The sequence below is a fragment of the Phaethon aethereus genome (assembly GCF_964289735.1).
Source record: "Phaethon aethereus genome assembly, chromosome: Z".
In the NCBI taxonomy this organism is placed as follows: domain Eukaryota; kingdom Metazoa; phylum Chordata; class Aves; order Phaethontiformes; family Phaethontidae; genus Phaethon; species Phaethon aethereus.
In genome coordinates this window covers 72,188,675-72,477,032 of record NC_138577.1, presented here as the reverse complement: position 1 = coordinate 72,477,032, position 288,358 = coordinate 72,188,675, and the positions used below count along the sequence as shown (strand labels likewise).

General features: G+C 42.9%; 6 protein-coding genes across 15 annotated transcripts; 3 read left to right on the top strand and 3 right to left on the bottom strand.

Moving 5' to 3' along the window:
• Positions 1-86,599: 86,599 nt before the first annotated feature.
• LOC309415669 (transmembrane emp24 domain-containing protein 7) lies at positions 86,600-94,395 on the bottom strand (the record flags this gene model as incomplete). The annotated part of the gene is made up of 3 exons (XM_082013272.1): positions 86,600-86,836; positions 91,188-91,433; positions 94,213-94,395. The coding sequence occupies 3 exons, from the start codon at positions 94,393-94,395 to the stop codon at positions 86,600-86,602; spliced, it is 666 nt and encodes a 221-aa protein (XP_081869398.1).
• Positions 94,396-137,456: 43,061 nt separating this feature from the next.
• Positions 137,457-146,150, bottom strand: CDO1 (cysteine dioxygenase type 1; the record flags this gene model as incomplete). The annotated part of the gene is made up of 5 exons (XM_082013325.1): positions 137,457-137,486; positions 139,619-139,788; positions 142,300-142,457; positions 144,460-144,537; positions 145,954-146,150. The coding sequence occupies 5 exons, from the start codon at positions 146,148-146,150 to the stop codon at positions 137,457-137,459; spliced, it is 633 nt and encodes a 210-aa protein (XP_081869451.1).
• An 11,057-nt stretch (positions 146,151-157,207) lies between these two features.
• Positions 157,208-159,769, bottom strand: ATG12 (autophagy related 12; the record flags this gene model as incomplete). The annotated part of the gene is made up of 4 exons (XM_082013806.1): positions 157,208-157,267; positions 157,642-157,704; positions 159,301-159,437; positions 159,601-159,769. 4 exons carry the CDS (start codon positions 159,767-159,769, stop codon positions 157,208-157,210), a joined length of 429 nt encoding a protein of 142 aa, XP_081869932.1.
• A 296-nt stretch (positions 159,770-160,065) lies between these two features.
• AP3S1 (adaptor related protein complex 3 subunit sigma 1) lies at positions 160,066-191,188 on the top strand (the record flags this gene model as incomplete). Of its 10 annotated transcripts, none has more annotated exons than XM_082013666.1 (6): positions 160,066-160,134; positions 163,503-163,594; positions 166,130-166,241; positions 173,832-173,903; positions 181,687-181,776; positions 191,018-191,188. In XM_082013666.1, the coding sequence occupies 6 exons, from the start codon at positions 160,066-160,068 to the stop codon at positions 191,144-191,146; spliced, it is 564 nt and encodes a 187-aa protein (XP_081869792.1). The 10 variants fall into 10 exon arrangements, with proteins under 10 accessions (XP_081869792.1, XP_081869791.1, XP_081869790.1 ...); XM_082013665.1 differs by having other exon boundaries at positions 181,669-181,776; XM_082013664.1 differs by having other exon boundaries at positions 181,669-181,782.
• Positions 191,189-224,763: 33,575 nt separating this feature from the next.
• Positions 224,764-265,512, top strand: LVRN (laeverin; the record flags this gene model as incomplete). The annotated part of the gene is made up of 20 exons (XM_082013104.1): positions 224,764-225,374; positions 233,574-233,716; positions 234,913-235,052; positions 237,228-237,354; positions 239,581-239,735; positions 241,052-241,165; positions 244,790-244,933; positions 245,253-245,318; positions 245,454-245,519; positions 246,563-246,732; positions 248,170-248,246; positions 251,169-251,308; positions 252,830-252,885; positions 254,096-254,249; positions 255,156-255,250; positions 255,971-256,078; positions 260,170-260,340; positions 262,463-262,603; positions 263,802-263,877; positions 265,366-265,512. 20 exons carry the CDS (start codon positions 224,764-224,766, stop codon positions 265,510-265,512), a joined length of 2,901 nt encoding a protein of 966 aa, XP_081869230.1.
• A 12,122-nt stretch (positions 265,513-277,634) lies between these two features.
• ARL14EPL (ARF like GTPase 14 effector protein like) lies at positions 277,635-279,936 on the top strand (the record flags this gene model as incomplete). Its single annotated transcript, XM_082013021.1, has 3 exons — positions 277,635-277,745; positions 279,205-279,344; positions 279,714-279,936. The coding sequence occupies 3 exons, from the start codon at positions 277,635-277,637 to the stop codon at positions 279,934-279,936; spliced, it is 474 nt and encodes a 157-aa protein (XP_081869147.1).
• Between the last annotated feature and the right edge of the window lie 8,422 nt (positions 279,937-288,358).

Genomic DNA, 288,358 nt, shown 5'->3' with positions numbered 1-288,358 from the left:
ACACCGAAGCTGGACTGTCCTTGGCTGCTTAGCAACAACGCAAAACATCAGCATGTTATCAACAGTTTCTCAGTAAGTCAGTCTAAACAATGCCTTGAGAGATGCCAAGGGTGACGTTGGCAGACGTTACGCTTGTGGAAATAAGATAATCTGTTTTCCGAGGAACGCCGTGGAAGTCAATCAAGAGGGAACATTTGAAGTTTGTAAGCTTTAGGAGCTAGGTCGGTGAAGGCAGGAATTTAATTTACTTCTTCCACTGTAAGTCTTAGATCAAAAAAGATGCTTCACTTGGGGCGAGAGTAAAGACCGCATCTTCTACGCAAGGCTTAGAGTTTGCCAGTGGTAAGGGAGAGAGAGGTCAGCAGTGGGAGCTGTGGGAGGATGGATGGAGACACAGCCGTGCCTTTTTCAGAAACGTGCCTGGCAGAAGGAGACAGAGTGAGCCAGATTTTCAGGTGGGGATCGGTGGGTCAAACTGACTTAAAAGCAGCACTGTGGTCTGCTTTCCTTCTCTGTTTCCTCTGCTGACTCTGCCACACGCTTCTGTGCAGCTCGTGGAGCTGGCGTGCCTGAGGTGCTGCCACTGACCTCTTCAGGAGACAGCCCCGAGGGCTCAGCTCAGAGGCAGATCACTGGTATTGCTTGTGTGCTTGCCTTACATCCACTTGTTCTGGACAGCTGCATTTCAGCATTCTGTGAGTGAAAAGCAGAGCATCTGTGTCCACAGCACTCCGTTCAGCTGACTCGGTGTTTACTGTAGAAAGAATCTTTCCTGCTACGGCAACGCCTACCGCAGTGGTGACACCAAGAGAAACTAGTGCCCATTGAAGTGTGTAATGGCGTGACATGGGCAGTGCTTTAGAATATCAGGTTCTCCCTTGTCTCTCACTGTAGTCCCATGGACTTCTCTTCCTATAACTGTTCTGGCAGCTTGCTGGCGCAGTTTCATTAAACCTTCCCCTTTGAGATTCTATGCAGCAATTGTGCGGCCGTTTCCTCACACCTCCCAGCCCTTACAGCAAGTTTCTGTAGGACGATTTGGTAGTCATAATGATACACAGCCGCATGTACAACTGTAATATAATTAACTGCTGACAAGGTATAAATGGATGTTGGAGACACAACGTTAGGGCAACCTTTGAAATGCTTCCATTTGATGTGGAATGAGAGTGGGAATCCGTGAACACAGGCCAAAGTTTTCCCTCAGCACACAAGTTAACTGGAGCAACTGTACGCCTGCTCCAGAGCAGCAGTGTTTCTTTGCAGTACTAGGATCCACCTGGATGCCTTTGACTTGAACCAAGGATGTTAAGGAAACTCCCCTGCACTACATCTATTCTGCTACCCACAGGTCCTCTTTGAACGGCTGTGGTCTCTCGGGAGTGCCGCCTTCGTTCTCTATTCTTTGCCACATATACACCCAGCAAGTTATGAACATGTTCTGACGGGACAGCAGAAGTGACAGGCATCCCATAGGATGACAGGGATCTTGGGAGGTCTCTGCTCCACCCTCCTGCCCAAAAGAGGTCGGTCCTGGGGTCAGACCAGGGTGCTCAGGCCTTTCTCCAGTTGGGGCTTGAAACCCTCCAAGCATGGAGATGGCACACCACCTCTGGGCAACATGGTGGTGTGCCTCATGGGAGAAAAGTTGCTCTTGATCTCCAGCCCGAACTCCCTCGTTTCAGCTGATGCTGTGTACCTGCGAGGGCGGAAGGCCTGCTGTGACATCAGCGAGTGGTGGACTGTGTCCTCACCGGGTGATGGATTGTGACCTCGTGTCCCTCGCTGCTTATCTTTGGGTGCCGGCAGAGCCTGGCCCAGCCTGGCTCAGGCCTGGACTCCTGCCGAGCGTGCCTGCGAGGTCTGGAGGGTCGAGCGAGGCTTCTGCTGGTGATGGGAAGTGCTTTGGGGGCTGCCCTGGGCAGCACTCAGTGCCCGTCCCAGAGCCACCCCCTGTGTTTCCCCGGCCCTGCCTGGATCAGGCAGCCGGGCGCCGCACGTGCGCTTGCAGCAGCGGAGGTGAGCTGTGCAAGGAAACGTCCCCCTGGGGTGGCCGTGGGGCAGGCGATGGGGCTTGGGGATCAAGGAGGGTGACCTTCTCGAGGGGCCTGGGCAATTCTTGCTCTCCTCCACTCCCCGGGACAGCGAATGACTGTGGCCTCTCTCTCTTTTGCAGCACACGACACCCGCCACTGCATCAGCAGCAAGAGGGAGCAGCTCCTCATCTTCAGCATGGCGCAGCTCACCACAGCGTGCAGAGAGCATGGCCGCTGAGAGCGAGTGGATCTGCCCCATCTGCCATGACGATGAAGAGGACGTCGCCTACATGTCACCTTGCTTCCACGAGTTTTGCTTAGGCTGTGCACTGCGCTGGGCACGGCAGAAGCCAACCTGCCCCCTGTGCAGGTCGAGGACAACGGCCATCTTGTTCTTGGTGCGGTCGGACAATCTGGAGGACTATTTGGTGTTTGACGTCCCAGGCCCTGCAGTGCCACCGGCTCAAGACCGCCAGGACGAGCAGGGGGCTGCGGGGCTGGTGCCCGGGGCTCAGGTGGGTGGCTTCCCTCCAGAGGTCTGGGCAGACTTTTTCAGGAGCCACCCAAACAACATCGGGCCCCTGCTGCTGTGGCTGCAACGGGAGCTCGGGGTGCTCTTTGAGGACGAGTGGTGGGAGGTGGCTGCGGGGGAGGGCACCACGGTGGACTACCTGTGCCTCTACGGCCTGGACGAGGAGCTGTTGGTGCGGCACCTGCACGAGTACCTGCAAGAACACACACGGACATTCGTGCTCCGGCTCATCACCGCCGCCGTGCGCCTGTGCGGCGGGGAGATCCGCCAGCACGTGGGCCAGCAGGACCTCCGCGCTGCTTCTGGGGAGGAGGATGGCCCTGCATCCAGCCCCAGCCCCAGCACCTCTTGGGGGGCAGCCAGCCCCAGCCCCACCGCCTCTCAGGGAACAGCCATCCCCAGCCCCACTGCCTCCCAGCTGGGGACTCCCACCCACCAGCCGGCCACCTCCAGCAGCCCTGCAAGCTCCGATGTGGAGGAACAGCCCAGCACATCGGAGGCCGCCCTCCACAGGGGTCCTGGCCACCCCTCATCTGCGCTCGTCCCTGCAGAGCCGGAGCAGCCCCAGCAGAGGCCGGGGCAGGCGGCAGTGACAGGTGCCTCTGCCCAGGCCTGTGACCGCAGACCCTCCCCTCCTGGCTGGGGCAGGGGCCGCTGGCCCAGGAGGCCCTGGAGCCCCGCAAAGAGGAGGGCTCCCAGCCCCCAGGACTCTCCCCAGCCCTGCAAGAGGCGGCCCCACCAGCAGCACTAGCAGGGCTCCACCTGCCCTGAACTGAAGAAAAAGAAAGTAAATTTGTGTTTTCCTGACACAGTCTCTGGGTGCTGCTGTCTCCCCCTTCTCCTGGTGCCTTTCCCTGCCCCCTGTGCCCCCCCATGGGCGGCACCAGCCTGCTGGGGGGCACAGCTGTGGGCCCGCAAACCGCAGGGCCATGGTGGTGGCACCTCCTCCCTCAGCAAATCCTACAGCGCAGCAGATGCCGAGGGCAGAGCGCGCAAGAGGGGAAGCTGGTTTTGGTGTAGGTCCGGTGCAGACACAACTGAGCACCACGCCCGGTCTGTGCTGGCAGTCAGTAAAAGGAGTTGGGATGAGTTACAGCCTTGCCATGTCCAGCACTGGTCTCTGCACCCGACAGAGTCTGACAAAGCAGGAACCTCTCCAAGGTGGGTAGGTGTTTGTCCTGCCGGAGGTGTCCGTGCCTGTCCCGGAGCAGTTAGTGTATGTGTGTGCAGAGCTGAGTTTCAAGCGTCTTTGGAAGCATTGAGAAGCCAGGTGTGGAAGGGAGTGACCTGCCAAGGATCGGGCTGAATAGTTCCGTGAGTTCCCCTGTTTCTCATGCCTGTCATGATCAACAGCGGCTGATAGCACCAGTTCTTCAGCGCTTACATCTGGCGTGCTTGTGTATTGGAGGAGTGTAGTGGAGGAACTACAGCCATGTTCTCTGCCACAGATGGCCTGTGGATTTGTGACAGTGCCCGGTTTACATGGCACCGGGCCTCCTGGCAGCAGATGGAGTGCAACTGTCTCCAAGGGGGCAAAGGAATTTTGCTTACGAGTTGGCAGGCCTCATCGAGAGGGCTTTAAACTAGGTTTGAAGCAGGAAGGGGATAAAACCAGGCTCACTAGAGATGAGCCGAGGGGTGGCATGCCAGTGTTGGGGGTGAAATCGATAGCCCAGCTCAAGTGCATCTACACCAATGCATGCAGCATGGGCACTAAATAGGAGGAGCTGGAGGAGCTATGACTTAGTCGCCATCACAGACACATGGTGGGATGACTCTCATGACTGGAGTGCTGCAATGGATGGCTATAAGCTCTTCCGAAGGGATGGGCATGGAAGGAGAGGCAGTGGGGTGGCTCTGTACATTCGGGAGTGTTTTGAGTGAACAGAAATGAACGATTGTGAAGATCAAGTTGAGTGCTTATGGGTAAGGATGAAGGGGAAGGCCAATGAGGCAGATATCCTGCTGGGACTCTGTTGTAGACCACCCAACCATGATGAAGAGGCAGACGAAGCATTCTGTAAATGACTGGCAGAAGTCTCGCACTTGCTAGCCCTTGTTCTTGTAGGGGACTTCAATTTACCGAACGTCTGCTGGAAGTATAACACAGCAGAGAGGAAACAGTCTAGGAGGTTCCTGGAGTGTGTGGAAGGTAACTTCCTGACACAGCCGGTAAGGGAGCCTAGCAGGGGAGGTGCCTTGCTTGACCTGCTGCTTACAAGCAGAGAAGGACTGGTGGGAGATGTGGTGGTCGGAGGCCGTCTTGGGCTTAGCGACCACGACATGATAGAATTCTCGGTTGTGAGGGAAGTAAGGAGCGGGGTCAGCAAAACTGCTATCATGGACTTCCGGAGGGCAGACTTTGGCCTGTTCAGGTCACTGGTTGAGAGAGTCCCTTGGGAGACAGTCCTGAAGGACAAAGGGGTCCAGGAAGGCTGGACAGCCTTCAAGAAGGAAATCTTAAAGGCGCAGGAGCAGGCGGTCCCCATGTGCCGTAAGAAGAGCTGGCGGGGAAGGCGACCGGCCTGGCTGAACAGGGACCTTTTGCTGGGACTCAGGGAAAAGAGGAGAGTTTATCACCTCTGGAAGAAGGTCCAGGCAACTCACGCAGAGTACAAGGATCTCGTTAGGTCAAGCAGGGACAAAATTAGAAAGGCAAAAGCCCAGCTAGAGCTCAGTCTGGCCACAGTCGTAAAGGATAATAAAAAATGTTTTTACAAATATATTCACAACAAAAAGAGAGGCAAGGAGAATCTCCATCCCCTACTGGATATGGCGGGGAACATTGTCTCCAAGGACGAGGACAAGGCTGAGGTACTTAATGCCTTCTTCGCCTCAGTCTTTAATAGCCAGTCCAGGTATCCACAGGGTATTCAGCCCCCTGAGCTGGAAGACGGGGATGGAGAGCACAATGTACTCCTCATAATCCAGGAGGAAGCAGTCAAGGACATGCTAAGCCACCTGGACACCCACAAGTCTATGGGGCCTGATGAGATCCACCCGAGAGTACTGAGAGAGTTGGCGGAGGAGCTTGCCAAGCCACTCTCCATCGTTTATCAGCAGTCCTGGTTAACAGGGGAGGTCCCAGAAGACTGGAGGCTTGCCAATGTGACGCCCGTCTACAAGAAAGGCCGGAAGGAGGATCCTGGGAACTACAGGACTGTCAGCCTGACCTCTGTACCAGGGAAGATTATGGAGCGGTTGGTCTTGAGAGTGCTCACAAGGCATCTGCAGGACAACCAAAGGATCAGGCCCAGCCAGCATGGGTTCATGAAAGGCAGGTCCTGCTTGACCAACCTGATCTCCTTCTATGACCAGGTGACCCGCCTAGTGGATGAGGGAAAGGCTGTGGACGTTGTCTCCCTGGACTTTAGTAAAGCCTTTGACAGCGTCTCCCACAGCATTCTCCTGGAGAAACTGGCGGCTCGTGGCTTAGACGGGTTTACTCTTCGCTGGGTGAGGAACTGGCTGGATGGCCAAGCCCAGAGAGTTGTGGTGAACGGCCTTAAATCCGGCTGGCGGCCAGTCACAAGCGGTGTTCCCCAGGGCTCGGTTCTGGGGCTGGTCTTATTCAATATCTTTATTGATGATCTGGATGAGGGAATTGAGTGCTCCCTCAGTAAGTTTGCAGATGACACCAAGTTGAGTGGGAGTGTTGATCTGCTGGAGGGTAGGAGGGCTCTGCAGAGGGATCTGGACAGGCTGGATCGATGGGCAGAGGCCAACTGGATGAGGTTTAATAAGGCCAAGTGCAGGGTCCTGCACTTCGGCCACAACAACCCCATGCAACACTACAGGCTTGGGGAGGAGTGGCTGGAGAGCAGCCTGGCGGAAGGGACCTGCGGGTGCTAGTTAACAGCCGGCTGAATATGAGCCGGCAGTGTGCCCAGGTGGCCAAGAAGGCCAACAGCGTCCTGGCCTGTATCAGGAATAGTGTGGCCAGCAGGAGTAGGGAAGTGATTGTGCCCCTGTACTCGGCACTGGTGAGGCCGCAACTAGAATCCTGTGTTCAGTTTTGGGCCCCTCACTACAAGAAGGATGTTGAGGTGCTGGAGCGTGTCCAGAGAAGGGCAACGAAGCTGGTGAGGGGTCTGGAGCACAAGTCTTATGAGGAGCGGCTGAGGGAACTGGGGTTGTTTAGTCTGGAGAAGAGGAGGCTGAGAGGAGACCTTATCGCTCTCTGCAACTACCTGAAAGGGGGTTGTGGCGACGAGGGTGTTGGTCTCTTCTCCCAAGCAAGCAGCGATAGGACGAGAGGAAATGGCCTCAAGTTGTGCCAGGGGAGGTTTAGATTGGATATTAGGAAAAATTCCTTTGCTGAGAGGGTGGTGAAGCATTGGAACAGGCTGCCCAGGGAGGTGGTGGAGACACCATCCCTGGCAGTGTTCAAAAAACGTGTAGACGTGGCACTTTGGGACATGGTTTAGGGGGCATGGTGCTGTTGGGTTGATGGTTGGACTTGATGATCTTGAAGGTCTTCTCCAACCTTAATCATACTGCGATTCTGTGATTTGCGGAGCACTTCCACAGGAGGGTACAGAGAGCTATCTTTCTACTGCTGGTTTCAGCAGCTGGCATGTTAGATGGCAGGAGGAATGATGGCAGCGTGCTCCTTTGGAGATGCCTGGTTTCTTCCCCAGACAACAGCATTTTGAACACTGCTTTGTAACACTGACTCCTTCGTCCTTTGGCCATGTTTTAGGGTTGAGAAGAGCCCGGCTACTTTCATGGAAAGTGTGAGAACAGACAGAGACAAGTATACACCTGTCACTTGCCCCACCACCACGCTCCCATCACAGTGGGACAGTACAACCTGCCGACCCAAGCACTTGCCTGAGTGTCTTCGGTGTGCAGGCACCGACCTTCACTAACTGTGCATGTGCATTTGAACAGCGATGGGAGGCTGCAGAGCGTCTGTTTCCATACTCGTAGTTCCTTCCCAAGACGCTCCAGCTCACAGCAGGCGCCTTTCCAAACCATCAAAGCCTTAGTCACCAGCAGGCTCTTTGCTTTTTTCAGCACAAAATGCCACACCCATCTAAACTGAACCTTCTCATAAGATTTGTCTTATACGTAGTGTGGGTGCTAGGGCAGTAGACTCCGTGTAGGCCCACACTAACGTTTCAGAAGATCAGGAAGTCGGGAAACGGTTTCTGCACACCCGTGCCTTTCTCTTGCTTGCACAGCAGAGGGAAGCATGAGGCCCATGATGTGATGAACGTGACCTTCCGTCATCCTTGGGAAACCACCGTTTCTCAACAGCAGAGAGATCCGCTTATTCAGGACAGAACATTCTTCCACCACACCACGTGCAGCCCATGAAATGGGTGGCAAAATCGAGTATTTGAGGGAGAATGTATGTGTCATAAATGTAAGGAGAATTTGAATCACTGGTGCAGTTAGTAAGTTTGGTTGGGGTTTGGTTTGGGGTTTTTTTGTCCCTGTAGCACTGTGTCTTAGACGATAGTTTAACTGCATGTAGCATGACTGATCTGACGTTGAGAGAGAATACCTGGTAAAGGAGTTGGTGTCTGCAATCACCTAGTCGAGAAACTCGGCTATCGGCAGGTATCGCTAACATGACGCAAGAGGAGTAATCCTTGGGCAGCTTTCCATTCCTCTTACTAGAAGCCAAGTTTGTGCTTGGAGTATTGTCAACGTCCAAAAATGATTTAAAAGTTAAGGAAACCTGCCTCCAGGGGCAGCAAGGTCTCAGCTGGGGCCCGCCACATCCCAATGTCTTGACGCAGTGCCTGCAAGACTGCCGTACGCCCAGGGATAACGTGGCGTTTTGCTCCTGTGAAGGCGTGCGCTGCAGCCTGTACATCCTTCTCACTGCAAGTGGTGTGTGGCTGGTCATTGGTAGCTGTTGGGCAGCCTGTTCTTCATCGCAATGTGTGCTTCAGCGGGTGGCCTGGGTGAAGGCCAAGTGTGATGCTACTTCATGGACAAGCTAAAACGTAAGCACCCAACAGTGTGTGACCACAGGATGAAATACAGCTGTGGATCAGTAGTCAAGAAAGTAGTGGTACAACGATACCTTTGAAATGCTGTACAACTGTGCTGATGTGAGTTTCATGTGGGCTTTGTTTTGTGGTTTTTTGTAAACAAGTAATTTATTCTCTCTGTTTCTCACCCTCAACTTTAAAATTGGACGGAACATCCCCATGCCCCATGGGTGTTAAGGAGCTGCAGCTCGGCACAGTTGTCAAGCAAATGTGGAAAATGTCTGCAAGGATGAGAGGGAAAGAGATGACACTTGTGGGAAGGAGGTCTGTGGGATGGTGAGTCTGCTGCTTCTGCCACTCACGGGGAGGTGAGGGCACGTAAGAGCTGCTGCTGTAGGATGGGGGAACCTTCTTATGCCAGCGTTCTCTGATGGGTGCTCTGACCGGCTTGGTAGCAACATGATGGCTGGGTTTCTGGATCACCAGCAGTGGCAGAGCCAGCAGTAGGACTGTGGCCTTTTGCAGCCTCTTGAGGGTGGTGGTACCATCTCAGAGCAATGACCTGAGGAGGCAACTGACTTCTGTCAAAGTCCCTGTTCTCTGTTGACCAAAGGCATTGCTCAGCCTGGTGAGATTTCTTCTCCCCTCTTTCCCTTTTTTCCCCAGCAGGGAAAGTGTTAGGTGAGGGCTACAAGCCGCTGCTGGGAACCCTAGCTTGCAATTTGCCATTTTGTGGTATTTGTAGCACTGCAGACGAGACAGGAGAGCTTCACTCTGCCTATTCTGTGGCGGGTGTTAGTAGCCACGCAAGCTGCAAGGCAGGGGTAGTGTAGCTCTCCATTCACAAAGCCGGACTTCATTGCAAGGAGGCATACTAAAGAAAAATGGGTTGACTAAATTAGACTCTTTCAGTGTGGCCTAGGAAAAGTGGGAGTATATTCTGATGTCAAAAAAGAATTAAATCTTTCCATGTGAAATGTCTACCTACAGAGAAAGATGGTGATGATTAGGGCACTAAGTGAATCAATAGCAGCAGTGATGTCACAGTGCCATGAAACGTGGCAATAGCTCGTTACTGGGCAATAATGTTTCTGTTAATGTCAACATCTCAGAACATTAGCAAGAATTAAAGAACCAATTACTAGCATAGACCTTTTCTGTGAAGGCAATGTACCTGATCTCCACTGGAAGACAGTGCACTGGGAGATAACAGCTAGAAGGTGTGTACTACAGGCACATGAAAGCAGGGCAGGGAACCACGATGGAGGGAAAATTGCCTTTCCACCTGGAGTTACTAGCTGAAGGAAAATTTGGGAGCAAACGCATCTTCAGCAAATACGCAGTAAGGCACCTAGAAGTAAAAGTAGATTTCCATGGTTTTTTACCGTCTCAGACAACATGTTTCTGGTGGAGCCTGCAGAAATTATTACCATTGGTGCAATTAATACAACTGAGGACAGCAGCTGTGTACATAGAAGGCTTCTTTCCTGTGAAAGAGGGGTTTTTCTCTAAAATCCTGTGCTTGGCCTGACCACTGTCCTCCCGTCTGGGAAGCATGAGAGAACACTCTTCCTTGCAATTTTTTTGCTAATGGCAGTAAAATGCCAAGCTTCTGGTAACGGTGGAAGCGAAACAGTAAACCAGGGTGATTTGTCAGATGTGCTTTTGGAACTGGCTGGCCCTGAACATGTATGTAACTCCTCTTTGGACCTGTTGTGAGCTGATACAGAAGCTGTAAGAAAAGCAAGAACAGGGATCTGTTTCCTGCCCTGCCTCTGGGGGAAACTCTCTGCAAATTTCTCAAGGTCATTCTTCATTTATAGACTCAGATTGGATTCCCTCCATCTCAAAGCTCTTTCATCAGCAGAGGGATGTGCTAGGTGAAACACAGTATATCTAGGCACTGGACAAGGCAATTTTCCTCAGGATGTCAGCAAGGACTGACTTGGAGTCTGAAGGTTTGAAGCTGAGCAAAAGTTTGGCGCCTTCGGGTCTTACACTGTCATCCAAGCCTTTGCTGTGCCTACAGCTGATCCTGATGCTGTATGGTAGCCTTGCTGCCCATAGCAAATGTTCCTAAAGAGCTACTAAACACCGTTTTCTTGGCCCAGATGTTTGTGGAGTTACTAGTGGTTGGTTTGCCGCAACAAAGGAGTAATTCTGTCAATGGGGCTCTTCATGAGTCCAAGGAGACGAATCCACGTCAAGGGTGGAAGCAGAGAGGCTCCTTTGGGAGGCCATACCAGAGGATTGGGACTCCCTATGCCCTACCAAAACCACTCACAAAATACATCGTTAAACCATCCAAATTACAGCCTGCAGGACAAAATAGACTGTGTTTACAGAAGACCCCCAAAGCTGAGGAACAGGGGTGGGTTGCTGTTTGCTAGCAGCTGGCCCTTAACCGTCAGGTCAGGGAACGTGTCTCTTGGTCTTGGGAGAGTGAGGATGGAGACAGCAGTGGAAGCAAAGTCTTTGTCTAGGTCACCCAGCCAATGGGTGTCAGGGTTGTGAGCTGAAGGCCCAGCTGAGGGAGGAACGTGCGTCTGAGAAGGGAGAGTCGGACTACGAGTACCATCGAAGACTGCGTGCAGCAGACTCTGGTGACTCAGGATTTGTACTGGTTCTAGCTATCAGTCCAAAAAGGTGCTTTTCTCTGGCTGGGATGAGTGTGGCTCTGCCTTCTCCATAGCTCCCCTGGAGGTAGCAGGCAAAAGTTCCAAGTGACTCAAAATTGCTATCCCAATCGATAGGTCTCCTGCAGTTTTGATTCATACAGGTTTGTACTCTGAACTGGAATACCTTTGCTTCACTAGCTTTGAATTTGCATCTTTGCGCATGTCTAGAGGGGAAAAAGTGACCGTTTTCTGAGCGTTGCGTCTGAAGGTTCTGATCCTCTGAAACTAATGGTAAAATGTTCAAAGTTTTAGTCTCTAGGTGCATTTTTTTTCTAGGGTCTGCCAAATTCTGTTAGCTAAAACATGGCCAAAATGTCACACTATGTGTGAGAAAAGACGGTGGAGTAACCTTTGCCAGCTGCTGTGTCGGACACTGACTTTTGTACAGCTGGAAGGAAAAATGGAATATCAAGTACCTAAGGGGAAAGAATGGAGCATTTGACGGTTTAAGTGAGTGAGGGGCTCTCATTCCAGTTAAAAATTGTTTATAATCCTGGCGTGCTCCCTGGAGATACCATAGTCTCACTAGCCACTCTTTGGTATCGTCCATGGCAACTGGTAACTGAACTACTTTCAAAATTGGAGTGCCTGTTCCTCTCAGCTGTGACACAGAGCAGCCGGTGCTTTTCTCTGCAGCAAGGAGCTGCTGGATAGTCAACGGGGCATTCTTGAAACTGCTTCTCTTCAGCTTCCACTGGCAAACAGGGATGCCTTTTTAAAGAATAATGGTAAGAAATGGTGTCGTGGTTTAGCCCCAGCCGGCAACTAAGCACCACGCAGCCGCTCGCTCACTCCGCCTTCCACAGTGGGACGGGGGAGAGAATTAGGAAAAACCTCGTGGGTTGAGATAAACACGGTTTAATAGTGTGAAATATGTTTATCTGATTCGTGTGATGAAGTGTAATCTTCTGTACTTTCATGGATTTCTCCTGCACCAGAAAAAGGGGTATTTTACAGGAGAAAGTTAAACTACTTTGCTGGTATATCAGCTCAAACCAGTTTGACCACTGACCGCATAGTATTGTGTATAGAAAGTGCATGCATAAGTTTTGGGGTCATCCTGGGGGCACGCCGAGGAAGATTCGAGAAGACTCTAGCAGGAGAAGAGGGCATGCGCTGAAGAAGACACGCTTGTTCATTAATATGTATTAGAAGACACACCTATTCATGAACATGCATTAGCGAACAGGGTCACTCTGAGGAAGACTCGAGAAGATTCTAGAAGGAGAAGAGGGTATGCGCTGAAGAAGACACGCCTATTCATGAATATGTATTAACGGACAGGATCTAAACCAGGAACAGGAACTGTACCGCGTGCGTCTTGGTGGAGCAGAGACTCCCGGCGCACCCAGCGCTGTTTGCTTGCCTCTATTCGCTTAATAAATTGTAAATTTGAATTGGAATCCTGTTTGGGACTAAATCATTTATAACAACTGGGGGCTCGTCTGGGACGGTCTTGGTTCCTGAATTCTGACTTGATCTAGGAGGGGCGCCCCACCTTTTGGTGGCTCCTGATCGGGTCGGGTCGGGACTAACGCCATCCTGAACCTGAATAGGGGCAAGCAAGGAATTTGATTTTTTACGAGCTCCCTTGCCGGCTGCAGCAGTTTATTTTGCCCGTAATTCTGCGCGTGAAGATCCGAACGAAAACGACGGCGTCGTAAGTATTTAAGGTGTATACCGTTCGGTTGGGTAGGATTCGGTTGCCTGTGTGTGTAAGAGTGTGACTGAGAAGGAACCTAGTTCCGAAGCGATTGTGGAGGTCTTCTAACCGCGGTTCCAATCTCCCGCGAGGGACTTGGCCGGTGAAGGACCGAAGCGATTCTTAGAGGATTCGTGGGTGGGTGATAGGTCCTAAACCCCCTGCAAGACACTCTTACTGGTAGCCAAGGGCTGTAGGAATTGCCACAGTAAAAATTCCTAGATGGGTCAGACGAAATCGAGAACCCAGGACCAGAAGAAAGGGAGCGAATTACTAGAAATACCTCCGGAGAGTCCATTAGGAATAATGATTGAAAATTGGAACGATAGGGGCCCCAGAAAAGGAAAAAGTAAATTAAAATTAGTTCAATATTGTATGGTAGAATGGCCAAAAGAACCTTTGAGACCACATGTCTTTTGGCCCGTTTTTGGATCTTTTGAAGACTGGGTCCTTAAATATATATGTTAATTCAAAGGAACCTTTTAGTCAGGAGGAAAGTGATTATGCAGGATTATGGGACAGAACTTTACGTTCTTTTCCAGAAAAACAGATGAAAAGTTTGAGGAAGAAGAAGAGGGGAAAAGTGAAAAGGAAAAAGATGATAAATGGGAGCCACTGGATAACCTACCGCCTCCATATTCTGATAATCCATCTCCGGCGGCGGCTCCCCCTCCGGTGGCCGTAGTACCTCTACCTGTACCACCGTTGCCCCTATCTCCACCACCAACAGCACCGGAATTAGATCGACCTCCGGCTGCATGTACGAGAAGTAGGACTGCTGTATCTGAGGGAGCTTCTCTATATCCCTTACGAGAAGTACCCCTCGGAGGCAATCAGGGAGGCATCGGGTTTGTGGCAGTCCCATTAAATACCACAGATGTAAGAAATTTCAAGAAAGAAATGGGGACCCTATTAGATGATCCCCTCGGAGTAGCTGAAAAATTGGACCAATTCCTAGGCTCCAATACTTAAACCTGGGAAGAAATACAGTCCATTTTAGGGATCCTATTCACTGCTGAGGAAAGGGGAATGATTAGACAAGCTGGAATGAGAATTTGGGAAAGACAGAATCAGGCAGGACCCCCGGGAGATCAGAAATGGCCAAATGTGGATCCCCACTGGGATCATCAACAACCCCAAGGAAGACAAAATATGAGGGATTTGAGAACGTTACAAATGTATTCTGGAATTGATCCGAATACAGTGGCTGGGACTGCACTCCTTAAAACACAATTTGTAGCTAAATCCTGGGGGGATATAAGAAGGAAATGAGAAAAATTGGAAGATTGGCAAGAAAGAGGAGTAGAGGAGTTACTTAGAGAAGCCCAGAAAGTCTATGTTAGGAGGGACGAAGAAAAACAAAAAGCAAAAGCAAAAATTTTTGTAGCAGCAGTAAGGGAAAGTCAGAAAAGTAAGACGACTCCTGGAGAGAAAAGGGAAAAAAGAATAGAGCAGACACCCCGGGGACAGCCTTATCGAGAAAGATTTACAATTCCCGTCTGTTACTACTGTAACAAGAGGGGACATGTTCAGAAGAACTGCCGTAAGCGGGAACAAGATGAGAAGATGTTCAAAGAAGACTAGGGGTGTCAGGGGCTCTGTCTTCTGGGGACTTCAACATCAAGAGAGCCCTTGATAAAATTATTAATTGGTCCCCATAAAGAGGAAGTTTTATTTTTAGTGGATACAGGGGCCGAAAAGTCAACCATTCAAAAACTTGCAAAAGGAATAGAAAAAGGGAAGAGTTACGTGTCAGGAGTAGGAGCAAAAGGAGAGCCTTTTAAAGTAAATATATTGAAAGATGTAGAAGTAGAAATGGAAAAGAAAATTTGTCTTAATGATTTACTTTTGCTCCCTGAAGCGGAATACAATTTATTAGGAAGGGATTTGATTTTGAAGTTAAACTTGAGCATTCAGAGTCAAGGGGACAAATTGCAGATTAAATTATACACTTCAACACAAGAGGATGAAGAAGCTATTAACCCCTCAGTGTGGTATAAGGAAGGGGAAACTGGAAAGATAAAAATGGACCCCATAAGGGTTCAAATAATAGATCCGCACCGCCCAATTAGAATCAAGCAATACCCTATACCTATGGAGGGTCGAAAAGGATTAAAACCTGTAGCTGACAGGCTTTTGGAAAAAGGAACCCTAGAACCATGTATGTCACCTCATAACACGCCCATTCTTCCCGTAAAGAAACCGGATGGGTCATACAGGATGGTGCAGGACTTAAGAGCTGTAAATCAGCGAACAATCACTAAATTCCCTGTGGTGGCAAATCCTTATACTTTATTGAGTCATATATCTCCCAAACATACTTGGTATAGTGTAATAGATTTGAAAGATGCTTTTTGGGCCTGTCCTCTGGATGAGGGATCCAGAGATTATTTTGCCTTTGAATGGGAGGACCCCGAAACAGGACAAAACCAACAATTAAGATGGACTGTGTTACCACAAGGGTTTACAGAGTCACCAAATCTATTTGGACAAACTTCAGAAAAAATTCTACAAGAATTCACTATACCTAAGGAGGTAAAATTACTGCAATATGTGGACGATTTATTCGTAGCAGGAGAAACTGAAGAGGGGATCCGAAAAGCCACCATTAAATTGTTAAATTTTCTAGGGGAAAAGGGATTAAAGGTGTCCCGATCAAAGCTACAGTTTGTAGAACAAGAAGTAAAATACTTAGGACATTGGCTGAGTAAGGGAAGGAAGAAGTTAGATCCTGATAGGGTATCTGGGATTCTATCCTTAAGACCCCCACCAACTAAAACGGAAATTAGGCAAATACTGGGATTATTAGGATATTGTAGACCATGGCTTGAAAATTATAGTGATAAAGTAAAATTCTTACATGAAGAATTAACTAATAACCAACTTAAACGGTTTATTGAAGATGATCAGAGATTTGAGGAAGTAAAAAAGGCATTAATACAAGCACCTGTATTGAGCCTCCCAGATCTAGAAAAACCTTTCTATCTCTTTGTGAATACATCAAGCCAGACAGCATATGGAGTTCTTACTCAAGACTGGGCAGGAATCAAAAAACCCGTGGGGTATTGTTCTAAGTTACTTGATAAGATTACCTTTAGTTCTCCTTTAAAAGTGTATACCCCACACAATGTCAGAAATGTTTTACAACAAAAAGCGGAAAAATGGTTAACGGACAGCCGAATCCTAAAGCATGAAGCAATACTAATAGACTCCCCTGACTTAGAACTGAGGGTGACTTCTGCTCAGAGTCCAGCACAATTTTTGTTTGGAGAACCATCAGAGGTATTACAACATAACTGTTCAGAGGTAATTGAGACCCAGACAAAGGTGAGACCAGATTTAAGAGATGCTGCGTTGGAAAATGGAGAAGCGCTGTTTATAGATGGCTCCTCCAGAGTGGTAGAAGGGAAGAGAAAATCAGGTTATGCAGTAATTAATAAGGACTTGGAACGTGTGGAATCAGGACCTCTGAGTCCATCATGCTCAGCTCAGGCTTGTGAGCTGTATGCCCTATGTAGGGCCCTGGAATTATTAAAAGGACAGATTCTACATATGCATATGGGGTGGTCCACACCTTTGGAAAAATTTGGGAAGAAAGAGGTTTGATTACTACTCAAGGGAGGAATTTAATACATCAAGAATTAATAGTAAGGATTTTGAAGGCGTTAAGAGAACCAAAGGAGATAGCAGTGGTACATGCGAGGGGACACCAAAAGGGATTAGATTACCGAACTAGAGGAAATAACTTAGCAGATGAAGAGGCCCAGGAAGCAGCCTTGAGGACTAAAGTTGCCAAAATTAATGTAATACAAACAAAGGAGGACACCAGCAGAGAAGAAGGAGAGGAAAGAGAGAAGTTGTTTACGCCAGAAGAACAAACAAAATTGGAGAAAATAGGAGCTAAATTAGAACAAGGAAAATGGACACTGCCTGATGGGCGAGAAATGTTGCCAAAAGCCTACACCAGGCGAATATTAGAACGTTTGCATGCGCAAACACATTGGGGTACAAAAGCCTTAAGTGATCATTTGCTTAAACAATTTGGTGGTATTGGAATTTTTGAAATAGCAAAGCAAATTACACAAGGTTGCTTAACCTGTCAAAAGGTAAATAAGACAGTGTTTCGACAAGCAGCCACGGGAGGGAGAAAAACAGCTTACAGACCTTTTGAGAAAGTACAAGTCGATTTCACTGAATTGCCTAAGGTAGGGAGGATAAAATATTTATTGGTAATAGTAGATCATTTAACACAGTGGGTAGAAGCTTAGCCTGTAGCAGGAGCTACGGCACAGATGGTGGTAAAAATTTTATTGGAACATTTGATACCTAGATATGGGATAATCCAGTACATTGATTCTGACCAGGGCACACATTTTACTTCTATAATAATAAAACTATTATGTCAATCATTAGGTATACAGTGGGAATACCACACTCCGTGGCACCCACAAAGCTCGAGGAAGGTAGAAAGAATGAATCAAACAATAAAACAACAATTGGCTAAATTAATGATTGAGACACAAATGCCCTGGATGAAATGTTTACCATTGGCACTTCTAAACATAAGAATGAAACCATACGGTGAGACTGGCTTATCGCCATATGAAATGTTACATGGCATGCCTTATTTTCAAGGAATGCCTCTGGGGAACAATGTAATTGAGGATCATAGTATCCAACAATATATAATTACCATTGGAGAAAGATTAAAAGAATTAAGAGAGATTGGGATGGTGGCCCAAACACCACCTTTAGGATTTGCAATTCATCAGTTAGAACCAGGAGATAAAATTCTGATAAAAACATGGGAAGAAGGAAACTTATCTCCCCTCTGGGAAGGACCTTTCCTTGTTTTTATTAACTACAGAAACAGCTGTGAGAACTGCTGAAAAAGGATGGACACATGTGTCACGAGTGAAAGGTCCAGTGAAGGAGTGGAAGGTCACACCTGACTAAATTGCTGTGGGAATTTTATTGCGGCTACTCCTGTAATAGAAACAGGAGTGAAACATGAGATTCCCACAGTTGCTAAAAATCTATTTGTAAAGTCATTGAATATAACTAATTGTTACGTTTGTGGTGGAACAAATGAAGGTGAACGATGGCCATGGGAAGCTATGGAGAGAAATGTAAGTAATCCCCCAAGTTTGGAAAACAATGGGAAAGGGTAATAGGAAACAACAATGGGTACTCCAAACGAGTATAATCGGAAGGAGTTGTTGGCAAAAGAAGAACAGGAAAAAGGAGCTGGAACTAGAATTTGTCCTTTGTGTAGAAGGTGGTGTGTATTTGTAAGATTAGTGTTGCAGGCTAACTGGCAGTTTTCTGTAGCCATAAAGCCTTGCGAATAAAGAGGATTGTCAGGCTCGGGCAACTGCTCAGGTCTGGACAAACCACTGATCTGTCAAAGCTCCGGCCTTCACAAGCAGTGCTCAATTAATTTGGGTACTAAGAAAGCACCCCCTTCAAGGAAAGAAGAGGGCAAGACCGGAGGGGAACTGGTGTTGCGGCTTAAAAAGGGTCTGCCAAGGGCTGCAACCCCTTCGGGCTGTGACTGCCAATCACTATGGCCCTAACCTCTTCTAGTTCTACTTGGGGGTGAGTTCCTTGGACTCTGACTATGGCAAATAACTGTAGTCAATATTGGAACAAGTCCAGCTGGGGTTTACCCCAGAAAAATGGAAAAAGTGAGGACCTTTTCTAACTGTACAGCGCATACCTGTAATCAACAATAAAACCTAGTTTTTCCCTTTTACCCATAAATTAGGGAGAACGAATGGCCTCCTGAGAGAAAACTTGGAATGGAATCAATCTAGGAGGATTTTGGGGAGATTTTATGGGTGGTGATTGGCTTACTAAAATGGGGATACTTGTATTGAGGATATGTGGAGGATTGTTACTAGATTAATCTACTCGGTTATACTCAATTGGAAATGAAAACACGAATCAATACTATAAAGAAAAAGACAATACTCTGTACAGGAACTGTACCGCGTGCGTCTTGGTGGAGCAGAGACTCCCGGCGCACCCAGCGCTGTTTGCTTGCCTCTCTTCGCTTAATAAATTGTAAATTTGAATTGGAATCCTGTTTGGGACTAAATCATTTATAAAATAGGACAGAAAGAAAGAAGGGAACAACAATGATAATACCAACAAAGGAATGTACAAGAACAAGTAATACCCAATACAGCGATTGCTCACCACCCAGTGATCGACAGTCCGTCCCCGAGCAGCGTTTTCCACCCCCCGGCCAACTCCAGTTTATGTACTGGGCATGACGTCGGATGGTAGGCAATATCTCTTTGGCCAGTCTGGGTCAGCTGTCCCGGCTGTGTCCCCTCCCAGCTTCCCGTGCACCCCCAGCCTGCTTGCTGGCAGGCCAGCACAAGAAGCTGGACTGTCCTTGACTGCTCAGCAGCAACCCAAAACATCAGCACATTATCAACAGTTCCTCATCCCAAATCCAAAACACAGTCTCACACTAGCTTCTGTGAAGAAAATCAGCTCTCTCCTGGCTGAAACCAGGACAAATGGTTGCTCCAGTAGCTGGGGAAGACAAGCCTGCAGTTCCCGATTTTGCTGGCTGTGGGTGCCTTGCAAGCTCTCTCCACAACATCAGCACTGGTGGTTGCATTCGGATGGAAACGGCACTGGTTAGTGGGAAGCTGTTTGGTCTTTCATACTTCTATCACTACTCCTATAGAGAGATGCGAATTTAGTTCTTTTGTTAGGTTTGTCTTGGTCGTGTAGCTTCATCACCTTAAACTGAATCACATTTGAGACAGAAAGAAATGGGCTCCTGTCTTTAAAGGCTTGGCTGGTTGCTTTTCAGGACCTACACAAGGTCCTTGGAACAGCACGTGCCATGGGGCCCTTAGACGAAATGTAGAGCCCCGTGGCTCTATATTGCACTTCCTCTGGCTAAGCATGACAGAGTATAGAGTTGCTGAGGAACGACAGTTCCTCTTCTCCTTCTGGCTGTACTAGAGAGCTAGCTGTACTGGAGCACTAATCCACCTGAAGTCCAGCAGCGGAAAAGCAAAAAATGCCTGTGAGAGAGAGACTGCCCAAATCAGCAGTGAGAGCAAAGACATCAGTGCGTGACCACAGCCAAGAAGTACCAAGTTTCTGCAAATCCACACAGGCCGCTAGGGAGGAAGGGAGATGGTGGCTGTGTTGAGATTTGAAAAGGCGGTAGCCCAGCATTGCCGATGTGGCCCACAGCCAGGTGTCTATTCCCCATCCAAGTCCAGGATTTCAGTAAGGGGTTGCCTCTTTCTGTCTTGCATGTTAGGCAGCACTGCAATGTGACTAGCAGTGACAGAATTCCGCTGAAACCCCAAGCTGTTCCAGCACCCACACGTGGGAGTTGCTCCGGGACTTGATTGTTCACCGTTCAACCCAAGTTTTGTACGTGTACCTGAACAATTTTCTTTGGCTAGATATCCACTTCATCTACTTCTTCTGCAAGCAAAGGTTGTTGGTAACAGAGATCGACCTCCGATTTCAAAAGCATAGAAGAGGTGTCATTGAAAGAGATTTTTTTTTCATTCTTCATCCAGATAACCACCTCAACCTCTCTGCGTCATCTAGCAAGTAGGACGTAGCATCTCTGTTCCTTCGCCTCCAACTGTCCTTATTATTTTTATGATATTTACTGTTATTATGTAATTTATTACTTTTTAGAAAGGTTTTAGAAAGGTATTTGCTCACTGCGTATCCCAAGGGAGCTGTCTGCTTGGAGAAAACAGTTGGGGAGGGTCAGAAATTAGCGTTGTCTTGTTAAAAAAGGCTCTGCCTTGAGCAAGCTGATGTCCTCTGTGTGCAGGGTGCAGAGCGCCCTAAGCAGCTGTGGGCTCTGCTAGAAGAATGCAGTTTTGCACTGCCTGACTCCATTTTGAATCATGTGGGATTAAGTTGCTTCTTAGCTGGTGCTGAATTGCTTTGCCAGGTCAGGAGGGAGTGCTGAATGAGGGCTCCAAGAAGCTGTTGCGAGGCTGGGAGTGAGGCTTCCCGTGTGGCTGCGGGGAGACGGTTTCCCCCTGGGCCTTCCAGTCCCTGGTTTGCTCGCTCAGTCTTCTTCGCTGGCCTTGGCACTCTCATCTCCACGCAAATGCTTGCACTCAGGTGAAACTGGCTGTGGCTTATGGTGCCAAGGAATGATTTTTTTTAGAAAACAACACTGCAATCTTGATTGCTGTTCAAAAGCTATCATGATTTATCCACCTGCCTAGACACATTTTTCCATTGTGCATCAATCTGCGTTAGTGTTGTCGTTTAGCCCCAGCTGGCAACTAAGCACCACGCAGCCACTTGCTCACTCCCCCTCCCCAGTGGGACGGGGAGGAGAATTGGGAAAAAAAACCCCCGTGGCTTGAGATAAAAACAGTTTAATAGGACAGCAAGAGAGAAAGAAACAACAATGATAACAACAACAATAATAGCGACAAAGGAATGTACAAGAACAAGAGATGCCCAATACAGCGATTGCTCACCACCCGGTGATCGACAGCCCGTCCCTGAGCAGCGATTTCCACACCCCGGGCCAACTCCAGTTTGTGTGCTGGGCATGACATCATATGGTAGGGAATATCTCTTTGGCCAGCCTGGCTCACTGTCCTGGCTGTGTCCCCTCACAGCTTCCTGTGCACCCCCAGCCTTCTGCTGGCAGGCCAGCACGAGAAGCTCGACTGTCCGTGACTACTTAGCAACAACCCAAGAACATCAGCACCTTATCAACAGTTTCTCATCCCAGACCCAAAACGTAGCCTTACCCTAGCTTCTGTGAAGAAAACCAGCTCTATCCTGGCTGAAAGCAGGACAGTATCCACCCCTTATTCCATACCATTTACGTCACGCCCGCGTCCTACACTTTTCAATGCATTCCAATTATTCACACTTACTCTTCCTGTCTTTTAATATATACACACAGATACCATTTTCTTAGTCCATGGGCCATCACTTTAAAAAGTCTCTGGAGTTCATTCGGTCCATGACTCTGGGCTTCATCCATCATAGAAGTCTCTCAGGGCAGGGGAGACAGCATGTGGTGTTGGATTGTTATCTGGCACGGTCCACGTCCATGATCTGCAGGTTGAAGATGTCAGTCTCGAGGAAATTGTTGGGCGCAAGCTGCTGAAGCCGATTGTGGTTCCATCACCGCTGCACGTTGCTTAGTTTCAGTGAAGCTCATTCTTCATCAGTCTGGGTGATTCTTACTGTAATACCATTGATATGGTAGACAGAGAGCAACCATAGTAGTAATGTCATACTGTATTGTGTAACAATTAACATAATACAATTCAAATCATTGACTATTTTCACCCAAAATCAAATCCCCTTGAGGTACACATCGGACTTCCCCATCCTTCCGCATTACGCACCAAGTGCACCCAGGTCCCTGGGCAAAGGCAATGCCACGAATGGGTTTGCCTTTGCCTGAGGCCGGAGTAACCCAGACTGTCTTCCCCAGCATATTTCTCATGTGCACCACGGGGACTTTATCCCCTTCTACAGATTGGGCAGGGCCGGCTCTATTAGTCGATCCCCTAGTGTTGACTAGCCAGGTGGCTTTTGCTAAATGTTTATCCCAATGTTTGAATGTCCTGTCACCCATTGCTCTCAGGGTAGTCTTTAACAGTCTGTTATATTGTTCAATTTTTCCGGGAGCTGGTGCGTGATAGGGGATGTGATATACCCACTTAATGCCATGCTCTTTGGCCCAGGTGTCTATGAGGTTGTTTTGCAAATGAGTCCCATTGCCCATCTCAGTGCTTTCAGGGGTGCCATGTCGCCATAAGACTTGCTTTTCAAGGCCCAGGATAGTGTTCCGGGCAGTGGCTTGGGGCACAGGGTATGTTTCCAGCCATCCAGTGGTTGCTTCCACCACGGTAAGCACATAGCACTTGCCTTGACCAGTTTGTGGAATTGTGATATAGCCAATCTGCCAGGCCTCCCCGTGTTTATATTTCAGCCATCGTCCTTCATACCAGAGGGGCTTTAACCGCTTGGGTTTCATCGCAGCGCACGTTTCACCTTCATGGATAACGTGTGCAATAGCGTCCATGGTCAAGTCCACACCTCGATCCCAAGCCCATCTCTATGTTGCACCTCTTCCCTGATGGCCTGAGGTGTCATGGGCCCACCGATCTACAAATACATCACCCTTTTGTTGCCAGTCCAGATCCACCTGAGCCACTCCAATCTTAGCAGCCTGATCCACCTGATGGTTGTTTTGATGTTCTTCAGTGGCCCGGCTCGTGGGTACGTGAGCAGCTACATGACGTACTTTTATGTCCAGATTCTCTAATCGGGCAGCAGTATCTTGCCACAGTTCAGCAGCCCAGATGGGCTTGCCTGTGCGCTGCCAGTTGCTCTGCTTCCATTGCTGTAGCCACCCCCATAGAGCATTTGCCACCATCCATGAGTCAGTATAGAGATAGAGTACTGGCCATTTTCCTCGTTCAGCAATATCTAAAGCCAGCTGGTTGGCTTTCACCTGGGTCACTTGATAAAGAGGGCTTACAATCAGACTGTAATTTGGAATATGCATTCTCCAGAAACCCACAAGGCCCAAAAAAGCTTGTGTTTCTTTTTAGCTGGTTTATCAGGATTCTGCACTTGTTCGGGAGTAAAGTTCCAAAACACCAGAGGTGCCCGGCGCCCCAGGCATTTGATATGGGCATTTGCTATGCTGTTCCACACACCCTGCCATTCATAACTCTCCAGCCTTGGCCAGATCTCTGGATGGTATTCTTAAATAGCTTGCTAACCTTAGACAAAACCGAAACAGTGTTCCCCAGAAGTAGCAAGAGAAATATTTTCACTACCCAAGGGTGTTCAAAATACTGAAAAGTTATTGTGATGAAGGAGGAAACATTATGACACAGGGTAGCAAAGGTACCATTCTGCATTTCCTCCATAAAAAGCCTTTCAGAGGCAGAAGTGTAATTGCTAATTGTCTCCACAAGATAGTAGCCAAAATACAGTAACGGCTTTAGTACAGAGCTCAGATACCACCTTAAGCTCAAGGTCAGCGTTCTAAAACCAAGTCTCGCAGGCGACACATTACTCATCATTGCAGAGCACAGCAGCCTGCAGAAACCAACACCGAAGCTGGACTGTCCTTGGCTGCTTAGCAACAACGCAAAACATCAGCATGTTATCAACAGTTTCTCATCGCAAATCCAAACCATAGCCCTCACACTAGCTTCTGTGAAGAAAACCAGCCTCTGTCCTGGTTGAAACCAGGACAGTTAGCCATGCCTGTCTGCATTTAGCACCACTGCTTCAGAAGAGAAGTTGCAGCCTGTATGCTCTTTTACTTGCGCAAGGCTTAATTTGAGGGATGAGACAGCCGTCTGTAGTGTGCTAACTCTAAGTTCAGTCTGACTAAACGTTAGTTTCCATGCCGGAACACTTCTAGCTACTTGAGTTCACAGCACCCGAGTGTTGCCTTACAGACTCTCAAGAAGCAGCTATTCCCAGCCTCTGGCTTCACAGAACTCACTTGGCAGCGTGCTGTCGGAGGCAGAAGACCTGACGGCATGAATAGTGTCAGCGTAGCCACCATCTACCTCCACAGGGCTGCCTCATGGCCAGAGCCACATGGCATTAGTAGCTGCTGCATGAGTGTAGGCATGTGTCAAGCCCTGCAAGCAGGAAGCCCTTTGCTCCAGCCTTGGTGTGGCTGGTGCCAGTCCTTGAGTGTGGACTTCAATGCCTTTGGGCAAATGCAGGCATTTGCACTCCTCTCAGTTATTCTGCCAGAGCCTTAAAATTCTTACGAGGCTGGGGGATAGCAGTGATCCTTATGCAGTTAAAACAAAATGTTAAAACTCGGCAAAGCAGCACTTGTTAGATACAGAAATCCTGCAGAGTAGCAAGAAATTGTATGTGTTTTCACTTAGTGGGCAAGTGTAAGGGTCTGCTTCATAGTCCATCACTCGACTACGGTCTTTGATTGCCATAATGCCAGCGTCACTCAGGAGTTTGACCTGCCCCTTCAGTGTAAGTCAGTCTAAACAGCACTGTGGTCTGCTTTCCTTCTCCGTTTCCTCTGCTGACTCTGCCACACACTTCTGTGCAGCTCGTGGAGCTGGCGTACCTGAGGTGCTGCCACTGACCTCTTCAGGAGACAGCCCCGAGGGCTCAGCTCAGAGGCAGATCACTGGTATTGCTTGTGTGCTTGCCTTACATCCACTTGTTCTGGACAGCTGCATTTCAGCATTCTGTGAGTGAAAAGCAGAGCATCTGTGTCCACAGCACTCCGTTCAGCTGACTCGGTGTTTACTGTAGAAAGAATCTTTCCTGCTACGGCAACGCCTACCGCAGTGGTGACACCAAGAGAAACTAGTGCCCATTGAAGGGTGTAATGGCGTGACGTGGGCAGTGCTTTAGAATACCAGGTTCTCCCTTGTCTCTCACTGTAGTCCCATGGACTTCTCTTCCTATAACTGTTCTGGCAGCTTGCTGGCGCAGTTTCATTAAACCTTCCCCTTTGAGATTCTATGCAGCAATCGTGCGGCCGTTTCCTCACACCTCCCAGCCCTTACAGCAAGTTTCTGTAGGGCGATTTGGTAGTCATAATGATACACAGCCGCATGTATAACTGTAATATAATTAACTGCTGACAAAGTATAAATGGATGTTGGAGACACAACGTTAGGGCAACCTTTGAAATGCTTCCATTTGATGTGGAATAAGAGTGGGAATCCATGAACACAGGCCAAAGTTTTCCCTCAGCACACAAGTTAACTGGAGCAACTGTACGCCTGCTCCAGAGCAGCAGTGTTTCTTTGCAGTACTAGGATCCACCTGGATGCCTTTGACTTGAACCAAGGATGTTAAGGAAACTCCCCTGCAGTACATCTATTCTGCTACCCACAGGTCCTCTTTGAACGGCTGTGGTCTCTCGGGAGTGCCGCCTTCGTTCTCTATTCTTTGCCGCATATACACCCAGCAAGTTATGAACATGTTCTGACGGGACAGCAGAAGTGACAGGCATCCCATAGGATGACAGGGATCTTGGGAGGTCTCTGCTCCACCCTCCTGCCCAAAAGAGGGTTGGTCCTGGGGTCAGACCAGGGTGCTCAGGCCTTTCTCCAGCTGGGGCTTGAAACCCTCCAAGCACGGAGATGGCACACCACCTCTGGGCAACCGGCCCCACTGCCAGACTGGCTTCATGGGGGAAAGGTTGCTCTTGATCTCCAGCCCGAACTCCCTCGTTTCAGCTGATGCTGTGTACCTGCGAGGGCGGAAGGCCTGCTGTGACATCAGCGAGTGGTGGACTGTGTCCTCACCGGGTGATGGATTGTGACCTCATGTCCCTCGCTGCTTATCTTTGGGTGCCGGCAGAGCCTGGCCCAGCCTGGCTCAGGCCTGGACTCCTGCCGAGCGTGCCTGCGAGGTCTGGAGGGTCGAGCGAGGCTTCTGCTGGTGATGGGAAGTGCTTTGGGGGCTGCCCTGGGCAGCACTCAGTGCCCGTCCCAGAGCCACCCCCTGTGTTTCCCCGGCCCTGCCTGGATCAGGCAGCCGGGCGCCGCACGTGCGCTTGCAGCAGCGGAGGTGAGCTGTGCAAGGAAACGTCCCCCTGGGGTGGCCGTGGGGCAGGCGATGGGGCTTGGGGATCAAGGAGGGTGACCTTCTCGAGGGGCCTGGGCAATTCTTGCTCTCCTCCACTCCCCGGGACAGCGAATGACCGTGGCCTCTCTCTCTTTTGCAGCACACGACACCCGCCACTGCATCAGCAGCAAGAGGGAGCAGCTCCTCATCTTCAGCATGGCCCAGCTCACCACAGCGTGCAGAGAGCATGGCCGCTGAGAGCGAGTGGATCTGCCCCATCTGCCATGACGATGAAGAGGACGTCGCCTACATGTCACCTTGCTTCCACGAGTTTTGCTTAGGCTGTGCACTGCGCTGGGCACGGCAGAAGCCAACCTGCCCCCTGTGCAGGTCGAGGACAACGGCCATCTTGTTCTTGGTGCGGTCGGACAATCTGGAGGACTATTTGGTGTTTGACGTCCCAGGCCCTGCAGTGCCACCGGCTCAAGACCGCCAGGACGAGCAGGGGGCTGCGGGGCTGGTGCCCGGGGCTCAGGTGGGTGGCTTCCCTCCAGAGGTTTGGGCAGACTTTTTCAGGAGCCACCCAAACAACATCGGGCCCCTGCTGCTGTGGCTGCAACGGGAGCTCGGGGTGCTCTTTGAGGACGAGTGGTGGGAGGTGGCTGCGGGGGAGGGCACCACGGTGGACTACCTGTGCCTCTACGGCCTGGACGAGGAGCTGTTGGTGCAGCACCTGCACGAGTACCTGCAAGAACACACACGGACATTCGTGCTCCGGCTCATCACCGCCGCCGTGCGCCTGTGCGGCGGGGAGATCCGCGAGCATGTGGGCCAGCAGGACCCCCGCGCTGCTTCTGGGGAGGAGGATGGCCCTGCATCCAGCCCCAGCCCCAGCACCTCTTGGGGGGCAGCCAGCCCCAGCCCCACCGCCTCTCAGGGAACAGCCATCCCCAGCCCCACTGCCTCCCAGCTGGGGACTCCCACCCACCAGCCGGCCACCTCCAGCAGCCCTGCAAGCTCCGACGTGGAGGAACAGCCCAGCACGTCGGAGGCCGCCCTCCACAGGGGTCCTGGCCACCCCTCGTCTGCGCCCGTCCCTGCAGAGCAGGAGCAGCCCCAGCAGAGGCCGGGGCAGGCGGCAGTGACAGGTGCCTCTGCCCAGGCCTGTGACCGCAGACCCTCCCCTCCTGGCTGGGGCAGGGGCCGCTGGCCCAGGAGGCCCTGGAGCCCCGCAAAGAGGAGGGCTCCCAGCCCCCAGGACTCTCCCCAGCCCTGCAAGAGGCGGCCCCACCAGCAGCACTAGCAGGGCTCCACCTGCCCTGAACTGAAGAAAAAGAAAGTAAATTTGTGTTTTCCTGACACAGTCTCTGGGTGCTGCTGTCTCCCCCTTCTCCTGGTGCCTTTCCCTGCCCCCTGTGCCCCACCATGGGTGGCACCAGCCTGCTGGGGGGCACAGTCATGGGCCCGCAAACCGCAGGGCCATGGTGGTGGCACCTCCTCCCTCAGCAAATCCTGCAGCGCAGCAGATGCCGAGGGCAGAGCGCGCAAGAGGGGAAGCTGGTTTTGGTGTAGGTCCGGTGCGGACACAACTGAGCACCACGCCCGGTCTGTGCTGGCAGTCAGTAAAAGGAGTTGGGATGAGTTACAGCCTTGCCATGTCCAGCACTGGTCTCTGCACCCGACAGTGTCTGACAAAGCAGGAACCTCTCCAAGGTGGGTAGGTGTTTGTCCTGCCGGAGGTGTCCGTGCCTGTCCCGGAGCAGTTAGTGTATGTGTGTGCAGAGCTGAGTTTCAAGCGTCTTTGGAAGCATTGAGAAGCCAGGTGTGGAAGGGAGTGACCTGCCAAGGATCGGGGTGAATAGTTCCGTGAGTTCCCCTGTTTCTCATGCTTGTCATGATCAACAGCGGCTGATAGCACCAGTTCTTCAGCGCTTACATCTGGCGTGCTCGTGTATTGGAGGAGTGAGTACTACAGCCATGTTCTCTGCCACAGATGGCCTGTGGATTTGTGACAGTGTGGCGGTGCCTGGTTTACACGGCACCGGGCCTCCTGGCAGCAGATGGAGTGCAACTGTCTCCAAGGGGGCAAAGGAACCTTGCTTACGAGTTGGCAGGCCTCATCGAGAGGGCTTTAAACTAGGTTTGAAGCAGGAAGGGGATAAAACCAGGCTCACTAGAGATGAGCCGAGGGGTTGCATGCCAATGTTGGGGGTGAAATCGATAGCCCAGCTCAAGTGCATCTACACCAATGCATGCAGCATGGGCACCAAACAGGAGGAGCTGGAGGAGCTATGACTTAGTCGCCATCACAGACACATGGTGGGATGACTCTCATGACTGGAGTGCTGCAATGGATGGCTATAAGCTCTTCTGAAGGGATGGGCATGGGAGGAGAGGCAGTGGGGTGGCTCTGTACTTTCGGGAGTGTTTTGAGTGCACAGAAATGAACGATTGTGAAGATCAAGTCGAGCGCTTCGGTAAGGATGAAGGGGAAGGCCAATGAGGCAGATATCCTGCTGGGACTCTGTTGTAGACCACCCAACCATGATGAAGAGGCAGACGAAGCATTCTGTAAACGACTGGCGGAAGTCTTGCACGTGCTAGCCCTTGTTCTTGTAGGGGACTTCAATTTACCGAACGTCTGCTGGAAGTATAACACAGCAGAGAGGAAACAGTCTAGGAGGTTCCTGGAGTGTGTGGAAGGTAACTTCCTGACACAGCCGGTAAGGGAGCCTAGCAGGGGAGGTGCCTTGCTTGACCTGCTGCTTACAAGCAGAGAAGGACTGGTGGGAGATATGGTGTCGGAGGCCGTCTCTTGGGCTTAGCGACCGTGACGCTGATAGAATTCTAGATTCTGAGTGAAGTAAGGAGAGGGGTCAGCGAAACCACTACCATGGGCTTCTGGAGAGCAGACTTCAGCCTGTCCAGGTCATTGGTTGAGAGAGTCCCTTGGGAGTCAGTCCTGAAGGGCAAAAGGTTCCAGGAAGGCTGGACAGTCTTCAAGAAGGAAATCTTAAAGGCGCAGGAGCAGGTGGTCCCCATGTACCGTAAGACGAGTTGGCAGGGAAGACAACCGGCCTGGCTGAACAGGGAGCTTTTGCTGGGACTCAGGGAAAAGAGGAGAGTTTATCACCTTTGGAAGAAGGGGAAGGCAACTCAAGAAGAGTACAAGGATCTTGTTAGGTCAAGCAGAGACAAAATTAGGAAGGCAAAAGCCCGGCTAGAACTCAATCTGGCCACGGTTGCAAAGGATAACAAAAAACGCTTTTACAAATATTTTAACAACAGAAAGAGAGACAAGGACAATCTCCATCCCTCCCTGGATATGACGGGGAACATCATTGTCACCAAGGACGAGGTTAAGGCTGAGGTACTTAATGCCTTCTTTGCCTCAGTCTTTAATAGCCAGACCAAGTATCCAGTAGTCCTGGTTAACAGGGGAAGTCCCAGGCTTGCCAATGTGACACCCATCTACAAGAAGGGCCGGAAGGAAGGTCCTGGGAAATACAAGCCTGTCAGCCTGATCTCGGTACGAGGGAAGGTTGTGGAGCGGTTCATCTTGAGGGCGCTCACAGGGTATGTGCAGGACAACCAAGGGATCAGGCCCAGCCAGCATGGGTCCTGCTTGACCAACGTGATCTCCTTCTATGACCTGGTGACCCACCTAGTGGATGAGAGAAAGGCTGTGGATGTTGTCTTCCCGGAATTTAGTAAAGCCTTTGACAGCCTCTCCCACAGCTCCTGGAGAAACTGGCGGCTCGTGGCTTAGGCAGGTGTATTCTTCCCTGGGTAACGAACTGGCTGGATGACCAAGCCCAGAGAGTCATGGTGAATGGGCTGGTCTTCTTCAATATCTTTATTGATGACCCAGATGAGGGGGTCGAGCGCTCTTTCAGTAGGTTTGCAGATGACACCAAGTTGGGTGGGAGTGTTGATCTTCTGGAGGGTAGGAGGGCTCCTAGGAGGGCAGAGGGATCTGGACAGGCTGGATCGATGGGCAGAGGTCAGCTGTATGAGGTTTAATAAGGCCCAGTGCAGGGTCCTGCACTTCGGCCACAACAACCCCATGCAACGCTACAGGCTTGGGGAGGAGTGGCTGGAGAGCTGCCGGGCAGAAAAGGACATGGCGCTGCTGGTTGGCAGCCAGCTGAATATGGGCCAGCAGTGTGCCCAGGTGGCCAAGAAGGCCAACAGCATCCTGACCTGTATCAGAAATAGCGTGGCCAGCAGGAGTAGGGAAGTGATTTTACCCCTGTACTTGGCACTGGTGAGGCCGCAACTAGAATCCTGTGTTCAGTTTTGGGCCCCTCACTACAAGAAGGACGTTGAGGTGCTGGAGCGTGTCCAGAGAAGGGCAACGAACCTGGCGAGGGGTGTGAAGCACAAGTCTTATGAGGAACGGCTGTGGGTACTGGGGTTGTTCAGTCTGGAGAAGAGGAGGCTGAGGGGAGACCTTATCGCTCTCTGCAACTACCTGAAAGGGGGCTGTGGTGAGGTGGATGTTGGTCTCTTCTCCCAAGTAAGCAGCGATAGGACGAGAGGAAATGGCCTCAAGTTGTGCCAGGGGAGGTTTAGATTGGATATTAGGAAAAATTCCTTTGCTGAGAGAGTGGTGAAGCATTGGAACAGGCTGCCCAGGGAGGTGGTGGAGACACCATCCCTGGCAGTGTTCAAAAAACGTGTAGACGTGGCACTTCGGGACATGGTTTAGGGGGCATGGTGCTGTTGGGTTGATGGTTGGACTTGATGATCTTGAAGGTCTTCTCCAACCTTAATCATACTGCGATTCTGTGATTTGCAGAGCACTTCCACAGGAGGGTACAGAGAGCTATCTTTCTACTGCTGGTTTCAGCAGCTGGCATGTTAGATGGCAGGAGGAATGATGGCAGCGTGCTCCTTTGGAGATGCCTGGTTTCTTCCCCAGACAACAGCATTTTGAACACTGCTTTGTAACACTGACTCCTTCGTCCTTTGGCCATGTTTCAGGGTTGAGAAGAGCCCGGCTACTTTCATGGAAAGTGTGAGAACAGACAGAGACAAGTATACACCTGTCACTTGCCCCACCACCACGCTCCCATCACAGTGGGACAGTACAACCTGCCGACCCAAGCACTTGCCTGAGTGTCTTCGGTGTGCAGGCACCGACCTTCACTAACTGTGCATGTGCATTTGAACAGCGATGGGAGGCTGCAGAGCGTCTGTTTCCATACTCGTAGTTCCTTCCCAAGACGCTCCAGCTCACAGCAGGCGCCTTTCCAAACCATCAAAGCCTTAGTCACCAGCAGGCTCTTTGCTTTTTTCAGCACAAAATGCCACACCCATCTAAACTGAACCTTCTAATAAGATTTGTCTTATACGCAGTGTGGGTGCTAGGGCAGTAGACTCCGTGTAGGCCCACACTAACGTTTCAGAAGATCAGGAAGTCGGGAAACGGTTTCTGCACACCCATGCCTTTCTCTTGCTTGCACAGCAGAGGGAAGCATGATGCCCATGATGTGATGAACGTGACCTTCCGTCATCCTTGGGAAACCACCGTTTCTCAACAGCAGAGAGATCCGCTTATTCAGGACAGAACATTCTTCCACCACACCACGTGCAGCCCATGAAATGGGTGGCAAAATCGAGTATTTGAGGGAGAATGTATGTGTCATAAATGTAAGGAGAATTTGAATCACTGGTGCAGTTAGTAAGTTTGGTTGGGGTTTGGTTTGGGGTTTTTTTGTCCCTGTAGCACTGTGTCTTAGACGATAGTTTAACTGCATGTAGCATGACTGATCTGACGTTGAGAGAGAATACCTGGTAAAGGAGTTGGTGTCTGCAATCACCTAGTCGAGAAACTCGGCTATCGGCAGGTATCGCTAACATGACGCAAGAGGAGTAATCCTTGGGCAGCTTTCCATTCCTCTTACTAGAAGCCAAGTTTGTGCTTGGAGTATTGTCAACGTCCAAAAATGATTTAAAAGTTAAGGAAACCTGCCTCCAGGGGCAGCAAGGTCTCAGCTGGGGCCCGCCACATCCCAATGTCTTGACGCAGTGCCTGCAAGACTGCCGTACGCCCAGGGATAACGTGGCGTTTTGCTCCTGTGAAGGCGTGCGCTGCAGCCTGTACATCCTTCTCGCTGCAAGTGGTGTGTGGCTGGTCATTGGTAGCTGTTGGGCAGCCTGTTCTTCATCGCAATGTGTGCTTCAGCGGGTGGCCTGGGTGAAGGCCAAGTGTGATGCTACTTCATGGACAAGCTAAAACGTAAGCACCCAACAGTGTGTGACCACAGGATGAAATGCAGCTGTGGATCAGTAGTCAAGAAAGTAGTGGTACAACGATACCTTTGAAATGCTGTACAACTGTGCTGATGTGAGTTTCATGTGGGCTTTGTTTTGTGGTTTTTTGTAAACAAGTAATTTATTCTCTCTGTTTCTCACCCTCAACTTTAAAATTGGACGGAACATCCCCATGCCCCATGGGTGTTAAGGAGCTGCAGCTCGGCACAGTTGTCAAGCAAATGTGGAAAATGTCTGCAAGGATGAGAGGGAAAGAGATGACACTTGTGGGAAGGAGGTCTGTGGGATGGTGAGTCTGCTGCTTCTGCCACTCACGGGGAGGTGAGGGCACGTAAGAGCTGCTGCTGTAGGATGGGGGAACCTTCTTATGCCAGCGTTCTCTGATAGGTGCTCTGACCGGCTTGGTAGCAACATGATGGCTGGGTTTCTGGATCACCAGCAGTGGCAGAGCCAGCAGTAGGACTGTGGCCTTTTGCAGCCTCTTGAGGGTGGTGGTACCATCTCAGAGCAATGACCTGAGGAGGCTACTGACTTCTGTCAAAGTCCCTGTTCTCTGTTGACCAAAGGCATTGCTCAGCCTGGTGAGATTTCTTCTCCCCTCTTTCCCTTTTTTCCCCAGCAGGGAAAGTGTTAGGTGAGGGCTACAAGCCGCTGCTGGGAACCCTAGCTTGCAATTTGCCATTTTGTGGTATTTGTAGCACTGCAGACGAGACAGGAGAGCTTCACTCTGCCTATTCTGTGGCGGGTGTTAGTAGCCACGCAAGCTGCAAGGCAGGGGTAGTGTAGCTCTCCATTCACAAAGCCGGACTTCATTGCAAGGAGGCATACTAAAGAAAAATGGGTTGACTAAATTAGACTCTTTCAGTGTGGCCTAGGAAAAGTGGGAGTATATTCTGATGTCAAAAAAGAATTAAATCTTTCCATGTGAAATGTCTACCTACAGAGAAAGATGGTGATGATTAGGGCACTAAGTGAATCAATAGCAGCAGTGATGTCACAGTGCCATGAAACGTGGCAATAGCTCGTTACTGGGCAATAATGTTTCTGTTAATGTCAACATCTCAGAACATTAGCAAGAATTAAAGAACCAATTACTAGCATAGACCTTTTCTGTGAAGGCAATGTACCTGATCTCCACTGGAAGACAGTGCACTGGGAGATAACAGCTAGAAGGTGTGTACTACAGGCACATGAAAGCAGGGCAGGGAACCACGATGGAGGGAAAATTGCCTTTCCACCTGGAGTTACTAGCTGAAGGAAAATTTGGGAGCAAACGCATCTTCAGCAAATACGCAGTAAGGCACCTAGAAGTAAAAGTAGATTTCCATGGTTTTTTACCTTCTCAGACAACACGTTTCTGGTGGAGCCTGCAGAAATTATTACCATTGGTGCAATTAATACAACTGAGGACAGCAGCTGTGTACATAGAAGGCTTCTTTCCTGTGAAAGAGGGGTTTTTCTCTAAAATCCTGTGCTTGGCATGACCACTGTCCTCCCGTCTGGGAAGCATGAGAGAACACCCTTCCTTGCAATTTTTTTGCTGATGGCAGCAAAATGCCAAGCTTCTGGTAAGGGTGGAAGCAAAAAAGTAAACCAGGGTGATTTGTCAGATGTGCTTTTGGAACCGGCTGGCCCTGAACATGTATGTAACTCCTCTTTGGACCTGTTGTGAGCTGATACAGAAGCTGTAAGAAAAGCAAGAACAGGGATCTGTTTCCTGCCCTGCCTCTCGGGGAAGCTCTCTGCAAATTTCTCAAGGTCATTCTTCATTTATAGAATGCAGATTGGATTCCCTCCATCTCAAAGCTCTTTCATCAGCAGAGGGATGTGCTAGGTGAAACACAGTATATCTAGGGACTGGCCAAGGCAATTTCCTCAGGATGTCAGCAAGGACTGACTTGGAGTCTGAAGCTTTGAAACTGAGCAAAAGTTTGGCGCCTTCGGGTCTTACACTGTCATCCAAGCCTTTGCTGTGCCTACAGCTGATCCTGATGCTGTATGGTAGCCTTGCTGCCCATAGCAAATGTTCCTAAAGAGCTACTAAACACCGTTTTCTTGGCCCAGACGTTTGTGGAGTTACTAGTGGTTGGTTTGCCGCAACTAAAGAGTAATTCTGTCAATGGGTTTGAGTGTTCTTGATTCTTAATGGCATAATCTAAAGCAATTACAGTGTCACGAGAAACCCTGTTTGACAGCTGCTTTCCCTTTGTGGGCCCCCACCCCATTTTCAATAGGAAAGGAGGCAGTAGGTACGTGGAGGTTCCTCTCCTTGTAACCAAGGTGATGGGGAAATCAAACGATAATTAGAAAAAAAAAAAAATAGTAATAAAAACATACGTGACTATAGGAATAGGTTACGCATTAGTGTTATGCACCAGCAATGCTGCTCAAGAGCCCATTTAACCCTTCCCATCTTGATTTAATTATCAAGGAATTAAGTGTAACATTGTGATCATGGTATTATGTTTTGTTCTAATAAGAAGTAGTTAGAAAGAAGGAACACCTTGGTCTGTTCGGTGGTCCGGTGGATAGGTAATTATTCATTCTATAGTCCTGTCTTAAAAGAAAGGACGGTGGGGTGAATGATTGCACATTGGGCCGACAGCCCGTGAAGGCCTATTGAGTGTTGCCGAGCTTAAGTGAACTTTGTAGGAAAGGTAATTCCGGCAGGGGGAGATCGCGACCACCGACTCAGAGACCACCCACTCAAGAAACCCTCCGACTCAAAAGATTAAGGAAGTAAAATCCCAAGAGATTACAGTGAGCATGCGTGGTCATTTACATGGTAGGCGAGGAATACTTAACCAATCATTGTATGGACACTTGATGGATATGTATTAATTTTGTAATCATATGCCTATAAATGTTTAACTTTTGAACTGATCGGGGAACACGATTTAGGAGGAGCTATCCCCCGTGTTCCCGGCGCCGTGAATAAAGAATGCCTGCCTTTTAACACTTCATTGGTGTTACGAGGTTTATTCCCGATTTTGGTGACAGTTTTGGCGACCCAGATGGGACCCTGCTTGTGAATCTCGACGGATCCGTGGGATCACAGGACCTCCAGCCGGCACCGAGGGATTCTCGGGGAGAACCTCTGATCCCTGGACCGAAGAATTCTGAGCAAGTCCCCTGGAAAGGTAATAAGGCATTCTTTTAAGGAATTGAAGTAACGTAGGTTCGAGTCCCACTAGCTCGCTCGTAAGGCGCGGCGAAAGCTACGCAGAGTAGGGCTGAAAGGTACCTCTGGAAAGGGTGAGGGTGCGAGACCCTCACAAGGAATGCCTGCCTATAAGACGCGGTGAAAGCCTCGCAAGGTTGGGCTAGGGGCCCAGGTAAGGAGGTTGGGGGATTTCTAGCAGGGGGCTAGAAGATCCAGAGGGACCCTCGAAGAGAGTAGGGGTCCCTCCGACTAGTGCCTGTGATAGTGCACAATCACACCCACTAGTCTTGGGAAAATGGGAACGTTTCCGAGTAAGAAAGCTATTCCGCAAAAGACACCTTTGGGATGTATTTTACGGCATTGGAAAGATTTGGGGGGTGATCCTAGGACTCGGAAACAATTAATTGAGTACTGTAATCATTGGTGGCCAATGTATAAACTGGAAAATGGGGAGAAATGGCCAGAAAATGGGACATTGCAATATAACACCATCTTGCAATTAATGTTGTTTTGTAAAAAGGAGGGTAAATGGGAAGAAATGGCTTATGTTGATTTGTTCTTCATGCTACGAAATCATCCAGAGTGGCAGAGACAGTGTGGAATACATCCATATGATCCCATGGTAATGGTTGTACAAAAAGGGAAATGTGATGGGAATTCGGGGAAATGTTGCTCTTCTTGTAAGACCGAAAAGAATGATTGGAGGAAGGGAAGTGAGGAGGAAGATATTGAATTGATGATTGCCCCTCACCGAAGGAGGGAGAGAGAGAGAAGAATCCAAGATTTGGATAATGACAGTGACGATTCCCCTGCTTCTCCCGAGGAGAGAGAAGGAGGGGAATCTAGTCCAATTTCAAGAAGGACGAGGGGAAGGAGAGGAGAAATTGGAGCAGTTTCCCTTCAAGCCCCTCTCCGAGAAGCAGTGGGAAATGATGGTCCAATATTAGTGAGAGTTCCCTTTTCAATTACTGATTTAAGATCCTGGAAAGAAACAGCAGGTGTTTATCGGGAGGATCCCAAAAAAGTAGCTAGGGTAGTTGAAACAATAATTAGAACACAGGATCCTGATTGGAATGATTTGCAGGTAATATTAGATACTTTACTTGATGAAACTGATAAGAGAATGGTATTAACTACTGCTAGGAAGCAAGCAGAAGGGGCACACGCTAATGGGGATTTACAAGGAACAGTAGATCAAAATTTCCCATCTGTAAATCCTGAATGGGACCCTAATCAGCCGGGACCCAGAGCAATGCTAAGTAGATATCAGAGATGGATCCTATATGGTGTTAGGAATGCGATGCCGAAAGCAATAAATTGGTCAAAATTTTATGAGGTAAGACAGGAATTGAATGAGTCTCCTTCAGCCTTTATGGAAAGACTGAAGACAACCGCCAGAAAATATACTAATTTGGACCTAGAAAGACCAGAAGAAATAGTACAATTGGCCTCTATATTTATGGGACAATCGGCTCCGGATATTAGAAAAAAGCTTCAAAAATTGGAAGGGCCTGAATGTAGGGATTTGGGTAAAATGCTCGAGATTGCCTGGGCTGTATATAATAATAGAGAAAAGGAAAAAGAGGTGAGACAAGCGCGAAGGGATGGAAGGCTATTGGCAGTTTTGGCTGGGAATAACAGGACAGGCAGAGGGAGAGGACGAGGAATGAATATCGAAGAAGGAAGATAAGACTCCGATTGGCAGAGGATCAGTGCACTGTTTGTAAGGAACGTGGGCACTGGAAAAAAGAGTGTCCCAAGGCAGGAGAATTAGATCCAACCCTCCGAGCAATTAAATTAATGACTTTAGAAGAAGAATCATGAAGGGGACCGGGGGAATCAACCCTAGCTGAACCTCTGGTTACATTGAAGCTAGGGGATGAAGAAATAAAATTTTTGGTAGATACAGGAGCTACTTATTCGGTATTAAATTTGTGTAAAGGGAAATTTAGTCATAAATCAGTAGATGTTGTTGGTGCGACAGGGCAAAAGGAAAACTGGCCATTCTTAGAACCATTAAAGTTTAAATTGGGAAAACAATGGGTAACTCATCAATTTCTGTATATGCCTGAGTGTCCACTGCCTTTGCTGGGACGAGATTTGCTGAGTAAATTGGAGGCACAAATAACCTTCAAAGATGGAGAAATTAAATTGTTAATACCAGAATCAAAAGCCACAGAGGCAAGAGTGTTTATGTTACAGGATTCCTACAGGGAAGAACAAATTCCAGAAGAAGTGGAAAATGCAGTAATTCCTTTGGTTTGGGCGAGTGGAATTCCGGGACGATCTAAATTGGCAGAGCCGGTAAAAGTGCTTTTAAAACCTGGAGCCAAGCCGGTAAGACAAAAACAATATCCTATTAAGTGGGAGGCTCGAAAAGGATTAGAGGGGTTGATTACAAAATTTTTAGAATACGGACTATTGACAGAGTGTGAATCAGAATATAATACTCCCATACTACCGGTGAAGAAATCTGGAGGCCAGGAGTATCAATTAGTCCAGGATTTAAGGGCTATAAATCAGATAGTCCAAGATATACACCCAGTAGTGGCTAACCCATATACTTTACTGACTTCTTTGAAAGAGGAACATACGTGGTTTACTGTACTAGATTTAAAGGATGCCTTCTTCTGCATACCTCTGGATATAGGCAGCCAAAACATATTTGCTTTTGAATGGGGAAGTCCGGCCACAGGGCGAAAGACCCAGTTGACATGGACTGTACTTCCACAAGGATTCAAAAATAGCCCTACGATATTTGGGAATCAATTGGCCAAGGAATTAGAGATATGGAAGAGACAGGACCAAAGGGGAAGTGTTTTGCTACAATATGTGGATGATATCTTGATTGCAGCAGAAAGCAAAGAAAAATGTCTCGAAGCTACTATCAGTTTACTAGATTTCCTAGGCCAAGGAGGATATAGAGTCTCCAGAAATAAGGCCCAAATAGGAAAAGAAACAGTAATTTATTTGGGATTTGAAATATCCCAAGGACAGAGACAATTGGGAAATGAAAGAAGAGAAGCTATCTGTCAAATTCCTGAACCAAGTAGCCCAAAAGAATTGAGAACTTCCCTGGGGATGGTTGGGTGGTGTCGACTTTGGATTTTGAATTACGGACTTTATGTAAAACCATTATACGAAGCTTTAAAGGAATCCAAGGATCGATATTTGACTTGGACGCCTGAATGTCAGAAATCGTTTAGAGAACTAAAAAAGGCGTTAATGATGGCACCTGCTCTGGGACTACCTGATGTGACCAAACCTTTCGAGCTGTTTGCACATGAGAGACAACATCTGCCCTTGGAGTGCTGACGCAGCGTTTGGGACCCTGGAAACGACCAGTGGGGTACTTCTCCAAACAACTTGACAACGTGAGTAAGGGATGGCCAGGATGTTTACGTGCTGTGGCAGCAACAGTATTGCTGATCCAAGAAGCCCGAAAATTGACTACGGGCCAAAAGATGGTGGTATACGTACCACATATGGTAATAACTGTTCTAGAGCAAAAGGGGGGTCACTGGTTATCCCCTAGCAGAATGCTGAAATATCAGGTTGTTTTACTAGAACAAGATGATGTGGAATTAAAAACCACACCAATTGTCAGTCCAGCAATGTTTTTATCAACAGAAAATTCAACAGAAAATTTAGAGCATGACTGTTTGTTAACCATTGAACAAGTTTATTCCAGCAGACCAGACTTGAGAGATGAACCCCTGGAAAACGCTGATCTAGAGCTATATACAGATGGAAGCAGTTTCGTACGAGAAGGAAAACGAATGGCTGGGTATGCTGTTGTCACCACCTCCAAAGTAGGAGAATCAAGGACACTACCTGTAAGTACCTCAGCACAGAAAGCAGAATTAGTGGCATTAAGGCGGGCTCTACAAATAGCTGAAGGAAGAAGGGTGAATATTTGGACTGATTCTAAATATGTGTTTGGTGTAATCCATGCTCATGGAGCCATCTGGAAAGAAAGAGGACTGCTGTCAGCCCAAGGAACATCAATCAAATATAAGGAGGAAATTCTACAACTCCTGGAAGATGTGCAGAAACCAAGAGAAGTGGCAGCAATGCATTGTAAAGCTCACCAGTTTGGTCAGACGGCTGTAAATGTAGGTAATCGATTGGCAGACAAAGCTGCAAAAGAGGCCGCAGAACGAGGTATCCTTACACTAGTACCAGTAAAACAAATAAAATTTTTAGACTCAAAGCCAAAATATAATAAATTGGATGAGCAGTTAGCAGAACAATTAAAAGCATCCCAAAATGCAGAAGGATGGTGGGTGACATCAGAAAAACAGGTGATAGTAACCCTGCAAGTTATGACAGAACTCGCAAAAGAAAAGCATGAACAAACACTACTGGGGAGTAGATGCTATGGTAGCAAGTTTAAAAACATTTGTAGTATGTGTAGGAATGACAGGAATAGTTAAATCAATAATAGCTAAATGTCCAATCTACCTTAAAAATAACCCCATGAACCAAAAGAGGCCACCCCTAGGAATGATAAAACAAGGAAATTCTCCAGGAGATTATTGGCAAATTGATTCTTCTGAGTTACCCAGACAAAATGGATACAGGTATTTATTAGTACTAATTGATACATTTTCTGGACGGCCGGAAGCTTTCCCTTGCCGCACCAACAAAGCTAGGGAGGTAGTTAAAGTGTTGCTGAAAGAAATAACGCCAAGATTTGGAGTGCCAATAGGAATATCCTCTGATAGAGGACCACATTTTGTGGCAGAGGTAGTTCAACAAATTAGTAAAATTTTGGGTATAAAATGGGATTTACATACCCCTTGGAGGCCACAATCGAGTGGAAAAATTGAGAGAATGAATCAAACATTAAAAAGACAAATAAGTAAGATTTGCCAGGAAACATCTCTAAAATGGCCACAGGCTTTACCATTAGCTCTCTTGAGAATCAGGATCCAACCAAGATCAAGAGACGGTATAAGTCCATATGAAGTCCTGTATGGTAAACCATACCAGACTCCTCTAATCCCAGGGGATATGAAGGTAGCTGGGGAAACCGATTTGAAAGTGTATCTAATTTCTTTAGGAAAAGTCCTTGGAGTACTTCGGAGATACATCGTGCTGACTAGGTCGCTTGCCTTGGATACGCCTGTACATCAGTATCAGCCAGGTGATCTTGTATATATCAAGACTTGGAACTCTGAACCAGTGCAAGAAAAGTGGAAGGGACCATTCCAGGTACTGTTGACAACTTATACTGCAATCAAGGTAGGAGGAGTGGAACCGTGGATACACTACACCCGAGTGAAGAAAGCCCCGTCATGAAAGGTCATTAACAGGGATTCAGAGACTGCAAAGCTGACTTTAAAACGTGTTTAAGAAATTACCATTGTAAATATGGAAAAACAGGTTTTGATTTGGAAATTGATGATGTTAGGAGCATTGTTTGGGGTAATAATAGACCAATTGGAAGGGAAAGTTGGAGACGAAGTAGGACAACTAATACACGTCCCAAAAAGAACCCCAGAGGAGAACTTAATGATAGGACTGATAAAGGAATTTGCTAATCTGCAAAATGTGACCCAAATAACCGCATGTCTTCCAATTCCAAGAACAGTAGGTGAATCAATTCCATGGGGAATCTTAACAACAAATTTGAGCGCAGTAAGCACAAGGGATGAACAATTATGCAAAGAAATAAGTAGAGACCTCCTCGTACATGATCCTGAGGAAGCCGGACGTGTAGTTCGTAATTGTAAAAATCAAACCGAGCAAGAGACAAAGGTTACATGGGATTCAGTGTGGTCTGTGGCTATTTTATCTCAATTTCAATATATGGCTAATAGTTCATGGTGTTTTACTTGGGATGGAACAGTCTTTACAGTTTTTCCATCAGTTGCTGACAGGGGAGCCACATCCAGGGAAAAGGAGGATATAGTACCCTGGTGGAATTGTAAAAAGATATATGATTGCAGCACAGTTGATAGAGCAGTTCAAGAAATCCCTCCCTTAGCAGCTGCATTGAAATATGGGTGTTGGTGTAGAGGACTCAAGAACGATTTAGATTTGACTGATACATATAAAATTAGGAGGGGATCAATATTTAATTGTAGATGGTCTACAGTTCAGAGTCCAGGACATTTAGTTTGGGCAATGAGTGATGGAACTTGGACTACCCATTTACCAGTGGATGGAAAAGTGAAACAAATTACTTTAGGAATGCCGACATTATGTCCAATCTGGAAGAAAGCTCCCTTTAGGGGAGATTCTGAAAATGTAAAGTTGATACGGACAAAAAGATCACAAATTGATGATGATGATTGGAATGAACCTTCGGCAGGAGTGAAACTTGGATGGGCCTTAGAATCCTTATTGACTCCTTTGTCAACCTATAGGAATAGAGCTTGGTTATATAAGCTGACAGGACAGGTGGAGAAATTGGCTAATGTGACAAAAAAAGGGTTCAAACAGTTAAATTTACAACTACAAGCGACTTCAAAAATGGTTTTACAAAACAGAATGGCCTTGGATATGCTCCTGTTAAAAGAACATGGAGTTTGCGGATACCTGAGAGAGAGGATAGATCATTGTTGCATACATATCCCAAATGTTACCCAGGATGTTGAACATGACCTGGATCTATTGGAATAGATAGAAAAAGATACCCAGAGAATACAACAGGATATGCAGGTAGATTGGTTTGATAAGATTTTCAGTGGATTAGGATGGAATTTGAGTACTTGGGTAAAGTCCTTGATTAGCACTATGTTATTCTTGCTATTAATATTCTTAGGAGTGTTATTCATTTATCATTGTTTAAAAAGAAAATTCTATAGAAGAGCAGCAATTGACCGTAAAATTATGCTTGCCATGACTACAGGGGGACACCAAAATTTAAATGGACTAACTGATAATGCTCCTACCATCAAACAATAAATTGACTGAATGTTAATAAGGGAATTCATTTGTAATGGAAGCATTGAAAAGAGATTATTTCAAAACTTCCAAAGGGGGGAAATGTAACCAAGGTGATGGGGAAATCAAACGATAATTAGAAAAAAAAAAGATAGTAATAAAAACATAAGTAACTATAGGAATAGGTTACGCATTAGTGTTATGCACCAGCAATGCTGCTCAAGAGCCCATTTAACCCTTCCCATCTTGATTTAATTATCAAGGAATTAAGTGTAACATTGTGATCATGGTATTATGTTTTGTTCTGATAAGAAGTAGTTAGAAAGAAGGAACACCTTGGTCAGTTCGGTGGTCCGGTGGATAGGTAATTATTCATTCTATAGTCCTGTCTTAAAAGAAAGGACGGTGGGGTGAATGATTGCACATTGGGCCGACAGCCCGTGAAAGCCTATTGAGTGTTGCCGAGCTTAAGTGAACTTTGTAGGAAAGGTAATTCCGGCAGGGGGAGATCGCGACCACCGACTCAGAGACCACCCACTCAAGAAACCCTCCGACTCAAAAGATTAAGGAAGTAAAATCCCAAGAGATTACAGTGAGCATGCGTGGTCATTTACATGGTAGGCGAGGAATATTTAACCAATCATTGTATGGACACTTGATGGATATGTATTAATTTTGTAATCATATGCCTATAAATGTTTAACTTTTGAACTGATCGGGGAACACGATTTAGGAGGAGCTATCCCCCGTGTTCCCGGCGCCGTGAATAAAGAATGCCTGCCTTTTAACACTTCATTGGTGTTACGAGGTCTATTCCCGATTTCGGTGACATCCCGGTGTTTTGTTTGGCTCTCTGTCTCTTTTTCTTTGGCTGGCTGTCTGATACTGCAGCATCTGTTGGTATCAGCAGAGAGCCGGAGACTTGTCTAAAACCAGGAGCCATCTCACTATATTCAGTGACTTTTGGTTTGTATGCCAGTGGTATTTTCTGCATACGTGTTGCATCATTCTTCAAAACACGAACAGAAAATGAAGTATTTGACTGCAGAGGCCTTGAATGATCTTGAAAACAGGTAGCAAAGGGCAGGCAGGCTGAGAAAAGTTGTGGATTGATTCCTTTTTCCAAAGAGGGCCTTGACTTTCAGTTATAGTGAACCTGACTTCCTTTCCTCCGATGCTGTTAACTGTCTAGCGAAGGGTTCACATTACTTTTGCCCAGGGCTCTTCATGAGTCCAAGGAGACGAATCCACGTCAAGGGTGGAAGCAGAGAGGCTCCTTTGGGAGGCCATACCAGAGGAGTGGGACTGCCTATGCCCTGCCAAAACCACTCACAAAATACATCGTTAAACCATCCAAATTACAGCCTGCAGGACAAAATAGACCGTGTTTACAGAAGACCCCCAAAGCTGAGGAACAGGGGTAGGTTGCTGTTTGCTAGCAGCTGGCCCTTAACCGTCAGGTCAGGGAACGTGTCTCTTGGTCTTGGGAGAGTGAGGATGGAGATAGCAGTGGAAGCAAAGTCTTTGTCTAGGTCACCCAGCCAATGGGTGTCAGGGTTGTGAGCTGAAGGCCCGGCTGAGGGAGGAACGTGCGTCTGAGAAGGGAGAGTCGGACTACGAGTACCATCGAAGACTGCGTGCAGCAGACTCTGGTGACTCAGGATTTGTACTGGTTCTAGCTATCAGTCCAAAAAGGTGCTTTTCTCTGGCTGGGATGAGTGTGGCTCTGCCTTCTCCATAGCTCCCCTGGAGGTAGCAGGCAAAAGTTCCAAGTGACTCAAAATTGCTATCCCAATCGATAGGTCTCCTGCAGTTTTGATTCATACAGGTTTGTACTCTGAACTGGAATACTTTTGCTTCACTAGCGTTGAATTTACATCTTTGCGCATGTCTAGAGGGGAAAAAGTGACCGTTTCCTGAGCGTTGCGTCTGAAGGTTCTGATCCTCTGAAACTAATGGTAAACTATTCAAAGTTTTAGTCTCTAGGTGCATTTTTTTTCTAGGGTCTGCCAAATTCTGTTAGCTAAAACATGGCCAAAATGTCACACTATGTGTGAGAAAAGACGGTGGAGTAACCTTTGCCAGCTGCTGTGTCGGACACTGACTTTTGTACAGCTGGAAGGAAAAATGGAATATCAAGTACCTAAGGGGAAAGAATGGAGCATTTGACGGTTTAAGTGAGTGAGGGGCTCTCATTCCAGTTAAAAATTGTTTATAATCCTGGCGTGCTCCCTGGAGATACCATAGTCTCACTAGCCACTCTTTGGTATCGTCCATGGCAACTGGTAACTGAACTACTTTCAAAATTGGAGTGCCTGTTCCTCTCAGCTGTGACACAGAGCAGCCGGTGCTTTTCTCTGCAGCAAGGAGCCGCTGGATAGTCAACGGGGCATTCTTGAAACTGCTTCTCTTCAGCTTCCACTGGCAAACAGGGATGCCTTTTTAAAGAATAATGGTAAGAAATGGTGTCGTGGTTTAGCCCCAGCCGGCAACTAAGCACCACGCAGCCGCTCGCTCACTCCGCCTTCCACAGTGGGACGGGGGAGAGAATTAGGAAAAACCTCGTGGGTTGAGATAAACACGGTTTAATAGGACAGAAAGAAAGAAGGGAACAATAATGATAATACCAACAAAGTAATGTACAAGAACAAGTGATGCCCAATACAGCGATTGCTCACCACCCAGTGATCGACAGCCCGTCCCTGAGCAGCGATTTCCACCCCCCGGCCAACTCCAGTTTATGTACTGGGCGTGACGTCGGATGGTAGGCAATATCTCTTTGGCCAGTCTGGGTCAGCTGTCCCGGCTGTGTCCCCTCCCAGCTCCCCGTGCACCCCCAGCCTGCTTGCTGGCAGGCCAGCACAAGAAGCTGGACTGTCCTTGACTGCTCAGCAGCAACCCAAAACATCAGCACATTATCAACAGTTCCTCATCCCAAATCCAAAACACAGTCTCACACTAGCTTCTGTGAAGAAAACCAGCTCTATCCTGGCTGAAACCGGGACAGTATCCACCCCTTATTCCATACCATTTACGTCATGCCCAGGTCTTATACTTTTCAATACATTCCAATTATTCATTATTACTCTTCCTGTCTTTTAATACATACACACAGATACCATTTTCTTAGTCCATGGGCCATCACTTTAAAACGTCTGTGGAGTTCAGTCAGTCCATGACTCGGGCTTCATCCATCATAGCAGTCTCTCAGGGCAGGGGAGATGGTATGTGGTGTTGGATTGTTATCTGGCACGGTCCACGTCCATGATCTGCAGGTTGAAGATGTCAGTCTCGAGGAAATTGTTGGGCGCAAGCTGCTGAAGCCGATTGTGGTTCCATCACCGCTGCACGTTGCTTAGTTTCAGTGAAGCTCATTCTTCATCAGTCTGGGTGATTCTTACTGTAATACCATTGATATGGTAGATAGCAGCCATAGTAGTAATGTCATACTGTATTGTGTAACAATTAACATAATACAATTCAAATCATTGACTGTTTTCACCCAAAATCAAGTCTCCTTGAGGTACACATCGGACTTCCCCATCCTTCCGCATTACGCTCCAAGTGCACCCAGGTCCCTGGGCAAAGGCAATCCCACGAAAGGGTTTGCCTTTGCCTGAGGCCGGAGTAACCCAGACTGTCTTCCCCAGCATATTTCTCACGTGCACCACGGGGACTTTATCCCCTTCTACAGATTGGGCAGGGCCGGCTCTATTAGTCGATCCCCCAGTGTTGACTAGCCAGGTGGCTTTTGCTAAATGTGTATCCCAATGTTTGAATGTCCTGTCACCCATTGCTCTCAGGGTAGTCTTTAACAGTCTGTTGTATCGTTCAATTTTTCCGGGAGCTGGTGCGTGATAGGGGATGTGATATACCCACTTAATGCCATGCTCTTTGGCCCAGGTGTCTATGAGGTTGTTTTGCAAATGAGTCCCATTGCCCATCTCAATGCTTTCAGGGATGCCGTGTCGCCATAAGACTTGCTTTTCAAGGCCCAGGATAGTGTTCCGGGCGGTGGCATGGGGCACAGGGTATGTTTCCAGCCATCCAGTGGTTGCTTCCACCACGGTAAGCACATAGCACTTGCCTTGGCCAGTTTGTGGAAGTGTGATATAGCCAATCTGCCAGGCCTCCCCGTGTTTATATTTCAGCCATCGTCCTTCATACCAGAGGGGCTTTAACCGCTTGGCTTTCATCGCAGCGCACGTTTCACCTTCATGGATAACGTGTGCAATAGCGTCCATGGTCAAGTCCACCCCTCGATCCCAAGCCCATCTCTATGTTGCATCTCTTCCCTGATGGCCTGAGGTGTCATGGGCCCACCGAGCTACAAATACATCACCCTTTTGTTGCCCGTCCAGATCCACCTGAGCCACTCCAATCTTAGCAGCCTGATCCACCTGATGGTTGTTTTGATGTTCTTCAGTGGCCCGGCTCGTGGGTATGTGAGCAGCTACATGACGTACTTTTATGTCCAGATTCTCTAATCGGGCAGCAGTATCTTGCCACAGTTCAGCAGCCCAGATGGGCTTGCCTGTGCGCTGCCAGTTGCTCTGCTTCCATTGCTGTAGCCACCCCCATAGAGCATTTGCCACCATCCATGAGTCAGTATAGAGATAGAGTACTGGCCATTTTCCTCGTTCAGCAATATCTAAAGCCAGCTGGTTGGCTTTCACCTGGGTCACTTGATAAAGAGGGCTTACAATCAGACTGTAATTTGGAATATGCATTCTCCAGAAACCCACAAGGCCCAAAAAAGCTTGTGTTTCTTTTTAGCTGGTTTATCAGGATTCTGCACTTGTTCGGGAGTAAAGTTCCAAAACACCAGAGGTGCCCGCCGCCCCAGGCATTTGATATGGGCATTTGCTATGCTGTTCCACACACCCTGCCATTCATAACTCTCCAGCCTTGGCCAGATCTCTGGATGGTATTCTTAAATAGCTTGCTAACCTTAGACAAAACCGAAACAGTGTTCCCCAGAAGTAGCAAGAGAAATATTTTCACTACCCAAGGGTGTTCAAAATACTGAAAAGTTGTTGTGATGAAGGAGGAAACATTATGACACAGGGTAGCAAAGGTACCATTCTGCATTTCCTCCATAAAAAGCCTTTCAGAGGCAGAAGTGTAATTGCTAATTGTCTCCACAAGATAGTAGCCAAAATACAGTAACGGCTTTAGTACAGAGCTCAGATACCACCTTAAGCTCAAGGTCAGCGTTCTAAAACCAAATCTCGCAGGCGACACATTACTCATCATTGCAGAGCACAGCAGCCTGCAGAAACCAACACCGAAGCTGGACTGTCCTTGGCTGCTTAGCAACAACGCAAAACATCAGCATGTTATCAACAGTTTCTCAGTAAGTCAGTCTAAACAATGCCTTGAGAGATGCCAAGGGTGACGTTGGCAGACGTTACGCTTGTGGAAATAAGATAATCTGTTTTCCGAGGAACGCCGTGGAAGTCAATCAAGAGGGAACATTTGAAGTTTGTAAGCTTTAGGAGCTAGGTCGGTGAAGGCAGGAATTTAATTTACTTCTTCCACTGTAAGTCTTAGATCAAAAAAGATGCTTCACTTGGTGCGAGAGTAAAGACCGCATCTTCTACGCAAGGCTTAGAGTTTGCCAGTGGTAAGGGAGAGAGAGGTCAGCAGTGGGAGCTGTGGGAGGATGGATGGAGACACAGCCGTGCCTTTTTCAGAAACGTGCCTGGCAGAAGGAGACAGAGTGAGCCAGATTTTCAGGTGGGGATCGGTGGGTCAAACTGACTTAAAAGCAGCACTGTGGTCTGCTTTCCTTCTCCGTTTCCTCTGCTGACTCTGCCACACACTTCTGTGCAGCTCGTGGAGCTGGCGTACCTGAGGTGCTGCCACTGACCTGTTCAGGAGACAGCCCCGAGGGCTCAGCTCAGAGGCAGATCACTGGTATTACTTGTGTGCTTGCCTTACATCCACTTGTTCTGGACAGCTGCATTTCAGCATTCTGTGAGTGAAAAGCAGAGCATCTGTGTCCACAGCACTCCGTTCAGCTGACTCGGTGTTTACTGTAGAAAGAATCTTTCCTGCTACGGCAACGCCTACCGCAGTGGTGACACCAAGAGAAACTAGTGCCCATTGAAGGGTGTAATGGCGTGACGTGGGCAGTGCTTTAGAATACCAGGTTCTCCCTTGTCTCTCACTGTAGTCCCATGGACTTCTCTTCCTATAACTGTTCTGGCAGCTTGCTGGCGCAGTTTCATTAAACCTTCCCCTTTGAGATTCTATGCAGCAATCGTGCGGCCGTTTCCTCACACCTCCCAGCCCTTACAGCAAGTTTCTGTAGGACAATTTGGTATTCATACTGATATACAGCCGCATGTACAACTGTAATATAATTAACTGCTGACAAAGTATAAATGGATGTTGGAGACACAACGTTAGGGCAACCTTTGAAATGCTTCCATTTGATGTGGAATGAGAGTGGGAATCCATGAACACAGGCCAAAGTTTTCCCTCAGCACACAAGTTAACTGGAGCAACTGTACGCCTGCTCCAGAGCAGCAGTGTTTCTTTGCAGTACTAGGATCCACCTGGATGCCTTTGACTTGAACCAAGGATGTTAAGGAAACTCCCCTGCAGTACATCTATTCCGCTACCCACAGGTCCTCTTTGAACGGCTGTGGTCTCTCGGGAGTGCCGCCTTCGTTCTCTATTCTTTGCCGCATATACACCCAGCAAGTTATGAACATGTTCTGACGGGACAGCAGAAGTGACAGGCATCCCATAGGATGACAGGGATCTTGGGAGGTCTCTGCTCCACCCTCCTGCCCAAAAGAGGGTCGGTCCTGGGGTCAGACCAGGGTGCTCAGGCCTTTCTCCAGTTGGGGCTTGAAACCCTCCAAGCACGGAGATGGCACACCACCTCTGGGCAACATGGTGGTGTGCCTCATGGGAGAAAAGTTGCTCTTGATCTCCAGCCCGAACTCCCTCGTTTCAGCTGATGCTGTGTACCTGCGAGGGCGGAAGGCCTGCTGTGACATCAGCGAGTGGTGGACTGTGTCCTCACCGGGTGATGGATTGTGACCTCGTGTCCCTCGCTGCTTATCTTTGGGTGCCGGCAGAGCCTGGCCCAGCCTGGCTCAGGCCTGGACTCCTGCCGAGCGTGCCTGCGAGGTCTGGAGGGTCGAGCGAGGCTTCTGCTGGTGATGGGAAGTGCTTTGGGGGCTGCCCTGGGCAGCACTCAGTGCCCGTCCCAGAGCCACCCCCTGTGTTTCCCCGGCCCTGCCTGGATCAGGCAGCCGGGCGCCGCACGTGCGCTTGCAGCAGCGGAGGTGAGCTGTGCAAGGAAACGTCCCCCTGGGGTGGCCGTGGGGCAGGCGATGGGGCTTGGGGATCAAGGAGGGTGACCTTCTCGAGGGGCCTGGGCAATTCTTGCTCTCCTCCACTCCCCGGGACAGCGAATGACCGTGGCCTCTCTCTCTTTTGCAGCACACGACACCCGCCACTGCATCAGCAGCAAGAGGGAGCAGCTCCTCATCTTCAGCATGGCCCAGCTCACCACAGCGTGCAGAGAGCATGGCCGCTGAGAGCGAGTGGATCTGCCCCATCTGCCATGACGATGAAGAGGACGTCGCCTACATGTCACCTTGCTTCCACGAGTTTTGCTTAGGCTGTGCACTGCGCTGGGCACGGCAGAAGCCAACCTGCCCCCTGTGCAGGTCGAGGACAACGGCCATCTTGTTCTTGGTGCGGTCGGACAATCTGGAGGACTATTTGGTGTTTGACGTCCCAGGCCCTGCAGTGCCACCGGCTCAAGACCGCCAGGACGAGCAGGGGGCTGCGGGGCTGGTGCCCGGGGCTCAGGTGGGTGGCTTCCCTCCAGAGGTTTGGGCAGACTTTTTCAGGAGCCACCCAAACAACATCGGGCCCCTGCTGCTGTGGCTGCGACGGGAGCTCGGGGTGCTCTTTGAGGACGAGTGGTGGGAGGTGGCTGCGGGGGAGGGCACCACGGTGGACTACCTGTGCCTCTACGGCCTGGACGAGGAGCTGTTGGTGCGGCACCTGCACGAGTACCTGCAAGAACACACACGGACATTCGTGCTCCGGCTCATCACCGCCGCCGTGCGCCTGTGCGGCGGGGAGATCCGCCAGCACGTGGGACAGCAGGACCCCCGCGCTGCTTCTGGGGAGGAGGATGGCCCTGCATCCAGCCCCAGCCCCAGCACCTCTTGGGGGGCAGCCAGCCCCAGCCCCACCGCCTCTCAGAGAACAGCCATCCCCAGCCCCACTGCCTCCCGGCTGGGGACTCCTACCCACCAGCCGGCCACCTCCAGCAGCTCTGCAAGCTCCGACGTGGAGGAACAGCCCAGCACGTCGGAGGCCGCCCTCCACAGGGGTCCTGGCCACCGCTCGTCTGCGCTCGTCCCTGCAGAGCAGGAGCAGCCCCAGCGGAGGCCGGGGCAGGCGGCAGTGACAGGTGCCTCTGCCCAGGCCTGTGACCGCAGACCCTCCCCTCCTGGCTGGGGCAGGGGCCACTGGCCCAGGAGGCCCTGGAGCCCCGCAAAGAGGAGGGCTCCCAGCCCCCAGGACTCTCCCCAGCCCTGCAAGAGGCGGCCCCACCAGCAGCACTAGCAGGGCTCCACCTGCCCTGAACTGAAGAAAATAAAGTAAATTTGTGTTTTCCTGACACAGTCTCTGGGTGCTGCTGTCTCCCCCTTCTCCTGGTGCCTTTCCCTGCCCCCCGTGCCCCACCATGGGCGGCACCAGCCTGCTGGGGGGCACAGCCATGGGCCCGCAAACCGCAGGGCCATGGTGGTGGCACCTCCTCCCTCAGCAAATCCTGCAGCGCAGCAGATGCCGAGGGCAGAGCGCGCAAGAGGGGAAGCTGGTTTTGGTGTAGGTCCGGTGCGGACACAACTGAGCACCACGCCCGGTCTGTGCTGGCAGTCAGTAAAAGGAGTTGGGATGAGTTACAGCCTTGCCATGTCCAGCACTGGTCTCTGCACCCGACAGAGTCTGACAAAGCAGGAACCTCTCCAAGGTGGGTAGGTGTTTGTCCTGCCGGAGGTGTCCGTGCCTGTCCCGGAGCAGTTAGTGTATGTGTGTGCAGAGCTGAGTTTCAAGCGTCTTTGGAAGCATTGAGAAGCCAGGTGTGGAAGGGAGTGACCTGCCAAGGATCGGGCTGAATAGTTCCGTGAGTTCCCCTGTTTCTCATGCCTGTCATGATCAACAGCGGCTGATAGCACCAGTTCTTCAGCGCTTACATCTGGCGTGCTCGTGTATTGGAGGAGTGAGTACTACAGCCATGTTCTCTGCCACAGATGGCCTGTGGATTTGTGACAGTGCCCGGTTTACACGGCACCGGGCCTCCTGGCAGCAGATGGAGTGCAACTGTCTCCAAGGGGGCAAAGGAATCTTGCTTACGAGTTGGCAGGCCTCATCGAGAGGGCTTTAAACTAGGTCCGAAGCAGGAAGGGGATAAAACCAGGCTCACTAGAGATGAGCCGAGGGGTGGCATGCCAGTGTTGGGGGTGAAATCGATAGCCCAGCTCAAGTGCATCTACACCAATGCATGCAGCATGGGCACCAAACAGGAGGAGCTGGAGGAGCTATGACTTAGTCGCCATCACAGACACATGGTGGGATGACTCTCATGACTGGAGTGCTGCAATGGATGGCTATAAGCTCTTCCGAAGGGATGGGCATGGAAGGAGAGGCAGTGGGGTGGCTCTGTACATTCGGGAGTGTTTTGAGTGCACAGAAATGAACGATTGTGAAGATCAAGTCGAGTGCTTATGGGTAAGGATGAAGGGGAAGGCCAATGAGGCAGATATCCTGCTGGGACTCTGTTGTAGACCACCCAACCATGATGAAGAGGCAGACGAAGCATTCTGTAAACGACTGGCAGAAGTCTCGCACTTGCTAGCCCTTGTTCTTGTAGGGGACTTCAATTTACCGAACGTCTGCTGGAAGTATAACACAGCAGAGAGGAAACAGTCTAGGAGGTTCCTGGAGTGTGTGGAGGATAACTTCCTGATGTAGCTGGTGAGTGAGCCCACCAGGGGAGGTGCCTTACTGGACCTGCTGCTTACAAACAGGGAAGGACTGGTGAGAGATGTGGTGGTCGGAGGCCGTCTTGGGCTTAGCGACCACGACATGATAGAATTCTCGGTTGTGAGGGAAGTAAGGAGAGGGGTCAGCAAAACTGCTATCATGGACTTCCGGAGGGCAGACTTTGGCCTGTTCAGGTCACTGGTTGAGAGAGTCCCTTGGGAGACAGTCCTGAAGGACAAAGGGGTCCAGGAAGGCTGGACAGCCTTCAAGAAGGAAATCTTAAAGGCACAGGAGCAGGCGGTCCCCATGTGCCATAAGAAGAGCTGGCGGGGAACGCGACCGGCCTGGCTGAACAGGGAGCTTTTGCTGGGACTCAGGGAAAAGAGGAGAGTTTATCACCTCTGGAAGAAGGTCCAGGCAACTCACGCAGAGTACAAGGATCTCGTTAGGTCAAGCAGGGACAAAATTAGAAAGGCAAAAGCCCAGCTAGAGCTCAGTCTGGCCACAGTTGTAAAGGATAATAAAAAATGTTTTTACAAATATATTCACAACAAAAAGAGAGGCAAGGAGAATCTCCATCCCCTACTGGATATGGCGGGGAACATTGTCTCCAAGGACGAGGACAAGGCTGAGGTACTTAATGCCTTCTTCGCCTCAGTCTTTAATAGCCAGTCCAGGTATCCACAGGGTATTCAGCCCCCTGAGCTGGAAGACGGGGATGGAGAGCACAATGTACTCCTCATAATCCAGGAGGAAGCAGTCAAGGACATGCTAAGCCACCTGGACACCCACAAGTCTATGGGGCCTGATGAGATCCACCCGAGAGTACTGAGAGAGTTGGCGGAGGAGCTTGCCAAGCCACTCTCCATCGTTTATCAGCAGTCCTGGTTAACAGGGGAGGTCCCAGAAGACTGGAGGCTTGCCAATGTGACGCCCGTCTACAAGAAAGGCCGGAAGGAGGATCCTGGGAACTACAGGACTGTCAGCCTGACCTCTGTACCAGGGAAGATTATGGAGCGGTTGGTCTTGAGAGTGCTCACAAGGCATCTGCAGGACAACCAAAGGATCAGGCCCAGCCGCCATGGGTTCATGAAAGGCAGGTCCTGCTTGACCAACCTGATCTCCTTCTATGACCAGGTGACCCGCCTAGTGGATGAGGGAAAGGCTGTGGACGTTGTCTCCCTGGACTTTAGTAAAGCCTTTGACAGCGTCTCCCACAGCATTCTCCTGGAGAAACTGGCGGCTCGTGGCTTAGACGGGTTTACTCTTCGCTGGGTGAGGAACTGGCTGGATGGCCAAGCCCAGAGAGTTGTGGTGAACGGCCTTAAATCCGGCTGGCGGCCAGTCACAAGCGGTGTTCCCCAGGGCTCGGTTCTGGGGCTGGTCTTATTCAATATCTTTATTGATGATCTGGATGAGGGAATTGAGTGCTCCCTCAGTAAGTTTGCAGATGACACCAAGTTGAGTGGGAGTGTTGATCTGCTGGAGGGTAGGAGGGCTCTGCAGAGGGATCTGGACAGGCTGGATCGATGGGCAGAGGCCAACTGGATGAGGTTTAATAAGGCCAAGTGCAGGGCCCTGCACTTCAGCCACAACAACCCCATGCAACACTACAGGCTTGGGGAGGAGTGGCTGGAGAGCAGCCTGGCGGAAGGGACCTGCGGGTGCTAGTTAACAGCCGGCTGAATATGAGCCGGCAGTGTGCCCAGGTGGCCAAGAAGGCCAACAGCGTCCTGGCCTGTATCAGGAATAGTGTGGCCAGCAGGAGTAGGGAACTGATTGTGCCCCTGTACTCGGCACTGGTGAGGCCGCAACTAGAATCCTGTGTTCAGTTTTGGGCCCCTCACTACAAGAAGGATGTTGAGGTGCTGGAGCGTGTCCAGAGAAGGGTAACGAAGCTGGTGAGGGGTCTGGAGCACAAGTCTTATGAGGAGCGGCTGAGGGAACTGGGGTTGTTTAGTCTGGAGAAGAGGAGGCTGAGAGGAGACCTTATCGCTCTCTGCAACTACCTGAAAGGGGGTTGTGGCGACGAGGGTGTTGGTCTCTTCTCCCAAGTAACTAGTGATAGGACAAGAGGAAATGGCCTCAAGTTGCGCCAGGGGAGGTTTAGATTGGATATTAGGAAAAATTTCTTCACTGAGAGGGTGGTTAGGAATTGGAACAGGCTGCCCAGGGAGGTGGTGGAGTCGCCATCTCTGGAAGTGTTCAAAAACCGTGTGGATGTGGCGCTTCAGGACATGGTTTAGGGGACATGGTGGTGCTGGATTAATGGTTGGACTTGGTGATCTTAAAGGTCCTTTCCAACCTAGTGATTCTGTGATTCTGTGATTCTGTGAATTCTAGATTCTGAGTGAAGTAAGGAGGGGGGTCAGCGAAACCACTGCCATGGACTTCTGGAGAGCAGACTTCAGCCTGTCTAGGTCATTGGTTGAGAGAGTCCCTTGGGAGTCAGTCCTGAAGGGCAAAAAAATCTTAAAGGCGCAGGAGCAGGTGGTCCCCATGTACCGTAAGACGAGCTGGCAGGGAAGACAACCGGCCTGGCTGAACAGGGAGCTTTTGCTGGGACTCAGGGAAAAGAGGAGAGTTTATCACCTTTGGAAGAAGGGGAAGGCAACTCAAGAAGAGTACAAGGATCTTGCTAGGTCAAGCAGAGACAAAATTAGGAAGGCAAAAGCCCGGCTAGAACTCAATCTGGCCACGGTTGCAAAGGATAACAAAAAATGCTTTTACAAATATTTTAACAACAAAAAGAGAGACAAGGACAATCTCCATCCCTCCCTGGATATGGCGGGGAACATCATTGTCACCAAGGACAAGGTTAAGGCTGAGGTACTTAATGCCTTCTTTGCCTCAGTCTTTAATAGCCAGACCAAGTATCCAGTAGTCCTGGTTAACAGGGGAAGTCCCAGGCTTGCCAATGTGACACCCATCTACAAGAAGGGCCGGAAGGAAGGTCCTGGGAAATACAAGCCTGTCAGCCTGATCTCGGTACGAGGGAAGGTTGTGGAGCGGTTCATCTTGAGGGCGCTCACAGGGTATGTGCAGGACAACCAAGGGATCAGGCCCAGCCAGCATGGGTCCTGCTTGACCAACGTGATCTCCTTCTATGACCTGGTGACGCACCTAGTGGATGAGAGAAAGGCTGTGGATGTTGTCTTCCCGGAATTTAGTAAAGCCTTTGACAGCCTCTCCCACAGCATTCTCCTGGAGAAACTGGCGGCTCGTGGCTTAGGCAGGTGTATTCTTCCCTGGGTAACGAACTGGCTGGATGACCAAGCCCAGAGAGTCATGGTGAATGGCGTTAAATCTGGCTGGCGGCCGGTCACAAGCGGTTGTTATAAATGATTTAGTCCCAAACAGGATTCCAATTCAAATTTACAATTTATTAAGCGAAGAGAGGCAAGCAAACAGCGCTGGGTGCGCCGGGAGTCTCTGCTCCACCAAGACGCACGCGGTACAGTTCCTGTTCCTCGTTTATATCCTGTCCATTAATACATATTCATGAATAGGCGTGTCTTCTTCGGCGCATGCCCTCTTCTCCTGCTAGAGTCTTCTCGAATCTTCCTCGGCGTGCCCCCAGGATGACCCCAAACCTTATGCATGCACTTTCTTTACACAATACTATGCGGTCAGTGGTCAAACTGGTTTGAGCTGATATACCAGCAAAGTAGTTTAACTTTCTCCTGTAAAATACCCCTTTTTCTGGTGCAGGAGAAATCCATGAAAGTACAGAAGATTACACTTCATCACACGAATCAGATAAACATATTTCACAATCCCCCATCTTTTTCTTTAGAGTATTGATTCGTGTTTTCATTTCCAATGGAGTATAACCGAGTAGATTAATCTAGTAACAATCCCCCACATATCCTCAATACAACTATCCCCATTTTAGTAAGCCGATCACCACCCAAAAAATCTCCCCAAAATCCTCCTAGGTTGATTCCATTCCAAGTTTGTCTCTCAGGAGGCCATTCGTTCTCCCTAATTTATGGGTAACAGGAAAAAACTAGGTTTTATTGTTGATTACAGGTATGCGCTGTACAATTAGAAAAGGTCCTCAGTTTTTCTATTTTTCTGGGGTAAACCCCAGCTGGACTTGTTCCAATATTGACTACAGTTATTTGCTGTAGTCAGAGTCAAGGAACTCACCCCGAGTAGAACTAGAAGAGTTCTGACTCTATGGACCGGTCAGGGCCATTGTGATCGGCGGTCACAGCCCGAAGGGGTTGCAGCCCTTGGCAGACCCTTTTTAAGCCGCAACACCAGTTCCCCTCCGGTCTTGCCCTCTTCTTTCCTTGAAGGGGGTGCTTTCTTAGTACTCAAATTAATTGAGCACTGCTTGTGAAGGCCGGAGCTTTGATAGATCAGTGGTTTGTTCAGACCTAAGCACTTGCCCGAGCCTGGCGATCCTCTTTATTTGCAAGGCTTTATGGCTACAGAAAACTGCCAGTTAGCCTGCAACACTAATCTTACAAATACACACCACCTTCTACACAAAGGACAAATTCTAGTTCCAGCTCCTTTTTCCTGTTCTTCTTTTGCCAACAACTCCTTCCGATTATACTCGTTTGGAGTACCCATTGTTGTTTCCTATTACCCTTTCCCATTGTTTTCCAAATTTGGGGGATTACTTATATTTCTCTCCATAGCTTCCCATGGCCATCGTTCACCTTCATTTGTTCCACCACAAACATAACAGTTATATTCAATGACTTAGCAATGTTTTCAGCAAGATTTACAAATAGATTTTTAGCAACTGTGGGAATTTCATGTTTCACTCCTGTTTCTATTACAGGAGTAGCCGCAATAAAATTCCCACAGTAATTCAGTCAGATGTGACTTTCCACTCCTTCACTGGACCTTTCACTCGTGACACATGTGTCCATCCTTTTTCAGCAGTTCTCACAGCTGTTTCTGTAGTTAATAAAACAAGGAAAGGTCCTTCCCAGAGGGGAGATAGGTTTCCTTCTTTTCATGTTTTTATCAGAATTTTATCTCCTGGTTCTAACTGATGAATTGCAAATCCTAAAGGTGGTGTTTGGGCCACCATCCCCATCTCTCTTAATTCTTTTAATCTTTCTCCAATGGTAATTATATATTGTTGGATACTATGATCCTCAATTACATTGTTCCCCAGAGGCATTCCTTGAAAATAAGGCATGCCATGTAACATTTCATATGGCGATAAGCCAGTCTCACCGTATGGTTTCGTTCTTATGTTTAGAAGTGCCAATGGTAAACATTTCATCCAGGGCATTTGTGTCTCAATCATTAATTTAGCCAATTGTTGTTTTATTGTTTGATTCATTCTTTCTACCTTCCTCGAGCTTTGTGGGTGCCACGGAGTGTGGTATTCCCACTGTATACCTAATGATTGACATAATAGTTTTATTATTATAGAAGTAAAATGTGTGCCCTGGTCAGAATCAATGTACTGGATTATCCCATATCTAGGTATCAAATGTTCCAATAAAATTTTTACCACCATCTGTGCCGTAGCTCCTGCTACAGGCTAAGCTTCTACCCACTGTGTTAAATGATCTACTATTACCAATAAATATTTTATCCTCCCTACCTTAGGCAATTCAGTGAAATCGACTTGTACTTTCTCAAAAGGTCTGTAAGCTGTTTTTCTCCCTCCCGTGGCTGCTTGTCGAAACACTGTCTTATTTACCTTTTGACAGGTTAAGCAACCTTGTGTAATTTGCTTTGCTATTTCAAAAATTCCAATACCACCAAATTGTTTAAGCAAATGATCACTTAAGGCTTTTGTACCCCAATGTGTTTGCGCATGCAAACGTTCTAATATTCGCCTGGTGTAGGCTTTTGGCAACATTTCTCGCCCATCAGGCAGTGTCCATTTTCCTTGTTCTAATTTAGCTCCTATTTTCTCCAATTTTGTTTGTTCTTCTGGCGTAAACAACTTCTCTCTTTCCTCTCCTTCTTCTCTGCTGGTGTCCTCCTTTGTTTGTATTACATTAATTTTGGCAACTTTAGTCCTCAAGGCTGCTTCCTGGGCCTCTTCATCTGCTAAGTTATTTCCTCTAGTTCGGTAATCTAATCCCTTTTGGTGTCCCCTCGCATGTACCACTGCTATCTCCTTTGGTTCTCTTAACGCCTTCAAAATCCTTACTATTAATTCTTGATGTATTAAATTCCTCCCTTGAGTAGTAATCAAACCTCTTTCTTCCCAAATTTTTCCAAAGGTGTGGACCACCCCATATGCATATGTAGAATCTGTCCTTTTAATAATTCCAGGGCCCTACATAGGGCATACAGCTCACAAGCCTGAGCTGAGCATGATGGACTCAGAGGTCCTGATTCCACACGTTCCAAGTCCTTATTAATTACTGCATAACCTGATTTTCTCTTCCCTTCTACCACTCTGGAGGAGCCATCTATAAACAGCGCTTCTCCATTTTCCAACGCAGCATCTCTTAAATCTGGTCTCACCTTTGTCTGGGTCTCAATTACCTCTGAACAGTTATGTTGTAATACCTCTGATGGTTCTCCAAACAAAAATTGTGCTGGACTCTGAGCAGAAGTCACCCTCAGTTCTAAGTCAGGGGAGTCTATTAGTATTGCTTCATGCTTTAGGATTCGGCTGTCCGTTAACCATTTTTCCGCTTTTTGTTGTAAAACATTTCTGACATTGTGTGGGGTATACACTTTTAAAGGAGAACTAAAGGTAATCTTATCAAGTAACTTAGAACAATACCCCACGGGTTTTTTGATTCCTGCCCAGTCTTGAGTAAGAACTCCATATGCTGTCTGGCTTGATGTATTCACAAAGAGATAGAAAGGTTTTTCTAGATCTGGGAGGCTCAATACAGGTGCTTGTATTAATGCCTTTTTTACTTCCTCAAATCTCTGATCATCTTCAATAAACCGTTTAAGTTGGTTATTAGTTAATTCTTCATGTAAGAATTTCACTTTATCACTATAATTTTCAAGCCATGGTCTACAATATCCTAATAATCCCAGTATTTGCCTAATTTCCGTTTTAGTTGGTGGGGGTCTTAAGGATAGAATCCCAGATACCCTATCAGGATCTAACTTCTTCCTTCCCTTACTCAGCCAATGTCCTAAGTATTTTACTTCTTGTTCTACAAACTGTAGCTTTGATCGGGACACCTTTAATCCCTTTTCCCCTAGAAAATTTAACAATTTAATGGTGGCTTTTCGGATCCCCTCTTCAGTTTCTCCTGCTACGAATAAATCGTCCACATATTGCAGTAATTTTACCTCCTTAGGTATAGTGAATTCTTGTAGAATTTTTTCTGAAGTTTGTCCAAATAGATTTGGTGACTCTGTAAACCCTTGTGGTAACACAGTCCATCTTAATTGTTGTTTTCGTCCTGTTTCGGGGTCCTCCCATTCAAAGGCAAAATAATCTCTGGATCCCTCATCCAGAGGACAGGCCCAAAGAGCATCTTTCAAATCTATTACACTATACCAAGTATGTTTGGGAGATATATGACTCAATAAAGTATAAGGATTTGCCACCACAGGGAATTTAGTGATTGTTCGCTGATTTACAGCTCTTAAGTCCTGCACCATCCTGTATGACCCATCCGGTTTCTTTACGGGAAGAATGGGAGTGTTATGAGGTGACATACATGGTTCTAGGGTTCCTTTTTCCAAAAGCCTGTCAGCTACAGGTTTTAATCCTTTTCGACCCTCCATAGGTATAGGGTATTGCTTGATTCTAATTGGGCGGTGCGGATCTATTATTTGAACCCTTATGGGGTCCATTTTTATCTTTCCAGTTTCCCCTTCCTTATACCACACTGAGGGGTTAATAGCTTCTTCATCCTCTTGTGTTGAAGTGTATAATTTAATCTGCAATTTGTCCCCTTGACTCTGAATGCTCAAGTTTAACTTCAAAATCAAATCCCTTCCTAATAAATTGTATTCCGCTTCAGGGAGCAAAAGTAAATCATTAAGACAAATTTTCTTTTCTGTTTCTACTTCTACATCTTTCAATATATTTACTTTAAAAGGCTCTCCTTTTGTTCCTACTCCTGACACGTAACTCTTCCCTTTTTCTATTCCTTTTGCAAGTTTTTGAATGGTTGACTTTTCGGCCCCTGTATCCACTAAAAATAAAACTTCCTCTTTATGGGGACCAATTAATAATTTTATCAAGGGCTCTCTTGATGTTGAAGTCCCCAGAAGACAGAGCCCCTGACACCCCTAGTCTTCTTTGAACATCTTCTCATCTTGTTCCCGCTTACGGCAGTTCTTCTGAACATGTCCCCTCTTGTTACAGTAGTAACAGACGGGAATTGTAAATCTTTCTCGATAAGGCTGTCCCCGGGGTGTCTGCTCTATTCTTTTTTCCCTTTTCTCTCCAGGAGTCGTCTTACTTTTCTGACTTTCCCTTACTGCTGCTACAAAAATTTTTGCTTTTGCTTTTTGTTTTTCTTCGTCCCTCCTAACATAGACTTTCTGGGCTTCTCTAAGTAACTCCTCTACTCCTCTTTCTTGCCAATCTTCCAATTTTTCTCATTTCCTTCTTATATCCCCCCAGGATTTAGCTACAAATTGTGTTTTAAGGAGTGCAGTCCCAGCCACTGTATTCGGATCAATTCCAGAATACATTTGTAACGTTCTCAAATCCCTCATATTTTGTCTTCCTTGGGGTTGTTGATGATCCCAGTGGGGATCCACATTTGGCCATTTCTGATCTCCCGGGGGTCCTGCCTGATTCTGTCTTTCCCAAATTCTCATTCCAGCTTGTCTAATCATTCCCCTTTCCTCAGCAGTGAATAGGATCCCTAAAATGGACTGTATTTCTTCCCAGGTTTAAGTATTGGAGCCTAGGAATTGGTCCAATTTTTCAGCTACTCCGAGGGGATCATCTAATAGGGTCCCCATTTCTTTCTTGAAATTTCTTACATCTGTGGTATTTAATGGGACTGCCACAAACCCGATGCCTCCCTGATTGCCTCCGAGGGGTACTTCTCGTAAGGGATATAGAGAAGCTCCCTCAGATACAGCAGTCCTACTTCTCGTACATGCAGCCGGAGGTCGATCTAATTCCGGTGCTGTTGGTGGTGGAGATAGGGGCAACGGTGGTACAGGTAGAGGTACTACGGCCACCGGAGGGGGAGCCGCCGCCGGAGATGGATTATCAGAATATGGAGGCGGTAGGTTATCCAGTGGCTCCCATTTATCATCTTTTTCCTTTTCACTTTTCCCCTCTTCTTCTTCCTCAAACTTTTCATCTGTTTTTCTGGAAAAGAACGTAAAGTTCTGTCCCATAATCCTGCATAATCACTTTCCTCCTGACTAAAAGGTTCCTTTGAATTAACATATATATTTAAGGACCCAGTCTTCAAAAGATCCAAAAACGGGCCAAAAGACATGTGGTCTCAAAGGTTCTTTTGGCCATTCTACCATACAATATTGAACTAATTTTAATTTACTTTTTCCTTTTCTGGGGCCCCTATCGTTCCAATTTTCAATCATTATTCCTAATGGACTCTCCGGAGGTATTTCTAGTAATTCGCTCCCTTTCTTCTGGTCCTGGGTTCTCGATTTCGTCTGACCCATCTAGGAATTTTTACTGTGGCAATTCCTACAGCCCTTGGCTACCAGTAAGAGTGTCTTGCAGGGGGTTTAGGACCTATCACCCACCCACGAATCCTCTAAGAATCGCTTCGGTCCTTCACCGGCCAAGTCCCTCGCGGGAGATTGGAACCGCGGTTAGAAGACCTCCACAATCGCTTCGGAACTAGGTTCCTTCTCAGTCACACTCTTACACACACAGGCAACCGAATCCTACCCAACCGAACGGTATACACCTTAAATACTTACGACGCCGTCGTTTTCGTTCGGATCTTCACGCGCAGAATTACGGGCAAAATAAACTGCTGCAGCCGGCAAGGGAGCTCGTAAAAAATCAAATTCCTTGCTTGCCCCTATTCAGGTTCAGGATGGCGTTAGTCCCGACCCGACCCGATCAGGAGCCACCAAAAGGTGGGGCGCCCCTCCTAGATCAAGTCAGAATTCAGGAACCAAGACCGTCCCAGACGAGCCCCCAGTTGTTATAAATGATTTAGTCCCAAACAGGATTCCAATTCAAATTTACAATTTATTAAGCGAATAGAGGCAAGCAAACAGCGCTGGGTGCGCCGGGAGTCTCTGCTCCACCAAGACGCACGCGGTACAGTTCCTGTTCCTGGTTTAGATCCTGTCCGTTAATACATATTCATGAATAGGCATGTCTTCTTCAGCGCATGCCCTCTTCTCCTTCTAGAATCTTCTCGAATCTTCCTCGGCGTGCCCCCAGGATGACCCCAAACCTTATGCATGCACTTTCTTTACACAATACTATGCGGTCAGTGGTCAAACTGGTTTGAGCTGATATACCAGCAAAGTAGTTTAACTTTCTCCTGTAAAATACCCCTTTTTCTGGTGCAGGAGAAATCCATGAAAGTACAGAAGATTACACTTCATCACACGAATCAGATGAACATATTTCATACTATTAAACCGTGTTTATCTCAACCCACGAGGTTTTTCCTAATTCTCTCCCCTGTCCCACTGTGGAAGGCGGAGTGAGCGAGCGGCTGCGTGGTGCTTAGTTGCTGGCTGGGGCTAAACCACGACACCATTTCTTACCATTATTCTTTAAAAAGGCATCCCTGTTTGCCAGTGGAAGCTGAAGAGAAGCAGTTTCAAGAATGCCCCGTTGACTATCCAGCGGCTCCTTGCTGCAGAGAAAAGCACCGGCTGCTCTGTGTCACAGCTGAGAGGAACAGTCCCTCCAATTTTGAAAGTAGTTCAGTTACCAGTTGCCATGGACGATACCAAAGAGTGGCTAGTGAGACTATGGTATCTCCAGGGAGCACGCCAGGATTATAAACAATTTTTAACTGGAATGAGAGCCCCTCACTCACTTAAACCGTCAAATGCTCCATTCTTTCCCCCTAGGTACTTGATATTCCATTTTTCCTTCCAGCTGTACAAAAGTCAGTGTCCGACACAGCAGCTGGCAAAGGTTACTCCACCGTCTTTTCTCACACATAGTGTGACATTATGGCCATGTTTTAGCTAACAGAATTTGGCAGACCCTAGAAAAAAAATGCACCTAGAGACTAAAACTTTGAACATTTTACCATTAGTTTCAGAGGATCAGAACCTTCAGACGCAACGCTCAGAAAACGGTCACTTTTTCCCCTCTAGACATGCGCAAAGATGCAAATTCAAAGCTAGTGAAGCAAAGGTATTCCAGTTCAGAGTACAAACCTGTATGAATCAAAACTGCAGGAGACCTATCGATTGGGATAGCAATTTTGAGTCACTTGGAACTTTTGCCTGCTACCTCCAGGGGAGCTATGGAGAAGGCAGAGCCACACTCATCCCAGCCAGAGAAAAGCACCTTTTTGGACTGATAGCTAGAACCAGTACAAATCCTGAATCACCAGAGTCTGCTGCACGCAGTCTTCGATGGTACTTGTAGTCCGACTCTCCCTTCTCAGACGCACGTTCCTCCCTCAGCCGGGCCTTCAGCTCACAACCCTGACACCCATTGGCTGGGTGACCTAGACAAAGACTTTGCTTCCACTGCTGTCTCCATCCTCACTCTCCTAAGACCAAGAGACACGTTCCCTGACCTGACGGTTAAGGGCCAGCTGCTAGCAAACAGCAACCCACCCCTGTTCCTCAGCTTTGGGGGTCTTCTGTAAACACAGTCTATTTTGTCCTGCAGGCTGTAATTTGGATGGTTTAACGATGTATTTTGTGAGTGGTTTTGGTAGGGCATAGGCAGTCCCACTCCTCTGGTATGGCCTCCCAAAGGAGCCTCTCTGCTTCCACCTTTGACGTGGATTCGTCTCCTTGGACTCATGAAGAGCCCCATTGACAGAATTACTCTTTTGTTGCGGCAAACCAACCACTAGTAACTCCACAAACATCTGGGCCAAGAAAATGGTGTTTAGTAGCTCATTAGGAACATTTGCTATGGGCAGCAAGGCTACCATACAGCATCAGGATCAGCTGTAGGCACAGCAAAGGCTTGGATGACAGTGTAAGACCCGAAGGCGCCAAACTTTTGCTCAGCTTCAAACCTTCAGACTCCAAGTCAGTCCTTGCTGACATCCTGAGGAAAATTGCCTTGTCCAGTGCCTAGATATACTGTGTTTCACCTAGCACATCCCTCTGCTGATGAAAGAGCTTTGAGATGGAGGGAATCCAATCTGAGTCTATAAATGAAGAATGACCTTGAGAAATTTGCAGAGAGTTTCCCCCAGAGGCAGGGCAGGAAACAGATCCCTGTTCTTGCTTTTCTTACAGCTTCTGTATCAGCTCACAACAGGTCCAAAGAGGAGTTACATACATGTTCAGGGCCAGCCAGTTCCAAAAGCACATCTGACAAATCACCCTGGTTTACTGTTTTGCTTCCACCGTTACCAGAAGCTTGGCATTTTGCTGCCATCAGCAAAAAAATTGCAAGGAAGGGTGTTCTCTCATGCTTCCCAGACGGGAGGACAGTGGTCATGCCAAGCACAGGATTTTAGAGAAAAACCCCTCTTTCACAGGAAAGAAGCCTTCTATGTACACAGCTGCTGTCCTCAGTTGTATTAATTGCACCAATGGTAATAATTTCTGCAGGCTCCACCAGAAACGTGTTGTCTGAGACGGTAAAAAACCATGGAAATCTACTTTTACTTCTAGGTGCCTTACTGCGTATTTGCTGAAGATGCGTTTGTTCCCGAATTTTCCTTCAGCTAGTAACTCCAGGTGGAAAGGCAATTTTCCCTCCATCGTGGTTCCCTGCCCTGCTTTCATGTGCCTGTAATACACACCTTCTAGCTGTTATCTCCCAGTGCACTGTCTTCCAGTGGAGATCAGGTACATTGCCTTCACAGAAAAGGTCTATGCTAGTAATTGGTTCTTTAATTCTTGCTAATGTTCTGAGATGTTGACATTAACAGAAACATTATTGCCCAGTAATGAGCTATTGCCACGTTTCATGGCACTGTGACATCACTGCTGCTATTGATTCACTTAGTGCCCTAATCATCACCATCTTTCTCTGTAGATACACATTTCACATGGAAAGATTTAATTCTTTTTTGACATCAGAATATACTCCCACTTTTCCTAGGCCACACTGAAAGAGTCTAATTTAGTCAACCCATTTTTCTGTAGTATGCCTCTTTGCAATGAAGTCCGGCTTTGTGAATGGAGAGCTACACTACCCTTGCCTTGCAGCTTGCGTGGCTACTAACACCCACCACAGAATAGGCAGAGTGAAGCTCTCCTGTCTCGTCTGCAGAGCTACAAATACCACAAAATGGCAAATTGCAAGCTAGGGTTCCCAGCAGCGGCTTGTAGCCCTCACCTAACACTTTCCCTGCTGGGGAAAAAAGGGAAAGAGGGGAGAAGAAATCTCACCAGGCTGAGCAATGCCTTTGGTCAACAGAGAACAGGGACTTTGACAGAAGTCAGTTGCCTCCTCAGGTCATTGCTCTGAGATGGTACCACCACCCTCAAGAGGCTGCAAAAGGCCACAGTCCTACTGCTGGCTCTGCCACTGCTGGTGATCCAGAAACCCAGCCATCATGTTGCTACCAAGCCGGTCAGAGCACCTATCAGAGAACGCTGGCATAAGAAGGTTCCCCCATCCTACAGCAGCAGCTCTTACGTGCCCTCACCTCCCCGTGAGTGGCAGAAGCAGCAGATTCACCATCCCACAGACCTCCTTCCCACAAGTGTCATCTCTTTCCCTCTCATCCTTGCAGACATTTTCCACATTTGCTTGACAACTGTGCCGAGCTGCAGCTCCTTAACACCCATGGGGCATGAGGATGTTCCGTCCAATTTTAAAGTTGAGGGTGAGAAACAGAGAGAATAAATTACTTGTTTACAAAAAACCACAAAACAAAGCCCACATGAAACTCACATCAACACAGTTGTACAGCATTTCAAAGGTATCGTTGTACCACTACTTTCTTGACTACTGATACATTTCATCCTGTGGTCACACACTGTTGGGTGCTTACGTTTTAGCTTGTCCATGAAGTAGCATCACACTTGGCCTTCACCCAGGCCACCCGCTGAAGCACACATTGCGATGAAGAACAGGCTGCCCAACAGCTACCAATGACCAGCCACACACCACTTGCAGTGAGAAGGATGTACAGGCTGCAGCGCACGCCTTCACAGGAGCAAAACGCCACGTTATCCCTGGGCGTGCGGCAGTCTTGCAGGCACTGCGTCAAGACATTGGGACGTGGCGGGCCCCAGCTGAGATCTTGCTGCCCCTGGAGGCAGGTTTCCTTAACTTTTAAATCATTTTTGGACATTGACAATACTCCAAGCACAAACTTGGCTTCTAGTAAGAGGAATGGAAAGCTGCCCAAGGATTACTCCTCTTGCGTCATGTTAGCGATACCTGCCGATAGCCAAGTTTCTTGACTAGGTGATTGCAGACACCAACTCCTTTACCAGGTATTCTCTCTCAACGTCAGATCAGTCACGCTACATGCAGTTAAACTATCGTCTAAGACACAGTGCTACAGGGACAAAAAAACCCCAAACCAAACCCCAACCAAACTTACTAACTGCACCAGTGATTCAAATTCTCCTTACATTTATGACACATACATTCTCCCTCAAATACTCGATTTTGCCACCCATTTCATGGGCTGCACGTGGTGTGGTGGAAGAATGTTCTGTCCTGAATAAGCGGATCTCTCTGCTGTTGAGAAACGGTGGTTTCCCAAGGATGACGGAAGGTCACGTTCATCACATCATGGGCATCATGCTTCCCTCTGCTGTGCAAGCAAGAGAAAGGCACGGGTGTGCAGAAACCGTTTCCTGACTTCCTGATCTTCTGAAACGTTAGTGTGGGCCTACACGGAGTCTACTGCCCTAGCACCCACACTGCGTATAAGACAAATCTTATTAGAAGGTTCAGTTTAGATGGGTGTGGCATTTTGTGCTGAAAAAAGCAAAGAGCCTGCTGGTGACTAAGGCTTTGATGGTTTGGAAAGGCGCCTGCTGTGAGCTGGAGCGTCTTGGGAAGGAACTACGAGTATGGAAACAGACGCTCTGCAGCCTCCCATCGCTGTTCAAATGCACATGCACAGTTAGTGAAGGTCAGTGCCTGCACACCGAAGACACTCAGGCAAGTGCTTGGGTCGGCAGGTTGTACTGTCCCACTGTGATGGGAGCGTGGTGGTGGGGCAAGTGACAGGTGTATACTTGTCTCTGTCTGTTCTCACACTTTCCATGAAAGTAGCCGGGCTCTTCTCAACCCTGAAACATGGCCAAAGGACGAAGGAGTCAGTGTTACAAAGCAGTGTTCAAAATGCTGTTGTCTGGGGAAGAAACCAGGCATCTCCAAAGGAGCATGCTGCCATCATTCCTCCTGCCATCTAACATGCCAGCTGCTGAAGCCAGCAGTAGAAAGATAGCTCTCTGTACCCTCCTGTGGAAGTGCTCCGCAAATCACAGAATCGCAGTATGATTAAGGTTGGAGAAGACCTTCAAGATCATCAAGTCCAACCATCAACCCAACAGCACCATGCCCCCTAAACCATGTCCCGAAGTGCCACGTCTACACGTTTTTTGAACACTGCCAGGGATGGTGTCTCCACCACCTCCCTGGGCAGCCTGTTCCAATGCTTCACCACTCTCTCAGCAAAGGAATTTTTCCTAATATCCAATCTAAACCTCCCCTGGCACAACTTGAGGCCATTTCCTCTCGTCCTATCGCTGCTTACTTGGGAGAAGAGACCAACATCCACCTCACCACAGCCCCCTTTCAGGTAGTTGCAGAGAGCGATAAGGTCTCCCCTCAGCCTCCTCTTCTCCAGACTGAACAACCCCAGTACCCACAGCCGTTCCTCATAAGACTTGTGCTTCACACCCCTCGCCAGGTTCGTTGCCCTTCTCCGGACACGCTCCAGCACCTCAACGTCCTTCTTGTAGTGAGGGGCCCAAAACTGAACACAGGATTCGAGGTGTGGCCTCACCAGTGCCAAGTACAGGGGTAAAATCACTTCCCTACTCCTGCTGGCCATGCTATTTCTGATACAGGTCAGGATGCTGTTGGCCTTCTTGGCCACCTGGGCACACTGCTGGCCCATATTCAGCTGGCTGCCAACCAGCAGCCCCATGTCCTTTTCTGCCCGGCAGCTCTCCAGCCACTCCTCCCCAAGCCTGTAGCGTTGCATGGGGTTGTTGTGGCCGAAGTGCAGGACCCTGCACTGGGCCTTATTAAACCTCATACAGCTGACCTCTGCCCATCGATCCAGCCTGTCCAGATCCCTCTGCCCTCCTAGGAGCCCTCCTACCCTCCAGAAGATCAACACTCCCACCCAACTTGGTGTCATCTGCAAACTTACTGAAAGACCACTCGACCCCCTCATCCGGGTCATCAATAAAGATATTGAAGAAAACCAGCCACAGAACAGAGCCCTGGGGAACACCGTGTGAAATATGTTCATCTGATTCGTGTGATGAAGTGTAATCTGTACTTTCATGGATTTCTCCTGCACCAGAAAAAGGGGTATTTTACAGGAGAAAGTTAAACTACTTTGCTGGTATATCAGCTCAAACCAGTTTGACCACTGACCGCATAGTATTGTGTAAAGAAAGTGCATGCATAAGGTTTGGGCTCATCCTGGGGGCATGCCGAGGAAGATTCGAGAAGATTCTAGAAGGAGAAGAGGGCATGCGCTGAAGAAGACACGCCTGTTCATTAATATGTATTAGAAGACATGCTTATTCATGAATATTTATTAGCGAACAGGATCACTCTGAGGAATATTCGAGAAGATTCTAGAAGGAGAAGAGGGCATGCGCTGAAGAAGACATGCCTATTCATGAATATGTATTAACGGACAGGATCTAAACCAGGAACAGGAACTGTACCGCGTGCGTCTTGGTGGAGCAGAGACTCCCGGCACACCCAGCGCTGTTTGCTTGCCTCTATTCGCTTAATAAATTGTAAATTTGAATTGGAATCCTGTTTGGGACTAAATCATTTATAACAACTGGGGGCTCGTCTGGGACGGTCTTGGTTCCTGAATTCTGACTTGATCTAGGAGGGGCGCCCCACCTTTTGGTGGCTCCTGATCGGGTCGGGTCGGGACTAACGCCATCCTGAACCTGAATAGGGGCAAGCAAGGAATTTGATTTTTTACGAGCTCCCTTGCCGGCTGCAGCAGTTTATTTTGCCCGTAATTCTGCGCGTGAAGATCCGAACGAAAACGACGGCGTCGTAAGTATTTAAGGTGTATACCGTTCGGTTGGGTAGGATTCGGTTGCCTGTGTGTGTAAGAGTGTGACTGAGAAGGAACCTAGTTCCGAAGCGATTGTGGAGGTCTTCTAACCGCGGTTCCAATCTCCCGCGAGGGACTTGGCCGGTGAAGGACCGAAGCGATTCTTAGAGGATTCGTGGGTGGGTGATAGGTCCTAAACCCCCTGCAAGACACTCTTACTGGTAGCCAAGGGCTGTAGGAATTGCCACAGTAAAAATTCCTAGATGGGTCAGACGAAATCGAGAACCCAGGACCAGAAGAAAGGGAGCGAATTACTAGAAATACCTCCGGAGAGTCCATTAGGAATAATGATTGAAAATTGGAACGATAGGGGCCCCAGAAAAGGAAAAAGTAAATTAAAATTAGTTCAATATTGTATGGTAGAATGGCCAAAAGAACCTTTGAGACCACATGTCTTTTGGCCCGTTTTTGGATCTTTTGAAGACTGGGTCCTTAAATATATATGTTAATTCAAAGGAACCTTTTAGTCAGGAGGAAAGTGATTATGCAGGATTATGGGACAGAACTTTACGTTCTTTTCCAGAAAAACAGATGAAAAGTTTGAGGAAGAAGAAGAGGGGAAAAGTGAAAAGGAAAAAGATGATAAATGGGAGCCACTGGATAACCTACCGCCTCCATATTCTGATAATCCATCTCCGGCGGCGGCTCCCCCTCCGGTGGCCGTAGTACCTCTACCTGTACCACCGTTGCCCCTATCTCCACCACCAACAGCACCGGAATTAGATCGACCTCCGGCTGCATGTACGAGAAGTAGGACTGCTGTATCTGAGGGAGCTTCTCTATATCCCTTACGAGAAGTACCCCTCGGAGGCAATCAGGGAGGCATCGGGTTTGTGGCAGTCCCATTAAATACCACAGATGTAAGAAATTTCAAGAAAGAAATGGGGACCCTATTAGATGATCCCCTCGGAGTAGCTGAAAAATTGGACCAATTCCTAGGCTCCAATACTTAAACCTGGGAAGAAATACAGTCCATTTTAGGGATCCTATTCACTGCTGAGGAAAGGGGAATGATTAGACAAGCTGGAATGAGAATTTGGGAAAGACAGAATCAGGCAGGACCCCCGGGAGATCAGAAATGGCCAAATGTGGATCCCCACTGGGATCATCAACAACCCCAAGGAAGACAAAATATGAGGGATTTGAGAACGTTACAAATGTATTCTGGAATTGATCCGAATACAGTGGCTGGGACTGCACTCCTTAAAACACAATTTGTAGCTAAATCCTGGGGGGATATAAGAAGGAAATGAGAAAAATTGGAAGATTGGCAAGAAAGAGGAGTAGAGGAGTTACTTAGAGAAGCCCAGAAAGTCTATGTTAGGAGGGACGAAGAAAAACAAAAAGCAAAAGCAAAAATTTTTGTAGCAGCAGTAAGGGAAAGTCAGAAAAGTAAGACGACTCCTGGAGAGAAAAGGGAAAAAAGAATAGAGCAGACACCCCGGGGACAGCCTTATCGAGAAAGATTTACAATTCCCGTCTGTTACTACTGTAACAAGAGGGGACATGTTCAGAAGAACTGCCGTAAGCGGGAACAAGATGAGAAGATGTTCAAAGAAGACTAGGGGTGTCAGGGGCTCTGTCTTCTGGGGACTTCAACATCAAGAGAGCCCTTGATAAAATTATTAATTGGTCCCCATAAAGAGGAAGTTTTATTTTTAGTGGATACAGGGGCCGAAAAGTCAACCATTCAAAAACTTGCAAAAGGAATAGAAAAAGGGAAGAGTTACGTGTCAGGAGTAGGAACAAAAGGAGAGCCTTTTAAAGTAAATATATTGAAAGATGTAGAAGTAGAAACAGAAAAGAAAATTTGTCTTAATGATTTACTTTTGCTCCCTGAAGCGGAATACAATTTATTAGGAAGGGATTTGATTTTGAAGTTAAACTTGAGCATTCAGAGTCAAGGGGACAAATTGCAGATTAAATTATACACTTCAACACAAGAGGATGAAGAAGCTATTAACCCCTCAGTGTGGTATAAGGAAGGGGAAACTGGAAAGATAAAAATGGACCCCATAAGGGTTCAAATAATAGATCCGCACCGCCCAATTAGAATCAAGCAATACCCTATACCTATGGAGGGTCGAAAAGGATTAAAACCTGTAGCTGACAGGCTTTTGGAAAAAGGAACCCTAGAACCATGTATGTCACCTCATAACACTCCCATTCTTCCCGTAAAGAAACCGGATGGGTCATACAGGATGGTGCAGGACTTAAGAGCTGTAAATCAGCGAACAATCACTAAATTCCCTGTGGTGGCAAATCCTTATACTTTATTGAGTCATATATCTCCCAAACATACTTGGTATAGTGTAATAGATTTGAAAGATGCTCTTTGGGCCTGTCCTCTGGATGAGGGATCCAGAGATTATTTTGCCTTTGAATGGGAGGACCCCGAAACAGGACGAAAACAACAATTAAGATGGACTGTGTTACCACAAGGGTTTACAGAGTCACCAAATCTATTTGGACAAACTTCAGAAAAAATTCTACAAGAATTCACTATACCTAAGGAGGTAAAATTACTGCAATATGTGGACGATTTATTCGTAGCAGGAGAAACTGAAGAGGGGATCCGAAAAGCCACCATTAAATTGTTAAATTTTCTAGGGGAAAAGGGATTAAAGGTGTCCCGATCAAAGCTACAGTTTGTAGAACAAGAAGTAAAATACTTAGGACATTGGCTGAGTAAGGGAAGGAAGAAGTTAGATCCTGATAGGGTATCTGGGATTCTATCCTTAAGACCCCCACCAACTAAAACGGAAATTAGGCAAATACTGGGATTATTAGGATATTGTAGACCATGGCTTGAAAATTATAGTGATAAAGTGAAATTCTTACATGAAGAATTAACTAATAACCAACTTAAACGGTTTATTGAAGATGATCAGAGATTTGAGGAAGTAAAAAAGGCATTAATACAAGCACCTGTATTGAGCCTCCCAGATCTAGAAAAACCTTTCTATCTCTTTGTGAATACATCAAGCCAGACAGCATATGGAGTTCTTACTCAAGACTGGGCAGGAATCAAAAAACCCGTGGGGTATTGTTCTAAGTTACTTGATAAGATTACCTTTAGTTCTCCTTTAAAAGTGTATACCCCACACAATGTCAGAAATGTTTTACAACAAAAAGCGGAAAAATGGTTAACGGACAGCCGAATCCTAAAGCATGAAGCAATACTAATAGACTCCCCTGACTTAGAACTGAGGGTGACTTCTGCTCAGAGTCCAGCACAATTTTTGTTTGGAGAACCATCAGAGGTATTACAACATAACTGTTCAGAGGTAATTGAGACCCAGACAAAGGTGAGACCAGATTTAAGAGATGCTGCGTTGGAAAATGGAGAAGCGCTGTTTATAGATGGCTCCTCCAGAGTGGTAGAAGGGAAGAGAAAATCAGGTTATGCAGTAATTAATAAGGACTTGGAACGTGTGGAATCAGGACCTCTGAGTCCATCATGCTCAGCTCAGGCTTGTGAGCTGTATGCCCTATGTAGGGCCCTGGAATTATTAAAAGGACAGATTCTACATATGCATATGGGGTGGTCCACACCTTTGGAAAAATTTGGGAAGAAAGAGGTTTGATTACTACTCAAGGGAGGAATTTAATACATCAAGAATTAATAGTAAGGATTTTGAAGGCGTTAAGAGAACCAAAGGAGATAGCAGTGGTACATGCGAGGGGACACCAAAAGGGATTAGATTACCGAACTAGAGGAAATAACTTAGCAGATGAAGAGGCCCAGGAAGCAGCCTTGAGGACTAAAGTTGCCAAAATTAATGTAATACAAACAAAGGAGGACACCAGCAGAGAAGAAGGAGAGGAAAGAGAGAAGTTGTTTACGCCAGAAGAACAAACAAAATTGGAGAAAATAGGAGCTAAATTAGAACAAGGAAAATGGACACTGCCTGATGGGCGAGAAATGTTGCCAAAAGCCTACACCAGGCGAATATTAGAACGTTTGCATGCGCAAACACATTGGGGTACAAAAGCCTTAAGTGATCATTTGCTTAAACAATTTGGTGGTATTGGAATTTTTGAAATAGCAAAGCAAATTACACAAGGTTGCTTAACCTGTCAAAAGGTAAATAAGACAGTGTTTCGACAAGCAGCCACGGGAGGGAGAAAAACAGCTTACAGACCTTTTGAGAAAGTACAAGTCGATTTCACTGAATTGCCTAAGGTAGGGAGGATAAAATATTTATTGGTAATAGTAGATCATTTAACACAGTGGGTAGAAGCTTAGCCTGTAGCAGGAGCTACGGCACAGATGGTGGTAAAAATTTTATTGGAACATTTGATACCTAGATATGGGATAATCCAGTACATTGATTCTGACCAGGGCACACATTTTACTTCTATAATAATAAAACTATTATGTCAATCATTAGGTATACAGTGGGAATACCACACTCCGTGGCACCCACAAAGCTCGAGGAAGGTAGAAAGAATGAATCAAACAATAAAACAACAATTGGCTAAATTAATGATTGAGACACAAATGCCCTGGATGAAATGTTTACCATTGGCACTTCTAAACATAAGAACGAAACCATACGGTGAGACTGGCTTATCGCCATATGAAATGTTACATGGCATGCCTTATTTTCAAGGAATGCCTCTGGGGAACAATGTAATTGAGGATCATAGTATCCAACAATATATAATTACCATTGGAGAAAGATTAAAAGAATTAAGAGAGATGGGGATGGTGGCCCAAACACCACCTTTAGGATTTGCAATTCATCAGTTAGAACCAGGAGATAAAATTCTGATAAAAACATGAAAAGAAGGAAACCTATCTCCCCTCTGGGAAGGACCTTTCCTTGTTTTATTAACTACAGAAACAGCTGTGAGAACTGCTGAAAAAGGATGGACACATGTGTCACGAGTGAAAGGTCCAGTGAAGGAGTGGAAAGTCACATCTGACTGAATTACTGTGGGAATTTTATTGCGGCTACTCCTGTAATAGAAACAGGAGTGAAACATGAAATTCCCACAGTTGCTAAAAATCTATTTGTAAATCTTGCTGAAAACATTGCTAAGTCATTGAATATAACTGTTATGTTTGTGGTGGAACAAATGAAGGTGAACGATGGCCATGGGAAGCTATGGAGAGAAATATAAGTAATCCCCCAAATTTGGAAAACAATGGGAAAGGGTAATAGGAAACAACAATGGGTACTCCAAACGAGTATAATCGGAAGGAGTTGTTGGCAAAAGAAGAACAGGAAAAAGGAGCTGGAACTAGAATTTGTCCTTTGTGTAGAAGGTGGTGTGTATTTGTAAGATTAGTGTTGCAGGCTAACTGGCAGTTTTCTGTAGCCATAAAGCCTTGCAAATAAAGAGGATCGCCAGGCTCGGGCAAGTGCTTAGGTCTGAACAAACCACTGATCTATCAAAGCTCCGGCCTTCACAAGCAGTGCTCAATTAATTTGAGTACTAAGAAAGCACCCCCTTCAAGGAAAGAAGAGGGCAAGACCGGAGGGGAACTGGTGTTGCGGCTTAAAAAGGGTCTGCCAAGGGCTGCAACCCCTTCGGGCTGTGACCGCCGATCACAATGGCCCTGACCGGTCCATAGAGTCAGAACTCTTCTAGTTCTACTCGGGGTGAGTTCCTTGACTCTGACTACAGCAAATAACTGTAGTCAATATTGGAACAAGTCCAGCTGGGGTTTACCCCAGAAAAATAGAAAAACTGAGGACCTTTTCTAATTGTACAGCCTGTACCTGTAATCAACAATAAAACCTAGCTTTTTCCTGTTACCCATAAATTAGGGAGAACGAATGGCCTCCTGAGAGACAAACTTGGAATGGAATCAATCTAGGAGGATTTTGGGGAGATTTTTTGGGTGGTGATCGGCTTACTAAAATGGGGATAGTTGTATTGAGGATATGTGGGGGATTGTTACTAGATTAATCTACTCGGTTATACTCCATTGGAAATGAAAACACGAATCAATACTCTAAAGAAAAAGATGGGGGATTGTGAAATATGTTTATCTGATTCGTGTGATGAAGTGTAATCTTCTGTACTTTCATGGATTTCTCCCGCACCATAAAAAGGGGTATTTTACAGGAGAAAGTTAAACTACTTTGCTGGTATATCAGCTCAAACCAGTTTGACCACTGACCGCATAGTATTGTGTAAAGAAAGTGCATGCATAAGGTTTGGGGTCATCCTGGGGGCACGCCGAGGAAGATTCGAGAAGACTCTAGCAGGAGAAGAGGGCATGCGCCGAAGAAGACACGCCTATTCATGAATATGTATTAATGGACAGGATATAAACGAGGAACAGGAACTGTACCGCGTGCGTCTTGGTGGAGCAGAGACTCCCGGCGCACCCAGCGCTGTTTGCTTGCCTCTCTTCGCTTAATAAATTGTAAATTTGAATTGGAATCCTGTTTGGGACTAAATCATTTATAAAATAGGACAGAAAGAAAGAAGGGAACAACAATGATAATACCAACAAAGGAATGTACAAGAACAAGTAATACCCAATACAGCGATTGCTCACCACCCAGTGATCGACAGCCCATCCCCGAGCAGCGATTTCCACCCCCCGGCCAACTCCAGTTTATGTACTGGGCATGACGTCGGATGGTAGGCAATATCTCTTTGGCCAGTCTGGGTCAGCTGTCCCGGCTGTGTCCCCTCCCAGCTTCCCGTGCACCCCCAGCCTGCTTGCTGGCAGGCCAGCACGAGAAGCTCGACTGTCCGTGACTACTTAGCAACAACCCAAGAACATCAGCACCTTATCAACAGTTTCTCATCCCAGACCCAAAACGTAGCCTTACCCTAGCTTCTGTGAAGAAAACCAGCTCTATCCTGGCTGAAAGCAGGACAGTATCCACCCCTTATGCCATACCATTTACGTCATGCCCAGGTCCTACACTTTTCAGTGCATTCCAATTATTCACACTTACTCTTCCTGTCTTTTAATATATACACACAGATACCATTTTCTTAGTCCATGGGCCATCACTTTAAAAAGTCTCTGGAGTTCATTCGGTCCATGACTCTGGGCTTCATCCATCATAGAAGTCTCTCAGGGCAGGGGAGACAGCATGTGGTGTTGGATTGTTATCTGGCACGGTCCACGTCCATGATCTGCAGGTTGAAGATGTCAGTCTCGAGGAAATTGTTGGGCGCAAGCTGCTGAAGCCGATTGTGGTTCCATCACCGCTGCACGTTGCTTAGTTTCAGTGAAGCTCATTCTTCATCAGTCTGGGTGATTCTTACTATAATACCATTGATATGGTAGACAGAGAGCAACCATAGTAGTAATGTCATACTGTATTGTGTAACAATTAACATAATACAATTCAAATCATTGACTATTTTCACCCAAAATCAAATCCCCTTGAGGTACACATCGGACTTCCCCATCCTTCCGCATTACACACCAAGTGCACCCAGGTCCCTGGGCAAAGGCAATGCCACGAATGGGTTTGCCTTTGCCTGAGGCCGGAGTAACCCAGACTGTCTTCCCCAGCATATTTCTCACGTGCACCACGGGGACTTTATCCCCTTCTACAGATTGGGCAGGGCCGGCTCTATTAGTCGATCCCCTAGTGTTGACTAGCCAGGTGGCTTTTGCTAAATGTTTATCCCAATGTTTGAATGTCCTGTCACCCATTGCTCTCAGGGTAGTCTTTAACAGTCTGTTGTATTGTTCAATTTTTCCGGGAGCTGGTGCGTGATAGGGGATGTGATATACCCACTTAATGCCATGCTCTTTGGCCCAGGTGTCTATGAGGTTGTTTTGCAAATGAGTCCCATTGCCCATCTCAATGCTTTCAGGGGTGCCATGTCGCCATAAGACTTGCTTTTCAAGGCCCAGGATAGTGTTCCGGGTGGTGGCATGGGGCACAGGGTATGTTTCCAGCCATCCAGTGGTTGCTTCCACCACGGTAAGCACATAGCACTTGCCTTGACCAGTTTGTGGAAGTGTGATATAGCCAATCTGCCAGGCCTCCCCGTGTTTATATTTCAGCCATCGTCCTTCATACCAGAGGGGCTTTAACCGCTTGGCTTTCATCGCAGCGCACGTTTCACCTTCATGGATAACGTGTGCAATAGCGTCCATGGTCAAGTCCACCCCTCGATCCCAAGCCCATCTCTATGTTGCATCTCTTCCCTGATGGCCTGAGGTGTCATGGGCCCACCGAGCTACAAATACATCACCCTTTTGTTGCCCGTCCAGATCCACCTGAGCCACTCCAATCTTAGCAGCCTGATCCACCTGATGGTTGTTTTGATGTTCTTCAGTGGCCCGGCTCGTGGGTACGTGAGCAGCTACATGACGTACTTTTATGTCCAGATTCTCTAATCGGGCAGCAGTATCTTGCCACAGTTCAGCAGCCCAGATGGGCTTGCCTGTGCGCTGCCAGTTGCTCTGCTTCCATTGCTGTAGCCACCCCCATAGAGCATTTGCCACCATCCATGAGTCAGTATAGAGATAGAGTACTGGCCATTTTCCTCGTTCAGCAATATCTAAAGCCAGCTGGTTGGCTTTCACCTGGGTCACTTGATAAAGAGGGCTTACAATCAGACTGTAATTTGGAATATGCATTCTCCAGAAACCCACAAGGCCCAAAAAGGCTTGTGTTTCTTTTTAGCTGGTTTATCAGGATTCTGCACTTGTTCGGGAGTAAAGTTCCAAAACACCAGAGGTGCCCGCCGCCCCAGGCATTTGATATGGGCATTTGCTATGCTGTTCCACACACCCTGCCATTCATAACTCTCCAGCCTTGGCCAGATCTCTGGATGGTATTCTTAAATAGCTTGCTAACCTTAGACAAAACCGAAACAGTGTTCCCCAGAAGTAGCAAGAGAAATATTTTCACTACCCAAGGGTGTTCAAAATACTGAAAAGTTATTGTGATGAAGGAGGAAACATTATGACACAGGGTAGCAAAGGTACCATTCTGCATTTCCTCCATAAAAAGCCTTTCAGAGGCAGAAGTGTAATTGCTAATTGTCTCCACAAGATAGTAGCCAAAATACAGTAACGGCTTTAGTACAGAGCTCAGATACCACCTTAAGCTCAAGGTCAGCGTTCTAAAACCAAATCTCGCAGGCGACACATTACTCATCATTGCAGAGCACAGCAGCCTGCAGAAACCAACACCGAAGCTGGACTGTCCTTGGCTGCTTAGCAACAACGCAAAACATCAGCATGTTATCAACAGTTTCTCATCGCAAATCCAAACCATAGCCCTCACACTAGCTTCTGTGAAGAAAACCAGCCTCTGTCCTGGTTGAAACCAGGACAGTTAGCCATATCTGTCTGCATTTAGCACCACTGCTTCAGAAGAGAAGTTGCAGCCTGTATGCTCTTTTACTTGCGCAAGGCTTAATTTGAGGGATGAGACAGCCGTCTGTAGTGTGCTAACTCTAAGTTCAGTCTGACTAAAAGTTAGTTTCCATGCCGGTACACTTCTAGCTACTTGAGTTCACAGCACCCGAGTGTTGCCTTACAGACTCTCAAGAAGCAGCTATTCCCAGCCTCTGGCTTCACAGAACTCACTTGGCAGCGTGCTGTCGGAGGCAGAAGACCTGACGGCATGAATAGTGTCAGCGTAGCCACCATCTACCTCCACAGGGCTCCCTCATGGCCAGAGCCACGTGGCATTAGTAGCTGCTGCATGAGTGTAGGCATGTGTCAAGCCCTGCAAGCAGGAAGCCCTTTGCTCCAGCCTTGGTGTGGCTGGTGCCAGTCCTTGAGTGTGGACTTCAATGCCTTTGGGCAAATGCAGGCATTTGCACTCCTCTCAGTTATTCTGCCAGAGCCTTAAAATTCTTACGAGGCTGGGGGATAGCAGTGATCCTTATGCAGTTAAAACAAAATGTTAAAACTCGGCAAAGCAGCACTTGTTAGATACAGAAACCCTGCAGAGTAGCAAGAAATTGTATGTGTTTTCACTTAGTGGGCAAGTGTAAGGGTCTGCTTCATAGTCCATCACTTGACTACGGTCTTTGATTGCCATAATGCCAGTGTCACTCAGGAGTTTGACCTGCCCCTTCAGTGTAAGTCAGTCTAAACAATGCCTTGACAGATGCCAAGGGTGACGTTGGCAGACGTTACGCTTGTGGAAATAAGATAATCTGTTTTCCGAGGAACGCCGTGGAAGTCAATCAAGAGGGAACATTTGAAGTTTGTAAGCTTTAGGAGCTAGGTCGGTGAAGGCAGGAATTTAATTTACTTCTTCCACTGTAAGTCTTAGATCAAAAAAGATGCTTCACTTGGGGCGAGAGTAAAGACCGCATCTTCTACGCAAGGCTTAGAGTTTGCCAGTGGTAAGGGAGAGAGAGGTCAGCAGTGGGAGCTGTGGGAGGATGGATGGAGACACAGCCGTGCCTTTTTCAGAAACGTGCCTGGCAGAAGGAGACAGAGTGAGCCAGATTTTCAGGTGGGGATCGGTGGGTCAAACTGACTTAAAAGCAGCACTGTGGTCTGCTTTCCTTCTCCGTTTCCTCTGCTGACTATGCCACACGCTTCTGTGCAGCTCGTGGAGCTGGCGTACCTGAGGTGCTGCCACTGACCTCTTCAGGAGACAGCCCCGAGGGCTCACCTCAGAGGCAGATCACTGGTATTGCTTGTGCGCTTGCCTTACATCCACTTGTTCTGGACAGCTGCATTTCTGTCCAAGAGAAACTAGTGCCCGTTGAAGGGTGTAATGGCGTGACGTGGGCAGTGCTTTAGAATACCAGGTTCTCCCTTGTCTCTCACTGTAGTCCCATGGACTTCTCTTCCTATAACTGTTCTGGCAGCTTGCTGGCGCAGTTTCATTAAACCTTCCCCTTTGAGATTCTATGCAGCAATTGTGCGGCCGTTTCCTCACACCTCCCAGCCCTTACAGCAAGTTTCTGTAGGACGATTTGGTAGTCATACTGATATACAGCCGCATGTACAACTGTAATATAATTAACTGCTGACAAGGTATAAATGGATGTTGGAGACACAACGTTAGGGCAACCTTTGAAATGCTTCCATTTGATGTGGAATAAGAGTGGGAATCCGTGAACACAGGCCAAAGTTTTCCCTCAGCACACAAGTTAACTGGAGCAACTGTACGCCTGCTCCAGAGCAGCAGTGTTTCTTTGCAGTACTAGGATTCACCTGGATGCCTTTGACGTGAACCAAGGATGTTAAGGAAACTCCCCTGCACTACATCTATTCCGCTACCCACAGGTCCTCTTTGAACGGCTGTGGTCTCTCGGGAGTGCCGCCTTCGTTCTCTATTCTTTGCTGCATATACACCCAGCAAGTTATGAACATGTTCTGACGGGACAGCAGAAGTGACAGGCATCCCATAGGATGACAGGGATCTTGGGAGGTCTCTGCTCCACCCTCCTGCCCAAAAGAGGGTCGGTCCTGGGGTCAGACCAGGGTGCTCAGGCCTTTCTCCAGTTGGGGCTTGAAACCCTCCAAGCACGGAGATGGCACACCACCTCTGGGCAACATGGTGGTGTGCCTCATGGGAGAAAAGTTGCTCTTGATCTCCAGCCCGAACTCCCTCGTTTCAGCTGATGCTGTGTACCTGCGAGGGCGGAAGGCCTGCTGTGACATCAGCGAGTGGTGGACTGTGACCTCACCGGGTGATGGATTGTGACCTCGTGTCCCTCGCTGCTTATCTTTGGGTGCCGGCAGAGCCTGGCCCAGCCTGGCTCAGGCCTGGACTCCTGCCGAGCGTGCCTGCGAGGTCTGGAGGGTCGAGCGAGGCTTCTGCTGGTGATGGGAAGTGCTTTGGGGGCTGCCCTGGGCAGCACTCAGTGCCCGTCCCAGAGCCACCCCCTGTGTTTCCCCGGCCCTGCCTGGATCAGGCAGCCGGGCGCCGCACGTGCGCTTGCAGCAGCGGAGGTGAGCTGTGCAAGGAAACGTCCCCCTGGGGTGGCCGTGGGGCAGGCGATGGGGCTTGGGGATCAAGGAGGGTGACCTTCTCGAGGGGCCTGGGCAATTCTTGCTCTCCTCCACTCCCCGGGACAGCGAATGACCGTGGCCTCTCTCTCTTTTGCAGCACACGACACCCGCCACTGCATCAGCAGCAAGAGGGAGCAGCTCCTCATCTTCAGCATGGCCCAGCTCACCACAGCGTGCAGAGAGCATGGCCGCTGAGAGCGAGTGGATCTGCCCCATCTGCCATGACGATGAAGAGGACGTCGCCTACATGTCACCTTGCTTCCACGAGTTTTGCTTAGGCTGTGCACTGCGCTGGGCACGGCAGAAGCCAACCTGCCCCCTGTGCAGGTCGAGGACAACGGCCATCTTGTTCTTGGTGCGGTCGGACAATCTGGAGGACTATTTGGTGTTTGACGTCCCAGGCCCTGCAGTGCCACCGGCTCAAGACCGCCAGGACGAGCAGGGGGCTGCGGGGCTGGTGCCCGGGGCTCAGGTGGGTGGCTTCCCTCCAGAGGTCTGGGCAGACTTTTTCAGGAGCCACCCAAACAACATCGGGCCCCTGCTGCTGTGGCTGCGACGGGAGCTCGGGGTGCTCTTTGAGGACGAGTGGTGGGAGGTGGCTGCGGGGGAGGGCACCACGGTGGACTACCTGTGCCTCTACGGCCTGGACGAGGAGCTGTTGGTGCGGCACCTGCACGAGTACCTGCAAGAACACACACGGACATTCGTGCTCCGGCTCATCACCGCCGCCGTGCGCCTGTGCGGCAGGGAGATCCGCCAGCACGTGGGACAGCAGGACCCCCGCGCTGCTTCTGGGGAGGAGGATGGCCCTGCATCCAGCCCCAGCCCCAGCACCTCTTGGGGGGCAGCCAGCCCCAGCCCCACCGCCTCTCAGGGAACAGCCATCCCCAGCCCCACTGCCTCCCAGCTGGGGACTCCCACCCACCAGCCGGCCACCTCCAGCAGCCCTGCAAGCTCCGACGTGGAGGAACAGCCCAGCACGTCGGAGGCCGCCCTCCACAGGGGTCCTGGCCACCCCTCGTCTGCGCCCGTCCCTGCAGAGCAGGAGCAGCCCCAGCAGAGGCCGGGGCAGGCGGCAGTGACAGGTGCCTCTGCCCAGGCCTGTGACCGCAGACCCTCCCCTCCTGGCTGGGGCAGGGGCCGCTGGCCCAGGAGGCCCTGGAGCCCCGCAAAGAGGAGGGCTCCCAGCCCCCAGGACTCTCCCCAGCCCTGCAAGAGGCGGCCCCACCAGCAGCACTAGCAGGGCTCCACCTGCCCTGAACTGAAGAAAAAGAAAGTAAATTTGTGTTTTCCTGACACAGTCTCTGGGTGCTGCTGTCTCCCCCTTCTCCTGGTGCCTTTCCCTGCCCCCTGTGCCCCACCATGGGCGGCACCAGCCTGCTGGGGGGCACAGCCGTGGGCCTGCAAACCGCAGGGTCATGGTGGTGGCACCTCCTCCCTCAGCAAATCCTGCAGCGCAGCAGATGCCGAGGGCAGAGCGCGCAAGAGGGGAAGCTGGTTTTGGTGTAGGTCCGGTGCGGACACAACTGAGCACCACGCCCGGTCTGTGCTGGCAGTCAGTAAAAGGAGTTGGGATGAGTTACAGCCTTGCCATGTCCAGCACTGGTCTCTGCACCCGACAGAGTCTGACAAAGCAGGAACCTCTCCAAGGTGGGTAGGTGTTTGTCCTGCCGGAGGTGTCCGTGCCTGTCCCGGAGCAGTTAGTGTATGTGTGTGCAGATCAAGTGTCAGGTGGCAGATTAACAGTAATGTGATCACAAGCTGGTTACTCAAATTGTTATTCAAAGATTTTTTTTGAAGAATAATGCTCCCTGCTCCCACATGCAAACAAAACAATCAGACCACATTCATATATTAATTTTTATTTTCCCACACAATATTCACAGGGTCTGCTTTTTGTCTTATTCAAACTGAACTTCCCCTACCCCCACCCCTAAAATATGAACTGACATTTCAGGACATGAAAACAAGTTCTGTAAACATAAACATCCAAGGAATAGCTGAAACCCACGGCCTTTAGCAATTAAAAACAGTTATATCCCCTTTAACGCAGGGCGTTTACTTGTGTATCACACCATAAACCAAACTATTCTTTTTATATATTAAAAAGATGCAGCTTTAACCAAAAGTCACAATGCATTTCTTCACCCACTGCGTGTTAGCATGTGTTTTATTATATCCTATTCAGTCACTTATTTTAAAAACTATATACAGCTATGTTTAAACGTGTAGTTGTGCCATGTTTTTAATAACACAAAAATAAAGGCATTTTTAAGCTATTGCTGCATATTATGCAGCAGGATACCAGAGGATTGGTTTGGGTACCTAACTCCAATGCAAAAGTCAAGTCCACTAAACCTCTGCAGTGGGAGTAATATTGAGCTGAACAGTCCCACTTCACACATTCAAACATGGAAGAATAAAGAGACATGTAAATGATGGCCAACCATTATCTGTTTTAACCCATTGTTTATCAATTTTGACAGCACACAGAACAACTCAGTGGAAAAAAAAAGTTTCAATCTTTAAAACAAATGCTTTTGTTGTGATTAAAGCTACACAAGGGATATTCGAAACTCCAGAAGAAAAGAGTGGATGCTGTCAAAATGAAATCACGTTTTCATCCGACACTTGCACCCAAAGTGTACCACTTGCTTCATTACTGTGTGCAGTGCAGCACAAAAAGTACGGGTTATTAGTTGCTGAAACACAAGAATAAAGCATATAGGTACAATCAAGAATATTGTGTGCAGGCACAGATTTGTATCATAAGAAGCAAGCACAAGTTTTTTTTGCTTTCTGATCTTTGTGAGTCTTAAGTGGAAGCTTGCATCCCAAAATGGGACTGCAGTATTTAAAATTCACTACAGGATAGAAAAGCATTGCATATAATCCTGAATTTTACATACATTAAGCTTTTTAATACCCCTGCAAGCTTTTAAATAATTTTGAACTGTTTAAGGTTTTTCTTTAGCTTCCAAAAGAGCAGTCATTCAGTTCACAACAGAGAGTAGGTGCACTTGTGTTTATTTTTTTCAGCCATCACAAGATTCTAAAATCAAGTCATCTTAGATCAATTCTTCAGACTGCTCAATTGTCTCCTGTACATGTAATTTCAGATTTACGCTAGAAATAAGACAGGCAATTAATAAAGGTTTAGCATTCTTTCTCTGCTTGCTAAGAACTTGTGTAAGAAGCATCTTTTGAATTAGCCAGTAATATATGACAATTTTTTTCACCTTAGTTTAGTTTGTGTGCACTTTGGAGGAATAAGTAGACAGTCCAATTCCTGAGCCATCTGAAGGAGTTTAGTCTTATTATGACCAGCTCAATTCAAGCTACTTTTACGTACGTATATTTACTACCTTCCACATCCAAATAAAACACGGTTTTACAGTACATAACCTACTAAAGACATGAGCAATGGAAACAAGGTGACTGTAACTCTACCGAAAAGATAACCTGAAATATTCAAAACATTTCCTGACCACTAGCAAAAAAGAGTGGCAGTTAGATGCACAAAGCCATCAAGTATCAGTGCACCACACACAGCAAAGTAAAATTTACAGCACTTGTGCAATGCAGTATCTGTATCAAATTGGCCTCTTAATAGGAAAACAATTTAGGAAAAAGCTTTGTATGTGCCAAATGCATAATATAACCAAATCCAGTGCTGGTGCTGTGCTGCTTAACAAACCAAGCTACTTCTGGTCTTAAATTAAAAAAGCTGCAGCAGTATATACAAGTACAGAAACTGTACAGTTTCAGTAACAAGTTACACGATTCCCTATTTTATTGCATGCTTTTTAAATAAACTTGGAGATTTGGCTTTTTGAATACAGAAAGTGGATTTCCTGAGTAGTCTCAGCTTACAATTTGTTCAGTGAAACAAACACTGTAAAAGAGGAAATGTGCCTATTTTAATATGGAAGAATGTATGTTTAAGCAAACACACCCCAGTGTAAAGTTTAGGAAGTTTTGAACGTGGACACCTACAAGGCGGATGGAGAATTTGCACCATGATGTAGTGTCAAGCTTGCAACAATTTTACAAATAAGGGGTATCACTGGATCATTTTTTTAACAGCAAATCAGGAAAGTGCACTACAGTTCATCACATTTGCTTTTTTATAATCCAATACCTTTAGCCTGAACATTAAAAGCAAATCAAATTTTCATATATATTGGCTCTCATATCAGACACTAGACTCTTGGGTTATTTTAAAGTCTTATACTGCAGATGGGTAACCTTACTAGTAAACTCAGTCTGGATTCAAATCAGCAAAAATGAAGAGAGGCTGGTCGCTGCCAGATTTTTAATACAGGGATCAGAAAAACCTTAAGTTCCAAAGTATTTTTAGGATATTTCAAATTATGTGTCCCTTTCACAACATTTTGGGTCTGTTTTGTGATTTTTAAGGGATGAGGGCTAGACACATTTGAATGTTGCATATGTTCAGATCCTTTGTACCTGCAATTAATTGGAGAAGAGTAATTTTTACAGATGAGTAGCACACAATGACCTGAAGCATTACCACTACCAGTTATGATCCAACACGGGTTGTTGTGGTTCTTTTATCTGAGAAGAAGCTTTTGAGGAGAAATACCTGCCCAATACTAACAACAAGAAGAATGATTGCTTCCCCTACTGACCAGTAGGCCACCCTCGTGTTTAAATCCTCTGCTCTGCTGCGGCCCTGCGCTTCCCTCAAGCGAAAATGAGTCTGATAATCGATGACAGACTTCAAAGCTTCATGAATTGAAACGCACGCGGACTCCATCTAGAGAAGCAAACAAATACCACTGAATTAATCTACTGCTTTTTCTGTGAAGTTTTGTGGTTTGGTATTTAAAATTAGGATTCACCTAACTTCGCAAGCTAAGGAGTAACTGTCAGACTGAAATACCGAAAATTTAACTTACATTGATCAAACTCTATACACAGGAATGTGACAGACAAATACAGAAGCATGTAAAACTTCAGATCTAATAAAAAGCAACAGGCTCTGAGAACAACTAAACAAGTCTTAAATTCAGGGGTATGTGGGTTCAAAATGAACATTAGAAACACTTTTGAAATGTCAGTGATCTCCCAGTTGTTAAATCCATACATACCACAAATACAAACATAACATTAAGATGCACATAGTACGTATTAAATGCTTCTGTGTTTCACAAGTATGATGTTCTTCATTGCCTAATTCTCAGTCACATTGTACAACATCCTAAAAATCTGAATTTCTGAACTCAACATGTTCTTTTGGCAAGAGACCTTTCTCTTAGTCATGGACCCAAAAAGTGGTTACAGAAAGGACAATTCTGTTACCTTTCAGTGTTCTTAAATGCTCCGTAACATAATCATGTAACTTCATTGTCATTTTTCATTTAAAAAAAAAAAAACAGTATTACCACTTTTCCAAGGCCTAGATAATTTTTTCAGATAAACTTCTTCCACTTTATCTTCTGTAAGTAAAAGTCAGTACCCCTCTGTGTTTTGATCACCAAGAGATTAATCAAGTCATCCTCAAAATACTTGAATTTCTAGTCACAGTTCATTTTTCTGTTTATGGCTTAAAATCAGTATTTCCTGAAGATCAAACAGCACAACCTATTACAACAGGAAATGTTTAACACCTTTATAGGGCTACTCTCAGTTATTTACATCGGTGTCTAACCGCCTTTTCAAGTTGATCACTTTCAAGACAGATGTCTGAACAAGTTTAAGATAATTCTTCTCAACAAAATTCAGGAAGAGGTTTTCCAAACTAAGTTCTGCCATTGGGCTCACTGATAAATTATAGAGCTCTCCTAGTCTGCACAAGGGATTTAAACACAAAGTCACTCTGGTTTTAGGGATTCACCTTTCACTGTCCCTGTGAAAGGCTGCCCAAATTTGGTCATGCTACAAGCCTCAAGAAAACTGCAACAAGAACCTTCTTACCAAATTAACTTTTCCTTTACCAAATACCTTATTTGCATTGTGTATGCTACAACCCAGCTATAAACAATTTTTTATATATCTTCTTCCACAGGCTGCAAGGGGCTCCAGAGATGCTAGATCCAGGAACCACATGCTGTGTTCTCAAAATCCCTCTGCTGATGCCAAGATAGCAAAAGAAAAGACAGGCATAACAGAACACACAGGCTGAACAGAATGAAGACTAAAGTAAGACTAAAGAAGGAAAGATACAGGATCAAGAATCAGAATACAAAATAAAGCAGAGCAGAATACTGACAAGAAGAAAGAGGTAAGAGCTGTAGTTGAATTCACAGCAAGTCATATACTCATTGCAGACCTCAGCTACTGCAGATTTATGTGAGGTAAATTCAAGCGAGATTGCCATTTGGGAAGAGGCATTAAGTGCAAACAAAACAGCGACCATGTCCGGCATTCTTCAATAGTTGTTAAAGCCAGGTTTGGTGATGGGTATAAGAACATTAGCAGAAATTCATGAAGCAAGTGTTCCAAGGGAAGTTTAGATGGATTTATATTGGGTAGAGGTTCTGCAACACTGTAAAACCCTGTGAATACAAGAATAATGCTCTTAAGACACTTTGTAGTGTCTTATAAGGACAAATATCTAGAAGCCAGCTAAATATAGCTGATATTGTTAATTTGCTTATTTTACTAGAATTTTCTTCTCCATTTTAAAAACAGCAGTTACACGAGAGGTCAACTTAAGTACTCCCCCAAAAAAACTCTACCATTTTAAATATAAAAACAATTCTCAAAGTTTCTACAAAGTTTGGAAATCTTTGAAACCCTAATCCACTGATGCTTTCCATAGAAAGCAAGAGCTCCTGATCCTCAGGTGCAAGAAACAAGGAAAGGCAGGCAAGAGACCAGCATGGCTGAGTGAAGACCTGCTGGGCAAACTAAAGGGCAAGAAGGAAATGCACATGCAGTGGAAGCAGGGACAGGTATCCTGGGAGGAGTACAGGGATGCTGCCTGGTTGTGTAGGGATGAGGTCAGGTGGGCCAAGGTGTGGTTGGAGCTGAACTTGGCAAGGGACACAAAGAATAATAAGAAGGGCTTCTACAGCTATGTGAGCCAGAAAAGGAAAGTCAAAGCAAGCGTACCCCTGCTTGATGAGCAAATCATGCTAACTTAATGAGCAAGACTGCTAACAACAGATGAGAAGGCTGACGTACTCAACAAATTCTTTGCCTCAGTCTTCACTGGCAGTCTCTCTTCCCACACCTCTCAAGGGAATGGCCTGCAAGACAAGGACTGGAGGAGCAAAGTCCCTCCCACAGTAAGAAAAGATCAGGTCCAAGTCCACTTAAGGAACCTGATCATGCACAAGACTATGGGACCCGACGAGATGCATCCCAGAGTCCTGAGGGAATTGGCTGATGTAGTCACTAAGCCACTCTCCAGGATCTTTCAAAAGTCCTGGCAGTCAGGTGAAGACCCTGGAGACTGGAAAAAGAGAACATTGCACCTATTTTTAAAAAGGGTAGCAAGGAGGACCCTGGGAACTACCAACCCGTCAGCCTCACCTCTGTGCCTGGGAAGATCATGGAACAGATCCTCCTAGAGCTAAGGCACATGGAGGACAGGGAGGCGATTCAAGACAGCCAGCATGGCTTCACCAAGGGCAACCTAGTGGCCTTCTACAATGGAGTGATCACAACAGAGGACAAAGGAAGAGCTACCGATGTCACCTATCTAGACTTCTGTGAGGCCCCTGACACAGTCCCCCACAACATCCTTCTCTCTAAAATGGACAGATATGGATTTGATGGGTGGACTGTTGGGTGGATGAGAGATTGGTTGGATGGTCACATCCAGAGGGTAGTGGTCATAGCTTAATGTCCAGATGGTGATCAGTGATGAGTGGTGTCCCTCAAGGGTCCGTATTGGGACCAGTACTCTTTAATACCTTCATCAATAACACAGACAGTGGGATCGAGTGCACCCTCAGCAAGTTTGCAGATGACACCAAGATGAGTTGTGCGGTTGACATGCCTGAGGGACAGGATGCCATCCAGAGGGACCTGGACAAGCTGGAACGGGCCCATGCGAACCTTATGAGGTTCAAAAAGGCCAAGTGCAGGGTCCTGCACCTGGGTTGCAGCAACCCCTGGTATCAATACAGGCTGGCGGATGAAGGGATTGAGAGCAGCCATGCCGAGAAGGACTTTGGGACACTGATGGACGAAAAGCTGGACATGGGCCAGCAACGTACACTTGCAGCCCAGAAGGCCAACTGTATCCTGGGCTGCATCCAAAGCAGCGTGGCCAGCAGGTCAAGGGAGGTGATTCTGTCCCTCTACTCCACTCTGGTCAGACCCCACCCAGAGTACTGCATCCAGCTCTGGAGCCCTCAGCACAGGAAAGACATGGACCTGTTGGAGCAGGTCCAGAGGAGGGCCACAAAAATGATCCAAGGGATGGAGCACCTCCCCTCTGAGGACAGAGTTGGGGTTGTTCAGCCTGGAGAAGAGAAGGCTCCGGGGAGACCTTACTGCAGCCTTCCAGTACTTAAAGGGGGTTTCTAAGAAAGATGAGGACAGACTTTTAGCAGGGTCTGTAGTGATAGGACAAGGGGTAATGGTTTTAAACTAAAAGAAGGGAGATTCAGACTAGGTACAAGGAATTAATTTTTTCACAATGAGGGTGGTGAAACACTGGCACAGGTTGCCCAGAGAGGTGGTAGATGCCCCATCCCTGGAAACATTCCAGGTCAGGTTGGATGGGGCTCTGAGCAACCTGATCTAGTTGAAGATGTCCCTGCTCACTGCAGGGAGGTTGGACTAAATGACCCTTAAAAGTCCCTTACAGCCAAAAGATTCTATGATATTTATGGTTTGCAAAATCCACACTTCAAGAGACACAGAACCATGGCATTAAAAGGAATTCCCATTAACAAACAAACAAACAAAGAGTGGCCTAGTGTTTAAGTTACTACCCTAACTTTCTCTTAAGGACTTGGTAATTCCTTCTCAGCTCTGCTCTGTGTTCTATAAATGCTATCTTCAGAAAGAAAGCTTATTTGTAGTAATTCAAATTACCTTAAAAGTTCCATTCCATTGATTTTCAAGTGATATAAATATCTAATGCAGCTGAACTTGAAAAATACATTGCCTCCACCTATCAGCTGCTGTCAAACACAACAACATTTTACCTGGGTAAGTGCAGTTACTCTGTTCTCACTAGGAAACAGAGGTGGATCTTCTCCAACCTGGAAATCAAAGTACACAGTTTTGTGTGTGAAAGTAGAGAATTCGTTGCTGAAGCAGAATTTGTATGTTCCATTTCTGGATGCAGTAAACGTGAAGCTATCATACTGTTTCTTCATCTCTTTGTACAATACAATGCCATCAGGATCTTCCAACCGACAGTCAACATCATAATGACCTCCAGTGATCACCTGAAAAAAAAAAAACCAAGAAATTGCCTTTTTAACAAAACACACATTTAGCCATTTCTTCTAAGGAGTATGATTTGTCAGGTAGCACTGCAAAATTTTTTGCTTTAACGTTTTAAAATATAATGCACTGATTTGAAAATCTTTCAAAGCAAGTCTGCAAAATTACTTTTTATGGAAGATATTCAAAACACTTTAGGTTCAGGATGTATGTCGTCAACTGTATTTTCAAACAGTTCTGACAGCAATTTTAGTTACTTTGTTATAAATAATTGTTCAACAGCAAAGGCTGCAGTAGATGAAACTTGATGGTGCAGCAAAGACATTACTGTAACAAATCAACCATTTGCTGTATGCATAAGTCTTCCCTGGAATTGATTCAGCTGGTGGAGATTGCTACCATGCAGTAAGATGGCTCCTTTCTGTATGGCCAAAAGAGTGTAACTACCCTATCAGCCCAAGGCTGCAGGAATGGTATTCGACCAGCAGAACAGGTATTTCAACCTGGCTGTCTTCAGGTGTGCTTGTGAACACAACAATGTTCTTTGGGGTCTGCTACCTCCCTCCTACACAGCCACAGTAGTTCTTCCCAAAACCAGCATATCCAGATAATGCCTACAAGCAACTCAAAACTTGACATGATTATCTCAAAGTGTTTTTCAAGCTTTGATTGTTGCTGGTCTACAGTATACTGGTCTGTAGACTAGCTATCCCCCCTCTACAGAAGGGCTAATTGGTAGCTTAGGTATTCATAACTTGGGTGTTCTTATGACTCTTAGGCTAGTAGTTTTACAGTTCATCCTTGCTCTAACCTGTTTGATTTTAAGATAAAGCATGCTCAAAAAGGAAGAGACTTATATAAAAAGGCATGTCCTTTTTATATGTCTGCAGGAATCACTGAAATATTTTAGTATCCGAGTATCTGCAGTTCAGTTCACATAGTATTATTTAACCTCACATCAGTTTATTTAGGCATCAAGTTATTAAAATGGTAACGTTAATGGTACAACACAAGAGAAGTGAGCAGTAGCTGCTTTGTAAACAGGAATTTTAAAAAAATAGTCAGTTGGCAAGCAGTATCTTCATAGTTTTTCCAAAAATGTAATCACAGGATACAAAAAGCCAAGAAGTTTTTGGATGTCTGGATCTCTGTATATCTCCCCCTGGATGTCTGCATCTACGTGGGATTTTCATACAGAAATGCTTACCTGGTTGGAAGGAGAAACAAAAATAAGGTTTTCTATAATGAAACAATGGCTTATTTTTGAGGTATGATCTCAAACGTGGTAGAGGCGTGCTTTTTACCAATTACGTGAAAGTCACTCACATTCAGTTATACCACGCACCCTGAATGGGCCAGTTTACATACACATAGTAAAGATTTGCCCGAGTGTTTAAAGTTCCCCTAGGATTCCCTCCCACGGAGCTTGCTTAAGCCTCCTCTCAGCTCTTGAGACATACTGCGAAAGGACATGGACACACACAGCACTTCCGTCTACTGGCAGCTGGTCAAATCCAGACTTCCCTTTTAACAGTGCTACTCCTGTTCTGATCACCAACGAAAGTGACAACAGCAGGCTTATCTTCCAACAGCCACGAATTATATGCACTTGAAAACAGAGGGGAAAGTACTGCACAGAAAAGACTGCCTTTATGAATATAACAGGCAGGGACAAGAAACACTTGGAAAGGGAAAAAGATAAATAAGAACTATAACACGTAGGAGGGAGTTACAGGAGCCAGTAGTTTGCTGCAATATTCCCCAAAATACTAAAGGCAGGACAGCAGCTGGGAAAAAAAAAACCACAGGACTTCAACCAGAAAAGTCAGACCATAAAAGTACATAGCCCCTTCAAAAGTCTCCAAAGGTAACTGTGATTCCCATCGTCAAGGATGAGTTCTCTCTCATGCTGTTGCTGTGCTGTCAGTGACTGCACCAGCTGAAGGGACAGACTGAAAAGTTCCAACCCTGCTGATATAAAGGCACCAAAACCATCAGAGCTGTTTGCTTGATAAGTCTCAAAGGTGAACAGTGTGCTCTATCTTGATGGCTACATAATCAAACTGTTAGGAACTGGGAAAAGTAAGAAAAACCGTGCAGCCTCACTTAATACATGCACGTTAACCATATCCTTCAAAGTAGTTGCCTGCATATTTTATTTTTTGCAAGACTGCTGCCTTGCTATATGCCCAGGACACTTTGCTACTACTGCATACCTATTCCATCACTTTCTTACTGTTTCCTATATGACCCCAATTTGAACCACACTCTGAAATAAGACAGATTATCTCCTTGAGTTGTATTGTGCGCATCATGCAAATGCTTCGCAAACCACAACATTACTTTCGCACCACCTCGTTGGGCGGGTGCGCGTTAGGTATTCTCCACGCTGCTCATATAGCACACTGCATGACAGTGATCAGGGTAAAAGCCACTGCCAGTTTTCAGGGCCGACTTTATACGCCTTACTTCGCTCTGAACTAAGCTCACGCCTGGCCGCCGCTCCCGCAGAGCACAGACAGCACGCAGTACTTCCTGAGCCCAGCTGGAAACTCCGCATCAGCATCAGCTGCTGCTCCCGTGCCAGGCGCTCCTCACAACTACCCAGCGCAACCGCGCAGCGCCCAATAAACGATCGCTGCTGAGAGGCTCCCCCTCCAGCGCAAGCCCCTCGGCCACCGCTCGCCAGCGGCGGCCCGGGCTCCAGGCTGGGGCCCAGCTCCACCAGCGCGGCGCGGCCAGGCCCGGGGCGCGCCTGCCCGTGAGGCCGCTCCCGGCTACCTGGAACTCGAGGGTGCACTTGGTGCCCTGGGCGATCTCTTCGTAGAAGCACTGCTTAGCGTTGTCGGGCAGCTCGAAGGTGATCTCGGAGGCCCGCGCAGCGCAGGCCGCCAGCGCCAGCAGAAGCAACGGCGGCGGCAGCCGCCCCCACGGCCCCGCGGCCCGAGAGCCCCGCAGCGGCATCGCCCGGCGCGGGGAGAGTCGAGACGGGACGCAGAGCGAGCCGGAAGCGGGAGGATCGTGGGGAGAGGGCGGCGCAGCGGGAGGCGGCGGCGCCGGCGTGGCGGAGGGGCCGAGCGGGGTAGCGCGCTACCCCCCGGAAGCACCCGTGCTGGGCGGCACCGCCGTCCGAAACTGCTTCCGGGTGAGCGCCCTCGCGATTTTGTAGACGTGGTGCGGCGTGAAAAGGGGCGAGGCCGGAGATGGGGCGGGGCCGCGTGACGGGGCGGGGCTGCAGGCGGGTCGTGCTGGTTTCCCTGCCGGGGCGTGGCGTGACCGCGGGCGGAGTCCTGCGCGGCAGTGGGCGGGCTGCGCATCGTGTCAAGGTTTTTGGCGCTATGTCCGTTGAATGCAGTCACCCGGGGGCGTAAATTGTCTTCAGGGTCTCTTGAGGCATGATCGACAGCTGAAATAGCGGGCTTTTTTTCCGCCGAACAGAAGTGAAAAGCAACCTTAGCGTGGTCCATTTTCCAGAAATCGAGTACACAGGAATGAGTCTGAAGAGTTCTGCTTCACAGGTGGTTCAACATTCATTGCTCCAGAGAGAGAAAACACAGGTTAAAGTACTGAGACTGGCTGCAGGAATACCGGCTTTAAGTTCTATTCCAGTAAATAGTTATTTTTACAAAGTGAAACACATTCAAAAAGAAATCAAAGATAATCTCCATCCTTATATTCGTTTTAAGTTTTGTGGTAAACCAAGCAGAGTAGCAAAAAGAAAACTCTGCCCCAGTCTCCCAGGCAGGAGAATGAACTTGTAACAGGGCAGGTCTGGTCTCCCATTTTGCTCCTCTGGGAAGTACCTCATGCCAAAAGAGGCACCACACTGGGATGCTACTCCGTAATCCTCTAGCCTCAAAGAGATGGCCTCTGGGGTAGCTTGTGGAGCCTCTGAATTTCACTGTCAGCACTGTATAAGAAGCCTGGGCATCTGTTTGAGTACTGTGGATTTCACAGGATAGAGGTTCCCCAAATTAGTGTGTTGAAGGCTCTCATGGATTTGCAGGCGTGGATTAAAGTGAGATGGCAGGTGCTTTACCAAGTATCCACCCCACCTCTGAGGCAGACGTTATCGACCTCCAATTAACCCTCAGATCTTTGCTGTTTTCATTTAAACACACCGGTTTCATTTCAGATTGGACTTAACTGTTGCCTGATAGCTGAGATAGCTCAAAAGCAGGTTATATATCTTTGCCATAGGAAGCAGCTTCAGCCGTTTTACTTAAATTGGTGACTACAGGCTTGTAGGACCTGTATGCCTGTGCAAAGCATTGCAAATCACCCTCTCCTTCATGTGGGAAGAAATACATTTCAGGAAGACTCACTCTGTGATTTTTCATGGCAACTGAAGTGATCCTGTACAGCTTATGGTTTCCTAGTTGATATTTCCAACTATTTTCTTAAAGCCTCACTAAATAGGCAAAATCAAACTAATAATGAAATTATATATATAAAGAAAAAAATTATAGATAATTATGTCAACTAAGAAATGACAATTGGAAACCTGTCACCAAATAACTAAACAACAAAACCCAAGGGGAGCAATGCCTGGTAAAATGAAGACAATCCTGCAAAGCAGGCAAGAAAGGTGTCTGGTGGCACCTGCAGAATAAACAAAATGCAGAACATGTCCCTAAAGTGAGTCATCAAAAGCAGGTGAGATCACTTCCTTTTCTTTTGGACTGGGGACAGACAGTATAAAACATTAACTGAGCAAAGAAGAAGGAAGGCAAACTGCCTGCAAGGAGCTCTCCAGCCTGATCACCTTGGCCCTGGTGACTAAGGACCACCAAGGAGTGCAGCCATCAGCATTAACTATGTAGCATCAGCTCCACTGTGCTGTGGGCTCACAGCTCATCTGGGATAGATTTGCTAAGGACTAATTGTTTTGTATATGTACTGATAATGATTGGTAGTAATTAAGAGCTAATTATTAGCAACATGAACTTCTTGTGAATGTCAGTACTTCTTTTGAAGCTTGAAACTGGCTGGATTTGTCCATTTCCTGAACACCCCAGTCATAGTGATATTCAGTTCCCTAAATGGTATATAGAATCAGAGAATCTTCGGGTTAGAAAGAACCTTTTAAGGCCATCTAGTCCAACCTCCCTGCAATCAGCAGGGACATCTTCAGCTAGATCAGGTTGCTCAGAGCCCCATCCAACCTGACCTGGAATGTTTCCAGGGATGGGGCATCTACCACCTCTCTGGGCAACCTGTGCCAGGGTTTCACCACCCTCATTGTGAAAAATTAATTCCTTGTACCTAGTCTGAATCTACCCTCTTTTAGTTTAAAACCATTACCCCTTGTCCTATCACTACAGGCCCTGCTAAAAGTCTGTCCCCACCTTTCTTAGAAGCCCCCTGTAAGTACCGGAAGGCTGCAGTAAGGTGTCCCTGGAGCCTTCTGTTCTCCAGGCTGAACAACCCCAGCTCTCTCACCCTGTCCTCACAGGAGAGCTGTTCCATCTCTTGGATCATTTTTGTGGCCCTCCTCTGGACCTGCTCCAACAGGTCCATGTCTTTCCTGTGCTGAGGGCTCCAGAGCTGGACACAGGACTCGAGGGGGGGTCATATGGATCAATATATTAATTCATAACTCTAAGGATCTGAGCTTTCTTCTTTTAGAAGAACAGTACGTATGACTTTGTACTTGTTGATTTCATTACAATTTTCCTTCAGTAAGTTAATAGTTGGTAAACCTTACAAGGAATAAAAAAAAACAATCAGGTTGCTGGTGCTGCTGTTACTGTTACCAGATTCTTCCCAGGTTCCATTGCTCTACCTCCATGTGTAACCACTTTGTTTGTGAAATAACAAAATTTCGTATGTTGTCTTTATTATCTTACTGTGTAAATAGTATTTGAATGTTGAACCCAAAATAAGTTCAATAAATACATTTTGGTGGGCATCATGTGGACAATCTATTTAATTAATTTAATTTAACTGAAGCTCAGTTTCAGATGCTCTTCAGCATAGTTCTTGCTTGAGAAAAATCTTTATCATTTTTTTCTCTGACAGCATGTTTGCCAGCAGAACTCTGAATTACAACCTGCCCAAAATATACATGCAAAGCTAGGTAATTTTATTAATGTGCTTTTTTATCCAATGTGTAAAGTTAGAATATTGTTCTCAGTCAAAGACTAGAAAAAACAAGGATTCATTTTACTGCTAGATAGGTTTGACTTCAAGTTTGTAAATGTATGTTACCTCTTTCTGTCCATGGAAAACTGAAATTGTCAAATGGCAAGTGTTTCTTGTGCAGGCATTAATTAAAACTTGCTCTCCTGAAGAATCCTAATGAACCATAGTGGTACAAGACATTCGTTTCTTCAGAAATGCACTTGGAACCTGCTGCAGAAAAGCTGAAAAAACCTGCAAAGTAGAGGAAACTCAAGTGTCTGTATTTTTTCTTCTTTGCTTAGTAGCTGAGACAAGTTTCAAATCTTTTCTCCTGACATAGGTAGAGACCTTTTGCCCATATTAGAGGCTCTAGATATGGATGTAGTTTCAGGCAGATAAAGTGAGATCTTATGACTGAAATAACATTTCCTGTTATTTGAGTAGTAAACCAGAAAAAGCTGTTCATTACCTTTACAGTCCTTTAATATGCAATCCTCCCTACTAGAGGTTTTGAAAGGTGTTTTCATAACATTCCTTAGTCTGTGTGGCCATCATACCTTTTCAGAAATCTAGCTGCATGTAACAGTTAAAAAAATCCACTTTTTAAATTTTAATCCTCAGTTAAAGTACATTCCATGGTATGCTTTATCTTGCTATTGAAACTTACCTAACATGGTAAAGCTTCACCATTTTAAGTACCTCAGCTTTAAAAATTTTTGCTTTGGGCTTGCTTTGACAGATTTTACATCAACAGTAGGCCTTGAGAGCCAGATATTAATTCCTGCTTACTTGCCAGTACAGTGCTCAACTTTTGATAGATTAAAATTACTACAATAAGATGGTCAGGTTATAAGACAAATTCCTTTTCACTGCCCTTCTCTCTTGAAGAATCTGTGCTGAACAGCTTTGGCACCTACAAAACTCTTGAAGGGCAGTGAAGTGTATTAACTACTAACACGGTTTCAGCCCACAGTTTCCGTGTGATTTGTGCAAAGTCATGCTGTGGAGGAAAAAATCACCAGACCTTAAAACTGCTTGAATTTATCCTTTCTTTTAAGGTTCAGTGCATTTTCTAACCTGTTCTCATGTTTTCAAAATTGCAGTGGAGAAGAAATGAGTTTGTTTCTGTGTAAAAAGTCAGTGTACTACTGTCTATGCTCGTCATACTTCATTACATAAAAGCAGAAACACGTCCACACAGGACACCCCAATAAAATAACAGATTAAAACCAAATTGAACTGCATGGAAGATTAAGCATTTATTCTATTTCCACATGGACAGCTTCACAGAGGAAGAGGTTGAGAGCTGCTGCAGTACGAGGAGTTGGCCATCATGGAATCAGAAGGGAGATTACTGGGAAGGTTGCCATCCTTTTTGCCCTCTGAAATGCCCCACATGCACTCTTGCAGAGTCTCAAGTCTTATTGACAAGAAGAATTTGTGAACCTGTATTCATGGAAACACAGTACTTTGATTTTCAACTTTTTAAAAAAGATATGTTTGTAAATGAGAAGTTCAAATGGATAAGAATTTGTTTCAGAATGTCAGTTCCCTGGGATTTCTTTCTTTCTTTAAAGACAGATTAGTGAAATAAACATGATTGCAAATGTTGGAAAAAAATTTTCGCATTACAGAAACATACTTCCATCTTGCCACAACAAAGCTCATGACATGCCTGGAGCAGAGCTAAGGAAGCTAAGTGAGCTTGGGAAGCTGAGGCCGGGGGATCCCCACCATGCCTTGGCCCCACACAGGCATCTCCACTACGGGGTGCCCTTGCTTCACGGGTGCTGCCCATGTTGAGCTGAGATCTGTGCAGACACAGAGGGGTAATGGTTTTAAACTAAAAGAGGGGAGATTCAGACTAGGTACAAGGAATTAATTTTTCACAATGAGGGTGGTGAACCACTGGCACAGGTTGCCCAGAGAGGTCATAGATGCCCCATCCCTGGAAACATTCCAGGTCAGGTTGGACGGGGCTCTGAGCAGCGTGATCAAGTTGAAGATGTCCCTGCTCATTGCAGGGGGGTTGGACTAGGTGACCTTTAGAGGTCCCTTCCAACCCGAACTATTCTATGATTTTGCTCTTTCTGTAACACACAAGAGGGAGCTCTTGGTCACAAGAACTTTCCTTCGCTCTTCTCGATTTTTGTTGAACGTTTATTCTGTGCCTAAGCCTTTCTTACTTTCAGGTTGGCTCTTTCAATGCAGTGAGAAACAGATATCGGAAAGCTAAAAGAAATAAAGAAAAAAAATTTCCAATCTCGGCCATACATAATATAGGTATAGCTGTAAGGAATGGGTTACAACACCCCAGGCTTATGCATGGTCAGGCATCCAGTTCAGCAGCGAAAGCCACATGTCACTTTAGGTACCAGGACTCCCTACATATACAGAGGTCTTCAGGAGTGAGGCTCACCAGCACCTGCATCCTGAGCAGGAAGCTGCAAAAGCTGCTCCATGGGAAATGAAGAAATGTTGCCCCATGGGAACTGTCTGTGTGTTCTGGCATCAGTGGCAAACGTGGCCTGCTCTCGTGAATAGGCAGGAATTCATCTCCAATTAACATTCACAGCTCCCCAGCCTCTCTGGGGACAGGTGCCTGCACCAGATCTGTTACACAGCATGTAGCGCTGGAGTGAGGCAGTAGGGACCATCCCCATTAATACAGTTTCTTTAGGACTTAGAGGGCTCAGAGTGTGCAAAAGGCTGGTTCCCATCTGTTCTCTGGCTGAAGCTGGACTTCAGGGGGCTGTGTGAAGGGCAGAGATGTGTGGAAGAGCTGGAAAACCTCAGAAAGAGGCAATAAAGGGTTGGCTGCACTGAAGTCAATAGGAACACCGAACAATGCCCTGGCCAGATTTTAAGTGAAGAATCTGAAGAGTCTGGGAATCCATCCCACAGCACTCCTCCCAGTGGCTCACCTTTTGTTTCATTTTGCTTTGTTTTACTTTGTGTTTTCTCCCAGTCATGTCTGAATTTTGATAATGCTGCGTACTTACCTAATGAAAGAAAGACTTGTTCTTTCATACACTTTCATGCACTTTTATCCACTCAGATTTAAGGTACTTACAATATGCTTTAAAACACTTAATAAGAATAGTCCACTCTTTACAACTATATGTAGTCAGTCTAATAAAAGATATCATTCTCTTTACAGAAACTGTTTCAATTAAAGCATTTTAAGAAATACTGTGGCTTCATATGTAATGGACAGGTTTAAAAGACCAACAACACCTATCTGGCTGCTCAAGTGTAGTCTGTTGATTCAAAAACCATATGTCTTCATCTTAGGTAAAACAACACAAGATATTAAATATATTTAAAAGGATATCAGATAAGCATCTTAAGTATTGTCAGTATTCTAAGCCAAAGAGAGTTTCCACATTGCATCTTAGACATAACCAACTCAGCAACAGTGTTCATTTGTTCTGTATGCTTTGTTGCTTTTAAGATATTTGACATATTGGTATATTTAGGTATTATTTCAGAAAATAGAAACATCTGGAAAAGCAATATATCCAAGCCTGGATGTGGCAATTTGTAACAGATGAAGTCTAGGCAAAGATCATCCATTAAATAAATCCAGGAAAAAAAAAAAAAAACATGTAGCAATGTCGTGTGTAGATAACAGAGAAGAGAGAATCAAATGTATTGCTTGAGGTGGAATAAGATTGGGGAAAACAAGGTTAAGGGGGAAAGCAAGCATCTTAGGTGGGATTGAAAATAAGAACAACAAAGCTGCTACCCAGGAGCTCATAGCTGTTGTAAAATTGCCCTGCCGTTCTGCATAACAGGGTACAAACACATGAAGGTGCATTTTGGGACTTACAGTTAGATGAAGAAACATGGGAGCTCTTTTTAGTCCTCATTCTTTTCTTTTTAGCCGCACAAGAAGTGAAGGGTCTGTAAAGTGCATGTTGCAGTCAAAGTCAACACTTACACACTTTTTATGTGATTCAACAAAGCTTTCAACAAAAATAGCCGGCAGGTGAAGACTGGCTAGAAATGCTCAGAACTTGGGTGACAGGTGATGACAACTTCTAACTGGTAGACAGTTGCCCCATGGGATTGTCTACCATCGTCACTAAGAAAGTGAGAGAGGGATGCTCTATGAACAGTTAACACAAAATGCTTCACAAATATTATGCTGATATGAGTGTGTCCAAAAAATGTTGGTTCTAAAAAGTGCCTCAGTTTGTAGACTTGTGAAAAGACATTACAGACACCAGCTTCTGGAAATGATAACAAGAGAAGTGGAAAAGGACAGGAAACCCCACAAAATTATGTAGCCTTTTGCACGTCCACAAAGTGATGAGTAACGTTTTGACTATTTTAGAGCACAGTGCAACCTTGGATTTCACGTGATGAAATTGTGGTTGTGATGGAAAACAAGATGTTGAACCATGTGTTCCATTTTCAGAAAAAAAAATTATGTGCACACACCATTTCTTTTACCCATTTGTATAGAAAAAAGTGAAGGATTAATTAATTAATAGGCAAGAGGTACAAGAATACAATATGCGTCCCTGATTTGTTCCACAACTAGTCTGCATAAAGAAATACAGATGTAGAAACCTAAGAATGATCTTATCTGCATGTAAATCCAAAGCCTAAGTTGATGGAAGTCTCAGAGAATATGCTAGGACAAGACTGATAATGAAGATTCTCTGCCCAGAACACAGTATTTCAGAAAATAGTTCTCTTTACTACAAATTGGCTCAGACTAGGAGCCTCTAAAAAAGAGCTTTACCATAGACACACAGAGCTTTCTCAGTGCCGATTGCTCAAGATTTTGGGCTGGGAGCCTGGAGTCAAAACTGAACAAAAGCCTGTCTGCTTAAGGAGAATTTATTTCCAGCAACCTCTGTTCCACAATGGCAAAGCTCTGCCAGCCACATGAGGCAAAGCAAGAGGAAGAAGAGAGTACAAGAGGAAATTGGCTTTGTACCTATTGCAGCCTTCGTCATCCTTTTTGAACAGAATTCAGCTGTCAGCCATGTGGAAGACAAACACCCGTGAGGAAGTACAGAAACAGCTGGTATTAGAGGTGATATTGCCACCAGCGCCTGCTGCACTCTTTGCCAAGTGTTGCTGTTTCTGCTAGATGAAAACAGTAATGCGAGTACTGCCATAAAAACTAATGCGTTAGGATGAATGAGGACATCCAACAGGCGACTGGGGACAAATTTTCTTTGAAAGAAGCCATCTCCATGCTTGTGTTTTGAATTACATATCTAAAGCTTTGATGGTAGCTGGTACTTAAATAAAGACTTGGAAAGGTGATATGCTTGTGCCAATCTGCAAAATTAAATGTATACCCATGACTGCCTTCAGAAGATCCTTCCAGTGACATCTGTTGGCAGTTTTGCGACATACTTTGTTTCCCAGGAGCTCATAGGTTCTTTCAGTGCAAAGACATAATCTGTTTTGTTAGAAAAAGTGGCTAACAGAGAATCTGACAAACCTGGTCTGGTGTGACACAGGCATTTTAAAGCAGACAGGGAATAATTTTAAAGTGGCTGTGGGAGGGAAGCAAGACCAAGAACACAAGGGTTTGCTTTAGCAGTTAGGTTTGCTTATGGGAAGAAGAAGAAAGGTTAAGACACTACTGAAGATAAGTAAGAGACTGTAGCAAAAGTTGGTCTGCTAGGACAGGTATTTATGCTATGTACTTGAGTGCTTGTAGATCTTCTTAGTGCCAGAAACTGCAGTTGCTCATTTTTCAACTTCTTTTTACATGAACTGTGTAATGATATTATTATACATTTTCAGTACAAAAATAAGGTAGACTAAAAGCTGACTATGGTGTAAAAGTATTTATAATTAGAGTGTATGTAGAAATAAACCCCAAGATTTTGGCCTAACGTTATAATATGTTCTTAATTTGCCTAATAACTTACCAAGGTACAGACAGGATTTTGACAAGGGCTTTTTCTACATTAGATGAAACAGAAAGGTGATGTGAAGAAACACTGCAAGGAAAATGAAGTATTTCAAGAGATTCAAGGGCTTAATTTAGAATACTAATTCCATTTTTGAAAGTCACATGAGCCTGCATTTTAATTCCAGAGGGCTTTAAATATTGTACGTGCTATTATATTGCAAAATACTGATATTGATATTAACGAACTGTTGTAGAATGAGGTTGTATGGAGATTGCCATGAGTTCATGATATTTTCTGGAATTTAGATGCTCAGAGTATACATTCTGTGCTCAGTTGTGTAAGTTAGAATTTATGTCTCTGGGTTGACATTGTTTACCAACTAGTGAGGACTTTAAATTGTAGGACTGCATCTGCAAAATTATAATAATCATCATTATGGCAATCTGAAAGTCTAGACACCAATACACATGGTTCTGGTGACAAAAAGAATAAGTAGTTTATTTCATTCATAGGTATCCTTTGCATTTGTACATAGAATCATAGAATCATTGTAGATTAGTTTGGTTTGGAAGTTGCAAAAAGGGAGAGAACATGAGAAAATAAGAATACTCTCTTTCCTTCCTGGAATAGTAGGCATGTCATGTATTTGGATTCTTGAAGCAACTTTGGGCTTGGACAAGTGATAGAAATAAAACTGAGACTATGAGTAATACTTTTCATAACAGTAAGTTTACAAATTGGAGAGGGAACCTTTACAAAATTACTGGTTTTTTTCCCCGATATATACAGCCTTTTCCTTTTTAAGCATATTGCTACATCTCTGCAGATTATGACTAGCTGTTGATCATTCTTCTCTTTCTGTTTGTGTCAAAGGACATAGGTGGATTTCTTCCTTGTGTTCATTTATTCAGCATATTAGCCACAACTTAAGGAGAAAAGGAATCCAGCATGGATGTCTTTAGCAAGACTTTCCTATTTTATCAGTGTTACATACAGAGTAGAGGAAACACTTTAGTCCCGAACTCATCTATCTAAGAAAATAAAGGAATACAAGTAGGGAAAATAAAGATATAATTTTTTTCTTTCTCTAGAAGTAGCTAATTCTTTCACTCTGAGATCGGCTCTTCCCAGTCCAAAAGGATCACCTACTTGAGTGCGTAGATATCTAAAGTTTACCATGGATCAGTACATAAATTCCTCTTAGGCAGCTGCCTGATCATCTGTGCACCTGCAGCTACAGGTCACCCAGCTGAGGGCATCACATTCTGTCCTCTGTTACTTCCACTGTAGGACACAAATGTTACAACTCAGCACATTTCTTAGAGTAAAAAGGTGAACCAGCTAACTGGGTAGAGTGTCATTACAGGCAAGAATTATAGCCCTGACCATGATATATTCAGCTGCAGGGTAGTGGCGTCTCAAAAATAAAGGTGTTCTCTATCTTGTTTTCATATTAGCATGGTTTTAAGTTGTGCATTTATACAATTAGTCATTTGCCTCACTGACTGAAATAGGAAGTATATGCAGTTCTATAAGGGGACATATGTGGTTGCAATTGCTAAATCTTTTGCACCTGTGCAAAGGGTGGGTAAATTGGAGAACGTTTATTTATTATGGAAATGCTAATAAAAGATTGGGAAATAGATGTAATCAGAAAAGGCGAGTTTGGGCAAAGGAGGATCCTGAACTACTCATTTCTTAGAAAACTATGTGGGTGGGAGCAGTGATTTTATAGGCTGGTGCCTAAAGAACGCCTCTCTTAATTTGTGTTACAACATAGTAATATGTATGCTTCTAATGCTAAGAAAGTATTTCCTCCCACGTCCCTCCCTGCAAAGAGGGAGAAAGAACCACTGTCTTTCTGGACGACAGAAATCATTAGTACAGTGAGAAAAGAGGATGATTATTTACTTTAATGGAAAAACACAGAAGGTCACTTGTTCCAAGACTCGCTTAAGCAAATCAGTTTCCCCTGCGAAGACATGCATTTGAAAGGAAGATATATTTGAATATGTAAGGTATATTCATACCTTACATTCATTACCTAGTCATGTGTAATATTTGCTTTCTTGGAATCCTTCTACAGCTTACCTATATCATTCGCCTACTCTTCCAATGTATCAAGTGTAAGGGCTCTGAGGGCTCGTTGCTCACCTTCCTGAAATAATGCTCTTCCATTCTGCTGATATAATTTTTACAACTGTTGCTTCACACCTAGAAAAGATGCGCAAAGCTTTCTTTTAAAACTTTAAAAACCTAGTTCTCCCCCAGGTTTTTTTAGGCCCATTTAGGCAGATCCACAAAGATGTTTGATTCAAAAAAAGCAATAGTGCAGAAAATAGAGTGTGAAGATTATCTGGTACCATAGTGGGGAAAGTTCAATAAAAAACCCCAGTGATTCAACAAGCTGTGGGTGAAATCCAGGCTGTAAATTAAGTCAGTGGCAAAATCCCCATTGACACCCTTAGGCCAGATTTTCTACCTAGTAGGTAGGTAACTTGGGTCATAATGCCTTTAGGTATTCACTGCGGTAACAAAGCACTAGTTACAGCATTGCAAAGGACAGACTGGAGGACAGCACTGAGGCTCAGGTCGGTTAAGAGCCTTAACTCAGACTTTGATTTTATCTGCTTCCCAAACAAAGGATCACCTGTGCTATACCTGCACCTCTGCCAGCTGATTAAGTTCAAAGAAAAGGTTTTTGTAGTGCTTTAGGTTAGATTGCTTACCTTCTATTTAAGGAAATACACAAGTAATACATATGTAACATTAAACAGAGTTTTTCCTTTCTTCTCATTCCTGTTTCTTGATCCTGTAAGTGAAGAACACTAGGTTCTTCTGTCCTACAGCACCAGGCTTGGGAGAAGCCACGAAGTTTGCTTGTAAATTAGCCTATCCTCTGCATTATTTCACTTCAGAAATTAAGATACTCTCTACTTTTTGAGTTCTGAGCGTGAAGAACAAAGGAAATGGTGACCCCATAACAGAGAAGAGCAAAAATTTATTTAGGAAAAGAAAAATAACCTTTGTTAGGTTATTTCAAATGTTGGGTTATTTCAAATGTTAGGTTATTTCAAATGTTTTTTTTTAACTAATTGCTATTTGTTCTCAATAACAAATTATTGTAATGCAAATTTCAACTTATCAACATTATGTTTGTACTTAGGAATTCATGATGATTTCCTTTTTCCTTCTGAGTAGTTGTTGAGCAATCTCCCAAGTCCAGTGCCTATATCTTACACTTGTCAGAGTGGAATAACAAACATCCTTCCATTCACATTTAATACCTCTTAATTAATTTTCTGACCCTCTCTGCAGCCATATGGATGCAATATCATCCAACAGTCATTGCCTTCTAGTGCTCCATGTGTCTAATGCTCCATGTGTCCCTAACGTCCACAGAAAAACAACCTTCCAAATTGCTGGTGATTTTCCCCAGCTAAAACTCTCCAATCTGTTTCCAATAAAACACTGTGCTCTTGTACACAAAGCATGCATTTATGCTGATTGAGCACCATTTTTTATCAGCAGGGTGTGCACAATCAAGCATATTTAACTCAAATACAGAAGCATAGATTGGTTTACTCAGTTAAAAGCTTTGATCTGGCAACTACAGATATTAGGTAGAGCTGAAGGAATCCATAGTGCTTATGGATCCTGGTTTACCTTTGGCCTCTAGAGCAGTATGCTAAGGGGATGCAGGAATTTCTTCACTAACAGAGCATTTAGTTCCTGAGAGTGAGAGATGTTTTCTTCCTCATAGTAACTTTGCTTCTTCATGTGACCTTTCCTTGCTAGTCCAGTGCAAACACACTTGTAAATTATCATTATGCCACATGTAACTTCAAAATTGACAAGCATCCCTGCCCACCTCAAGTCAAGATTAAATACTAGCTGCAAGCTCTAGGATCTTCAGTGAGACATGCTCGGAAAAGGAATCCTGCCCTTATTCAAGGGCATAAAATTTACTTTCAGATTTCATTAATTTCATTGGGTAGATGAAGCCAAGAGTAGTCATCCAAAAAGGTACATATATTTTTAAAATATTCCTTTAGGATGTGCCTGCCAGCCTAAGAATATGAAATAATCAAAATACTGTTTCTGTCCAAAGAACTGCTACAAAGGTAATATGACATTTTCATACCATTAACTTGAAAACAGTGCAATGATTTAGCTATAATCCTCAGAATTTTACTGACCAACCTTTTTTACCTAGTCAGCTATTTGCTGTAATGTGAAATGAGGAAACAGTTGCTTGGATGAGATAAACAAGCAACTTCTTATCATTGCAAAATGGAAGTGTGCAACTGCACAAACAAAATAGCTTTTTACATTCTGTATTTAGCAGTAACAACTTGTTATCTTATTGTTAAAGTCGATCATACTATTTCTGTGTTCATGCTTCGTGTTACCTTAAAAAACCAAAACGATTATCCTTCCTGTCCACTTTTTTTTTTTTTTTAAAGCATTTGCCACATTCCCAGCTGTTACAAGAAATTTAAGCATACAGATTGATTTACTCAGGTGTTTTGGCTAACAAAGGTCAAGAGGATTGGGCTATAAAGATGTAAATCATTAATTGTAGTGTGTGTTCCTTTTACTGTGTTGCTGAGAATTGCACAGGAGAACAGAGATTAAATACTTCCCTATAGGTTGCTGTTGTTTTCCCTCCATGCCAGAGTTAACTCTGCCCTGGTGCAAGAAGGTGTCTGCTTAGTTGTATTGGTTCCTTCTATCAGCCACTTGAACATCCACAAAGAAATAACATTATAGTTTTCCATGACTGGAGTTCTTGCTTTTCCCAGAGAACAGAACCTTGGTTTAAACTGCTATAATATACATTGTAAGGATATAAACCTGTCATGTTGTCAGATGCTTCCACACACTTACTTGTTTATAATGGCAAGGGACTTTAAGGAGATTTGGGAGCTTGTAGCCTCAAGTGACTGATGCCAGAGCATTTCTTAACATGTGAATACTCCCACTGAGTTCAGTGGGAACATTTCTGACCTTAAAGTGAATTTTTTGATTTAGTAGTTGCATTTTGGTGTCTATCTGACACCATTATTTATCAACCTTTTATTTATGTGATAAATAAAAGCCTATGTCCCAAAAATACACAGTCAAACCTACTGCTGTACCAGTGTGGTACCCTCTGAGGGGTGTGGTACCCTCTCACTAGTTGTGAGGTGAAAACCAGGGACTTTGGGTAGATCCTGGCTGATGCAGCCTGTGACTTTTGAAATTGTGGTGGTTAGTCACTGAGTGCATTCAGGTGGTGTTAATGAGGGTCAGGCTTGGGATATCACTGACAGGGCAGTATTGCTCTCAAACTTAATATGCTCCGTTTCTGAGTGAAAGTTTGGACACATTTTGGGGCTCTGAGAAAAGGCAGGCTGTCCCTTTTTGAACACGTCTGCAGAGCAGGAGCTGAGGCAGCCTCTCAGCGGGGCTCTGAGGATTGCGGTGCGGCTGACTGGCAGATCCAGACCTAAGAGCAGGCTTGAACTGCACTGAACAGCTACTGCAGATCTGTCTGGGGCATGCAACACTTGATGCATGTTCTTCCCTTTGCAGAAGGGGGAAGCTGCTGCTGAAGAGGAAGCTCTTAGTATGCAAGATGCTTTCTTACCAGCAGCGAGATTAGTGTTGAAGGAAAACTTGGAAAAGCAAGCAATGAAAGCGTATAGAAGAGGCAAACATGCAAAGTATCTGGCTTTGAAAAAGGATGTGTAAGAGCCAGTAGTGAGAGCCATGCTAATGTTTTGGCATCCAAATACAACTAGCAACCTTTGACTTTATGCCAGTTCAGCACTGGGTGTGAAACTTTTGGGAGTTTGCCTCTACTGCACAACATTTTTAGGTCTGGAGGCAGAGAGAGAGAGAAAGCACAGAGACCTGAGCATTCAGAGGATTTTATAAGTGTTGTTTTTCTGTTTCTCTCTTCTACTTACAAGAATCTATTCATGCCTTTTGGGACTATGGAGGATCTAACTTGCAAGGATAAGGTTAGGGAAACAAACCACATCCCCCATTTCTTTGAAAGTGGTATTTAAAAGTATTAAACTGTATTTTGTTCTCCCTTCACTCAAAAATATTTCTTGTCAAGGAAAGACATTGTTAGATGTGACTTTTCTATGTGTGAGTGAACGGGAGATATCCTGCCAGCTTGAGATACCAAACGTTCTTGTTAACAGACAGTATGGTTTTAATTTGTCCTCTCCCAGAAATATCAGAACTGCTTAGATTATCTGGAAGCAAATGGTCACAGCTCCTAAAAAATGAGAAAAAGTAAATATATAAGAATCTTTGGTGTTTTCACAACAAATACACTAATGCGTGATGCTTAACCTGATGCTTCAACTACAGTAGTTTTTGATTCAAGGTGTGCTTTTCCAATTCAATGGAATAATTTTTGTTGTGCTTGCAGGTGTGAGTTTACCCAGGTAAGGTGAAAATGTTATATATGTATATTTAGTGTATGGTATAAACTCAGAAGTCCTCTCATTGATCAAGTAGCCCTGTTTCTAGAAGTTTAAATTAGTAGGAGCAAAAGTATCTTTGTGGTTCTGATAATTGCGAGTTTTGCTCAGAGGTCTTTTGCCCACTTTTGCCCAGTCCTCCTTCCACTCAGAACTGTGCGTGGAAGGAGAGGGAGAGCAGATTGTGCTTCCCTTTGCTGCAGAAAGACCCGTCAGGCAGAGGGGGTGGTCTAGGACCAGCAGTGTTAGCAGAGACAAAGCCTGCTAACCTCAAGTCACCAGCATGTCAAAGGATTCCACTGGCCCTTTCCTTCTGTGTTTGTAATACCATGCAGACAAGCACACTGATTTCGTGCCTGTAGAGCTAGTTTTTGTTACCATCATCTTCCCCTATGGGCAAAACAACCCACAGATTTGCTACTCTGGTTATTCCCTCATCACTTTGGGAACCTCAGTGTCAAGCATGACTGTGCTACTTCAAAGCATTGATCCTGCAGGAAGACGTTGTGGCAACTCTGACAGGCATTGCTGAGAGGAGTGTATCCTACAGTCTGCCAATACACATGCCTGGTTTTTCCCACGCTGGCTTGGAAGAGGAGGCAGAGCAGCAGGGACGTTCATTTCTCCATGTTGGCAAATCCTATATACCCTGTTTTGTACTATTCATGCTGTTTTGTTCCCCTGCATGTCTTGAATGGGTTTAACAAACAGAGTTTTTCCCTTAAGCTCCAGTGAACTTTACTAAGATACTCAGAAACTGCGTCAGAAGTTTGAAATAGTCTTTCTCACTGCTGGTTCTCTTGGCACCATAATTTCTTGTCTTAATAGAGGCTCTGACAGTTTGTCAGTGACAGTTCTTGTTCTATATCACCATCACAGTGTGTGACATATTAACTTCCAAGCAGCCTAGAGGTTTTGTTTGCTGTCACAGATCTCTTTAAATATTGACCTCTTTAAACATTAAACATTATGGACAAACACCCCAGAATTGATGATGCAGAGATTGCAAAATAAATTACTGTTTAAACCGTGGAATGTGCAACATGACAATTCAGAGCAGCTGTCAGGGCCACCTCCGGCTACCCTCTGGAAACTGCTCTCACCAGCTGTGATATTGGTGCTAACAGTGGTTTCAGACTTATTTCAGGAAACATTATTGTCAAATAAGCATACTGATGAATTGCTTTAATGACTCCAGTCAGTTTCTTATTGTCTGTCTTCTGATCTGTGGAGTTATTCCTTTGTGAAAAATAAACTGGTTTTGGTCATTTGGGCACACCAAAAATTAAAATATATGACTAAAGAGGTTTGAAACTTCAATAGTGAGGCTTATATCTTGTTGATTTCCTCTCCAGGTAAAAATCTATTGTCCATATATTCTGTTGTTGAAATCACTTTGGCATTTGTGTCTGTATTGCCTCAAGGAGCTTGTTCAGGTCCAGTTTCAAGTTCTTTGAGTCAGAGACCCTGCCCGAAGAAGGGAGAACAAAGCCATTACCACCTCCTGTCTGAGATTTCCTGCCAGATCTGTCTCCTTTTCACTACACTTGAAAAATAAGAAACAGCTGTTCTCTGGCAAACCTCAGAAGAATGTAAACAATGTTGTAGATATATGCTGTACACCATATTTGCTTTACTTCAGCACAGAAATAATGCTTTTGCAAGCAAGCTTACCTCTAATCTGGAAGGAAGACTTTTAACAAGGGAGAACTTGCAAGACTGTACCCACACTGTGCACTTATGGTAGGGTGTACAACTGATGACCTGGCTTCAGGACACGGTGAAAAACCATGGTTCTACACGGCATTTTAGGTGAGATCAAGAGTGCAGTTTTGAAGCAAACCTCACGATCTTTCCTATATACCATGCTGCAGAGAGGTCTTGAAGCATACGACCTGGATTACTTGCAGATAACACTAACCCAGAAGATGTGCCCCTGGAGTGCTCCAGCCACTAATGGGTTTTCCACCCACAGGTCAGATCAATCTGACCAGTCTGAAGTAAAACCTACTGAAATTCATATATTACGGAACACCCAGTCCTCAGAACCAATTGTTTTTCTCTGTGGATCCACTCCTACTGTATTATCCTACTTGCCAAAATATGCATAGCGCAGATCACCTTCTTGCCTGGTTTGAGGTAGACCACTAGTCCTGATATTCAGTTACCATCCACTAAGTTTTCAACTGGAGTATCACCTGTGGTAGATGTTGACTAGCAAATGAAAAAAAGCGAGGGAGTGGTTGTATGGTGCTTAATTGCTGGCTGAGGCTAAACCATGACAAAGCCCAAAGAAAAACAGAAGAAATGGTCTCTGGTTCAAACCAGAAATGTCACCTCTCGCTAATGATTTTTCTTCTGCTACTGCAAACCATGTGAGGGAAACACCAAGAGCCAGGGCTTCCAGTCTCAGGCAGGATTAAGGCTCAGGTGATTTAGGTCACTGTTAGTTTGTTGACTTCCGTGGACAAAATAACTACACATCCCAGATGAAGTATAAGCACTGAGTACAAATTCAAAACTCAAAGATAGATTTTAATGACTACAATAAGGATACTACGCCAGGACAAATAACAAGATCCACCCAGCTATTATCTGCTCTTTATTCCAAGCCTCAAGTTTTACTATGTCAGTGAGGACTGGCTGGACTTGACCTGGTGCCAAGATGAGAGCCACAGGAAACAACAGTTCCATCCCACACAGCTCCACAGAACTTCAGCCTAAATCCTATGCTTTAGACTTCTTTTTGGGCACTAGATATCTCTGTACGTATCCCTCCACCTATCCACATGCATATACTCTCAGCTTAGGTAAGTGTTTAGAAATTGCTTTTGCAATTTCTGGAAGTTTACATTTGTTTCTTCCTGTTTGAGCAATCTTACTTAAACTGCTTTAAATTAAGAACATGGTTTATACCTCATAATTTTAAGGAGGTTTATCCCAGCCTGCTTTCTAGCTAACAGCATTTCCCTCAGCATAAGTTGCAGGCTGGTTCTCCACCTGAAGATTCACATTTGTATCTTAAATGTCTAGATCCTGTTTCTAAATGAAGGCTGATATGCTGAAAAATAATGTACTTGGAAGAACCTCTTTCTATTTGGGAAAGAGATCCCTCCTTGGCACGTGAAGTTACTCAGATGCCTTCCCCATTCATCCCTTTTCAAAGATATTGAGGTTCCATCCGTCTCCTGCATTTCCAGTGCCACTCAGTCTTGGCATTTCAGAGAATTGCTTTCTTTTCCCAATGACCAAAGAATTGCAGATCTTCCTACCAAGTGCACTTGGGAGTAGGCAACATGACTGCTATAATGGGAATGTTGTTGAGTGTACATAAACTGGAATTTTACTGTGGCTAGTTGAATTTTAAAATCTAAGTGGAAGATTACAGTTAGCTGAACTGACCTTAGAGGACCTACAGACAAAAGACACAGGTTAATTCAGCTGTAAATCTGTGCAGAATGGCATAGGAACGGGATGACTGTTCAGAGGGAAACTGTTGACCTAGCTTTAGGTAACTGCTGAAAATTATTTTCCTGAAAATATAACAATTCTAGAATAGATTTACGGCCTTCCAGAGGGGATTAAACTGGTGTGCAAAGGATGCCAGATGACTAAAAAAACCCCAAATTGTTGTATATGAACATGAAGCAGTTTATCCTGTGTAAAAAATTACTTTCCTACAAACACAGGGCCTAGACACAAAGTCTTTTGATTTTCATGAGAGAATTTGGACTCCCAGCCACCTCTGAGTAGACTGACAACAGTGGTGCTGCTCTTGAGCCTGCTAGATGTTGGATAAGGTACTAGCAATTCTTCATCTCTGGTGGAAGTTAAAATCCAAGAGAAGTTACAATAAAAGCAGCAGATAAACTGGCAGCTTTAGCCAATGTGCCCTTTAATCCAAACAAGTTTGAATATTTAATTTTGCAAGCGTGATTGTGCAACTGAAGATAACTGCTCCACTTCTGTCGCACTGCTTTTTAGTTAGTAACCACCTGCAATTTTTTTCGCAATACATGTCATTGAGACTATCCTATAGAGGTGATTATAAGCTTATAGGTATGAAAAATATTTTCTTTGGCTATGTGGGGCTCCTCTTTTCCTACTGCCTCTTAAAAAAACCTGCTTCTCTTTCTTTGCCTCCATCACTGTTATCTGCCCTTCATGCTCAGAAAAACATTACTGCAGGAGTAAGAGCCCCAGAGGAGACACTCATGAAGGACAAGCAAAATGTCTCAGAAGCTGGCAAGCAGCTCAGCAACTCGTTTTTCACTTTTTAAATCTATGAATAGTTCCAATCATCCCTGTATTTAAAGTCAGGGATATGCTTACATGGTTTAATTGAACTGGGACATTACACAGAAAAATGCTTTATCTAAGCCTGACTTACATACTACTTTCTGCTGGTGCTGCCAAAGAGTCAGGCTGAGCTTGTGACACCAAATGCAATCACCATTTAAAAAAGGAAACAACACAAAATCAAATCTTGATTCTTCCAGGGAAGGAAATCACTCACTCGGGGATTTATTTGGCAGAATTTACAATATATCAGATCTGACTAAAGACTGGGGACTGCTCAGTGTCTTGCTCATGCCTTTAAAAGGGAAACTCACTCAAGACAAATACAATGACGGCTGTAAAACACTTCATGAATGTGAATAAAAATGCAACCAATCAACTCACACAGCTAAGAAATGCTTTTCTAAGGCACACAGCTGCACTGTTGGGCTGCCTGATCGCCAAATCTCAGAACACAAGCTTTCATCTAACTGACAAAGAATATTCAATTTTAAAGCGTTTATGTGTCCAGCTTTCTATCTGGAAAGGTGGTTGAGGCATTTCAGTTTTGTTTTTCACACACTGTCAAAAGATTTTTTTTTTTGGCTTGTGTGCTTTCAAAGGCACAACAGAAATATTTACAAAGGCACTATTCATGTCAGTATTTAACTATTGATTGACACCTCTTCTGCCTGCTGGTGAAGGGTTGCTGAATTGTAGCTTTGGCTGGAAGGAGCTGACAGTGAAATTGTACACCTCTTCCTCAATTCCAAATATCTGCAAATCTAAAGGGCCTTTTGTTGAAAGAACTTCAGAAAGCCAGGCGAAGAAGAAGAAAAATAATTATTTTTTCAATTCCTTCTTTGTGCTTATTGCTACAGAGTCTAGCTTTGACCTCTGAACTCAGGGTAGATATTTCTACCATCCTCATCAGCATGCCATCTGACAAGAAGTTGTTAGCTTCTGTCAAATGTTTTGTTTCTGCCCACATCAGTTCAATGAAAGAAGGACAAAGTTAAAAGTATTGGCTATTCTTCTGTTTAAAACAGCCATAGTAGAAAAAAAGGAAAGTTGAAGAAATAGACCTTAAGTAATGGGATCTTGTTTTCTATACATGTCGCTGAAAGCTTTGTTTTTCCAAGGCATGAGTTAAAAACTGAAGAAATAGGCATGTATTTTTGGTTTCACATCTTTTAACAAAAACTGATATCAATGTTTTTAAGCAGTATTTACACACAGCTCTCAATTAAAAAAAATCAGCAAACTATGAATACTGCCATAAACCAACTGCTGCTTTTAACTTTTTCTAATATTTTAAGCTTTAATTTTTAAATCTCCCGCTTTTACAACACTCAGCTGAGTATTGCAAGACAGACATGCTGGGCTTGTCTTTCAAATACATGGAAACAACTTGGCATTTGCATAGGCCAAGATACTCAGAAGGGTTTCAGTTTCTGAGGTAGATTTTTTGAACGCTGTCCTGGTTTTAGCTGGGATAGAGTTAATTTTCTTCTTAGTAGCTGGTATAGAGCTGTGTTTTGGATTTAGGATGAGAATAATGTTGGTAACACACTGATGTTTCAGCTGTTGCTGAGCAGTGCTTACACCACGTCAAGGACTTTTCAGCTTCTCATACTTCCCTGCCAGCAAGGAGGCTGGGGGGGTACAAGGAGCTGTAAGGGGACACAGCCAGGACAGCTGACCCAAAATGTCCAAAGGGATATTCCATACCATACGATGTCATACTGAACAGTAACACTAAGGGGAATTGGCCAGGGTGTGGTGGCTGCTGTTGGGGGACTGGCTGGGCACTGGTGAGCAGGTGGTGAGCAATTGTGCTGTGCATCACTTGTTGTTTATATTCTTTTACCGTTATTATTACTTTCCTTTCCTATTCTGTCCTATTAAATTGTCTTTATCTCAATCCATGAGTTTTACCTTTTTTTTTTTTTCCCAATTCTCTCCCGAATCCCACTGTGGGGGCGTGAGTGAATGGCTGTGTGGTGTTTAGCTGCATGCTGGGTTAAACAACAACAGTCCTTTTTGGTGCCCAATGTGGAGCTCAGAGGGTTCAAGAAAACAACAGGCCTAACTTAAATTTGTTATAAGCATTCATTGTATTAGGTTAATAGTCACTGGTCACAGTGTTGATTTATTTGCCCTCAGAGTAGTGCTTGTTCTCGGTGTTGTGTCACGTAGCACCTTACTTGCTGTATGTGTTCCCCATTGTCCTGTTGATCTCTGGGAGCTGGGTTAAGTTTATCATTGTGCTGTACTGTGTAACGCTGGCTTATGATATGATAAAATTACTGGTCGTGAGACTAATCTGGTAGTTGTATTCAGCATTTCCATCATCACCATATTTTGGGAACCATCTCTCGGAAGCTATTAATAATTACACTCTTTACCTTTTCACCTCAGAGAGACAATCTATGGGGAAGATAAGGGGGACACTTTCCCCCACTCCTTCACCTTCCTTGTCTCCTCCAGGCTTGTTACAATAGCTCTTGAGAATTTTTAATATCCTTGGGTTTTCAAACCAGCATCTTCCTATTGCTAAGTGGTCTAAATGTGTTTCAGGTCTTGTTTAAGTTTAAACAACTATTTAAGAGTACCACCCAGAGATCTGCCCCGAGGCTGGATAATTATGAGTGACAGGGTGTGTGGGATAGTATGGGCAAGTACCTAGGACAGTGGGTACCTCCATTGTTTTCTAACTTCACCCCTGAAGAATCCTGAAAAACTAGTAAAAATATTTGGAAAAAGTTTGCTGTCAACCTGGCAATTCCAGAGACGCAAATCACTGCAATGTACTGGGGCCTGGCGCATGCCTACTGAGCCCTTTTCAACACTATTCAGTCCCTCAAGGGCAGGAGAAGGTCCCTGGATCTGACAACAAAATGACAAGCACTGTGGCTACTCCAACCCCCACAACAGGCACTGAACTGCAGAACCAACCTGTGCCGGTATCAGTCACCCCTATACACATGAAGAAAGACTGGATGCGAAAGTCAGCTCGTTTAGTAAGGAAGAAACTACTACTAAGAATGGGAAGGAGGAAGAAGCAGACAAGGCAGGCTACTCCAAAGCAGGGCCATCAGGAGGAGAGGAGAAGGAAGAGGCAGAACTCCTAAATGAGGTGGTAACCACCCAATCTGTATCCCTAAGTGAGCTGTGAGATATGCAAAAGAATTTCAGCCATCGTCCAGCTGAGCACATTGTCACCTGGCTGCTCTGATGCTGGGATAATGCGGCCAGTAGCCAGGAATTAGACGGTAGGGAAGCCAAGCAGCTGGGGTCACTGTCTAGGGAAGGAGGCACTGACAAGGTGAATAGAAAAAAGACACAAGCCCTCTGGAGGCGACTCCTGTGAAGGAAAAGCTATCTATCCCTTCAAGGAAGATGTCATATATCACCCAGGCAAGTGGAACACCATGGAGAGAGGTATCCAGTACCTGAGAGAATTAGCATGGTGGAGGTGATTTATGATAACCTCAACATTGAGCAGTTATCCAAAGACCCAGATGACGTCCAGTGCACAGACCCATGTGGCAGAAGATTTTACAGAGCACACCATTGTCATATGCCAATTGATTGGCAGTAATGACCTGGAAAGATGGAGAGGGACAAGCTGTGGATGAATTGGTTGGCCAACTCTGGCAATATAAAGAAAGTCTCTCTTCCTTCTTACAGGCCTGTGTCTTGGCTGTGGAGAAACTGTCCCGGGAGTTCCAGCAACTCAGAGAGGATATGCCGTACTCCCCACCTGTGCGGACCAATATCTCAACTGTTAGGAGTAAATGTTCCTCTGCTCAAGAGAGAGGATATAATGGCTACACACCACTAGTCACCCTGTGGTTTTACCTGCATGACCATGGAGAGGACACGAGGAAGTACAATAGAAAATCTACCTTGACCCTAGAGGCACAGGTGTGTGAGTTGCAAGGAAAAAAATTGCAAAAGGGGGTTTGGGTTGTTCCAGGAAAATTGCTGCTCCAGTTTCCAGTGAGAAGTTCCCCAGCGAAAGCAGAAGGGCTGATCTTACCTCTGATCTTAATAAAGGGACTTCTGATTCATGTTTATAAGTGAGTAATGAATACTATGACGAGGGTTAGAGGGGCCCTGCCTCCACCCAGGTTGAAGGGGACAACCAGATTTATTGGACTATGTGGATTTGATGGCCTGGCATGTCAGACCTACAGAGTATAAGGCTCTAGTGGATGCTGCCGCACAGTGTACCCTGATGCCATCAAGCCATACAGGGGCAGAACCCATCTGTATTTCTGGAGTGACAGGGGGAACCAGACAACTGACTGTATTTGAGGTTGAAGTGAGCCAAACTGGGAATGAGTGGCAAAAGCATCCCGTTGTGTCTGGCCCAGAGGCTCTGTGTGTCCTTGGCATAGGCTGCCTCAGGGGAGGGTATTTCAAGGACCCAAAATGGTACCGGTGGGCTTTTGGTATAGCTGCCTTGGAGACAGGGGAAATTAAACAGCTGTCCACCTTGCCCAGGGTCTTGGAGAACCCTTCTGTGGTGGGGTTGCTCAGGGTCAAAGAACAACGGGTGCCAATCGCTACCACAACGGTGCACCAGTGTAAATATCACACCAGCCGAGACTCCCTGATTCCCATCCACGGGCAAATTCGTCAACTGGAGAGCCAAGGAGTGACCAGCAGGAGCCACTCACCCTTTAACAGCCCCATATGGCCAGTGCGAAAGTCTGATGGCAAGTGGAGACTGACAATAGACTATCATGGCCTGAACGAAGTTATGCCGCCACTGAGTGCTGCCATGCCGGACTTGCTAGAACTCCAATTCAGACTGGAGTCAGAGGTAGCCAAGTGGTATGCCACAACTGAGATCACTGACGCCTTTTTCTCAATCCCTTTGGCAGCCACCGTTTGCTTTCACTCGGAGGGGTGTTCAGTACACCTGGAACCGACTGCCCCAGGTGTGGAAGCACAGCCCTGCCATTTACCATGGGCTGATCCAGACTGCACTGGAACAAGGTGAAGCTCCAGAACATCCGCAATACATTGATGACATCATTGTGTGGGACAACACAGCAGAAGAAGTTTTTGAGAAAGAGAAAGAAAATAGTCCAAATTCTTCTGAAAGCTGGTTTTGCCATAGAACAAAGTAAGCTCAAGGGACCTGCACAGGAGATCCAGGTTTTAGAAATAAAATGGCAAGATGTACGTCATCAGATCCCAATGGATGTGATCACCAAAATAACAGCTACATCCCCATCAACTAGCAAAAAAGAAACACAAGCTTTCTTAGGTGTCATGAGTTTTTGGAGAATGCATGTTCTAAATTACAGTCTGATTGTAAGCCCTCTCTGTAAAGTGACCTGGAAGAAGAACAATTTTAGATGGGGCTCTGAGCAACAACAAGCCTTTGAACAAATTAAACAGGAGATAGTTCATACTATAGCCCTCGGGCCAGTCCGGGAAGGACAAGATATAAAAAATGTGCTCTACATGGCAGCTGGGGAGAATGGCCCTACCTGGAGTCTCTGGCAGAAGGCACCAGGGGAGACTTGAGGTCAGCCCCTCGGGATTTCAAGTTGAGAATAGAGAAGGTCCAAGGCGAGCTATACCCCCACTGAAAAAGAGATACTGGTAGCATATGAATGGGTTCGAGCTCTTCAGAAGTGATTGGTACTGGAGCACAGCTCCTCCTGGCACCCCGACTGCTGGTGCTGGGCTGGATGTTCAAAGGGAGGGTCCCCTCCACACGTCATGCAGCTGATGCTGCGTGGAGTAAGTGTGTCCCACTGATCACACAGTGAGTTGAAATAGGAAACCCCAGTCGATCAGGAGTCTTGGAAGTGATCATGGACTGGCCAGAAAGCAGAGACTTCAGAATATCTCCAGAGGAGGAGGTGATGCATGCTGGAGAGACCCTACTGTATAATAAACTACCAGAAAATGAGAAGCAATGTGCCCTGTTCACTGATGGATCCTGTTGTGTTGCGGGAAAGCATCAGAGGTGGAAAGCTGCTGTGTGGAGTCCTACCTGACAAGTCGCATAAACTGCTGAAGGAGAAGGTGAATCGAGCCAATTTGCAGAAGTGAAGGCCATCCAGCTGGCTTTAGACATTGCTGATGGAGGAAAGTGGCCAGTACTTTATCTCTGTACTGACTCATGGGGGCGTGGCAAATGCCCTGTGGGGGTAGTTACAGCAATGGAAGCAGAGCAACTGGTAGTGCAGAGACAAACCCATTTGGGCTGCTGCATTATGGCAAGATACTGCTGGCTGAATAGAGAACCTGTTTTTAAAAGTATGTCATGTAGATGCTCATGTACCCCAGAGTGGGGCCACTAAAGTACATCAACCGACAGGTGGATCAGGCTGCTAAGATCAAAGCGGCTCAGGTGGATCTGGACTGGCAACATAAGGGTGAATTATTTATAGCTCGGTGGGCCCATGACACCTCATGCCATCAGGGAAGAGATGCAACGTATAGATGGGCTCAAAATCAAGGGGTGGACTTGACCATGGACACTATTGCACAGGTCATCCATGAATGTGAAACATGCACTGCAATCAAACAAGACAAGTGGCTAAAGCCCATCTGGTATGGAGGACAATGGCTGAAATATAATTATGGGGAGGCCTGACAGATTGACTGTATCACACACCCACAAACCTGCCAAGGCCAGCGCCATGTGCTCACAATGGTGGAAGCAACCACCAGATGGCTGGAAGAATATCCTGTGTCCCACGCCAGCACCCGGAACACTATCCTGGGCCGTGAAAACCAAGTCTTATGGCAACATGGCACCCCTGAAAGAACTGAGTCAGACAACAGGATGCCTTTCTGGAACAACATCACGGACACCTGGGCCAAAGATCATGGCACTGAGTGGGTATATCATATCCCCGGTCATGGACCAGCCTCTGGGAAGATCAAACAGTACAACGGGCTGTTAAAGACTCCACTGAGAGCGGTGGGTTCTGGGACATTCAAACATTGGGGTACACATTTAGCAAAATGACCTGGCTAGTCAGCAGTAGGACATCTGTCAGTCAGGCTGGCTCTGCTCAATCAAAACTCTTACATACTGTAGAAGGGGATGAAGTCCCTGTAGCGCACACAAAAAACTATGCTGGGGAGGACCGACTGGGTTATTCCTGCCTGGGGCAAAGGCAAGCCCATTCATGTGAATGCTTTTGCTCAAGGACCTTGGTTGCACTTGGTGGGTAATGTGGAAGGATGAGGAAGTCTGATGTGTACCTCAAAGGGGCTTGATTTTGGGTGAGAATAGCCAATGATTTGAACTGAACGATGTTAATTGCTATGTAATACTGCATGTCATCACTACTATGATTGCTATATGCCATATCAATGGTATTAGAGTAAGAATCACCCAAATTAATGTAGAATTAATTTTGATGAAACTGAGCAAAGTGCACTGATGATAAAACCAAATCAAGCACAGCAGAGGTGATGGAACCAGAATTGGCTTCAGTATACAACAATCCAACACCACACACCATCTCTCCTGCCCTGAAGGGCTGTTATGACAGATGGACCTCCAAGTCATGTACTAAATGAACTCAACAAACATTTTGGAGGGTTGGTCAATAGACTAAGGGAATGATACCTCTGTGTGTATGACAAGAGGTATCAGGTGGATCTGGACTGGCAACATAAGGGTGATTTATTTATAGCTCGGTGGGCCCATGACACCTCAGGCCATCAGGGAGGAGAGTGGTGGTAGTGGTGGTAGTGATTAATTGGGATATATTGGAAAATGTAGGACCTGGGCATGATGTAGGTGGTATAAAATAAGGCGTGGATATTGTCCTGGTTTTAGCTGGGATAGAGTTAATTTTCTTCTTAGTAGCTGGTATAGAGCTGTGTTTTGGATTTAGGATGAGAGTGTTGGTAACACACTGATGTTTCAGCTGTTGCTGAGCAGTGCTTACACCATGTCAAGGATTTTTCAGCTTCTCGTACTTCCCTGCTAGCAAGGAGGCTGGGGAGCTGTGAGGGGACACAGCCAGGACAGCTGACCCAAAATGTCCAAAGGGATATTCCATACCATATGATGTCATACTGAACAGTAACACTAAGGGGAATTGGCCAGGGTGTGGTGGCTGCTGTTGGGGGACTGGCTGGGCACTGGTGAGAAGGTGGTGAGCAATTGTGCTGTGCATCACTTGTTGTTTATATTCTTTTACCGTTATTATTACTTTCCTTTCCTATTCTGTCCTATTAAATTGTCTTTATTTCAATCCATGGGTTTTACCTTTTTTCCGATTCTCACCCCCATCCCACTGGAGGGGAGTGAGCAAATGGCTGTGTTGTGTTTAGCTGCCTGCCAGGTTAAACCACAACAACACTCATACAGCAAGTGAGACAGAATCAGCCCTAATATTCTACAGTATGAGTAAACCAGGAATGAGGGGTCTACACCTACATTAGCATTTAATTTTCTCTCTGGTACAAGAAAGATTTGTGTAGTTTACTGTTTCAGAATATTTTGATGTGTCAAACAAATGTGAAACATCTGAATCAACAGAAATATCAAGATAATTATTTTTAAAAAGAGAGAGACAGTAAAAAGAGGAGAAAAACAGTGAAAAGGTAATAGTAAGCTATTTATAAATTCACATCTCCTATCCAACATTTTGGCAAAAATTTTTTGAGATGCTGTTCTCTGGGTGTCCAATAGTTTTGCATGTGTAAACTTCGAAAGAGAATCACCTTTGTTTCAAGAATTTTCATCTATTCAGGTATTCCTCCATTACTTGACACAAAACAGATTTTCTTGCTCTTCACATTCTTTTAAAAACTTCAGAACACATTAAAGAGAAGAAGTGTGTGGCAGTCAGGCAAAGGAGCCTTACGTCAACTTTTCACACAGTCTATCCTAAAGAAGGTGTCTTCTCCCATTACTTTAGCAAAGCTGGTTTTGTCATCAGCCTCACAGCAGTCAAATGGCTATGGATCTCTTTGTTTTCTTTTAAAACTGTTACTTTTTGATAGAACTGTATGGTTCTATCAGCCTTTTATCATTACTTTTAAGGTAATGGTCTTTAAGACCATTTTTCTCCAATTATTGATTTCACTCTTGGAAAAAAAAAAACAATTTGCAGACACCTTATGCACAAGATTTTGGGAGCACAATGGTGGAAAAAGGGAGCTTTGAGTAGAAGGAATAGATTTAAATGGCAATTTTGTCTTCCACTTCTAAACTTTTTCTTAGATAAACTTAAAACAGCAAGTCTTATAAATGAGAATTATTTTAAATGCTTTCAGAGAAAATCAGGAGAATGATCCTGCCAAAATAAAATGAGAACCTTGCCTGAAGTTATGCAACCATCACTTTGGTAAGGCCTGTACATGAAGTACTCCAAGATTAAAAAAAAAAAAGCAACCTCACAAAAAATCCCACAAAACTTAAGCATTCAGAAAGGAAATTCTTTCCCTCTATATAAAAGGAAACCTTTTCCAGCCCCATCTCCTTAAATGATTGTTGCCTTACAATACTTTCTTTCTGCCTTATATGCATCTAAGTCTTGTACATACATATCTAAATAATGAGTATAGGCATCAGCTCTTGTGGTACCCCAGCCATTTGCTAAAATCCAATTTTCCCTAAGGTTTTTTGAAATTCAGGCTATTCCAAAACTTGGCTCCCAGGTTGCTGCAGGAAAGGACTATCCTAACATCAGGACACTGCCAAATTCAGTACAAGAGCCTTAAAAGTTCACAGTGAACTGTACAAAATGGCTTCAGAAATGCATACCTTTTTTATCAGCATAACGTGGGCTCCAACACGAGGATTAGAGTATTTTAAATAGACCTGTTCTGTGGTGCTTTCACCCCAGTGGTAGCTGTGGTCAGGTGAGCAATGCTGTCTTAGACCTTCATCTAAACCCTCATAAGTGTCTTTTTGCAGTGAAATTGATTGCCCTCTTCCCTGTGTCCGTCCCAGCTCTACTTCTAGAACTACCTGGAAGTTTGACCCAGGGTATCCTTCTGGACAGCTTTTTTGACCTGCAGTGTGGGAGACATAGACATACTGTTGTGTAGACATAAATCATCAGCTGATCTGAACTAGTTTCATTTGCTATTGTGTGTATTTATGCTCTGCCATGCACTATGTTGAGTATCATCCCAAAGAGCAAAACAAAGTGGAAAAATACTCTGGTGCCTCATCCAGGAGTGGTGACTGCAGTTCCTCAGAATACCACAACCTCTGGCAGCTTTGAGCAAATCATTCTTTCTTTGCCTAAGGTTTTTGTGTCAGAAACTATGTAGTAATACTTCCTTTTCCCAAAACTTTTCCTGTTTCTATCTCCAGACATGAGAAAACTCTGTCTCACCTTCAACTTTTTGTGCACTCTATTGAAATGACATTAAAATAAGTACTAAAAATATTTGGCCAGTTCTGTCGAGGTCATTCAAACTAGCATTCCTTTTGGCTGTTTTCAGCTTTTTCTTATTGTGCAAGATGGTAGTTTAAAATACGTTATTGCTAAATCAGTTCAGCAGTTCCTGTATAAACATAACCAGTTACCATCTAAACAGCTAAAATACCTTTTTTCACAAAGTGCCTGGCTAGGGGGAATTTCCAATAAGAACTGACGTAATACTTTATGCTTATGAAACAGACAGGCAGAGTCACCTGTGTCATCCCCAGGCTGTGCTGCAAAGGCATATCTTTGTGTCAACAGGGCAATGTGACCTGTCCTCATCATTGATGCAAAAATACTGGCAAGTTTGGAGGACTACAGTTGGCAAAGTCAGAATTTAGCTTTGTGACTTTCACTTGGGGTTGGATTACTGAAACAAACAGACACCCCACTTCAGACATGCAAAACCTCTTTGAGAAAGAAAAAAAGCAAAAGAGAAGAAACATAAGTTTAAAGTGGACAATGTTTTTGACATATCCCCTACATCTAGAGAAAAGAAAAACTAATATATATTCCGACCGATGGCCAAACGCTGAGCCTTGGCTGCATGTGCTTGGCTCTCAGTGTAATCAGCAGGAACTCTATATGAATATGTCAAAGGTCAGAACTGAACCCTGATCTGAGCTCAGATCAGTATAACCACGTGATTTTACCACCCTCCACCTAAGTGTAATAAAGTAGAGCTTAAGCCATTGTATCACTGATTAATGCACTTCACGTTTAAGTAAAGATACAAGACTTTATTTAAATGGCAGTCTGAGGAAATGAAAGTCGGTATAAACTGAATGAATGCCTTGCTGTACAAAATGTAAAACAACCAGCCATTTATCAGAGTGAAAGCTTAATTATTCTGAGTGCAAGACAGTAAATCTAAAGGAATAAGAGACGTGCTAAGAAACCAGACATCAAAGCTGCAGAAGGAGAAGCAACTGATGGGTGGATTTAAGTCAAATATGTCACCTCAGCTACAGCACACAAGTTTAAAGTACAGCAAGCAATCTTTACCCTTAAGTGCTGAGGAGAACTGGACACTTCCAGTTAGATCCAGGAAAAATGCCTTGAATTAGCTTTGCATCATCTGTTTTGTCTGTGCCCGCCATGGTGTCAGACTACAATGAATCTTCTCCTTCCACAACATCACAGTTTTAATTCCACACACTGTCTTGGCTGTGCCTTAGGAGGACGATGGTATGAAGTGCAGGCTCTGATGGTGCAGCATGAGTTAAACCCCCAGGCTGTTTGCTTTTAGCAGTGCAGGGTCTGAAGTACAGAGCAGTTCTGACTCCATTCCAGCAGAAGCTGTGCAGGATGCTTGCTCTAGCTCTGATCACACTTCTGTGCATCCTATGAAGGCAGCCAGGGAGGAATTTCTATGTAAATTTAGTTCTCGAATAAATAATTCCTATGTCCTTGCTTATGAACAGGCATATATACAATCCATACATACAGCTATAAATACAGTTTAGAGTTGGTTGGTTATTTACACATAGATACAGATGGTTGTGTGTAACAACCTGTTGTAAACTGGCATACATCTCATTGTAATTATTTTTATCTAAAAAATTGGCAAAGAATCTCCTTCATCCATTTGGTACGCACTATTCAATGTACGTTCTTAGAACAGGAAAAATCACCCCTCAGAAGCCTCCCAATTTGCTTTTCTGTGAATATTCAGTTTAACTGAATTTATATATTTAGAAAGTATAAAATCAGTACAGCCAAGGAAGGTATAAAATGTTAAATAAATCTGAAGTCTTTGCATGTTATTAAATGGTTTTTAAGTTTCTGTCTTCCCAAGTGGAAATGGAGATTGTGTGTTACAGTGTGACATCATATGTGCTCTATTTTAAACTGTATTATGGCTTAAAATATTTTACTACTAAAGGAGAAACACTCGGATCTTAAGGCTTAGAGTAAGAGCCAGATGTAATTGTAATGTGATGTCTTCCAGCTGCTACTGTGCAACATACCAGCAGAGCCTTTCCTGTTGGCTGCCAGGGTTTATGTTACATTTAAACTTGAGCTGTTCTGGTAATGTGGGGCATGGTTCCACTTCCCTACACCATCATGGTGTAGTGTGATGATACATCATCAACCTGGCGCAGCAATGAAGATGCCTAGTAGGGCTTCCCCAGAAGGTTCTGAGCATTTTGCTTGCACAGACAGCAGATATGCTCTTGAATTCTCTCTTCTTGCTTCCCTTAGCCCTATATGACCTTTGAGAGTTTGGTCTTAAGCATTAAAAGGACTCCCAAGAAAAAATCTTGCAGATTATGGTGACTTTTCATTCTGAAACGACAATTTCTTTGCTATTTCAACATCCTCCTTCTTCAATACCCTAATTGTAACCAGAGAATTCTATCTATTTGACGTAAAGCAAGAGGCTTTAATGCTAGCAAATATGAGATCCCTAAAGAAACAGAAACCTCTAATGTGTGGAGGCCTGTTAGCCTTGATATATGATATAACCACAACTGGCTAGGAGGGAGAGGGGCAAGACGGAGAATCCTGTTGATTTGGTACATTTATTTAGCAGGTTCAAGCCCAGAAACAAGATATAGTTTGAAGATATTTGAAGAGGATATGGTAGTACAGTGGAATAAAAATCTATAAATCTTTCACACTAGATGTGTTGCTTTGCCTATCCACTTAAGCCATCCATTCTGCTTTGTCAGAGCTTCTCCACATAATCAAATTCCCTCTCCTGGCTACAGCCCGTGGTGCGTACAAAATAAGATGGAGGCAATGGAGGGGAAAAAAATAGTATAGAAAGTCAGGAAGAAAAAGGAGAGAAAACAAGATGGAAAGAGGAAAAAAGAAGCAAATAAAACCAGATTGTGAGCTAGTACTACCTTCCTACAGACCCATGATAGTGAAAAATAAGGTACAAACCACATCAAGGCTATGCTTTAAAATGCTTGGCTTATTTTCACTGCTTTTACTCCAGCAAGGTATTATTGGTGAGCATCCAGCAAAGAAGACACCCTCTTAACTTGAGAAGACCTTAATCCATACTGAAAAATACAGCTGCGACCAACCAGAGTTGTTCAGTGAGTAGTAATGCTACTTACTGGAGTAAGGCAAAAAATGGGGGAAAAAAGTATGTAATACTTTTTTGAAACTGTGGGGGAAAAAATGTGTCTGTGGAAAAAGGTAATTTCCGAGTTGAAAACTAACCAGGAAAGAGGCTTGAAATAGTGGAAAATAGTAAACGAATTCCTGTGAGATGAACTAACATTGTGCCCTGCAATGAAAAGTAATTGGAAAGTAAAGAAAACAAGGGGTTTTGAGCCAGAACATGACAAAACCCATCACAGAGTCTCTGATCCCAGCTAGCCCACACACTTCTGGTGCTAGGCACCTCTTGGAAGAACAGTCTGTCTCCTGTTTGACCCAGGAGAGTTCACAAGAATTTATAAACGACAGCTGCCTCTGCTGAAGGGGACCTAATTACTGCATTGGTGCTGCCCTTTCCAAACCCACAACTCCAAAAGCTGCACTTGTCTGAAAAGCTTTTCTGAACTTAACCGTTGTCTTATTTTGCAAGTTTCCTGTCAATCACATTTTATTACCACCTTTTTTTGCGGCGGGGGATGAGATGACAGGGGATGGGGTTGAGATTACCCTTCCGTAGAAGAATCCCAATGCCGTCAGGAACCTTCCTGTAAACCAGCGGATTGCCGAGACATAAATTTCTGCTGAGATTAAACCCTATGTGCTCATTGTCTCCATGCAGGAAAATTTGTATGTGCCTGAAATTTGTCCATCTTTCCTAAATGTACTAGCTGGTCTAATGACTCTTGTGGAAAGAAGTAATATTTTATTTTGTATAGGTCTCTGGGGCATTATTCTTACCAGTTTATGAATTATAAAAATGAGTTACAAGGCCCACCCCCCATCATGATGGTCTGTAAGTCAGTTAGCTTCCTCGTGCCTCATCTGGAAATGTGATGCCAAAGGATGAGTGCGTGGAAACTACTGACAAATCTGGAAGAGCCAGTGGTAACCTGAGAAGTTACCTGAGAAGGCAGCTGGCCTGTGAGTCCCTGTGTCAACACACAGGTAGCTAAAGTATCTGTGCTGAGGAGAAATGCCAACAGAGCCGCAGCATCCCAAAAGCATTTAAGATACCAGTGTGCACCCCAGAACAGTGGTCTAGTTCTCACTACCCCACTCAGTGGTCTGAGTGTGCTGCAGCAGCTCTCTTCAATCAGCAAAAAAGAACGAGTCCAGACATACCCATGATTCATTCTGATGAGATGAGATGGTGATACTGGCTCCTATAACCCATGATGTCCCCACCCTCGTAGACAAGGCCATGTACTTTGGCCCCTAATAGGAACTTCATGTACTTACTAAAAAAAATAAATCTCGTCTCAACACCCTTAATGTTTAGTATAAGCTATTTGCATCACAATAACATGGGTAGCAATAACATTGAGAAATCAGCACTGCTTTTAACTGCTGGGTCATTGCCCTTTCACCGATCTATAATTCCAGACCTTTTCTAAGGGAATGTTTTCCCCAGAGTCCTGTAAGGGAATCTTACATGGGGAGATCTTATGCGATCTTAAGAAGCAAAACCTGTGAGTTGATTGAGGAGTTCTATAAAAAATTAATTTGAGATCTGGTTTGCGTAGGCAACTCTGGTCTTAGAACCTCATAATTACTGCCAGTAGGACTGCTTTGTTCAAAGTCATCATCTTTCCTTCTTTGCTGCATGGTTCCTCATGCATGGCTGTTTAAATTCTGTTTATTTGCATATAGGATCACTTCCATGAACCCAGACAGTGGGGTAGTATGTAGGTAAATCTGTGTGCTAACTTAATGTGCTGCTGATTTTCATTAGTGCCATGAGAAAGGGCAGCTGAAGCTGCTTCAGGCCACTACATTTCTTTAATAACGAGGTTAGAGCATCTGTGCAAGAGGGCTAAAGCCACTGCTAATAGTTCCAAGTTGTTATGTCAGTGAGTAGACTTGGTACAACACCAAAATGCTTTCTTTGTTCCCACCCTAACTCTGAAGGAGGTAGCTAACAGTTGAAGTGGTTGCTGCTTTACTGTTTACTGAATGTGACCTGACCACCACACTTTCCTTTCTATGTTGCACCAAGGACAGACGAAAGTACGTGTAAGTCCTCGTGAACTCTGGTGATTTACTGCTCCGCGTGTAACAAGTCTGTCACCAATTTCAGTGTGTCTTCACATGGAAAGCTGCAGGCTCTGGTGGCTGAGAATAAGGTTCAGCCTGCTCTGATGCTCCAGCCTTTTGAAAATGGATGGGCGGACAGATAGCTGGAGGTAGCAACTGCTTGGCCTGCCAGTTTTAGATCCTTGCCCATTTTAAGGCCTGTTTATTCCTCACTGAACTGTACAAACGTCTTCACACAGTTAATCCCAGGGAGCCTGCAGCCTGTGGCAGAGCCTGGGCGTTGGAATCTCTCTGTCATACGGTACGGCTGGCTCTCAACAGGGGTTGCATGCCCAAGCTTAGTGGCACTGTGAACATGCAGTCATTTGCAATCACTTTGGTTTTTTTCAAGTGACAGTGAGATATCACTTACAGCTATTCAAATAATAGAGTGAAGCAGCTGTTTCAAGGAAATATCTTATAATTGAGAGAAGCATTAAATGTTGCAGTGACTCCATGACTCACTCATTTACTTGGGATCCTCTTGCTAGCTGCTCCGCAGGTGCAAAAAAGGGAATTCCAAAGGCAAGTCAATATTTGGGTCTTGTTTTGTTTAGAACTAACTGGTTTCCAAAACCCCACCTTTATTTTAGTATGAGTCTATGGAAAGAATTTTCCATTTGTTTTGAATAATTTTCAGCTCGGTGGAAAAGACCTGCACAAGTGTTTGGGACTTTTTGATTATGAAAGATTCTTCTATTGAATGTTATGATTGTGACTTCAGAGTCAAAGACTACTACAAAATATCTAGTGTTATTTTCCCTTGGGAACAGGCTTTGCCTGTAAAGGAGCATTTGATATTTCTCGGTCTTAGTTCAACTTTTCAGTCTTACAATAGAAGTGCAAAGTAACTGAATTAGAGATGCTCTATAAGAACGTTTACTCTCCTTATATTTTAGCTTCCTGTGGAAGATTATATTTTTTAAGGCAGGAACAGAAATACAGACTATCTAAATGGATTGGAAACTAGCATGGGGCTTGCAACACTTTCGCTATCTGCCCTGTCTGACATAAGGTCACCAATTTCACTGTGCCTCAATTCCCTTATTATTAAAGAACTTAATATTACTCACCTGCCACAAGCTTGATATTGTAGGTATAAATATTTTTAGGAGCTCAGATGCTGGAGAAGTTGAGGCTATAGAAGTTATTTAGGCATAATTTAGCTCATTTGGTGTATCAGAGTCTAATTCTCTAATACCTATAACATACTTCCACAATCAAGGGCAATGGCACTAGTGATATCACATTGCATGTAAGAAGGCAGGAATAATTTACATTCTTGTACCTTATGCATTTCATTTTCAGTGAGAGCCTTGAGTATTTCTTCTGCTTGGTTTAAGAAAATTTACAACTGGAATATTGCACTGCTCTGCAAAATGCCCTAACCACTGTATTAACAAAAATTCTAAGTTTGGGGAGCCTGCAGATAACTGAAGCTGTTTCTTCAAGCGCTTTGTGCCAACAGAGCGGGGGCCAGAATTCAGACCATAAACCTTAATCCAAGAGTTTTATTTTTCCAAGATATGTGAACCCCAAAGTAGGTACAACAAATGAAAGGACCTCATTAATCTGAGTTTGTGTTTCAATGAAGCAATGAAGAGAATTGCAAAAGGCAGAGAGGTGTGCTATTTGTTTTAGCTGATACAATGATGTAGGAAGAGGCTTTTCCTCTCACACTTGCCTTTTGTCACGCTTGCCTTTTGTCCAGAAACCCTAATTCTGAATACTTCCGGACAACATGAAACACTGGATCTTAAAGCTTTTCTCAAGCAGTGAGGAAGTACTTTTCAACTCATAAGTAACCATGTTCAGAGAGGGCCACAGTTTGAAGTCTCAGGTAATAATTGTAACCAGAATTAAGCACTCAGCCCCAGCAAAGGCTTAAAATAAGAGCCATTTTTTCAACCAGTGTAAAACATTGTAAGTCAGTTGATGACAGCATTGCCATTCCAACCTATATGGAATAATGATCTAGCCCAAAAAGGTGATAAGGCTTCCTCCAGCCTCTGAGTTTAAACAGGGTTATTTTGGACATTTCCTTTGAAGCAAGCTTTTACAAATGCTTTTTTCTTCCTTATGAATATGCTTGGTAAATATTCTCGTACCAGCAACCCCAGGCCCACTCAGAGCCCTAGTTACACCAGAGGAATAGCTATGTGCCATAGGTCCGAGTGCCTCCCAGCAGGTTTTTCAATATTTCAGTTGAAAGTTCAAACCATGGCTTCTATAACCGCATGTAACCAGACCTCAAATGAACTTGGTCTTTGCAGTAGCAACGGACCCTGAGCATTTACAGAGTAGTTCTCTAATCTCCAGAGCTATTCCTGCTCCTCAGGATTGCCTGTCCTTATGCTTAGGACATGCACTTTCAGGGCCATCCTCTGAGTGAGGGATCAACAGGAGGTCTCTGCACCTAGTGCCAAGCACTCACACCACTGTTTTGCAATTCTCTTAAGGACAAAGCTTTGTGCCTGCCTGCAGATAGAAACAAGGGAAGAAACATTTCTCAGCATGCTTATTTGATTAGAGTGCTCATTGCAAACAGGTGACTTGTTGCAGGGGCAGCTTTTTCATCTAGGGAGAGAACAGGAGGTTCATTTTTCTGGCTGCTGCTCTCAGAGCTTCTTGAGACAGTGACTTGCATAGAAAATCAAACACTTTGCATTCACGATGTGATTTTAAAAACAAAAATTAAAAACCCGAGATACTGAGGGTCTGAATACTGAGAAGGAGGAGAGAATAGGATGTAGCTGTCTTTTGTCTTTATTTTCTGGTCAGGGAACATGTTTTGCTCATGGTAGCTTTGTGATTCATGTGGATCTCAGGGAAACTGGCCAGATCACAGTAGCATGTGCCACACAATCCTCTTATGTATTTCTCTAATTATTATGAATTAAGAAAGCAGGCTAATGAAGTTTCATCCCCTAAGAAATACATTAATTCACATTTAATCAACATGTTTTAAAATGTTCTTCGCCACCCCTGGCCATAGGTCAGCCAGTTAGCTAAACTAAACCTGGGAGAGCACAGGGCCCTGAAAGAATAAAAATCTAAAACCAAAGGCAGGATGGGCATGAAAAATAAACTAAAGCATGAGCCAGTGAACCGCATATACCCTTTATCTTTGTGGTTCAGAAAAGGATTTTTTTTCCTACTGGGAAGTGAAGTGCAAAGAGACTTGATTTTGACATTATGTGTTCCTCTGAACCTACAATGGGACAGGAAGGAGGCACACATCAGGTGTCAAGAAGTTAGGCTTTAAGAGAAAATAATGTACTGATCTGTCTGTACCAAAGGGTTTTCATGAGTTGGAGAGTAAAAGCAAAGAGGAAACAGGTCTGGATAAAGCATAAGATTTTTCATTATTTGTTAAGAAAAGCCCAAACATTTCTTGTGTAGCATGCAGGAATGATCAATTAGGTTAGAAAAGTTTGTCTATCCCTGTTTTGGGGGTCATTCATCCCTACATCCCTACAGTGTAGTGTAAAGTATCCACAGGATTCAAAGATTTGAGGTCTAATTATTGAATAAAGCTTCATATGAGCTACAGAGGCCACAACTAGTCTTGAAGGCCTGCACAATTAGTCCATGGTGGTTTTCCTTTCTTTAGCAGCCAGAGAGGCTGGAGCAACTGTCCATGCCTGGAACATAAGACCCTCTGACATTTAAGGACAGCAGAGTCTTTCATGAGCTAAAGCAGCAAGGGCAGAATATACAGCATGATTGAAAAGTACTGAGCTTCATGTCATTCTGCTTGTCTCTGCAAACAAGTCACTGTAGGCAGGTCCCCTCTTTTAACCTTGGGAAGGCTGTATTCTTGCAACACAGCTTTCTCCTCGCCATGAGGAGTGTGAAAAAATTCCTATTAAGGATTAGCTAGTGAATAGCACATCTTGTATCTTTGTCATTTAGGAAAAAAACTTTGTCATGGAAGCAAGATTATGTATAGGGTGGATTTTGATTCTGCTGTGTTCCTCTATACGTCAATAATGGAAGATGAATAATGCTTAAACATCAAGAGACTTAACTAAGTGTTACCCAGGCTTAAATAACAAACTGAACTAATTTGTGTATGCTAAGATTTTGTAGTGAGTTAGACAGAAAGTAACTCTAGGCTCAATTATCCACAAGAGCATTAAGAAACTGTGTTTACACAGCAAGGGACCCTCTCTGAGCAACAATTCCTGATAGAGGCTTCAGAGCTCACACACCTCAGTATGGGGAGGAAAAGACCTGCTCACCTGCTGGTTATACAGAGGTGAAACCCCCCAGAACATGAGTTTCTCTGAATCTAGTTTTTATCAGCCACAGCCACACAGAGAGGGATAGCATTTCCATTCCCAGAGGAGTCCCTGTTGTCAGCTTTTCCCTTGCATATGGCATATGCCTTCCCAGGGACTCTTTGCTGCGGAGCTGTCCCATGTAATATGTGTCTTTGATAGAAACTTCTCTTCTTGCAAAACTTCTAATAATGGCTTTACAAAACAAAAACACCAAACCCTTGCAATTTGCTGAATTCATGTAAATAGTACACTTCACTCCTTGCATTACTTTGACCCCCTGCGTCTTTCCGTTGAAGCTCCTTCACTGAAATCTTAGTTAATGCACCAAATCATACTTAGACTGAGTTCCTCCTGCTGTTGCCAGCCTAAACGACTTAATAGCATTCATGGTTTAGTAGGGCGGTATCTCTTACCACTTAAGGATCTTAGCTGTAACCCAGGTTGACATTCAACTCTCTTCAATTTACACTGCTCAATAGCACTTTCCCAGATGAAAGCGTATGAAACACTAAACATCTGTTCATTGCCCAGTGAAAGCTAGTTGTCAGCCTACACCTTCTTGCTACCTCATCAGCTGGCCAGTTAGCACTATTTCAAAGCTCAAGTGCTTTCATATGCTAGAAGGTTTAATACCTTGGCTATTCAGGCATAATAATGTGAAAATACTATTTTGTTGTTACTGGTTCTATGTTTTAAACAAGCACAGGTTATGTGAACATATTTGTGTAAGTAAGTGAAACGCTGACCCTGTTTCTCATTATGTTGCTTAGTATTTATTGATTAAATATTGCTTTTGGTAGGTATTAGCTTTATGCTTGTGCCATACAGAGCGCAAGATGCATAGCTAGTGCTTAGGAAGTAGCAAAGGTGATGGCTGTAGTATGTGTTCTAAGGACTCTGGACCCAATTAATCATTCCCCTTGAGGTTTCCTGTGTTTGTGCCCTTTATGTTGGATAGACTACCCCCTTATGTTTCTGGTATGGCAGGCATAAATACCTAGTAAATACCTTGTTCTGAAACACTGGAATTTCTGTATTATTCTATGCAATGTATGATACCATGATTACCATGATTGGGACAACTTGGGTAGATAGTTGTTCTCTTTTCTGCTCCTATTTCCTCTGCCTCACTTGCTAGGCATGTGCGTGGCTAGCTGGAGTACTGCCTAAGTTTCTATATCAATGGATCTTGGTACAGCTAGCTGCTGTCATTGCTGCTGTGCTTCTTGACTGCCTCTCTGATCTTTCCAGTTCCCCTGACCTGACTGAACCTGTGATCTACAAGGTATTGGGTTTGTCCTTTAATTTTACCTAGTGAGCAAAAGCATGCTAAGTACGCTTTATTTGAAGTTAGTTAAGTGAAACTGCTCATTTCCTGTGAGAAGGGGGAGGAGGACAAGAAACAATGGGTGTAAACTGAAATACGAGACATTTTGTCTAACTGTAAGGCTTTTTTACTGTGAGGGTGGTCAAACACTGGAAGAGTTTGCCCAGAGAGGCTGTGGTGCCTCCGTCCTTGGTGAAACTTGAAATCCAACTGGACGTAGTGACTGGCTGTAGGTGACCCTGCATGAGCAGGGCAGCTGGACTGTGAGCCTCAGCTCGTCGCTGGTGCTGTGACACTCACAACTTGAGCCATGCCAAATTAAGATCCTCTAGCCCAACATCTGGCTTGGCAAGATTTTTCAGGAATTAGTTCATAGTGAATAAGAAAGAAACAGGCTGAATGCCGGGGTATGCTGGAGCCCAAGAAAAGCACAGGGGATTCTTTACTCCTGCAGTGTCATTGCTCCTAATGCTTTTTCCAGTTTTGGACTGCACGTTCCCGTGATCCCTCTTTAGCACAGCCTCCAGGTCTACCTTATGCAGACAGTCCCCACTTACTACTGATGCTTATTCCTGTAGCTTTGCCTTTAGGCCTGCTTTATCTTTTTATTTTTCTTATTATTCCATGCTCCCTTTCTTCCTCCTCTCCCTTCCCCCCCAAAAAAAAGAATATTGCAAAGCACCTACTGCTTTCCCACTGGCTTCAAGGAGTAATTGCAGCCCAAGGGCATAGGTTTGCTTAAAAACTGTTACACTGCTCAAACATTTTTTTGAAAATTTGACACAGGCTCCCTGGAAACAGGGTCTCGTAAATGTTTTCTGGGCTTGTCAATATGGAGGGAAATATGTGAGTCATCTAGAAAGGATTAAAACTTAAACTGCTGCCTGGGCCACCAGCAGTCACCTATGAGACTAAGAGTCTTGCTACACATTCTCTACTTGTTTTATTACTCACATTGTATGAATGGGGTAGCCTCGGTGCGGGAAGCTTTGCTGATTTTGGTATATTTAATTAGAGCTAACTTTTTTCAGGACGGTTCTTTCCTTGTAACTAAATCTGGAGGATAAAACTAAGCATCAGTGAACTCAATGGCAGAACTCCCACCAACTTAATCGGGATCAGGATTCTTCACGTGTTTGAAATACTTTCAACTTCTTAAAGCCTCTTCTAATAGTGCATTGCTTGGAAAAGACTTAGATGTTCATGAGGAATGTGGATTTTGGTAAAGTGTGATGAATATTTCAGTTACCAGGAAGAAAAAGCTGAAAACTTTGAAATCTGTGCACAAATCCAGTTTTATTTCAGTTACCTTCTTCAGTAGCTATACAGAATACTTAGGAAACTGGACATTAGCTGTATTAAGTATCATTAGTCTATTAAAAATGCAAATCTTGACCCAATCAGTTTCAAACATCATTGTGCATGAAGCATTGTGCTGTTCCTATTTAAAACAAGATCTGACAAATCGTAAAAAACAAAAAGTAAAAAATGCACAAAACTATCAAAATGGCCTAGAGCATTAAAACCTAAAAGACTTAATTAAAAAAAAAAAAAAAGAAAAAAGAGCTGCTGTTAGTTGTATCTAGTGTACTACCCACAGGTACAAGTGACTGGAAGCTTAGAAATTTATATAGTTATTAATTACATTGAGAGCATACATACATGTAAGCCTATTAAGTAGTGTCAGATGACATTTAAAAATCCTATTTCTGATATTCTCAGTGTGGTATCAGAAGTGGAATTAAAAGGAGGCTAGAATCAGAAAACAAACTACTTAATTCTGACAGGAGCCTAAGAAAAGGCGTCTAACCTCTGAAGTAGTTTATGGCACTAGTTAGCTTAGTGTCCCATAATTGACATTTGCTCAGGGGAATTGCGGGTGGCCTGGAAGCTGCCCTAGTGTATTCCTATGTACAAGGTATAGAAATATAGCTCGCTGTTGGCCTTAGCCATGCAAGTTTTCTGTCCCCGGTTAAACATTCAGCAGGTCTTATGCAAACACGTGCTGGTGCTTCTTAGTTGTTCTCCAGCGGCACTGACGTCGCCTGAAAGAAAAGAGGAGAGGTTGCTGTTTTCGGGAAAGAGACAGTCACTGCCTACTTCATGTTCTCAGCATGGGCCTGTATTCTCAGAGTAGCTCAGCACCTTACAATACTTGGTGCATTTATTTTTGGCACCCCTCTCCAGAGTTTCATAGAGGGCACTGTGCACCTGACAAAATTACCCTATCCATTGTCTCTGTGTGACCGTGAGCAAGCCCACGGCTAAAGGGACAGCTGAGGAGTGCTTTCTCCTTCAGGCTGTCTTCTCTCCCAAATACCCTGCTCTACTTTGTTCTGACAGAAACTGCTTGAAAGTCCAGCTTGGAAGATAGGCTGCAAAGAAAAACCGCCTCCCCCAGCAAAATTTCTGGCAGCAGGAACCGATGGGCTGAGACACCCAAGACAAAATCAGTTTTCCCTCAGTAAACTTTAGCATCGTTACTCTCACAGTTTGTACCTGAACTATGTAAACAGTTACTTCCATGGGCAAGTACTTGGACATACTACATACTGTTTTAGTTATTAGGCCTATATAACTTATTACGCATTTACCGGAGAGTGAGTTAGTTAAAGCTTCATCATGGCCAGAAGACACTAGGGATTTACCTGTGTGTTTTACCTGCAGAAAAATTTAAGATGAAAAGGAAGCACTGAATGTGCTTTAGCTAGGCAGATCATCTCACTCATAAGAGATACACAAGTATACTTTACCTTACTCTCTTGGTATTTTTACCTTATAGCTCCCTGTCTTCCTACATCCTTTTGAGATCTGGTAAGCAGAAGAAAGTCTGATTTTCCAGTCAGCTTTCCAGAAACCCTCACTGAGACCAGAAGGTTTTTGTAGCATGAAGTAATTTCAGACAGCTGGATGGCCCACACTCACTACCACTTTCCCCCTTACTGGAATTCCATTTACAGGAATTCATGAAAGAGACCCAATGATTAAGATTTACCTCTCTCCTGTAAGCCAGATTCAGTTTCCCACAAAAGGTACAAACTCTGCCAGATGGTTACAGATCAAGAGTAGGAAACTAGTCCAAGTCAAAACATCTAGTCTCACTTATTATCTCACATACTTCATATTCAATAAACACTTTAAAACAAAAAGAAAGCAAGAAAACGCTGAATTCTTGTGTGAATTTTGTCCAACATTTTTCCATGTTAATTTTCCTTTAATATCTGAATTATAACTTTGAGCTTACTTTCTCAAGAACCTTTCAAACTTGGGAAGGTCAAGGGTTGTGTTTTGGCTGTTTGACGAAGTTGTAACCATGTAATGTGACAAGCTTCAAAGAAATAATTTACGTGGTACTTGTTGATTATATAAAACTTTAACTGGATCTTACTAAGGTCTCACTCCAGGAAGCTCCTGAGCACTGAATTTCTGGCTTCAGTGAAAGGTGAAAGTGCTCTGCATCTAACAAAACCAAACAGTCTTTGAACCTCTGTGGCTGAACATCAAGAATCTGTCTTTTCTCCCTGTATAAGTAGTTACATTTCCTAATGCATACAAGAACGCTAAAAGGAACCCTATTAACTCTCCCAGATGTCATAGCTTGGTCCCCCAAAGCTGATCTTAAGGTTTCTTTTCTATCCAAAGAAAATCTCATGCCATTGCTCAAGAATGGAGACAACAGCCAACCAGCCTACTCTCAGAGTAAATCTTTCTCTGTCAAAGTTTTGACTTTAAAGAATTAAATTAAATTTATTAATGAATTCTTTACTTTACAGTGAGCTACAAGGTTTGAAACAACTGACTTGAAATGTGATGCTTTTTGGCAGAACAGTTTAGGCAGGAAATGTTACACATGACTTAAGCTGGCCAAAACAATGTGGCTGCTTCACAATTTTCCATTGACTAGGTTGCATTTACCATCACTTTCTGCCTGAGGACACTTAGCTAGTAGCAAAATTCTCATTAATCCTCCTTTCTGCTTGGAACCGATTTCCTGCTGATGAGGGGGAGGCAAGCTACAAATCAGGGAACTGCACACAAGGGACGTGCAGATCGACAAATGGAGGACTATTTGGAAACAAGTTTTATGCTGGTCCTAGAGGGGGATGCCCCTCGCACCCACCCTCACAAAGGCTTAAAATCTTGGGGCTGGATGGGGAGCATGTAATCTCACACTTACACAGAGAGTCCTTTCTCCAAACTGGCTGTAGAAGGTCATCTTGACTTTGTGCTTGTGTCCAGTCCTCTGATCAAAGGTGTTACAGCTGTCGAAGGGTGGGCTGTACAAATGCAGGCTAACAGCAGGCTCTGTGTGGCTTATGTTCTCCACACGGTGCAGGCCAATTGAGTCTACACCAGCAAGGACATGAAACAAGAGGTTGTGTTAGCGGGAAGATTTAATGAGACCTCAGGTGCCTGGAAAAATGCTTTTTTAAACCGAAACTCCTGAACAAGCGTGCAAGGCATGCCCACACTTTTATGGGCAAAGAGTATCTCAGTACAGGGATTCTGACTGGTCTTCTCTAGCACAGATTCCTAAATACACTGGTAATTCAAAATATGTTATTGCCTTCCAGACTTCACGTAACTTCTGGATTATCTGCTACAGGATAAAGGCCAAGAGAAATCCAGAGAAACTTAAGGAAGGCCATGCTGTCAGTAATTTTCTAGCTATCATTTCCAAAGGACTTCAAAGTTATTTACTCTCCTAGGACATGCTGTTGTTATAGATGCTCCAGAAGCAGGAAAGTTTGCGTTTCTAAAAATTAGCAAGACATTTTACAGGGAAAAAGTTTTTGTATTGCTAGTTCTTAGCCCAGTAACAAGGATATCAGTTACATTGTCAGCTACGTGTCTTTGGGGCATGGACTTACAGACAGAAATACAGTTGTCTTCTACTACAGGCATCTGTTTCCTAATTAATCCTCCCAGTTTATTAGTTTGGAGAACAGGCTTTTCATTTGTCTGCTCTTTTGACTAAGGTGACAAATTAGTAGCGACTGGCATACTTCCAACCTTAACTGAATAGTAAGCATAATTGAACACACAATAAAACAAGGCACTGCCTGTTGTGTGGTTACTAATGAAGTAATGGCACTTTCTGTGATGGTGGAGTAGAAATCAAGCTATTACATAAACATGTAAGGTATGAAGAATCACATCCACAGAACAAACCATTTCCATTCTACAGCAGAGTTTTTGAGTTACTTCAAAGAGACCTTGAATTTAAATTTATGGCCCTGCTGTAAAAACAACTCAGGCCTTTGTACTTGAATTAATATGTCATATAATACCTAGATCTGTATTGTGCAATGTAGGCATGATACTCTGAGAATCATGATTACACTCTCAACTCTGATACATTTGAAGTGTAAGCCTTAAGTGTCATTAATATAGTTTATCTAAATGGAGGACATAGGGGGAAAATGTCCTAAATTTCCCACCTAATGGGAGACTCAAATAAACACTCTTTAGTGGGTTCTAACCTTAAGAATACGGTACAAGAGCAACCAAGAAGCACGTAATAGAGACATGAAGGTCATTCACTGTTGAAGTAGTTAGGGCAAACAACACACTGTCAGTGTTTTCCGTCTACTTGTTTTATCTGTTTCTTTCAAACCAAAACATCTGTTATGAAACATGTCAGAGATCCAAAGTGCCTCAGAGATTTGGGTACAAATTTTGTTTAAGACCTTGAAGGAAGCTTTGGATCAGACGCACACAGGGTGCAATTGCTTGCATCAGAAAGAACCGCACAGGTAGGGAAACCAGACTGAATCTGAGAACTCACGTCCCTGGCATGGGAGCATCAGCAGACATGTCAAGTCCCTTCTTGCAACTCCTGCCCTATGGATTTTGTGTTTTCACTTAATGTGGCATACCTTCAAGAGAGGGTTGCAGAGCACTAGTCTTTCTTCCCCAATGCCCTCACCCTGGCTTAGTCCATGAGGCTTCCTCCAACTGTGGAATTCCCAAGTTCAACCCCACACAGTGTGTGCTCATTTTTAATTCATCACATAAAAGGCAGACGGCCCCCTTCTCTGACACTTTGCCTTTGTTCTGCTGAACTCACTGCTGTTCAGCATGCTGTCCAATGTCTGCCATAGCATCAGAATACGTTACACCCAGCTGACCACTCCAGGATGGTCTCCAGCATAGCATGAGGTGGTGATAGTTATGGATACGTGTAATGGCATGCATTTAGGTACCTAGGGAGCCTTACTGGTGGAGACCTAGTAATCTCGCAGCAGCTGTTGAGTCAGGCAATTTTTTTGTAGATTTGAAATGCTCAGGTCTACCCATTCTGTTGATGCTGCACTTCAGCACTACAGTCTTTTGTTGATATGGACAAGAAGTAGCACTGAGGATCAGGGCTTCTGTTCCTGGCTGGTCAATTTATTCCACAGACAGCTTTTTCATTTTTGACCTAGGATTTCCATGGCTGATGAAAAGTATTATTTCTTTGAAAAAAATCAAGGGGACTAAGCTATCTAAACTCTGGTTCCTTTATTTCTCACAAAATACTATTCAAGGTCTATGTTTACAAGCCATTTCAGCCAGTCATTAGGGGCACAGTGCTGAAGGCTGCTTGGTCTAGAGAAGATACCCAGCATATTTAAGCATCGGGCAATTGCTGCAGTGTGTTAGAGAGAGTTAAAAGAACATTTTTTTGTTGGTTGTTTTACTGACTCTAAATACTGGTTTGTGCAGAATCTAGACAGCCACGTTATTAAACTGTGCATAAAGCCATTAGTATTATATTGTTAAAGGTATTACAGTGTTAAAGGAGACCAGATGAACTTTTCTGTTAGGAATAAGACTCATGGATGGGTGGTTGTCAAAACAAGCTTAATAGCTTACCATTAATGTAGGCACATTGATTTTCCCTCAAAACTCGTTCTGATTTCTTAGTCATTTCACCATTCCCTTTTTTCTCAGGCCATTCAAACAGAGTCTCCTTTAGGTTTCCCTGGAGGATCTTCATAAAGCAGTGTGAGTCAGTGTGATCATGGATGCTGCTATATATGTAAAAAGAATAACCAAACTCAGTGTGATATACATATTTAGTTTCAGTACAGCAAACAGGACAGATGGCATAGCATGTTGTATCTGGACATAGCCCTAGAATGAAATGCCATTGCACATGGGTCGTGCACACAAGTCTTCGGAAAAAAACATTCACAGTGACTGAAGGTATGCCTGCTTAAAACTGCTACTTCAGAAATGTGTTGAGATAAGCTCACATACAGCAGGACTTGGAGAAGAATCAGATATTGATCAGCCTATGACTTTGCCACAGAGAAATACAAAGGACGTCTGGAGGAGGGAGGAGGACAGAAAATTCTTCAGAACATAAAAACTCTTGTGGGCCAAGAAACAAAATGATGCTTTCCACAGTGACCCCAGGCAGAGGCTGGTATAAACTTGCAAGCATACCTGGTATTTGCAGATCCACCATGCTTGCTCCCAAAACATGGGAAAAATTAGCTACTTCTGTTTAATTTCTATGGTCTCTTTACTGCTGGGGTGCACAGGCATTTGTTGAAGAAAAAATGCTGTGCCTCTCACTCTCATAGTACTTAGCACAAGCAGCTACAGCAAGCTGTTAATTTCACTAGGCTGGGAAAATACGAACAAAAGAGCATGATCTGGTATGATTTGTCTGCTTGCTTGAAGTGCATTTTAATTGCTACATTTGAAGACATATGGGCGATATATGCAGTTTAGTTTTGTTTGTTTGTTTGTTTGTTGCTTTTTTTTAAATAGCGCACTAACTGTTGTAGAAGTCAATGGGATTAGGACAAAGGGAGAGCTCTCCACTTATCAGGGGGGACGGAGAAGGGAGAATTTGACCCTCCAGGAAGTACAGTGCTAATAAGTTTCAATCAAAACCTTGGTACTTGTATGTTACTGTTTCCAGTAAACAGATGTCAGGGCTTCTTACAAACTGAGATGCCAAGAGAGCAGAGCTTGCTTCAGGCACAGAACAGTTCACAAATGCCACGTTGTCACGCTCCTTCAACAAGCCATGAGAACAATCTGGTCCTCCTCACGCAGGAAGCAAAAACAACTTGTGGTCTCAGTCTAGCTCTAGCAAATGCTCATCCAACTCAAACACAATTTGACATAAATTACAGGCTTTGTGGGAATAGCCCGGAAGGACTAGAGGTGGTGGGCTTGGCTCCTATGTCCCTCTGAGTATAACAACGTGGCATCCCATAGAGAATACTGTAAATGCTGAATTGCACACTCAATTAAAACAAACAAAAAACCGCTCCAACATCTCCTAAGGTTTTCTATTTATATGTAAGAATAATCAGTCAAAATCTGCAAGTTTTGTTATTCCTTATTTTGTTTTAGCCAACATTTTGTGAAAGACCCTCCAAGTGACAGATCCTGCCCTCACGTGTGTAGGGCTACACATCCCAGTGTACAGTCTGTGTACACAACTCAGGAGGCTACATCAGCAGTGTAGCATTTTGAGGGAGGAGACGGGATGCGTGAACCTAAAAAAAGCCAAGTACTCCTGGAAAGGAGCTCCCTCCTTAGGGCCTTCAGTCCTAACCCAAACCTACATTTCTCATCTTGTCACAGAGGTGGGATTTAAACACCATGAGAGAACAAAGACTATTTAAACTGCACCAAGTCCTGCTTCTGCAACCAAGTGTTGTATGGGTCTGTTGTACGGGACAGGTTGACAGAACCTGTTCAACCTGTCCTGTCCACAGGACCCGCTGTATCTCTGGGACTAAAAACTTCCTCTGACAGAAGGGAAGTTCAGATTTGGTAGAAAAAAAGAGCACTTTTCAAAGAGTGCTCTGAAAATATCTGACGTACAAACTTGCAAAAGGTACAATAAATATTCAGGATTGCTATACCAGTAGGAGCTCTGCACTGCTTAGTTTCCAGATACGTTCTAATAGCTCACATGGGGATGATTATTTTTATCTTTTTCTATAACAAAGAAAGATACGGTGACTTTATATCTGTTTGCTAAAACTATAGTCTTTGGATACGAACCTGCCATGCCCTTCACCCCAGCACAAGATCATCAAGTTGAACTTTCCATTTCCATTGTCCACAAGATTTCTTGTATACCTGAAATACAAAGGGTTTGCTTTTCACTGTACTGATAAGCCTATAAAAGACAAATTTATACAAACATGTTTATGAAGGAAGGTTGTGACATATAAAAATCCTTTTTCTTATTTTTCTTGAAAGCCAAGATTTACTTGGAAAAAAATGAAATTGTATTTTTACGCTTCTTTTTTTATAAGGGTTCTTTTTTCTGGGAACAAAAACATGGACATATTTATTATTTTATAATCATATTGCTTTTGAATTACATAGATGATTGGAGTTTGGGAACTGTGAGTCTGAGACTAGAGTGGTAGACAGGATCAAATCAAAATAGTTATTGAATGAAGTCACTTTCAGCAGCTGGCTTATAATTAGAAACAGAGGACTGCAATGAAACAAGAAAAATACATGGTTACATTCTTCTGCAGCTCCTTTTCAGATATTCTTGGCTTTCCTTCTGTTACGCAGCACTCATTTGTACAAAGCCAAAAAAACCAAAGAAATAAGATGTTAGGCTTTCCGTGCATGGTCCTCTTACTCTGTTCCTGAAAGTTCTACATCTTGTGCTGTAGCATTCATGTGTGGATAAAACACCTGTGGGGTAACTTCTGCCAGCATCTACTTCCAAACAAAGTTTATCAGAGGAAGATTTCTTAAAGAGAATTGTCATGTGCTAACTTATAGGTGACATAGAACAAGCTTACTTTTAAAGGCTTTTTATCGATATGTGTGTTCTAGACTGTGATTTGCTCTCAGGGCTTGAAAACACCTTTAGTAGCAACATCTTATGTTTGTTTCCTTGTACTCTCCTGCAAGTCTCCCCCGAGCTGCCGCTTGCCTCGTCCTGTTAAAAGGGGGCTGGGATTTTGCTCTATACATTGCTTTCCATAGCAAGGCTCCTCTGATCCAGCACTCTTGCTTCTAGCTGTTATGGTCCAAGTAACCCAGTGGGACCTTCTGATTTCATTTTAGCTTTAGTCATGACTATTTGCACTTTGCTTTGCCAAGTAAAGCAAATATTTATGCTGATGACAGAATGCCTCACTCTCGCTTAAAAGATGCAAGCAGGGGCACACAGAAAGTGCAGTGACGTCAACTGAATGTTTTTTAATTAGTTTTCCGATAAGACCACTCTATTTTACGCAAGATAGGATGCTCAGAACAAAATACTTTCAAAGGATAACATGTATATCTATATGCTGCCTCTCACTGCATCTACAGTTTCTGCATATATGAGGTAGGCGTATTTTTCCTATGATGTCAGAACACAAGCAATCAATGTTGGCATTTGACTGAACTTTTCGAGTGCTGTTGTTTCTGTACAGCAGGTCTGGTTGGCCCAAAAAAAATCCCAAACCCAACAAAAACAAAAAAAATTCACAAAACCACCAACCCAAAACCCCCCCAAAACCCGGAGCGGCGCATGAATGCTACCTGTACTGGTCGAATTTGGCGTACTGCAGCCACTCCTCGGGGTTGCTCTCGTAGGACTCCATCAGCGCCTGCACCTCCTCCACGCTGACTTTGTCCTCGGCGAATATCCGATGGAGGATGCGGACCAGCTCCTCCAGGCTCCGCGCCTTCCACGTCTCCGTCTGCACCGGCTCTTCCATCACCGCCGGTTGCTCCATCGCCGCCAGCCGCTGCCCCCGGCCGGCCCCCGCCGCCTGCCTTTATGCGCCGGGAGGCACGGCGGGAGCCTACCACCGCCCCGCCGGGCGGAGGGGCCGGGCGGCGGCGGCGGCGGGCGGGCGGCCAGCCGTGCCCGTCCCCGGGAGCGGGGCCACCGACCCCGGCGGGGGCGGCGCGGGCAGAACCGGCTGCAGGGGCTGCTTCTGCCGGCCCTCCGGCCGCGGCTCGTCCGTCCGGCCAGCCGGGGCGGTGCGGGGCGGGCGGGCGCTCGGCGCTCTGGTGTCGCCGGTGGAGGGAACACGGAGGGAAGAAGCGGCTGTCGCTGCCGGACGGAAAGCATCTCTGCCGGCAGCAGTCTCCAGCAGCTCTCCCTCTCCCTGCCAGGCCTCTGTGTGTGCGCATCCCCATCCCCTCTGGACAAGGGCTGCGGCTTACAAAGCGGGGCCCGCCGGTGCCGCCCTTATATCACAGAAGCAGAAGCTTCCAGGCAGATGAGCTGCAGCAAAGAAATGTTAATTTGAAGCTGGCCTCACTAGCAGCTCTATTTGAAAGCGAAACAAAACGCCCTGGTATCTAATTCACACAGAAAATTGCTGCTGGAGGTCACATTAGTGCAGCCTGCTTGCTGAAAACCATGCACTCTGCAGTCACGTATAGAGCTGCTGTAAGCATTAGCACACAGCATGATGCCTAGAAATGTAACGAACGGGACAAAGGAGGCCAAGCGAAGATGGCAGACCATCCCCACACTCCTCAGTCTGTCAAGCCTATGTACTGCCCGCAGAGCAAACAGATGCCATGCCGGCTGTCTTCATTTCGAGCTCAACTGTTAATAGGATGTTTATTAGTCATGAATTCTGGCAATGGAATTCACCATACGTCATAGCATTGTGTTTTTAAAAATCCATCTTTTATTTCTAAAAATAAGCTTTCGGCTATTTAGGTCTGCCTGATGACTGTGGGTCTGGAAGTAAGCAGATTGGCGGTGTGGTCTGCTGTAGCTCTGAGGCTTAAAGGTGCTCACAATGCTGGCACCTTGCGATTTCCCATAGAGAGAAGTTAGACTGAGGGGTTTCTAGCATGCCTGCTTTCCCTCCCCTCTTCCTGACCTGTGCATCAAGCAGGTGTGAGAAAAAAAAGCACCGCTAATACCGTAACTACAACTTGAGAGGCTGGATGAATTTCTGGCTGTGCTGCAGTTGGGAATATTCCCATCGATTTTAAGAGGGCTGGAATCTAGTGTGTTGGAGTGAACTATGAGTGAATGTACTGAATACGTACGTTGTCAGGCGTCAGACCAGAACCCCTCCTGGCACACAGGAAGCAGACCCAACCCTATTGCTAGTTTCTTAACTTGTGTTTGTGTGTGCCTGTGTGTGAGAGAACTGCGATTTCAAGCAGACTTTTTAAGGTCTGAAAGAACCATCCTGAATCTCTGAAACACAACCAGGATACCCCGGCACTGATATCAACAGCCATTGTGTGGTTAAAGAAGGAAACATCCCGTCTTCCTGGGAGAGCCGCAGGTAACGAACAAACTCATCGCTTCCCTTGGCAACTTGTTCAAACTCACAGTTAAGAACAAGTGCCTTCTTTCTTAATGACATTTGCCTCAGGTCCATTTTAGTTATTGGTTGATGTGAAAAGATTGTATTTGGCAAGTAGCACTTCTTTTCAGTATTTACTTGACTATTCCCATATAGGCACCACTAAAACTAATGTGGGTTGCAAAGAGTTAGAATTAGTGTGAAACACCCTATGCTGTTTATTTCAAAGGCAGAATTCACATAATTTTAGAGGTTGTGAGAACACTGCCCAGAGGAATAAAATATCTTACAAGAATAAGTTGTTGTAAGGATCACCAAAATGGGTTGTGAAATGAACAGCAAGATAAGCTTTCAAACACATTTTATTCTGATATTGACAGGATCTGATTTAAATTATTTTCCAGCAATTATAATGTCTCTCTGCTTATTTGTACACCCATGTGTTTGCTGATTTTTCTGGTATTTAAATCCAGAAAAAAATTGAATTATGCTTCTGCTGTTAATCCCAGAAAACTCAGAACTTTGATTCCTTTGCCACAATGTTAATGGGATCATTAACGATGCCTTTACATACTGCCAGTAAAAGCAAAAGGACATTTTGTACCTTCCTCTATTACAACTAAGGGATCAGGCTGGATCTACCTACTGCAGTTTCAAACTGCTGTTGTTATTATAGCTCACATATGTTGCTGTACAATTTGTCAAAGTTTTTTCCTCAATTATCAAACAATTTACATTTCTCCAGTAGCAATAGAAAATCCTGTACTTCTATGTGCTCCTGTTCAAAAGTGCTTACATGTTTTTTCATTTTGGATCTTTCAACATTACTTGTTGATCCTGAAAAGTTCTACAGGAGTTGGTTACTTGATTGCATGAAAATCACTAGGAACAACATTTATGGCTCTCCAGCTTGTGTTTTTGCTAATACCCTATTGACAGAAATGGTCCAAGAATCTGAGCCCATAGAGCAGTCAACAGATTCTACCCTCAGTCAATGGGGGTATCTGTCACTGAAAATTAAAAAAAAAAGAAAAAAGAAAAGAGAGCGTTGTAATCCACACAGCATGGGAATTGTCTTCACTTTCTCAGTTGTGTTTCTTATAAAGGAGTGTACAGCATTTTACCCATTTCTTTTTATTTCTGGAAATCATACCCTGCAAAAATTAACTACTGCACATGTTTCTCAACTGTTCTATTATTATAGAAAAATATTCAGTCTGTGAGACGCTTTATTCCAACAAGTGTAAGGGATGTTGTAACTTTCAATTTCATAGCAAAGAGCTTAGGTCTCTTTCAACACCAATTACTTAAAGCTTATTTGAAAAATAAGTCCAAAGTTGAGGCAAATGGCCCAGTGATTCACATCTAGGTATCTTACAATGCAGGATGCAACACTGCAGCTGGTGTTCAGTTCCTCAGGAGCTGGACTGCACACTGGTAATGGTATCATGGATAGTCACACATCAATGAAGGTTAAAAAAAATACAGAAAAAATAATTTTTTAATCAGAACTCTACTGTACCAACATACCTCACAAATTAGGTCTCTCACCCTGTATTTAGGTAGCACCAGCTCTCTCAGTCCTTGACTTTTCATGATTAGCAGGCACTTAGTACTATATTCCCATTAGATAATTCTGCGAGCATTACATTTGCCAGTTCCTGTAATCAGGGTCTCGTATTTTGTTTCTCTGATAAATGAGCTATTGAGCTTTGCTTAATGATGGCATGCCTTGGTGTTTCTTGGAGGATATGTAATCATATTTGGTTCTCCTGAATCTGTATGATGCTATGACATTCATGGGATGACACATGGCTACTTGACACTCATGTGTTCAAATACCACAGTCCCTAAAGTGGATATATATTCTTTGGACTACAGAGAAAGAGCAAGCATGTAGCTTCAGGGAGGAAGCATAAAGGTCTAAGGTCTTTTCCTGTATTTCACATTGTGCATCCCTTGTGACAAGCACAGAACTTCAGAGGGTTCACACAGAACGTGAATCATTCTTGCATTCTTCATGACATAACTTCATTGAGAGGCAGAGAGGAAACCAATAAACCATTCCTGCTGATGCCTTGGCAGTTAAAACCTAGTCTTGGATAATAAGAGTTGGGCTTTAACTACAGAAACTTTGCTTTACGGTCAAATGCCCAACCACTCAACTATGACCCAAAATACAGGTGTAAGCACATCAGGCAATCATTAGACATGACATCTAACTCCAAGAGAGGCGTACCAGCTCCAGTGCCCGAGCATGTATCAGCACTTCATCTCCTACTGGGGTGCAGCTCACAGGGTTTTTCTCCTGACTTTTGAGGAAAATCTTCAATCAAGATTGGTGGAATTAATGAACTCCAGTGTTAAGACACTTGGCACCATGTATCGGGCCTGAATACATAGTTTGGGATTGAAGATTTTATGCTGCATCTTGTCATTCCAAATAAAAATTGTGGGCAACTCAGAAGTGGGATCCAGGGTGTCTGAATCCTCAGGTCTGCTGTGGCAAATTACTATACTGTCTCTCTTTGGTCTGCTAGCCTGGACAGATAATAGCACTTCAATCCAATAATGAGCATTTACATCTCCTTCTCCAGATACTACGACTTTCACCCCTTTAGCAGTGGTATTAACGCTCTGTTTACCTAAGTTTCTTTGTGTTTGTACAGAGGGCTTTTTAAAGAGAAAATCTGGATCTGCAGCTGTAGGGCAAGGTTTGGGGCTACATGGCTCAGTGGCTCAATAGCAGTACCTCTCTGGGAAGTCTTAAGATAAAAGAACATTTTGTCACACACATCATAATATAGATAAAAGGTTATGAATCTGTGCCAAGGAAACTCACCTTACTGAAATACAACGTCAACGTTGTGCTGTATAGTCCCAAAGCATTACAAAAGGGTTACTGCCTTTTTCTTTAAGCTTTGTGTGATTTAAGAAGGACTGCATCCTGCATGTGAAAACCTGAAGTGCCTTAGTCTGTGATGCCTAGAGTTCTGTCCATTTTATTTCACATGAAGGTCTTTGAACTCTTGGAAGGATACCAATTGCACAGAAGAGACCTTCAGGTTATAATCAGGAGGAAATGTAAGTAAATGTTTGTTGCAGACGTCACTCAGATTGCTATTTGGAAAGCAATGCACCATGTAAAGCAGCAGTTCCCAAACTCTGATCTGGAAGACCAAGCTAAATGACTATGGAGCCCTCCATCCAAGTGGGATGACTCCTTCTGGAACTGTGAACAGCACTGCAGCTGTTCCTCAGTCATATAACCTGGAAAATGAGACTGATCCCTCAGTACGCAAGAGATATCGCATGAGAACCTCCTGCTTGCACAGTGATTCACAAAAAAAGCCTGAGAACAAATTGTATCACAGATCATGCAGTGAAATATCATCAGACTACAAAATGCAGTAACCAATGAGTGAAATGAGAGCACCACATACTAAGTCATGCTATACGCTGAAAACACTAACAACTACTAAACAGCACATGTACTGCTGAAGGAAAAAAATAAACTACACAGAAGAGCTGTGAGGCATTAAACCACACAGCACAGAAAGGACTCTTGGAAGAAATCAGTTTGATCCACTTTTGGTGGGAGGTTAGTACACTATGTTTGCATTATAAATAAAATATAAAATATTGACATTTGTCTCTGTGAGAAAAACACTTTAAAATAACTTTCCATTTCTTTCAGTTTGTGGTGTTTATATGAGAAAACTAAAGTGCTGGCTAGTCTTTTCTAAACTGACAGTATTTACTGTGTAGTTTTCTGTTTGGAGTCTTTCTCTTCCTTGAGGTTTCAGAGCTAAAGAGCTTTTAATGCATTTTAGTTCCCAAGAGTTGCTAGGTTATTAGTTCTGTTACCAAATGGAGTTTGAGGGAAAGACATTTTTGTCTGCTTTAACATCATATACTGATTTTTGCAATTGGAACATGTAACTCAATCCTCTTTTTTTTTTCTTTTATGCTTAAGCCCCCCATGGAATTATATTTTAACACTATATTCACTCAGTCCAATTGATACTTTTTTTTTTTATATCTATATACATACATTTCATCCCTGGAAACATTCAAGGTCAGGTTGGACAGGGCTCTGAGCAACCTGATCTACTTGAAGATCTTCCTGCTCATTGCAGGGGGGTTTGACTAGATGACCTTTAAAGGTTCCTTCCAACCCAAACTGTTCCACGATTCTATGATGATTGCATGGAGGGAAATCTGGAGAACCACTTTGAAGACGTTCTGAGATTGCTCCTGAAGTTCGGAGAGGGGCAATGTTCTTCTCCCCAAAGTTTAATTCTTCTCAATGTGCACACAAGGGATCAAAACTCACCTGAAATTGGGTCTGTGTATCCACTAACAAATATCTCAAGGACTGCCCTCTGGCACAGAGGCCAACTTGCAAAGAACAGTTTGCATCCACAGTATTTACCTTTTAGCCTCCAGAACAGGCTGGTCACGTCCAAAGTGCCCCAGGAGAAATGGTGCCTTGCCAAATCATGAATTGCACACAGGCCAAAATCTGCGCCAGCAACTGTTCTACCAACTAACTGCACACATGACTGAGCTACAGTGCATCAGAAAATTTCCTGCCACTACTGAGTCCAGTGACACAGACATAGTGTGACTGGCTTAATGTTAAGTTTTTAACATACTTATTTTCGTCTCTTTTTAGTGAATAATGTGATTCATTCAACTTTTCTTAACAACCTATTGTAGGAGGAAAAAACCTCTAAATGAATGTGTGTCTCTAGATATTTAGATATTTTGGCATCAAGTCAAAAGTTTTCCAACTAAAATATGCATCTGACATCTCACAGCATTATGGCTATTGAAGCAAGTGCAAAGCAAGGACAAGAAAAATAGATAGAATTTTATGACGCTTAGCCTTGGGAGCATATAAAGTATAATGCTAGCAAAGCTGAAGCATGGTCCCTGCAAATCAGAACAAACACATTTAACATGTTTTCTTGTCAAATGTTCTTGTTCTCTTGATGAGACAACACAAAACAAGGCTAAAACCAGTTTTTGTATTTTTAATGCACATGGCATTTTATACAAGCTTGTAACTGAATCATCATCATCTTGAAAAACCCAGACTTAAAGGCATTTTCACTCCTCTTTTGTCTCATCTCCAAGTATGAAGATGTTGTAGTATGATAATGCCTTGAGTAACCTTTGTACAACATCCCTGAAGAATAATTAAGACTTCAGGACAGTCAAGAATGGCATAAGCCAAAGGCCTGTGCAACTAAAAGCAGAATTTGATCTGCAAAATGAGTATGAACAGCAGCAATGAATAAACAGAAGCTGCTTTAGAGTTGAGAAGGAGTTTGCAGAATGGATGTGTGAATTTCTACGCCCTCACCTTGATTTTACTGTAGATCAGTACATTCAAGATTATGTTGCGGCTATAAGTAACACAGACACATCTTCTGTTAATACCACAGCAGTAATTCTTCAAGACTTAAAAGTAAAGATGACATTTGCTCAATATGCACATAAGTGACATGACTTTGTATTTTCTCATTTCAGTCTCAAGGTAACTTTAGTTTCACTTAGCTCCTTAATGTTTTCCATGTGCTTTTAAGATTTGTTCATGCTACAAATTAAAAATTTATAAGTAATGCTAGTCTCTAAACCATTATCTGAATAATAATTCAGATAAATAGTGCCTCCCAGTTTAGAGGGTTTGAACTTGGTGATTGTTACCTTGGAAACAGGGTAGCTGAATTTTGCATAGTACTATTTTTTAGTATCAAGATGTTGTGAAGTACTAAGCCTTTCATAAAACCAGTAAAATAACTTTCCTTTCCAATACTTACCTTTATTTCTCAATCTTAAAAAAATAGTTTATTTACTGAATTTTTCCAATTTGCCTATTCTGTTAATTCAATTACAGAAAATCAAGTGAATTAAATTATATTACAAATATTGGTAGCTCAGTACCGTAAGCATCTTTGGGTGGAACACAATACTCTTCTAAGTCTACACTCTTTTTTGGTCTTGTACCACTCCCACAGACTTGCCCAATAGGTCAACCCTTACTTTCATAACCACCTTCTTCCCACTGTAGCAATTGAAGTCACTTAAACTTTGCAGTCAACACTTTTGCTCAAGGCATACTGAATACAGAGAACATATTTAATGTTCTGCTTAAGCTTCTGATGTTTCCAATTTACTGGAATTATTCTTTTTAAAGAGATAAGTACATACATTTTAAAGCATTTCAGGATCAGCTATGATTTTAGATGCTATAACTATCACTTTTTAAAATATGACATTTAACATGTCTTTTGCAATCTTTGTCTTTTGCAAATACTACAAGCAACGTGATTAGCACATTTATTTGTTCACCTAACACATTATCTACTTGACATGTTTGCAGTCTAGTGTGTTATGTAGGAATATGCACAAGGAAAAGTTTCTGCCACTTAAAACAGTCACACCCTGACTCCAGACAGAGAGCAGCCATGGTTCTTCAGGAGTTACCAGAGATAAACAAGCACTGACCACCTCCCTGATGCAAGAAGGTAGAAAGCTACAGGGAGATGTGTCAAAAAGGAGAAGTCTCTCCATAAAGAAGGTACAGAAGCTACAGGGGGAATTAGTAGAATTGGAACTGGCAGACATTAAAAGGAAAGGAACAAAAAAAAGAAAAGGCAGCCAATCACAGCATTCAGGAAACAAAAAGCAAAAGCTGCATCAGGTGAGTAGTCACTCTATTCTGGTAAGCTAGAGGCCAAGAAATAATTACTTGGTGTTGGAGAAAAAGAGCAGAAAAATGCTGGAGCAAACAGTAATAAACAAACAGTGTTCAAGGAACAAGCTGAGTCTTAAATAAGTGAATAAATCAAATCTGCTTGGGTAAGTTATCCAAGTTCAGAAATGCATGTGGTGAATAAAAGAAATTGAAACCATTGCTATGGGTTTTATGCTACTGGATTATTACCTTTGAAGGAATCGAGGCAAACAATTTTTTGTTTTCTTCAACTCCAGAGGATAAAAATTATCTATAGATTCAACGTGAAGGACAACGTTCTACCATTAACTGGCAGGATACAATAACCTACAGTCCTCCTTCACCTGGAGATCCTAGTGGGTTTTTATTTGTTCTTTTTTTTAAAAAACAAAACACCCCCCCCCCCGAAGAAACACACACATACACAAACCAAGCTTCTTGCATCACTTCTGAAGAGCACATTTGCACTGTATCAGTAGTGTCATTTGTTAAGATCAAATGAGGTGAAAGGCACCAATAGAACATTCTTTAAAGAGAGCCTCACTGGTAGCTTATCTTAGGTAAACATACTGCCACACAGAACAAACTACTTATATTTGTAAGACCGGCAAGTGAACATATTACGAAAAAAAGACTGGGGAAAAAAAAAAACAATCCCGGAAAAACTATGCAACTACCTTTGTCCTCGTCTGCCCTCCAGTGGCTGCGCACGGTTAGGCGGGACCCACAGCAGCCGAGCAGGCCAGTTCCTGAAGAAGTCAGAAGCGCAGTGCTTACTTCTGCAAGAGTTCTCTTAAACAGACAAAGATTCAGGAGGTCAGGGTTTTGAGCAGGCACAAGTATGGTTGATTTGAAGTGTTTAGGGATGGAACACGTCTCCTGTGAGGACAGGCTGAGAGGGCTGGGGTTGTTCAGCCTGGAAAACAGAGGGCTCCAGGGAGACCTTATTGCAGCCTTCCAGTACTTAAAGGGGGCTTCTAAGAAAGATGGCGGCAGACTTTTTAGCAGGGCTTGTTGTGATAGGACAAGGGGTAATGGTTTTAAACTAAAAGAGGGGAGATTTTGCCTAGATCTAAGAAAAATTTTTCACAATGAAGGTGGTGAAGCACTGGCACAGGTTGCCCAGAGGGGTGGTAGATGCCCCATACCATGGAAACATACCAGGTCAGGCTTGATGGGGCTCTGACCAAGATGATCTATTTGAAGATGTCTCTGCTCATTGCAGGGGGGTTGGACTAGATGACCTTTAAAGGTCCCTTGCAACCCAAACGATTCTATGATTTTATGAAGTGTTTAAGCTTACAACCAATTCTGCCTTGTTAGCTTAATCCAATGAATCCGGATTTTCCACTTAAAAAGTGGTAAAATCTATCAAGCTATCCACATAGCAAGCATTCAGGGGATGTGCCTGTGTTACTGTGCCATATATGCAGGCTGCAGGCAAACTACAGCAACATCCCAAGTTGAGTATTAGTTCTCCAGAAATCCACTGAGGGTGGAAACAATTTGATAACACCAGTTGCGGAAGAGGTCAGCAACAAACAGCAAACGGCTCAAGACTATTGTACAAACATGCTTTAAACTAGAACAGGCTGTTTTGCCTGTATGTGCTGAAGAAGTGGATTACGTCAGGGACCAAAACTGTCATCCAGCATAAGAAGACTCCGCAAGCAAACAGCTAACATTTAATTTAGTACAGCTTAAACAAACATGAAAGATTGTACAACAGACATTTAAAACAAACCCACACCCCTCACACCCAAACCCTCCAATAAATAAAAGCAAAGGTCAGTACCCTAGTCGAGGTACCAAGTTCTCACCAGAATGACAAAACAATCCTCACGATGCTATGATGATTAGCAAAAGGATATAAAGTGCATTCTATGTTGCGGATGGAACATGCAGCTGGTGAAACAGAGAGTAACAGCAGCCAAAAGGAGAATATACAGAGTAGGGTTTTTAGCACCTCAAGTTTATTTCTTCATTAACTGAAAGATGCAACAGCTAGTTGCATCATTCAACTAATGATGATAGTTATTAAACAGTGCCAGAATAAACACCTTGGCAACTGCTGAAGAGTTCAGCCTTCGAAAAATCACTACACAATTCAGGCAGGAGGAAAGTATTTCTGAGGCCTACCATTATGCTGTGCCATACAAATGAGGTACTTACACTACCAACATGATGAAGGCACAGGGTGAAGTAATTAGATTATATATCAATACATACATATTAATTATGGGGAAAAAAGCAAAATACTATTATGGAATGACATGAGATAATGCATGATCACGATGAAGCCTTCACAAAGAATGTAACGCACATAACAGACGTATAACACGTCAGAAATAAACCGAATCCCAGGTTACACGTACAATAAACATCCCGTTTAATAAAAAGGAACTTTCATCCTCAGTACAGCATATAGGGTGACAGAGCTGCGCAGTCCTCCAGACAACTATGAAATAGTTTCCCTTCAGATACAGCAACTGAGAACTCAGCAGCAAGAGAGCTGGCTCTACTCTACAGTGACAGATGCAGGTTTTTTTCTGTACCCCAGATGTACATCAGAAAAAGGTACATGATTAGGTAGCCTAGGTAGCTCCTCTTTTATGCTATTCATCTGCATAATTTTTATAAATATACAGTCACAAGCAGAAATGCAAAAAATCCTTCTTTCTGTGTGTTTACAGGTTGAGTTTAAGAAAGTTAGTCCCTTTTCCATTTTTGGAGGCAACACCTAAACAACTGTATTGCTTGTCACTCATCCCCATGCCTGAGTTTTGCAATAATGCAGTACAAGCTTGCCATCACTTCCAAAACACTGCAGGGGGAAAAAAAAAACAACAAAACAGAGCCATTAGACTGGTCATAGGCTAGCATATATATGAAGCAAACCAACCAAACAAAAACCCCACCAGATAACTGTGTCATGGAATACTGTTACTGGTGACAAAGCTCTCCATCATAACAGGAGGCATGACAACATACTGCACGTGAATGAATGCACTTCCAGGGACTGTATGAAGTCATGTCTCTTTAAATTATATTCATACAGATCTATGAATATCAACTACATTACATTAAATGCAAGATATTACCAGCATAGCTAGGGACAGTAACAAATTTAAAGCGCCAGAAGTGTACTGACAAATTCTGCTAAGCACATTTGGAAAGGATATTTAAGATGAAAGTCACCTCATAGAGGGTCCCAACTTCTTGGTCTGGAGATGGAGCAAAAGACTGGTTAACATATATGAACTGCAAGAAAAGAAAACAGAAGATGGAAATCTCCCATAGATCTCATAGATCATTGATCACATAGAAGAAACATTCTACAGCCAGAGGTGGGTAAATCTGCCTTCTGTTCACCATCTATTTTATAATCTTTACAGTCCACACCAAAATACCACGAATTAGTATTTTCACTTCAGTGAGTAGGGGCAACATGACTTCTGGGTGTCACCTCTGACTGGCCAACAAGACCAAACCAAAGCAAGCGTGCTGACTGCCTTCTCCTGGAAGTTGACTCATTAGTCTCCCACACAGCAGCACAAAGTGAACTCACTTGTTTAGTTCCTGCTCTTATTTCAAGTATCCAAACCATTTCCACTATTCCACATTTGCTCAATTAGAACAGCAGTCACAGAAATGATAATTATTTTGTTCTTTTTTAGAGTCATCCTTTTTACTTCCTGCTCCATACTTATATACCCATATAGTAGCCAATCCATAATGGCAGAGGGCCTTGGGATCTGCAGTGCGAGATGGCAATGTGTAGTAAGGTATCATGTGCTATTTCCAAAGAAGAGTAATAAAATTCCTAGGGCTTTTTGCCTGAAGTATAGTCTTAACGTTTAACCACACTGGAAGGCTCCATGATCCTACATTTTTTTTTTTGAGAGAATGAGATGGCAGTTAATGAATTAAACTGTTGAGAATATCCATGAACAGTCAATATCTAACTATTACTCTTCTTGGAGATATTAAGCCTTGAGAAAAAGAAAACCTTCATGATTTCCAGGTGAAAGAGAAGGGTAGTGAAATCATTTACACCTATATGCTTAAATAAGAGCCTCCAGACCAAGAACAGAGTGCTTTCACCTATACTTTAGCTATTTGACTATTTTAATGAGTCTAGCTTTAACTTTCTATCTTAAATGAAAACTTTTAACTGTATGGATGGTAAGAGTTTACTGCTAATCACAAGATTAGTACAATCATATTTCTGAATCTGTTCCAGCTCTTCCAATGTTATCAGAGGCCACTTGAGCTTCACAGGAAGGAACAGTACTGGTAATGTGCTGCCAAACCACAAACACTTCCAAGGTACCCATTTTAAAAGAGAAATGAGTCTTACGACAGTAATTAAACTGTTTGAGAAGTTTTGAAGAAAACAGACACTAATGTTCAGAAAGTCAACCCCAAACACTTTCAACTTTTTCCCAAATACTCCTTCTGCACACCTGACTTCTACAGTTACACTGTACATACGAACCTTTCACTAAAATAAGTCTCTGCACAACGTGCACACTGCTCTTTGCACATCAGCATCAGACAAGAAGAAATGGAGACACTGCAAAAAGCCCAAAGGTGGGAGCTGAGCACCGGAGCACATCCAAACCGCACTGCTACAGCTCATCTCAACGTTACGCTGCGGTACGTACTTTGAAGAGTTTTACCGGTGCCCCTGCATCAAGCTTCCTGCTAAAAGCCGTAGCCTAGATTCAAACAGTCTCCCTGCAAGGTGTGAAAGTCGGGGCCCAGAGTGAGCGGCGCGCCCCGCCACGGCTGGCTCCCAGTCTCCCCCGCAAGCGCGCAGGGCGTGCCAGGCCAGGCCGGGCCGCCTGCCCCTACCAGCTGCTCGGAGGCCATCAGCTTGAGAAACTTCTTGATGAAGTCAACGAGGCCCTGTATAGTCCGGGTCCGCTCCACGGCCCACTTCTTCGTCTTCATGATGGGGGTGTCGCCCACGGCCTTCAGCAGGATGTCAACTGCGAGGGACGGTCGCGCGTTAAGGCCGCCGGTCGCAGACCCGCCTCCCGCCCCCTCATTGGCCGGAACCACCGGCTGCCCAGGGTGCGATTGGCCAGCGCACCTGCCCGTCACTGCACAAGCCCGCCCACCCGCCCCGACGGTGACTCCTCGCCCCATTACTTTTCTTTTTCGTGTCGCCGGCGGGCTCCTCGGTGCCCGGCGAGACGGCCGGAGGGGGGGCCGGGTCGGCAGCCCCCGCTGCAGCTCCGCCTTCCGGGGCCTCCTCCCCGCCCTCGCTTCGGCCCTCGCTCTGAGGTGAGGCAGACGGCGTCTCCTCTGCTTCTGCCATGCTGCTCCCCGGGCGGCGGAAGTTACGCCACACGAGGTAGCTCCGCTAAGGCGTTATTGCCCCTTACGGAACACTGCCTTCCCGTCAGGTGACGGGGAGGAGCGTGTCACGTGCGGCAGCGGGCCGTTCCGCCGCTAACGCCTGCGGATCGCTGGGGACGTGGTGTGCGGGACCCGCTGCTGCCGCCCCGACAGCGCGGGGGGGGGGGGAGGAAGGGGAGGAGAGACAAGAGCGAGGAGCAAGAGCAGCAACAGCGGGTCTGGCGGCCGCCGCCGCCGCCCCCTCCCCGCCGCACCATGATCAAAGCCATCCTCATCTTCAACAACCACGGCAAGCCGCGGCTCTCCAAGTTCTACCAGCGCTATGTACGGGCAGGCCGGGGCTGCGCGGGGCCTGGCGCCTGGAGGCGGGGGGCCGGAGGGCGGCCGTCCTCCCGGGGCGGGGGCTTGTTCCCGCCGTACAGCCCCCGGGTGCCCTCGGGGCCGGCGGGTGCGGGGTACGGGGCTCGGTACGCGGGGAGCCGCCGGCCGCTCCCGCCCTGGCGCCTGCGGCAGGTTGTGCCGCTCCGCTTGAGGCAGCGGCGTGGGCCGAGGGCGCGGGTGCGGGTGCTCAGGCCTTGTTAAGAGCCGTCAGTCAGGAAAGTGAGGTTTCGAAGAAGGCCGTTTCTCCCGCTAGTGTTCTTTTCACGGGAAATTGTCCTTTAGTAGTAGTGAAGGTGGGGAGGGGAGCCTCGTTCAACGGCAAACTCGGAACCGAGCGTACTTGTGGAAGCGCTACTCTAAACGGCCACGCTTTTTGGCCTGACGTTCGGCGTCTCTGACGTAGTGCTGCGTGTCTCCATGCTGTGGCAGAGGTGTTGGAACGGGACGGGACTCACAGGCTCAGTAAGCAGAGCCTTTTCCTTTTGAAACTTTCAGTGTACTATAAAAATACAGTTGAGATGAAAAAGAAATGTGATGAAATAGAAAAATATATGCTTTTACATGGGGGAAGGCAAATAGCAGAGCAGCTCTGAAAATGCAGCGCAAGCATTTGATCTGAATGAAATGAAAGGGTAGCCACAAGTAATTAAGAAATAATGTGGAAACAGTTCATTTAATTAATCAATTATTAATTAATAAAAAATTTTAAGGCCATGTTTTGAGCATGTACTGTATTTCCTAGCAAATAGGCTAAGCTCTGCTTGGGCTGGCCTTGGGCATTAGCATACAAGAAAACAGCTGATGCTTCCCAGAATTATGTAAATAAAACACTATTTTTCAGTAGTGCTATTACTTACTTGGATTTGTGGCCACTTATTTGCAATTCTGGCTATTACAGAGTAATATTTAACTTTTATTGGAAAGGATCTGTCTGTCTTCTGCATCTGAGAGCAGAAATGATGACTGTGACGCTTCAGTTTGCACTGTCAGGCCTTTAAATAAAGGAGCGTAACTGATACAGGTCATTGCTCTGGATGACTGAATTTGATCCCTTCTCCTTAGAAAGGCAATATTAGGAATTTCTAATATATGTTTGTGAACCCATTTTCTTCTTTCTCATCGGTTCTGGATTACCATGCAGATGTTTTTCATTTACCGTTTTTAATTTAAAATTTAAAATGGAATATTGTCACCTACACATATTAATAAGCATTCCCCTTGTGTGCATCCCCACTCTGTTCTTGGTAACTTCCATTGCAGAACTACAGTAACTTACTAAAGAAATTTTGGGTTTTTTCTCTTTTTTTTCCTGTCAGTGCGGAGGCAACAATTAAATAGGTAGATGAAGGACTTCCGAAAGGTGTACAAAACTTGCATTAATGTGAAACAGTTAACTTCCATTCTCATTCTCCATTGAAATGTAATTATCTTTTTGTGTCTTCTGTTACTGTTGTGTAATCAAAGCCCTGGGAGGGAGAAGAAGCAGGGAAAGGCGAAGAGTGATTGGCAGGACAATACCAGATTTTTTTGTCAACTCTGTTCTGCTCTACTACTTTCATAACTGGAATTAGAACAAATCCTTAATGCTTAAAGTAGGGTAATATGTCTGTATAAACAGAGCACCTTGAAAATTTGAAAATGTGAATAGCAAGTGAAACTAAGAAATTATGTTATTAGGTGATTTCACTAAAGCTGTGTAGTGCACAGAAAGAGGTGCCACTGTCTTGGTTATCTTTTTTTGTGTGACTTCAGTAAGATAGGTTTATTTATGGAATTTTTGAAACTTATGCGTACTTTAATGTTGATTAAACCAGTACTGGAGGCAAATCTCAGGTTTTTTTCCACAAGTGGAAGCATCTCCTGCTTTCCAGAGAGATTAATTTGGTCATGTCTGTGAAAGAGGTATTTGTGTGCTTCATGATACCAAAACTTACAAAAAGTGTGTAGCTTTTTTGCCTGATATGTATGAGAATGGAAGGAGTTTCTACTGCATAAAAAGAAATTGTTAATCTTTCACGATTAGGTAGCAAAAATAATAATTCATGGCGATTAAGGAAGAAGAAACTATGTGCTGTGGTTTTATGTTTCAGGATATAGACCTGTGGCCATAATTTCACAGTTAAAAATAAGTTTCTGAACACCTTCGTGAGTAAGGGCAGATTCTGAAAACAGAAGTTATTTTAAATAGTCAATGTCTCAGTTTCCTAAGGAAAATAAGACACATTGTCTCTTTGTTGCTACCATAGAAAATAAGGGGGAAGTGGCCGAGATAACTGCAGCAGAGTAAGGCAGGCACAATTTAAGGAACACAAACTACACAAGTAGAGGAACCTGCACTTTCTTGTTCTGTATTTTGTGGAGCAACTTACTTCTGCTGGGGCTTTTTGCTGATGTCTTTGTGGATTCTAGAGGTTGTTTGTAAAATAAAATTTTGAATTTAAGGTGGTGAATGCGAACCACACTGAAGCCAGGCTTTGTTTGTTTAGCAGTCATGCAGGGTACTGCACTGTTCTAGCTGAAATCACCTTTAAGATACATGCACCAGTTTTGCTTAGAGTGTTTGTTCAAATAGTGGTTTAAAATGCTGACTGTGATGCTTCTGTGCTATAAAACAAATGCAGGATTTTAGGACTTGTGTCTAAATTTTTTTACTATGGAAGTACAGACTTGATAAATGAGTTCACTCTTACAGAAGGGTAGCAAAAGCAAGTGTGCAGGAATGATGGCAGTCACAGTAGGGACTTGGGAAGAGTCAAGCGAATTCAAATTTGGCAGTGATGTTTCTGATCTGCTAGAAAGAAAGTTAACGGTTTAGGAGAACTTGTTGCTCATGATGCTATTGTATTTTAAGCTATTTCTGAGGGAGTTATGTATTGTGGGATTTTTAGCTTCCCACCCCTTTTGAGACTTCGTTTTTCCCCCTGTTCATGGGTGAAAATGGTTTTAATGCATGTCTGTACCTCTTCAGGGTCCAATGGGGATACAAAAAATTCAGAATACTTGAGAAGACTTCCTACTTACTTGAAGAAACTATTTTTAGATGGGGCTTTTTTAGAAGTTTCTTAAAAACTATCACTTTTTTTACAGTTGTTTCTCAGTTACGTATTCTTCTGCAACTTAACTTGCAAAAATGTCTTTTTGTGTTGAAATGACAAAACCAATGTGCAGCTTGTTAATGGGCAGCTTTAAGGCTTCAGAAGTAGATAGTTTGAGAGTGCTGATACAATCTGTGTTCTATTTATTAGCTGTGTGTGCTGTGCATTGTTAATTAATCCATTTTAGCTTATAGCAAAATATGTTTTCTTTCATAGAGTGAAGATACGCAGCAACAAATTATCAGAGAAACTTTCCATTTAGTATCGAAACGGGATGAAAATGTCTGTAATTTCCTAGAAGGAGGATTGTAAGTATCAAGTTTGAAATAAATGCCCAATACTTTTTGGCTAGCAAATATTACTACTGATTACAACTGTAAAAACAGTTATATTATAATGTAATTTCCTTGAGACTTGAGGTATTTTAATACACAAAAAATAATATCATGTTACACCAGGTATACATATTCTTTACAAACTGAAGCATACATTTTTTTTATATATATATATATATATGTGTGTGTATCAAAATGAGTTAGGCCATGAAACTAATTTTTTCTAGTGCTGTAACTGACACAGTGCCATATCTAGTACAGTAGTTGTTTCAGACACAAGATGGGGAAGAAACAGGCAGATGATACCTAACGAGTTTTGCTATAATCAAGCTAAAGATTCTTCATCTGATTTCAAGAGACAATGGTATTTGCCATACCCCATTGAGAAAATTAAATTATTTTGTAGTGCTTTATCTTGAGCTCCTGACACTTGAGTGGACAGTCTCTGGTAGTAGGATTCCTCAGCCTTTTTCAGGCTTGCTATATAAACTAGGAAGAAAAAAAATACGTTTTAAATGTGCTAACTAGTGAAGTTTCAACCAAAATTTTTTTTATTAATATAGGTAGAGCAAGGTAGGAGGAAAGCCAGATTTACATCTTTGGTCTCTAGAACACACAAAAAAAATATTCCTTCTTGAATCGTCTTGGTTGTTTATTAATGTGTTCTTGCTTTAGTTGAAGAGAAGAAATTCTGAAATGGAAAAGTGTTTTATTTTGAGATATTAGTCATCAAGAGTAAATAGTTACAAACCTACGATCTAGGAAAGGGTTTACTCCGTCTAATTGATGGAGTAAGTTCATGATCTCCAGTCTAAACACAGAGATTGTCATAGCCTGTTAAAAATTGTAATTACGGAAATTTCTCATTACTGAAAATTCGTATTTTAATGCCTAAATTTTCTGTGTGCAGAGTCAAGTTAAATGCTTAGCTGTACCATGTCAGGTGGTACACAAAAGACCGTGATATCTTTTTCCTGATCAAGATGATTCCTGAATTTTTTATTTTACTATTTTTAAACTAAAATTGTTGTCTTCCAGGTACTCAACTGGTGATTGTATCACTAGTTTTTTTGAGATTATTTCAAGCTGGAAACATGCTGGCTTGACTTCTGTAAGTGAAAGACAGAAGCCATTTGGAGGCTTTTAAAAAAAATCACAGCTGTGCAACAAAAAGAAACTAAGACAGAGGTCACCACTCTGGTTTTCCTCCTACTGCTCAATTCTGGAGTTACCATTTCAATACATTTTTTCTGGTTGGTTCTTTTCTTTTTTTAGGACAGGGATCACTTTATAGTTTGCAGTTTACACAAAGGCCACAACAGTTTACATATACTAAATCCATGTACTGAAGTATTTGAAAGAATTGGGTAAATAAAGCACAAAAGAGGAAAATTTAATTGCCATTTCTTTCCACTTTCATGTTTGCTTGTAATACTTTTGTCTGATACTTCTTAAATGTAGTTCCTGCTCTTCAGGAACAAAGGGTTCCCCCTCGCCCCACCCAAGCATTAATGCATATCAATATGCTTAAACAAAGGTGACCTAAAAGATTTCTTGTTCTTTTTATTTATTTACATATTCTCTCCCTATGATAAAGGCAGAAACTAACAGGATGAGTTATGATACAGCAAGCAGGTGGTTCAGTTCTGGTGCAGAATTAAGGGGGAATTCTGGATGTTCATAACCATGTAGGTTCAGACTACAAAATATTTTAATTTCTATTTGAGTGGGCCTTCTGCTGCTCAAAGCAAACGTCGGGGATCTGAAGAACATCTCTTCTTATGATTTATGTACCTTCTTTGGGAAGGCTATAGCAGAAGAGTAGCAGGAAATACCTGTTCAGACCTCTTCTCTTCTTGTTCGGTAATTTGATGATTAGTGAGACCATAAAAATGTAATTCCTTCTGTGACTTTAACATTGCATCACAAACTACTGATTGTGGTACAGTCTTATTTCTCAAGATATAAACACTTTGTAGCACAAGAGTGTTAGTGTTCTTAGTTATTAAATGGACCATAAACCCGATTTAAGCCTTTTTCTGTAATCCAAATGCCAGTCTGCATTATAGTTTCCTTTTTCTGATGATGCTCCCCTGAGAGGACAGGGGAGGATTCATAGGCTTAAGATCTGTTAATCTGTAAAGCAGATTATTCCCTGTACAGTGCCCACTAGTGTGTAATAGGAGTACATTTAATACCTGTTTTTTGATGAAATTGCATGGTCTGTTTGAATTGATTTTAATAAAAACGTGCATATGTTGATGTAATTACTATCCATATGGGTAACAATAACAGTGTTTGTGTGTTTAATGTAACTTGGGCTGTCTTGGTACTTAGTATTCTTCCATTGTAATTGTATCACAAAATAAAAGCTGTTACATAGTTGGATTTGGGAAAACTACAGCCAGCCATTAACAATAGACCTCCTATTAACTGAAATAACTGTGAGTATTTGCTCAGCTTATCCTGAGATACTAATTAAGCTTTCCTGTTTTCTTTCTCATTTAGATTGATAGGTGGATCTGATAACAAACTAATTTACCGACATTATGCCACTTTGTATTTTGTCTTCTGTGTGGATTCTTCAGAAAGTGAGCTTGGCATTTTAGACCTCATACAAGTAAGTTTTTTTGCTGCTGTGTTTTTTTGGTAAGTGGAATTCTACTTCCAGGTACCTTAGAACTACAATATTTAGCTGTGTCTTTTTCTCTAATACTTGGAAGTGAAGGTGACTGTCATACTGAGAACGCACACAAAGTGCTGAGTATTACTTTTAGATTGTTTGCTGTTTTCTGGACTGTCTTTGAAAAAGTTTCCCAAGTTGAGGAGAAAGTAAGGAAATGGTTTATTTGGAACCTACTGAACAATCAGCATCTGTTTTTTTCCTGCAGTTTTTCAAGGCTTTGTTTTAGCTGCAGCTAAATGTGGTGCAGTTTAACCATTTTCTAGACAAGTTTGGATTATGAGGACTTTGATACATAAAGCTCAGTGTATGTATATAAACACACATATGTATTCACTACAAATACATAATGGATTAACACATTCAAAATGTCTTTGGATGAAACTTTCCTTGTGGCTGATAAGATTTTGGTCAGATGTACCTTAGAAAATGGGTGCAAATGCTGCCCTAGGCATGTGTTCTGCACTGGGGGGTGGGGTGGAGAGAGGTGAGGAGAAAGAGAGCCAGGACAAGTTCTTTCTGGATCTCAATAAGAAAGGCTCGGCAACAAAATGACTTAATAAGATAACTGTTTAATAGAATAAGAAGAGGAATGTAGATAGTAAGTCTTACACCCCTTCAGATGCTGCGCATCCCATGTTCATGCAGCATCCAGTGGAGCCCAGGTGGATTTTCCCATGGTGCACTGGGCAGAGCAGATCCTGTCCATGGAGAGAAACTCTCCATTTTCTGGACATTCGAGCTATTATATAATTTCCTCACAAGAAAACAACTCTTCCTAAAAGATGTTCTCATGAGAACTTCTTGCTCCACTTTGAGGTACAGGCAAGGCAATGCAGATGGTATGATCACTGGTACCAAGTGAGAGCTGCCTGCAGGCTCCTCTGTTACAGTAAGCTGGCTGACTTTATCCTGCAGCCAAGGAATTTGTGCCACCACGGCACAGGCCTTTGCCTATGCAGGGGAAGTGTTATGTGGATCACTAACTCCTGCTTGTGCAACGGTCTCTTACCAGGATCAGTACATTCTATTGATCCACCTACAGTTTACCTTTCCCAAAGACATTATAAGTCATAGATTACATCAGTAAGACAGAGGCTTCTCAAGCCCAATAGAGTGGACGTAGCCTGTTCAAGACCACTAACTCCTCAACCATAATGTCTTCTGCAAGACTCCCAATACAGCATGTATGATTTAAATATGTCTGTATCAACTCAGCAACAAAATCATGTGTGGTAATAGGAACACTCTTGTGTCAAGAGAACTATGACTACGCCAGTGATTTTTCAACCTGAAGTTTGCACATAAACAATTTCAGTGACAATTGTTAGTGCAGTCAGATGTGGCAGAAAATAGTTTCACACTATGAAGTGATGTTAAGTCTTTACATAAAATGGGTTTCAGAGAGAGATATATATGTATGATCACTTACAGTTAAGCCTTTCAAAAGCTTGTACATCAGGAGAATTGATTTATTACATCAGTCAAATCTGTGTTACCCTGAGACATGTGTCTGTATCTACTGATTATTTCACTTCAGAAAGTACCGTGAGCCATAAAGGCCTCACAATTCCCTGCAGACCTTTCATGGAGCTGGGTAGCTTCTCGTAGTCACCTATTAGTGTTCAGAACAGCTCTTCAGTGTTTAGTGCTCTTCTGGACAGTAGATCCAAATGGTCTTTCTGAGTGGATGTGTGGGTAGCAGGAAAAGAAACTCGGCTTCTAGATTCTTATATCATCTTTGGTCATAGAAACGTTCTGCAATATCTGAACAGTGCAAGTTGCTGACTGAGGTGTACAGTGGAATTACCTGTTCTTAGCAGTTTGTTGTACAGTTGCATAGTTGCTTGTTGCTTAGTGTGTCTTCTTACTTGGAAGTGCTAAAACATTTATGAACTGAGAACAGAAGCATGTTAATATTTCATGTGATTTAGGGATGTTTTTCAGATGAAATGGATATTATAAATATCTTAGGTTTAACCAAATAATAAGGACAGGATCTAGGTCAATCAGTCTGGCCTATTGTATTTTGCAGGGACACTATGGAGGTTCAACTAAGATTTTTATTTGTTATGATACATTAAAAATGCCACATCAGTAGCTTCCAGTTACACAGAGTAACCTAAATTTTACTGTAGAGTTTTGAAGCAAATTGCTTGAGCTTACTACTACCTATATTTGTATATAGGTATATATACAAACTCTCTGAATTAGGGAGATCTTAAACTTTTTTTTAAATTGTGTTCCTTCTTGCACCAGAAGTATTTTGCTGGATTTCAATCTCTCAGTCTTTATGTTTCACATCTTATCCATTACGCCCTGGTGTTTAATTACATGCCAGTATAATTAGTTGAAGGAAGCAGAACTAATAGGGATGCTATTTCTATTTATAGAAACACTTTTTTCTGACCCATATAATTATGTTTATAAATACAGTCTCGCCACAATATCTGCAGATGTTTAGTATTCCCATTTCTCTAGATCATTGCAATTCAGCCATTTGATTATAGTAGAAAGTATACAGAGATTAATTAAATGTTTTCAATTTCCAGTCTGCCTGACAAGAAGGATCTGTTTAATCCTCTTAGCAATAGCAACCAGAATTAAATGTATCTTACACTGGAGAAGTGCCCCCAGAAAGTTTATTATTATATCTCAACCCCACATGCAACACAGGCTGGCAGTGTGTACACATCCACATCTACTCAAGCAAATAAGCTTTGTCTGTTTTTTGTTGAGAAGTGTTGAACCATTTTTATACATCTTTGTTTACTATAGTTCAGAGACAGCACAGGTAAGAGTAAGCTATCTGGAGTTTGTTATGAATCGTACATATACTGAACTGTTTACACAAGGAGTTGTATAGAGGGCCAGTTTGTGGTCTCCTGAGAATAAACTAGTGAAATGAACCTAGAACTCAGTCTAGCACTTAAGGGTTTTCTGTCTTGTAAACTGAATAAATCTATAGTAGGTTAGCTTATGTATGTCAATCTGCAGCTCTTTTCAGCATAAAGTTTTTGTTGTAACACTACTGCGAAGGCCACATATCACCATTCAGTCAGAGCTATTTCACAGGTAAGTATGTCTGGCTCAGGCTTAATGAATGCAGTGTATGTGTTACTAATCACAGACCTTTGTCTCATATTTTATACTGTGTTCAAACTACATATGTTTGAACACCTCAGGCAAATTCATACTGTTAATTTTTATCCCATTTTTTTTAAAAATACAGACATGATTCTGTTTATTGTTTTTGATAATTGGATGGGAGATAGGTCAGCATCTGTGCTATGCTTGGTAGGTTTTGGAGTCTTTTGGATTCAGTGTAAATTATGCATATAGGAAATACAGTGCAGTTCATGGAAGATGTTTTTCTCGGTGCTTAAAGGTAAATCATCCTGACCCAAGATGCTCTTACGCTAATTCAATAAAAAAGGGAGAGGCATTTTGGCATAAAAATCTCTAACTAGTTCTCAGTTAACACTGTTTATTTTAGAGTTGGGTGGAAAGTAAAAGGCAGAAATTAAGAACCAAAATAACATTATGACCTAAAAAGCCTTATTGGTAATGCATTAATTCTGCTTGAAAGACCTAACACACTTCTGTTTTGATTAATCAGCAGGACTTGTACAGTTGTTCCTGATACTGTAATCTTGGCATTCTCTGTATAATTTATGAGTACTTTTAAAAAAAAAAATCATTGAAAAAAACTGGGATGTCAGTGTAAGTGTGGGAAAATGCAGAGGCTGCTCCAAGGACTTCCCAGTTAAAAAGGCTGTGGAAACACTGTAGTTGATTTCATATGCTTGCAATGATACGTGAATGATGACTTATTAAAGGTAACTCCTAAAGCAGAAGAGAAACCAGTCTTGTGTATGGAGAGGTCAGACTATTATGTTCTAAACTAGTTGGAGTCTCAAGTGGCATTTGAACAGTCAAAAGCAATAAAGGAGAGGACTCTTCAAGGGCAGATTGAATTAATTCTGTCTTAAGGTTTACCATTGCTGTTTAGCCTAAGAAGGAGGATGGGATATTCTTGATATGAGTTACTTCTGTGTTTTTACTTCATTTTTTGTGCCTGCTTTTGTTAGCATATGACATTATCTAGCACCCGATGCATTTAATTGATTAGGTGTTCTGATTTTTCTGTTAGCCTTGTTATCTTCCCAATATTAATGTATCTTTTATTCCCTTGTTGTCTTACTTGCCTAGTTAAAAAATGAGCCCTTTTTATGGTAAAGGTGGTGTTTTATGTTTTGTCGTATTGCTGAGTATACAGAGCTTCTGGTTTGTATATATCCAGTAACAATTTGGTATTTTGATTCATATACTTTACTCTTCAGGTGTGTATTTGGCTTTATTAAAGCATATTTACAGCAGAAGAAAAGTGTGGGTGTTTTCCTTTTTTTTTTTTTTTTCCTATTTGCTTGCATGGAACTGTGCATGGGTTTTTCTTTGAACTGTAAAAGATTATGTTTTCAAAAATGAAGCACAGGGGGGAGCTAGTAATTCATTGTGCATGCATCCTTATTTTCCTGCTGTTTGACTCCTGTATATATGTTTCTTTTCCAATAACATCATAAGGTGCATTTGAACTGATGTGTGGGGAGTGTGTGTGTCCTGAAACAATTGGTATGTTATTTTGATCTGCAGCATTTGAAGTAATTCCTGAAGTACTTAAATTCTAGCCCTGCTTGCCATAGTGTGCAATTCATTTGACTCTCAACTAAAATTATGATGAATGTGGCTCTAATTTTTTTTACTGTACTGATTATTTGAAGGCATCTTAAAATAGGTCAAGGAATGTTAGGGTAAAAAATCTAGTTTACCTTGTAGACTAATGCTTTTGAAGACCAGTTGTTCATAATAGATGTATACCTTGTCAGTGCTGGCATTACTCTTGAGGAAACCCTCCACGATGCATGGAAGATTGAGGAAATTTCTAAAAGCTTCCATGAGAAATCCTTAGCCAGTGAAAAATCACTCTGAAAAATACTCAGTGCCAGCTGATTTCCCTTAGATTAAAAAACTGTTTGGTGTGCGTTACTGCTCATGCATTGCAAGCAGACATGTGTGAGTTCGTTCAGTGTGTGGTGTTGTCACTATATAATGGGTAAAGATTTAAAAGTAACTGTTGTAACTATGAATCAAGTGCTGTTATAGGAGAAGCCCTAGTGATTTTAAGGTCACAAAAATTAAACTTGGGTGTTTTTGATGTGTGGGCATATATATTGCTACTAAATACACATATCTGTGGGGGCCATTTTTGACAATTTTTGAGCTGCTTTTATCTTTAATGTGTTCATTTTGTTTTCCAAGGAGCTAGATGGATGTCCAAGTCAGAGTATGTACATATGCAAACTTGGTGATGTATATGAGGAATAGTTCCTTTTTCAAAAATAGTATCAAACTGTTATCTCTTGTAACTAAAACTTTTGAATAAAGGTTACGTTTACACTCTATTTCCAATCTTCTTCTCACAGCTAATACCAAACAGCACTGTCCTTGTAACCACATTCTCCTAAGATACAAGGAAAGTAAGAGAATGTCTCTCGTTTGTCTTGCTGCACATAGTTATGAACTATGTATTTTGTTCTGCTTAATTAGAAGGTTTTTTTCCCTTCTTTATAGAAGACACTTATCATAACAAATTAACAACTGCTTGAAGAAAAAAAAAGATCTGCTTTGCTTAGCTTCAGTATAATTTAACAGAAGCATATCCATTTACTTAGTTAATTGTTGTCAGTGAACCTTACGGTCTTGAGTCCGTCTGTGAAAATACTCTTATGTTCCCAGCTGAAGAATAATCCTTGCTCTAAATGGATGGAACATCAGTTAGATGTAGTTTGACTTTAAAATGGAGATTGGTAGTAGTAGTAATAGCAAGAGCAGAGTGTGATCCACTTCTCTTTTATAGTGCAAGCAGAATCTGAGACTGGGAATTCAGATGTAAAAGTAATCTTTCTTGATATGCAGTGTAGACAACTGGAAATGGCCGATGTCAAGTAGACTTGTTTCACTGGGTCTGTAGACATAAATGTGTATCTATAGAAGCAGGTCTTTTAGCCACTTTATTTTTGTTAGTGGAACACAGCTTCTCATTCCTATTTCTCTGGGCCTAGGCAGTCTGAAATCTGGTTCCTCTCAAAGACTAAAATGGCATTAATAAACCATGTTGAAAAGAGAGAGAATCAAAACCAGCTGTTTAACTTCTTCCATATTGCAGATTTAGGGTTTGAATTTAGAATTGCAAAAAGAAAAATTACATACAGTGACAACTTATTATTAAACTCACATTGTGACAAAACAGCCTTGAAACATATAAAACTGAGATTAAAATTTCCCACAAGTTGCAGCTTACTTACTAGTCATTAATAAATGATCTGTAAATTATTACAGAAATGTCTTTTAATTTTGAGGACTCTAAGCTCTCAAACTCAAGCATGTGTTCAACTTGGAGATCTCGACACATCTCATCTAAGTCAGTAGGAATTATGCCTTGCATAAAAGGGACTGTGCTTATACCTCCCAAAGACTGGAGTCTTTTGTCGGCACTCACCACAAGCACATCGTGACTGGCATTCAGGAGCTTTGGGAGCGCAGGTACAGCCAGCTCTCTGTTATCTGGCCTAACTGGGGGCTGGGTTGTTCTTAGGGTACCAAAACCTGCTAACGTGAGTACTGAGGAATCTGTTACAGAAGTACCCAGAGCAGGGTAACATCCAGTCCCTCTCCAGAGCAGACATCATTGGTGGCTGGACTTCAGCAGCTGCTTGGATTTTTCTGCTTTGTGTACTTACATTCTTGATTCAGGGAGAAGGGTTATTTGCCTGGTAAAAACTGCGGGATTTTTCTAAATTTATGTGGTGGTATGCCTGACAGGATCAGCTGGTGTGGCGTTAAGACAGCTGCTTTTTCCCTTGGTCCATCCTGAATTCAGCAGGTCTAAACCAGGTGAAAGCTGTTGTACTGTTGCTGGAAGCTGTAATGCTGACAAACTTGCATGATGCTGACAGATTGCTTTGCATATGTGTCTCTGTGTAGCAAAATTAGCAGTAATCTGGTTGACCAGGAGATGCCTGCAATGCAGTAATTGTTAAAAATTATAATAATAATGAAAAAAACTAGCTGATTTTTGCTTAATAATTTGATTCTAATGGAATGGGAAGGAACACTTCAATCACAGCTGAGAAAATTGTAGCATAGATGATGTTACTGGTTTTTTCAAGATGCAGCTATTGTTTAAAACTGTGTGACTTTCAGCAGAGTTATAACATAAACTGACTTGTGCATACAGTTTTGGCCTCTAGAGATAACATACTGTTGGCATAATAATGTTAATGACACAATTTTCTATAGATGCTTACAAAGCATCTATAGATGCTTTTATATTATATTTTAATATAGATGCCTTAAAATCTGCCCAGTGTGTATTTTCTGTATTTGCTTTTGTTAAACCTCACACCTAACGGAACTATTGAGTTTCTGTTAAAGCTTGACCTCTGGCTTTTTTTTCCCTCTTTGCAGGTATTTGTGGAAACACTAGACAAATGTTTTGAAAATGTCTGTGAACTGGATTTAATTTTCCATGTAGACAAGGTACTGTGATGAGCTCCTGTAATATTTCTTGTCAAGTAAAATGTTTGGTTCAACTGATACTTGGTATTAAACTCTGCAGTGATTCTACTTTTGTTGTCAGTGAAATCTAGACAGTTTCTATGAACGTACTATTTTTAAGACTTGAAAGCTATGGGGGAACATGTCTTTCTGAGGCAAACTAAATAATGTGTGAGATTTACATAGTGTTACTGCACATATCATTGTCAAATTGGAGACATCTGAATATTCTCAGGGAAGGACGTAGTCTCAAGAAATAATTTGTTCTATTTTGTTTATGGTTAGGTGTTATATTACTCAGAACTGAAATTGTTACAGGGTTTTCTAGTTAAGGTTGGCTGTTGCCTTTCAAATGCTATGATTATGTAATTTAAATGCTGTGTGGATCTTTCTCTTCTAAATCTCAAGCAGACATGATGTCTTTTTTCAAACATTTAGAAACTATCTTGTTTGAATATTCCCAGCTATCAGGAACAAGTGTTTTATTTCTTAATCTAGTTTTAAGAAATGCTATTACTATAGTAATCTTAATTTAAAAGGACATTGGCACTTCTTGGTATAATACCTAACATGCTGAGAACTGAATACACAGAATTTATTCCTTCAGTTGCATTTTGTGCCTGTTGTTGCTTTCTGTGCAGTCACCTTTCCCTGTCTGTGAACAACTTTGCAAAAAACACGTAAGGAAAATAAGACAAAAATCACTAAAAGTGGACTACAAACAGTAACAAGTTAAGTATCTTAAATAACTATTTGTAACTGACTCTGTTTCAAAATCAGGAGGTTCTTTTGGAATAATTGTTTGTACCTTGACCAGACAGTGAAATGCAAACGACCTTGAGTAGGTGTTTGAACTGGTACTGTGCTCATGACAGGTCATTAGGATTTCTAGCCTGTATGGAGTATGTTGGCTGTTTCCAAAATAGCAGATTAAACCACTCAAATTCTTTTTTACTTTATATATTGGCTTCTGAGCTTAAAGAACCCGAGTACTACAATCATTTTGTGGCAAGGAGTTTGATCTTTATCTTTAGCTGCAGAATACTTTGGCTGCTATGCAGTCCAAGCTGTTGCTCTAGCATGTTTCATTCAGTAGCATTGCTTAACATAGATAGTCTTTTACATTTTATAGGAGAAACATCTTTCTAATAAAATGCAGAGAACTTAGGTGCTTCAAACTGTTACATTTCTTGAAGAATATGTTACTTTGTATTGCCTATAAGATTATATTTTCTTCTTGAAAGCTATTTGTCAAAGGGGAGATCAAATCTAAGTGTTTAATTTGATTTACTAAAAAACTGCATGAGAATCCCATTTAATGTTTAGGCCAGAATTTTCAAACTCTGAGGAAAATGTGAACTATGAATACTAATTAGATATTTTAGTAAGCTAAAATTTCTTTTTAACATGGAATTAACTAGTGCAGTGATTTTTTTTTAACGAGCATAATTTGACAAAAGAATACAATACAGAAAGCTGAACTTCTGCAGTAATGCAAGGCTACTCCCAGCAATACAGTAGCATTAGTTGTGCAGTTGTGATTAATCTGATGTCATCTCTATTCTTTTTTTTGTTTGTTTTGCTTTTCCCCTCCTGTGTCATTGCTTTGTAAGACTTAACTGTATACCATAACATAGGATCAAACCATTTGATTTGCTACAGTTTAAGTTCATTAGTATTCTTGTAGATCTGTAATTAAAAAAACCCAGGAGTACGTATCTGTGAGATTACATCATTAAATTCTCTTTAAACTGCTGATGAGGTCACCTTGTCAAGAAGCAAAACGCATTGAGTCTTCTGAATTACAACACATTCACTTTCTCTTGTCAGATATTTGTGACCTGGCTTGTTAATAGATTTCAAGTGTCCAATAGGGAAAAACAGCAACTGCTGCTGCATGTTTGGTCTAGAGAGAGTCTTAGTTATAGTGAGTATTTACATGTGGGAGCTGTTTGGGGTGAAACATTTCAAATATTTGTATTTTGAGTGGTCTGGTGTTGAGAGAAGTGAGGATTGACTAATTGATTTGGATGAGAGTTGATCTGTGTCTTCAGTTCTTGATGGAGTTGCAGAAGGTCACTTTCCTCCAATCCTCTTGCTTCAACTGCCTAAAAACCAAGAAATACCTTGTAAAAAAATGATGTAGCATGTGAAAGAGTTAAACTATGCAATCTCAACAGCTGTTGCCTCTGTAGTAGCATTTTATGTGGCATTTCTATAAGGAAACATTTACCTTCATCAGGCAGCCATTGTTGTAGAGGACTCAGTGATGGCTTACAGTAATCTGGAGCCAAGAGAGATGCTTATTCAAGAAGAATATTGGTATAGTACTAGAAATTCATTTGGAGAATGGAATATAGGTGGGAATGAGACAGTGTCTCTTACGTGCTGTAGCAGATGGACACTTGAGATGTTGAGGAGTGTAGTTTGTACAGGAGAGAACTGGGCTTCTCTTTTACAGATCAGCTGTGTTAAAAACAAACAAACAAACTTGCTATAGCTGGAGCAAAACACTTTCCGGAGGAGGAGGTTTATTTCAGTCCTGTACTGATTCCTACACTGAGTCCAGGAGTGTAACAATTTCTGATGGAAAAGATGTCACAGAACGCTATCATAAGCATCTTTTACAACTAAAATACTAAAATACATTCAGTTAGGGTTGTAAGGAAATACTTCTATTTTTCCACAAGTTTTTGGCACCTGTTGAAATATCACTGGGAGTATCATGATCTCTTCCAAGAGTTTATTATCTGACCAGAACAGTGAACCTTCTAGAATCAGATTGCAGCTTGAAGACAAGACAATGTGTTTGCCAAATTTTCCTGGGAGTTTTCTCTTGATGCACTCCTTCTCCACGTTTGTTAAAGCACACATTACTGCTTTTAGACAGCACATAGAACAGAAGTAGGAAGCACTCCTGATTTTTGTAAAAACACCTCAGAATTATTATTATAAAAATAGCAATTTCACATTTTGAAAAGTTGGTGTTCTCAAAAGCTGGACTTATTTTAGAACATAAATGTAAGTGGTGTTTGCCATGTGCCTTCAGTCTTTCACTGAAACACTGTTTTGAATACACTGTTGAAGTCTGTTTTGCACTTCGTTGTCACTTAAATCTTTTTTTAATTCAGAAATTTTTTTGTTTCTTTAGGAAAAGAATTAGTGACTTTTTCAGTAGAAAAGTAGAAAAAAATAATCTGTATTTGTTAGTTCAATATGTATTTGCAATGAAAAAGAAAAAATAGTTAATATTAAAAATGTATGTTTTGCTACTACTCGTATCTGGGTAAACTTTTGCTAGTACTGTTTTATTATACTGCCTCTTGCTGGCAGCTATTAAGCAATATCTCTGCATCTTCTACCAGGTTTGAAAAAAATCTAAACCAAAAACAAATAAATGAACAAAATGGTCTAAAACCAAACCCAGTCCACAGGCAGTTGTACATGCTTTCAGTATTTTAAAACTGTATGCAAAAATGCTACTGCATGTGCTGTAAATTCATAGTGGAAGGCCATGTGTCACTAAGTAATACGTTCAGTGATGTCTGGTATCTCTTTCAATCCAAGTAATGATAGAGAACATTAATATTAATGATATTGTTTTCCAAAACTTTTGGAGATTTGTTTGGATGCCTGTGGTCCTTCCACAGTTATTCTTTAAAGCATTTACTACATGTGAGAAGTAGTAAGTGTTAGAATGTTCCTAAGCAATTTCATAATATGGCTATTATAAGGTTGGCTAATGCAAAACCATTGTATGCAATGAATTGATCTTTCCTAATTTCTTATATATGTATACATGATTTTTGTTTTCTTTCCTATTCATATGTATGAATAGGAAAGACACTAGGTACAAAAGACAGACACTTTTGGACAATTAATATTGCTGACATGTGCATCACACTTAAATTGTCACTAATTATCTGCATCTAACTTTTTCCAGAAAGTTTGATTTCCTGTCTGTAACGGATAGAGAAAATTTCTGGCTCTGAAGCATTGTTTTTAACCCATGAAACTCTCTCCATATCATGAATTAACATGTTTTTACAATAAAATCCTAAGATAATTCACTTACAGGCCTTGAGAGGTGCCTGGTAGCAGAGGCTGCTCCCAGCAGGATCAGCCATGGGGTCAGGCCAGGCTGCTCAGGGAGGGAGGGAGCCTGCACAGCCCCCAGGCAGCCTGTGCCACCGCTTGCCTTTCCTGCTGGGGAAAGGTTTCCCTACAGCCGCCCCAGCCTCTCCTGCCCCTCGCCCTCCTGCCGTGCCCTGCTGAGAGCAGCCCGGCTCCCTGACAGCCCCTCACAGGCACCGCGGCTGCTGTCAGGTGCCCCCAGGCCCCACCTTGCACGGGCTGAGCCAGCCCCGCTGCTCCAGCCTTCATGCCCAGGATGAATGCACTATCCCCAACCAATTTGGTGGCCTTCTGCTGAACTCATCCAATTTATTGATGTCTGTCTTGCACTTGTAGGCCCCAAACTGGTCGCAGTGTTCTATATGTAGTCTAATACATTATATATTTACCATGTCAGTAGCACTCTAGGGGAAGAAATGATCTCTGTTATCAGTGGTGTTGACAGGACTGTAATTACTTACTTTTATCTATTAGGGGGGGAAAATAGCTACCAAAACTGGCATAATTTAATTACATTTCTTTTTAAATGCACCTTGTAATCTATTTCAGAGAAACCAGGAAACTTGTGAAAACCTAATCAAATACTTAATCTCTTCAGTCATTTTGATACATCAGTTGACAGTCCAAATGCACTGAAAGATGTCACCAATATTTACTTCTTTGTACTGAAAACTTCTTTTCACTCATAGCATAAGGGAACAGTTTCTAGCTGTACACAAATGGAGTTAATAAATATATTGTATGGGCCACCTGAAAGACTAAAACAAAAAATTTGCATAAATTTGCATTTAGTTACAAATTTGCGAAGAACAATTTTACAGACACCTAATGAAACATCCAATATATTCAACAGAAACAACTGAATAAAATAGATTTTTCAGGCAATTCTCAATTTTACTCATATGGAAGGCCTGATAATGTAAGTTGATGATGCAAAAAGTTGACGTAAAATGTTATTATCAAAAAGAAAATATCAAAGATACATGGAAACTATTATAAAAAAATGAATGTTTTTTTCCTTAACCAAAAAGTTAATAACCACTCACGGCATTTAGAAGACAACACATGTCTACTACTGGTAATAGTTATAAAAATGGCTACTTTAATGTGGTCTGGCTAAAGATGTTATAGAATCAGAGTTTAAGCCAATCAACACAGTATTCGGCTTGATAATTTCTTAGAGAGGAGATGGTGCAAGAGATGTGGTTTAGAAGTAGAAAGATTTGTTGCTTCAATTACAATCACGCTCCATTCCAAGACCAATGATGTTTTTAAGCTTCTGCACAGGTTTATCTGGCCTTCTCGACTGCTCGCCAACTTTTAAGCCATGTGAGATTCTCCTCAGAATATAGAAAGACTAGCTATTACCATATGTATAGCCACCAAAAACAAAACATAAAAACCATAAGGGTCTTCATAGTACAGTATTTACCTCCGAATTTTGGTTATCAAGAATTTACTAAGCAAGTATTTTTCACATGCTATGAAATTTAGGGCTTTTTTCTTTTCTAGTTTCAGATTGGGCATTATACAGACTTTTAGAAAGACTAATAAATGATTCATGTCTCCCTATACAAGTGGAAAATTTCCTGGCTAGTCTTATCTAATCTGAGCTTTTACTATGAAGTTGTTCTTTTCCATCTCTCAATAAAAATACAGCATAACAGTGCAAATGCCATCATTTGCTACTGCAGATTATAGATTTAGATTTTATTTTCTTTTTAGAAATGCACCTGGCTCCAAAACAGCAACTGCAGTCGTCACCTCCAGATTTTAGGGGAATATTTCTAATTTTGCTCTTTTTGGCAGAGCTGGTGATGTCAAGGAAGAAATTCCAGCCGTTAACTTTCTTTAGCCTAATAGACCCATAATTCAGAAGCTATTCACTTTAAAGTCAAAAGACTATTTCTGTTGTAGAAGAATACTTTTTCATGTGTGGAGGATAGCTGCAACTGCATTGGTAAGTGCATGAGAGACTAAATTCCAGCCTATATCCTGGACAAGGAAAGGAATTTAATTCAATTTCCTCTTAACATTCTTGAAAACTTTGGTAAGATCTAGAACTTGACCTTTCTTTTAAAGTACAAGAATAATTCATACATATTTTTGACTGAAGAGGCAAGAAATGACATCTCATTAAGTTCCTGCTTACTTCAGTCTTATTCAGCAGAGAACTTCACAGAACAAGCTGTGGAAGTCTTGCAGGACAGAACAGAAGAAAGTAAAAGATCAAGTCTTTACAGATTATTCATTTCTGTTTTAAAATAAAACAAAAAAATAATCAGTGATTTAAAAAAAAAAAAGAAAAAGACCTTTCTGAGGTAATGTCTTTGTAACAGCTTACTGATATGAAATACTGAGATTCTAAAGCTCTAAGGCAACAGGCTGAGCTCCATATGAAACCACTTTTATATTATGCTTTTTAGCTTGGGTACGTTACAAGGGACATACATATGCCAGGAGTAAGAGCACAGCTCAGTGAGGATTGATAAGCTTTCTCATAATTATTTGATTCTTAAAGGTCTACTCAGCAGCAGTAGGCAGAGAGAAAGAGCTGTTTTCAGCCTCTCTAAACACAGTCATTGTAAGTTTCTACTGAAATATACTGATGACTTACCAGGAAACAACTCTTCAATTTTGTTTTTGAGGTATGGCACAAAAACAGGAAGTGTGATGGTTTTTGTTTACTACTTGGAACTCATCTTTAGAATTGTTTTATTTAGAGATTTACTTCTATCCTTGATCCACAGAGAAAGTGCAAGAATATTTAAAATTATGCTTCGAAGTATCAGATTGTACAATGTGTTTATTTTAGAAAAGTAATAAAATGTTCCTTGTCTTCAGAATTATAATGGGATTAAAATATTATACCTTACGTATTAAGTCTGGATTTTTACTAGAAAGTATGTGGAAGCATGCCTTTTTTAAAAAAGAAGGAAGTTGGTCTTTAGATGAACTCCAAATCAGGGTTGTAGGGAAGAGGGATATTTAGACATACACATTTCATTAATATCCCCAGCTGGCTTATGTAGTCCTTCAGTTTTGAGTCCTAGCTGTCAATCTTAGTCCTAGTTGCTGAAGGCTCCCTGTTTGTGACGTATCTCAGCTATGATGAGTCAGCTCAGGTACGTTAATTCTACTTCTAAGCCTAGTCTGAGTATCCATCATGGGTGAGCATCACTATGTCTCTCTTCCTTCATAGATGTAGCCCAAAGTAGTTTTTACACATCTGTTTGTAAGCAATTTGTTTAATTTTGTAGAACGTGCTACTTAGAGGTATTGCTACTATTGATTCTTACTAGAACTCTTGTCCGTTGTCCTTCGATAGAAAACAAGTACTGAAAGAAAGATGAATGTGAAAGTTTCTTCTAGCATTGACAAGCAAAGTGGTATAGCTGATGAGACGGTAACAGAACTATAAGCAAAGAAGATACTGGAGAAATGAACATCAAGTTATGAGCTTTGTTCCCAAAGAGTTTTAAATAAATGGCTAACAGTAATGAAGTGACTAACAACATTAATGTGTGTTCCTGTATGGAGGAATCTAGATATCATCTGTCTCGATGTGTGTAGGACATTTAGCATTCTTAAATTTTCTTTTGGTCTTTTTTAGGTCCATAATATATTGGCTGAAATGGTCATGGGTGGAATGGTTTTGGAGACCAACATGAATGAAATTGTCACTCAGATTGATGCTCAAAATAAACTGGAGAAATCTGAGGTAAGAGTGATGCACTGTGTAGTTTCTAAACTAAAAACATGGTTGTAGTAAATGCATGCTATATAATGATATTTGTCCTTCAGTAGCAAACTATATACAGCTGCGTGCTTATAATACTGAAAATGGACAATCATTAGGTTAAGATGTTGTACCTTTCATGATAAGTAATAATTGCTTAGAATCACTGCTGATTAGTTTTTGCTATTTGTATCTAATAGCATTGTGCACCATTGCTATTGAGATACTTCTGTAGTACTCTAAGTTTCTCTTGCAGAAAGTGTTTTATTTCCAGTGTGTTTATTATGCTGGACTAGTGATAATCACACTTAAATGAAATTAGATCAATAACCTAAGTGTGTATACAAAGACTACATATTCCTGTCTGCTAGTATGTTTCTAGCACCTGAAATAACTGGCAGCATATTTAGTGTCACAATAATACTGCAGCACAAAATAATAAATCGGACTGAGAGGGACTAGATAGAAATTAAAGCCCAGTTTTAGACCCTTTAAAGTAAATATGAATTCTGCCGTTTGGGTAATCTGAACATTTGGTCTTCAGCTGAGTAGATTAAATAGGAAAGTGATATTCTGTGTATGTCCATAACAGTCTGAGCAAGGGATACTCACATAAGTTATGGGAATCCCTTTTCAATTCAACAATTGTTGAACTTGTGTTTAGAAAGAAACTTAGACTAAGAAAGGATTTTAGAATTACTTTAACTGTGCAACGGAGTATTAGTGTTCCTTTAACATCACCAGACATGCCTTGTAAGACAAAATACTACTAGTACATGTTAGCTAAGTCTGTGATTGATTCTTACTGATGAGAGTAATTCCACAGAAGAACACATCATCTGATTTTCGAAACATAATATTCAAATTTCTAAACAAACCTTTGCTTGAATTGGAGACTGTTTCTAAAGTTGAAGTCAGATGAGTAGATTGAAATATTGCAGGTGGCATAAATATGAACTAAATGACATTTTAAGAGAAGATCCGGGGAACTTTGTTGCACTTATGTTAAAACTAGAAAGAGAGAAATGAATTCTTCAAATTTTTGTGGTACAATGTATACTGTTCTCCTAATTCCGCAATCTCACATGGCACCGCTTCAAGTCTTTTAATATATTTGTCTGTTTTGCACGACTTCCAAACTGTATCCAAGAACAGGACAACATAGTGTGAAAACCAGGAAAAAGCTAGCTACGATATGATACAGTGCATAGCAATATACATTCAGAAGGATTGTATTGTAGATTATAAAGATGTCCAAAATGTTCATTTTAACATTTTTGTCAAACTCTGAATGAGCCATTGATCATAGAGATTATTATTTGTAATTATTGTCATATATTTTTACTCTATTTGAATAACTTCTGTATACATATATATTTCTTTATTTGATGGAAAAGTAACATAGTGTCCCAAAAGCTGAACTTACTGAGCAGCTGTTTTCTACCATATAATATGTGCATATCAATTTTACCTAAAAGCATTTAATTAAGGTATTCATTCTTAATTATATGAATTCTGTTACTAAATCAACTCTAGACCAGTCTCTGTCATCTGAAACACATCGATTCAGTGCAGTCAGTTGCAGTACTTGCTGTTTTCCATTATTTATCAGTAAATCATTCTTTCTTGTAAGATGCTTTTGGTATAAAAATAGGTGGTAGAAGATACAAAAACCATGTAGAACTCAGGGCATATACAAGGCAAATAACAGCTTTCTCCTTTACATTCAGCAATGAATTATAGAAGGTGAAGAAGTAGAAGTGATAAATTAAAACATTTGGTGACTGGGATGGAGTAGAACATTTCACAGTCTGCTCACCACAAATGCATTTTTTTTGTTAGTTCAGTGACTGTTTTTTTTCAAATTTAACAGTTACTGTAATGCTGACATACTTCACAATACCTGGAAACTCTTTCTTCAGATCATTAATCATTTGTATCATGTATATCCACAGAAATTTCCAGATTGATATTTCTTTTCCTTTTGTCTTTTTGATCAAGATTGTAAATCTTTTAACATGTCTTTCCTGAACCTGTATTTTCAAGATACAACCAAATCCAGTTCATATAAATCAAAATCAGTAGTAACTTAATAATATTTTTTGAATGCTGGTCACTAAGAAATCAAAACTAGTGAATCTTATTAGTTTTCTTTAATTAAAAAAAATTTTGAAATTTAGAAATTATTGATATAGTCTGTAGTTCATAGGACTGCCACCTATGCCACAGTATTCTTGCTTTAGTCTGTTTAGCTTGTTAGACCTCTGTGCTAGTTCTTGCATGCACAAAAATAGCTGCTTTAAGGTTAAATTGCCTTTTCTTTTATAGCTGAAATGTTGAAGCTAATAAAGTTGTAACTGAGCTACATTTTCAGAAGTATTTTAAATTTTGCATTGTGCCCACCTGACCTCCCTTAATATACAAAATTTAACCATTTGACATCAGGTATTTGTTTAGTTATATATTAGGTTTCTAAACAGGCTTTCAGTCAGAATTTAATGGATATCAAATGTATTTATTAAATTCACAAATACTTGAGCAAAGTTATCAACTCAAAGAATTTTTAACTTTTTCAACAGAGATTAATTATTTAAACCACTATGAGGGAGTCCTTAGCTTTGATTTCTGATTCAGCTCTTACATTGCTTGAATGGGCTACAAAGGAAATTCTGTATCTACCCTGAGAAATGTTGTCTTAAATGCATTTCCCTGCCTTTCAGATTAGTGTTTATCTGTGAATGGATTTCTGGTCAATCCTCCTAAAGCCAAAGGATCATTGTGATTAAGGGAGGGAATTTTTGGGAGAGGGGTCATTGGGATTTTATCCAGAGCCTCTGGAAGTATTGTAGGTAAACCTGGGCTACCTCTTCTCTATTTGGAGTGTTCAACTGCGTGTGATTTAGACTTTTAAGTTGGACCTCATTTTTTTCCGAACCTCCTGATCTTTTCTAGCTCTTTCCATTCTTCTCTCTTACAGACCTTTATCTTTCAGTCTCCCAGACAGGACAGGTAGACAAAGGTATTGCTGACTTTTAGAAAAAATGTATTTTTAACAAAAAGGGAAAGCAAAATGATGTCAAAGGCAATAAATTATGTAGGCCAGACTCAAAAATTATGTGTAAAAATACCCATACTAGTCCTTGTAGCCTACTTTTTGTGCTAGTTTCTTCTTGTAGTTCCCTCATCTTTTTATTGGCTATAGTGTATTTTACTAGCTTTCCATTGACATCATATTTTTTATTTTATTTCTCTTCCTGCATTTTAGAATTTAACTTTTCTTTGTATCATTGTTTAAGAAGCAAAGGAATATGAACTTGTAGGAATATTTAAAAAAAAAAAAAAAAAACCAAAAACCTGCAAAACTAATCTGAATAAAAATTGAACACACAGATAACAAAATATGATGTAACAGAAATAGCTTCCTTATTGAGAAAATTTTGTACTTGATAATCTAAAGTAGGTAATATGAACTCTTTTGCTTCACCAGTTAGTATTTCCAAATTAAAACAAAGAACTTTCACCTGCTTGCAAAGAGAGGTTTCAGAATAAATTTCAAGTGTACAAACTTTAAAGAAAAAACACCACCAAACCCAACAAACTCAAATAGTTTTATACATACAGAATAAAATTATCAGTGCAATTTGGAAAGATGATGTAGAAATGCCAAAGTTATTCTTTCAACCTGAAGTATATCAAACATTAAATGAGAAGGGCTGTCAGAATGTACTTAACTTCAGAGGTACATTTGCTGCCCTTGCAATCTGAATCACTGGATTTTGCTTTGAGATGTCTTGGTAACTGCAGTCACTGAACATGGATATTAACAAGGAACTGAAAAAGGAAGTGGATAAATGTGTGTTTGAAGTTCAGTTATGGTCAGTGTCCCCCACCATTTGCTGTTTGACACATGTAGTTCAGCTGAACAGTTTGATTGTCAGTCAATGTTAATTGCAGTACTTCAAAATTCATTTCCACTCATTTTAAGTATCTGTGTATTCAAACTGCAGGTATTTTGAATAGCTGGAATCTTAAGCAGATGAAGTTTATTTAATTTAAGAATAGCTTTGCTCTTTACTTTTTACATGATCTTTCTAGGATAAAGTAATGTAATACCTTTAAGATTTAACAAATATAATTCTGCAATTGGATTTAGTAACACTAAGTTGTAAAGCATTAGCTAAAAATATTTTTGGGTATTATGAAACATTTAACCTAAATTTGAAGGATACTATAGCATGTGAAGAAAATCAAGCAAATGACCTTCCTCTGCCTAATATGTCAACATTTGTAACATGTAATCTGTATTTCATTGTAACAGTAGGCAGCTTGATTTCAGGTTGATTTTTTTTGTGTGTGTGTGCAAAACTACTTTTCTTTTTTTCTATTCTGCTCACACATATTCTGTTTTTATTTTTGGGTCTGGCAATGAAAAACAAACAAACAAATAATTAATCATTCCCATCCATTACTCTCTTTGTGATTCAAGTGCTTGAAATTTCTAAGAGTATGTCTTAAGTCTTCTTATCTGTTTGGCCTCATTTTGATATACTTGCAGACTTCATTTTGTTTTTTCTCTAATTATGTTCATTTATTTAACTTCATAAGCAGGGGACATGATCATTCCTTTATATTATGTATTGCATCCTTTCATGATTTCATAACCCTGCTGCTTTGAAGTCATACTTGTTCTGGAAAGAAGCATTGGTATGAAACACCAGCAGCAGGGAGGTCCTTGTACCTCTGAAATACCTGGAAAAGGGTGGCTTATTATGCAAAGCGTTAGCCTTCATTATTTTGTTTTCCAGTAGGCTGTGCATTTTTATAGGTTTATTTTAGTGATAGCTAGTTTTGTGTAGAGTTGTTTGGGCTGGCGGTTTAAATTTTTTTTTTTCCTATTTATATATGCCTATTAACTGCATTTGTGATGTGCAATAGTTTTTCTAAACAATCTGAATTTCTTTTTAAAGAGTAAAACAATGTTTCTGGGGTCACTTTCATATAGTTATCAGTGGGGCATTATGAGAAAGGGTGATTATAAGAATGAAGAAAATTGATTCCTATAGTGATAAATAATGACCTAAGTAAATTAACAACTCATATTTCTCACTTGATAGACTAGGACCAGTAGAATAAAAGTTGTTACTAAATGTGTCTATTTCAATCTTTAAAATAGCATTATTGTTTCGCATATTGCTGTTTCACTCTGAAAGTATATGAACATGTTTACAAGCATTTTTTGCAGTAACTGAACTTAAAATTTTAATATGCAGAGTTTCAACAATGAAGTGCAACCTTCAATTACAAATGAAATTGAGAATGCAAAGCAGCTGTGGCAAAAATGTGGTATATTGGCTTGTTGTAATACCAACTGTATGCAATTCGTATTGTATTTCTGAAATTTCATTAATATGTCCGAAGAAGTTTCATTTTCACTTAAGTCATTTGCTCACTGTGACAGACAATTCATCATTCACTGCATGTTTAAAGCTTGCTACATATTTTGGGTTTTTCCCCAAATGAAACAGTTTTTTCTTTGCATTTCACCAACTTACTCGCTGAATTATTTGATTAAAAAGGGAGTTGAAACTTGCCGAATTCAGTTTTACAGTGATGACTCTTAATCAGGTACCTCTATAAAACTCCTTAAAAGCACACTGGGCTGGAAGTACTTCTTGCAGTACCTTTGTGTTTGTAAATACAGTTCACTGACTGTAAGAGAAATGATAAATAAATGGAAGGACTGCATACTAGTTCACTGTTTGACATGCTAAAAAGGAATGCTAAAGAATTTGGGTATAATAGCATTTGAACTAATGTATTTGTTACCCAGTTTGGTAGTTTAAGTACTTTTCAGTCATTCTATCCATCAGACATTTTTTATGAACTGTTTGCTGTCTCTTAGAAATACTCTATGACTGTATTGTGCTTGATAGGGTTGACATGAATTGTGATAAATAGCATTCTGCTATGCATATTATGTATACATTGAATTACAAACCCACTTAATATAGAGAATTACAGAAGAAGAGAACGTAATAGTTTGAAAATCTCTGCTCCAGCGTATGATAGTGAAACACAATCTCACTGGCAAAAAAGAGGTAATCTGAAATTCACAGTACTTTTGTTAGGGATCTTCTCTGATCCTGATCCAGAATGGTCCTCATGAAATGTGACTGTTGGAAGTCGTGACTGTATAGGGGGGTGGAAGGGCAATGGTCATGTAAATTGTGGTATTTTAAATAATTCTCAATTGTGTCTCCATTGTATCCTATGCCATTGGGGCGGGAGGCAGGGACTGTAAGTCTGTGTAAAGAGGATAGCTGCAGGTAGGTAAAAATAATGACCAGTTATACTGAAACTTTTTTTTGTCCATTAAGAATTAATTAACTTTCATTAAATTAGGGTAAGGAATCTCCATCCTAGTCACCTAGAAGGCATGTCTCTCTTGAATTGCCAGTCATGCCTGTTTGTGTGGACCATGTCCATTACTTACAATATTTTTCTGGTTTCCCATTGTTTCAGTTACAAACTGTATAATTCATTGCTTTTGTTACTGCTTTATTAGTATTTTCATCTTCTCTATGGAAAACAGTTGACATTGCCCCACTTTTAGTTTTGCTTAAACATTTTTTCTCCAGTTACTGAATATAGAATTTAAAGGATAAAACAAAATAAAAAGAAAATGCATTTATTGTTTCATCTGATAAAACTTCACTGGTAGTTACCTCTTGATTTCAGATTTGTATTTCCAAGTTCACAAATACAAAAGGACAGCGTTGAGCAGTTTCATCTCTTCTGCACTGTTTTTTAGTAAATAGCAAGAAATTGCAGTGTCTGATACTGCTCCTTTAAGATATTGCACATTCAGGGATGCAGATTTTGGATACTTGCATTTCTTAATACTACTACTGTTAAGTCCAGATTTTCCCTTTCATAAAGGTATTGCAATTGAAATAACCTCTGAAGTGAATGACCTGATAGACTCGGTGTTAAGGGAAACCAAGGAAGAATGGGCTTTGAAATTACTCTTTGCACCTTTTTAGTTTTACTTAGTCTGTACTTCTGAGAACCAGGAATTTGGATTATGTCAGGGCCAAAGTGAGAGCAAATTATTTAGTTTCTTTAGAGGTTTCAGATTTCCCGAGCTTTCTCCTCTACCCTCACATGCCTTTCACAACTTTGGCATGTCTCTCATATGAATGTTTGTCAGGGGAGATGTTGTAACAGATGACACATGGCTTTCTGGTCTCTGTTCCTGGTACTGGAAATCCTCCTGTGACTAAAATGTAGGGATTTGTGATGCTTCAGCCCTTCCACATGATATAAAAGGGTTAGCTCAAAATTGGAAATTTTAATCGGTTTTATTTTGACTATGGGTTATGTTTTTGAAGGGAGGAGGGGAACAATAGGTAGGATTTTAAGTGGAAATCTTATGTTAATTTGACCTTACATGTGTTTCTTATAAAAGAGTAGTAAAAAGGAGAAAATATTTTTTTGGACCGCCTTCAAAAAGTACTCATCTGAGGATTATATGTGGTGTCTGACTCCCTTTGTGCAGTAGTGGAGGTAGACACCACGGAAGTCAGGTGTACTCCTCAGTAATTATACACTCTAATTGCAATAACTTCAGAGAAAAAGTTATACTGGTGGGTTGAAAAGGTTGACTAGTAGTCACCTACCAACACTATTTAATAATCAAATATGACACAAACTTTCCAGAAGTTCTTTTGTTTTGCTGTATTTTTTGCTCAGAATTATTTTATCTGCAAATGCACTGGTTTCTTCAGTCTTCGACACTCTTATAATGAAAGACCTTCCATTTCTACAGGTTTAGTCTTTTGTTTAAACAGTTCTTAGCGTGTTGCTTTGTTTCTTGTGGACCCCTCCTTTTTACTAGGCCTGCAAGATGCCACAATCTGAAACTTGCAGTAGTTCTGAAAATCACTTTGTCGTTTTTATTATTTGTTAGTATTTTTAATCCTACTTTTAAAATATCAAAATTAAATGTTAAATTTTTTACATATTTGCAGAATTTGGAATATGATGTCTTTTTCTGCAATTAAGAGCTCTGTTTTTAAAATCTTCCAGGCTTTTTTTTTCCCAGAACAAAAATGATTTTTACACTTTTGTGGCAAACCCAAAGTAAAATCACACAACTAATTCTAAGTACACATAGAGAATCTGAACTTTCAGGAGAAACTTTTCCATACTTAAAATGCCTTTTCTACACAGCATCAAATACTTAATTATTGGCCTTTTTTTAATAGTCCATAAAATAACAAGATTTTGAAGAGATGTTCTTCACAAGCACTAGGGAAGGATCATGTTCTGTATGCCTTCAGACCTTTGAGCTGTAAATCATCTTTGTTAGTATTTCATTAATATACCCCAAATAACTTGTTAGTTATTTTATCTAAAAGGCAGAACTGAATGGAAGCCACTAATGAACTTATTTCTGTATTGTAAAACTTGCATATTTATGTAGAAAGGCTCTGGCTTTAAATTAAAAGAGATTATGTACAGTAGAGGACTTTAAACATTGCAGTACTTGTTTTATATTAATTTGGCATAACCAGTTTATTATGTTAACGTTGCAGTGTGCCTGGGGACTGCAGATATGTTAGCATTTAATTAGATACTGTGGGACAACAGAATACTCCAGTTGGTCTATAGAAATTATTCCTCTGCATGCTCTTTGTCATTCACAAAGGCAAGGTGTTTATCCTTTCCATTTTAGGCTAAGCCATCTTGAAATACCATTCTTTATTTTTTTTTCTTTTTCATTTGGATAAGTAGTATGGCTCAACTTTGAGGTTACATATCCTGAACCTGTAACCAATGTTAGTCAACTGTGAACCATGTGAACTTTTAGAATAGGTAAGGGACAAAGGCAGCACATTGGACTTCAAATACCTCAAGATTGTCTGTTCTATGACCTACACATTACACACGCTTGGATAAGCCTCCTATTCCTCCCCACCATACTTCTCCATCAAGTTGACATTACATGTTTTACCATATAAAAAGGAATGTGTGAACTGTTTTCTCTTTCTGGTTTAGTATTTCCAGATAACCCATTTCATTCCAAACACAATTACCATCTGGTCTTTCTAATTGTGTAACCATGGAAATATTTGAGAAGTTAATTGTCTGTGTATATTGCTAGTGAATTTTCTTGTGACCAGCTTTGCCTGACTTGCATTTTTCCTCACTTTATACACAGGCTGGTTTAGCAGGAGCTCCAGCCCGGGCTGTTTCAGCTGTAAAGAATATGAATCTGCCAGAGATCCCAAGAAATATTAATATTGGTGACATCAGTATAAAAGTGCCAAACCTGCCCTCTTTTAAATAACATGGCTACTCCAGGTAAAACCAAGGAAGAAATGTAATAGAGATTTACTGCATAATTGTTTACTAAATAAATAACAAGTCTAACTTTTACTATTTGGATAAAACTCAAGGTACTGTATAGACATAATCTGAAAAATCAGTGTGTGGATTTGAATGTTGCATTTGTCTTGTTTGTGAAATTAAAGGAAATGGGTAGTTCCTGTGTGATTTCTAAATTACATTCCTACGCCCTTGTAAGGCATATCACTGTGTCTTGGCTGCTGCAGTATTTTGGGAGAGTATTGAAGATGTTCTTTACTTTGTATAACCTACAGTGCTGAGGTTTTTTGTATATTCACTAAGGTCTATAATTAGTGCATTCCTTAACTACTTCTGCTGTTTGTCATTATTATTTAAGACTTAAGTGCAAATGTTGCATGAAAACATTAAACTCTTGTTTTGGTTAAGTAAAATCATAATAAACTGGACTTCTAAATACCTGTTTGTCTGAAATATACCCTTTGCAATAAATCATGTTATTTCCTATTCATGGAGCAATTGACTATATACAAATAGTGTTGTAGCAAGCATTAATGTTGTAGTTTAATAGCTGGAAGGAATTACACGGTGTTAGTGTGTTGAACATACTGGCTCTTTACATTTCTCACAAAAGCTGTTCATTATTATTCTGAAGGAAAAACTGCCTTTACTGAAGATCTGATGACTTCTGTTTACATATAGATGTAGAAAAGATACTTACACAATCTGATAGACTTTCCCTGATGGTCTGACTTTGTTTTGGGAAAAGGGTCTCTGCAGTTGCTGTGTCGTGAGTACAGAATGGGCTGAGGAAATTGGGCATCTCAGAACTGTAAATGTGAGTGTATCAAGTAATGTGATAGAGAAGGGCACTCTGGAAAGATAAATAAGGATACTTCAGTAGGGCCTCTGTGCCTGGTGACATTGGTGATTCTCTACTTTGAGAATTAGATTCATGAGATACTTAGTATCACCAAGACCTCAGAATATCCAAGTGCTATCAGCTGTGTGTAAGTTGCTCAGCACTTAAACTCTTCTGTCATCTGAAAAAAATAAAGGGGGATAGTAACTTTTTTATAATCATGCTTTTAAGCTGTGTGATGTACAAGGCTGTTTAAATGAATAATAAAAATATAATTGGGATATTTAAGAATTTCTGTAAAGTTTTCTTCTCAAAAAAAGTATGCAGTTAATACTTTATATGAACATACAACAATATTGTATCAAGAACAACACATTTCAGGACTAGTCTGAGAGGTCCTGTGTTACTTCAGAAATTTCAATTTTATGTAAACCAAACATTATTTTCCTCAGATTTCAATGTTAAAACATACCCCATAGGGTACACTTGGAATCATGTCACATTCTCTGTTTGATCTCTAGTAAATATCACTGGTGCATTTTGAGAGTGAAAAAGAGAAATTATTTTTGAAGTAGAAAATCTGATACAATCCAAATAATTCTAATGTATTTCGGGGGGGGGGGGGGCGGGCGGGAACGGACTTAATGTATGTTGTTTGTATTACATTTAATAAACATCAAGTAACACTATTTTATAAATGCTTTTGAAAATAGAATTGCTCTCTCCATATCATTTGAAAAGAATGTTTATTCTTCCAAATTAACTTTCTTAAGTTAAGTTTGAGGCTTAAGGACATTTCAGGTGGGGTTTAAGTAGAAAACTGGCACTTTCCCGTTTCCACTGAAGAAATTGAGCAAATGAAACGTGCTGTATTTTTTTTTTTTCCAACGAAGTAGAGTATTCTTTAATATTCCCAAGTTAGACTGCTTAGCTAGTACAAGTCTGGAACTGTTGTAATTTCACCTGCTTTTGCCAACTTTTGTGTTTCTGCTTAATGCATAGACCATGTGACATTCAAAGTAAAGATGTTGAAAATTTTCCGCATTGTTCCCCCTGTGAGGATGTAGTTAGTGCTGCTGCTGAAGGACAAATATGAAATTTTAAAACATTTGGTACTTGGACCCACAGAGAGTTCTTCTGCCTATTTGTGAAAGGAGTTCACAATTTCAGAAATTCTGGGTTTTGTCCTATGGTTCATTTTCAGATTTGTATGCTTATGTAGTTTGAATGTTTTTCATTCCTCACAGAGAAATCTTTTCTGGGTTTATTGGAATCAAACGTTTTTCTAAATCCTTAGTGAAAATATTGTCTGAGATGCATCTTGATATGAAGCATATATCAGATCAATTTCTCACTTCTTATTTGTCAATAGCCAGGCTTTCATTCATTTTAGTGAATTGGATCTTAGCTCATATCAATTACGTAACTATTTTAAAGCTTTTCTTTTTTAGCCTTGTATTTTGCATTACTGTTGTTTATATTGCCTTTCTCCTACCTGGCCACATGATTTCTGCTGGAAAGGATTCTTCTCTGGACAGCTGTTCCATAAACACCAGACTTCTCAAGAAGCTTCTCTTTTTGTGACTGGCCAGCGAATATTTGATGCAAGGCTGTGAGTAACAACTGGAGCTTCCTTAGATCAGAAGATCCTTGGATGGGAAGAAACTATCAGATTTTCACAGTAAAATTACGCTCCTTTCAAAGATAAATTCTCTCTGGCACACAGAAGTGGTAATGTACAGAAAGCCTGAATGGTAATATTTTTTTCTTAAATAAAAACAGATGGTATGACAATGTGGGCTTCCTCCGGGTAGCTGAACCTGTCTCTTTGCCACTTCTTTGTCAGAGGAGTGTCTTTAGTTTTCCAGGGGAGATACTGTCCTCTTACCATTTGACACTGCCAGGCCTTAAACTAAAACCAGTCACAGGAATATGGGATACTTGATTGATAGAAAATATGGAAATGGTATTCTTACTCTTAACTTCTTCTTAAGGGCTTGCCTTGTGTTGCAGATATTCAGAGGTTTTCCACAATGCTGATCTTCTTGCATTCATCACCTTCATGAGAATGATGTGCCTTTTTAGTTCTTTTTCCTATTTCACCAGTATCCTCTTAACTACTGCTTAGGATTTAAAATGGAAACAAGCTGTGGGCTGTAAATTATTATGTTCTTGTTTATAAATTTAAATGTTTTTAATGCTTTTGTAACCACAAAAAACCCACAACCCTTAATATGTGTACATGTATCTCTGTGTGTGTGTGTGTGTGTATATATATATATAAAAAAAAAAAATCAGTCTTTTGCACTAGCTGTTGTTAAAAAGGAGAAGAGGTCATCCTTTAGCTGCAGAAGGCAGGCAACTAATTTGCAATACTCCATCTCCATAGGGCCTGCCTTTTAAGTGATGTTTATCAGGGTGCCAGCATGTGTAAATGAATCACTGAAAGCCATTGTTTCTAACTGGGCATTTCTTAGAACTGCAATTGAAAAACATTATTAAACAGACTATCTCCTACTTAGGGTATGTGAGACAACACCTCATGCGTTGGTTTCCTACATGAGGTTTTCTTTCCTGTTCAGTTCAGTTTCTTTGCTTATGAACTTATCTGGGGAGAAACCTTTTCATGTGATCATAGCAATTTAATAGTAGTAAGTATTATCTGTACTACTTTTTGATAGTCCTTGAGAAATCATGCACAGAGATAATTTTAAGAGGACTGTAACATCAATAATTCAAATTAGTAATTAAGCCTTCAGGATGTCTCATCTGTTTTTCCTGCATTTCCCTACACCTCTTGCTTTTCTGTTGTCAGAAAGTCCCTATGTCACAGGTGGTTATTTGCCTCAATATTCCACAAGATAAGTATTTTCCACATTTGTTTGTATTCTGGGGATGCAGGGTGAAGTGCCCTCAGAAAGCAAGGTTAGGGCTTGGGTGTAGAGGCTGTTCAGATTGCTTGTCTCCAAACTGTAACTGTCTCTCTCGTTATGAATTATGCCTTTCAAATTCAGAGATATTTATTGTGAAACTTAGTAATGGGGAGAAGATTATGTCTGATTAGCCTGAGAGAGCAACTGCTAGTTCTGGCAAGTGATTCTTTCTGTCTTGGAGAAGAAAAATTATTTTCTGGGATACAGACTCCCTCTCAAGTATTGAGAGGAAAGGCATTGGAAGTATTTTCCTTTCAGAAGCCAAAGACTTTCTCTGAAGGACCATGTGGAGCAGACAGGTGATTTTTTTGCTCCTTGAAAAATGAATTCCTCTAAACAATTGGAGAAAGGCTAAAAGTTCCACAGAGTGAGTGGACATTCCCAGCTGCCTCCACAGGCTTGAAACAGAGCAGCTAGTTTCCCCACTGGGGCAAGGGCAATGAGCACTGCTGAAAAAATCTTTTGGCTTTTTTTTGCAAAAAGGGAAGTGTCTCATGTTGGAATCGGCTGAGAATGCTGTGTGCAGTATTGATAGCACAGACTGTACAGGTCCTGTATGAGTGCACTCCTCTCTCCTCCCTGAATAGTTTGGAATGTATTTTGGGAGGAGGGAGTATTTTACAACATTACAAGTGTATACAAAATTCCTCCTCCTTCTTAAACATGTTGCTGCTCTGATTTATTCTGCTTGACAGGAATGGATGGAGGAAAGTGTCACTTGTTGCAAGGGAGAAACAGGTTCAAGCCAGAAGAACTGGCACTGCCTTCCTGTGAGCACATTTGACCTTTTCTTTCTAGTAGCACATTCCACTAAGTGCTAAAATTAGTCCTGAGTTTTATTTAGGCCTGCGCTGACAGCCAAATGGGAGCTTGCTAATGTTCTAAGGGTTACCTCATAAAGCTCCTTGGTACTGAATTATAACATATGCGGGGCATAAAATACTGAAGGAACTGGAAATTAAAATGTCACCAATCAAATCATTGTCTGTTTATAACAGTTAAAGAAAAACAGAGCCTAGATCTTGCACTAAATACCTCTCTCGACTTCTGCACAGAGTGTTTATAGTTTTACTTGGAGCAAGGAAATCAGTTAAGTACTGTGAAAACTCACTAATGATGAACAGTTAATTTCACAAAAATACAGTATTTTGTTACTTACTTTTATGATTATCACAACAAATTGTAAATCTCTTTTCCTCTCTTCATTTAAGGAAAGGGTCTGTCCTTTCAGTTTTTGGTGTTCAATGTTTACCCCAAAATGCTCAGTGAGTTCAGGTAATGTTATTACCTCCCACCTTCTATGGGAGTAGTCACACTGCAATGCCAGCTTAGCAGCCAGATTTCTTGTCTGCAGAAGTTTTGGCCTTGTGATGCATTAGGAGTGCTGTGACTGTGTGGTCTGAATGGGGAGGAACTGGAGGTCGAGGCATCCCCTCTTTGCGCACACTGAGTGTATCTGTGGCTGGAGTGCTAGAGGCATTTGAGTTAATCCGTCATCCATCCCTCTAGGCAGAGTGACAGGCACACTTGTGCCGTATTCCACTGCTTTCCTGCCTAGTTTGACTCTTCTGAGCCTCAGCAGCACACGCAGCCTCCAGGTGTCCCTTCCTGGGCTGGCTCTGCTGTCTGGCCAGCCAACAGGACTGCACCAGGAGTGGAGCAAGTCCCCTTCCAGATTCTCTTTGAACAAGACTATAAACAAGTCACCAGAGCTGGAGCTAAAATGATGTTGGATGGTGTTCAACCATTAGAGCTGGAGCTGTGATGATGATTGAGCTGCTTGGATGGATGAGTATGTGGTCTCCCTGTTTTCTTTTGGCTTTCACAGTCCAGTCCACGGACCCTCCTCTAGTACAATTTTCAGTACTCAGCCAACAGAGTTGCTGTGGGATGCAAGTTGAATTTCACAGCTTCTGGTGTTTGAAGGGTAACCTGCATGGCCCATGTGTATGGCAGGACACCTGCATGATCAGTACTCTGTATGTGTGTCTAAGAAACTTTTTGCCTTTGGTGTGGCTGTGGTAAGTGGCACCCACATCTTCTCCACCAAAGACCCATCCCAATGAATTTGACCAAGCAGTCTGTAAAAGGGCATAGAGAGAAGCAAAACTGGAATGGACTTTGCATTCAAAATGGTCTTTACAATAATTTGTTGTGCTAATGTGTGTCAGGATAGCAAAGATCTTTCAAGAATCAAACAGCCATCCCATTCCCAAGTGAGGTGCTGTTTTACTTGATGTAGGAAGTTGTTTGGGTCACCCTAGGACAGAACTCATGGTTCTGTTCCTGCCTGAGGCACCCTGGCATCTCATGTGTCATAGACTGGCCTGCCTGCGTCTCTGTACAAAGCCTGCGTCACCAGGGTGGGCTGGCTGGCTGGCCATTCTTTTGTGTCTTTTCGGGACAGCTATCATCACAGATACCTCCAGCCAAGTCCACATCCTGGCTGCCATCCCTCTGCAAGCTGGTGTGCACTAATTCAAGATGTGATTGCTCTGGCACTATACAGAATTTGTTGCTATATAGAAATATGCTAATACAGGCATCAGCATCCTGGCTCAGGTTTCCCGCACTTGCTTAAATGTTGGTTAGGAACAAGTGCTTATATAGACCTGCGTGCTGGAGTCGTGGTGCAGGTAAAGGAGGGAGAAAGTTAGTATGAGAGCCTCTTACCAGAGGCAGTAATGGGTTGTCTGAGGAAGCTGCATGAGGTGTCAAGAGTTCTCCTACATGGCATGAGGCTACACAGAAGACCCCAACTGCAGCTCTACAGCAAAAGGTGCTGTCGCTGAGATGATCTTCAGGAAAAAAACAAGAGCAGCTAGGTGAGAGAGCATTTTGCAGTTTAGAGTGACCCAGGAAATCTGTAGCAAGGTAAGAAACAGTGCTCATCCTTTTCCTTCTGGCATCAATGCAAACAGATTCCAAAAGCTTGAAAGTATCACCCCCTGAAATGAACGCCCTTGGCCCATTTAAGTAGCTTAATGCCACTATAGTATCTTTTAGTTTAAGTGAGATTGCAGTTTACTAAAATATTCAAGTGTTGTGGGTTAGGACAACACAAATTACAGCTGTCCCAACTGTGTCCCCTCCCAGCTTCTTGTGCACCCCCACTCTGCTCACTGATGGGGCAGCATGGGAAAAGGCCTTGATGCCATGTAAGCACTGCTCAGCAACAGTTGAAACATGGGTGTGCTGTCTACACTGTTTGGGTCACAAATCCAAAACAGCACCGTATGGGCTACTGTGAAGAAAATCAACTCTTTCCCAACCAAAACAATGACAATAGTAAGACAGACAGTGGTATGGGGGAGGAGAAGGTGGAAGGGCAGTAATTCAATAGGGCTTTGCATCATGCATGAAGTTGTTACTTTGAATTAATTCTTTCATAAGTTTGTGTGGTGAAGGGCGTCCTGCTAAATCTCACTTTGGTTTCCCAGAAGGGAAATACTCAGGAGAGGGCTTGGGTGAAAAGAAATTGGTAGTTTGAAGAGCAGCTTAAGAAGAATGCTGCCCGAAAGAAAAGCCAGAAGGCAAACAAAGGGTAAGGAAGGTTATAAAAGGAGGAATTAAACAGGTTATTTTATAATCTAGGGATAAAAGTATGACAGTATGAAATAACTTATTAAGTTAACTGATATATATAGGAAAATGGACAAGCCTTTGCAAAATCACGTCTTTTTCAGGTGAAGACCGAGGCAGCAAGCTTTAAACTGCTTCTAAAACTTGTGTATTTTTTCTGACAGTTGCTGGTTAGTTACTTTTCCGACAAACATTTATCTAAAGCTGGCATGAGTGATGAGGAAGCAGTAACAGAGAAAGGCACAAGAAGGAAGCAAATGGATTTGAATATGAGGAAAGAAAAAACGCTGTTTCTTAGTAAGTGTTTCATAGCATTAAAGGTGTTTGCAAACATAAGAGATTACCACGTTTGTGCACTTTCTGACGCTAAACAGGTAATAGGGCTGCTGGTGGGGTGAATATTCAAGGTGTGTACTGGTAACAGATGAGTTCCCTAGCCTCCCCTTTCCCCAGGCCCTGTCCTATTAAGTAAATCACAGGGTAAAAGGAGAGGAGGGTTGGATTCCTTCAGTGTGTATGTTAATTTCAGTGCCAAGTGTCTGAGATTCCCAAGTGATACTTCCTTTTGAGAAAATTTCTCTCCTGACCACCAAAAGGATGAGCAATATTCCAAAGTCACTAAGTTTGCTTGGTACCCAATTTTTTAAGTTTTTAGATACCATTTAGATTTCTAAGAACTGAGATACAAAAGCATATAAGCAACACAAAGTCTCTTGATCAAGAACAAAAGCAAAAATGACAATTTGTTTCATATTTTAGAGGTGTCTTTAGCCATTCAGCTGTTCTGTGTTCCTCTCCCAGTTTGACTGGTGCATAACGCCCACTCACTGTTTTATGTGCGCTGTGGCAGTCATACCTGTTCTTAGGAGGACACGCCTGTGGAATTTCAAATGCCTGTCTTTGTCGTTCCCACTGGCCTTCCTCATCACTTTTCAACAATGAAATTCCAAATGGCGGCTGAAATACGTTGGGAAGATCACTCCCTTTGAAGGGGCTAGAACGTCTAATGGGGACGAGGAGGGTTGTGAGTGAGTTTTCAACGTGAAGGCACACGCTTCCTCCCAGGCTGATCCTGCGGATTGTATCTCTGCCGGCCGGAGATGCCACCATTAGCACCGAGCTTGGACCCACTGGAGGAGCCGAGGAAACTGCAGCCTCCAACGAGCCCTGCAGCGCACGGCATGTGTGTGCGCGGCTGCTTCTTGTGCCTCCGCCATGCAATTGCCCTTCCTTCCCCTCTCTTTCCAGTTCAGATGGGGACTGCACGCAGCCCCACAACGCCGAGACGACCCTTACAAGGGCTGAGGACATGCTACTGTGGGCTCAGGCTGCAGACCCACCCCACGGCGGATGGCAAAAGCAGAGCTGTGCCTGGACAGCAGTGGGGAGGCTGAATGCAGGATGTTTTAAGGTAGGGGGAAAAGTAAAGAAAAGAGAGACGGTCCATCACCAGAGGATGTGCTGCCAGTGGCTTTCCACTTATTTAGTCTTTTAATTACATTTAAACATTGGGTGAAAGTTTGGGAGTTTCGGTGATTCATGACCAAAGACCTGTTTAGCACACAGAGTTTCAGCACGGGGCCAGTGCAAATATATTACAATATGATTTTATGTTGTCCCCAAGTTAATTATTACACTATATGTTTCCTTGGCCTTAACAAAATTATTCTTTCCCCTTTCTAGAGGGTGAAACCCTCTAGAGTTTCAGTATAAAAAAAATCCATCCCTCTTTCAGACTTTTCATAGAGAATTCATAGAGATTTCTTCTTTGTAAAGATATAGCGTGTGAGAGTTTTGGGGAGGCAGTTCAAGTGGAGCACTGGTTTATCAGTGATCTGATGGACAGCTAGGGTTCACAGTTTCATGTTTAGGCAGATCCTCTAGTCTGCTGGCTCACAGCACACAGAGAACTGCAGACCCCCAGTTTAGCTGGGGAGGCAACTGTAATTCCAGTTTTTCAGCATGAGGAGCCATTTAGCTTCCTTGCTTGGAATCACGCAAGAGTCTGTTTTTGACAAAATCCATTAATTTAATGGTTTCAAAGGGAAGAAATAGAAAACTTTGGGATGGGAGTAGAAACTGAAAAAGGGAGTTTCTTGGCAAGGAGAAAATGGGAGTTGAGGACAGTTTAGGAGAAAACAGTTTGAGAGAGGGGTGGTGGAGAAAGTCATGGGAAGGAGGACAGGCACGCAAGGCTACATGTGTAGAAATTTCTGAAGGGAAAACAGAAAGATGACTCACGAACGTAGAGTTGGAGAGTAAGAATCAAGATGCTACTGGGAAACTCTGCTCAGAGGGTGAAGCTTGCTGGAGGACTGCCAGATGAGAAAATCAGGAAGGGCTGTGACTGCTGCAGAGCCGTTGACTGGATAAACAATATGGATCCACTGGGGAGGACTACGGGGGAAATTTTCTCTTCAGACTGCTCTGGAATGTCTTCTCCAGGTGGACAGACTTTTCCACCATAAATGGAATCTTAATACCATACCCACATTTATTCTCTTTTGTGAACACAGTAATTGCTCCAGAATAAAATCAATTTTATTCATGTAAAAGAATTTGCATGAGTTATGGTAGTGTATTTGCCAAAGTATACAGGTCCAAATGAGAGCTATAAAACTTCTTGGTCTTGGAATGAATACATAAAAGTTGTGTTGTTTTTATTAGTGCATTGGTTTAGTATAAACTTACAGTTAAATGGTACTGCATGTGCCTTTCTGGTTACAGAATTGTTTGGGTGGAGGGACTAGCAGAGAGGAATTTGAATCAAGAAGGGATATAAGGGCTACTGGGATCAGTGATCTACTGCAAATTTGTTAACTTGGGAAATTTCTAAGCTAGTGTGCAGGAGTGGGCTCAGAAGTAGGTAGGTAGATAGATAGATAGGTAAAGTACAATAATTTTTGTTCCAACTACTCTCTAATCTCTTTTTATAACCATGAAAAGGTACTTTGTCCAAGCTGAATAAACCATAGCTTTACTTACTTGGCAGTTTTGCCAAGATGACTGTGCAGCGTACATATGGTCTACCATTACGTGGAGATTGAGGAATAATCATAACTGTCATAATTAAACAATTTATCATGGTGTCTCTTCAGTTTAAAACAACACCCCCCAAAACCAGATACCCCCTCCAAACTTCCAATTTAGGTAACGTCTGTTCTCTTTCCTGTGTTTTCTTAATGAACAGAATCTTAACAAATGTTAAGCAATCAGGAAGTTAAGCATTGCAGTTGTCTGAAATGCCCTTCTAATGTGAAAAATCATATGCCCGTAATGAGGAAGCAATAGTCTGCAAATTTTTGATCCATAAGAGGCTGTGAAGACCATCATACCTGAATCCCTGTTTTGAATTTTGGGTTTTGTTAAAATATGTTATCTTTTCTGTCCCTTTTATTATGAGGATAGCCTTGAAAAGTAGATTTTTTTAATGTTTTTGAGCTTGAGGTTGTCTGAGTAGGTGTGACTGGGATGTTTTCAGATCTACTTAAGTAATCGTAACACTTGTTAAGCTCCACCACACACAGCACTCGAACACTTGGCACAACCAGCAAAGAGGCTGTGTTACTTCCTTGTGTAGCGCTTATGTAGTGACAATATAAATGCCCCTGTATAAAGGAGATTAAGGATTGTGACCTAAACTGTCCCAACTGTGATGATGGACTAGTGCTGCTTAGTGATTAGCTGTGCTTGGGGAAAGGAAGAGGGACAAGCACAGTTTTTTGAAGAGGTTGACACACTTCAGGCACACAAAAGTATCCTGTTAATTCGCACTCTACTGTGACTCACTGATATAATTAGAAACACACTGTGTTTATTTGTATCCCTAAAACTAACGAGCTTAACCTACTCCTCCTTTAGGAATATTGAGATCCATCTTGTGTTTCAGTGGATCACAGAAACAGAGGCTAGCATTTTCATGCTCAACATAATTCTTTATTTAGAAATGTCATAATTCCCTACCACATAGTAATTCCCAAATGCAACCACTCGTACGTCAGTACAGAGCAGCTTGTTTATCTTGTGAGAGAGGCACCAATTCAGCAGGTTAGGAATTTTGCAAAAATAAGGGTTTTGGAAAATGGTGATTAGTTGTGACCACAGCTGTTAACAAGTGAATCAGAGTTGATAGGAATTTTTGCTGAGTGTGTTCACTGCATGCAATTTTTGCTTAAAACCAAAGGAGCTCCCAAAGCAGCAACTGTGCATGGACCGCTGATGCCCTGCAGTGAGTAGTTCCAGTAACAAAATGTTGTTCTGTACTCTGAGCTTCTCATTCTCTCTTTCTTTGCAGGAAATCTTGAAGGATCTCAATTTTCTCCCTGAATGGAACAGGAATAATTTTCAGAGTTTGAAAAGTTTCCAGACACTCCTCCTAACCACTTCTGAACTGTAATCGTCTTAAGATACCATATTTTTAAATTTTACTAGTAAAACTTACAAGATAGCTGCCAAGTCATATTCAATAAAGATGACGTGCAACATATTTTCCTAGTGAAACGCAAGTGTGGGAATTAAGGTAAAATACTGCATCATGAAGACTTGGATCATAAGGAAGTTAGTGGGATTTAGCAAGACAGGATGTTTCAATTGTAGCTATTTTGAATGGCCAGTCTGAGTTAGACTTATGTAAGAAAGTCATGTAGGATAAACAGATTTTCACTATCAGATCCTAGTGATATGAAGGTTTACATCAGCATTCAGTGCAGGGTTTTCTCCTCCTTTCTATGTTATAATTTAGAAAATAAAGGTGTGCTTTTTCAAGTTTTCACTTTTCAGAATTGTTTCCATTTTTTGTGATTGAGACTGGTTATGTTGGATGTCAGTACATTCCCTGTTTTATAAATACGTGATTTTGAAATGCAATACATTACAGTGCTTGCTTTAGTGTAATATGACTACTCCATCATAAAAACAGTTTGTTCCCCCAAGATCCAAACAAACAAAATATGTTCTGTATTTATTTCATGGGTTCAACCACAAGAAATTTGAGCTTTACTTAATCTGCATGTTTTGTCTCTGTTTGAAAACATACAACATCCAACACATTCATCTATCTTGCATTAAAACCACTATAAAAGATTATTGTTTCAGTGTGTAACATTTCAAACTAACAAAAATGCTTCACTTGTATTTTCTGTGTAATGCAATAGCAAAAATCTTACATTTTCAAAAGAGAGAGAAGATTCTTAATTTCAGGGTGGCAATTAATCTTATACAGGGAGAAAGGTGTCTGTGTTTATGGTTACCATTATTTGTTTATATAAAACATCATATCTTTACATCATTCTTCATATCCCTCCAACATAATTCACTTTATGGAGGTTGTAGGGAGAGGTTACAAGCCAGGCTCTTAATTGATTTTGCCAGTTTATACCATCTGCAGATTTTTCTTCCTTAGTCTTTGGTACCAGGAATGGTGGGCTCTGGAAATCCAGAGCACCGACCATAGAGAATGTGCATTTCAAAAAAATCATACTAGTTTTAACAAAATACAGAGCTGAACTTTTCAGCACTGCTAACCATTCGGGACTCCACGCAGAATCAGTGGAAGCAATCAACCATTGTGGAGGAAACCAATAAACCTGCAATTTATGTTTCTGAGACAGAGCAGTACTGATCAAACCAGCTTCCTTGACATCCTTGCACCTCAGTGCATAGGGCTGTGACAGGAACGATGGAAACTGTACGCTAGATCTTGCTGTAAAGCTACAGTAGCTTCATTTAACCAAGTATTTATTTAACTGGACTAAGGGGTTATGCAAGTTTCATAAAGAGTCTTGAAAGTAGGATGGGGGGCTTAACACTGGCAAATTTGATCATGGGGTTGCTCCATGCATTTTTGTACTCTTCTGTATTCTTTTGGGACCCCTGTAATTCTGGAAGCCTCTTAGACGTTACAGTTTGCAGAAACTCCTCTGAAGAGTGCAAAGACTAGCAAAGACTGGCAAGGAATGAGCTAAACAAATCTGCCTGTCTCTCCAGGGTAACCTCAATGACAAGCTCAACATCATTTTGAAACCACAGGCCATATCAAACCACAAATCATAACATTCCGAAGTGGTTCAAAATATGGCTGTGTGTGCAAAGACAAGAAGGTCCGCAAGGCCATGTTTAAAAGGCATTTGAATACCTATCTATTATTGCCATAAGCCTAGGTTCATAAAGTAGCTTTGAGCCTCTCCTTTTGGTATTCTTTTTTCTAGGTATCAATTTCTGTTTCCAAACAGTGAAGTCCTCAGAGAAGCAGTCTAAATTAAAGTTCTCTCTTCACACAGAAAAAATCCCTGCCTATAATCTGCCCAGCTGTAGATGAATGTACTAACAAGAGGCTTTACCTTAATATAAGGAATTGCAGGTGTCCATCTACCTACTTCGGTGAATTGGCTTCCAGAGTTCAGAAAATTCAAAATGTCAAACAAGATTTAAAACGAGAAAAAAGGATTGGAGTGCCTCCCTGCTGCCTGGATTTCACAGCCCAGCTTCTTCTCCAGTGGATCTGGAGAACTAGGCTTCTGAGAGTTTATCCACCAAAGCAGGGTAATTCATGAGAAGACGATCACCAGAGGTGCTGAGGAAAGAAACAAGGGTTAAGTGTTAAAAAAAGCCCAACAGCTGATGTCTGGGTGGGTGTGTCTTCATGAGCTTATCATGTGGTCAAGTAAACCCTTGTTAACCACCCAGTGAAAAGATGCTAACATCCATGACACCAAAACAGGTGATTCAGAAGGTGCTGCATACCCTGAAGCTCCCACAGACCTGGGGCTTTTCAGGGTTCACTAAGCACTGGAGCATCCTGACTTGGGACTTGGTCCATTGCCAAACTGATTGGCAGTTGTGAAGGCAAACAAAACATAGGTTGGTTTGACTGTCAAATGAGCGCATTGGATTTGGAGAAGGGTAAAGGTGTTAATATTTCTAATATTTCTAATATTTCTAATATTTCTAATATTTCTAGTCCTAAATTAATCTGAATTAATCTAAACCAATTTATTCCAGCTGCAAGGGGAATGCAAACAGCTGCACAATATTCTCACGTTTCCTGTTAAATAGAGGTAAATGAATGACTGCAAAAGGGAGAAATTATCTGTCTGGTTTTTTTTAAGGGTGGAGAGGCAGTTACGTGCTGCAACAGGGACATTTTTCCAGTTGAAACCTTCCTTATTTGGAATTTGTAAATGTATTTGCTGGACACGTGTGTTGTCTCCTGGAATTGGAATGATCACTCATTCTTATCCAGACAGCTTTAGCCAAGCATTACTTTTGAGCAGCAGTATCCCATGACACCTTCATCTAATGCATAACAACTAGCAAAAGAGAACCTATATGAGAATGCAGTTCTTAAATATTTGCCCAGTTCAGAAGATGCTATTAGAACAGTTATGTTCCATATGCTTGCTGAAACTCGATAAGTAAATCAGAAGGGAGGACAAGTTATTCCTTGAGCAGCAGAATTAATGAAGCCTGATTTCCTCCAAATCTGTATGCTTAGTCACCCAACACCTCTTCCTGCAATAAGACAGTTTCCCTTCCAGTATCCCATGAGATCTGCATCTCAGCAATTTGAGATCTTCCTGTGCTGGCAGTGTTTCCAGTTCAGCACTTGCCTCTATGTTCTTGTCTTTCTTCTTTTTTTCTGCTGTGTTTCTGAGGTGAGGGGTGAAACACAAGCTAGAGTTAGGAATGAGCTAATGAGCTATGCAGTGCCATGTGCCAAGGGGTCTGCCAGTGCACATGGGATGAATGATCTGCCACCCCATGCCAAAGGGAACAGAGAATAACTGTTCCTCCAGCTTTGCCCTCAATAAGAATACCAGATTTTATTTTCTCTCTCTGTAGATATGTAACATCTGGGTAATTAAATATCTTTGAGATGTTCAGTTTTGTCAGGCAGGCTGAGATGGATCAATATGTTCAAAAGTGAGACGGAGAGACTGAAAATGCTTTCTTCCTTGGACAGGTATGCTGATTATACTGGTAAGAATATCTGCCATTTAGTATTGATAGGCATAGCATAAACTATTTGAGACATTCGGATGGTATGTGCTGATTGTAGTATAGGGAAAAAAAAAAGAGTAATCTAGTAGAGTTGGGTCATTCAATGGGTATAAATTTTAGCATAAAAGCCAACAAGCTGCCCTCTCATGCCATTGAGCTGGAGGGTTCATTTGTAAATCAGTAAATGGACTCAATGTCTGTTCTTACTTCTTTAGTCTTAATTACATGATGTGAACAAAATTCAAGCTCTGCGGATCCTTTTCTTGAAGTTTTTTCCCTCTTTAACAGAGTAATCAAAACTATCTCTGACTTCCCAGATGAGTTGTTATTTAGAATTGGATAAATGTATTTAGGGTTTTGAAGGTTTTATTTGTTTTCCATCACCCAGCTGTGCCAACTGTACTCTAATAAATAAACATTGGTATATGCAGTCATTTTTTAAAAATTCTAATAGATTGTATTTATGGAAATTGTGATGTCATAACCACATTGTGTGTGTTATTATCATGAGGTCATCTACGGAGGAAGATGAGAAGAGTGCTTTAACCTTACATGAATACTAATCCTAATTATTCTTGTAAGAATTTATTTCCTGCCATTCTCTGCAATTTTTGCTGTCACTGTGGATCTTCATATAAGAAAATGGTTTGTCTGAAGTCCTTTCTACTAGTTCTTGCTAAGATTTAAAATTTGATTCCTATGTTTTATATAGTCACCGTAAGTGATGTAACTTGATTACTCTCAAAAGGTCTTTTGACATTGATCATGTTGGGAGACATTTCTTCATGTGGCTAGTGCAATTACATTAAAGTATCAAGAAACAAGACTGTATGCTTAAAAAAGTGGCTATTTTAACTGGATCCAAAAGAATAAGCTATTCAGTGCTAGCAAATACCATGTAATAGAAACATAAAAATGACTAACTTGAATAATTCAAAATAATATAAGCATTTCTTACAGCTCACAAAGTAACTTTTAATAATTGCTGTTACAGCAATTACAATTTCTGTTACAGACAAAATGATTTCTGGTTCAGTCACTTGTTCATGACAAAGTTATTTAATAGACAGCTCTTTGCCATCAAAGGAGTTCAAAATTATGGAGAATTAAGAATATCTATCTATCTATCTATCTATCATCTATCTATATATTGTGTAGAGAATTAAATATCTATTTCAACTAAGAAACTCAGTTCATTCTCTGAATAAGACGACAGCAAAATCTATTACTCTGTGCAGGTGAAGAATTCTGATTGCTTTTTCTAACGCTTAAACCCCTTGTTTTGTGCCCTTCTCTTTCCTTTTGTACCAAATATTTTCTGTTTGGCAAATGGATGGACCATCTATGTCCATTGTGGTATTTTAGTAGCCTTTAGTAGTTGTTGCCTCTACTCATTATCACCTTGACTTACCTGCCTGGAGAGGGGCAGCTCTCTCCGTGTTGTAAGATGCTCTTCAGAACCTTATACTTTTTACCATAACATATGTCATTATTTCTTTTGGAATACAGTGTGCACTATAACTGTGTAGCTTAGCTATGTCTTGAGGGGTTTTGCATTATTGGTTACTGAATAACAATAACAATAACACTAACAGCAAGTTTTCTCCCCAAGACTCTCTATTCCTGTGATTTCCTGCCTGCAAAACCTCCTGCTGCCTCTGACCACAGTCTTACTCTCACCTATGAAACCCAGATGAATTAACTGGAGGATCACCGAACCCAAAGGGACCTCTTGGCTTTCCTGGTATTACAACTGAATGAATCTGATGATTACACCAGCCATTTTACTGGGGCAATTTTTATGTGTTTTTCTGAAACTTCACATCTGTCCTGTGACATCCATTTTAAGCGACGCCAAGTTTATATGTAGAGTGCCAAATGGTGGGCCGCCTTCTCATGCTCCTATGACGGTATATGCTGTATAATCTTTCTGAGAAATTTAGGTGCGCAGCTGGTTTATGTAAATACATCTGAGCTCAGCGTAAAGCGCTCTCTGTTAAACAGCCTAAGATGATAAATACTAAAGTGGTAAAACACTAAAGTGAATAGGTCTGGGACCAAGTATCTACAAACACATGGTAAAGTCAGAACTGTGTCTCCACCGACTGCTGTGTTTCTCTTACCATGTGCTGGCAAAGAGTCTGGCTGTTTCAGCATATCCTGTCTCTTGATCAAAAGCAAAAGCTTGCTATGGCCTATACATTGTGCAGAAGTCCTCCCAACCATTCCATAAATCCTTTACATTTTTTCACAGGCAGATGGTTTACATTTTCCATTCTCTGTTATATCTGCATTGGGATAAAGTCTTTTATCTTACAGTGACTGCAATTGAAAAATAAACACCCATCCATTACACCATGTTTCTCCGGTTGGGAAATATTCTGCAAAATGCTCTTTAAGCTTATTGCCTTTGTCTGAGAAATCTTAGGACTATACAAACCTCTTTGACATGAAGTATTCATTGTAGGCTCTATAACAGCATACGATATGTTAAGGATCAATGATTATTTGTGTGGGATTCCTACAATGCTTCCAAGCCAAAGACATCAAAAGGTGGGGGACTATTTTTTCTTGACTCTTCCGGGCTGAGGAGAAATAGCAATATTGATGTAGCTGAGAAAAAGGTGATTTGGTCCTTTCCCATCTGCTCCTCTGAGAACACTTTCTTTGTTTTCATGTTATTATAACTGACGAGTGTTTTCTGCCTCCAATGCTGCCTGGAAGGAGTGGGTGTAACCCCCATGCAAGTTATTCATTCATTAATTCAACAGTCTAAACACAAAGTTTAGAAGGTAAAGTCACATCACTTGCACTAATTTGGATTTATGCCAATATTCTTGATGAGAATTCAGTTTTGTTACCCTAACCTGGGGTTCTCTGTAGCTTGTCAGCCCTCGGGTGCCTAGATTCTAAGTGGGAAGAGTACCATGCCATATGGTCACTCAGTGAGTGATACTGTACAGGCATTGACAATATGGACACAAAATTTAGAGAAACAAATAACTCATTAAATATGAGGGGAAAGGGCACAATCAACACCTTGCCATTGCTTCCCTTCTTCCTCTCTCTGTTTCCTCTTTAAGGGGATGAGGGGAGTTCCGTATTCTTTCCCATTGCTCTCACAGCCCATAACATTGGCTCAGCATGGGAGGGGGTGAACAGCTGCACGGGGGCAGGAATAAATAGGCAAGACTGAAGGAGGACAGGAAACTTTAAAACCAGTGTTGCCACTAGAGATGTGTAAGATGAAATTGCACCCTCCTCGATACCACAGAGCTGAAGATTAGCGAATGTTCCAAAAGTCACGCGGTGATGTTCTTGCCTGTATATATCACATCTCCACAAAGCACAGAGCTGGCTGCAGCAATAAATCTAGCTGATGACAAATTTCGGCATTTCTACATATTTTTCATTTTACTGTAGTTGAAGTGTTTTTGCTGAACTTTAAATGTTTTACTTCAAATTTCGAGTTTTGTAGATACGTTTGTATTCCTTATTTTTATAGTATATAATTAAGTTATTATATGTATGTTCATAATTAATTTTGTTATTAGAATTACTGTGGGTATTTTGGTAATAAATTAAATTTTACTTAGTAAATTTATTATGGAGGTTAGGAAATTACATTCAGATATTTCATTGTTCCCTGTTTCATAACTAATATAAAAAAAAAAAACAAAAAAAAGGCTGTATAAAATGAAAATGTGAACAATTTAAAACACACTTCAAAATGAAAATAGTTTTGAAATGATACAGTCCAGTACTTTTGAAATGTTTTACTTCATATTAACTCAAAGTGTCATTTTCATATTTTTTCACCTGTTCACTGCTGAAGATATATTATATACATATAATACATATATACATAGAATACATATTCTATCACTGCCATGTAGCAAGGTTTGCCTTGGTAGGTCTGCTAACTAGCAGCTGTACCTATGAACTTCTGCCTACAGTTGGCAAGGGTAGAGCTAAGGAATCAACCTTGAGCATGCCATCTCAGTTTTGAGAGGCCCTTGGAGAGTAAGCAAAGAAGCGATAGAATAAAAATAAATAAATAAAAGTAGAAGAAAAAGCTGCAATACCAGCATGCCAGATGCAAGCCACTGGTATTATTTTGCTGCTTACAGCCTGTATCGCTGAGCTATTTTGTACTTGCCTGTTTTGCTGGAACCTGGCGAGCTCTCCACTTGCACAGATTTTCTTCAGTTCAACAGACGGTCCCAATGGCATGGTCAAGATCTGATTTCTGAGGCTGTTGGAGGGGGTGGTCCTTTCCGTATGGTAGGATGCTTAGTTAGCTCTATGTGTGCGTTTTCTGATACTGCAGTCATTTTGTTGTGGTAATCAATTTTACACAAAAGAGAAAAGGTAAGATACTGTTGGAAGCAACCACAAAGACTTTCTATGTTAACTAGAAATAAGTGTGTTTGCACAAAGTTTTTAGCATAAAAGTTTTAACATTAGACCTTCACTAATTTCTCTTTTGGTTTTGAGGCAACAATCTTTCTACACATATCAAAACATGTAAAGTAAATAAGTGAGCAGATGTTCAGAATTTCCTCTCTCTTTTTTTTTTTTACCCCTCCTGTTGGAAATCTATTGTTCCAGTTCTCTGATTGTTTGGACCATTCCTTGTTTTTAACCAAAAAAGACCAGAAATGTTGTCTTGCTGTTTGTCTGCCTGTCTCTGTTGCAATTGCAAACAAAAACACTTTGCTGACAGTATTTACAAACAGAATAAGAGAATCTTTTAATGCCTGTAACCAGCTGTGTATGTTCACATTCAATGTTTTTCTTTTTAATAATCAAGTGTGTGCAGAAGATGTGGCATTTTGTAAAGGTATCCTGAGATCTATTTCAGAATCAGACAGCAGGAAAGTAATAATGGATATACACTTACAGCAGCGCAATGCTAAACTTTTAAAAAGGGGTTCTCAGAAATTTATGCTGTCTCAGCTGGCAATATCTATGACATTCCTCGATCAGAGATACACAGACACCTTCCTTTTACCTACAATATTCCTATTTTGCAGTGCCTTCATCGCATACTCCTTTCCAATTCCCAGGTTGCCACTCGGTTCCCACCACAGTACCTCTTTCCCCTTCTGCTGATTTCAGGAAAGCTTCTGTGTTTCGCACAGCAGTCACGGCAACGGCAAGTGCTGGTGTGGCAAACCACTACACCAACCACACTGGGTACCCTCAGATCTCTGCATGTGAGGCATTTGTGCCTTGTGTGATTAGATACCATTTCTGTGGCAGGTTTGACGGTAGATGAGGCAATAAGCTCGTTTTAGTTCCCGAGTCCTGCCAGTTGCTTTGAAGTGATGGTGAGTATCACTATTTCACAGCTGCTAGATAGATACATGGATGAGAACGATTTTGGGTTGCTTTTCAGTGCTGGATATATAAGCAACACTCTAATGAGAGTTCAGGCAAGGAAAACTGATGGCTGTGCAAGTGGAAGATGTTTCCTAGGTGAACTTTTAGCCTGGCCCTATCTTCCCTATGCTGTGGTAGCAACTGTACCATTGAGCTGTGAGGTGCTGGGGTAGTGGAGAACCTTTCTGATACAACCCTCGCTCATGGTAGTAAGGGATACAGCAACAGAGATGGCAGTAACAATAAACACTGTTGTTGGGCAACAGTCAGCTTGGTTGCAGTTTCAGAAGGACAGTCATAATGTTAAAATGAAGTCACCATTCCCCATGGTGAAGTCTTTAGTTCTTGCCTATTATGATCACACCACTTTGTTTAGGGATGACACAATGAATTGGGGGAGAGTACTTAGATAATTCTTGGGATGCACTCCAAGCTTCATTATTTCTGCTACATGCTACCCACAACAGAGAACGATGAAGATATTTGAAGTGATCCCAGATTGTCATTTTATGATACAATAAAATATGTTTATGCAACTGAAATATCTATTACATGCGTGAAGGAGAAGAATGATTAAGTAGTGTAACAAAAGTGGCATGCTGGAAGGGATTTGGCTCACTTGTTTTTTTTTTAAAATGCAATTGTGTTAACTAAACTTGGAAAATATTCCCAGTTTGGGAAATAAAAACCATCAAAGTGAATATGTGCAGTTGTTTGATTCAGAGACAGAGTCCTGCATAGCTGCATTTGGTCCAACAGTTTTGTTTGGGATATTTCCCCTAATATTCTTTTGAAAAATTACTCATTGTCTGAGGCAATTCTCTAGCAATAGGATTAATCCCATAATGTACAGAATGTGAACAGAGGGAAGTAAAGAAACTGAGAATGGAGTAAAAACACTGTAACTTGGTGTATATTACCATCTAAACAGAATTATTTAAGGGAAACTTAATTACCAAGGGGAAAGAGACATATATCAGGAGAGGTAACTCCTGACGGGGTAATTGAAGGGGTAAGATGAGGGCAGATCTTTCTTTGGAAGGCGTATTGTCCACTGTGCTCTATGTTGCCTTTTTTATTTGACAACAACTTTCTGGCCCAGAGAAGCAGTGGTTAAATACTGTACGCCCATATAATGTCATATTAATTGCACTGTTGTCTATACTTGTTTCCTGACTAGTCTGCACCCACTCTGTATCTTATTGCATTGGCCAGGGATTATGATCCAGAGACTTATGGAAAGAACTCAGTTGATGTGAGGTCTGCAATTTGCCCTTTGTGCTTCCCAAATCTAAATGGAGACAAGATGTTAGGGTTCAACATTTGAGATTTCCATGTCTTTTGAAATGAGATTGGAAAGATTATTCTAAAGGGTTGGGTTCTAATGTGCTCTTGCTTGTATCCAACTTTAAGAAAGAAAATACTCATAGCCCTAACAACAAAAATACGAAAAGGGGAATAAGGATGAAGGAGAATAGAGCTAAATTTGGCAGAAGAGTCAAAGGTTGCACTAGGGATTATTAATGTTTTGCAAAGTCAGCCATCCTGGGAGTTGAAGAAACATCTGTGATGGCTAGTCCACATTGTATGATGCCAGTAAACAAACCCAGAGAAAAGAAACTGGAGTTTTTCAGATCACAGCTCATGGGTCATGTTATCATGATCCTTCAGCTCCACCTATGAGTTTTGCAAATCCCAAAGACCTCCTCATATGAACATAGAGAAAATGGTGCCTTTGAAGAGTTCATAACAACCTGTCTGCCTAAGCTTGTTCTCAGGGCCTAACCCCTGGATTATCAACACACTAAAGTGAGCAGAAGGAGAAGAGTGGTGGACAAAAGGAATGAATAAAACACAAAGTGATTTTTGACCAGTGCTTTTTCATCCTTCACAGAATCCATACTGTTCTTGCCTATCAGTATAGGACAGAAATTAATCTGATGGAGTAAATGGGATACATATGTCTAAATGAATACATGACAAGAAAGGTAATACTCCTTGTTCAATGTAGGTGAGATGTTTCAGCCTTTGCCTGTGCAATGTTCGTGGGATATTCCTTTATGTAATGCATGCAAACTAGGGGTGTCCCAACTACTTGTTGTGGGTCATCTTTACTTTGATATATGTTAGCTCTGGTTTGATCAAGACACAGAGAAAGCAATGGGAGTATCAGCAAAATATGAGTGATGTTACTCTACACAGTAGTCTCCAAAAATTGCTGCAGTAGAAGGCCAGTGCTGGTGTCACTTTTTGCCAGCCCTGGAATGACTTTCTTGCCTTCCATGATTCATGTCAAAATAATTCTGTGTTTTTATACCTTCACATTCCTTGTTACTCATTCCTCTACATTTTGAAATGTCTTGATTTATGGAAAAATACCCTATCAAGTATTATAGTATCGAATATATATACCTGTATATACAAGGTACCTATAAACTCATGGCATTTCTGAGATGTGAAGCCATGTACTCTCTATGCTGAGATTCTTCTTTGTGTATCAATCACAGCGGGGAAAAAAAGCCTGTGCTGTGAAGTGTCTGTTTATAACCTCCAAGATGCCGACAGCAGAAGTTGAGTATGGAACAGTAGCCGTCTGAAAGGGAAAGAGAACACTTTGTTATATTAACAGAAATAAACACTTCAGAGTTCACATTTTATTGGCACAGGCACTATTTTAAGCACATGGTAGGGAAGAAGTCATGCAACGAGGGACTGAGGGAATATTAAATGAGTAGATGGATTGAGGGGGTGCTTGAAAGGGGTAATCAAAACCAGGAGGGTTTGATACTTCAGAAAAGGAAACACTACAAAGCACTGACTGTTCATCCTGGACATCATTTGGAGTGTCCATAAAATGGGGTTTGAGTTGGTAATAAAAACTGAGCTTGCTTCTAAAGCTTCCAATAGCTTCCCACGAAGTCCCCTGAATAAAAATTATTTTAAAATTCCTTTTTGTAAGTGAGCCCATGATAATCCTTACAGTTATGTTGGACATCTGCTTGGACTTTGAGGTTTATCTCTTCCTCAGGGTCAGCTTCAGGGAGTAGGATGTGGATCTTGGGGATCCAGGTTTTAAGTTCTGGTTAAAATTGCAGTTGTGACTGTAGGGTTACTTCATTCCCATCAGGAGTGATCCCAGAGAAGAAAATAAACCCCATTCATAATGTTAGGGGCAGGGACTGGAAATGTGTGCATATGTCTGATTGCTGTCTGTTATTGTTCTTATGCAGGAGCCCTTTCTTTTGTCACAGCACTGCAGCCTCCCCTGGAAAGGCCTCTGTCCATTTTCTTCATTTTGCCATGTAACTCTCTAGTTCTAGGCATTGTAGTGATGCTGTTGAGACATGCCTTTGACATCCCAAACCATAAGGAAATACATAATCTGTGCCGTGGTCCCTCCAGAACAAGTGTGACTGATGTAAGGCCCAGAGTCATGCGTGATGCTAGCAATAAATCCTTGAAAAAGAGGGAGATCTAGTGGCATGCTGGTATTTAAAGATGGACGTGACACTGAGTCATTGTGGTACCAGAACAGTAAAGGAAGCATAGTGAACCAAAGAGTTCCTTCAAGATATGAACGAAACCAATTTGGGACAGCTGTGGGAAAAGTGCCTTAAGGACTAAAGTTCATCAAAAACACACCCAACATTTTTCTCTCCAAGTAACTGAGCAGATTATACAGTTTCCTAGAAGTCACTAGCTAACAATTTGAGAAATAATACTGGTATGTGATGTAGACAACCCATAAGAGCAGGACACGTGTCTTATCCAGTTTGTCATTGAACAGCTTCTCTTTCTGCACGCAAGAATGCAATTTTCTAAAATCTGTCTGACCGGCTCACAGGGTGAGGCCCAGTCACCGCAGCAGATCAACCCAAAGGCTTGCCACGTGGTGGGGTGGGAAGGATCCTGGGGCCACCCTTCTTCCGAGGTGCTCTTCCTCGATGTCAGCATCAAGCTCCTCATAGCCTGAAGCTTTGAACGCTTTCCCAGAACGTACTTGCTTTTTCCTTGGTGTTTGTTTTGGTTTATCTGCCTGCTAGACTTCCCTCTCTTCTTGCCTAGCAGCTAGAATTGCTAATTGCAGAGTGAAGAATGTGGCTAGCAGCCCATGTCTGTGCTTCACCAACCTCATTCTTTCTGTTTTCAGAACAAACTAGTAACATATGTTGCATGCACCCAAATTTTGGTCCAACCTTCTTTAGTCTTTGGTCACTTCTCTCTCTTTTTTTTTTTTTTTTTTTTTTTTCTCCTGGTGGGAGGACTCTGTTTCTGTCACCCCTGTAGCAAACATGAAGAATTTGGGATCCTCCTTTTTGTAACATGTCTTTCTGTCCCATATAAAGATTGACAATCTGATGCTGTAGATCGATTATAAATGGCACAAGTTCCCCATTTTGACTTTCTAGCAAAACTGTAGTATTCCTGCAGCTAGACTCTAATAAATCAGAAACTATCCCCTTAATAAACTACTGATATAGCCTGCTGCCTTCTAAACCCAGTGGCTCCCTACCATTTCTTGCCATCAGCTGGGAGTTGTCTTCTCACTGACCTTCATATCACCATCTCTGTCTTCCTCAGGAGTGCATCCTGACTGTTTTCTCCTAACACCTTTCCAGTATCATCTCAGAAACCACCACAGTACACTTAGGAGTCAGTGACATGGATCCTGCATGGAGCCTGCAGTCCCAGCTCTGCAAAAAAGAAAGATCAGAAATATTCCCCAACTCACTGAGGTATCCTCAGAGGCACCTGCTATATCATTATTCCTGCAAGAAGCTCTGCCTTTTGTAACTACAGTTTTTAAAACACAAACGCACAGAAGTGTTTTTTTAATTAACAGAAGGAGCCATTCAGAGGCTGCCCCACAGCCTTTATTCTGTTATGATCTTTTCTGCACTGAAGACAGGATCTGGTAGCCAGCAGCATTATTGTTTCACACACATTAATTTCAGGTGAAAATTTTATTCCTATCCCATTGTGAGTATGGACATCCAATTTCTGTATCCTTTTCTGTCAGATTCTCTGTAGGAAACTGATTTGTACAACAGCACAGGGTACATCCCCGCCCCAGGTCTATCAACAAAAGGTGTATGAATTGTATTTCCTTGTAATTCATGCATTTTGAAACACTCCCATGACTTCTGTCACATACAGGTTTTCTTGTGCCATGTTGCATGCCACCAAGTACAGAGATCTTCCAAAAATATTGAAACTATTTGCCAGCCAACCATACAGTCTTTGGCAGAGATCTGCCTCATTTTTGTCTGAATGGATCAGGTGAAATCAGACTTTGGGTTTGCAAGAGCAACCCTGGCAAGTAGCAACAACGAACTGCAATGGGATTGCAGGCTGCAGCAGGACAAGGTGAGCAGGCACCATGCTCTGAGATGCGAGAACAACATCCTAAAGGGTTAAACTGGAGACCTGTTTTATTCCACTTATAAATCAGGCTCAAGCCTTAGTATGTTTCCGCCAAAGGTCTGCCAGAAAGAGGCCCTAGAAAACAGGCTCTAGAGTCTGTATGGATACACAGAACTCTGGCCAATTTGATCACAAGTTGACACGTAGCCACATTCTATAGTCAAGCACACGTTTGTTGAGCCGATAAAGATTTGGGAAGTGTTTTGTGAACTTCTTCAAGAAGTGTATCTTGCAAAATATAACACCCAGATTCTGGGGCTCAAGACTACCTGTAAGCTTTAAAGCTGTTGAAGTCTTGGGTCTTTAGTTCTCTGCCAGTATGTAAATTTACACCAGTAATTTTCAGGTGTTCCATAGTCTGACTGGTTTAATGAAGAAAATAGTCTAATAGGAAAAAAACTGTGAGGAAGCAGCTGTCCTCATTTCTCTGTAACTTTAGAATATTTGGTATATGACAAAATGTAGCAAATATCTTGGTTTATAAGCTAAGAGGACAGATTTAAAAACAATCTTTCAGTACCTGAAGTATAAAAATATATCTTTTTAGGAGGAGGAGGAGCCAATGGTGCTTGCTGTAGATGTGCAATAATAAAGCTCTCTTGCAGAGTTAATTCTTAGCATGGAGAAAGCAGGCAGTTTCCTAGGACAGTAGGGCAAGAAAGGTTAAGATGAGATATACGGATAGGTTGGCCCAAAAGGAGTGGATCTGTAGAGCAAAGCAGTAGGTACAGAGGACCCAGACCTCAAAGCGTATGCATTTCTAGGGAGGTAACTTCAGATTAGCTATGGTGTCCTGGACCTCTCTCTTCTGGTGTCCTGGACTGAAGGCCCATCAATGACTGGAGTGCATGAGGTGCACCAGGAGACTAGTTTCAAATGTCCTGACAAAGACTGAGCATTGCCCACCATTCTGGGCAGCCAGGCTGGCTGGCACCTGCCTAGTGCAGATAAAGAGGTTATTTCCACCAGGAACAGCCGTTGTTCTCCCTTCTGCTAGCCTCCTCATAGTAACCGTAGAGCAAGCTAGACTCTCTAAGGTTCTGCTTATTTCCCTTTCAGCTCCCTGTAGAGCTCTAGGGCTGAAGAAAAGCTTCTTGAAGCATTTCCTGTACTTGGCTGTTGCAATCTCAGGCTTACATACCATCCAAGAGCCCTACTTGCAACAAAAGCAGATGAAACAAGAGGAGGCCCTTGGTTCAACTCTGTTGATCCAAATCCATGAGTGAGAAATAGTTTACAGTATCTCAATATATCAGTTCTTCAAACTTTAACTTGCTATTCCTCCTAGAGAGCTGATAAATCTCATCATGACTAGCACTCAGGGGACAAATACCACATTCCTGGCTCATTTTAGTGAAGCTGCTAGAAAAATACCAGGCATCTGAAAGCTTGTAAAACACTTAATAAAAAGGGACAACAACTTTGAAAATTACACCATTCATCATATTAAGCAATATCAATCTTCTGACATTTAATGTCATTTAAAAAAAAAAAATCCACTTGCAAGTTATTTCTGGTCAAATGTTTGCTCACTTTCATATCGTCTTACCAAGCACAAGCCTGAAAATGCTGGCATATTTGGAGAAAAACTGACACCTCTTCAAGTTGTTTTTAAGTGCAGTAACAATCAAAACACATTAAACTTCACAAAAGAAAAAGTTAAATGACATCTGGAACAAAGTTTCACATGCTGCAAATGATTCATGCATTCACTCATGCTTTTCTTATTAAATCCTTAAAATTTTTTTTTCAAAACTTCATTCCAATTAAGAGTGCATTGTTACAGCTTTTTTCTTGCTAAGCAAACTGATGAAAACATGATACACTTATTTCCCACACATCCTCAGTTGCAAAACTTGGTTTATCAGTCCCGCCTGCCACATCTTAGAAGCCAACCGATACAGCTACCAAATACAGAAAAAAAATACTGATAAAACTGCAGCCTCCTTAATTCCAGCTATGGTGTAATTTCCATCTCCTGCTCACATTCTGGAGAGCGGTTTTCACGTCTTCTGTGGTTACTTCTTGGTTACTTTCCGTATCGTTCTGTGGATCTCCTCCTGTTCCCTGGAAATGCTTTCCTGACCCTCCGAGGAGGCAGCTCTCCTGGGTGTCATACCTTCTAACAGGGCTGCAGGCCCCTCTTGCTCCTTTTGGGCACCCTGAGCTGTTTGAGGGAGTCTTCTCCAGCTCTGAGCTCAGTTCCGCTCATTGGACACATGGATCATTTTGTTAACACCCAGTTTTACCGTTCATCACTACCCCATTTCACCCATACCATTTAGGAATCACTCTGTTGTCCCCCATGAGCAGAAGTGCCCAAAGAAATCACTCGGTTTTGCCCCAGTTGCTGTCTTTTCTCCACTGGTCAGAGCTGTTGCTGCTACCCACCGTTTGCTGTGTAGATCCAAACCATTGCATTGCTACACGGCTCCACAGAGGCAGTCAGCAAGGCCCTGGTAAAAAGTTCACAGCTGGCCCATTGAGCGAGAACAGAATTTACAGATAAATTTTTCATGGTTTGGTAGTCTGCAAAACAGAGGATTATCAGTGGCCTGTTGGTCCAAAACACTGAGGAACATCTTTTAATTAAAGCATGAGTGAAAAATTACTTCAATTACCATATCAGACATCATTATCAATAATGGCAACATTTCAAGCACTCTTCCCTACATACGATTTTTTAAACCTCTATGGTGAAAGCACTTTCCTTGCTCACATAGTGACCACCATGCAATTACACCTCACTCCAAACCATTAATCTGACTTTTCAATATCATGTTTTTTGATGATACTCCAACGCTTGGTCAAATTTGACCCATATAAATTGGAAGTCTTCTCCACATTGCCTTTCTGTACTGGCCTCTGCTGGCCAGTTAAGACAATCTTGTCAATATAAATATTGTCAATATAAATACAGATCCATGCTCAGTTGCTACTGTGGTGGCTTGTAAACCTTTTATCCACTGACAGGTCTATACAGGGAGTGTACAAAATCTCTTTAGGACAGAAACATTGAAACAGAGGTTTTGGTCTTTTTTTTTTTTTTTTAATTATTAGGGAAAGGAAACCTTGCTCTTTCAAGTCTAATTCCAATCACTTGGTAACTGGTATCACCTGTGTTGACTTTGATATTGAAGATACATACTCCATGGAGGATGATATAAGGTATTCATCCTCAGCCTGCAGGAAACCTGAGGACTTCTTTGACATGTCCAGTAAGAAGTTTTGGTCCCCAACTGCTCATGCTTTGCTCATGCATAATGCACTTATTTGCAGCTATACTAACTGTGTATGTTCCCTTATAGCTCACACTTCTTACTTCAGATGTCTGGGAAACCTGAAATACCCACCAAATCAGACCTTCAGAGTAACAGCAAAAGCCTGCACCTTCAGCATCTCCTATGGAATAGCTCCTGCCACAGATAATTCCAGGCATTACAACTTTTTCAGCTCTAGTATATGTTATTTGCTCTGTTAAAGAAGGCAAATAAATGTTGCAGAGCAAATTACAGTCCATAAAATGCGCAGAACAAGTTAAAAACAACAACAGAAATTTCATGGACTTAGGTGGCGCATATGGATCCCTCATGCCTAGAAGGAGCATTGATCTGACTCTATAAATACAGAAAAAGTCAGGCACCTCCCCAAAACCTGAAGAAGAAACAAGATCTTCAGTTCTGTTAAAAACAAATTTTAAGAGTGCTGACCCCACCCAACTCCCACCGCTGCACGAATTGCCATATGTGCCATCGCTCAGAACTTCTCAAACTAGGTTGAACGAATCACTAATAATGTGATTTAGGGAATAATCTTTCAGCCTAACCATTATTTCACATTTCTTAAACATGTGGTTATTTTTTTTCTTAGCATTCAGTATATACAATTTATGACGATATCACAGTATTTTTTATGAAAACAATACTATTAACCTGAAAATCTTTATGAACTTTAAGGATGGGTCATTGTAATATTTTGCTAACTGAAATTTCATGTCAAATTTCCCGGCCACCTGGCACCATATGAAGTGACATTTACCTTACTGCACCTTAATGGATAGTAGATCCCATGCTGCCATATGTGACCGTTTTCTGTTGTTTAAAATTCAGTGGACACCGATGGGACTTTGAACAGCTAGTGAGCAATGGCACAAATGCCTTCGTCTGGAACAAGATAGTGAAGCTTGTTAGATGCCTCGGTGACCTTCAGAGCAATGGAACTGGTTGACTTCTTTTATAACAGGTGATTTGTCTCTACCTTCAGATGTGTACTAGAGGCTTCTGCTGACTTAAATGCAAGCCTCCTGTTCCCATCCGAGGTCAGGATTTGGGCTGAGCTACGGCCTGAACAAAAGACTGTGCCTGACGTGCTGTGGCCAGTGTGCTTGTCCTGGCCCAGGACCTCCAGCAGCTTCAGCTTCAGAAACACGTTGTTCAGACATCTTAACTCCGCAAATAAGTTCAGCAGGATGGTGAACTGTAAAATTTGCAACAGAAGCTACTCACATGTTTTGTACTGCATGCAAAGTATTTTACCGTTTCAAAAGCATGGGTGGGTGTGTTCCCACCAGGAGGGGAATCCATAGTTGTGGGCTGGTAAAAGCCTTCATCCATCAGTTGCTTTATAAGGTGACTGTTATAAATTATTTGGGAGGAAAAGGTAGTTAAACAACACTTCTTAAAATATGTGTTGTAAGTCATAACTATTGTGTTTTTATTATGTGTTAATTGAGGAAAGCAGCAGGTTTGAACTCTCCACTGCAAACAAAAGAAAATAAAGTATGTTTTATGGATATGAACTGTAAACTTTAAAACATATCCTGCACCATTAAGAAGGGCAACCTTCCCGTGGGGTCTGCACGACTTACAGGCTTATTACTGAGCAGTTCTGCTTGTTTTCACAGATGTGGAATGAAATGCCTCACAGTTTTGATTTTGCCTGTGCCTTGTTTTGACGGGGTGAGGGGATGATCATGGTTTTACTAAACAATGCTGAAGGTGTATAAAAAACATTTGGAAAGCAGGACATTGAAATCCTCCATAATTTTCTCCAGTGTCTGGGCTCTTGCCTTGGAAATACTGGTGGACTTTCATGATTTCTTCTTCCCATCACCTCCTTCTTTGCCTCACTGTCTTTTCTTTCCCCATCCTTCTGGGAGCTCTTGATCATTCATCTTACCCAGTCTCCATAGTGCGTCAGCAATCCCATAGGATGGAGCACCTCTGTGTACTGACACAACAAATGGGTTCCCAAACTTACAATGACAATAAGAGGGAAAAGACTCTTTCCTAGACACTTGAAAACATTTTCTGTGAAATCTTAAGTGTCATTCAGCAGGTCATACTTGTTTGAGGGCAGTTAGTTCAGGGCTGCTGTGTGGCTGCGGGTCCAGTGACCTCCAAGAAGTCTGTTGGAGATTGTTGTAAAGTCTTAATGTGAGAGCAATATAATGGATGTTGCACAACATGCTAGGAGAAAAGGGAGAAGCTGCTGATGTGCAAGATGAAGAGTAAAGGTATGTGAGGCATGTGCAAGGACAGAAGGGTGAAAGGATGATGGGTTGAGTGGAGAGAATACAGAGGCCTGAACTGGAGAACCAGAAACAGGTCCCAGTGTGTGGGTGGGGAAGACTGCAGTAAATGAGAACAAAATGAGAAAAGAAGCAGAGAAACAGAAACATACGAAGCAGAGAAACAGAAACATACAAGTCAAACTGTGTGAAAGAAAGCAGCAGCAGATGGGTGAGTGCCAGAAGACAGCCTGTTGGGAACCTAATGGGCAGCAGCAGCAAAGGCATTGGGGCAGGCGGTGGATGAGGCAAGAAGAGTGAGAGAGCCCGCAACCAGCTGGACAGGCTAGCAGAGGAGATCCCCTCCATCCCTCAAGCGACAGGAAAACAACAGATTATGGTCTTCTGCTGGAAACAGAAAGTTTCTTTGTTCAGTGGTTTAGAGCTGTTCCCTAGATTGGTAGCAGCCAGGCCTGCTGTGCCCAGCATGGGGAAAGCAATAGCTGTATTCTGTACATGGAAAAGGTACCTCTCTCAATTAACAAATAAATTAGCAGGAGGGATGACCTTTAATGTTAGGTCATTGAGGTGAATTTACTTTAGCCAGTATAGCTTTAACTCTGGTGAAAAAACAGACTGTAATACCTAATCCAATGCCTCGATTTTGCCAACAGAGCTGTTTGGTGTTGAGGGTGGCTGTTGTGTGAACTGCAAGCCCAAGGGAATTGACTTGGGTTGAAAACAAGGCGGGGAAAGAGGGGGAAGCAGTGAATTTAAAAAAAAAGGAAGCAGTGAATTTAAAAAAAAAGGAGGAAATCTTCTTTATAATACAGATTAAAAAGTGTCTGAGGCAATGGTACTCAAGGGCCACTGTTCCTGGCTACTGCTGCTCTTAATGCCTGGGTCATCGTGATGGAAAAGAAGAGCTGCAACTAAGCAAAACCAACAGGCAAGTTTTACAAGGTGACAAAGGTTTGATTTTGCAATCTCACTGGCAATCCGTCCTCAACTCGGCAAACCTGTTGTGTTTAACTGGGGACACAGGATTTAATCCTACTGCTTGTCACGGGTCAGCTATATATGTACAGCATGGTGATGTTTGTAGCCTCAACTGAGCTATGCAGGGAAGTGAGGGTCTAAACGAGGACGATTTACCAGAAAACCACTTCGGTCATGCTTTTCTTATGTACCAAAGATTTTTCGGACTCGATGTCTTTTCCCCAAATCTTTTAAGATGCTTGTTTCCCTCAAGAGATGATCCGCTCTAACTGCAACACTGCACAGTTCAAGCAATGAATCTCCTCATTTTCTCATCCTTTGTCTTGCCATTCCTTACGGTGGCGAAAAAACACGAGTATTTGTGGGTTCGTTCTTTTTCTTTTTCCGGCCGCCGCTCCCGCCGAGGCGCGGGGAGCCCTCAGTTCCGTCCCGACGGCCGCCCCCGGGATACCAGGGCTTTCGGCAACGGTGTGCGCAACGCCGTCTACCCGGTGGGTGCCGTCCGTCCAGGGGGTGCCGTTACCTCTCATCCCCGGGGGCTGGGAGGAGAAGTCCTCGGGCACGGACCCCGTCCAGCACCACCGCCCACCCCCGCCGCCGGCTGCCCCCCTGGGCTGCAGGAGCCGCTGCTCGGCTGCCTGCCGCCGCGGCGCCCCCGCAGGCCGCTGGCGGGAAGGGGTCAGCCCGCGGGCGGCCCCCGGCTAAGGCGGCTCCCCCGCCGCTCCGCAGCCTCTGCCCGCCGGAGGGGCGGCCCCGGGCTGCCCACTCCGCCGGCGCAGCCCTCCCGGGAGCGGCTTCCCTGGGAGTGGTCGGACCCATCTCCCGCGGCCCGGCACGGCCCGCCCTCAGACGCGCCCGCTCCCCCGTGCCGCCGCCCCGTAGGTGGCGGGCGGCGCAGAGCGGCGGCGATGGGGCCCGGCGGCGGGCTGTACGTGGGGCGGCGGGCCGCCGCCCTGCTGGCCGCGCTGCTGCTGGCGCTGCTGGCCGCGCTGCTGGCGCTCGCCGCCCTCTACGGGCGCTGCCGGCAGGAGGCGCCGCCGCCGCCCTCGCCCGCCGGCCCCGGCCGCGCCGCGCCGCCGGGTCCCGCTCCCGCCGCCCCGCCGGGTCCCGCTCCCGCCGGCGGCTCCGGCCGCCGCCTGCCTCGCCACCTCCTGCCGCTCCACTACGACCTGGAGCTGTGGCCGCGGGTGCGGCCGGGGCAGGCGGGGCCCTTCGCCTTCAGCGGGCAGGTGAACATCACGGTGCGCTGCCGGCAGGACACGGACGCGGCGGTGCTGCACAGCTCCGGGCTGCGGAGCCGCGGGGCCGCGGCCGTGCGCGGCCCCTTGCCCGAGCCGGGGGCGGCCGTGGAGGTAGCGGGGCTGCGGCAGGAGGCGGCGGGCGAGGTAGCGGTGCTGGAGCTGCGCGGCCGGCTGCGGGCCGGGCGCCGCTACGTGCTGCAGCTGGGCTTCCAGGGCCGGCTGAAGGAGGACCTCGACGGGCTCTTCCTCACCCGCTACATCGACCAGGGACGGAGCAGGTAGGCGGCGGCGGCCGCCCCGGGGACCCCGCGCCCCTCCGCCGCCGGCACCGGAGGTTCCCCGGCCCAGTGGCGGGGTCACCCGTGGTGTGGAGGCGTCCGGCGCAGCTCCGGGAGCTGCTGCGTCTCCGCGCGTCTCCGCAGGCGGTATTTCAGGCGGTAGCAGGGCCGGACGGCACTTGCGGGAGCAGGTCGTTGTCTTGGGAGGCGAGAGAGATGGCCGCTCCGCACGGCGGGGCTGCCCAGAGCGGGCTCAGCCGTACCCGTTTCCCCGGGTGTACGTCACGGGCTGAAAAGATCTAACTTGTCAGAAGCTGAGGTCTGTGCTCCGTGGTGGTCGCCCTGCTCTCTAGAGGGCACCAGCTAGCTTGCCCTGGCTGTCCTTCAGCAGCTGACTTGGTCCACCACACCGGCCCGTGGAGGCTCGGGAAGACCATGCTGAGACGGTTTGCGAATTGCTACTTGTTTTTAGAGGCTGGTGAGGAGCTGCTGCTCCGGAGGTAGTATGGGAGGGCTTACTGAGGGTCTGTCAGACGGGGGTCTGTCTCTGTCGTAGAGGAAAGAGGCTATCTCAACCGGTCAAGCAACGTTTTCTGGACAAATTCAAGTGTCTCTTTATGTGCCTTTGGCCGGCAGCGAGAGGTCAGGCAATACCTACGCCCAGTTCCTCGGAGCCTCAGTCCGGCTCGGAGTCTTCACCCTGGCCCCACACGTGTCTGTGTAGCACTGACGGCTCCTCACCTCCTCTACCTGTATCTGTGGTGAGCGTGTCTTTACCCAGGATTTCAGAGGTGTGTGTGGGCATGAGTTTAAAGCCGTTGACCACATGCAGTTTCAAAGTGTAGTGGAGTAGGATGGGTGGCCGTGCAGACAGCTGGACTTCGTAGGTGCTGTTGCACGTGAAACTGTTTCGCTGTCATCAGACAACCAATGATTCCCTTAGTGAGCACTCTTAGGATGCTTCCCTTTTTATTTTCTTTTGAACTGCAAAATGAGTGCCGGGGCAGTGTGAGCTTATCAAGCAGTCAATATCTAAAATATCTAAAACATATTTTCACCCTCAAAGTAATGCTTGCTTATTTATTTTTTTGGGGGAATCTTCTCGAGGTGAATTGCATTATAGACTTCTGGATGTGCAACTTTTCAAAGAAAAGTGAAACTTCAGATTATGATTTAAATAGTTCCAGTGGAAGACAGGTTTCTCAAAATAGGTGTTCAAGGAAGAGGCAGATAAATCGCTTATGCTAAAGTTATTTCATTTTTAATAGTGAAAGATGTAGTGAATTGCTGAGGATCAGCAATCAGTGAGTCAAAAGGAAAACTAGAATTAAAATTCAAGTATGCTAGGTTCCCAGCTTATTGATGAGTCCACTCAAATAAACTGTATCTCAGCAATTCATAGACTTCTTGTTCAAGCAGGTAATATTTCGTGACCCACAAGATCCATACATGCAGGTCCCTGTATGATTAATAATAATGTGAAACCACAAAATAAAGTTACTAGTTTTTAATGAAATAGAGGAGGACTGTGTGGTTTTTCTGCAACAATGAGTTGGATTTTCAGCTGCCAGCTCGTGTATAAATCTTTGCTGATACCATTGTCTACCACATCTGGAAATTTAACTTATGCAGACTTTTTTCTTTAAGAAAAAGGAGATAAGTTGGTTAGCCTTAGAGAAAAATGCAGTATGGTAGTAAGTATTTTTAGGAATATATTCTGTTTTGCTTCGGTTGCTATTTCTTCATTCACTGATTGTCATTCACAGGATTATTTGTGCAACTTTTGAGTTAAGGAAGATCTAGAAAAATTTGCTTAACTTACATAATTTTAAGAAATCCAAATAAGTAAGAAAAGAACAAGCACTTAATTACTTAATATTGTATCAGTGTGCTTTGTGCTTCCCTATTAATTCAGTCAAGTCCTATCTAAGAAACACTGAATTACACTATCACATTTTTTGATTCAGACTGTGTAAAATTCAGAGGATCTAAAAAAAAGAAAAAGCTATTGTCTGCTGTGCTGTCACAGTAGAAAATAAGAAAATAATATTTTTAAATCATTAAAATAATGTGTATAGTTCAATTTCAAATTGCTTACAGGGTTTTTGACAATTGTTCCATTTCATTCTTAGCTCATCACGAAGCACTAATGAAATGTGAGACTGCAGTCTGGTTAAAGAGATGCCAGTGGTGTTCAGACATGGAAATAAATCTAAGGAAATCCACTGATTGCAGATATAACCTATTGTTTTGGTTACTCGTTCCTGTCCACACTCCTGATATTCTTGAATGAATTTTGCATATTTTTTCTCCTTTAAAAAGGCTTTCTCTGAATCGAGAGTATGCAACAGTATCTTGTTATTTTTTCCTTCACTAAATTGTCATGACTTTACCAGCCGTTTCCTAATCCGATGGGGTCCAGTTACACTGAGAGGGTTTTGCCTTCCTTTCTTTTAGGGGAGGTGTGTTTTGAAGGATATAGTCTGCAAGCTCTAGCAAGCTGTTAATGATGGAAAAAGTTGGTTTCTAATAGATTATATAGATCAAGAGTGATTTAAAAACATTCAGTGCCCTTCAGCTGTCTAAAGCCTGTTACTATCTGCGAGGAAACCACAATCATCAGCAGACTGTCCTGTAGGTCTTCTAAAGTGTACCTGGCTCTGGCAGACCTTTGAGGTCTGTTTTCTGGGTAAGCTTCTGACCAGCACCTAACTTAGATCAGACAGACAACACGCCATTTATCTATGGTCGTGCAGGCTCCTGTATTTCTTGCATGCACTAGAAGTCTTAGTGGTTTTTGTAATTTGTACTTGTGGAACGGTGCTGGTTTTGGCTGGGATAGAGTTAATTTTCTTCATAGTAGCATGGGGCTATGTTTTGGATTTGTGCTGGAAACAGTGTTGATAATACAAGGATGTTTTTGTTACTGCTGAGCAGTGCTGACACAGAGTCAAGACATTTTCTGCCTCTCGCACCACCCCACCAGCGAGTAGGCGCAAGAAGCTGGGAAGGGCTGTTCTGACCAAAGGGCTATTCCGTACCATATGACGTCATGCTCAGCATATAAAGCTGAGGGAAGAAGAAGCAAAAGGAGGGAACATTAAGAGTGATGCCATTTTGTCTCCCCAAGTACCCATTATGCGTGATGCAGCCCTGCTTCCCTGGAGATGGCTGAACCCCTGCCTGCCCATGGGGAGTGGGGAATTAATTCCTTGTTTTGCTTTGCTTGGGTGTGCGGCTTTTGCTTTACCTGTTAAACTGTCTTTATCTCAACCCACAAGTTTTCTCACTTTCACCTTCCAATTCGCTCCCCTGTCCCACCGTGGGGGAGTGAGCAAGTGGCTGTGTGGGGCGTATTTCCCTGCTGTGGTTAAACTACGACAGGAACCCCTAAGAGACCTGTCGTTTCAGGAGAGTTTAAGCAGAGAAGGGCAAGCTTTCAGTAGACAGATAGATCCTAAAGAGCAGCAAAGTCCCTGAAATGTTTGTTCCATCTGGGCTTTGGCACCAGCTTTTTTCTTGGTCAGTTATGCTCATTGCTTTTGGCAGGTTGGCAGAATTAGCTAGCTGACACGAAGTACTGTTCCCTGCCCGCGCTCCAAGTCAGAGCCGGAGCACACTGGCAAGGTGTTGTGAGAAAGCTGTTCGCAGAGACAGCTATTTTCAGCAGTGCTAACCTCACCTCTGTAGAAAACAGAATACACCAAAGCCTCACTGAATTTCCAACATGGAAATTGTTTGTTATCGCTTTGATCATTGATGACTGCATATGTTTTTACTGTTGTTGACAATTTGTACTACCCACCTGATCAGGTCTTACAGAAAAAAGAAAACTCTGAGAAACAGGAGCACTCTTTATGGATAGTCCACAGCCCATGTCTGCAGTGCTTGCAGGAGCAAAGTAAAAAAGGAAGATGCTCCCACCTCACCAGCACCAAGTATTTGAAATGGGGAATCTGTATTCTGCATTTAGCTGGGAGAGTCCATGCCAAGTTCTGGGTAGGCAGGAAGATACAGAAACCACCTCTGCCCTTCTTCTCTAGCAGTGCTGGCTCAGATGTGCAGGAGGTTTGTTGTAGCATTGTTCTGCATACAGGGCTTGTGCTGCCGTGAATGAGCTCACGTGTACTCCTTCAGGCTTAGAGGATCCCCGTGGAGGGTACCACAAAGTGCAGGCTGTATGTCACTGTTCACATCACTTGCCAAAATCCTTTGAGAATTTTGCTTGGTAGCTGCTCTGCACATGACCTACACAACTTCTATAAAATACTTGACTGAATAAGGCTGGTACTAACAGGCCTCCCAAAACGTAATCAGACACAGTATTTGCACTGATTTTTATCAGTTGCTTCTGCACCAATTACTAGAATGAGGGCAAAGGGGATTAGAAGAGCATCGGTACAGTTAATTGTGCCTCAGAGCAGGGGATCTGAAGTTCTTCTTAGCTCTATTTTATATTAATCTCTGGGTAAGACCATCAAAGGCATGGGACAAAAATCAGAGCCAAGTAACAGGTTTGGTACCATTTTTCTTGGGCTGCATGTTAGTATTGAGTACCGTTCACCTGCAAAAGGGACTGGGTGTTGGGGACAGCCGCTGTGCAGAACAGGATTCTGCCCACTGTAAAACTCCCTTACTTTGAGCCAATTCAGGGTTTGTTTTACAGTTAATTCTTACATATTTTTAAAGTGGAAGAAATCAGATATAAAAGATGTTAACACAAAAACCCATTATGCGATCAAGATTACAAATATCATTATTTTAATGAGAAGGCATTTTTAGAAGAATAACCTTTTTTGCATCAACATAAAACATTTCTTCTACAATTATGCTGTTTTATCAGGTGAAACTGTGTCCATTAGGCATTCATGTATTATACAAGATGCAGTCCTTATTTTCCTTTTCTTGATTTAAGATGCTAACTGAAAAAAAAAAGAACCTGTGTACTATAAATTGTCAAAGATTTAGGCTAAGAGACCCTGTTATCTGTTTGTTTCTCATTATTTAAAAGTATTTTGGCTTTGATTTTGTTTTACTAGGGCAAGGAGGCATTATATGATGCATACGAAGAAAGAAAATGAGATCTATGCACAAAACTGTAGCTTTAAGAGAGGAATTTATTTGTCTGCTTAGGCAATGTTAGGCTTTTTTAAAAATTAGTTTCCTTTTGGGTAATTTGTTTTGTGATAATATTGCAGTGTGGAAAAAAGTTTGCTAGTAATTCAGTTCATGCTAATACCTTCACCTTATAAAAATACATCCCAAAACACAACCAAGAAAAAAGCCCAACAATGACTCATTCTGACAAATGGTATGAGGTAATGTGTGTTTGAAACACCAGTTATTTGTGTAACATGCATGAAACATTCCCATTTTTCTTTTTTATTTGGAGTCCCGCTGAAAAATAACATTTATTCCGTCCTCATATTTCTTTTTTATCATGATGCTTTTGCCCAATAATATGCTATTTTGTATTCTTGAACAAGAATTTCTTGTAGGCAAATTTGCTGTGTCCGCATCAGCTTATGCTGGTACAGAGCCTCCTGAGGCGGTAATCGCACTGCTGCGGGGGAATTTGCAGTCCTGGGGTCGCTCGGTGTTTCCTAGAACCGAGCTGTGACAGATTGCACAACTGGATGCACCAAAGCATACTTTGCAGCACGGGAAGAAGGAGATAGAGTATTTTCAGGGATTGATTCCCTCGATGAAGTGGTCTGTCACTTTTGCTGCTCCTGTGCAACCCTGGCAGAAGTTTTAGTCACTTTCTGTCACTGGACAGGATAAAGGAGAAGAGGAGGTGATACTTCTGTCTCAGGTGGGGCTTTAGCTGCATTCAGCAAGGCAGCTCATGGCTGGCACAGCACACACTTGACTCTGCAGGGGATGAGGTCCATAAAGAAAATCTTCCTGCACTGGCAGGCAAGAAGTCAAAAACACCGTGCTGTTGTCTCTCGAGCCATTCCTCACTTCAAAATAGATGTTGTGGTCCCAGTAGTCACCATGCATCAACATGTGTTCAATGTGGGTTCTTTTAAATTTCAAAAGTCGCTTTATGGTACACCATCAGGTATATCTGTTAAATACAAAATATGTCTATGTTGAGAGTACAGTGCTTTTACACAGTCGTCCTGTTGATACTAACTCAGTTCCCCAACATCAGCAATGAGGATGACATAGTGTAGGTAAGCTGCTGATGCTGTCAGCACTGGGTTGATTAGATTGTCTTTGAGCAGGGTTAGATAGCACAGCTATTGAAATGAACAGCCAAACATCTTTCAGAAGAAAAGGAGGGCTGGCCTTTGGGAACTGGGTGAAAAGCATTGCTGACTTTTGTCAATGGAAGCAGGAAGCTAATGACTCTGTTCCTTGGGTCAGATCACACACAAGGCAGTGTGTTTTCTGTGAAGTGACGCAAATGTCAACAAAAAGCTCATCCATTCATTTCAGGTACCAAGAAAAGAAAATCTTAAAACATGCAAATTTAAATTTCAGACATGGTTTAGTACTACAGATCGTGGCCAGGTGCAGTCATGCTGTGCTTGTAGGGGAGATCTGACTTGTTACTCCACTGTGTAGTGCAGATACGACTCATTACATACTGTTACTTAATGTGTGGATGCTGTCCTGATGGCTCCTGGCTCGTTTGGGATGTCTCTGTGCTAAGCACAAGCCTTTGTGAACCTGGTGCAAATGCACTGCTAGGGAACACCTCAACTACAGGTAAGAAATACTAGCCCTGTGGTAGTACTGAGGTCACTGAAACAGGAGATGATGCCATTCTAGTATGCCCAGCTGCTTGCTACTACTTGGATGACAAGTATGGAGCTTTGAGAACCAGTGCATCATATTTTTTCGAATTCCTGGTAAAGATGCCCTAATGTGAACAGCCCAGATGTACAGCTCTTCTTTGAAACTTTGGCCATGGGACACTGTGATTTATCTTTTGATTCCAGCCAGTGTGTGTTGCAGGAGAAGAGTCAGAGGTCACTCGGACAGATCTGATCTAGTAGTTAGTTTGTGTTGTTCTAATCAGTAAATTTAGGTATGTAAAATATTTAATAAGTACAAATGGATTGGCGATCAATACCAACTGACTAGTGTTGACTACACTTAAAGTTAGTATGGGATACAAAGATTATGGCGTAAGCTTACTATATATGTATCTTAAATGTTACATACATGCAAAAAAGGTCACTTACCAACCCATCAATGTCTGGTGTCCGGTAAGAGATCTCTCAGCCTCGAGGGGTAACTCAAGGGGCGATCACTGCTGTGCAGCCAGCTGCTACGGAGAGGGAGCTCAACGGACCCTGATGGCTGCAGATGTTTATAGTATAAAGTGGTTGATCTGTAGTTGGATTTTCTGCTGTTAATGTAGTTTTGTCCACTTATCAGCACAGTCTCCAGCCACGTCTGTTTTTTGGGTTTGGTGCCAAGTTCTTGCTGATAGCCTCCCACAATAGGATTAACTTTGGTTAGCCCTGCTTGCTGAGCATCTGCCTGGACCAAAGTTCAGTTAGTTCAGACAGGAGGAGTGCATCCACCACAATGTGTCAGAGAGGTCTGCCGCAAGTGAGGCAAGGCTCCATAGCGTAAGGTAGAAAAGAATCCTTTTTAATATTTTCCTGGGCTTGCCAGTGCACTGGAACAGCACTGGTGCTTCTTTCGCTGGCGTTCTTCTATGTGTGATTTGACAGAAGTGTGCGAGTGCATGTGTATGCAGTTATCTAACAGTTATTACTTATTTTTATTAAAATGTACCATTAAAATAAGAGTGCATGCATTAGAGAGAGGAGCAGGTGTACAGAGAGATTTTATTTATTAAATTGAAGTTGGATATTGTATCACTTTTAAGCACTGGTCTGCTGCGTGCAAAAAATTTAATCATCAATTCTTAATAAACAAACTAGAAAAGCTCAAATATTTAAAATGCGATATCTGGAAAAGGCCTGTGAGGGAAAAAAAAAAAAAAAAAGACCTAATTAGAAGAGGCTACTTTTCTCTAGAAGCATCCTAACTGAACTGTATGTTGCGCACGGGAATTTAATCATGGCTTTAAATAATAACCAAACCTTTTCCAAATCTGCATATGTATGTGATTCGCTTGTTGCTTTTCTGATTTGGCACTTTTATGCACTATGTGTTGATTTTTATCAGCTGTAGTGTGCTGGATTCACCTTACTTCTATTTTTAATACAGTATGCTGATTGCCTCCCAACTGGAACCAACGTATGCCAGGACAGTTTACCCATGTTTTGATGAACCTGCCATGAAGGCCACATTTAACATCAGAATTGTCCATGACCCAAGCTATGTGGCTCTTTCCAACATGCCTGCTATTGGTAGGTAAACAGCAAGCAGACTTACGGGTTTTTTCCACCCTAAATTAGTTTTAAAAATGATGTAATTTATCTGAACAGACTGTATCATCTGATACAGCAGTGTTCTGTAGCCGATGTGCTCATGCCTTGAAAATGCACAGAAAATCTGTGCCTTTGAACTTAAAAATTTGGAGACAGCTATTCCTAGTTAATGACTCTGATAGCAATAATCCCATAGTTTTGTCAGTTGTGATGTGCTCTCCTCTGGTTGCTGGAGGTTGCATAGGGCTTCGTTCCTTAGTCAGTGTGTCTGTCTTACCGCACGACATCTGCTTAAAATAAAACGGCAGCCCCAGTATGCAAAGCCTGTAATTGTGGTATGAAGTGATTCCTTTCACTCTAAGTAGATTTTAAGACATATTTACAACATACAAAAAATTGTTTTACCAGGCAGAGACACTATAGCCTCCTGTGTACATGCAGAGTAAGAATGAGAGGACTATATTGCTCTGGAGATGCTCCTCCTGTCCCTTACTGGGGTCTCATGTGGGATGCATGTGGGGTATAAGATTCCAAACAAATTCCATAAATGAGTATTCCTCCACAAATCTGTTGGCTCTCTTGCCTCCTTCTTAATATTTTTTTTTCTGCAGTTCAGTGCCATGAATCTTTATTTTTCACCTAAGTAATTTTCATCCATAAAAAGGAAATTTTACAAGATTTGCATTGAAGCTAAGTAACTTAGGAATTATAATAGGTGGGATCTCTGTGAGAATTGCTTGAAGCATTTTCTTCCCCTGAGAATCTTGTCCATGTACCCCTTATTTAGAAGGAAGGTATCTGATTAAGTATTTCATAATTCTTGGGCACACATGACCTATATTTGAATCATAATAGATGATACATTTTAGAGATAGGCAGCATAGGATAAATTGTCCACAGTTTGCCCACATCCTAAAACTGATGCAGTTTGATATCCTTCCAAGACTTCAGTTAAGAAGCTCAAGAATAGATTTTTGGTGTTTGCATGGAAGGTCACAACTCTGTTACGTGGTGGTAGCAATGAGTTTGGCTGCTTGCCTTCTACCAGAAACATGAAGCTAGTGCAGAAATACAGCATATTGAAGAAAGGTGTTAAAAAAAATGTGGAAAACACAAAATTCCGTGTTTCTTCTGGAGGAGCAATGGTTTTAATATTTCTTTGATATTTTTCCTAGATGTATCTGAAATGAAGGATGAAAATGGAAGCCTGTGGACTGTTACCACGTTTAACACTTCGCTGAAAATGTCAACTTACTTGACTGCTTTTGTGATTTGTGATTTTGATTATGTCACCAGAACCGAGCGGGGAAATGAGGTAAATATGAGGCTGCATAACATATTATAGCAGTTTACAACAGAAGTTGTCTCTGTGGTGCATCATGTGCTTTAGAAGATATCACAGACATTAACTGTGCTTTCCATTCTAAAACTATTTACTTATGTGGCAAAACTGCTAACACTTATCCTGCAGATATTTCTGCAGAAGGCTTTCCTTTAGGACAATTAGTTTATCGTGCTGTCCTGTTCATTTCATACAATTCCACAAGTATGTATGGGCTCTGTATCTTAAAACTTTAGGAGCAGCTACTTAGCAGAAAGTATTGATCATAATTCAGGGTCTTCTTATCTTCTTAGCTGTTTTAGTTGTAAAAAATACCAATTTCCACTGCTGTGACAAACCACTGAGGTTCAGTGCCTTGTTCTTCAAGGTCCTTTGAGAACCAGCATCATGACATCAGTAAGAGCAACACTGTGCTCCAAGCATTGTGTATACTAGTATTTTAACCTTATATTCTGCAGTGGGCACATTTTTAGTCTCCAAAAGTGACTGCTCTCTGTTTGAAGTTTTTTCATGAGTGAGTATTCAGATTTTCTCTTACCCTACAATATCCAAAGCTTTTTGAAGGGAGCTGTACAAAAATGTGCTCCATTGGCACCAGTTGTTTCACTTTCCTTCTTTTGCTGAAACTCAGCAGGGAAGAGGTATCAAGTTGTTCCAAAAGGAATAGTAAACTCAAGCATAAAGCTGTTAAGGGTAGCATATACTTGCTGTCATTAATAAATGACAGCAGTGTTAGCTTCATCGTTAGTTCACTGTCAGCCTACTGGGGAAAGGTGGGACCAGGTGAGGGGACAGTGGAGTGGTGACCTAGGAAGCACTTTTTAGCTCCTTTTTAAAGTGAAGATCGGACATGGTGTGCCATACCTGCCATCCCCTGTATAGAACCTGTTGGATGCTTAGGGCTCTGGCTGTGGTGCCTTTTTCTTGGGCTGATGTGTACTGACAAGGGTCAGCAAAGCCAAGCTTTCAAGCAAGTGTTTTTCAGAGGAAAGAGGCACCACCTGTGTTCTGTGAGATGGAAGGCAGAGGGTATTTCACCCCTTGGTTTCAGAGAGAGATGCTCAATTTATGCCTTCAACAGTATTTGTGTGACCATGTTCATTGTGTCTGTTTTGTCATTTCTGTTAAGTAATTTACAACCTGAAATGCTGGTATTATAACTCAAAGCTCATACTAGGATTAGGATTTTAAGTCTGCCCATTTTGTTTAGGTTTTGCAAAAAGGAGTGATCTGGTCTTTGCATCTTCTCTGAAGTGTCAGCTGAAAAGAGAGGCTCAGAGGCTGAGGATATTCTGTTGACTGAATATGCTTCATTTTTTCCTTTGTAAATTAAATCCTGATGCTTCCCAACTGTCCTCTTAGGGTTTGGCTGTGCAGCTCCTTGTGAGACCACGTATTGCATTTAGATGCAAGAGATGCAGGGGGGGTTGAGCTGCTAGGCACCTGGCATTATCTTGCACCCAGAGATGCATGATGGAGACATAAACCTTTTCTGAGTCAACTCCATCACGTCAGGCAAGCATCTGCCCTTTTCAGTGCCATGACAAAGCAAATGGGCACAGGAGGGGAAAGCTTTGCCCGCTGCTGCTGTCTCTGCTACTCAGAAGTACAGATGGTACATCTGCTCAGATGGCATCTGCTCTCTCCAGCAGCAATGGGAGGCCAGTGGTCTTCTTCAAGCCTTGGGAAAGTTCAAGAGGAGAGATGTGTCTGTTTGGACAACAAATGCTCTCTGAACATCCATTTCTTTCTCTTCAGGGAAAGAGTGTGTGGGCTGAAAGCAAGCTTATTACGCAGACTCACTGGCTGGAATACATTGGCTTAAGACATGTGATTCTAAATAGTTTTACAGCATTTCCCATTTAATAAAAGAAAAACTCTGAGTCCATTTGTCCAGCAATGTATAGCTGGATTCACATTTTGGCCCTTCTGAAGTACAGGAACTCTCCTAGATTTTAGCAGGATTAGGCTCTGTGCCACATTTTGTCAGGTCCAGCAAAACTTGAGTTGGGATTTTTTTCATTAAAAGCTTCATTGCATGGTCTGCTGTGGGCAGACAACATTTTCAAACAATGATTCACAGAAGCAAAGCAAAGAAAAATAAAATATGAAGATTGTCTAAAATAACTGTTCTTTGTTTTATTGCAGATACGTATTTGGGCTCGGAAAGAGGCAATTAAAAATGGGTATGTTGACTATGCTTTAAATATCATAGGCCCAATATTTTCATTTCTGGAAGACTTACTTAACGTCAGCTACCCTCTGCCAAAGACAGGTGAGATTACTTATTTTCTTAAATGGACCAGAAGTGGCTGCTGATGGTGTAACATTCACAGAGGCAATGGGTTCTTTTGCAGTGTTCTGTTTTTACAGCATACCTCATTCATGGAATAAAACTCCTAAGCTTTAAGTCACTGGATTCTCCTTTCTGAATCATGGTTCTTATTAACCTGTAACTCAGCACTCTTACCTTCACATTCTACTCATTCTTTTAAAGCATCGCTTCCTAATAAAGGGGCAGATGGGACTACCGTTGTAGTAGATAGTGGACCGAAAAGAGTTGTTCAGTCATGTGGCTGTTTCTGGGATGCATAGACCATACCAGTCAAGGATGTTGTAGTCCCTACGTCCTATTAGTAAATCTGTGCTTGCTGTAAACCATGTCTCCCCAAAGCATTCCTTGCTTTCTTCAATATGTCCCTGTCTTACCTGTGAGTTGGTTGTATGTTCCTGCACATTCCGTCCCAGAAAAAAAGAATTCTGCAGGAAAACATTGTTTCTACTTAAAATGGACATCAGGTAAGTCAGTAAAGTCAAGCTTCAGCCAAGAAAAAAGAGTGCTATCATGTAGTGCCACCACAGTTTGTTCGCTACTTGTACTTTGATTCCCAAGGGCTTCAGCATAAATATTATGGGAGAACCTGCTCTTCCATACAAATTGGTAGAATACTCAGAGCACAGAAGGCAGTTCTTATTTAAAATGAGTTTTGGACCTGCCCATGATCTGAGCAGATGGCAGGACTGTGGGGGAACAGTGTCCCTCCTTTCTTGACTAGATAATTTTTTGATCTATCAAATATGTATTTTGGCACTTGAAGGAAATAAATTTTCATCTGTGTAAATGTATTATCTACCAGTGTATTTAGAATAACTTGCTACAGATTTTGATTTGCACCAGAATTACTCACTACACTTCTTATGGAAAATGTGATATTTGCAGTCTTCACTCTTTAAATTTTCTTGTCTTAGTAATCACACAAGCTACTCAAGGGCTGTAGACAATTTTGTTTCACGCTTGTGTTCTTCCATTTAGCAGCAATGTCAGTATATTAATTCATTAGTATAAAAATATTACAAAATTGAAGTAGAACGGTATTGCAGGCTTCCTGGTAGGTGAGACTTCAGTTTCACAGAATGCTGTAATACCATTACAATCCCCACTGTAATGTCATGCAATACCAGCTGCATTTCCCACTTTCTTTGAGGTTTTGCTTAAAAATCGGTAGGATTATCAATGAAGAATAGCTCCTTGTAAATGCTAGAGATTTCTATTGTGAACTCAAAATGTGAAATTAAGATTAAACACATTTAAAATCAGGGGTGATTACGGTTTTCTCTTCACCTGATTTTAATGCAGTTCTAAGTGAGCTCTTTTGCCCTGAGCTGGCTGCATGAGGGCTGCCCTACCAAAAGCGAAACACCTCTGCTGTAAGCCTGGGGCGATAAGGCCTGCTGAGATGCAGTCTAGCTTTGCCACACGACGCTTACATTAACTGCCTAGCATTTGGGCTGGAAATGGCTCATGGAGCTGGTTTGGAGTACAGGCTTGTGTCTGCTTTCAAAACGCTCTGTATAGCTTTTCCAAATCTTGCTCTTTGTTGTCGAGTTTAAACAGTATATCTTTCTTTGAGATCCTTGATGTTTCATACAACTCTTGCATTTGAACTGGAAAACTGCTCCCTGTGCCTAAGGCAGAAGGGGAGTACAGAGGTAACAGCTGTACTGGGGAAACAACAGAGATGATGTTTCTAAGGCACCCTTCAAGTAAGAGTGCAAAGGATCCCTCTACTCACAGAACTGAAAGAGCAAGATATTTTTTATCAGTTGCTAGGCTGAAGAAAGAGGTAAGCATGATCTTTCCCAAACACAGGAGGAAACTCGTCTTCCGAGAGCCAGAAGTGAGTATATTCTCTGCTAGCATTGGTAGAATACAGCCTTCATTTTTGTTTGGAACAGTTGTATGTACAAGATACCGTAGGGATCTGGGCTTTGTGGGAGTTTATTATGTGCCTCCCTGAGTGGCAATCATAGATGAAGAGTATGACGAGAAGAAATTTCACAGACCATTTGCAAGAGTGTTGCCGTAATACCTCGAAGAACCACTAAGATGTACTATCCTTTAATTGCACACTGAACCAGTGTGACCATTAAAATCATGTGATCATTTTACTTCTGAAAATTTTAAAGATACCTTTTTTTTTCTGTGTTTGAATCAATTTAGATCTGGTTGCACTGCCTGATTTTGGAGCAGGCGCTATGGAAAACTGGGGGCTAATGACTTTCCAAGAATCATCATTGATGTACCTCCCAAGTGATAAATTCACAAGCAGAAAGGCAATGATTGCCATAATTGTGTCACACGAGCTAGGACACCAGGCATGTGGTAAAAAATTCTGTACATTTTGTTGTCTGTGGGGTTGCTTCCTTCCAGTTGCTGCTGATGCAGTCACTGATTAGTAGAAGAAAACTAATGACTTAGCAGTAGTGGGTGTGAGCACTAGAGTACTGAAAGACTATTTTATCTATGTTCTGCTGGTAAATCAATATTAAAAGCAGATTCTGTCATATTACAGACTGCATAGGACTCATTGATACAAGACTGTTCATGGGCTACTTATTTTTTTCTTACACAATACCTGAATGCCATACTATAAAATAGTGTAGGGATGACACAGTGCTCTCGATATACTGCATACTTAGTACTTTGGTGAGAGAATTAATGGACTTTGTAAGTATTCTTTTGTAGTGGCAGTGCACGTATATGTTGCAAAAGGTGTTTGTTTTTCTGTAAGAAACAGCCTATAGTATGATAGAACAAAATTAATCTGAACACATTTTGCACTGTAGCTGGACCTTTGTCCAGTTTTCATAGAAATTTTTTGAAATTTTTCTTTGGAATGATAATGCAGTTTTACTTTTTTACTGACTATGTTTAATCCAGAGCAACAACTGTTTGTACTTAGTCAACAAAGTTAGTGAAAGAGTTTAACTTGGTGAGTGCTTTTGTATGCCCTTCTGACAAGGTCTGTAACTTTTCAGACCTTCAGATGAGCGGAGTGTTTTCATTGCAGGCCATTAAAACAAATGTCAGTACTTAATTAAATTCTATTTTAAAGCAAAGTTGTAGTTCTAGTTTTTAAGAATTAACAAATAAAATATGAATCCGCAAGGGATCAGTTTTTTGTTAAATATGAGCTGCCACATGTGAGTATGTAGCAGCTGTTGTGGAAGTTTTATTTTTTGCCGAGGTAGGGATTTTCTGATTTTGGAAATGGTTATTTTCCCAGTTCTGTTCATCATTCCCCTGACAATTTCCTTTTGTTAAGAACATGGAAAAATGTTTTTTGTAATTGCTTGATAAATGCCCTACTTTTAATCATAGCCCACTATGATCTTTTAGATGACTAAATTTTATTAAATAGAGTAAAAGAATGACATAAAGCACTGACAGCCATACTCATGGTGTGAAATTGTAGATGGAACAATTAAAAAATAACTGCCCTGAACCTCTGACTTTTTCCAAGGTGCATCTTTTTCTACTGAATTTTCACTATCTGAAAGAATACCCAGCATTTTATTCAACTGACATGTACACATTAAATAGTTACTTCAGCATAGGTGTGTGTGTTTAACCTGCAAAAATGAAAACAACAGTCCAAAGAGATGTTGAAGCATTTTTCTTTCTATTGAAGTGGTTTGGAAATCTGGTTACAATGAACTGGTGGAACGATCTGTGGCTTAATGAGGGACTTGCATCTTACTTTGAGTACCTGGGTGCTACCTTTGTTGAACCCAAGCTTTCACTGGTAAGTACTGACACTTACTGAAGTAAGCTGAAGTAGCAAAATTCCAGCATGTATGAAGAAAAGGAAGGTGCAGTAGATGGGATTTAATGAAGCCATGGTATTAGTAACTTAATGTCCCTGGGAAAGACCAGCAGGTCTTGATTCTTTCTGGAGGGTCTCTGTCAGCGGCAGGCTCTGATCATACCCAGCTCTCCTACAGCTCGCACAGAGGACGGCTGTACAGCTGATTCTGCAGTGACAAGGAGTAGGTGTTTTGTCCTAGCTGATGGTTTGTCTCCCTGCCTGTCCAAGGTTTTTTCCAAGAATCCGATACCTCAGGTATCTCTATCAGGCAGTGACTAAGTTGGGCCATTTTGAGTTGGTTTACCCCACTGGGTCTATAGATGTCTGGCTGTAGATAAGGCAAATACAATCCACACAGCTAATCCGTCAGGAGGGTAAAACTCCTCCCATTCTGCCCAAATGGGAGTAAGCGTAAATCCCATAGCATATTAGAAAACTCCATCCATAGAATTGTTTAGGTTGGAAAAGACGTTTACGATCAGCAAGTCCAACTGTTAACCTAGCACTGCCAAGTCCACCACTAAACCATGTCCCTAAGCACCACGTCTACATGTCTTCTAAATACCTCCAGAGATGGTGACTCAGCCACTTCCCTAGGCAGCCTGTTCCAATGCTTGACAACCCTTTCGGTGAAGGAATTTTTCCTAATATCCAATCTAAACCTCCCCTGGCACAACTTGAGGCCATTTCCTCTCGTCCTATCACTAGTTACTTGGGAGAAGAGACCAACACCCTCGTCGCCACAACCCCCTTTCAGGTAGTTGCAGAGAGTGATAAGGTCTCCCCTCAGCCTCCTCTTCTCCAGACTGAACAACCCCAGTTCCCTCAGCCGCTCCTCATAAGACTTGTGCTCCAGCCCCCTCACCAGCTTCGTTGCCCTTCTCTGGACACGCTCCAGCACCTCAACGTCCTTCTTGTAGTGAGGGGCCCAAAACTGAACACAGGATTCGAGGTGTGGCCTCACCAGTGCCGAGTACAGGGGCACAATCACTTCCCCACTCCTGCTGGCCACACTATTGCTGATACGGGCCAGGACGCTGTTGGGAGCCTTGGCCACCTGGGCACACTGCCGGCTCATATTCAGCTGTCTATCGACAAGCACCCCCAGGTCCTTTTCCACCAGGCAGCTCTCTGGCCACTCTTCCCGAAGCCTGCAGTGTTCCATGGGGTTGTTATGACTCAAGTGCAGGACTGAGACTTAAACTCTGAGACAGGAAGATGGGTGCTGTTAATTATAGCCATGAGATGAGATGCACTTGCCTGTGCAATCATAAATGTCTCTGCACAGTCCTCTGTGCTTTTGAAGAAAGGAGGAGCCTTTAGTCTGGGCAGATCTGAGGCTGCAGTCAGTCCACTGCTTTTTATTTGGCTCAGGTGAAATACTATTCATCACTTTCCTTTTCTAATTCACCAAAGTACTTTATTGTATGCTTAATTGGAAACAAATACAGGCATGTCAAACAAATTTTGTCAGAAGGATTTTTAGGTCATGGGATATGCTAACCTTCTGCTTTGAACTTCAACAACAGCTCACTTTATTCTTTGTAAAGCATTATTTTAATATCACTGAAAAGTGCAAAGGCCACCGTATTTTAAATATGAAGTAATTTCCGTATTTCCATTTTAATCTTTTTATTTAGAAGCTTGCCTTTTGAAAAATCAACAATTGCCTTTTTTTTTGTGCCCATAAAGTAAATTTTAATACTGGGCAGTAATTCCATTTGATAAACTACAGTGATGTGATGTACCTTGGAAATCCAGAGTAAGTTACACAGGTGTGAGAATACAGGTCTGTCTTGTGCAGTTTTGTGGGCCATACACATTCATAGAATCACAGAATGGCTGAGGTTAGAAAGGACCTCTGGAGATCATCTGGTCCAACACCCTGTTCAAGCAGGGCCACCTGGAGTCAGTTGCCCTGACTCCCAAGGGTGGAGACTCCAAACACCTTTTTGGGGAACCTGTGCCAGTGCTTGGTCACCCTCAAAGTGTTGCCTGATGCTCAGAGGGAGAAAAAGTGTTTCCTGATATTCAGAGGGAACCTCCTGTGTTTCATTTTGTGTCCACTGCCTCGTCCTGTCACTGGGCACCGCTGAAAAGAGCCTGGCTCTGTCCTCCTTGCACCTCCCTTCAGGTATTTATATACATCGATAAGGTCGCCCTGAGCTCTCCCTTCTCCAGGCTGAACAGTCCCAGCTTCTCAACCTTTCCTCATAAGAGAGATGCTCTGGTCCACTCATCATCTTTGTCGCCTTTGCTGGACCCTCTCCAGTAGCCCTATATCTTTCCTCTACTGGGGAGCCTAGCACTGGACCCAACAGTCCAGCTGTGTCCTCGCCAGTGCTAAGTAGAGGGGAAGGATCACCTCCCTTGACCTGCTGACAATACTCCTCCTAATGCAGCCCAGGATACCGTTAGCCGCCTTTGCTGTATGGGCACATAGTTGGCTCATACTCAACTTGGTGTCTGGCAGGACCCCCAAGTCCTTTTTCGCAAAGCTACTTTCCAGCTGGGTGGCCCCCAGCATGTACTGGTGCCTGGGGTTGTTCTTCCCCAGACGCAGGATTCTCCACTTCCCCTTGTTGACCTTCGTGAGGTTCTTGTCCGCCCATTTCTCCAGCCTGTTCAGGTCCCTCTGGATGGCAGCACAACTCTCTGGTGTATCAGTCACTTCTCCCAGTTTTGTGTCCTCTGCAAACTTGCTGCCCCATCATCCAGGTAATTAATTATGATGTTGAACAGGAGTGGACCCAATATTTGCCCTTGGGGTACCCTCCTATTTACTGGCCTCGAACTAGACTTTGTGCCACTGGTCACCACCCAATTACAAACTGAACGCTGAAAATTAAATTTACTGGTCAACAAATTCGATCCCATTAATTGGAAGCCTGTATTCTTCTCCTTGAGAAGTAAAAGTGCTCCAAGTGGCCTGCAGTGTTTAAAAAAATTAGGGTTTTTTCTTTATCTTTGTAATTATGTCATTTTCCATCCCGTCTTAGGACAGATACTCAGCTGGGGGAAATAGAATCATCATTTGACAAAAAGAGAACTTCACTGATTTACACCAAAGGAGCCATTTTCCCTCCATATTTCTCACCGGGTGACAGCAGAAATGCACAGTTAAGCCTTGCTACACGCAGTAGCTTAGTTTTCAGGATATTGCTCAGAAGGACAGACAGAGAATTTAGGAGGAAAATGCTGCTGTATTAATGACATACAGGTGTAAATGAGATACAGGTTTGCAGTTTTCAGTATTTGTTAATTTGCTTTAATTTGCTGTTTAATATAGTTGTCTTATTTTTCCCTGAGAATTACGCTGTAATTGTCTTTGTCAGGCCCAAGACCACAGTCTTCTCAGATGTAAAATTTTTGCTGATTACTAATGTTGCATGTGGAAAATGTTAGGAGCGGGTATATGGTCCCTTTTACTTTATGGGAAAGTTAGGGAGGGGGGGAAAGTATTGTTCCTTGTTTATTGACAGACTATTTCTATTACTGCTAATCCCATAATCTACATTCTCTCCTGAGAAAGTATCACTTAGATTTGTCTTTTCCTTGCAGGATAAAATCTTTTATGATCATGTTGTACAACCCGTCTTAAGGGAAGACAATGAAATAGGAGTTCGATCATTGTCAGAGAGTGAAGACAAGATCAAAGGATCATTTTCTTTAATGTCTCTGTTTGACAGCATCACATACAACAAGGTTAAAAAATAAAAAATTCTTCTAATTTCTTGTATATTCTAAACATGCTGCAAAGCAGGTTTGAGAGGAACTGTTGAATTACAATGCTTTTGTAGGTTGTTTTGTCATTCAAGATTTGTTTCTGCTGCACACACAAATTTACTGGATGTTGCAAATCTACTTGGCTATGAAGGAAATGGTGAAAACGTTTTTAACCTCCATGAAATATAAAGCCTAGGAGTAACCTGACTAACTTCTCTGTAATACAGTTTGAAAAAATATTGCAATGATAATTGCAGTAATAATTCATGTTTTCTCATAGGTTTTTTTTGTACTCCAGGGGGCTTCTATTACTTGGATGCTTTCTGGTTTCCTGACTGAGAAGTTGTTTATCAGAGCACTTACTGTAAGTTTGAAAAACTAACGCCTTCATCTTGGTTTATAAGCTTTATAAATCACAATTGTACAAATTGCTGTTTGCCTTGCTGATGTTTTCATTGAATACTCATGAATTCTGATGCTTCTGTTTGTTTCCATACAGTCATATCTGAAAGAATTTTCCTTCTCAAATGCTAACCAAGATGATCTCTGGACCCACATACAGATGGTACTCATTTTATCTCTACTATTATTGCTCTGGTGTTTGGCACAATCCAAATTTAGGACATATACTATTTGTAGAAGACTGCACTGGAATTTGGCTATCCCTAGTGCAGTCTTTCTCTCGCATAAAATTTGCTTTGCTGGCTCTTTCAGCTAATGTCTTCACCAGTGTTTATTGGGCTGCTTCACTACATCTGAGATCTACAAGGACTAGAGAGATGAGGTGGGAAATCAGGGCCAGGTGGAGTTTTGGGTTTCATGGAGATTGCCTAAGCCTACATGAAATTGCATAGCCCGTTCTTCTGGAGCTTAGGTTTTGCCAGATCAGTGTGTGATGCTGCGGGCTTGATGATCAGAGATACTGATATGTCACGGATACAGCACAGTCTATACCCAGGCAGTGGCTCAGCTTTCCACTATTTGTTGTTTGTGGCAGAAATATGAATAACAAAACAGGTACTAATGATAGGTTTGTTTTTTAAAATTCTGCTTTCCTGTTCCTCTAAAGAAGGCTTCCATCGTGTTGCAAGACTCAGTCTTAAGAATGAGAGTGCCACAATTTCAGATACGCAAGGCTGTCACATGTTTTAAGGCAACAGAGACTGTACCAATTCACACTAGTTGGGACTCTAGTTAGTATCTTTTTCATTCGTCTTTACTACTCAGTTTGTTCATTAGGTAGCCACTTAAAAATCTTTGTGTTCCAGCAGCTTTATTTGAATTAAGTTAACAAATCAAGTCTGACACAGCTGTACAGAGGTGTAAGTATGCTAACACTAAAAAGAGAAAGGTTAGCAGTCAGGTTATAAGAATGAGAAATGTCATCTCAGTATTTCATAATTCTTAAAAGGCTTATGCTGTCTTTATAATAATGTCAGTAATGTCCTTTGGACTTTGTTACATTCATTTTTCGCATGAATCAAAGATCCGCAAACTGCTAAGCAGTTACATTTTCTCTAATACGTTAGAACAACCCTAGAGTTGCTGAAGCACTATCAGTAAGTATCTGTTTATCGTAAATATTTCTAATTCCTGTTTCTCTTGCAGGTCGTAGATGCACAGGATGAAGTTCAGTTGCCAGCATCTGTAAAGCAAATAATGGATTCCTGGACATGCCAAAATGGGTTTCCAGTTTTAACATTAAATCTAACCACTGGCACAATCAGTCAGGAACAATTTCTTAATAAAAAGAATGAAAACAGTACTGATTCTTACAAGTATGTTTAGCTTGTGTTTTTCTTGTATGTTTACACCCTATTTTTTGTAGGAAACTCTTCAGTTAGGGCATTATGTTTTGACCATGTGATTTTATGTTTTTTATAAAAAACTTCTTGGTTTTTCTTGTCACAAGCTGTCAAGTAAAATGTTTGTTTGAGACTGGAGCTTGCGATAGTTCTGCAAGCCGCTTGTTTTGCCAAAAGGTTGCTTTCTCATGGAGTAGTGACTCTTCCAGCCACATAATGTCTTTGTAAGGACAGACACAGGCCATGAATAGATGTCAGGGCAGTTCTGCCTCGCATTTTCGTCTTTCCTCACCCCCCGGTTGTACAGACTGGGGACCTGGGTGAACCATGCTGTAGCTTCTTTCTGGTGCACATATTCCCAGTCTCTTCTGCTTGGCAAGGATAAAGGGGTTGTACTTAAGTACTAACATAAACTACTCCTTTCTCAGAAAGTGACGAGTACCTTACATGCAGCTCTGAATTTCATGTCAGTAAACATTGCCGAGTGCCCAGTGCTTTTGAAAGCTGAGCTGCTGCTTTAGATGCCTAAAAAGAGTGATAGAAGGAGCTGCCTTTGGTCACCCACTTCGGAAACTCATGGCTGGAGTTTGAACTTTCATGAAATGCAGCAGCTGTCACGAGCATTGGGATGCGTGGACTGGGCACATGAGATGTGTTCTTACGCGGGGGAAAAAGTTAAGAAGGAGACCAAAACCCAAAGCAGTTTTTCGCTGGCTGCTATTGCTGGTCATACAAACAGCCAAAAGAAATTTTGACAAGAACCACAGAGTTTCCTTTGCTCCCAGGCTCCAGGAATAGCAGAGCATCAGTCCCTTCAGCGCTTTTGGTTAGGTCAGATAAGGAGTTCCAAGTTACAAATGTCAAGTCCTTTACTGTAGTTAGCAAGAGGCAATACCATGTGAATGTAAGAAAATCCAGGACACATATTACAAAATTTTTCAGGGTTTTGAAGCTTTCATCTGTTTTTGCCAGGAGTTTTACATTCCCTCAGAAAGGAAATTACAGTTGTATTGCTTGCCTGGGGCCTTTTTTAGTAGATACCTTTCTGAAAAGGAGCTTTATGTTCTCCAGAAACAGGAGGAAGTGTAATAAGTGAGGAGAATAAAATTATTACTTGAAGAAGGAACGCCAGAACACAGAGATACGGTGGTATTCAAACACCTAGCATCAAACAATATTCTAAACATGAGTGCCTATTTAAAGCTATGCTAAAACTCCCTTATCTTTGATGAACCAAGTGCTGATCCAGCATAAGTACCACCATCTGAAGAGGTTTGGTGCATCAGAGAAGAGAGAAGGTAGATGAAGATTTTTGTATGAAGGAACTCATCTACAATCTAGTTTAGCATCATCTGAGAGGGTTTTTTCTAAGCATAAGAATTAATTATATTATCTTTTTTTTTCGTTAAGTAACACATGGATTATTCCTATTTCTTGGATGAGAAATGGATCGTCACAACCCTTAATGTGGCTAGATAAAAGCAGCAGTAAGTAATGTATTTGTTCACACATGCTAAAACCAAGCTGATAAAAACTCTTCTATAAAGAGAAGATAGATTTGAATTGAATAGGGAGATAAAACTTTATGAGAGAAATGTCTATATTCATCTGTTGTGCTAATTTTGTGTTACAATAGCAATAGATTTTCAAATGGGTTAGTATATTGTTTATGTTGCATCAAACTTCAGCCTATGCTTTTAATAATATGGTAGAACACATGAGTAGAGTTTTCCACAGTAATTTTGATTTTGTCGTTTTGTACACAAATCCAAACTCTTAGCTCTTCATGCTTCTGTATTATTCTTACCACAGCAGATCCCATTGATGTTAATGACAGCTTTTGAGTATAGGTAGGATCTCAGCTGTGATAGTTCAGAAAATGGTCAGCTCAAGTAGTAGATACAGGACTGAAAAAATTGAAACCAGCTGTGTGATATGACCCAACATTGTCACACATAGATATCTGTAGAAACAGAAAATTAATATTTTCAACACTGTTTAATTTAATTTGGTTTACACAAATTAAATGCAAAAATACTCTCATCAAAAGAGTAGGATTTTAAAAAGCTTTAAAGGCTTATAATAGAAAAGTAAGTTTATGGGCATTTCCAGTCAAATAAAAAATTCAGTTCTTTCTCATCTTGGTGCTTTCCAATAAACAGCTTTATTTTTTTTAGAAAGAAGAAATGAAATCATTAGAATGGGGTAATTGGTTTTCTTTGGCAAGTCAGCCCTGAACTCCATCGGGTTTTGAATAAGTTACAAGGAGATGCAGAGACTGAGGTCTTTGTGGAATGCTTAAGAGCAAAACTGCAATATGCTGTGTGCATATTGCAGCTGTCCGCCCTCTGTTTGCGGTGGTTAAAAGCTACTTTCCCTCTTTCTCAGGCAATAAGATAGCTTGAGTGATCATTTCACAGCATCTGGACAAGTAAATAAGCAAAGAGTGGATGTTTATTCCTATGAATTCTTTAAAGTTAAATAAACCAGCGATTGCTAATGTGAAAAATTAGAAAATTTGTGGAAAATAATTAGGCAGCACTTTCTTGGAAGGACTAGTGTCATGTGCTAAGCTTGTATTGTTGATGTGATACCACTTCCGTTTCCTCACCCATCATGTGAGTTGAGATACAGAAGTTATGAAAAGAACCCATCATGTTGCATCTGCCTGAAGGGACTACGATAAAGTGAAAATTCAGTCTTTAAAACATATTCCACTTGTATTTGAAAACCATGTATCAAACTTACCAGACACTTTTCAGTCAAAGAACTTGCATTCGTGTTTTAAGAGTAAAAAAATATTTTTTTTTTTACTTTTTGATGCATAAATAAACCAAATGGTTTATTACAAAGGTAGAAATGTTAAGGGTAATTTTAAATTTAGTTACCATTTTGCTTTTGTGAGATTGAAATGGCTTCTGCTTGAGAACTGTTGTCATTCAGAGGTATTCATCAGAGTGGTTTTGGTAAATGAAAATGAGGGATTTGGTACAAATTTGGTACTTTAGTTTTGGAACAGTTGCTGCAGTAGCATAACAATACATAAAGAGCAAACATCTCAAAAGTGATTTCACGTATATGTATTTCTGCTGCAAAAAGCTCTGCAGGAGCTAATTTATCTTACTTCTTAAACAGGTTAAGTTAAACTCCAAGCACCAAGCTGGGCTGCTACCAGCAGCCACGTGTGTTCATTCTGCGCTGCGCTGTGCAGTGTCGAAAGCCCGTCCTGCTGGTGTAGGGCTCTCCGGCAATGTCCACATACTTAACTTCTGCCCATATAATCGTGTGGGTCACTGTCCCTGAGCAACAAAAAAAGACTCATTAGGAAGATGGATGGTGGTGTTATGGTAGAACATGTTTCACTCAGCCTGGGGAGTGGGGGAGCGTTGTTTTGCTATTTTAGCTGGATCTAGAAGTCCTCTTGATGTTTGTCAGAGCATTCAGTGAATATACCATTGTAGGGGAAGTACTGCTACGTGCCATATTCCAGCCACCCACGCCGTTTTAAAATGGCTAAGCCAGTATCTGTCACGTGCCACTTTTCCGTCTCATTTAACTTGTGAAGATGCCCGAGGATGAATCCTGTAGCACGTGCTCTGTCAAAACACATTGAAGTCTCAGTCTTCTGTTCAGAGCAAAGCAGTGCTGGGTCTAGATGACTCACCAATATTGATTTATTGTCTTAAGAGAGTTTGCCTTCTTAAATCAGGATGACTAGCCAGTTAAAGCAGCATTTGAATCCTCTTCTGATGAGGCAGCGTAGAGCCTTCAGGTCTGCACCGGTTCCTTCAGATGTACTGTAGGCTATCAGGAGCACGTAATCGGACACGAAGTAGGTAGCAGTGAGATGAAATGGAACTGCAGAAGGAGGCCTTTGGTGACTGATGTAACACAAAAGGATTACGGGACTATTTTGTTGAAAATAAAGCTGTTTCGCTCTTCCTTGATCTCCAGTTCTGTGAATACTGGTCGGAAGGACTGGCCAGTCCTTCCGTAAGGTACAGAGCATTTTGTTTTGGAGCAGTGCTGGGAGCAGCAGACTTGCTGGGCGTGCATTCCCTGCAGCAGGCATGTGAGGGTATTGTTCCTCATCCAGGTTGTTGATTCTTGGGTAACCTTTCCGAACTCTCCCAGCTGCCCGTGAGCTAAAGGGCAGGAGCAAAGTGGGTCTCCAGCCTCCCCTTTGGCATCTCAAGGTGCTCAGCACCTGAGGGGTCAGCTGCTTGTTGGAGTTCTGCTGTGCAGAGCAGAGATCACAAATGCACCGAGCTTTTGGGGGATTCTCTTTGAGTCCAGTCTCAAACTTGTGTCTCGGATCTCAGAGGAGCACCGAGTCCAGTGTTTATAAATGCAAGGGAATTTAGCAGTGCACAGAAAATAAAATGATACATTTTAATGTCACTTTACAGAAGTGTTTCCTGAAATGCAAGTATCGGAGTCAGAATATGACTGGATCCTGCTAAATGTAAATTTAAGTGGATACTACAGAGTGAACTATGATCAATTAAACTTAAAAAGATTAGGACGCTTGCTTGAAAATGATCCAAAGGTAAGATCATACTTGTTTTCTCAAGCTTAAAAATGGACTTTTTCCATGTATTTCTTCTTGCAGTTCTTACCAGTAATCATATTGATGAAAACCTGAAATAATGAGAAACTCACTCGTCACGTAAGAAGAAATGGTCCACTGTTCCACCACTAAAGTCACTGGCAGCCTTCTGTAGTGGAAGAGGAACAGGCCCAAATAGTTTCACATAAACATGAAAAATAACTTTACATGAAATAACGTTCTGTCTTTGAAGTTGTCTTAACAGCTTGTGATTCTTCCAATCTCTTAAATTTGGCTCAAAGAGTTATCAGTATGGATATGTGACTATTTAACAGCTTTATCTGCTGTTAGGTAATCATGGAGAAGGAAAACTGGGAAAAAGCTTTTTACTTCCACATTTCCTCAAACCGCAATATTTCTGCCAGTGAAATTTAAAATAGAAAAAAATCTGACTTGGGTTTTTTGTTGGTTTTGGATTTTTTTTGGTGGAGATTTTTCTCAGAAGAGAAGTTCCAATCAGTTCTACTTGCGCTCTTTCAGTCCTCTATAGACACTATCACTCAGAGTAGATTTCATCCCACCTCTGACTTGCCACAGCTTGGGCTGAAGGTGAAGGCGGTACAGAACAGCCTATACATGTGGCTATATATGGGGTTGCATAGTATTTAATGTTCCCTAACCCTGGAGTGAGGCAGAGGCTCCAGTCGTAACACCAGCTCATTGGTTTTGGTAACAACGGGGAGAAAGTTTAAGCTTTCAGTGTAACAGTAATCAGTGCAGACAGACAACTTCTCCAGAAGGTCTGGACATGAGGCCAGCACATGGTGTGGTTGAACCTTTCTATGGCACACCAGCTTCCTTTCTTCTAGGCTTTTTTCTTTCACAGCAAATCTAAGGAAATCAGCAGGAAATTAGGTGTGTTGCTGACTTGGGGCTGTTTTTTGGCACCGATCAGTGCGAGGGTTCACTTGAGCAGTGGCTGAGCCGAAGGAGCGTGGGAGCAGGGAGGAGATGAGGAGGGACCAGCAGTCCTTGCCAGGTCATGAGCTGTAGGCAGGGTTCACCACAGCTCTGCCTCGGTCATTTAATTCATGATAGTGCCAGACACTCTGCTCTGGAACTGAGTATGTATTCTAAACTGGAACCTCCAAAGAAAAAAAATGTACCAAAATGATATAAGTGTATATTTTTAGGAAATATAGCGTTTCCATATTTTAGTTTTCATTACAGCATCAAGTAAGAGGGGTCTTGAAACTCCACGCTTAAGGTACTGTAGCTGCATATGTATATGTATAAAAATGTATTATGTAGCTGTATATTTGTATATTTATGTATATAAACATCCCTAAAAGCACATATATAATTTCATCTTAAAATTCAAGATCCATTTTATGATGTTTTGTAGAAGATTTTGGCTTAGAAAAAGTGGTAGGGACTTGTCCTTCTGAAACATAGTAATGCTTTTTTAAACTCTTGATGACATGTTTAGATCTATTAACACCACATGAATGGTTTCTGCAGGCTATTCCCGCTGTCAGCAGGTTCCAGCTGATAGATGATGTTTTTGCATTGACACAGTAAGTATGTTTTGAATATGTCATAGAAAATGATTAAACTACATGATGGCATTGAACATTGCTGCTTCTGCTTCGTTCCTACCCACATGTGCCTCAGGAGAACAACAGCTGTTTGACAAAATGGTGGGGGAGTTAAGTATTTAATCCATTCTGTTGTCAGTGCTAAGTGATTTCTTTAAAAATTTCTTTTAATTTTTATTCCAACTCTTAAGAAATATTTTAAATAGTGGCACTGTCATGAGTTTTTTAGGGACTAGCCTGTATTTTTTGTAGCAGGAAAAAAGATTCTGGATGAACATGCTGAATTTTCCTTAATTTATTCCGGGCTATCTCAGCTATGCTGTCCTGCATCACTCTTAATATCTCTTTTATTCCCCTTGCTGATGGATGACTGGGTTGTTCATGTCTGTGGTGCTCGAGCAGTACTGTAGGGAGCTGAAGAAGCAATAAGTATGTCTGTGCCTCAAACATGCCAGAAGTCCCAAAAGCACCAGATACCTATGATGTGGAGGTCAGGCAGGAGATGGCCAAAGCGTACTGCTCCCCCTCAGAGCCTGTGGGGTAGTGCTGAGAGGAGGGAGTAAAAATTCCCGCTCCTCCTCTCCTGCAAACGTCCTTTCTCATAAGAGAGCTCAAAACCAGTATTTAATAAGGAATGTAACTGTGAAGTGTAGAACTGTGCTCTTGTGTAAGTATACTAGAAATGTTTCTGTCCTGGAGGGGAGGGGCTTGAATTGGAATTTTAGTAGGAAAAAATTAATTCCATGTTAATTCCACACTGAGGATTGTTTGATTTTTACAATAATGTATATTCCACAAAAGAACTTTAACGAAAATACGGTTTTTAGCAATAAAAATGTGAATATATTGTAACTCTTTTCCTTCATTTTGTTGTAGTGAGACTCATGCATACTGTAAATATGCCAGTACTGCAGACACAAGCAGAATACAGTCTGTATACTGCCATGCTTACTGCCATGATTGTCCCGTTACATTGATGGTGGCAGCGTGCTCCATAATAAATGTTTTGAGAGTTCAGCTCTTAAAAGCACCATTGTTTTACGTTTATTTTATTTTTCCAACAATTTTCCTAGGTCACCACGCAGTATACTGATGTTTTATTGCCAGTTGCATAAATAAACAGATATTCATGGTAGGTAATTAATGTGAATAGGTATGCTCAAGTATGAAGGTTTTTATTTTCAAATAGGTTTGGATACGTTCAGATTGAAACAGCACTTGAACTAACAAAGTACCTTGCCAGAGAGGATGAACTCTTCATATGGAATGTGGTATTATTAAACCTAGTACCTGAGAATTTGGAAAGTACTCTGAAGAACTATGAAGTATATCCACTTTTAAAGGTATCACCTTTTTTGTTAGTTAGCAAAGATACTAAAGCATTTAAATAAATCAGACTAAAATGAATGCTTTTTAAATTCTCAAGAATGTAATGACTGTGATGGCTCATAGTTCTTGTCATTCCCTTTGCACGATTTTGTCAACTTTTTTTTTAAATAGGAAGAGGTACTTATTTATATATTAGTCAATGATAAATGTCGAGCAATTCTTATCATAAAGCAGAAATATATTCACATTCTTTATATGAAGCTTGATCCGAGGTTTTTCTCAAACTGAGGATCTGGAAAATACAGCTATCAGTCAGTAGTAAATAGCCAGTAGTAAGTAACAGGGGTAACACTGCTATGGATAAAGGGCATATAGTATGTATGTGCTCTGTGGTTTGTGCTGCCTTCCAGTTCATCTTCATGGAGAGAAAGACGGAATTGGGTTTGGATACTAAATGAGATGATTCTCTTCCATATTAGAGCTACCTGAGATGATACTGTCTTATTTATTTCCTTGACTTCTATCTGAAGAAGATTTCACTTTTGTTTAAAGTACAATCCCACAATAGTAGTTCTCTTGAGTTCTAAAAGTAAAGGTATGTTCAAAATATGTGAGAAGAACAAAGTGTTTTCTATTGGGAAGTTCTTTTTCTGCCTTTTTCTCTGAGAATGAGCATTTGTTTTCTTTCATAATGAGTTCAAAGATCCTACTGGTGTGAAATGGTAACTTCCTGGTTTGAATGGATGTCCAGGTGTATTGAATTTTAGACCCAGTTTACATACTTCATTTTAATGTGCTGCGTTGTCAAGAAATTAATAGTGGTAAATATTTAGGATAAATCTGAATAAGTAAAGACAAATAGAGTAAAATAAAAACCTGCATCTAAATTAAAGTAATTTTTCTTTCCCTTCTTTTAAAAGAAATACCTTTTAAAGAGAATGTTGCCAATATACCATTATTATGCAGGTTTTATTCGTCAAAATATTGATGCTTTGGAAGATGACTATTTTGCTCAGTAAGTATTCTGCTTTTCTCAAAAGTTTTTTCTGATGTGATTGGATCTGATACACTGCAGTTTGCCTTTGTAAATTTAAATACAAGATACAGGAAAAATGCTCTGATTCATTTGAATGTAACTGGACTGTTATTTTTACTGCCCTATAAATGTGTGTTACTTATGATTGACACCTCCAGTGAAACTGCAGTATCAGGATAATTTGGAATATTTTCAGTCTATTTAGTCAGTATAAAAGATGACAGTTTGATCATCTGAGTGGCACCTTTTGTTTATTGGAGAACAGGCTCAACAGGCTGCTGCTAGTTGGGGACAAAGTGACAGCAATGAACTTCAGATGTGATTTATGGATCAATCACTAGAACTTCCAAATGCTTCATTTTGCAAGGCCACTGCAGTGACAGTCTTGAACGTCAGAGTGATTTGGACTAGATGCAACTAATCTCTTAAAACTACCAAGAGGGATATAAACCACACAAAAAACTAAGAAAAAGTATAACACATTGGTAGCCTCACTAATGTCCATGAATATTGATGTCAGGAAGCCATTATTGGTACTTTAATTTTTTTTAAATTATTATTTAACCTTGGTTGTTTCTGGTAGAGGTTCTCCTGGGTTAACGGCATCATGTGCTGAAGCTGTGCTGACCAAGCACAGTTCAAATAGTCAAACTGTGGAATACATATCTTTTATTCTTGCTATTTTGGCTTCCCTTCAAGAGTGTATTTGGAAAAACTTTTTGCAACAGCGTGCTGGCTGGGCCTCCAAGACTGTTTGAACCTGTCATCTGAACTGTATGCTAAGTGGATGGACAAGCCTGAGAACAAGTAAGACTGATAATGTCCCCTTAAAGGTGTGCGTGAGTAAGGAAGTGAGGTGGGAAGTTAAATGGGCTTTTACATGGGGGAGGCAGAATGAGAAATGCTCCTGTACACTGCTTTTCTTTCCTGACAGAATTTAAGCCTAACTGTGCCTCCCAACTCTCTCCACTTCCCCAAATCCCAACTTCACGATGATTTCATAATTACTACTTTTTACATAGACTTTACAGGCTGGAGGATGCAGATTTTTGTCATGAAGGCCAATACCTCTTTAGCCACATAACAGGGGAACATCACATTAGGGCTAATACCCCATATTGTCCAGTCCCTTTGCTGTAGTACAGCCTTAGGGTCATCATATGTACCAACTCAGTTTCTGAGCTTCTTTTAGCAATACTGAGAGAAATGATGTTTGTATTATACAAGCATCTGCCCATCAAATTGCCTTGCATGTTCTGTATTCACATAAAGAGGTGCTGGGAATAGCTGTCAGTTTTTATGCTGATATTGGAGCCTAGTGGTCAGGTTTCTGGTCTGTGAGGATAGAGTTCTGGGCTCTACCAGGATCAGACTTTCTATATTCAAGTATTGCATTGTTAAAGAATATTTACAATGTATTGAAATTCTTATTCTCTTTTCCTCCCTCTTTCTTTTCATGTTTTTCTATGCAATAGTCAAATAGTAGTGGCATTGGTGAGTGAATATTTAAAGTTTATTATTATTTATTGTGGTTGTAATAAATATTTTGTTGTTACTTGTATCTCTGTTGATACATGTAGTTGGCTAAGTAAACTGAACTTGTACTTTTATGTTTGTGGTTTTTTTAAATAGCTTCGTAGTGATCATCCTCATAAAAAAAAAAAATTGTGCTTTGCAGTTAAAACTGAAAAGTTTAAGTAGCCTAAATACATTCTGTTATGTTCCAGAGAGAACATTCTTACTATCCCACATGAAAAGCAATAATGCTATGCTGAATTCTCAGGCTGTTTTCACCTATCTTCCCCTATAAATAATATTTATGTCATTCTTTAACCCAGCAGGTAGCTAAAACAACCACACAGCTGTTCACTCACACACACCCCCGCAGTGGGATGGTGGAGAGAATCAGAAAAAACAGGCAGAACCCCTGGGTTGAGATAAAGGCAGTTTAATAGGACAGAGAAAAAAAAAATAAGGATAATAGTAATGATAAAAGAATATACAAAACAAGTGATGCACAGAACAATTGCTCACCACCACTGACCAATGCCCAGTTAGACCCTGGGCTACAGTGCCTCCTCGGCCGACTCCCCCGATTTATATACTGAGCATGATGTTGTATGGTATGGAATGTCTCTTGGGCCAGTTTGGGTCAGCTGTCCTGGCTGTGCTCCCTCCCTGGGAGGCCAGAGCACGAGATGCTGGACAGGACTGCTCAGCAGCAACTGAAAACATCAGTATGTTATCAACACTTTTTTCACCCCAAATCCAAAACACAGCACATGCCAGCTATCAGGAAATAAAAATAACTCTATCCCAGCCAAAATCAGGACAATTTGATTTTTTTTTTCCTGGTGGAATGCTACATACCTTATCTGAGTTGAAGAGCTGAAAAGTTTGTGAACTATATTAGCTGATCTGGTTTTGAATTAGATGGAGAAGATTAATTTTGCTGTCCTTCCTCACACTGACATAAGTTCAAAGGCACTTTAGAGCGTCATGCTTTCACATGGCTTAGTGTGGAAAAAAATGCAACTCTGAATTTTATTAAGTGAATAAAATGATCATGTTTCAAGGAAAAAAATACACAAGATAGGACAATTCTTAGGTTTCAGATGACAGACCATAGTTCCTGCTCGGTTAAAGAGGAGGATTTTTATATGCTCGATAGAAAAGGAAAAGGGCGCAATAAACTTTTGACTCATATTTCACAGACAGATCCCTTTAGATGCTCTTATGTTCTCAATTCTGAGACCAAAATTCATAACAGCACACTATAGCTGTTCTGCCACAGGTGGAACCCAGTAGGATTCTCACATCTGTGGCAGTAATGCTTCTCCCTTTCAGATAAGATGAAGATAAGATTCTGTGGAGATGACAAGCCAAGAGACATGATTCCCAGCCAGCTTCTCAGTTTTACTCTTTTTTGCTTATAGAAGTGAAGTGGAGCTAGCTAAATTAATACATTCGCTGTGGTGCTGCTACTGGCTTGTCTTCTTTTGAAAGAAGCAAATGAGTCTAGGGGGAGGGACAATGTTGCTGTACAGTTTAGTTATTTACTAAAGGTAACCATATATTGCTGTTGCCCTCAGAAGTTAAGAAATCACTATGTCACTACTGCATCAGGAAATCACCATCACTGCTTGCTCCAGGAAAACAACACAAAATAATCCACCCTTCTTCCCACCAGCTTTTTGCATCTTCCTCAAGATCCAGAAACAAGAGAATCCTGGCGGGACAGTAATATCAAACCATACACAATCACAGAATCATTAAGGTTGGAAAAGACCTTTAAGATCATCACATCCAACCATCAACCCAACACCACCATGCCCCCTAAACCATGTCCCGAAGTGCCACGTCTACACGTTTTTTGAACACTTCCAGGGATGGTGTCTCCACCACCTCCCTGGGCAGCCTGTTCCAATGCTTGACCACTCTCTCTGTAAAGTAATTTTTCCTAATATCTAGTCTAAACCTTCCCTGGCACAACTTGAAGCCATTTCCTCTCATCCTATCACTACAGCCACTACAGCTTTGAAGACTGCTGTCATATAGCCTTTTTTCTGACAACCCTACAACTACTCTCCCCAAAAAGATCACGATAAATAAGCCTCACTCCTCATCTAATACAACCTCAAGCTCCAAAGTTCCTCTGGACCACAGTGGACTTCCTCTGTGAGCTAGACAACATAAAACACTTCACGGCCATCATACATGTCACCAGCCAGTAGACCACTGTCCCACAGTAGGCTACCTGTACAGCCTGCCTTGAGTGCTGAACAAGTGATGTCTGTCACGCAAAACTCCTGACTCTCTCCCTCATTTCCACTAGTCCTTCTTGGCTTCCTGAGTTTATAACTTACTTGTCTCTACCTTTTGCTTTGAAGATTGCTGTGATATAGCCTTCCTGCTGACTAATACTGTCTCTCTTTCTGCTGGTGTCATCCCCGTTTTCTCTAGGATGGTCTACTGAAAGTCAGAGGAATTTTTCTCAAATTCTATTTGAATTTGAATTTGCTGCATCCAGTTTTGGGCCTGAAGAATGGCTTTTGTGACCAGAAACTTGTCTGGTTTTCCAAGTCTGTCTCCTGATCTAATGGAAGTTAGTTTTTCACCTCTACTTACAATCTTAGTCTTAGGTAACACTAAGCAGATTAACCGTATGCCATTAGGAAGTTAAACATTTAATTTGTAGCAGTAGGACCCATTCTACAGAGAATTAGTCCAAAATACCATTAATTTAAACTATTTTCAGATAGCCTGCATAGTAGAATACATTGCCATCACTGGAAAGCATTGACAATGTCTTAATGTCAGGGACACATCATTGCCACAGGAGAAGTTTTGTGTTCAGCCTTTGCACACGGAGCATTGCACTGATAATGCTTGCATTTATTTTCTGTTATGAAATTCATCGCCATGTTGGGAACTGCCCCCTGGGGTAGGAGTAGTAGGAGGCTGCCTGTTGCATGGAGAAATGTACCTTCTGTTTCCATTTGTGCTGCACATGGCTTTTCCTACTGGATGCATTCACTGAAGAAACTTTGAAAAGGCTTGTCTGGGGTGATGCTTATATGCAGCACTACACTTTTAATGGTTGTGATCCATGTCCTAGGCTGTGATGTGTAAGAGTGGCATTGACGCTGTATGTACACAAAATAGCTTGGTCCAACTGTTCAAAAAATGTTTTTGGTTTGCCTTTAAACTGCATGCTTATTCAAATGTTTAAATCATGAATAAAGCAATCAAATTTCCTATCTTTATTTAGACTGCTATTTTATATTTTCTTTCTTGTGCATCTTTTAAGTGTAAATAAACAGTTTTCAGTTATGCATTAACTGCTGGTTTGGGCTTTACAACAATACAGTACCTTTTAATCATATCTTGCTTTGCAGAATTCCCTATTTAATTAGAAGAACGGTCTGCTGCTATGGTGTTGCAGTGGGAAGTGATAAAGAATGGAATTTTGCATGGGAAATGTATAACCATACCAACTCCACAAAGGAAGATAAAGACACCCTGCTTTTTGCCATGAGCTGTGCCAAAGAGTCATGGTTACTCTACAGGTGACCTTGATCAAAGTATATCTTTGTGTATATAGAAGTAAATAATAAGAACACAAAAACAACCTGACGGAGGTTTGCCTGCCCCAGAAGCATATGTCTTATAGACCACTGGAAGAATCTTAAGAGTTTTCTTATGGACAAAGTATTGTAAACAAGCTAAACACGGTAAACACAAATGATCCTTCTGCTGATATAACATCCCAGATGCTGGTAATCATTGAGAAAGGGATTTCCTGAATTGCTAACTAGTGTGTCATGTCTAACCGTGGGCCTGTCTTCTGTCAATATATCTAGTGACCTTTCTGAACTAAAATTACACCTTCAGGCTTTATAGCAGACTATGGCAACACACCCCATCACGTAACTGCATGTTGTATGGAAAGACACTTCCTTTTGGTTTGTTTTAAACCTACTTTTTGTTGTTTTTTAACTTGGAACCCATTGGCTGCCCTTCCTCTCTGCACTGCAAGAAACAGTAATTATCATAACTTGCTTTGACATTTTTCCCTACCATTTACAATTTCATATAATTTTTTCATATTCCTTCTCCCCTGCTTATTTTGTTTTCAAACTAAAGTGTCATAGTCTTTTTAGCCCCTGTGTGGAAGCCAAATCACCCAGGTTAAGGGCAAAAATGAAAACAGACTTACTAGCAAGCTTTTCACCATTTAAGTCCAGACTCACACTGAAAAGTAATTTTTTTTAAATTTCCAGCTTCATAGAATCATAGAATATGCTGAGTTGGAAGGGATCCACGAAGATCATCGACTCCATGTGGGACAACATAAACCATATATCTAAGAGTGTTGTCCAAACACTTCTTGAACACAGTTTGGAATACTGTATTTATTATCTTTCACTGGCATCTGTATAAAATCTTTTCACATTATCAGTAAAAAGATGTTGAAGCTGAATTCTCTAATCTGTCATGTCCACATTACCTAAAGGATTCATCAAAGGACAGAAGTTTGCCGGTGATGGCCTAAAGAATGATCATCAAAGAACTGGCATAAACTCAATGGGTCTAAAGCTCTGAAAGTAGCAGAGCTGTTTCTCCTGCCAGCCATCTGCTCTTGTGATGGCAGTCATTTGAGAAAACAGAATAAATATGCCTGAGAAGAAGGCAAGACGGGTTGCAAAGGGATGTCCAATGAGCTATGCTGATTTTCCACCTAACGTATATGGTCCTCTAGTGACTTCGTCATTGGCACGGGCTAGCACTCATCCCTGACAAGTTCCAGGGAGTTCTGATGACCTCCTTCCTCCCTATGACTTAGTAGTTGATAAGCCAATCTATTTTTCTAAATGCCACTCTGAAAGTCATTTGGGGCGAGGAATGTTAAGCTGGAATTTTCCTGGCCCTCAGTATATTTTGTCCATTCTATTAAGCATGGTGGTGGCATGCAAATGGGAGAAACCCAGCTCATCTACTCTACCCATAGAGCAGCTGCCTGTGAGACCCTATGAGAAGATAGCTCTTTAACAGTGCTCCTTGAAAGCTGGAGCATGCAAGGCGATACATTGAGGCAACAGAAGTCCTAGTTTTTCAAGATACTCAGGCACTCACTGCCAATGACATCATTAGCAGGTAGTTCTATAAATAATAGATTTATTATCCTAAATACTTCTGAAATCTGAAATTTTAACTCCCATGAAAGCATCCAAGACACCTTGTTATTTGGTCTTGTTATAGGGGACCCTATAAACAGGGCCTCTTTGCATAACAGAGTGTCTCACTGCTGGCTTACTCTCTAGGCTCCATTTGTGTCACAGCAAAGTGAGTCTCCAGAAACTGAGGGGCAGTTTGCCCTTCCACAGGGTTGTCTGGTAGGAGTGGTTGTCTTTCTGTAACACAGATAGGAAAAGCACATAGATCCACCTGATGTGCTACACCCTCATTTTACTGAGAAGGGGAGAGTCAGTGTGCAAGAACAGGGGATTTCACCGATATAAGGACAAAAACCAAGCTGAATACACAGCTCAGAGGGACAGCAGCTTCGGTATAATGTTCCACATTCTGGTATTTGTTGAGACAGGAATTATCCCGAACTGAAGGATATTTCCAGATCATCACTGTTAAACAGCAAGTGATAGGTACAATTATTACCTTCTTTTCTAACAGATACTTGCAATATGGACTCAGTGATTCATTATTTTCTTCCAATTATACTTCAATCATCATCTTATATGTGGTGACTAAGGATATTGGGCACCGTATCGCCTGGGAATTTGTTACAGAAAATTGGCCACTTCTAAGTGAAAGGTATGGTAAACAATCAGCTTTGGGTTCCCTTTATTTCTGTGGTTCTTTGGCTTCCTCCATCTTTATGTTAAAGCTGTAAAATCCATTTCCTTCCAGAGATGGCTTCTTTTGTAATGATTGATGCAATTCCTTAAGTATGCAGAGCAAGGTTTTCAGAAGATTCAGCTCTGATCAGGGCTTAAAGTCAAAGAAGAGCTCGTATCAGACATAGAATGCTTTAAAAATTAAGTCTGTTCATGACTGTTTCAGTTAAATTGTTAAATTTCCTGGAGAATCTGACTCTAGAAATTAGTTTATCCACTAGTGTTTCACAAGCGTGGGTGTAAAATGCTGGAGCAAGATTGTAAACTCCGTTCCAAAGAGAGTACAGAGAGAGGGGGGATTGGATATAATATGGGTTTACAAGCACTGCAAGGACCAACTACAGTATTATTCGCTGGCTTAAGTCTTATTTCCAGCCTACCTGCACTGATGCAAATAAACTGCAGGTGACCTTGGGCTACCTGTCTCGAGCAAAGCAAGCGTTTCGATGCCTGTTCGATGGCTCCCTCTCTCCTTAGCAATGGTGAAAAGCAGCAGGGCTGTGACAGAGTACATTGCTGCTGCCTGTGGTGGCAGAGTCCGCTGGGAGCCATTAGTGGCAACAGAACCAAGATCAGTCATCTGGGAGCATTCAAATGTGTATCCTTATTGCTAATGCTAAAAAAGGCAACTTGTTCCCTTACAAGGCTTTTTTTGTGTTCCATACTGATAAGAAATTTGCTGGGAAACGGACCTGTTACTTTAAAGCTAAAAGAATAGTGTAGGTATTCACTTACACGTCATCCTCAAGACACCAACAGAAACACCAAGTTGTTATAATCATTATTGGTTAGCCTTTCTAGCCCAGTTTGGCTGTATGGGCTCACGAGGATTATCTGTTTTAAGCAAAGAATTTGTGTTACCAAAGTATAAATACCAGATCTCACTGGGAAATTAAAATGAAGGGTAATGTGCTTCATCCTACTCAAATGTCCAAATTGAATGTTAATGTTATTTCTTTAAAGGAGGGAAAAGAATACACAATTGCAAACTTCAGCTTAGTTGTTATTTCCAATATGGTAAATAATAACTAAATAGTGGGAGTATTTTCAAATGAGATTAATTTTAGTATATTTGCTAACATGCTGTTCGAAGGACCTTTCTCTCAATTTTACAGGTATGGGAAGGAATTATTACATGATGTATTAAAAGTTATGGGAAGATTTGTCAATACAGATGTACAGATCCATGAGGTAAATAGCAGAAGCAGTTAATTTTAACTTTATTGCCAGTTTGTAAATACAGGTTTTTAAATCTCTTGTTTTTTAAAGAAATCATAGAATGTGCTGTATAGTGTTTCTGTGCTGAGACGTTGAGAAAAATGATACTTCCTCATCTGAGAAATAAACATATGAATATGTACACACAGCCCTGCAGTCTGTGTGTGCAGTTGGTTGTCAAGCATGGCATGAAAGTGATCCTTTGTGCAGGGATGGACGTTGTCCTGCTTTGTGTGGTTGCAGTGGACAAGGCTGCCTGCCCTCGTGCTGAAACAGACAACCTACACATGTGATACAGTTCTTTCCTTTTGACTTTGTGGCAGCCCAGATAAGCCCATGAACTTACAGTACTTTCTAATTGGGCTGCTGTACATCTGGAAAAAGGAGATGGGTTTTGGGAAACTTGCTAAAGGGTGGAAATCTGTGGGAGGTGGCTGTGGGCTGTCTTATTTTATTCCCCACAATAACTCACATTAGTGCCTGTGACAATAACTATCACTGCTCATTTCATACTCTTTTCTTGTTCTTTTGCCTCCAGTCCAAGTCTCCCCAGATTCTTTCCCAAAATATTATTTTATTTTCTCAACAGCCCAGCTTTTGTGCTGTCTGCCTGTGAACCACATCTCTGTGCCAGCCCTGAACTGGAAAAGGAAGGAAAATTTTGCTTCCCTTTTTTGCTGTTGATTGATGCCTGTGTACAGCAAGTAACTGAGAAGGGATGCTTAATTAGGAAAGCAATTCAGAGACTTAGTTCTTAAAATCAAAGAAATCTCTCTTCAACATTCATGAACCATAAGTTTTTCACCTTTTGTTCTTCAGGGACAAGTTAACTCCTTGGGATGGCAAAAGCAATAGCCCAGTGCCAGCCTTTAAATTAACCTTCAGGTTTGAAACTGAGTCACAATAAATATTATCAAAACTGTCTCATTTTCCTCTTTATAATCTCTCTGTAAGCATCACCTTTGCCCTGATGTCTACAGGAAATGTACCAAAAGTTTGGCTGCTGGCATGTTAGGTTGCTGGTTGTCATGCTGACATCAATCTCATTTCTCTTATTGTTTGTTTCCTGCTCCCCCCATTTTATTGCTTTGCTATTTTTCAGTCCTTTCCTGTCTGCTGCTTATTAGACTGAGGGGAAAAATGTCTTGTTCTGTGATTGTAGAACAGGCAGCATAAGAGGATTCTGCTAACCAACTAGTCCTAGACACTGTGTGGTACCACCAGTACTGGTGAAGCTGGCTGCATTTGAAATGATTTTTAGAGGGACGGCAAAAGGGCAGTTTCCTAGTGTGCAAAGAGCTTTCCCACCTTAGTGTAGATCAGTAAGCTTGTCCCATCCCCTCTTTAGTCTCTGCTGTCTCCCCCTTTTCTGTGTGCTTCTGTCTAAAACATCTGTCAGGTACACAGTTGCTTGCTGCAAGTGAAGTTACAGGAACTAAGCTCACGAGTTTATTTCTTCAGTTGCAGGTTTTTTATAATGCTACACTGGAAGAGGATGAGAGAGTGGCTGCTACTCTACTACTGGAGTTTACAAAATTTGAAAATACGGAAAGGAAAGACCTGCTACTCAAAGTTGCTGACTGGTTACGGAATAATGTCAATGATTGACTTGGAAACCAATTTCCGGTATATTTTAGAGTGTTATTCAATAGCATTTTGGTATTCATTTTAAGGTGTAATTAAAGATAAAGCACATTTTTATGAGTCCTGTGGTTGTCTTCCCCACTGGAAAGTCAGGCTAAAATAATTCACAAAGAACACAAAGACACAGCAAAAGAAATGGGAAATATATTTTCATATAATATCTAAGTTAATTTCCTACTGGATGAGTTGTTAGTAGGGATGCATTGCTAATAATAATGTAACAGATACAGTCCTAAATCCTTTGTTTTTTCTGAATATCAGAATGAAAGGTGTGGTACAAGTTTGTGGCAAAAACCTATGAGGAAGCTGGAAAAGTTTTATATTCTGTTTTGGTTACAATTTGTACTGTGACCTTGGGCAAGGCATTTAACCTGTCCCTATCCACTTCTGTGTAAATTGCGAAGAGGATAGTAATTTAGAACAGTGCTATGAAACAAACTTGAAAATGGCTTCAGAGCTGTAGGGAGGAATGACCATCTGATGGTCATTTTGTCCATGGCACAAGCGTGCAACTAGTCTGAACTAATCCCTATGGAACTTCACCAAGTGTTTCCATTCTTACTGCACTGAGATGCTCGCTGATGTAGACATAAGGTTCATCACCTTACTTAGGCAGCATTTCAGAGGTGACAGGCAGAATTCAGTCCATTAGTATTAGCAAACCATACTAGCTTGTGGTTGAAGAAGTATGGGATCCTTAGTCCATGCAATGTATTTATTTGTGGGGTAATAGTATTATGACAAAATCACTGTACTGGTGCTCAGGTTAACATAGAAAACAACGTATGTAGGAATGCAGGAGACACAGTAAGTTAAGAGTACTGCATTATGAGGAGACAAGGAATGAAAAACAGGCTTGTTCGTACAAAGAATTTTTCACTGGCACATTGAAGGAAAACATTGCCTTGTTGGCTGCAGTGAATCTCTTCTGGTCCCCATGGCTGCAAAGGAAAATGGTAACTATTTTGAGACTACCTGAGGATCCCTTTAGTGTATAGGAATTACCAACTGGTGCAGCCAAGTTTGTGCTGGAATTGTTTGACCTCTTTAGCATTTGATCCAGTTAAGGGTAGTGCCAAAGAAAATTGTATACATTCTTGATAGTCTTAATTAACTGATTGAGAGAGCAGAGGAAGTCATCAAGGCTGTGATGAGTTAGAGGGGGTTTGTTTCAGCATTTCCTGTGACTCCCACTAATCAGTTGCTAGCTCTGCATCCCTCATTGGATGGGCTAAGCAAAGCTCAAGAAAGTCACTGTTGCAGGATTTGTGGACTAAACTTCCCATAAAAATATTTTACCCCTAAGCCCAGTAGGTCCAAACCTCTGGGTAACCACTGAGTAACCACTCTTCCTTTCTAACCACCCTTCCTTATACTTTTGTTATCTTTTTCTCCTTTCTACTGAACAAAAATCTTAATTAGAAATGCCAACATATAAACAATTACTAAAACAATTTAAAATAAGTAGTTATTTTCAAATAATGGCTCCTGGCTAATCTGTGCCTCTTGGCTGACATTCTGCGTCACAGAATAGCAGCACAGGTTTTCATGGCAGAGGCAAATGGTGAAGGTGATTGCTACGCAAGCTGCCCAAGTAGGAGCGGATCTGAATCACTCCTGCTTCCAGGGTCCACACATTTGCACTTGGTGGCATGTAACATCAAGAGCTGTACAATGGCAGTTCTTGCTGCTGTTGAATTCAAGTTGAGAAGAGGTTTTGAGAGTAGCAACTGGGAGACGCAGCAAGGGAGGGAGAGGCGCATGGGAGGAATCCAGGGCAAGCTGGGAAAGCTGCTTTATTGCAAAGGGCATTGGGGTGAAAGGAAGTTCATTGAAAATGAGTATGAGGAGATGGATGGGACTTAGGAAATGAGCTTTTACAGCACCTACACAGACTGTGTAGGTGTTAACGGGGCATGTAATTGTGAAGATGTGTGTGTACAGGGCAATTTCCTGTGAGAGGAGGTGTGTCTCTGATAGACAGGATGCATGTAGTAGACCCTGATGGAAAAAAAAAGTAGGTATAATGGGAAAAGACCAGCTTTTTGCCTTAAGTCCTGCTCTCTTCTCTGAGAGTGTAGAAGTCAAAAAGTTACACTTGTTCTGCCTTTACAGCGTGCATGGGTGACAGGGCAGGAGACTTAGAGGAGATGGCAAAGATGGTGCCCTGGTTTCAGCCAGGATAGAGCTGGTTTTCTTCACAGAAGCCAGTGTGAGACTGTGTTTTGGATTTGGGATGAGGAACTGTTGATAATGTGCTGATGTTTTGGGTTGCTGCTGAGCAGTCAAGGACAGTCCAGCTTCTTGTGCTGGCCTGCCAGCGAGCAGGCTGGGGGTGCACGGGGAGCTGGGAGGGGACACAGCCGGGACAGCTGACCCAGACTGGCCAAAGAGATATTCCCTACCATACGACGTCATGCCCAGTACATAAACTGGAGTTGGCCGGGGGGGCGGAAATCGCTGCTCGGGGACGGGCTGTCGATCACGGGGTGGTGAGCAATTGCTGTATTGGGCATCACTTGTTCTTGTATATTCCTTTGTTGGTATTATCATTGTTGTTTCCTTCTTTCTTTCTGTCCTATTAAACTGTGTTTATCTCAACCCACAAGGTTTTTTTCCTAATTCTCTCCCCCACCCTACTGTGGGAGGGGGAGTGAGCGAGCGGCTGCGTGGTGCTTAGTTGCCGGCTGGGGCTAAACCACGACAGATGGCGAAGAGATTATGCAGTGGAAGGAGTGAGGGAGAATTAGGACCTCAGGAAGAGGCGGAGTGGTTACTCATAGTTGGAAAGAAATGGTTTGGACCTACAGGGCTTAGGGGTAAAATGTTGTTATGGGAAGTTTAGTCCAGAATAGTTGGGAAAGGAAGATGAAACGAGGTGAGAGGACCAGGGGTCCAAAGAAGAGACAGTATAAGAAAGCAGATGAGAGAAGCTGCAGGAGCGAGGGAAAATCCAAAGGGAATGAGGAGAATGGGGTAAAGAGGGAGAAGTTCAGACTCCTCTTCAGTGCATTGCTTGCCCTGCTTCCTTTCCCCAAAGAAACTCAACCTGAGGTATTTTGAAGGATTATATTGTATTCTTTCGGATCCTGTGTTTTTCATGTAGAACACGGCTGATATCTCCTCAGCTGTGTTCCTGTGCCAGCATTGGTCATCTGCAGTTCCTCACCAGTGTCCCTGCCCTGGAATAAGTTACCCACAGGCCTCAGTCGCCTTGGAGGCATCCTTCCTCTGGCATCAGTCACCTTCTCCCAGGTGTGCATCTCCAGCTGTGTATGCAACATCTGCCACCTATCTCCTCCAGTTTGTTTCTTTCATTTTCTCCTGCCCGCTACTCTCTTTCTTAAATGTGTTTCAGCAGTGATGCCATGTGTTCCCCTAAATGGTTGCAATTTTGGTGTGTGATGGGCTGTTTTTTGTCCATTTCTGAGCTGGCTGGACACAGCTGCTAGGGCACAGGGCAGTTCCTGGCCCACCACCAGCCTCCACTGCCTAAACCTTGACAGTGCTGATCAATACAGTCCCACAGTCTCCATTGCAGCTACCATCACCAGCTGCCCCACAGCACACAGCTTCCAGCATTCCTCCAAATGCCTGGCCCAGCACAGAAATCCTGTGTCAACACTTGTCCCCCTGCTGCCATGCACTCTCCTTGCCAGTTTTTCCACGACTGCAAGCCAAGCTGTTCCCAGTTGGGAGAAAGACTTCAGAGCTGTTTAAGTCAAGGTCCAAGAGCACCAGCCAACTGCTCCTCTGCACCTCCTGGCACAGCTGCCCCACTGCCCCACTCTGCCTGTGCCTCCTTTCCTCCCTGGCACCCTGAGCCTCCCAGGCAGGTGAGAAGAAAGCAGCTCGTTGTGGGGTCTGGGTGGTCAAGGTGTGAGCCCCATGCCACCTGGCTGCATTGATACACACACGGTTGAGGCAGGTGGAGCAGTCTGCTCCTTTCACGGTTGTTGTAAGCCCCAGAAGGGTGGGTGTGTGGTAGGGAAAGGGGTATGGGGGCTAAAGTGCCATAAATGAACAATGATGTGGCCTTGCCACATCCCCGTTGTGCAGTGCCTCAGAGAGGACAGAAAGAGCTATGACCTCTGCGTCCCCTGGCCCAGAGGTGCAGGGCCTCCTCCAGAGCCCAGGTGTGATGGACAGACCCAACTCCTTGACCAAACTAGTGGTAGTTTGGTTCAGGCTCCAAAGGCAGAAAAGTCCTAGGCCATAACCAGGGCAAGAACTTCTCTAGTTCCAACCTGTTCTCTTGAAAGCCCATACAGGAGCAGGGTGACATGGTAAGCATTGATGCATATGAGCCTGGAAACTGGAACACCGACCATGGGATTAACACAAGAATAGCAGGTGGTTCTTCCAAGACTCATTTGTCAAGGAAGAAAGGAATTTGTGGGTACAAGGAGTCTCATGCTTACGTTTTCCATTGCATGCAGTTTGACTGTGAGCCAACCACTTTGTTCCATAAAAATGACAGCCTAAGTGAGCCTTCTTTGAGCTCTCCCTGCTAAGCCGCTGGCTGCATGGCGGTGATCTCCCCTTGAGCTAGGATGCCTCTTAGGATTACGCCTTGATGCAGTGAGACTTCTTACCAACTGCAGATCTTTGGTAAGTGACTGATATTGTGCATAACCTTGTATTATAGTGCACTAAGACTCTGTATTAGTAACTTTGAATCATTATTATATGCTTTGTGCAGTAAGTAATAGAGTGAAGTTTGCCATCTGATAAGTATCTTACTTAAAAAAAAACACTGTTGCTGCTACCTTTGGAGGTCGTTCTTTAGGCAGCCAAAATCTCCCCCACGACAGAGGGACAATGGGCTTTGGTCTTTTGGGGGCCGTTGTCTGTCATTCTTTGCGATGGGACGTTCTGTGAGACAAGGACCTTAGCAGGGATGGTTGGCTGACCTTGGCCGGCTGTAGGATGCACATCGTGATGCTCTCCCACTCCTCAACAGGACACGGGGAGAAAATGAGATAAAAAACCTGGTGGGTTGAGATAAAGACAGAGAGATCGCCTACCAGGTACCGTCATGGACAAAACGGACTTGACTTAGGACTTACTGACAATTAAAATAGACTTGGATAGTGACAAAACCCAGAAATTAAAACACCACCTTTCCCTCATCCTCCCTCTTTCCCAGGCTCATCTTCACTCCCAACTCTTCCACTTCCTCCCCTCCAGCAGCCCAGCTGGAAGGAAGCACGCAGGTTCAGGTCAGTCCATAACCGCTCCTTTCTGCCGCTCCCTCATCACGCCGTTTCCCTGCCCCAGCGTGAAGTCCCTCACACAGGCCGCAGTTCCTCCGGGGAACATCCATCCACCTGCTCCACTGTGGCCTCTCCGGGGGCTGCCGGGGAGTCCATGCTCCAGTGTCCGCAGCACGCCTGCCTCACGGACCGCGCTGCTCGCACTGCTGTTTCTCACTTCATTTTTTTTTCCCCCTCACTCCCCTGCTGGCCTGGCAATTCCCCCCCTTTCTCAGCTAGGCTTTCCCAGAGGTGCCGCCAAGCTCGGCCGAGGGGCTGAGGCGCGTCCTGCCCCTGGCTGGAGCCGCCGTGACCGGCAGAGGACTGCGCCGGCCTCCGCCCGCCGCGCTGCCCTCAGCCCGCGCTGCCGGCGCCCGGACATCGCCGCTACACAGCGGGGGAACAACGCCTGAAGCGGGAACGTCGTTGTAACCTGTATGCGGCAGCAGGGACAGAAAAGGAGGAACAGCGAGGAAGGCGACTGCGGCGGTGAGCAGCCACCCGTGCCTGGAAGAGGAGGAGGGCGGGGACGCGGACCTCGCCTGCGAGACGCCCAGCTCCCGGCGGTAGCTCCGGGCCGTTGAGGGTGTGGGGAGGTGGGGTCAGACACCGCTGCCGCTCCTGAAACCGGCCGAGAGAACGGTCGCGCCACATCCTCGGCTAACGGGCTTGGTAATCACACAGCGGTGAGTAGGAGGAAGCGGCTGCTGTTGTGCCTCTCTTTTGCCCGTGTGGGAGACAGGGCGCTAAGGAAGCCATGAGGTGGCCTGTCAGCAGCTGGAGTGCCGGCCGAGACTTGCCGGGGCCCGGCCGGTCCACAGGCGGGATTTAGGTTCTGCTCTGGAGAAAGGTGTGTTGTGCTCCCCGTGTGCCTCACGCAAGCCTCTCACGGCCTCTCCGTGGCGTCTCGGCCGCTAAGTGAGCTCCCTGCCTCTCATGTGCTTTCTCCCTTGTCAGTTCCGTCCCCCACGACTTGCTGATTTGAACATCCAGAACGGGGAAAACAAGCAGCAGAAACACCTGATAAACCTGGCAGTTTAGAAAAAACGGGGGTGGGGGGAGGAGGAGGCTGGGGAAATGAATTACAAAACGGAGGGAATACCACTAAGACCTCACTCTGTGTTAACGTTTTAACAGGGAAATCATAGATCCCTGAGGAACTCTTTCCCAGAGGGATAAGTCCATTACAGATTAATTTTTAACACTGAAAAATGCATTATTTTTCTCTTCAGCTGCCCCGTTTGTACTGGCTGCAGGATGCTACTGAGTGCACTGCACGGCAGAGTGCCCTAAGATGTACATAGAGCAATCAGCCTGACATTGGATAATGGGCAGCAAGCTTAGAGAAACTTAATAAATCTGAAACCATTTCTCCGCTTCTCATGCACCCTACACCCTACAAATGGTAGGGACATTTGTATCATATCTCCCAAGGCGTATTTACAGCCACGTGCTCACTTGTCCCTGCAGGAACCATGAGGAGTTTCATACTAGAATCAATCTCTCTAAATGTCACCTAAGATTTTAACCTACACGTACAGCCTCACTTACTCATAGCCTAATACCACTCAGTAAAAACTATTGTGCATACATTGCAGGCTGCATGTTATCATGTATGCCATGACAAACAAATATCATAACTCATGCACAAACATTTCAGAAAAATCTCAGATACACATGTACAAGTATTAGCAAAATGGAAGGAGATAATAAGGTGGTTTAATTATAAATCTTGTATTTACAGAGTTAATAATTCCTGTGTTCCCCATTATGTAGAATATGGAGAAATCAAAAGAACATTGGAAAAAATATAGGAGAATGAAACAGGCTGTAGGTTTTTGTTTGTGGCTTGCTGTTGTATGAGTACCTTGGAGATTCTGATTTTTTTTTCCCTTGAGGGATTTCTGTTTTATTTTTCATGAAAAGGAAAACAGTCCATGGAACAAAATAGAAGTATGTATAGCAGCATTTAAATCACCTGGATGAGGTCTGTTGCTAGAACATTACATCAGCTTTTGGTTTTAGAAGTGTTTGGAGGGAAAGAAAATAGTGTGGTAAAATAAAAAATTTACTTGCCCTCGGACTGGGTTGGCAAATACCTCAGAGAATGGATGGATACAGCTGATGAAGATGAAAAGACCCATTGGACTATTTGTCTAAGCACGACAGGAGAATCTGTAAGACTTGGGAGTTTTGGATGTTTACTCGGATTTAGCTGTGTTCTAGGGAAGAGTAATGAAAGCCATAAGTGATTGCAGCATGCTGGAAATAGGCATCTGGAGGTATCAGGAGGAGCCTGAGTTGTCTCCACTAGTGCAACAAACAATCCTGAAAGGCAGTAAGCTGAACCATGAGGTTGCATTGTCACTGTAGCTATTGGGGAGCATATTTATTTGATGACTTTTGACTGTTGGAGATGGTGAAAAAATCCAGAACGTTTTGTCTAAAGAAGATTCCCTTACTACATCCATGTCCTAAAAATATCTCCATTTTTGTAAAATGCAGTAGTTATTACAGTTTTTTTGTTTACTTACCTTTGAGAAAAAAAAGCTCTAAGAAATACATTTGCCCTATGAACATGACACAGATGCAAGCAATAAATGAGGACTCTCATCCCAGTTTATATCACTTCTCTATTTCCACTCTTTGTGCTAAGCTGTAATTAATGAGATGGAAAGCATGAGGTCCTTTAAGACAGCTCCTGGCACTCTCTTCAGCCTGCTTCTCTGGGGAGCACTATTTTGATTATTTGTCTTCTGTTTCAGTCACTCTGGGGTTGATGTCATACTTCCACTATCAGAGGAATTGTGCAGCAGTAAACCTACACTGTACCAGCCCCTTCCTTTGGTAAGTACAATTTAAAAGAGAATCTCCTTTCTCTCTTGCTGTCTGCTATGAACTGAACATACACCCTTCAGAAGTGCAGGTTTTCAGAAAGTAAGTCTGTCAGATCTCTTCTGGCTATTGCATGACAACATGTGATGCATAAAATGCATGTGATTTTATAATTAACTCTTAGAATTTAGCTAAAGGTTCCCTCATGTACAGATATGGCAGAAAGGCTGTGGGTTTGGGAGGGAAAACTGATGAGGATTTGTTTTATTTTACTGGGAGGAGATGGGATTTGCTCCTGCAATTTCCTGTCACAGAATGGGCCATTGCTTTGTCACCATGTTTATCAGTTTTCTGGGAAATGAGCTGAGTTACAAGAGATGAGACCTATTTCGTCATCTGGTCTGTGTCTCCTGGCTGGCTTCAAGGTCATCTTCTAAACACACATGCACATTCAGGACTATGGGAGAAGGCATGGACTGGTTGGTAAGTGGCCTTTCCACATCTTCACGGCTCAGTCCATAGTTGATCCCGAGGAAGATTAATTTATTCTCATTCTTAATTTGGCTGGCACCAGATGTCCTATAGAGATTTCAAGATGCATATTTGAATGTGCCAAACCTGACTGCTGGTTGCTGAGCCCACAGACATCTCTGCAGAACTAAGCTATGAGGAGTATGGGACTATTGCAGTGGGGCAGTCTAATCCATGGGGGTATAGGGGGATTAAAGACATAGGGACAGCATCTTGTCTTGCCCTGCTGAAGGTGACGAACATGCTTAGAGATCTCAGCCAGAAAGTCTCCCACGGCATGAACAAATATAACTTGAAAAGAATGTGCGTTCACTCTGGCAAGCCCTGCAGAGATACTAGCTTTAGGCTGCTGAGATCAAGCAGTGTGAAGTAACTGGAATGCCGATCACCACATTTCACACCAGCTGAAACACTTAGCAGTGCAATCTGCAAGGATCATAAATAGGAATATTAAATTCTTGAAAGAGCAAGATACAGGAAAATATTTCACTTATTAAAATAATAAACAAATGCAGTTCCTTCCAAATCCCAACATCTTCTGAAACTGTTCTCTGAGCAGAAACACCTGTCTTTTGGATAAGACCAAATCTCTTTTAATATAACACAGCCTCTGATTTTCTTCCTCCCTTTATCTGCTCTTAGCCTTGTCAGCTGTGCCAAGGGTCTGTGTTGAAATTGCCAGTTCTCAGCCATATGCGATGGCCACAGTGGGATGTTGAGATGTGGATGATCACCTCCAGGAAGTACTTGCTGTATTCAAAAGTATGGGAGAACACAGGATTTGGTGGAGGAAGAGTGCAATTGAAGTCCTCAGAGTTTAAATTTTTATGGAAGAGACTACTATTCAGTGCAGTACCCTGGGTTATCACTACAGCCAGACCAAAAACAGTAAATGAAAAAACTCTGCTTAAGGACCAAGGATACTTTCCTTTGGATAATTAGGTTCTGCAGACTTGAGAGTGGATGTCTTGAGTCTCACCGTCCCACTCGTTCCCCTGTCCCCCTTCAGAACACACTGTCAGTCCTGTGAGTCTCACCAATTTGCACACTTCCCTAGCCACACTCTGCCTCATTTTTGAGTATCTTTCCTGGAGATTAAAATTTAACACTTTATCTTTACAACATATATGGAGACAGAAAAGTGCTACATTTTCTGTGCAGGATATTTTCACTGAGGTGCAAGATGCTTGTTCCTTTTCTGACAATATCTCACAAGTGGCTTCTGATTTTGGGTCTTGGGCTCCAGATAACTGCTACGACCTGTTTTCCAAAGGAGTCAAATATTTACATCATGAGAGGACGTGGGAATTCTGCATGCTTACACTGGTAGCTGCTAATGGCTGTTCTGCACCTGACCCCTGCACACTGTAATAAAAGCGGCATGGATGGTGGTGATGCATACTCATGAAGTGCTTTAACAATGGTGGATGCATGGTTGGGCACAATAGGAGGTGTAGGAAAGCAAATCCTTATCAGGACTCCAACTTGAGTGCAAATGAAGAGCAATACTCACTTTCTTTGGAGCAGTGGCCTTCATTCTGGTTTTATTTGTGCGTCCCTAGCAAATTTCTGGTAGGAAAGCAGGCTTCTCCATAGAGCAAATATTAATTGCCTGGTAATATCTTTCCTTTTTTAATCCTAGAGATACTCAAGTCCCAGGATTGAAACTGTTGCTGTGGAGCATCCCATTTTGAACAGTGTCACAATCTCAGTCACTCTTCAGGTCACTGAAGAGGAGACAGGGAAGCTCTCTCTGAAACAGGCTGAAGGCTATTCTTTTCACCTCTCAAAAAGTGTCCCCTCCCATCACTACAAGGTCTTTTCCTTCTCATTGCTATTGCCACTGTGGCAGTCGCCCTGCAAGAGAGGGAACTAAAGACCTGGACTCCTCTTCTGCTTCTTGTAGAAAGGTGCTGGCCCTTTGTCGGCAGTGGAATGAAGATCTTCTCTGGGACAGGGTTTGGGCAACAATCCTAAAGTGCAGGGTAACCTGGCAGAGACCACTGCACTACCTTTCAGAGGTAATGGGAGAAAGAGGGCAGCACCTGGGGAAGCATTGGGGGAACTCCAAAACAGCCTAAATATTTCTGATGGTATTCGGGGTTAAAGCCTGAGCCACTGGAACTGCATACATTGCATAAGAAGTTATGACTAAGCAGCTTCACAGGATGGGTAAGAAGAAGTAGCTAACATCCATCCGGAACAGTTGTCCCCACCATTTCTGTGGGACGGGGGAAGAGGTGATGGATGGCATTTGTAGGACAGACTCGCAGAACCCCCCATGCTCTGTGGGTGCTTTGTTAGCAGAGTGTGATGCACATTTTTTTCTATTAAACCTAAAAGCTACACATTCTATTTACACACAAAATCTCTTGCAAAGCTCAGGAGTGAGATTTAAAAGCCAAGAGGTTTCCTTTTAGTCCATTGGTTAAAGTCTTCAGGAAGAAAATTGTGGATCGGCAAGGAATAGCCGAGTTGCTATTGACACAGCTCTGACACACGCTTTGGGTGTCTGTGAATAATGTAAGAGAGCACGGCCAGGCCCTCCTGCTCCTACCAGCACCCATCGCGGCCGCTTTTTGGAGCCTTGCAAAAAGAACCCCAGCTAAGACAACAGCGTCACCTGCTGGTAAACGAAATGACTGCTCGTCGTCTTCATCTGCACTGCACATCGCCGATTGCTTTTATGTGTTCTGTGAAAATCTCACTTCTCACCTTTACATTATTGGTGACAATGCGGTGAAGCGGTGTCAGTAACAGATTCAGAGATGACAGCATTTCTTTCAATTTCTGTGTTATTTAAACACCAGAGATTTTCCGAGGCTTGCTTAATGAATAACAGAGTGGCTTTGGTGATGCAGTGTCCTGGTTTTGGCTGGGCTAGAGTTAATTTTCTTCCTAATAGCTGGTGTAGTGCTGTGTTTTGGATTTAGTATGAGAATAATGTTGGTAACACACTGATGTTTTTAGCTGTTGCTGGGCGGTGCTTATACTCAGTCAAGGACTTTACAGCTGCCTGTGCTCTGCCAGTGGGGAGATGTGTACAAGAAGCTGGGGAGGGGGCACAGCCAGGACGGCTGACCCAGGCTGGCCAAAGGGGTATTCCCCACCATCTTGCATCATGCTCAGTATATAAAATCTAAGTTGGCCAATTCTGTCCCCCATCCCACTTGGCGAGGGTGAGGGAAAGCAAGCAGCTGCGTGGTGCTTAGTTGCCGGCTGGGGCTCAACCATGACACACAGCTATTGTTTATGTTAGTTATATTTTTTTAATACAGTTTTAAAATCGAGGCTGATACCGAGCCACTTTTTGTTCTGCATTTGCTATTGGTTAAGAATATATAAAAGCTCAGTATGGATATCACCTGCTCACCTTAAAACCTTCACTTAGAAGTCTGTGGAGCTCACACTTCTGTGTATGTCTAATACATATGTATGTATGCATGTATTTCAGAGGGTGGTCAAATGAGTGCTCATGCAGAAGAAAACTGCAGGGAAAGCAATTCTGCCCAGGAAACATCTGCAGAAGGGAATGTCTGTTCTGCTAAGGACTGCTCAATAACACAAAAACAATTGGTATGACTTCTCCAGTACCATTTTTTTATTAAGATACTTACCACTGCCTTAAATTTCTTCCATAATGACAAAAATAAAAAGCTGGAGTCAACAGGGAAATATCAGTAATAACAACAATGAAATGACTCAACTTTGCAGTACAGTAATTTAGAGAGCTAAAAGCAATTCTGAGCTCAAATGAGATAGTAAGTAGGGAAATAGGAGAGTACTTTTAGAGGGAGGACTACCTCCATAGCTTATTAATTGTTTCCAACTTGAAATAGCATAATTTATGATCATGGACAATCATGGTGCTGAAGCATATTTTCTGCACAGAAAATCTACCCCCGACCCAAAAGCAGAAATATCTGAATAATATAGGTGCATGAGATTGCCCTATAGGTTTTCAGGAGGAGGCAAATGAAGATGCATGGTGTCAACCACTTTGTAAGTAAGTGCACTCAAGTGCACAGATATTTCTAAATCACTGTATCAGCAGATTGGACTGAACTGCCACTGCTTTCCCCATAAGAAGCAATGAGGGCACTCAGTTGGTGAAAAATTACTGTGGACTCTGAAAGGAATGACACCCTCCAGGGAAGCTGAGGGGTGGCAAGTCAGCTCCATTTATCTAAAAGGAAAAAAGCTAAATTTGTATGTACGTTTGTGCCTTTGCATTATGAGTGACAAGTGTGCATTCAATGTCCACAGCTACTGTCCAAAGAGAAATTTTTTGACACAACCCCCATGTTTGTTTGCATCAAGATTAGACACAACTGTCAACATACATGGGCTATGTGGAATGGCAATACACAGAGCTGATGTTTTAACCTCCAAAACTATTCAGCAGTTTTAGCTAATTGCAAACATGGATTCCATAAAATAGGCAAGAAGATGCTCTCTCCTATTTCTCAAAAACTGTGCTCAGTGTAGCTTCTTTATTTTTGTCTGTGCTTTTTTCATACTCTTCACTTGTGCAAATGCTTCCTGCCTGCCCTAATTGCTCCTCCAGACATTTTTCTTGCCTCCAGATTGTTTGGACAAAGATGGGTTCTAGGCATCTGAGGGAACAGTGAAGATAAGGGTGAATCCAACTGAGATGCTTACAGTCATAGTACTTATGGATTACATTATGGATAAAGTTGAAGAAAAAAAATACATGATTCTGCCTTCCACAAGACAGCTTTCAAACTCCATACCACTTGTACCGGAGTTATGTATTCAGCATCACGGTTGTTCCCTCTCCTGTCAGGATGCACAGTCAGTCAAAGAAATACTCAATTAACAGTTAGACAAGCAAACATTTTCACAATGTGATCTTATTTTAGGTAGAGTTTTGCTTCCTTTTCCTACCTTTGTTGTTTTAGGTTATCAAGAATATTAATTTTAATGTCATTTGAAGGCCAGTGAGGACATTTGAGGGCTAGTAAATATTTGTTCCAATTGTACTGATTATAAACTTTCTATTGTTTATTTATAGCAACAAGTCGAGAAACAATTAAAATGCTTAGCCTTTCAAAATCCAGGACCTCAGGTAGCTGACTTCAATCCTGAAACTAGAAAGCAGAAAAAGAAAGCGTGCATGTCACAGATGAAACAAGATTTATTTTATAAGCCCAAGTAAGATGTGCTGATTTACTACATATTTTACTTTTAAAAATGGCTGGTACGCTGTTTACTCAACATAAACGAAATTAATAACATAATTAATATTTTGCAGAGATATTTCTTACTACATATGAAAGCTCTGCTAACAAAACAAGCTTTTTCTGTGTGCCTAATAGAATTTTGATTTTATTCTTTGTCACACTTTCATTTTTAATAACAGTGGCTGTTGCAATTAGGATATAATGCTGGTATTTCATGACGATGTGAGTTTGTTAAAGAGGAAATATTTCTTCCAGGACAGATGTTTTCCACATTTGTTTGGTTTAGTCTTCAAACATGTTGAAGCATTCTCTGAGAATCACTTTTTCTTCTCTTTCGCAGAATTACAAAGAAGTATGACAAACACGGCAGGCTGCTTTGTAATAACGTTGATTTGTGTGATTGCCTGGAAAAGAACTGCCTGGGTTGCTTCTATCCTTGCCCCAAATGCAATTCAAACAAATGTGGACCAGAATGTCGCTGCAATCGGAAATGGGTTTATGACACAATTGAGACTGAATGTGGGAATGTGATCAGCATGTTGCCATTTTTAGTCCCTGACTGATTTTGTTGTGATAGCTTTTGCACCTGGGCAAAGTTCCTCATTCTTCACATTTTACTGAAGAAAATCTTGGCTTTATGAATTGCCTCTAGTGAACTGCTTGGCAGTGCTGCTTTTGCTTCTTTATTGCTGCTTAGCTAGCAGACTTTAACCTTCACCATTAAGTAAAAATACGCATTTCGTTCTTTCTCATCCTTGCGAGCTTTACTGAGGCATCTAGTCAGTCCTCTCTAAATCTGGGTTTTCTAAAACTGAAGGTATCTGGACTGCTGTAGGAGGACAATTTTCTTACCCTGGGAAGCTGAAGCACAATTACTTGTAATGAGTTTTCTTCTTGCTGATTTCTCTGCTTGTTCATTTACTCAGATGTGTAACACAGCTCGCTCTTCTGTGAATACTTTTCCAAGTGTCTTTTCCTTCTGATGCATTCATGTCTTGTATAGATGAGGCAGGAGTCATTTGAGATAAACACTGTTCTTCAAAACTAGGTCACCACTTTCTATGTCCCTCAGTATATAAAGCAAAGGAGAGTGGAAACAACTCTGCAATTCTTTCTTGCTGGCCAGGCGACAAGACTGAAACCAACATGTTCAGTGAGCATTTTATTTTTTTTTTACAGCATATGGTGAACTCAACCTTGATCATTATAATTATATAATTATATAGCTAGAGGTAAACAGATTGGATGTTTTTGCCTCTGGACAGAAAAGTCTCTTCAGTTCCAGGAGTTTCCTCTTCATGCAAGACATAACAGATTTCAAATACCATAACTTAAACCCAGTCTTTTTAGGAGGTAGGTGTTCTCATTCATGATGGGCACTCACAACCTTTTGAGTAATGAGAGTCCCTCTGGATCTTGAAGAGGGAAAGGCTGCAGATTGCCGCAGGCGATCTCCAGGAGCGTGCTGCTAGTGGGGGAATCATTCCCTGGGCCCAGGGCTTGTTTTTGAGGAGACTTTGAATATGGCACCATTTTCTCCCCTACAAGAGGCCATTCTCTGTGAACAAAGACCTCCTGCTCCAAGGCAGAGATATCTCCCCGTAGAAGAAACTACCTGGAGCAGATCCCAAGAACGCCTTAGCACCACAGTCTCCTTCTGACTCGATAACCTTGGAAAGATTTGTTGCTCCTCTCAACTAATGACACCTCAGTACTTAAGCTTGTAGCTTAAAAAACACCCAGCAACAGAAAACTTCATAGGAATATTCGCTATGGTGGTTACAACACTCTCTGCTTGGCAGTCCCATCAGGTGCTGTTCTCATATACCTCACTGGTCCCAAAGTATCCTTTGACTTGGTTGATGGTTGTACTTGATGATCTTGGTTGGTTTGATGATTGGACTTGATGATCTTAAAGGTCTTTTCCAACCTTAATAATTTTGTGATTCTGTGACTTGTGCCGGGAGTGCAAATAGCACACATCCTCTCTGAGCTCTGTTTCTTAAGGTAGGTGGAAATCCTGCCAACGTAGTCAGGGATTGGTTTCTTGTTACAGGTGTGCCACAGACGTATTCTGGACTTGACTGAATAAGCAGCTCTTCAAGAAGATGTATTGGGTCTGTGTTGCAAGGTTCTGGTAGCAGCAGGGCTGCAGGGGCAGCTTCTGTGAGAAGTTGCCAGAAGCTTCCCCTGTATCCGACAGAGCCAACGCCAGCGGCTCCAAGACAGACCTGCCTCTGGCCAAGGCCGAGCCCGTCAGCAACGGCGGCAGCACCTCTGGGGGAGCAGAGTTAAGAAGGGGGAAAAAACTGCTGTGCAACAGCAGCAGCTGGAGAGAGGAGTGACAATAAGTGAGAGGAAGAGCCCTGCAGCCCCCAGCCCAGAGCAGCAGGAGGGGCAGGAGGGGCTCCAGGTGCCGGAGCAGAGGGACCCCGGCAGCCCCTGGGGAAGCCCACGGGGAGGCCGGCTGTGCCCCTGCGGCCATAGAGCTCCACGGGGGAGCAGATCTGCACCCGCACCCGGGGAAGGCCCCACGCCGGAGCAGGGGGGTGCCCGAAGGAGGCCGTGACCCCGTGGGCAGCCCGCGCTGGGGCCGGCTCCTGGCAGGGCCTGTGGCCCTGTGGGAAGAGAGAGGGGCCCCGGCTGGAGCAGGTTTGCTCGCAGGACCTGGGACCCCGCGGGGGCCAGGCTGGAGCAGCCCGTTCCTGAAGGACGGCACCCGTCGGGGGACCCAGGCTGGAGCAGCCTGTTCCTGAAGGACGGCACCCGTGGGGGGACCCAGGCTGGAGCAGTTGGTGAAGAACTACAGCCCGTGGGAAGGACCCATGTTGGAGAAGTTGGTGGAGGGCTGCCTCCCATGGGAGGGACCCCACGCTGGAGCAGGGAAGAGTGTGAGAGTCCTGTCCCTGAGGAGGAAGGAGCAGCAGAGACAATGTGTGATGAACTGACCACAACCCCCGTTCCTCATCCCCCTGTGCTGCTGGGAGGAGGAGGTAGAAAATTGGGAGTGAAGTTGAGCCCAGGAAGAAGGGAGGGGTTGGGGGAAGGTGTTTTGATATTTAGTTTTTAGTTCTCATTACCCTACTCTGATTTGATTGGCTGTAAATTAAATTAATTTTCCCCAGGCTGAGTCTGTTTTGCTCGTGATGGTAATTGCCAATTGATCTCTCCCTGTCCTTATTTCGACCCTCAAGCTTTTGGTTATATTTTCTCTTCCCTGTCCAGATGAGAAAGGGTTTGACAGAACAGCTTTGGTGGGCACCTGGCATCCAGCCAGGGTCAACCCACCACAAAGATAAAGCTGATTTACAGGGACAGCAAGATGGCAGCCTTCCTTTGAAATAAGCTCAAGATCTGAAATGGGCAGGTTTGAGTTAGCTTAACTTTCTTTACACTTAAAGGCAAAAACCCAGATAGTTTCAAGTGGCTTCCTATGGTGAGGCTACATTTTTTGAGTAATGTGACTAAATCCAGATTGGTGTACATCTTTAGAATCCCAATATTGAATTATTTGGTGTTATTCTGTTGTTTTTAACATGGACTGTGCCTCTGTCACACTCACAGCTAAATGCGAAATATAAAAGAACTCCATCAAAAACAGACTTAGTGCAACCTTGAAAATATAGCACAAAACCTGAAAAAACAAGTGAGAGCCAAGATAAGGATAACGAAATAAGAGGATGTCACAGAAGTAGTTCTGCTGTGGTTTGAGACTGACTCTGTCATTGCAATTTCCCACAGTCCCAAATGAGCAGCTGACACGCCACAAGTATAATCCCTATTAGGGCAGTTGTACATGGGGGTGGGGAAAAAAAAAAGAAGGAAAAAGACCTGTGTCATTCATATGTTTATACTGATAGTGAAATTTAGTGGTAGACACATGTATACAGAAAAAACAACAGAGTGCCCAGATCTGATAGTTTTTATTAGGCAATTATATAATACCACACTGCATGAGACTGTGGTTTTAAATAAAAATATATTGCTAGCAAAGGCAGAGAACATTTCTTAGTCTCTTATGAAATTGGCCACTCTCCAGATGACAGTAGAACATCTTTTTACCTTATGTCAGTCTAAACAGAATGTGTTTTTCCCTGTGAAATAAGTTTGCTTTAGAAAACTAATGTTTAAAATAAGGGGAAGCAGATCAATGAACTGTTCCGAAAGATCTGTCAGTCCCCCTGCCCTGCCCTTCCCCCTTCCTATCCCCCTCCCCTGCCCTGCCCTCTCTCCCTCTGCTAACTTTTATGCAGGTTAAACAGTCTGTGACACTCAGTTTACTTTGTCTGTCTATTCCTTGTCCACGTGGCTCCTTTGCTCACAGCTACCAGTGATCCTGCTGTGGTTAAGGAAAGATGAAAGCACAGGTACATAACCTATAGCCTAGCTAAGGTACCGTCTCTCAGTCGCTTGACTAAAAATTGATCCAGTTTGTTTAATTTGAATTCATTGTGCCTTCGTATTTCCCTTGCTTACAATCCATATCTATCTGGAAGGAGATACTCACCCTCTGCTTTCTCGGATGTTATTACTACAAAGAAGTCAATCTCATGGAAATTAATAATGTGCTGCCATATGATTTTTTGTGAAGGTAAAGATGGTTCTTTACTAATCTCTATGTGCTTGACATTGTCTTACTGGGATCCTCTCAATCCCAAAGACTCCGCTGTGCATCTCCTGCCATTTACAAACTGGAAAACTCAGAAAACAAAGTAAGACCTATGCACAGCATCTTGTTCTTTGCCTTCATTGCACTCTCTCAGACTTTAAGCCAGAAAGTTAGCCACTGAAGACACTCGTTATTTAACAATTTGTCTATACTCTTCATATCAGAAGTTGTCACAGCTCTGAGGAAAAAACCACAACAGCTGTCCTTGCATATTGCATTGAAGACTTACAGCTGCTCCTAAAACAACAGCCAATTTAAAGGAAATATTAATGAAATTATTATAATGTGGTTCAGAAGAGGCCACAGTGAAAGCAAAGGCCATTAAATATTACGACTTCCAGGCTGTGAAGGTATGCTAAAAACAAAGAACACCCAAGGCTTTATCAGATGAGTTAAAAGATGGGAATTTTGAATAAGGCAGACCAAAGCTGTATTGGGGCACGAGGCTGACTAGCTAGTCATTGGTAGCAAGGCCACCACTCCCCTGTCTGCCTCTGTTTCCATGCTAATAAATGGGCAACATTATGCTGACTTTTCTCTTGCGCAGTGTTTTCAAATCCTTCATGCAAAGTTCCACAATGAAAGCTTGAAATTATTTATAGAAATAATTTTATGTAAAGGCTGCATGATTACTGAGCTACAGCTACATATATAACATAGCTATATTCCTAGCACAGACTAGGAATATAATAGATTATAGCACTGTAAAGTAACAGACAGAAAATGGACATCTTTTTTTCCCAAGGTAAGCTCTCAAATTTTTGCATGAAGTGTTACAGGATTCCTGTCCATATGGAGACTTAACATTAGGTAACTGCAGTAAACTGCATGGTATTCAGTTTACCTATAGTGCTTTAAAAATGATGGAGGACAGTCAGCCCTGGGAGCAGTCAGTTCCAGAAAGTGTAGATATTTCAGTCACAACCTCAGACCACTAAACTGTTCATCCTTAAAGTGAACTTCTGCATGGGGCAAGGTGCTGTTCAATCCCACCACATCATTTAGAGAAAAATACATCCATAGTGTTATCCAACTTATACTAGTATGTGCTAGCATTTGTCAAGGTAAGAACTCTCGACTTAATATTTGCCAGTCTCTGTGATTCATACAAGCACAGAAAGACTGCTTCTAAAAAAAAAAAAAAAAGAAGGAAAGAAAAATAATACACTTGGAACTCCTTTCCAGACAATTTTCATGATCCTTTTAACACCTCCTGTAAGAACACAACTCAACTTCCTCTGTGTACATCCATACCGGAGTAGAATACAGATTTTATTCACTTCAGTGGGAAAACCAGAAGAGCTTGATTAAAGAAATATAGACTGCTGCTTTCTGCATAAATACTTAAATATGCCTTCGATAAGTATTTGCACCAAAAGCATTACAGTTGCTGCAGCTCTATTGAGTTTCTTAGCTAGTGATAACAATATTGATTGTAGCTTCTCCTTTGACACACTGTTCATGAACTTGAAATATTTTAAAACAAATTATGTATGTTTCAATGAACTATTTTGCTTGATCCCATTCTATTTAGAAAACAGATCTAGCAAGTTGCTAACTGCAACTTTGAACATTAGTTAGAACATGATACTTCCATTTTATTAAACCTAATTTGTAATCTTGGCATGAACCATAGAAAGATTTCCTGTCCTATCACTTGCAGAGAGCAATGGATCTTTTCTCCATTGGCCTGGCCCTGTGAAGTACTGACCTGCTTCCACCTCCCCCCAAGTGCAAGTGTGTGAATGCTGGTCCCTTACAGGATAATATCTGTTTGTGTTACAATGGAATAAATTAAAGCCTATTGTCCACAGCTGAATCTCCTGTATGTTCACAGATGTTTGTGATTAAAGGAGTAGGCTATGCAGCCCCAATTTCCACTGTGAAGCACTGTGTCACCCAAATAGTCTGACTCCCTTCACATGACTAGATGTAATAAGTGAATGTTCACATGTAAGTACAAACATAGCAAACAATAAACCAGCACATAGAACCAATAAACTAAGAACTCCCTGCCCTTATTCATAGTGCTTTGCCCTTATTTCTAAGCAGCATCCAAGTGGTCCTAGTGATTTTAAATGAGATTACTCATTCAGTGGAAAGCAAATAATGACACAGAAAGAATGACAGATTGTTTCATAATGATAACTGCCACAGACAGCAACAGAGGAGTATATATTTCTGATGAACATAATTTAACAGAAACACTTAGAACACACTTCACAAAAGTATTTTTTCAACAAGATTTCAAAAGCTGAGCTATTTAATACTAGGTAAAAGGTACAATTCAATCCCTGCCGCACAAATTTGTAGTTTGCTAACTTCAATCACTTAAGCCATTTGCAAGTTGCAAGTGAAAATTTATGTGAAACATTATTGGTTTATTTTCACTGAGTTGTAGGACAATTATTTAGTCAGTAAATAGTGTCAGAGATATTGTACAAATCAGACTTTGAAGGAGTTCAACGTGTTCTTTTCTGTGTACCTCCAGAAGTAAGGAAAAATAACAGAGATGAAGATGACAGAAAAAGGAAAGGCTTGAGTGTAGAGAGAATGGTGTTGCAAGTAAGAGGCCATGGAGTAAAAGGTGGATCAAAAGGACCTAAGAAAAAAAGTGAAAATAATACACTCAAAGAAAACAGGTCCTGGTAGCATCCTGAGAGCCTGTAGTCCTCACCGCTGGATCAGCTTTATTCACTTTCTACACATTTACTACTCATTTTTCATGACTGATGTTTGTCTCTTTGTGCCTTAAAACTTCTGGTGAAAGAGATTCTTCAACTTGCTCCTGCAATTTATTATAGTTCTTAATTAACCTTGTGTATTGCGTAATTCCTAACTTTACATCCTTTTCATGCTCTACATCACCTGGTAACCACAGAAGTATTTTAAAAAGCAGAGCCTAAGTGAATTCTAACAGAAGGGCTGGGTGATGAGAAAAGTTTGTAAAACAAACCATAATTAAATAACATGGTGTCATTTGGTCTTTGTGAAATAACAGAATATGTAGTTCAATTTCTGGAAACACAAAGTAGGGGAGACTCAGCTTTTTAAGACTGTTGTAAGGCAGTAAGATTCCTAAATTTCATTAGCAGCTAAATGCTCTAAAGTCTCAGTCAGTGATGCCTAAGATTTTGTCATAGGATCTGAGCAGATTAATCCAAAAGCCCATACAACATCCATTTGCATGTCTAAGTGGAACATTTTGAGTCAAAATATGGGTAAAAATTTGACTCAAAATATGTCTTAACTAGATGGATAGTTAAGACAACTGATAAAATACATTAAATTGGGTAATATCATTAGCACAGTGAAAAAAGCTATTATTCACAGTGGAAAATGGATCATGGATAGAAATACAAAACAATAATAAATGAGTGGATGTATGAGAAGTCACAACTTTTTATAATTCTTTTCTAGGAACAGGAAAGGTATTAGGAAAAAAATAATTTAATTGTGCACTTGACAGCACCTTCTCAGGTTAGCTTCATTATTTATTCTTTCCAATCAGGTACTCTCTTTCCTGTCTTTCTTCAGTGAGGCTTTGAACACACGATCATACAAGGTGGAAGAAGCCTCCAGAGTTCTCAAGTCAACCCCCCCTGTGTGAAGCAAGTCGAGCTGGAGCAGGTTGCTCAGGATCCTGTCCAGTTGAGTTTTTAACGCTCAATGTTTTGGTTACTCATTTTTAATATTCATTTGATGCACCAAAGTGTGAAAGAAAACACGTTAAAATAGGTCCATATGATTATAAAACCAGAGAATTGGCAGCAAACATGAGTGGTGCGTCCAATACCTATATCAGCTGGAACTTTTTAAAATAAGCAATTGTCTAGACTTACAGTCGCCCTTCCTCATTTTGACTGAACAAACTTTATAAAATTCTGCTCTCGGGGGAGATTTCCTAGAACAAGAAGTTACGTTATTTCAGCATGGAGTGAAACACTTTTTGTCTTTTCCAGCCAGACAAACTTCTTGCAAGAAGATTGTCTTTTCATGTTTTATAAGAGTACAGAAAAACAGATAAAATAGTTGAATTCAATTATATTTCAGCCCAGAAAAATACCTTGAAAAATGCAGCTGCCTTTCATCACAGCGACTGTAGGTTCAACCTGTGGTAAGAGGTTCTATCACTGTTGTTATACTATCAATGTTGTTAAAGACTCAGCCAGGAATCCTCTGCTTTAAAATTCCCATTGGGACTACAGATTTGTCACTCTTGTTTCCTGAAATTGGTTATTAAGGCTGAGTCTATTTAAGCAGACATTATCTTTTCAAATGTCCTGGCTGAACTCCTGGCCCTACTGAAGTTAATG